Raw genomic sequence first — 241166 nt, 5'->3', positions numbered from 1 at the left:
TTGTTTTTTCATTTGTGACGCATTGAGCGAGTAGCTCCCCCATCATGTAAGATAAATTCCATAAATATAATATTTTGATGGATGATGAATACATGGAGGAGCTGCTTGTCTGTAACGTCACAAAATCAAAACTTTAACTCCGTTATTTCATCAAGCCTTCACCGATATGTAGTTGTTTTTACTTAACCTTATCTAGGCCGGGGTATTTTGGGATTTCATATGGCCGGGGGTGGGACCTCCCAGGCCCCCCTTGAGATCTCGGCCGTCGACAGCGCGATCGCGCCGAAAATTGGCACGCGGGTTGTCTGGGACATAATCTACAAAATTGTATAGTAATTTATTTCATGCGAATCGCTATTAAGTGATTATGCTGATTTATGCGTAATTAGTATGCGAAATCATACTTTTTCCTCTAACTCCCTAAATAAAGCTCCAAATGTTCTAATTTTTGATATAGAAACTCTTTGTGGTGTTCTTAGCGAGTGTACATGAACAAAATTGCGATATCAAATCATTTTCTTATGTATTATATTGTTTTTTGCAATTTCTTATGTATTTTTTTGGTTTTTTTACCTTTTGTTTTTCATTGTTTTTTCAATGAAATTTGTTGGGGACTCATCTGAGATAATAAAAAGCATAAAATAAATACATTTAGACCAGCAAAACTAAAAATAATCATACATTTATGATTTTTGGTTGAAAACACAATTTGCATTGACTTTGTACACAAAATCACCTTTTTGAGCAATTTTTTGTCTGACATGCACTTACATAATGTTGCGTAATTCCGGAACCACGTACCCGGGTGACGCAAAAATGGTCTCAAAAGTTTACTTGAAAGTAAAGTCAGCGAGCGGCGCGATCAAAAAATTTCACGCAGCGAAAATATTGCGCGAATCGTTGAGGGGGGCCTCCGAGGGCCCCCCCCCCCCGGCCTAGATAGGGTTAAAGGTCAAGTCCATCCCAGGAAAATGTTGACTTGAATAAATAGTGAAAAATCAAACTAGCATCGCGCTGAAAATTTCATCAAAATCGGATGTAAAATAAGAAAGTTATGACATTTTAAAGTTTCGCTTATTTTTCACAAAACAGTGAATGCACAACTAGGTGAGTTAGTCGATGATGTTCATCACTTACTATTTCTTTTGTTTTTTATTGTTTGAATTTTAGATTATTTCATTTTTTATATATTTGACAATAAGGACCAACTTGACTGAACCATATAGTATTGAACAATACTAATTCCACATGTTCAGGGAGGAATTAATTGTTGTATCACTTGAAAAGGAGGAGAAAATTATAATATTTCATATAAGGAAATACAATAGAAATAGTGAGTGGATGACGTCATATAGTCTCCTTATTTGCATACCAGCCAGGATGTGCATATAACTGTTTTGTGAAATTAAGCGAAACTTTAAAATGTCATAACTTTCTTATTTTACACCCGATTTTGATGAAATTTTCAGTGTTATGCTAGTTGGATTTTCCTCTTTCTATTAAAATCAAATTTTTGTTGGGGTGGACTTGTCCTTTAAAATAACTTATCGTCAGGGTGAACTTCTCTTTCATAAGAATAAAGAAAACTAGGAGTAGGACGTCTAAAGGGGTTGATTATGAAGATGAGGGACAAAAATTAAAAATGAAAAATAATGGGAGAAAGAAAAGGAAAAACAAAAATAATGCTGGAGAAAGGTAAAGAAATTTAGGCGACAAACGGGCAAGAAAAGGAGTGCAAGAACGAAAAAAGAATGACCCGAAAAACCCCAAGACACAAAAATAAATGAGAGCTAGGGACAAACAAGAGGGAGCACGGGGGTGGGGGCACGTTCATTATAAGTTGGAAATCATGGTCGCCAACGCAAAAATGGTTGTTAGCCAAAATCAGGAAAAGGTGGTATAAAGGCTTACGTGACAAGGGTGCTATGATCACCCTATCATATATTTGAGACAGTTATATTAATATTGGGGAAACGGTACAAAATACTTATTTAGCTTTCTGACATCGAAGCAAGATTACTTTTTGTCTCACCTGCATAGCAGAGTGAGACTATAGGCGCCGCTTTTCCGACGGCGGCGGCGGCGGCGGCGGCGGCGGCGTCAACACCAAATCTTAACCTGAGGTTAAGTTTTTGAAATGACAGCATAACTTAGAAAGTATATGGACCTAGTTCATGAAACTTGGCCATAAGGTTAATCAAGTATTACTAAACATCCTGCCTGAGTTTCATGTCACATGACCAAGGTCAAAGGTCATTTAGCGTCAATGAACTTAGACCATGTTGGGGGAATCAACATCAAAATCTTAACCTAAGGTTAAGTTTTTGAAATGTCATCATAACTTAGAAAATATATGGACCTAGTTCATGAAACTTATACATAAGGTTAATCAAGTATCACTGAACATCCTGCATGAGTTTCACGTCACATGTCCAAGGTCAAAGGTCATTTAGGGTCAATGAACTTTGGCCGAATTAGGGGTATCTGTTGAATTACCATCATAACTTTGAAAGTTTATGGATCTGATTCATGAAACTTGGACATAATAGTAATCAAGTATTACTGAACATCCTGTGCAAGTTTCAGGTCAAATGTCATTTAGGGTCAATGAACTTTGGCCAAATTGGGGTATTTGTTGAATTACAGCCATAAATTTGAAAGTGTGTTGGTCTAGTTCATAAAACTTGGACATAATAGTAATCAAGTATCACTGAACATCCTGTGCGAGTTTCAGGTCACATGATCAAGGTCAAAGGTCATGTAAGGTCAAAGAACTTTGGCCACGTTGGGGGTATTTGTTGAATTGCCATCATATCTCTATAAGTGTATTGGTCTAGTTCATAAAACGTGGAAATAAGAGTAACCAAGTATCACTGAACATCTTGTGCGAGTTATAGTAGTTTTCAAAATCAGCACTGCTGCTATATTGAATCGCGTGATGCAGGTGAGACGGCCAGAGGCATTCCACTTGTTTATTGTTCTCATTGAAAAGCACATGGATGCTGGGCATGGTGTTCCCCAGGCGCGGTTCTATAGACTAAAAGTTTTGGAGGGGCTTCTATCTATATGAGAGCTTAATTGAGAAATGTTTGACGTTGGCTGATTAAACTAAACTAAAAATGGCCTATATAGTGGGCAGCCGCAATAATACTGACCAAAAAGCTACCCCCCCCCCCCCCGGCTGAATAATATTTCTATTAATTATTATTTACGATAATGGGGACAAGACTGGGGATCAGCTAATGAGAGTTGTGTTGTTATATCCAGTTGTTTCATTTACGTGAGTGAGCCAAGTGAACGAGCAAAAAAAATTCAAATCTCAAGAGCGATATTTTCACATTTTCGAGAACTTTGAACGTAATAATAAGGTATAATCGAATACGGCTGGGAATGGGATTTAAATGTCAATGGTACTTAAAAAAAAACTAAACTAAATATACATTTTCCGGCATTAATATTATTATGTTGGTGAAGTAAGGAGCTACATAAAAAAAATAGTGTATAGTGTTTTCCCCCAAAGTGATATATTTTTTATTTGGCAGCCATTTCAAAAGTGTATAGTTTTTTTGTTTTGGGGGGAAGCACTGTATATATATATATATATATATATATATATATATATATATATATATATATATATATATATATATATATATTACATTCCGCGTGTTGGACACAGATACGATTAAACGAGACAAAGAGATAATGCATTGCAGTAAGATATTGAATATCTTGCGGGATATATTGTCACTGTGAGCTTTGTATCCCTGACGAAGACGTGAGGTTTGGGTCGAATATTTGGAAAATACTTGGAAAGAAACTTGCAAAGCATTATCGCTTTGTCTGTTTTTTTATATTGGATATAGCAGGGGCCGCGGAAGCGGGGGGGGGGGGCTGGGGTGGGGGGCTTCAGCCCCCCACTTTTTTCAAAAACCGTGTACAAAAACTTAAAAATTACCATATGATTGTGTTTTTTTGTATGGTCAGCCCCCCCCCCCACTTTTGGCTCAGCCCCCCCCCCCCCACTTTGAAAACCGTTTCGCGGCCCCTGTATAGGCCTACGTGTATATATAGGCCCCATTGCGGCATTATAAGGCCTATCATTATTGCACTAGCTGCCTCAGCGCAGGCGATCAGCTCGGCGCATGCATTTCTAGGGGAATGGAGCTGTGGGGGGGGGGGGGGGGGTGGGTGAAGACTGCCCCCCCCCCCAAAAAAAAAAAAAAAAATGTTCTACCATAATATGGTCTGCTGGACTAAGCTTAAAAAATAATAAAAGTAATATGATTTAAACCGAACACGAAATATCAGCAGAATTCATATAAAAATCCGGATAAAAATAAACACCCTACGGATGGAGAATAATAAACACTACCATGATATATTATTATAAATCAGATATAGAGATAAGAAGGATTTTTAATTAGTCATTTTTAGATTTAAAGATTATAGACTAGACCCATTCTGGAAAAAGAGGCCTATATAAAATTTAAGAAGCATTTTGGGGTAAAAGTTGGAAACCGGACTATTTCACACAATTCAAATATGCTGAATCTGCATAAGATCGGTTCCCAAGCTAATTTCTCATGTTTTGACCACCTAATTTGCATGAACAAAATGGCTGCCAAATTGACAATTCAGAATATTATTTCGACAATGTTCTTTAATTATACTCGCTTTCACAGACATGAATACTGTAAAATCCTGTATACATACGTGTACCTTTCGGGACAACTTGTTATTTTTGTTTGCGGCTTATTAATTATTTTGGTTCATTATGCTATAATTTGATAATTTCAGCTCAAATGTTTATTTTTTTTGGTACAAATAGCATTTACATCATTATCAATAATTGTACGGCCCTTAAAATATAATATCACAGTGAATGATAATGTATTTTATTGTTTTTGAATTTCTTATGTATTTCTTTGTATTTTGTACCTTTTGTTTTGTACATGTTTTGTTATGGGATCTGTCAAATTATTGATTATCAATGGCAGAAAATAATTAGCTTCAATAATTTAATTATGTAATCACTTTTTTATTCGCATATATCCATGGGCATAAATAGATGCACCCACGCCCACATCTGCATACAAAGGTAAACTCCTGCACAGAGGGCCTTCCCATTTAAAAGCACACTGGTGGGATCCAACGAATTTCATGAACCTATCTGTATTCAAGCAAATGTCACTATTAATTGCTTATATTTTTATTATAAAATGGCAGTGGCGTAGACAGGTTCGTACACCTGGGGGGGATGACTGGGCTGCCAACGCTAGTGAGGGCGCGAAGCGCCCGAGCGAGGGAGCGAAGCGACCGAGCGGGGGAGGGTGTGGGAGGGGGGTGTCCCCCCTCCCACGGTAGGGAGCTTTTGCAATTTTGAACTTGAAATCGTGCAATCTGATGCATACTTAATGAGGTAAAATAACACACACAAGCGCGCACGCACACACACACATACTCACACACACACACACACACACGGGTGCGCGCACCACACACATACTACGCCTTGAATGGACAGACATACATCGACAAGATCTACACACCGTGGCATACGAATACAGAATGGACTAACACATAGTATTGCATATTGAACCACACTACGTATTTATTTATCTCTGTGAATTTTGCTGTTACACCTCTTCAGAAAAAAAACCAATGTCAACTGTGTACACGCAGGTATAGTCTTTGTTGTCTTGATATGGGTATGTGGTTATGAATGAAAACAGCCTCTGTGGCCATTTGTGAATAGAACACATAAACAACAAACAAATAACAATATGTCTGTTCATTATAAAGCATAATGAATACGTACATACTATGCTTTGTTTTACCTCAAAGAAACAGGCATTGTATCCATAGATGGATATTGGCTGGCGGCTCATTAACATACAGATACAAAAAACATAAACAGTATCACTATGATCCATGGAGTAACAATACTGCTTTGTAAGTTTGTGAAGAAATCGGAACCATCACGGCATTGCATCGTTTCAAATAAGGGCATTATTGACTTCTATTTGATCTCAGTCTTATAATAGTAATAATAATAATAATAATAATAATAATAATAATAATAATAATAATAATAATAATATAAATAAAAAATAATACTAATACAAATAATAATGCTAATACTAATAGGTTCCTTTTATCTCGCATTTCAAGACAGGGTAAATTCACACTGCGCTTTACATGAAACAAACTTCTTTAAACATTTCAAATTTATGTCTTCATGCATCAATCAACATACTTTAAATGAATACAAAACAAAGTGCATCTTAAATAAAACAAAAATAAATAAATAGTTAACAATACAGAAAAGATGTAGCTGCTGCAAGCTTAACAACAAACTAATGTATACCAGTCAGTCCTGATATCAGTATTAGTGTAACAATAGTCATATAGTGGGAGCATGAAGTTGAACAATTCATGATTATACATAATTATATATGTTTGTTTGAATAATACTTGTTATAAAGATAGTAGTATGGTACTCTCTGTCACGAATTATTATGTATACTGTTGTATCACATTCATTTTCTATTCTGTTTTAGATTGCGCTGATGCATTTTGCACACAATGTATAATGCCTATAACACGTGGTTTGCCCCATTTGAACGCGCAAAACTCGTGGTTATCTTTTGGTTTCCACACCACGAGATTGCGCGCACTGCAAAATATGCGCGATTAATCTTGTGGTTATCTTGTGGTTTCCAAACCACAAGATAACCACAAAATACTTGTAAGATTTTCTTTTTTTTACCGTCTGAATTGGCTTTCACCGTGTGAATGCGGTTAATAACAATAAACACAATTACAATAATGATGAGGATTATTATTATCATCATCATAATTATTATTATTATTAATATTATAATTGTTATCATTATTATTATTACTATTATTATCATCATTATGACTTATTAAGTAACCAAATATCATTCCCCAAAACCTGGGGGGGATGATTGTACATGCCATCCCCCCCACCTTGTGAGGTGGGGGGGATGCATCCCCCTCATCCCCCCCGTTGTCTACGCCCCTGTAAAATGGTATCTTGAATTATGATATCAATCAATTCATTCATATTTACAATTTTAGATGATGAATTATTAAAATTGAATCATAACAGTACTGTAATTCTCAACTCCTAATAGTCAATCAGTTGCATTTAATATCCTTTGGAGTAGTTATTTTCCCGACCAGCAGAATCTGATCACACATACATGTATATATATTTAGTGTGTTTTTCTTCAGCAAAATAAAGTGAAAACAGTCTGCTGAAAATGAGATGTCCTGTGTTTTTCTCAATTACGCTTGTCAAATTGTCCCAATTTTGAAAAAAAATTATCAGAACTGAACCCACATATAATCCATCTATTTTTTCATTTTGCCTATCAATTAGACCGTTTTCCGTGTTTTAAAAACCAGACTGTGATGTTCTAAAGTTCCACAACGAATAAGTCACTGCATATCCTTTTAATAATTTTTTACCATTGGACTTCATTAACGGATTACATGTGCATCTCCATAATATATCTTTTCCAATGCAGTACTGCACCTGTCTTATCAAGGAATGCCGCTTCATCCAACTTAGAGGCATCCAGCTTTCCCCAGCTTGATATACACCTTTACCTTCGGGGTGTTGAAAGATCAATGTCAGTTATCATCGATTTGGTGTTCCATTGGATGGCTTGATTGATAGGGCAGCCTCATATTATAAAAGTCATCTCTAATTGTTGAAATAAAACCAATTTAGTACAAGTATTCTGCGGAGGCAGTTCGTATCGAAGTCATGGTGTTTGTGTTCTTGAGATATGTCCAATTCTCGTGTCACAGATCCATAGAGAAAACCTAAACTTTTGTCTTGAGAGAGAATCTGCTGTTTAACCAGACCTTTTCAATACCGCAGTGAATTGTGAATTGTGAAATGTCTTCTAGGCCATTTATCGAACTTCTATATTCACACATCTTCATATCTTCATGAGATAGACTATTTCAAATTTCCAGAGGATGGTGGGTTCCTGGCATGTTTGGCGTTCCTGTGGGTGATTATTAATCCAAACCCAACAGCATCCAATAGCTTACCCAGCTTTGGTAGGCTGCATGCGAGTCTGAGATATCACCATCAAAGTCTAGGTCGAGAATTTCTTCGATTGCAGAGCCAGGATGTCTCTTTCTATGAGGAAAGCAGTTGCCTAAGTTATGTTTCACTTGTCAACCGGTTTTGATACCAGTGAACATGTCATTCTTCTTGGGAGACTGACAGTCTGTTTTGGAATTGATGATTCTGCACTCCAATGGCAGGTTTCCTCTTACCTTGCCAACAGAGCTGTATGAAGCTGTATTCATCACTGGCATGCAGTCTCCTGTGACTACCCTTTGATATGGAGTTCCTTGGGAGTCTGTCCTTGTCCCTTGTTCTTCAAACTGTACTTCACTCCTCTTGGCTCTGTAATGTGGCAACATGGTCTTGGTATACACTTCTATGCTGATGACATCCAGCTGTATACCTCACTTTTGATCCAAAAGGTAAAGATACAGATTACATGATTACATGATACATGATTACAGAGGTTCGTGCAGCTGCTGTTGTTGGTGCTGCCATTGAGGATTCGATGTTGGATGAAGGTCAACTTCCTGGAGCTTAACAATAAAAAGTATCTTGTTCTGTCATCTCCATATATGCGTAATTATTATGGCTACAACTCCAGTCTTAATAGGTGAGGAAGCTATATATCTCCAGTATGCAAGGCTAGATCTCTTGGCGTAGTCTTTGATAGAACGTACAGTGAGCATGAAGAAACACACATTACATGTCTGCCAATCTGCATATTACCTGCTCCACAGAATTGCTGAGATTAGACATTGTCTTACATGAGGTGGTGCAGAAAATATCATCCATGACCGGATAACCTCTAGACTGGACTTCTGCAACTGTCTCCATGCTGGTTTACCTTCAACAGGCATCTCTAGCACTTTTTAACCATAGGACACACTGTGAAAATTTGTTCTGCATTGGGCAGTGACTGGGTTGGAAACCTTCTTGTTTTGCCCATGTTTTAACCATGGAGCTAAACTGTGTTTACGGCCCCATGTTTTTATAATTTCCTGTATTTTCTGTATTCAGTACCGTTCGTCAAAAAATCTTCCAAGGCAAGGATTGGATAAAAGCTGTGGTTTTCAGTTATCACTTTGATGGTCGACTTGGGGAAATGTATCGTTGCCAAATAAATAAATAAATCGGTAATGACCAAAAAAACTAGTAAGTGATCCAGTAATACAGACCCTTTGCATTTGTTACAAATTGTTCTTTTGTTAACTGCCATGATTGCAGTTCTGATGGAGCTGAATAAAAGATATAATTTTGCTACAAGGATAATAACAATGTACTGATACTTATATCCGATTGATAAACTACACTGCGTAAATCATATTTAAATCACTTAATTGATTATTTGATCTGTTATAAAACATTTTAATATATCTATTTCAAGAAATTTAAGTTCAGCATGATTACAGGATTTCCAACTTCTAAACTTTTCTTTTCTTACGGGTTCATTGAATTTGGTATTCGTCATGATTGTAGGATCAGCATCTGATGTTTTTGTATTGGGCATGTCTACTATACCTTGCAAGTATATTAATTTCTATATACAGGTGTGGGTGTGGAAGCATGTGTGTGTATTTGTTCCTGAGTACAATTAACAGTTGTGGCAAAAGAGGTTTATCAAATGATTCAATCATTGAAGCTTAATATTTGTCTGCCATTGATATTAGTTTTTTAAAGATCTCATATCAAACATATACAAAGCAAATAGCAGAAAATACAAGAACACAAAAGAAATATCAAAGAACAATAAAATACATATAAAAATTGACTTGAGTATGATTATATTAAAGGGCCAAACAATTATCATAATGATACAAATGCTATTTGTACCCAAAATAATAAACATTTTAGGTGTAATTATCAAATTATAGCATAATATTGCAAAATATGCATAAATTTGCATAATTAATTAGCCGAAAACAGAAATAACAAATTTTCCCGAATGTTACATGTTAAGTATGCAGGATTTTGCAGTATCCATATCGGTGAAAACGAATATTATAAAAGAATATTGTAGAAATAAGATTATAAATTGTCAATTAATTTGGCAGCCATTTTGTTTATGTAAATTAGGTGGTCAAAACATGAAAAATTGGCTTGGGAACCGGTCTTGTCAGATTCAGCACATTCAAATTAGGTGAAATAGACCGGTTCCCAACTTTTACCCCAAAATGCTCCTTGAACTCAAGTTCTCCCCAAGTTGGTCTTGTCTATTATATACTATTTGCTAGCTGCTTCGTACATGTATCTGACAATCCAATATTATGCCTCATTAAAAACAGTTTGTTTGCTAGAAAATACTGTTCTCCGTTTGATTAAAAATCGATCGACACAAACAAAGAATCCCATAGCACGTCTGAACAAATAAAGAAAAATATAAGCTATTTTGTTGTAAATTTCATTAAGGGTAAACAACCCAACAATTTAACCGTGGGAGTTAATAAGCTGGGAATAAGCTACCTCGATCCTGCTACCTCGGCCCACTGAACTGGAAATACGTATTTCCAGTTCAGTGCCTCGGCCTAGCCTAGCTAGCGCGGCGCTGCTGCGCGGGTAATACGAACTCGACTCGAGCTCGTCGTCGTCCGCGCGCTAGCTAGCTGTACCGCGGCATTGCGACTTTCTTGTCTTGACAGTTCGACAAAGAATATGCCAATTCACAAGGATTCCAAAGCTGTTATTACATTATGTGTGATAGCAACTATTGCAACACTATCATATTACTTCTGGAGATTGAAGAGATCAAAGAAAGCCTGTGACGGTCAAGGAATATTGGTAATTTGATCATATTCATAATCATGATAATTATGCCTTTCATGGGAGTATGGGAATTCTTCTTTCAGACTGTCCCACGTATTGAGAAATTTATCTAGATTAAAAGCTTCGGTCTCTGTTATGTTGGTTGTTCAGCTGAACTCCGTTGGCTTCACTCACCAAATACAGAGACCGAAGTTCTAGCGCGATCTGTACAGGGGACTCAATGGCCATATGTTTATGTACTACTTAAGATTTGATAAAACGGGGAAGTGAATTTGCGCGACAGCCGAGGTAAGTCACTGTTTTTGTTCCTTTTAACTTGATTTTTCTCTGTTTTTTGGCAATTAATGCCAAGAGGGAATATTAATTTGCATTTTGGTCGCGTTAATTTTCAAAAAATTTATTCATTAAAGACAAAAATTGAAGAGCCCAGACGGGGGGATTTTGCATTGCAAGTCCCCTAATTGTGGCTGCACGCTAGCGAGCCGTCTGTGTTTGAGGAGAAATTAAAAAAAGAAAAATGTGAAAAAACTCCTCGAAACAGACGGCTGCAAGCTGTCTAGATTAGTAGTACCGATACCGTAGGTCACTACTGTCTACTACCGTATGCTACTGCTAGATATACTGTAACCCAGAGAGCTCCCGCCCGCGCAGCGGGCGGGAGCCCAGAAGCTTACCGTGTATTTTACCATTGTCACCGGACTAGGGTGATTTATGGTCTAAATATTTCTCCAAATGAATTGTGAAAACGGAAAGTATACAATTACCACGATTATATGGATGAAGGTCTAACGAGTGGCAAATTCCTGACATCTGGGCACAGTCTGGAACCTCAAAAAAACGAAAAGTTCTCTCCTTCTACCCAGTCTCGATCGGCCATTTTGTTACGATTTTTAACAAAAATGGCCGATCGAGACGGGGTAGAAGGAGAGAACTTTTCGTTTTTTTGAGGTTCCAGACTGTGCCCAGATGTCAGGAATCTGCCACTCGTTAGACCTTCATCCATATAATCGTGGTAATTGTATACTTTCTGTTTTCACAATTCATTTGGAGAAATATTTAGACCATAAATCACCCTAGTCCGGTGACAATGGTAAAATACACGGTAAGCTTCTGGGCTCCCGCCCGCTGCGCGGGCGGGAGCTCTCTGGGTTAGATATACTGTAAACCTACTGTGTGGGTATGTCGAGGACGAGGGACCCTGAATGATTCCGGGGGGGGGGGGGGGGGGGGCAGTTATATGTATTGCTGTAAACACGCATGGCCAAATCATTTCCAAACACCCCCTAAACGATTGCAAAATAACCCCCTAAAGGCTAAACAAGTTTTTCGCGAGCTTTAATACATTTTGGCCCCTAAACAAGTTGTCGCCAGAATATGACCCGGCCCTAAGGCCTAAACAGGTTTTGTCTTCTTGCTAATATAGACAAAACTATAGTCATGGGTATTGCATACCCCCAGTGCAGTTAGGGTTAAAATAATACCACAATCAGGAAGAACCTGAACACTTCAGAAAAGAGGAGGAAAAAGCCACAGGAGAAAAAGCTTGGGGAAAAAACATACCCTTAACACGTTTGGCTAGTCTTAGAAAAAAAAAGCTTTGGAAAAAAAAAATACCCTAAATACATTAGACCCCACAATAGACCATTTACCAGCTAGTCTTTCAAAACCACCCTTATTTTTGAAAATCTGTGTTTTTGATACCCTTAACGAGTGCACGCACGGCCCGCGTCCAAAACTGAAAAAAACACCCCTTTAAGGACGTTCCACAGTGAAATCCATGTCATTTTCACCAAACTTTGCTCATAGATACTTTAGAACCTTAATATTCGAAATATGCAAAAATTAACATAGGTCCATGTGCTTGATTTTTTGCTATAGAGCTTCAAAGTTCACCCAAATTGATATTCTTAAGAATTGCGCATTCAAACGAATTTGGCATTTTTAGACCGCCCAAGATTACTACAATGAGTTTAAACCTCTATTACTCAGTCAAAATACATGAAAAAGTCATCAAATTTCGCATGAGAGTTAATAATTGTATCATTAGAATGGAGAATCTATTTATAGTGCTATTTGTTTGCAATTTTAAGTTTAACAGCACTGCCAGTTCTTAAAAATGGCGTAAAAGATAACAAAATCCCAATCTAAAAAATGTGAAATTTCAGTAACAAACTACAAACGTACAATATATGCTGCACTTTATTCAAAATCCATGTCATTTTCACCAAAATTTGCAGAGTTGTAGAGGAAGGTATACCTAAGAGGTACAAACATTAAAAAATAGGGGTTCATGTGCTTGTTTTTAAACTATCAGCATTTTTATTAGAGCAAATGTGCTTTTTAAAACACCAAAAATGCGCCGAATGCTTTGTATCTATGTGAAGAAAAATCAAAACCACTCTACCATTTATTCAAACTCGGGGTAATATTCGTGATTCTTGGCAGCACTGCAGAGTAAAGTATTTTGAAATTGTAGAGAAATTTTTTTTGAATGGTCCATGGAATAATTCAATTTTTTAGTTTCATGAAATAACACATAGGATCTGCAGTTAAAGTGCAGAAGATGAGAAAAATCAGCTCAAACCTGCAGCTAATTAATCACCTGTTCATTCATTGTGACGTCGCGCAGAGTGTAAACTATGCGCAGATCATAATGCGCACAAACATAACTGTGGAACGTCCTTAAACACTTTTTTTCTGGTCACGCGTGTGTACAGCAATATATTTGACTGCCCCCCCCCCCCTGGTTGCAACAAGTGACTGATTCTAAAGACTGATCATTTTTATTTGAATCTGAAGGTTAAGACACTGGATGAAGAATTTGAGGAGAAGGAGACCATGGGTGACAGAAGGAAGTTAGATCCCATAAAAAGTAGGAGGAAGGATGATGGTGATGTTCCTTCCAATAATTGCATCGGGGAAGATGAAGATGATCAGTCCAGTGATACCAAGATCTTTGTAAGCAACATCGGCTATCAGGTAAGAAGGACATCTTTAACCCAAAATATCGGGACATGGGGGCTGATAATTGCTGATTGATCACTGATATTTTTTATGATGAATCTGTAACGCGAGGAGTTGATAAAAATATCAAATGGCCAAATATTTTGCAAAGCCTGGTTATGTGGTTCCAAAGTTTGGCACAATTTTATACCTTCATGACAGACTGCACATTGCTAAAAAATGTGATTATCATCAATAAATCAGGTACAAATTGAATTTCAATCTAAAAAAGACAAATGTATGATTACTATTTATGTAACTTATTAAAATTAATTACTGTTAGGCTATTTGTTGCCAGGATAATATGTTACTTTCAAATTAGGCCAAGAAGCAATAAAAATAAAAGGATTAAAAAACAAATGAATAAAAAAATACATCAGAACAGGGGTGTATGTATGAAATTGAGTGTGAGAGACAGACAGACAGTGAAAGACAGAAGCTAAGATAAGCTTTTTTACCCCCTGTTTCGGTAGAGCCCTAATTTTCCCCCTTGCTGTGCCATAACTTTACTTAAAGGGCAAGTCCACCCCAACAAAAAGTTGATTTAAACAAAAAGAGAAAAATCCAACAAGCAAAACACTGAAAATTTCATCAAAATTGGAAATAAAATAAGAAAGTTATGACATTCTAATTTTTGCTTAATTTGAAAAAAAAAGTTATATGCACATCATGGGCCCTGTCTTACAAAAAGTTGTGATTGATGCGATCAATCCCAACTATGGAAAGCCAGCAACGTTAACATCTAAAATTACATGTTTGTTCAAAATATTTTTTAGAAATCATGTATATGTATTCATGCATTCACTGTTTTCTTCACAATTCAGTATGCTTCTCTTTGTTTTCAAAGGACAGAGCAAAGTTCCTAAAGAAAAATTATGACATTGATGGATTTCCATATACTTGATGTTGATTGGATCAATCGTAACTCTTTTTAAGACTTGGCCCTGGTCTGCATGCAAATGAGAGGACTGATGGCATCACCCACTCACTATTTCTTTTGTATTCTATTATGAAATATTCCTATTTTCTCCTTATGGTAATGTGAAATAAGTTTAATTTTTCCCTGAATATGTGGAATTACCATTGTTTTAACATTTTATGGTTCATTCAAATTGTCAAATTTGTAAAAATTGAAATATTTATTTCAAACAAATAAAAGACAAAAGACTATTTTTTGAAAAATAAGCGAAACTTTAAAATGTCATAACTTTCTTATTTTACATCTGATTTTGATGAAATTTTCAACTATATGCTTGTTGGATCTTTCTCTATTGATTTAAATCAAAATTTTTCTGGGGTCCACTTGACCTTTAAGAATAGCCTTTTGATTGTAAACCTTCTGAATTTGTAGGTTCGGACAGGAGAGCTTAAGGATTTTTTCAGCTACTTTGGTCATGTGACTCAGGTCAACCTCTTGAGAGATCGCAACAGAAAGAGATCAAGAGGGTAAAACATTTTCTTCTTTGGCCATTTTTTTTTATTTGTTAATTTTTTTGTATATATATACTTTTAAGTTAGTTATTTATTTATTTTCATTTATTATTATTATTTTTTTTTATTGATAAGGTGAGATAAATCTCAGCAACATTTTGCATAGTGTTCAGATATTGTGAGATATATATCTAATAGTAATTAAACCGCATTATTTATATGTTTGAAGTCTACAAAATTGTCTTAAACTTATGGGAGGACAATTTATTGACATCACAATGATTCCACTTTGAGATCATGAATTATGATAGATGACATCATATTGATTTCATTATGATGTCATAATATTTTTATCGGGCATCATGAGTTTGCCCATATATCCTGTGAAACTTTTAACAGAATTGATTTTTTGTTCTTACTCTTCTTTTTTTTAAAACCCTGAACATTATGTTGTTGTTAGGCAAGATTGAAATGTTGCGGAGGCAGACAATTTTCTAAAGCCTCATACCCTATTTACTTTCCACGCAACATGTCGCTGAGCTTGATCTTATGAATGAGGCTTGAGTACAATAATTACAGTTCCTCATTATAGTACATTTATCTCCCTCTTTTCAACAATGTTCCATTATTTTCAAGAGTCCTTGGGAAAATAGGAACACACGTTCACATTGGCCTTGGGAAGTAGATGTGCAAGATAAGATACACTTTCAAAATATATTTAAATATTCTCAATCATGTGGATCAAAGTACTTCCTGATTTTCAATCATTGCTTGTAAAATACAGCACATGCAATGGCTTTGGAAAAAGAAGTCCAAGAATTCATATTTGTATGTGCTGGATATCTGGACTATCTTGCGATTCATGCCACTTTTCATTTTGCAAACTGTGCTCATACAGCAAACACATCAAGAAGGGGAGCAGATTCTGTCACAGTCACATATTTAATTTATTCTTACAAAACAGTACTATTGATGTCATAATTCCCAAACTAACTTGTAATAAAGTAAACCAATTTTGCCCTAACTATCAATGTTTATTTTTAGATTAGCATTCATAACTTTTCGTAAAAGGACAGAAGCAGAGAGAGCTAAAGCTGCATCTGACTATGAACTTACTCTGGATGGGAGGTAAGGAAGCGCCTTTATGTCTGATTATGAAACTGATGATCATTATAAGAATTTTTAAATTGATTATAGTAATGATAATGAAAATTATAATCAGTATTATTAATGATAAGCGTTTTATGCAGATTTCTGTAGCTTTGTCAAGTTGCACTTAGCTTTCATTAAATTATGATCAAGTGCAATTTGACAAAAAGCTGCAAATTTAAGAGCCTACTTGATACATAAATATGCATGAACTTGGTTTCTAATCCCATATCCTCCATGCCTTTATGTCCTGTTTAATTCTGTTTTTTTAATGAAGAGCTGATATTAACACCTTATTGAAATCAAGAGCATTAAAAAATTTAAATTTTCATGTAGGATTTCATTAGTTTCTTAATTTCTTGCTTAAATTCATGTGTTTCAATTCTTGTCTCCTAAGTAGGTGTGCTCTTGTGTTACAATTAAAAAAAAAAATGTTCCAACTAATCCCAGTTACTCTGTTTGCAAATTCTTCTAAATTTTGTCTCTATGACCATAAAACAATTATGTCTTTCAGGTTAATGAAATGCAGCGATGTGCAAAGAAAGTCAAGGCGAAGCCAAAAGGACAAGAGCGAGGTAGCCTCCAGCCATGAATTCAAAGTTGATGTAATGCCACAGACTGTCAAAGAAGAGCCACCTTCCATTGGGGATGGGTATGAAGGCAAGGTCTTTGAAGATGATTCTTTGGTCAATGCTCTACCTGATGACGTGCTTATCAAGATCTTTAGCTACCTCACCATGCAAGAAAGGATCGCTATTGAATCAGGTGAGTCTAGATTACTTTCACCACAAATATTTATCAAGCTACCATCCGTTTAGAATGAGGATTAAAGAAAGGTCTTTGAAGACATGCCTTTGAAGAAAGGTCTTTGGTCAGTGCTCTTCCTGATGACATGCTTATCAAGATCTTTAGCTACTTGACAATGTAAGAAATGATCTGTATTTTGTCAGGTGAGTATAGATCATGTAACATTTAAGCGAGTTGTTGTGTCATATGAGAGCCTTTTTTCTCATATATCTTCAGAATGAAGGACACATCAACTTCAGACTTCAAGCTTATCTATTTATAATGACTATTTTCTGATTGTATATTGGGGCCATGAGATGAAAGGCCATGTGTCATATAACTGACCTGTTTTTAAACTTAATTTTAATAATCAAGTTTGATCTTTATTTTAAGGATGTCATATTATCAATGTTGAAATATTTGATAACTTTGATTTGTTTTGTCTTTTAGATCTGGCCATTGCCAGATTTGATTGTGCATGCTCAAGAGTTGGTGTACTTAATGTAATAATATAAGACAAGTCAAAATCATCAAATGGCGAGGGTGTTATAGATCTGTAAAGTGCTTAGAAATTGTAAGTATTATTTTTGTTGTCTTCTTTGCAGTATGCAAGAGATGGCGAAAGGTGTGTGAAGCAACATGGCTTTCTCAGTCTTCCCTTCACTTCACTAATATGTTCAAGGGATTTTCATTCTCAGAAGAACAAGGTTTGCTCGCTTCTCTTATCACCATACTCTGTCTGTCACACCCTCCCTAAATATCTTTCTCTCTTTTTAATAATCAGCCTTTCTCCTTCTCTTCCTGATTCTCTTTGTATAGCTCTCCCTCTCTTTCTTACTCCCTCTGTATTTCTTTCTCTCCCTGGTTTGTTTTATGAACCCATGCAGGAGAAAGAAGGGGACATTTGCATTACATGGCCAGATCTTTAAATTTTAACTCGAGTGCTTAGAATACTCATATGATCAGTGAGGTAAAATATATTCCTTTGCCAGCCTTTATAGGGCATCTCTTTGACAATTTTGCATATTCTCCCCAATTCTTTTTCCCTTCTCTTTCTCATTGTTTATCTACTAGTAAGGTGATGGCATGAAACTATAGAAGTCCTTTGTGGAATGTTGAATAATTACATCCATGACTGTAAAAACTTTCCTCCTAAATTCTCTCTCCTTACTCTACCTTGTATCATTTCAGTGGGCCCCACTGTAATGACCGATGCTATCTTGAAGTCTATTCTATTCAAGGGTTGCTACAATCTCAAACATTTGGATATCTCGGCCTCTCCAAGGTTTCTCTCTGTAAGATCACTTAATTGTATTGGTAAGTGGTGGCTTAAGACATATCACACATACCCAAAATACCACTGTGATATTTTTTTGTGTACAGACGTAGCACTACAGACTGCCGACTTAAATTCATGAATGTAAATCAATGTATCAAGTCTCAAATAAAATAATTTTTGCATCAAGTCACACACAATATACACATGATATCAGAATCTGTGTCAACTCATGCTGCAAAAATCATCTCTTTTGTTATAGTTGTACACAAATTTATGGGCATTAAGGCGTATTTAGACCAAGAGATGATAGAAACAATTATTTACATTGTTAATTTTCTCAATTCCTATATGATTGATACATAAATTTCTAGTAGACCAAATTGATTTAAGTCTCTTTGGCCTAGTTTAGACAATCTACTTATTGGTATTGGACCAATTTGTCACATGCCAATTAAATCAGTCATAATGCTAAATAAGACAGGGCTATAATGTGCAGAGAATTCAAGAGTCTGTTGCATTAAGAATTGTGTTTGATTGCAACTCCTAAAGTCACCTTCTGATTGGTTAAAAATCAAATTGTGTTTGATTTTGGAGTTGCATTTGATTGCAACTCTCTCTGCAACAGGGCCCACAGAAGATGTCATTGATCGTGCTGTTGAATGTTCTTTGTTATGCAAACAATCTGCAGGTCAGGTGTGCCGAGAGCTGAAGTCACTCAACTTGTCATTCTCCAAAGTGGATAACAACAGCATCAAGACTATCACCAACGGCTCCAGGAACATTGAGGTATGTACTACAGGGCCCCATAACAAAAAGGATTGCAATCAATTTCAAATTTGATAGAACAATTCTGATTGGCTACTGCTTAGTCTGCTGAATAAAAAATGCACCATGATTGTAATTTGTCAGTGCCATTTTAAAATTGATTGCAAACATTGTGTTATTGGGCCTAGTGTTGAATTTCTTGCTGTAAAGATTTTACTTGAGCCATCTTCATGTTTCTAGGTCTCAATCTTGTTAAAAGGAAAAATTTCTTATCTATATTATCTAGCCAATGTCTTGGTGTTTCTGCCCCAGAAATGGACATGATGTTAATATGACCAAATGACTGTCTTTATATTTATTGTTACCTGCACATTGAGTTAGTTTAGGAATTCTAGATTGTTGTGTCACTAATTGGTGTATCATGTTCCCATTTTTTTACACATAGATATTTCATTTTTTAGTGTACTTATATTTATATCTATTTTTTTTCTCCAGAGAATCATTTTGAAGGGATGTCAGGAGCTTGGAGAGAAAGGGTAAGACAAATATAAACTCACTTGCTCATAATTCAAAATTATTTTTACAGAGATGGAAAACTGTTTCCCCATGTATACAGTTTTTGCAATATAGAAGAAAAAAATCATGCAAATAAAAAATAAATCCAGTAACTGAATGATATAAAATAAATAAAATATGAAAAGTAAAGTCCATTGCAAAACACTTTTTCAGTAAGTAACATGATAAATGTTCAATAAATATGTTTTCATATTAACTCTCAATTAAGTTAATTTAATTTAAATGTGTTGCAATGACAGTCTTTTATGCAACTCATGCTGGATTTTAAATTCATGGATATCTGGATTCATTTATTGCAGCCATTCATTACTTATTACATTGACACAAATTGAATTTTACACCACAGCAAAGAACACCTTTAAATCTCTGTAATCTTCATTCATATGAAAACTGAGGGCCAGTATTTATGCTTCTTAAGACGGTTGTACCAGACCCAATATAACCTTGTTACCTCTATTCCTCTAAATCCCTGTTAATATCAAATATGGTTATCATTTGGACTAAGAAGTATATATTTTTTTAATTATTATTTAGGAATAGCTTTCATTTATTTTGTTTTTCAGTCAAAGTTTTGTTTATCTCTATATTAGAGTCTGGTGGCTGTTTCACAATTGTGAAAACCTATATCATGTTGATTTGACAGAGAATCGTCGTGTTAATGGAAAGGTTAGTATCCTATTAATGCTATTCAATATTTCAAACATCTTTAATGACTTACTAAATTATGTTCATAGCCCAAATTAATCTTTTAAATTATCAGTTGTCACTAAAAATTATTTGCTGGTATGTCTCCTTTCTTTTGAAGCAGCAAGCACTCAGTCAACATGCTTGTAAACCTTCTGTACCCTATTGCACAAAACTAAATAATCATTGTAACTTTACCATTGTTAGTTACATATCCAACATTGATTATAACTACAATTGAAATATTGATTTTGATTAATTGTTTAGCAATGTTGCCATGGTAGACATCATTGATTGCAGTCTCAGTTAAAGTACATGTAATGTGCAAACAGCTCTTGAACTCTAATCACTCTTGCAAATTTGCCTTAATCAATAATTTGGTAAAACAAAAAAAATGTCCCCAAGAAACATCCTTATGAAAATTCTCATTCATAATATTGCAATTACACCCTTATTCAATCATTCATCAAAATTTGCATTTTCTGAGTTGCTTTTTAATCTAATAGCCGCGATCATGTGTGCTTGATAAATTTGAATCTTGAATCTCTTACAGTGCTTTCACATCCTGAACAAGCACTGCAAGGTTGTGTTATTGAATGGCTGCTGTAGTGTTAATGATAAAGGATTAGATTGCCTCACAGCAAAGTGTGGAGAGAATCTCCAGGAACTTGATATCAGTGGCTGTATGATCATCTCTGATAAAGGTTTCATCAATCTCACAGCGGTAAATTTCAATTCCGTTTTTCATTTTAGAAGATTTAGTGTTTACAGTCTGTTATGTTCCTTTATCACCTGTTGACTTTATTTAAGTGGTTGATGAATGCTACAGCTCATTTCATGTGCTGGGATAATTGTTAACAGTTTTAATCAGTTGTAAATACTCATTTTTTCTCATTTCTTATTTATTTCAAAAGTGTTTAAAAATATGGATACCTTAGAGATGCCAACTGTAAATTGTTGTTGGCAGTATAATTTTTGCCAAACTACTGCAGGTATTTTTCTCCCAAATTGTATTCTACCCATGCCTATTAGAGACTAGATGAAAATTGTTTTCAATAAAAAGTACATCTTTCCAATCCTCAGGATACTGCAAATGTGTCTTCATTTCATTGCATTTGTTGTTTCAACCACTGGAAATTGGGATGATATTGAAAGGTAGAGTACAACAAAACAATACATGCAAAAAGGGTCCCTGAAAACAGTAAAGCTTGTGGATAAGGCTTGCTACAAATAATCAATTCAAAATTAGAAATTTATGTTTTTAGGATTATTATTTTTCAATCTTTTGGTAAATTATAGTGATAATTTATTCTTCTGAATATTACAGAGATGTAAGAGTCTACAGAATCTAAAGATGTGTGGTGTTCACTCCAAAGGTATTAACATCCATTCAGAACTATATTGGACTGTATTTTTAAATGATAGCAACATTTCTTTACTTTTTGTTTAATTTGATAATTGAAGTATAGCCTTCTTCCTTCCAAGTCATTAAATTTATACTTAGATGCCAGCTGTTACAAGCTTTAAAATAGACATACCAGTAACAACTATATTATATGCATGTATGCTTCTTGCTGATGTACAGAAATAAAATGTGCTGAAATATGGCACATTTTAGCTGACTGTGATTCAAGAATTGCATTAAGAATTGTTATGAGAATTATTTTAAGGAAGGCTATGGAGATTTGTTAAACTACTGTGTGATTCAGTTTGAATGTACTTCTTCTTTTTCAACTTTTTTTTAGTTTGTACTTATTGTGAATGCAGAAAAAAAATAATTGTGGTAAATAAACCCATATTTAGTTGAAATATCACGAAAATATTTACGCTTCTCATTTAGTCCCACCCATTACTCTGCTGTGAATGCTGTAATACTTGATATTGTTCCAAAGGACATGAAATGAAAGTGAAAACTGTTCAAAGCCAGCTAATTTTCACCTCTCCTAGAGCTGGCCTTTACCCTTATTTATCGTAAGTTTATAACATTTTTCATTGCCTGCCACAGTGACATCTGCTGGTCTGAAGACCCTGAGCAACCTGACATCGTTGGACACCTTGCATCTAACCTACCATCAAGAGATGAGTGATGCGATCCTTGCAGAGCTTGCTTACCATTGCACAAGACTGAGAGAACTGCGGATAGATGGATGCAACTTCCAGGAGATCACGGATGTAGGGATGCGATCCCTGGCACACTGCCCTTGTCTTGAGGTCCTCAATATCAGCTATCTGGGAAAGGTGGGGATCTTCTACTACAGAAATCATGTTAACTGAATACATTGCAATATCTGTAGTTACTCTTACTTAGCTAAACTTTTTTTTCTCTAATATGAAAGTTGCTTTGCAAAATGCCTTCATGAAAAACAAAAGGTGTTAATGATAACTGTAATGATTATATTGATGATGAAGATGATTATGTTGATAATAAAGATGACGATGATGATGATGAAGATGATGATGATGATAATGATGATGCAATTAATTAAGTGTTCTGTCCACTAGCACTCTCTCCCAAGTATTATTCTTACTTCAGCCCAGCCTTTATCCCAGGGCACAAACATATCATAGAGACGTACATATTTGCTAACACTGAACAAGTAAAACACAACATAGGATGTGATTGTGTCTGAAAATTAAAACATTTTACATGTAGATGATTGGTTATTGTTTTTCTGTATATTAATTTCAGGTGACCGATGAAGGTTTTAAACATCTAGCTTTGGCAGGTAGACTTCAGACGTTGGTTGCTAGGTCTCTGCATATCACCGATGAAGGTAATCAATCGCAAGATTTGCTAGTTAATAGAGTATTAAAGTGGTGGATGTCATTGGGTGAACCATGATTTAAAACCAGTGGAAATCCTAACCATCTGTACTCGTGAAGTTTACACACAGGGTGTGTAAAAGCATTATCATCACTGTTCCATATTAGTAAACACAGAAAATAGTGAATACATTTATTGTCTCTCAGTACCTTTTCTATCATTTTTCAACACCATGCTCCAATGCATACTAAATGGTCTCTATGACAAAGAATTTTCCCATACTGGACCTATAAATAAAGGAGAGGGGTGTCATTTAATTTTCTTCTTAAAGTTAACTACGACTTAATGCACAAGCATGAAATTATGAGTCAAAGTTGGTCTTTCACTTGTAATTGCATTAGCTAATGATCGTGATGGGATGAAGGTAGAAGAAGATGAAGGAGTCAAAATAAAGGAAGGAGAAGGGGGAAGGGGAGAAAGGGAATGAGAAGACGGAATAATTCGCCATTGAATTTAAGAATTATATCATCACTGGAGACCTTCAAATCTAAACTGAGGTGGTATCTTTTCTAACAGTATTAGTTATTGGCACTTTGACACTCATCTGAACTCTCTCATTCTTTCTTTTCTTTGAAAAAAATATTTCTAGATAGATGGTGCTATATATAGGCCTATTATTATTATTATTATTATTAAGGAAGAATAAGACAGAACAGGTGAAGGAACAGATTAAGTCGAAGGAGGGAGATAAAGAGGAGGGGAGATGAAGAATTATATTATATTACATTATTTAAATGTTGAGTCCTGTTGTTCACTGACCTCATTCCACAGCTATTGGACATCTTGCCGCTCACTGCCTGAGACTTAGAGAGCTTGATGTATGCGGATGTACTGCTTTAACCATCAACTCTGTTCAGGTATTCCTTGAAGCCAGAGATACAATGACAGAGGCCATCTCACCTTTGACTCTTGACTATGGAGGTCAGTTGACAATATCTTTGGAACATGAATTTTGTGTGAGCCTGTGTTCCAGGCCATGTCCTCCCCAATGACAAGTTTATTGGAAAGAATAAAGAAAAATAATATTGAAAATAACATTGTAAATTTCATAAATAATTGAATATAAATAAGGAATTCATGCAATTGTTAAAGTTTCTTTCAACTGCCTCAAGTTTCCTGTGATGCTCCATTAATTACATATGCAACAAGATTGGTAGATGCAAATAATAGAGCTGTTGATGTCATATACCCACTATTCTTTCTGCATTTTATTACACCAATGCCAAATATTCCATTTATCTCCAATGATGCAAAACATTTGACTTCTCATGAAACATGGTTAAAAAGTCTTCATTGATTATGATTCTAAGAGCTTCAATAGTATCAATCTATTAAAATGATAGTATTTGTGTTATTGATCTTAATCACCTCTGATCTGTTGCACCACAGGAACTTCAATAACCAGGGAATCTTTAGCAGAGCTTGGTGATATTGATAAGAGTGTTACTGTATGTCTACAGAACTTCAATGCTCCTCCTGGTCAGCGCTTTCCAACTCTTACCTATGGTATGTATATCATCCCATCCAATTTATGGCTGAATCTTGCTATATTGACTAATAGATACAAAGCTATGGCCATTGCAGTAAAAAAAAGGTGTTTTTTTCTAGAAAAGCAGACTAGTGGAAAACGGAAATAACATTTTCTTAGATAAAAGGAAGATGAAAAAATGGTTTATAGTTACATTAATTAAAGTGAAAATCCTCATTATACTGTCTGGAACATGTTAACTCAAAATGGATTTGATATCTTTGAAAATAATGATATTGCATTAATCCTATTGTAAGTGATATTAGTATAATAATTTTCACATTGAAATAAAGAATATTTTATGCAAAAGCTGATTTGCTGTGTTTATTGCCTGTATGTATTTATAATTATGTTTTTCATTCAACAAGTCATCTCTATTCTTCTGTAAGATTTTGTGTATTGATGGTGTGAGTGTAATATACATTTTCTGTATAAGTTCCATCATGATTTTATTAAATTAATGAATAATGTATTTGTGCCTACAAAGTCGCTTCTTAACCTTTTAGTAGCAAATTCTATATTCCCTTGGGCTTTGTATAAGGACCCTCTAGTTCCTTAATGCAATGGCTGAGGTGATTTATATATTAGGTAAGATTTGACAAATGTATCTTTTTTTTCATTTTCACTGATGCAACAGATGAACGGTTGGCAGATTCAAGTGATTCCAGTGAAGAAGACGAAGATTTTGAAGTGGATGTTGATCCTCTAGACGATGAACGCCCTATATTGAATCTAGCAGTGCATCTTAATCTCCCTCGGACCAGACAAACAAGAAACAATATTGAATATCTTGAGGTGCCTGCAGAATCAGATGAACCCTGGGACGGCATAGTGCAGTCAGAACCTGCTGAATGTCAGGGTAGTGACCCTGTTGTAGGTGACCCTGAACAGTTCAGAGAGGTTGGTCAGGAGACTAGTGGAGAAGTTCCTTTGGTTCCAGGTAAGGATGGCACAAATGGAGCAGGAAACTTTCATGTGTCCCAAGCTCACCCGGAAGTCCATATGGGTGAATGTTTGAATGACAGTCATGGGTTCTTAAACCATGGACCTGCAACTGAGTTGACAGGGCCTGCTGGACCAGGCCACTTTGCCTATGCTAATCCAGACCTAGCTCAGTTTGTAGACGTCGAGGAGCACCTGCTGGCAGGTGACCATGGAAGGGGTGGAGACTGGTCAATAGCGGAAGAAGATGTGGATGATTTCTTGGATGCTGATGACCCAGCTTATATGAATGATATGCTACTCAGTTGAGAGAGGTCAGTCCCGTTACTGATCAGAATACTGGTAAATGGAGATGGGAGCAGCAATGGCGGCAGAGACTGGTGTCCCTGAGGACTTCCTGCAGGTTAGTCTGAATTTTGGTGATTCAGTGAGCAAGATTAAAATCATGCTTCACCAGTGGGAAGGCAATCATTTACCACACCATGGCAAACGCATGTAAAAGTTGAGGCATCAATAACCACAAAAATTGAGGACTTATACATGTGATTTTTCAGCAAGCTCAGCGAGCAAAGGTGAAGTTCTCAGTAAAGAAGGACAATCCTTCAACAGATCAGAGCAATGGCAAGTATTAGGCAAAAAGTTAGGCTGCTGGTAACTTTATTCTGATGAACCTGGATGTTGATGATTTTAGTCAGGAATGATGAAGTATTCTTAATTTTAAGGACGGTTCTCTAGCAGAATACTGCGATTGCAAGTGTCAAGGAAAGCGTCACTGATGAATGAGTTGAAGAATTTGTCAACATTCATGCTGAAATGTGTTTTTGATGGCAGGTATGGAAGGTGTTATAAAGTTTTCACCCCACAATGTAGTGATTGTGACTGTGTAGGACCAGTGGTAATTGTATAAATTGCTCGAAGTGGAAGAATCAACAGATTTGGCAGGAAATGACAAAACAAAGAGGATGTGTGTTAGCTTTTGTAGTCTTTGGCTGCAGGTTACTCATATTCCATGTATTGTTTAAAGGCTATGTCTGCCTCAACAAATAATAGTAGATGATTTTAATAAATAGAGAAAAATCAAACATTGAAAATATCATCAAAATATGATGTAAATTAAGATAGTTATGACATTTTGAAATGGTTGTGTAACCCCACAAGACACGCACATCCTGGTCATTATGCAAATGAGGGAACTGATTTCATCAAAATCAGATGTTAAACAAATAAAGTAATGACATTTTGGCAATTTCCTTATTTTTGCAGAGCATTTATATGGACAACACTGATGATATATGCGATATGATGAAGGGTTCAAAGTCCAATGGTTTATTTCCACATTTCTGTAAGATAGATTTACAACATTCATGAAAATTTGAAAGAAACGAAAGATGCAAGAATAGATTAAAAGAAGAATATATATTCAGTAAATCATGCAAAAAGCATTCACAAGAATCATATTTCATAAACCTAAAATATTAATTGTAGGCATACAAGCAAAAAAAGACAGATGGATATCATGATGCAAAATTATATAAGGAACTAGCTTTAAGATGGAATCTATAGGAACTGTTCAGTGATACTTGCCAAATATTTGTAGAACTTTCATTGATATATATATTTTTTTTTTAAGTTTGCTACTTTAGGAAATTATATAAAGGAAGAGAAGAATCATTGCAGGGTCAATGCAATTTAAAGTAAAGCCTTGTTGAGTTTTTCATAGTGTTTCAAGAGTAGATGGTGAGACAAATAACCATGTGTGCTAATAAATGTGCATTGTATGCTTCTAGTCTTAAAAAAGTAGTCCAAAAGTGCACAGATAAACTTCTAACAATCAATGATTTCATTATTATGTCATGAAATGTGTTATATATCATCTCATGCGTAACTGTGGGCAGAATTTTCACAAGGTTTTTTTAATTTGCGTTAAGTTTTTAAAAGAATTAGATTGGTCTGTACTCCCTTACCTCTGCAAGTTATTTTTTGATGCCTCATTGATTCTGTACAAAGAATGTTGCTGAACTTTGTTCTAAGCTTTGTCCTTATGAGCTTCAATACTTTAAGATATCTTAGTTAAAATGCATTAAGAGAGTTTTGATTAATTACATATGGTGCTTGCTTTCATATTTCAGTATTGTTCAAAATGTTTAATCCGTCTTGTGTTTCTAACTGTACAGGGAGGTTACCTAAATTCTTTATTTTGATAACAATAAAAGCAGCTTTTGAAGTCAAATCATCATTTGTTCACTCTTGTAGTAAAAGTTTTTTTTTTTTTTATTGCATAAAGAAGTAGAAGATTATATAGTTTTACTTTCATGAAGACTACTTCATACTCTTGCTCAAGGAGAACTTGCATGGGCAAATCTAGTAGCATGGGCCCTACACTGCTACACATGCTCCAAGACTAGTACTTTTTGCTTATACATGACTTGTATAATTTTTTTTTAATCCCTCCAAACAAAACTCAATTTTGAGAAGTCTCGTATGTGTGGATTCTTAAAATTACAATATTTTGTTAAAGTTTAACAAAGCTGGAGAGATTTCATGGTGTCCAGGATTGTTGTTTTTGATACCTGCCTCAGTATCCCCCAGGCCTCTGTCAAAGAACACTTCAATTCCAGTTCCTTGCAGCTCAAAGGCTTGCACTTCTTCTCCAGTGATGCCGCTACCTGTAGTAGGATGATGGTGATGAGTATGATGATGATGATGATGGTAGTGGTGGTGATTATGATGGTGAGTTTGATGATGATAGTGGTGGAGGTGCTTGTGGTGATGATGATGGTGGTGGTGGTTGTTATGATGATGAAGATGATGTTGATTGGGATGATAAAAAATATTCAAATGAAAAGAAAAGAGAATACTATTTAATGATTTTGCATGTGTTTACAATAGTTCATGTTTTTAACTAGACCATTAACTCCAGCCCCTCCTCTGCTCTATATTGAATTTCCGAATTTACTTTATATCTTCAGTTACAATGCATGATAATACTCTTGTATTATTTTTCTTTTTGAACACTTATCATTGTGTCAATAATTCAGAATTAGTTATTTATTATCATGAGAGTTGTGACAGATATAACTAGAATACAAATGATACCAATGGTCTAGCTGGTGGTGAATCCAATATGAAATTGATGTCTGAGAATGAAGCTAATACTGGAAATTGTAGAATACCTTCAGCAAAAATTTGCAGAGTTGGACTTTTGTACTCGTCATCCCGCATTGCTCTCGCCTCTATCAATGCCTTTAGAGTAGCTGAGGTTATAGAGGACATATAACATATATCTAGAAACTTAAGATGACTGCAGTTCATTGCTATGTGGTAGAAACCTGGAAAACAAGCAAGAAAGTTAAAAAAAATTGTATGAATGGGAATAATAAAACGTTTTTTATTTTACTACTAATAATGATAATTATAATGATGATGATAATGATTATAGTGATGATAATAACAAGAAAACTGACGATGATGATATTGAGTAATACTAATAATGATTAGGTGTACTAGTAGAAGTACCAGTAGTTCAGCCTTCCCAAATATTGATGGGATTAAATAATCTTATGGATTTTAAAAGCAAACTTTCAAAATCAAATTTGTAACCGTGCAATAGCAGAATTCTTTTTTTTAATTCTGGTAGTACACTGAATACATTAATTCCCTCAATAACAAAATGTTCATAGAAATAAAAAATATGGACACTCCTATGTACTCACCCTCATCGTCACACCTTGTATTACCCCGTATGAAAAGAGTCCTCAGTAGTCCCCTCTTTCCTAGGGATTCCAGGCCATCATTGGTCAGCTTTATCAACAAAAGTAATTTTAAAATGTTGTGTTAACTGAATTGAGCCATGAAAAAAAATGATTAAGAACAGAATACTTATTTATACTTCGTGTAACTTAGCTTATCAAACATTTGATTTGATTTGATTTATTTCATTCTTCATAAAAACACATACACTGTATAAAAGTCAATACATATAAGTAAAAAACAATGATGAACATATAAATACATTAGACATAGTAATCTCATGGCCTTTCATTTTTTTATTTTGAAGATATACAACATACACCTGCCTGTTGGCCTTATATTGATTTATATTAGCATAATTATTGTATTGCTACTATCAAGAGATTATTATTTTCTCATTCTAATGCAAATCATCAAGTTGCACACACGTGAAACAGCTTATTTTTCGATGTGTCTGTGTGTGAATTTTGATTATTGCTGCATTTGGACGTCATAGAGGAGCATTTCATCAGGTTCGTGAAAAAACTTGTTGGATATTATTTAAACCTTAAAGTCTGTTACCATAGCCTTTAAGCAAATCAAAATCAAGAAAAGTTTTTATCGCAACATGTCATTAACATAAGAAAAGTAATTTTAGATCTCGATATATTTCAGGGATTTTTTTTATTCAAGGATAATTCTATCATACCATCATACTATTTCTCATCAAAATAATGTTTCTCAAAAGTTTCTTATCCTCTCAGATGGTACAGAATATCTGAGTTCATTCTCCTGAATCAAAATCACCACACCATGACAATATGGATCAAAATTATGTGTTAAGTTTTTAAAGTGTCAGAACTTCATTATTCAGTTGGAGCCTTCTAGAAATCCCCGCCAATCTACAAAATGGGGCAAAGAATAGGGCCCCATCAGTTAAGAACTACTGTCATAACTTTGTCTTAAGGTGGAAATAACCATGGTAACAGTGCTCAATAGCCAATCAAAATTAAAAGGATTTCATGGAAGTTTGGATGGTTACAAAGTTCCCATGATGTTATCTGTTATGCAAGAGGTCCCTGGATGGGACTCGGTCTTACTTGCAGGAGTCCACCGAGTATCAAAATCTCAAGGCAAGGCAGCCGAGCTAGATGTGTTAAGCCTTTCCCTGTTACAGCATATCCCATTGACATAGTCCCAGAGATGTTCAGCTCCTGCAGAGCTGGACAGGACTTGACGATACCTTCGAGGTGGACATCATCCAATTGTTTAAGCCCTTGTAGACATAGGACTTGAAGATGCTGAGTATTTTTCAGATCCAACAAGTCGTCAGGAGGGACTTTTTAAAAGATATCACAGGAAAAAATCTTCAGCCCATTGGAATATGATATAACATGCATAGAAAATAAACATGCATCAAAAGTGCAAACGCCTTTTTATCCCCGCCCAAACATAAGATCTAAATATAGTAGACCAAGACGAAGCAGAAAATTATAGGGAGAAAAAAAATCACGTCTTCAGAACATTGCACACCATCGGTTTGGGGCGAAAATACCATTGGTATGATTCATACATAAAAAAACCGGGAATTTACTATATGATCTTCTGAATTCAATTTCTTATCATGATAACGTCAGATTACGATTGGCCAAGATTTTACGCTGATTTGTCCTTAGCTCTGACCTAAAGCTGTGCTTATTTCCAAAATATATATTTTGTTTCGCCATACGATCATTTTACTTGTTTCCTTTAACCAAAAAATGGAAATACTTGCTTTGTTGTGAGGAACTAAATAAGACATACGTACTTATTATGCACACAATGTATTATCCCTTAACTTGGTGTAATAAAATTGAAATTGATGTGTTTTTTATGAAATTATAATGGAAAACATACCAGATAAACTTCCGCACGCATGAAGTATCTTAAGATTCTGACATTTCTGTGAAGAAGACAATATGTTTTTGATAGATTAGAAATTTAGGAAAATTTTACGATGTAGGCCTATAATTTCTTCAATGGTAGACCTACTGACCCTTGCCTGTGCATGAAAATATTGCCACAATAAAAAGATGTAAATTAAATTACTTTTTTAACAGAAATACATGCATGAGCTACTTATCAAGACACACCAAATAATTTAATCGACCCTACAAAAAAAGGGATTTTGTGTTCGTTTATTTGCTGTATTGTCATCATGTATATCAATATAGGCATGGGCGGAAACCCCAGGAGGACGTGTCCCCCTACCCAAAATAGTAGTGGGGGGGGGGGGACACAATATCAAATGTCCCCTACTATTTTTGGTCTTTTATGATGGAAAGAAAAAAAACATTCAAAATCGAAATAAAACATGTATTTTGGACGAGATGACCTTACACTTTGGGGTGATAACCTTTTTTTTTGCTTGTCAAATTTTCCAGCCCCTGGTCCCCCCTACCTTTGGGGAGAGATTTCCGCCCTTGAATATAGGCCTACGTCAGCTTTTATACAAATAGAGTTAAGTGTTTAATTGGAAATTAAATGACTGAATTTATACCTCGGTCAGCTTGTTAAGTCCTACCCATCGATCGGCAGACATATCAGGTAGGCGTCTCATCTGGATTCGGCGACAGTACCCGAAGTTGAGTACCTCAAGTTCTGTACAACGCGAGGCCAAGATGTCGATTGCCCTGTTTGCTATCTTCCAGCCTGCCATCACGTTAACCACACGACAGCCTGGGTTCAGCTCACTGAAACACTGTCAAATGATTTATGAATTCTTTAGAAAATCGTATTAATGAAGTATTGGTCGTAGAAAGGCTTTATGAATTCAGCACTAGTCAAGACACTTAAAAGCGTCGCCACCAAGAATCTAAAAAAGGAGTATACCCAGTGACCTTCGTGCTAGGTTCTTTATCTACATTTCCCTCTTAATGTCAACTGAGCATCCTGAACATTCCTCGAAGATCCAGCTAATGATTTTATGTAAATATCACTTCTTATAAATATATGTTAAAAAGGAAGAGGAAATCATCGACCAAACTTATGCCTCCAAACCCATGAATTCTCCACAAAACGGACTATTATTTTTTTTAATTGATGTCTTTCGTTTACCTTTCCAGTCATCCTCTCGTTGCCATGCAGATCAACATAAATCAGATTCTTGCTATTCTTTATCTACATTTCCCTCTTAATGTCAACTGAGCATCCTGAACATTCCTCGAAGATCCAGCTAATGATTTTATGTAAATATCACTTCTTATAAATATATGTTAAAAAGGAAGAGGAAATCATCGACCAAACTTATGCCTCCAAACCCATGAATTCTCCACAAAACGGACTATTATTTTTTTTAATTGATGTCTTTCGTTTACCTTTCCAGTCATCCTCTCGTTGCCATGCAGATCAACATAAATCAGATTCTTGCTATTCATACACAGACTTTTCACTCTGTTGATGAGAAAAAAAGTTTTTTATTTCAGAAAAGCTTTATGCATCCAGAAAACAAAATGAATAGTTGCTTCCAATTTACCATGCAGAGCACAGAATTGTGATCTTTGTCGCTATATAAAATGCGATATTTTTTTTTTTTTTTTTTTTTTTTTTTTTTTGAGAATTCATGTTTGGAACAACGCGTTGAACAATTTTTCAAACTTGAATATTGATTTTCCTATATTTTTTGTACAAGAATAAAAAGATAAAAATTATGTTCTGAGAAAACTAGATAATCTTGATCACTACTGATCATCCACCATTTACATTATTTGATTTATTTTTTTCTTTTCTAAAGTAAACCTTAATTTGCATTTCGTGTTTTTTTTTGTATTGTGCAGTTAAAAAAAAGTATCAAATTAAAAAAAATCATTGTTCAGTTGCAAAGCATTATTGCAGTCATTATGAAAACGATTTTAAACCAAAGGCGATTAAATGCTTCATAGTACCTTACTGGTATTTGTTTATAACCACGTTTTATTCTGGACACTGCATGGATAGATTACATTTCAATTGTTATAACTGTGTTTTTTATGGATTTTGTCTACTGTTTTGTTGGAAATGAGAAAAATAAAACTGAAACTGATAGGCGTAACTTCGTGTGACCAGAATATAGCAATTCATTGTAAAAAAAAAAGTGGGTTGAGCTAAAGCTAAATTATTCTTAAAGTATATTTGGAATGATAGAAGTTTATTTGGAAAGATGGGAAGGTTTAATTGTTTTTATACGGGTATATTTCTTAGAGTTCGTTAGATCAATTTAGGCGTATATATTCCTACATGTATATAGTATAATTATTGTACTTACCCATTTTCCATCAATTTCCGACAATCCCGGGCAATGAAAATCTTTTGGGAACAAACAAAGACCAATTAATTTGTATCCATACAATAGTGGAAAATTGATCAATCGATGTGGGTAGGCCAATATCCGGATGACTTTTCTACGAACATAATGGAACTGTTATAATGATATGCCCCCCCCCCCCAAAAAAAAAAAAAAAAAAAAAAAAAAAAAAGATAAATAAATAAATAAATTATAGAATAAATAAGAATAAATAAATAGACAAAATAAAAATATAATAATGATGATGATAATAATAGTAATAATAATAATAATCATAATCACTGCTCGACTGGGAAGGGGTGGTGGGACACACATGTCAGTCGTATAACATATGCGAACGTCCCTCCACCACAAGACGGAAAAAAATCGTTATGTTATCCCCATATTGTTTTTTCCTGATTTCATTCAAAATTAACATTTCAATTTGACATTTCATATAGCACAATCGACACTTCACATTTCACTTTTGCTTCAAAAACATAACTTGGAACATGGATCATATGTAACTAAAAAATGATGAAACCATTCTGTAGGCCTATGCACCCAGTGGAACAAGAAATCAACAACCCCCCCCCCCCCCCTAAAAAAAGGAGAGGGAACTTTTCCCTTGATTCATAGGAGATTCAACATCAATAACATATAAATAGATTGCACCATCATACCTTCCTCTTCCCTTCCCCTTATCGGTCAATTATTAATACCCCCCCCCCCCCCGATATATTAAACGTTTCAGTTTGCACCCTAAAAGCATGCAATTTTAACAGCACCTAAAACTCTGCAATTACAGGGTTAAACTCTACAACCAGTAAGGTGCATAGCATCACCCTGTGCTTGTGTATCAACCCCGAGAGTTAGTAATTGAACCCCTATAATATACAGGGTAAGTCCATCGGATTAGGTCAATTTTTGTGACACTATAAAACTGTGTCTCATTTAAACTAGGCAAATATCTTCCAATGATTACTTTAGCAAAAATAGTGTCCTACATAGGATTTCTGAAATACGTGTTGCAACAACAGACCCGACAATCTATTACCAATCATGAATGTGATGTCCATGTAACGTTGGTTTTAAAAAAGCTGATATCTTCTGCAATAAATCCAGAAAAGATTTCAAGATCACAATATAATTACGATGGTAGGAGGCCTCAACATTGACACATGACTGAGCCACATCTAAATTGATCTTCACTGTGTAATACAATAGTTCCAGGGACCTGGGAACGATTTTTTAATTTTTTTTTTACTGGGGGTGCTGATATAAATTTGAAAAGCAAAAAAAAAGAGAAAAAAGGAGGGTTTTCACTCCAAAACGGAAATCAAATTGGTCCCGAGAAAATTGTAAGAGATAAAAAAAAAGATTTTTACTGGAAATTTTAGATCAAATTGGTCACGAGAAATATGAAAAGCCCCCTCTAAAAAAATGAAATAAAAAATAAAAGAATAATAATAATCCGCATTTATATAGCGCTTAATACATCGGAAAGACGTCTCTAAGCGCTTTACAGACATATCATTACCCCGGTCATCGGATCATTGCATGCCCGCATACAATGTATGCACCTTCTCCACTCCCTGGGGAGCATTCCAACAAGAGTTCCAAGACTCAATTGCTAGGCATACTACATATAGGCTTTCACATCCTACCGGGTACCCATTTAACACCTGGGTGGAGAGTGGCAAAATGTGGATTAACGCCTTGCCAAAGGACGCTAGGCCATGATGGGATTCGAACACACGACCCTCTGATTACAAGGCGAGAGTCAGAACCGCTACACCACGACGCTTCCACGTTTATATTTAAAAATAAAGGGGGGGGGGTCACTTCAAAATGAATCTCATTTTGGTTACATAGCACCCCGCTTCCCAGGGCCATGAATAGTTCATACCTACACTGTAAAAATGCTGTTTAAGATTTTAAACACGTTGTTTCAGTCCGTCACTCTAACAACTACACTGTTTAAACTTTTTAAACAACTGTTGAAAACAACTTGTTGTTAGAGTTGTTTTACTGTGTAAGGTTGCATAGAGATAATGTAATTTTTTTTACTCAATGCGACGGACTTACCCATACAGGCCCTTTGGTCGAGCAGTTTTTATTACTAAAATGGCTACCCTGTTTTAAAATAAAACGACAAATATATAAAAGTTTATATGTTTTAGTGGGAGTGAAAAGGGCTTTGATGTAACTCTATTTACCTCGATCTTTGGACAGCCAATGGAAATGGTTTCCATGGTTGCATTGTCCACAAAGCTTTCTGATAAATCCAGGTACCTTAATTCCGTGCAGATTTCTCCTGCGTTTAGAGAATAACAAAGAACATTATAGATCTGAATTCAGAGAACTCCGACGTTATCTCTTACTTCATGGGACTGTAGTAGGCCTACTATTTTCTACATCGAAATGAGACTTAATTAGACCTTGTTTTTTAATCAGTCCTTTATAGATACAATAATATTTGTTCGATGAAGTGTCGGTCAAGTCAATATTCGGGCTCATTATGTTTCCGTTCCCTTCGGCTGTACAACCAAATTGGATATGTATGTCGAATTAATGTCAATGTCAGCTGCACCATCCCCATTATTGCGCCATGAACCATGTAAACAGTGTAATATGTAAGCTTGACTTTGGATCATATATATATCCTTACTTATTATTATCAATATTCTTCTTTTTTTTTCATTTTTTATGACCAGTGATTGGGCATTGGTTGATGTAATCAGTTTATAATAAAATCTACCTTAAGTCTATTTAAAAAAAAATAGACCGGATCAGAGTGAACCCTTTCCACTGTCTTGCATAGGCCTTTGACATCATATTTTAATGATTATGGGTGCCCTCTTGGATTTTTTGTTTTTACAGCAAAGATCAATTTCTTTTCTTACCATACCTATGCGTGACAGTGATTCGGAAGTAAGATTCTCGGAAGAACCACTGACATCTAGTTTCCTAAGATTGCGGCATCCCTTCCTCAAAGTATCGTTCAGAAGAAGGTCATAATCTATCGCTGGAAGCTCTACATCTGAAGATAGAAGATAGTGTATCCCTCAGTACTGCTTATACGCTCCAAGATATATGACTAAGTACATAGAATACTAAATTAAAAACTTTTTCACCTAAGTATAAGAATCATAATTATGGCTTCACAGAAAAGCTGTCCAAAAGCTTGATATTCAAGACTTACCATCGATCCGCGGACACCATTTTAGGGGATAGATTAACAAAAAGTCACCGATAAGAGCATTACATCCCCTGATATCTTATTAAGAGAGTACCTCACACATCCCCTCCTCTCCCCCCCACCCTCTTATGTTGGCTTACCTGATTCACAATACAGTAAATCACAAAAGACGAGAGAAGTGAGACTTGACCACACAACCCGGGAGGCACCATTCCATCTCTTACAAACTGTCGATTTAAGTTGATTAATAGAAGAATATTTGAACCGCTTTTGATGTGCTAACGTGTATGGTTATGTTTAATTACAATAAGAAATTCAATAAACTGAAATATAAGCTGGTATCATTTCGAATCATTGATAGTAGTTCTAAAACAGTGATGAACAATAAAGGAGAAGAAGAAGAAGTATGATGATGGTGGTGATGATGATGATGAGGAAGAGGAGGATGAAGGAGGGAGAGGTGATGATGATGACGATGAGGAGGATGATGATGATGATGATAATGGAGGGAGAGGTGATGATGATGACGATGAGGAGGGGGGAGGGTGAGAAGGTGGTGGAGGTGATGGTTTTGGTGAAGATGGTGATGACGATAACATGGAGGAAGAGAAGAAGAAGGGTGATGATGATGATAATGATGATGATGATGATGAAGGTGGTGGTGGTGGTGGTGAGGTTGACCACATGCAAAGGGCCTATCAGAACAATTTATACTTGACTTCGTTGGGACAGAGAAAGCATATAATATCAATCATATTGAAATGACTCCAATCTGTCCAATGATTTTTTTCTACTCGTATTTTCTCCTCTTAATGAGCTGTTGGATGCCCGCAATGAAACATTAAGCAATATAGAAAGACTTTTAATGATACCGATAATAAATGACTAAACTTCCTGTAAATAATTGTCTTGAGTCACTCTTAAAAAAATCTAAAAAAAGAAAATACCTTACCCCATTCGAAATGTGCTTTGTCAAAAGGGCTTGTTAGATATGTATAGATCTTCATGAGAATCTCTTCTGGTAGATTATCAAATGAGGCCATCTTTCTTTTTTTTTTATGGGCAGAATTTTCTCGGATTCATCAGCTGAAATATCTAAACAATACATTTACATTATAAATTCCGGATAAATTCATATAAAATGAAATATGTGTTAAGTCGTCATTACCAGTATTGAATTTAATAGTTATTTCCAAATATCCCTCGTTTTTTATTACTGTTTCTAAGAGAGAGATGGGGGGGGGGCGGGGGCTGTACGCTGTACACACTGAGATACCTTTACTGATCAGATCAAAAGAGGCAATGGTTGCCATCTAGTCTTACTCACAGACCTGTTATAGCAATATAATTATGATGATTGTTATTCTTAATTTCACCATTATTAATATTCATGAAAAATGTATGAATGTTCCGTGTGTAAAATAAATAGTACATACTGAAAGTTCGATAAAACAGCACTGTTAATTAATGCCTTGCTCACGGGAATAAGTACCGTACGTTGCCAGGATCGAACCCCGGCCATGATCGATTACAGAAATTTGACTGAAAATTTCCAAAACATCAAGCAAATTTTGACCCAGTATCAAACTAATGCATTGCAGTTGTGTCAAATATTATATGCCCTGATTATGAAATCATGATGATTTACTGTTAATCTATTTTAAACAGATACACAGCAGGTCCATGAATTGAGATAATTTTTTTTTCATCATTGCAAATCATCAAATACTTCTTATATTTACTTAATACAAGATTTTTTTTAATCAAGGGATTTTTTTTAATTCAATGAATTAATTTCCTTATAGGTTCAATATCTTTTAATACAATTAAAAGTGCATAACATTTACAATACAATCATATCTAACAACAGCAGATCATGATGCATGGGTTATTTTAAAAGAATTTTCTGAATACTTTAAATTAGGGAAGGATATTTTTGAATAGTGGGGAAGAAATTGACATAATGATTACTTAATTTACTCGATTAAAATGTACGAGCATTACATGAGTTAGCACCCTACTGCCTTTTCAATACGCCTCCTCCTTCGCCCCCTCCCCCTCCCTCTACCTACTCTCTCCTCTTAAAAAAACAACCCCAAAACAAACTAATAAATCATTGAAACTGTCACCCCCACATCGCCAATGGCGCTGTTTCTGATAAACCTTATAGGCCTTCCATGTCATATTAAATAAACTTCATATTACTTACATTTTTCAAGAATAAACGATTATTTTTTTTAATCAATTTATGAAGTAGTTTTTATTTGACAACAACTTCAATTCAAATACAAAAAAAATACGCATAACAAATAAGAATCCCATCTTTTTACAAATCAAAAAATACCTTGACAACTCATAAATTTAACACTATAGGCCCTACATTTTTTTAATTTCCTTAAATGTTACAAAAAACACAATTTCAGACATCATAAAATACATAATTATCAATAATATTAATGGTAATAACATGCATTAAGAGTAAACTCTACAATAAACTCAACATACTCATTTTTTTTCCGAGTTTCAAATATTAAAACATTTTTTAAAAACAGATTTTCCAAATGCAAAAAAATACATTATATTTTGTGATCGATTATGAATATATTTTCATGGATAAAAAAATGAGTAAAACAGTTATCATAACAAGAAAAATTGAGGATTTTCTTTTAATTTTCTTTTTAAATTCACTGAATTTCGAAGATGCAAAAAACGTTTATCAAATCAAGATAGTTACAACTATGACAAGATGATCAATCTCTTCAGTCCCTTTAGAGATACATGTACGCCTACTCGCGATGTTAGCATTGTAATAACAATTATTCTATAGCATAATAGACTTACATTGCATACATTTACAAGACTTTGCAATACAAACACATTGATGAATTCATTCTTAGATCAACTTTTTTCTATCTAAAAGAATGTATACGCTATGTAAAGTTTAATCTTAAGTTGATTTTTTATATAAATTATAATCTCAAACCATGATCGATTACAATCGTTGGACTTAGTTTTAAATTTTTAATCCAATTAAATAGTTAATTTGTAAATGTGATAAATTTACAACATTGAGAATCATTTAAAATATATAAAATATAAATTGCTTGTCTTACAAATAACATTAATGGCTCACACAATTATTTTAGATCACTAATTGGAAACCAGATATTACTTTAACCATAAAACAAAAATAAAATATATTGTACGAGATACGGGATCCCTTTGTCATCAATGACCTAAATTAAAGCTACCCTCCCGTTAAAGGGTAGCGACCTTTGATCACTTTTGGAAGGGACTGATTGCGGCTAGCTCCCGTCATTCGGTCACCATAACTACAACTAAAGAAAGAACATACTAGCCGCAAGGGATAATTCATTGGCCCGGACGGACGGCAAATCAGATGACTGGGCGTTGGGTTCAGATACGCGATCTCTTCATTTTGGTCGGGAATTTCCTATGTGAAAACAGAAAAAGAAAAAAAACAAACATCGCCGTGATTTAGAAGATCTAATGAAGGGGCTATTGACCATTATTTGTTTAAAGTTTTGTTTAAATTATGATTTCATGATCGGGCCAATATTCATCATTTATTTACAAAATAGGGCCTATACTCACTCTCCAAAACAGGCACAAGATCTGAGCACTGTGTCCAAATTTCAGGGGAAGAAATCATCTTTCTAAAATGTCTGGTCCTTTTTGACTGCGTATATACCTCATGTAAATGGACATTCAGATTTCAAAGAACAAAAAGAGCACTATTATGCCGCGAAATTTCTGGAGCTAGGGTTCTCATTCCTATAGCCATATAGGCCTCCTATAACTAGACATGATCTACAGTGTATTTTGATGTTGCTGTTATTTCCTATTTGACGATTATCGAGTGTGATTATAAGGGCACACTCTTGATTTGTCTTTAAAAAAGATACTATTAACCCCCCCACTGGGCATTTTACCCGATATTACCCGGGTTGTAACAGGTAATAACGTAGTTATTACCACGGTAACACCAGTGGGTAGTAACGGGGAAATAGTAGACCAATCTTTCCCCGTTATTACCCGGACCCGATATTACTCCATTTACCCAATATTACCCAGTATGATGTAACCGATATTTCCAGTTATTTTCATGATATTACTGTCCGATATTACTCCATTTACCCAATATTTCTCAGTATGATGTAACAACTATTTCCAGCATTTTAATGATATCACCACCTCATATTACTCTGTTTACCCAATATTACCCAATTAATGTCGGCTCATTAAAAAAACAATTAGTGTCATTAGGGTCATTGAAGCACATTTTTACAACTCCATACTCTAAGCCATATCATCTTATCCTATCCTAAAATCCTACATCCTAATCCTAATCCTATCCTACACCTATCCACCAAACCCTGTCATTTACTTCTATATATTGAGCGAGCTTACAACACTTGACAAATTATGGTTAACAATTATTCAACCCTAAAACATTTTTCTAAAATTAATGTCATGATTATGACTAATATGATATATAAACTACACATTTTTCTGAAAATTTTCTGGGTGGAATAATTGCATAAACATAAACACATTAATTATTACAGCTATATTAGCTAAAATTTTGGCCATTTATTGTAGTAATAAATATTCATGAGTAACTAATATTCCCAGCATTTTCCTGATATTACCATCTGATATTACTCCATTTACCCAATATTAATGGGTTCCGCATGGGTTGGAGGTCTCGTTTCCATCTGAGTCCTATCTGGGCACCATGTGGGTTCAAGTATATGTTTTCATCTGGATGTGGGCCCATATGGGACCCAGATATCCCAGATAAGAACCGTATGTGATCCAGATACTTTGCTGTCTGGGAATGGAAGCGTTTCAACATTACCCATTACCCCTTATCAACCTGTTTGTAACTGGGTAAAATGTTGGTTTCATCAGGGTGATAACAGTAATTTTTTGGACTTTGAAAATTTCGCTGGGATTGCTGTAAGATTGCTCTTATTACTAAAGTTTGCAATGTTATAACCAATCAAAGTCATTCAACATTACCCTTATTACCCCTCATCACCCTGTTGTAACTAGGTAAATGTATGTTTCATCAGGGTGATAACAGTAACAGATATCAACAGGAATTATAATTTCGGTAATAACATGGTAATAACGGCAATATTTGGTGTTACTCAAATTTCCGGGTGATATTACCGGTAATAACCGGTAAAATTGGTAATCGGTAACAAATTGCCCAGTGGGCCAGAGGCAATGGTGGAGTTTTTATTTCCCGGTCCGTTGTGCAAAATAGTCATGTGCCTGAGAATTTATGGGTGTTTGTTAAGTGCTGTTAGCTGTTACATTTTCCATATATATATGTACATCACCATTGCATGCTCAAAATCAAATGAAATAGTCGGGTGAACAACCATACCCCTGATATCAAAATATGGTGTTTGGGGAAAGGGTGATGAATCTATAAAGCACGATCCATCATATGCCTGCTAATTTAGGGAGGTTTTTTTCAATTTATTGGAAGAACTATGATTTGCATGTTAATCTATGCAGAACATTTTTTGCCGTTCTTATTCACATTGCTATGTGAGCACGAGGGGGTCGCAGTGAGCACGCTGAACTGAGAGGTTTTCTAATAAGTCTATCTAGACTAAAAAAGGGGCGACAACGCTTGCAGGAAAATTGTATTATCAGAGTAATGAATATAATAATTATGAAATATCACATCAATTCAATAATTTACCTGGTCAGCAGAGAATCTCATTACATATAACTGTTTGGCGGAACGTCTCCATGGCCTATATCATACGCATGACATCGCCTCTTTTGGCTCCAAACTTTGTTTAAACAAGTGGGGGTGTGTATAAGTAGCAAATATATGACATGTTTGCCATATTTGAAATGCTCTTTTAAGTATTTCATTCATTGTATGTTTATCTTGGGAGAGTACGTTTGCATTCATATTCTTCATTCAATACTCTTCACCCATATATTTCTATCTCCCTCGACCCACCCCTCTCTCACTTGGGGAGACTCTTTCTTTGCTCCTTTCCCTATTGGTCTCTCCCCTTTATTTTTTTGTTTTGCTATCACATACATACAGTATTTCAAGATTTTCATTTTTGTCAAATTCTGTCTCGTTTTGGTCTCAAAACTTAATTTTCCTGTTAAAAAATTGAAAATTATATGCTCTTATCTCTTAGTTTTCCCCAGATTTCAAATGACTTCCAACATATACAATATCCATTTAAAAAAAAAGAAAAGCCGGCTGTGTTCTCAACCCCCCCCCCCTCCCTCTCTCTTGCTTTCTATTTCTCTGTCTTTTGTGTTCAATGTTCCTGTCCTCCCTTAATTTTTACGATCTTAGTTTTGTAAATAGTGTTTAACACTCAGATTTCACTTTCATCTGATTTTTCAATCCTCAACAAACTATCTACATACTCTGATCTCCCTGTCTCTGTCCCCCCTCTCCCTCTCTCTCTCTCTCTCCCTCTATCTTTTTTTAAATCTTTATTTCTGTGTCTCTATTTCTTCCACTAAAACATACATGTTGTGTCATCCTCAATGAGTTTTCAATATTTTCTCCCCATAATCATATCTCCTATCGAATCTAAAATCTGACAATTGGATGTCAAATCTTATGCTTTAATATTTTCCATTTATTGCAATATATTAAACACATATATCTTTGTGCTATGCACAAAGCAATGGTCTTAAATATATCTGAAATCACACAGTTACATTCCTTCATTACGTCTAATCTCAAGTGAAATGAAAGCAATCTCGATGTCATGGAATTTCAATTCCATTTGTGTGGGTGGTTTTTTCATCCAAAAAATCAGCGAGAAAACAATCGGCTATATGTATAGGTTCCACTGTTGGTCTTTGACTAACCAGCACCTGAATAATTAATTCAGTAATTCACATGATGGGGAATCTAAGTCAAATCTTTTTGCTTTTAAGTCAAATGTTTTTGCTTTATTACCATGTGAAATAAGAAATAAATGTATGAAATGAACAACACCACCCATTCCATTTATATACCTGGCTCAAACACGTGAAGAAAATGCAAATGATTTCAAATTCAAAATGCACCAATAAAAAAATATTCTTGTACTAAATGATCAGAGAAATACAGAAATATCAGAAAGCATGAACTGAAAAAGAAAGAAAATAGACACAGCACATTGTATTGCATGGTTGTGTACATCGCACTGAATTAAACTAACTTGACCAGGCTTGATCAGATTAATTGACCACGGATAGTCTGCAACATTGCCCCTGATCAGAAATTCTTGAGTAGACAGCCCAAACCAGGCTTCTGACAAAAGAGAGGTCCTCTCTTAGCAAGATTAATGAGCAAAATCAATAATTAGCAGTTATTTTTGTTTTGATTGCCTATGCACAATAATCAAAATCAAAACAATATGTGCAAGAACTGTGAAAATTAAATTGACATAACAGGGCTTGCAACCAACCGCGTAGCCAGGATTTCATTTTGGAGGGGGCGGTAAAGCACGCGAAGCGTGCCAACCAAAGGTGCCAACGCTTACAGAGAGCGCGAAGCGCGCTCCCTAGGGGGTGGGTGCAGGGAGGGGGAGTTTCCCCCTCCCGCGCGAAGCGCGAAGCTTTTGGTGTTTCATAAATTAAAATGAAAAGGAGTCGTCTCTCTTGTCTCTAGTATCTATATCAGCTCCAATGCAGTTGACTAGATTGTGATTTTGAACCTGGTTTTCATGAACCTTGTTTTCAAAAAAGATTGCGAACGCACAAAAAAGGAATACAATGGAGGAAATTAAAATGATAATAACCCCGCGCGAAGTGCGGAAGCTAAAACGTTTTATCGATTTTTTGCCATGAAAAGGGTCCCGAGAAAAGGATATTCTCAAACATATATTGAATACTTCCCTTGGAAAGATCAGATTTGATTACAAACAATTTAGCGACAGTGCATATCTTTAACTCGCAAAACAGAGGAGAAGAAGTGTATATGCCAGGAGGAAGATATTCCTCCCCGCGCAGAGCAACGAAACTCTGAAATTTCAAAGGGCGGATGTTTCATCAAAATAATGCAGATATCTCCAATACCCCATCGGCTCTAATTCAATTAATTTTCTAAGATTATTGAACTTCATTAAAAGGAAAATAGTGCGCAAAAAGTTGAAACTTCTGTGATTTATTGAAATTATATAAAAAGGATGCCTATTTTCTTTGACTTATCCTGAAGCGCTATATTTTGAATTATAAAGAAACTTAAGAGTCATTCAAATTTTCAAACTGAAAACAGGACAGGAGATGAATGTACAGGGAAATGACATGAAGTTTAATAGAATTTGATAAAAAATATTGTATTTTTTTATTTAATACCCTTATACGATACGAATTTTATACCTTCCTCTTTTTGGATTAGGAACCTGTTTGCCCCAAAAATTATGGTTGTTTAGTAATGAGCTGAAAAGCGGGAGAAGTTGACTTTATGGAGGTGACGGCAGAAATTGATATAAAGATTTTACCCGCCCGGAGCCGACCCGACCAGAAGTTGCGCGATCAAATAAAAAAAAAGATAACTTCATATACTTCGCCCTAACCTTACTCTAATTCCATGCCCTAATGTATACATTTGAACTTTAACTGGCAATAAACACATATAGCTGAGGTAGAAAAACAGGGTTAGAGAAAAGGTGGGGGAAACAATGGAGATCTTCAATATTTTCATTTAACTGCGCGCAGCGCGGAAGCAAAATTCATAATCATAAATTTAGAGCAAGAGTGAAGGAGTTTCTCTTTTAAGAAAAAAAAAGAATAAAAAGAAAAAAAAAAACACAAAGCTACCTTTCTTCCCTTTCCTCCCTTCCCTTTTCCTTTTCTCCTCTCCTTTTCCCTTTTTTTTTTTCTTTTTGGGGACGTTTTGGGGGGGGCGACCGCCCCCACCGCCCCCCCCTGGCTACGCGCCTGCTTGCAACACACAAAATACAACAAAACAACTGGTAGGTTTTTAAAAGTTATTACCACTATCCGAAAAGGAGATTCAAATGGCCACATATTTTTCTTATATTTCAGCTTACACACAAAACCAATTCCTTACAAATCATTCCAAGGTTAGATTACCCTTAAATTTTTATGACAAGTTTCACATGAACTATTTTTCTCCTGATATATGAAATGCCTATGGTCTATCTGCACATTTCAGTTGATTAATTTGAAGCATTTATGTGAAGCACCTGAAAGGATTTAATTAAACCCAAGAAGAAATCTCTGAAGCCAACAGAATGAGAAGAGACAAAGGAGCCACATACAAGCTTTGATATAATGCCTGACCAAATCAAGAATTTGTACTTTGGATGAGCCTTGGGTATATAACATGAGCCATACCAGATATAAGTGTTTGGTTAGCTAGCTCAAGGATGAACTGAGCTAATGGGTAACAAGAAATGTCTTCTTCTGTTGGTTTTTTCTTCAGAAACCCTGTTGTCCCAACACAATCATCATCACTAGATATAGGAAAATCATTTTCATGAAGTACATCACTGGCTGCATTTCCCATCTCACTGCAAGAGTTTCTTTGCTCAGTTCTTTTTCCTAACCATGCCATGATGAAGTTTACCATTGGTTTAGGGAAAAGAGAGTTCACCAGCTGCTTTGCCTGCGGCAAGTTGTTGATCTGGTCAATGTTCTTTTGTTTGAACTCCACAACCCTTTCACTGATTTGCGATACCTCTTGATTGAACTTTAACCCCAGCCATTCTGCCAAAACCTGGCTAACCCTGTCTGATTTCTGCCCTAGGGCTGCTTCACTGTCCCTCTCTGTAGTTTCACATACAGCATCCGACAGGCTGTTCAGGAGCTGCAGGCAAGCATCGATCTCCACTCTCGTCATGGCATGCAGCATCTCTACAACATGCTCCATGGAGCAGGTGAGTTCCTCTGTGAGAATTTCATCATTGAACCGTTCCCCTAATTCTCGTAACCTCTGCTTTATGGAACCACAAAGGCATTTGGCTTGGTCAGAAGATGACCTTGGAGACTCATTCTCTGTTAACACTTCCTCAACATGGTGAACTTGAATATCTGTAAAGTCATTTCCACCTTGTAGAACTCGATCCTCCATTGAAGTACTTTTGTTGATTTTAAGGACAGGTGCATTCACAAATTCTTCTAGTGTCCTCTTTCTTTTAGACACTGTGTTGCTTATTGAGATTGTGTAATTCCTTTTAATTGCATTCCTAGATACTTCCTGGCTTCTATCTGGAATTCCTTTTCCATCCAAAGGGTCTAATTGTGTTGTCTCTCCATGGTCGATAGGCAAACCTGGTCCAGTTGATTGTAGAGATATGTCACCATCAACACCTTTGCTCTTGCTACTGTTATTGTTAACATACTGTACTTCTATACTAGATGGAAGTGGAGGATCCTTGTATCTCTTTCTCCAGACGTCCTAAAGGAATACAAAAAGACAATACTTAACATAGACGGTAGAACATCAAAACTACACTTATATCTGCTTGCTATGTATGATAACTTATTTCAAACAAACACATACATGTATATCTAATAACCTTTTTTCTTATAATTTCTATTATCCATGGATCTGTATTTCTGTATTAAACAAGTCAAATACAACCACACACACAAACAGCTCCAAAACACATAGGTATGGAAAGAAAGAAACAAAATTGCCAAGTAAATACCCTGCACCACAGTACTCCCATTTGGTAAACAAAACATTGAATTTCGCTTTGGTATAAAATTATAGGACGATTCACAATAATTTGATATTTGCAGAGTGGATTTGGTGCATTACAAATCCCATCTATTATTATCATCATCATTCCAACATAAACTTGTAATAAATTACATGGCTCAAATAACACCCCTTTCACAGTGAGTAAAATAGACCCTCAGCATTTAAAGTGCTTCATGGTCTTGGATACCCTATTGCTCAATCTCAATGCTCCTCTCATTTACCTTGAATATTCTCATGATATTTTAACATTTTCCCCATTTATACGGTAACAAAGAAATATGCCCTAAAGTTAAAGAAAAGTGGCCTTACCCAAACAATACTCAAACTTAAGGCCTGCTTTAAGATGATCATCTTTGAGTTTACAGTGTGATAAGAGTGAAAGAAAGATTTTAATCCTTATTATTCAATAGAAATGAAATATTTTACACCTTGTCACTCCACATGATTGCATACATCCCAGTATAACATCCAAAGAGCTGCATTTCAGGATTACTGTGACAAGTAACAAGAATGCCTTCAAAAAGAAAAAAGAAAAAGTATTGCCCAAAGGATTACCTGTAGAGCATCCATTATGGCTACTTGCTGATGTGGTGAGTGGAACTCAAATGTCACCTTGAGAGCACCTATGACGCTGTAAAACCACAACCCTCGGCTTGTCCCATGTAAGCCAGGGAATTTAATTCCTGTCAAAAGCAACAATTAAAATCTGAATATCACTTGATATCATTCTTCAAGCAACTACTACAAAGACCAACTTTTCAAGATTTTCTTAGCACTCAGTCACAAATGCATTTGTGTGTACATTTAATCCTGAAAACCAAGCAATACAATAATTATATAACAAAAAATAATTATTTCCTGAATTTCAATAGAATGAAGCAAATACATTGGTGTCTAAAAATACAAGGGATGCAGGTGATGTGTTTATTATTTCAGTTGAACAAAAAAAAAATCCTTACAAATTACACACCTGAAGGGAATGTAAGCTTGGTAGCCAGTCCTTGCTTGCCATATCTCGCATGTATTCTAGGCTGATTATCGGCTGTAACTGATGTCCCAGTCAGTACATCGGTGGCAAGAAAAAGTGGAGTACCAACTGATAAATCCTGAGAAAGAAAAACAAGATATTTATATCATTCAGTTCAGTTCAATTTATTCATTTTCTCAGCATGAAAATGATATCACAATACAGGAATGACAAATGATATTAGAGAAAAAACTACAAAGGAGTTTATCAATACTTGTGATTATAGATCCCAGTAAATTAAATTAAGTTGAAATGAAATATATAATAGCAGCATTAAATCAAAATGTGCACACAGCATCATTAAACACCAGCAATCATAGTAACATATATTATACACACACACGTATAATTAAAATTTAGTCGGCTTGGCAGCCAAAGAATACAGTCGTGGAATACCATAGACAACATCTAGCTATATATATATATATATATATCTCTCTTTCTCTCTCTTTATGATATAGGCCTATATATTTGGCAAATCTCTTCTCTTTTTATTTAATATGTTGTAAAAGAAATAAATGAAGAGAACAATGGTAGGCGTTGCTTAAATCAAGGTTCCCCACAGCGTTTCCACGACATTTGCTTCGGCAACAATTTCTCTGCTTTAAATTCCAAACACTGGGCTTTTTAAATTATTCAATTAGAATTTAGAGTCTACATGAGTTTCCCAAGTAATTTCTCACATTTTTCTCATAAAAATATTTGTTCCATACATGTACTTATCTAAGCATTTGCTTTGATCCAGCTGAGGCATGGCGGCTTGCCATTGTTCGAAACTCATCTACACCCGACAAAGGAAATGTTGGTGGGGTCGAAATTCTGTTAAATCTAAGACTAAGACTAAGTGACGGTCAATCGGATCTAAAGCCTACAAGGTCAAGAATCTACTTCACCAAAATTCGATAGATGGGACTGTACAAAACTGCCATAGCCTAGGATTCAATAAAACTGATTGAAAATAACAATTATTTACCCCATCTATGAGGACTGAGTGCAGATTTTCATTAAGATTGATGAATCTCAAAATCCCATTCTGAACTGAAATTGTTGGAAGAGTAATGTAACGGGCAAAATTTGATGTCATATCGAATTATATAAAATGTTCTTCCTTCCGAATTCGATGTCTGTCGCACGTCATCGCGTCGTCTGCAACAATCAAATACGAGTCGTAGAGGGCGCTGAAAAGCAAATTTCAGATCAATCCTGTGATTTTTAACAACAGATTTATATGTCTTCATAATAAACCGTTTTTTGATGTTGAACTCTTTCAGAAAGGTATATTTCAAGCATCAGATATTATTGTAGGAGGTCAACTAAGACCAGTCTCATATTTCCATAACCGGGGTTACACTGCTGATAATCTGCTGATGATTCAAAGAATTTTTTCTGTGATTAAAAAAAGAATGGATACAAAGTGATTTTATAGTTATAGATAGTGAAAATTTTCAAATAGAACTGAAGATCTTTGGTTACCTACATAAATTTATGGATTTAAAAGCCAGATATATATATAATTACTTTATTGAGCAATTTCAAAAAGAGTACACTCTAAAGGTTTATGATGGACATTGTGAATATGATCTTGGAATAGGGGAGTTGAAAGAAACCTTTACAAGATTGAAGAATGCTTTTATATGTAGTAAACAAAGGGAGTTTCAGTACAAACTATTACATGGGGTAGTGTATACAAAAGAGAAGCTCTTCCAATTTGGTTTTGAGTCAGACAATTTTTGTTCTTTTTGTAAACAACAGGTAGAAACATACCAACATTTATTTTTAGATTGTTTAAAGGTTAAACAGTTATGGAAGGAGGTCATCAAAAAGCTTCATTTAAAGGAAGTTAGGATTGATGATTGGAAAACAATTTTCATCGGTCTATCTGGTAAATGTGTGAGAATACATGCAATAAACTGTATAATCTTTCTGCTAAAACATATAATTTTTATTTCCAGAGAAAAGGGCGAACCACCGTCCGTACAAAAAACAACAGATATGATTAAAGGTTACAGAAAAGAAGAATATAATATAGCCAAGAAAACAGGGAATTTGGGAGTACACTTAAGAAAATGGGAACAAATTGGTGCATTTCTTTGACTTATCATTTATCGTATTATATTTTATTTTATTTATTTTTTTTTTCAATGATACAAAGTTACAGATCGACAGACCAGAACGGATTTGCTACCTGTTGTATGATGTGTGTGCGTGAGGGTTTTTGTGTGCGTGTATGTGTGTGAGGGTGCGTGGGTGTGTGAAAGATTATATATATGTAATCTTCCTCTAAAAGGAGCATAGAGTTTCATGAAAAAAAGTAGTTTATTTGATTTGACATAATTTTGATATACAAAAAATATTGAAATAATTTTATGCTATATTATGTACTTTTTGGGGAAGAGTTATAAGAGTTTTTTTTTTTTTTTCACATAAAAAAAAAAATGTTTCACATTGTCATAGAAGAGAAATTTGGCAGTTTAATTTCATTTGTAATCATCTTAAAAATATTTGTAATCTCATTGATATTGATATATTTATTTGTTTGATTGTTTATTGATTGTATACATGCAAAGAATCTTTATTTATATGAATTGTGATTGTCATCTTATTGATTTGAAAGAGGAAGAAAATAAAATATTATTCAAAACAAAAAAAGTCTATTGATAACTCTGGCAAATTTCACATTTACATACCAACCCAACCGGTATAATTTGTGTGAAATTATGTGAAACATAAAAATGTCATAACTTTGTTTTACATGCGATTTTGATAAAAATTTTCAGCATTATGCTTGCTGGATTTTTCTTTTTATTCAAATCAACTTTTTGTTGGAGTGGACTTGTCCTTTAAAGAAAATCATTAAAGGTCAAGTCCACCCCAGGAAAATGCTGACTTGAATAAATAGAGAAAAATCAAACTAACATAGTGCTGAAAATTTCATCCAAATCGGATGTAAAATAAGAAAGTTATGACATTTTAAAGTTTCGCTTATTTTTCACAAAACAGTGATATGCACAACTAGGTGACTTAGTCGATGATGTCCATCACTCACTATTTCTTTTATTTTTTATTGTTTGAATTATACAATATTTTATTTTTTATAGATTTGACAATAAGGACCAACTTGACTAAACCATATAGTATTGAACAATGCTAACTCCACATTTTCAGGGAGGAATTAATCGTTGTATCACTTGACAATGAGGAGAAAATTAGAATATTTCATATTTCACATAATAAAATACAATGTCATAGCCTCCTCATTTGCATACTAGCCAGGATGTGCATATAACTGTTTTGTGTAATTAAGCAAAACTTTAAAATGTCATAGCTTTCTTATTTTACATACGATTTTGATGAAATTTTCAGTGTTATGCTTGTTGGATTTTTCTCTTTTTATTCAAATCAACTTTTTGTTGCATGGGGTGGACTTGTCCTTTAACAATTAAGGGGAAGTGAATTAGTACTTTTTGTAATAGTGAAAAGGATAAGTATATTACTAAACAATCGATGCGAGCGCGAAGCGCGAGCAGAAAAATTCGAGACTTACATCTAAAAATGGGACACTCTCATGTTTTGTAAATCATGAAAAGGATAAATAATTGGAAATATTCCTACATAGATAATGCCAGCGCAAAGCGTGAGCAGAAAATTTTTGATATTGTGATATGAAACTGCAATGGTTTAAATAGAGAACAAGCTGCGTATCTGAGTAAACATGCACTTGCGAGTTTCAAATTTCGACATAGAATTTGGGTATTCTAAAAAAATTGGGAATTCTAAATACATTTTTTATCATGAAAATCAATAAGCAAGCGCGAAGCGTGAACTTCAGATATTTGATATTCCGATCTGAAAAAGGGTCTGTATTTAATAATAACAATAATAGCTGGATTTATAAAGTGCTTTTTGCCTGAGGATACAAAGCATTGCTATTCAGTGGCGTAACAGGCGGGGGGGGGGGGCAGGGGGGGGGCAAGCTGCCCCCCTGGCGGATTTCACCGGAAAAATAAAAGAAAAACGGGGAAAAGAAAAAAAAGGAGGGAGAAAGAAAAGGAAAGGGGAAGGAAAAGGGAAAAGGAAAGGAGGAAAAGGAAAGGGAAAGGGAAAAGGGGGAAAAAAACGAAGAAAAAACAAATTTTTTTAATGGGAAAGGAAGGAAAGCGGGAAAATGTACGAAAGAAGAACATTTGAGAAAGAACAAATCATTCCGAAATATGCCTATGTCATGCGATAGCACGGTGGGAAATAAATTAAAAGATGACAAAACGGCAAACAATAGCGGGAAACGAAGATAGAATGTAATTAATCAAAAGCTAAATTGGAAAACAAAGAAAAGGGACAAGAAAAAAAAATTGCACGACTGGGCTGCCGATGATTGAAATTAAAGAGCGGAAAGAAAAGATAAATTTCATGCAAATAAGCTAAATAAGCTTCATTTATAACCTTCAAATGGCTCTATAACGCCCCCCCCCCCCCCCGTTCAATTACTTGCATATAGGCGCGGGGGGCCGGGGGGAGGGGGGGGGGGGTCGGTCTTGGTTCCACACCCAAGAGGAAATAAAAGAAACTATAGGAGACAACGTATAATGAAATGAATAGAAACAATGAAATGTGTTATTTGCTGAATATAATGGAAAAATCTATCACATTATTAAAATTCAATTTCAATAGACAATTTCTTTTTTCCAGCTCGCTTTGCACGCTGGTGACTTTTTACAAATTTTTCCCACATTGCTATGTTTTGCCCCCTCAAAGCATTTGGTTCATTACGCAACTGGGTTGAATAAATGTGTTGTGTAAAAGCTATATTCTGTATATGCCCGCGATTTGATTAAAAATAATGGCGGCAATCTGCGAGGTTTAAATGGCTTTGATATCAAGACGTTCCGGGGGCTCCGTCCCGGACCCCAACCGCACAGCACTGCGTATGGAAGGGTTGAGCCATGGCTCCAAAAAGTTCTACAAACAAGAACAACAAAAAAAGAGGAAAGAAAAGCAAAGGAAAAGTGTGGGATATGATTTTATCTACTGAATATAATGTCAATAATAGCTCAAAGTTAGATTCTCATGTAAAGGTGATTTTTTCTCGCTCGCTTCGCTCGCTCGGGACTTATATAAAGCAGCTTTTCAGCACATGTGCTATACTGCGCCCCTCGTTTTTTTGGTACTCTCACGCTACTGTCGCAAAGAATCCTGTTCACAGTGGCGTACAGACCACAAAAAAGGGAATCTAAAGAGAGAAGAGTAAAATATGATATTCTCTGGATATCATGTCAAAATCTATCACAAAATTTGATTTTTGTATAAAAAAGGTCAAAATTTTTGCTCGCTCGCTTCGCTCGCTCGCATTTTTTTTAAAAGATAAATTATGCCCGGTACGCAATATCTGGCCTTTTCAAAATAGTCGCCTCATTACACCATTACGCCTGTTCATACCATGATATGACCGGGAAATTTTTGGCTCTTGCCCCCCCTGGCCACCGACCCCTGTTACGTTACCCCGGCTTTAGCTCGAGCTACCATCACCGGCGCTCAGTGCATGCACTACTCCTACCGGGTACCCACCTCACCTGGGAGCCCATGAAGACCACAAAGACCACTGAAAGATTGGTCAGGACTCATGTAAGACCTCAAAGACCATTGTAGGTTGAGGGACCTCTGAAAGATCAACCGGAATTCATGGTCTTTCAAAGGTCTTTCAGCGGTCTTGTTCTATGTGGAATGGGGGTTTAAGCGCGAGATGAAAATTGTCGATATTCCATTCTGAAAAAGGGACAATTTGATTATTAAATTATTTATTAATCTAATAAGCCTAATGAGAGCGCGAAATGGACATTTAAAGCACTTTGGTAATTATGAATAAGATGCAGTTAATATATTTTCAAAAATCAATGCGAGCGCAAATCGCGAGTCGAGATTTTTGATAAACTGTCATGAAATGGGGATTTTAATAATAATAATACCAACATGCTTATATAGCGCATATCACTGCCAAATGCGTCTCTATGCGCTTAATTGGATATTATATAACTCAAACAAAGATTCTTGCCATCTGATTGGTTGAAAGGTGTTCAATATTTGGTCCATTCTTTACTGCGTGCATTTTGTAATTTTCCATTGCACGGTGACCGTGCATTTTTTATTTTTCCATTGCACGGTACGCGCGCTAGCGCTCCCTCAGTATAATCATGTGTATGTCTACTTATTGTGTATGTGTGTGTGTGTGTTTGCGCGCATGAAGTAAGCGCAGATCAAACTGACTGTGCGCACTCGACTCAGATCCATGAAGCAATGCGCGTCACAAACATGAAAGCAAAGGGCTGATGAGCTGTCGATACGTACATGGTGTTATCCACCGACTAGCAATTATCAGAGAAAATTAGTTGCTGGAAATAGGCCAACCTAATCTTTATCTTTTTTATTCCTTTTTTACATTTTTAAAAACTTTGTAACTTATATGAGTTATATAAAACAAATAATGAATGTAAATATTTGTGCAATGGAAAGAATATTTACATTCGATGAAAGATTAAAAGTTCCATTCAACTCGGCTAACGCCTCGTTGAATGGAACTTTACATCTTTCATCTCATGAAAATATTCTTCCCATTGCACGCATACACATTCATTATTTGTATACTATTACCCTGGCTTTAGCCTCGCAGGACGTTCCACAGTTATATTTGTGCGCATTATGATCTGCGCATAGTTTACACTCTGCGCGCTGACGTCACAATGGATGAACAGGTGATTAATTAGCTGCGGGTATGAGCTGATATTTCTCATCTTCTGCACTTTAACTGCAGATCCGATGCGTTATTTCATGAAGCTAAAAAATTGAATTATTCCATGGACCATTCAAAAAAATATTCTCTACAATTTCAAAATACTTTACTCCGCAGTGCTGCCAAGAATCACGAATATTAGCCCGAGTTTGAATAAATGGTAGAGTGGTTTTGATTTTTTCTTCACATAGATACTAAGCATTCGGCCCATTTTTGGTGTTTTAAAAAGCGCATTTGCTCTAATAAAAATGCTGATAGTTTAAAAACAAACACATGAACCCCTATTTTTTAATGTTTGTACCTCTTAGGTATACCTTCCTCTACAACTCTGCAAATTTTGGTGAAAATGACATGGATTTTGAATAAAGTGCAGCATTTATTGTACGTTTGTAGTTTGTTACTGAAATTTTACATTTTTTAGATTGGGATTTTGTTATCTTTTACGCCATTTTTAAGAACTGACAGTGCTGTTAAACTTAAAATTGCAAACAAAAAGCACTATTAATAGATTCTCCATTCTAACGATACAATTATTAACTCTCTTGCGAAATTTGATGACTTTTTCATGTATTTTGAATGAGTAATGGAGGTTTAAACTCATTGTAGTAATCTTGGGCGGTCTAAAAATGCCAAATTCTTTTGAATGCGCAATTCTTAAGAACATCAATTTGGGTGAACTTTGAAGCTCTATAGCAAAAAATCAAGCACATGGACCTATGTTAATTTTTGCATATTTCGAATATTAAGGTTCTAAAGTATCTATGTGCAAAGTTTGGTGAAAATGACATGGATTTCACTTTAACTGTGGAACGTCCTTAAGTAGTTTGTTACAGAATTAGTATTGAGATAGACATAACTCACCAATCAAAATGCAAGCGTGCAGCGCCAGCTGATACGTTTTGACAATCTGACCTGAATAGGAATATTTTGAGAACTTTAATACAGGAAATAATAGGTACCTGACAAATCAAATTTTGCGAGCGCGCAGCGCGATCAGAAAATGTTATTATTCAGACCATAAAACATTTTTTTTTTCAGTTCAGAGCACTTTTTAAAATCAAATTGTAAATCTAACAAAATAATGAGAGTTAGATTATCGAGCTGAAATCTGTTTTGTATATTGATTTCAAAATGTGATCTTCTAAGCTCCATATTGAGTAAGATATGTAAATCACCTAAAAGGCAATGAAAGCGCGAAGCGCGAGAGAAAATGTTATGTAGTGACATGAAAGATTTAAAAATATATTTTCCAAGTCTTCCCCTAATCTTATTTTATTCAGTCATCTTCCTCCTCTTATGTTTGCCCTTCTTTTTTCTCCTCTCTTTTCCATTCTTTTTCTTTCTTCCCTTTCTTTTTAATATTCTTTTCTTGCTTGCTCCGCCAAAAGAGGGGGCCCTCGCCCCCCTCCCCCTTAGATTTACTATGGTATTTTTCGGATAAAACAGGGTTTGCCGGACAAAACGTCTGACAAAACCTTGATGAAACACTCCCCAGAAGTTCATCTGCAAACCCCCTTCCGAATCAAGGTCCAATTAGTCTTATTACCTCTGCAGCCTCCCCCTGCATTATACACTTTGCAAAGCCAAAGGTCTGTGCATGTAGACTATTTCGTACCCGAGGCCGGTCCCGTGCGAAGGGGTCGTGCCGGGCCGCGCCGGTCGTACCGTCGCATCGCGACCGGCCGGTTGATCACAAGCAAAATATTAATATACAGCAGCACAAGTTGTCAATCCCTCGAATATACGCGAATGTCGAAAACAAAATGGATCGCGGTTCAGATGACTCCATCAAATTCAAGCTTTTTCTTGAGGAATTTACGGCGAAACACAACGGACCTGTAACTTCCGATGATCCTCTACCGTTTCGATTAGTGACTTATCGTCTCACACCAGACGAAGTAGAAGGAGAATGCATAGAATGGGTGATGGAATATCTGTTTGGCCAGAAGTAAGTTGTCGATTCAACTCAAGCTCAGCGGAGCGAGAGTGAGTGCCAGACGGTTGTTGCTGGGTTGCAATGCAAGCTATGCCGGTATAATCGTGAGGCAGTGAGTGAGTGTGTGAACTGTGCAATTGTGATAATTGATTATCGACGAGAATGAAGGGGTGGGGGTGTCAGGGGTTTCATTGGCATTGCATTGGGATGATGGTATCATTGTTATAACTTATATGTTTTTACTCAGGAGTCAGGTCAGCGTTCCCCGTTTTACACTGTGACTTTCAGCTTGATTGTATGATCTGAGACTGTGGACGTGGTTTAGACGGAAAAATCAAAGTCTATTTTCGGTCAGGGATAAGCAGTACTGCAGTAGAGAAACTTAGATAGAGGTGCTGGTCCAAAAATTGGGATTGTCCCAGAAAACAAAGATATCCTCATAAACCAAGACAATTCATGTCTTGATAAATTGAGATTGTCCTTGTTAGTTGTGGGGCTAGTTTTTTTCACATAGACAGCAATTACGGAGATATCGAGGTGCTAAAAAAAGATCCAGTGACCTCAATTCCCCCCAGTTCACTGTCTATATTTCACAACTTGCCATCCTCCAGCACACTCAATTGATGTTGGCACTTGACAGATTTCTTGTGTGAAGAAATCTTTGAAAACTGAGACAGTCCCTGTAAACTGGGATGATCCCAATTTTCTGACCAGCGCCTCTAGTGATAAACTCCTTTCTGCTGCACGTTGACTAACATTAGACTTTCTTTGTCTGGCTTCGGCCTGCGCGGCATCCCCTCAATAACATTAACGTTAGACCAAAGACTCCCATACGCATCGCAGTGGTGGTAGCTCGGTAGCAAGCATAAAATATACATGTAATAACAATAGGGCCATGTGTCATGAAGTTGAACTCGCCCTATTTGTGTAACGTCACTGAAATCTAATGATCGCACACCCATCAGCTTAAAAATGGTCATAACTTTAAAAATGTTTACTGTATCCATACAAAAATACAAGTTTATTTTTTGTATATTTTTTCTGAAAGGAATTTTCATGAGGATTCCAAAAATGGCATTAAAAATGTAGGGTGAACTACTCACATGAGTGAAAATGTTAGACTTTTTAGGACCTCAAATATAATCCCATTAAAATGTCCATATTTTTTTTCTTTGCCCCCACCATTGATTACTTACCATATTTATTGCTCATGAAATTTCCTTTCAAATGATATATAACTTAAAGGGAATTCATTTCTTGAACTTCTTGAAGGTCATTTTGAAATGCATATAATGTAAATTTTGAATATGCAAAATTTCAATTTTTTTATAAGTTTTACTTAAAATTTCAAATAAATCATTATTGATTAATGATTCCATGATGTGTAGAGAGGCATTTTGTTTTGCATGTTGTATTTACATGTACCTGTAAAATGAGACCAAAATCATAGGTCTAGATCTATAATAATGTAGCCCATTGAAAACCATAGTTCTATTCTTTATATCGAGCACAGTGTCGCAAAAGGACGTGCATATCTATAGGCCTATCAACCCTAATACAGCTAATATGTTCTCACCTTTCAAGTGACACCAATTTCATCACAATCCATCTCCATTTGGCTGAAAAATTACATCAAAATGTGTTCCTCTGCAAGAATTTTTGGTGTATTTTATGTTTTACAATGTAGGGTTTTCTTAATTAATTATCATTAATTACAATTAATTAAATTGTTAATAATGTTGGAATACGGTACTACTTACCTCTAGCTTTAAAATGAGACCACCAAAATTAAGTCTCTAGCCCCCTGTATACCAAAGTTATTCACCTTTAAAATATGAAATGCGACTCTCCCATAGACTTTGTGTGTACCGCTTCCCCTCTCCCCTCCTCCACCCTTGCCATTTTGTATTCTATCAGTCGCGGTGTCACGAATATAAGTGCTATTGTGCTCATTTTTTTCAGATATGATGGAGTACATGTACGGTATACCAGTTTCATGACTGAATAATCGTACGTTAAGCCAAATAAAAATTTATAAAGCATAATAACACCACCTTTTGTGGGGTGAGTTCAAGACACATGGCCACATGGATTACCACATTTAGGTAAAAGATACCGTGGAAAAAGCTCTTTACGAGAAATGAAGTCTGAAAATAAAGTATTTTGCTTTTAAAAAACTCAATTTATCAGGTTTCGCAATAGATTTTATCAAGCTTTTAACCCAGGCCTGAATTACATGTATGTGACGTCACATTGTGATTCCATAGGCTTAGTTTGTACATATAGAAAAGAAGGATTAGTTTTTTATTTCCAGATTATGAATTCATTTTTTTTCAATTTGCCGAGGAAAGTGGCACTGACAATTTTGCAGTGCTCAAATGGACGGAAACCTACAACTCTTCACCATGTTTTTTGTGAGTTCTTATTTAGCTCTTATTGGGCATAAATTGCTATGTCAGGAAAAGTTGTTACACATAAATAATTTTTTTTAAAGGATTTTCAAACCTCGGGATAGAGTTTTGTACGAGTCATTGGTAATTTATTGAGACATTTGTCTCCATGATGCTGGTGCATATTCCTTTGATGAGTCACTATGTCTAAGGTCACGCTTCTGCAAATTGTAGGCAAAGAGATCTTTTAGTTTTGATATATGTACATGTACATGTATATATGGTTAATTGAAGTTTAAACATAAAAATCAGATTATTATTTAATGAGTTCAACAATTTCAGTCTAAGTACAGAGTAATACAGGTTTGTTTTCAAAACTTTTGATATTTTTGTATTATTTTTTTACCACCTTTATTAAACTCTCCTTTTAATGGATGACAGTATTACCCCATTCAATATGGGAGTTAGAGTAATGCAATTCCACAAAGTATATTTTAGCAGTAAATTTATACATGTAGTCCACTCCTATCCCATGAAAAAAACTTTATACTGCAAACACTTATAATTTCCTTGTCTAATGTTCATTAAAAATGTAAAATAATGATGAATTTAACTTGCTCACTTTGAATAATATTGATCCGCTGTATCATTCAGGAGGTCAGCAAGAATATCAAGGGAAATATTACTCTTTTTTTTTTTCATTAACTTCATGTACATTTACATGTCCTATTCCACAACAAGTTATTACAGTAGAACTGCCTGAGTGTATAACTTGTTTAATTTCACTGTTTGCAGATCCCACCAACATACATGTAACAAACTATGTTTCTATTGGACTGCAATAAACTAGTGTCATCTGTAAAATATGAATACAAAATAACTGCAATTTTAAGATTGGCCCTAGAACTGTTGAACCCTGGAGGGTTTACCGTCTACAATATGTATTGTGAATAATGCTTCTGATGTTGGGATTGATTACAAATTTTCAAACTATGATTAGGCTATACTCCAAAGTTTCCAAACACCTGAATAATGTTCAAGTTTTCCCTAAAAAGTTGAATGTGATCATAATGCGTTAAAAGCCTTTGACAAGTTTTAGGGAAAAAAAATATGTGACAAATATCAAATGGCTTGATCATAGAAATAGCAAGTTAAAAAGTTTTTTTTCTTTCCCAAAACATTTATGGACTACACTTGTAGTTTGCATATTACTGTTTAATAGTGCAATAGGCCTACATTACACTGTACATGTAGGTCATTCAAATTATGACTTGGATTTCGTCTGTAGAACTTAAACTTTGGCCTGATGGTTGGTTGTTGATTGCAGAAGGCATGGTACACTTATGGTATAAGTACTCTGCAGGTCTTTACACATCACTAGTTTGTGAATCTGTACCCCTTTCATAAATTTGTAGATGAGGATTGTTTTAAGATAGGTCGATGACCAAAATAAATCACAATTATTTGAGTGCTGCAAGCATTCAAGAAAACAATATCTGCACTCGATCCACACTTAAGCTTATCTTTGAATTAATGAATAGGATTCTACATGTACATACATATAGAAAAAAAGGTGTGGATTCAGTGATTGATAATCTCTTGTTCCTGTGTGCTGTGAGCCTGTGACACAGGTACAGTACACATGATCCAGTTGAAATAAATTCTGGTTATTTTATCACTAGTGGTTATAATGACAATAATCTGCACTGTTTTATTGCTGCAACTGTTAAAAATAATGTGAACAATATTTCATGAACCCAATTTTCATTGCCGGGACCACAGCATTCAATCAAGACTTTGAGGATGAATTCCTGAAGGGGTATGAGGCTATACAGTCAGATACAACCTAGAGTTATCTTTCCGACAGTTATCCAACATTTTTTTTCTATTTCCATGCTCTGAACTTTTCTAAATGTGCATCCAATGTATTCAAAGATGTGTATGAATGTGTGGCTAATGAACAATGTTCTAAGGGAGTACACCTCACATCCACCTCAATCTTTAAAGCGTGCTTAGCCTAAATCCAACCCCCGGCTAATTAACAATAATCCGGAGAGATGAGTCAGCCTACCCAGATACAGAGCCATGCAATATTGTGCCGACTTGACTAGCGGAAAAGAGACATTGGGTTTAGCGGCTTTTGTCAGATACATACTGTACAGCTTGTACAATTGTGATGGCGTGTCATTTGGCTGCCATGGCAACGTTGCTAAAAATGGGGCTCCAATTATGACCATTGATGTCTACATGTAGGTTGCTGTTGATAGAAAATTGATGCAATGTGACTGACCCCCATAAACCAATATCACCAATATCACTAAATAAGCCGACAATATTCATTGTCCATACAGTACTGTTCATATATATACATGTACATGTGCTCTGTATGTGAAGTTTTTTGCCAAATATCTTTCCTGCTCATCCATTGCAGGGAGTAATTTTGCTTTTATTTGAATAGCATTTTTGGTCATAAGAGAAAAGCTCTTAACTTAGTAGTGTACAGTAAAAATATGCTATACAAAAGACTTTCTGCATAGAAGTCTTTAAAAAATGTGAAGCAAATTGCGATGCGATACCAGGAAAATTATTCCCTGCATTGCATACATGTAGTGATGTACAAAGTTTGTATTATTAAAGGGGAATCCAACATTGATCATGCAATATGCCTTGAGGAGAAACATGAGAAAGATCTGGTGAAAGTTTGAAAGAAATCAGACAAGCAATAAGAAAGTTACCCTGTTTAAAAATTGAGGTCCCTAAAGATGATGTTAATTTCAAAATTAGCAACTGGGTATTGGTAGTGACAATATTCCCATAGGCCATAATTATCAGTGGTTTTCTCCTATTCTGGGGGGGGGGGGCGGGGGGTAATCAAAATATTCACAAGTAGCACATTGTTTTATGTCCTCATGAAAGAAAAAAAATGTAGTTTGAAAACTTTTAAAGTATACACACAAAGAAAATTCACGAAAGTGATGATTATAGACAAATTATATATGAATGGAAAGGTCTTGTCTTTTTATACACAAATATGTCACTAAAAAGTCTTATCGATGTCGTGGAAATGCAAGAAATGAAATTATTAGAGACCATTCTAAGCCCCCCAGCCGCCCCCCAGACCGACAGTTCACGCAGTGAAAACAGTCGAGAATAATGACGTCACACAATAATCGAGCTCATCATCCCTCTGTGCATAATACACTGAATCACCTTACTGACCTCTTCAATATCTTCCGAATTTACCGTTTTCTTCATGTAATGTGACATCCGAATTCTGTTTTCGACATCTTCAGACTATAAGGGAACCAGAACTGTGTTATTTTGCCCGTTTTTTATTGAATTGTGAACTGGAAAGATCGATTTTGTCCACTCGACAGTCTTCGTTGTGTTGCTCTAGGCCTACTAACTATTGAAAAACTCCAAGCTGCACGGTCCCATTCACTTGCTCCCGATGCATGTTGCAGGCTACGCTGTTTGATCCAGTCAAGGTAAGCATGTTTGGAAACTGTACTTGTTCTGACGATGCATTCAGGTCAGATGACAGATACAGATCTGATATAAGTTTAGAATCATGCATTTTGGCATAACTACTATTAAAATTAAAAAGTTTTTATTTTAGAAATAATGTTTTTGTACAATTCCACCCAAGGCAAGGCCAAGGGTTCATTACATGCCGCCACGCACAGAAAAATCAAGCCATAGATGTCGTGCGTTGTGGACCCAAGAAGTGAGATCCCAGACGCCTCCAGGCTAAGCACGCGCGACCCACTAGTTAGAAATCCACTGCCAAACGCGGTTCGTGGTGCGGGGTTAGTATACTTAATACGTGTGAGTGGCACAATTCCAGCAGATTTTTTCTTCAGATTTCTAAAACTGGTCAGGACTCAGGCAGGCAATTAAATTATTTAGGAGCACTGAGTGGTATGGACCATGGCTGAAAATCTGCTGTTTCAGAGGAATGTTTAAGTTTTTATTATACACAGAATTATATCACCATGATGCCGATGTCATGAAGCCAGACAAATTTTCAGCAGTGATTACCCTGATTCCTGGCCAAAATCACTCACACGTATTGCGAGGTTAGTATTAGTATACTACTAGTACGTATTGCGAGGTTAGTATTAGTATACTAACCACGAACCGCGTTTGGCAGTGGATTTCTAACTAGTGGGTCGCGCGTGCTGGGATCTCACTTCTTGGGTCCACGACTTCTATTGCTTGAATTTTCTGTGCGCGGCGGCATGTAATGAACCCTTGGGTGGGCCAAAATTAGAGTCTGGTGTTTCTTTCTGATTAGAGTGTTGCTGCATATATGTATGCGTAATGCCTTCAACAATGAAGATAAATGCAATCTTTGTAATGACACAGAGACTCAGAGAGCACCGTACCTCAAGTGATGTTCGTGTAGTCTCCACTTCACTACTGGAGTACTGCTACAGCCTACACTACGCTACACACTTACCCGGGTAGGTGTGGCGTACATGTACGGTAGTGTAGCGGTAGTGAAGTGGAGTGGGGCCTACACAAACATCACTTGAGGTAGAGCACCAGTGTTCTGAGTGGAACTTTTCAGGTGTCTAAACCTACTATCATTTGTTGTTGACCGGGAATTACATGCCACCGCACGTCATCAATCATCACGATAATTAAATTCATACTTTGATTTGATTATTTAAACTATTTCTTTTTTTCTCTCTTCTACACACAGATCTGCACAATTGCTAACTCTGGTGACTTCTGGTCTCTGCTTGCTACCTCAATCTGGGAGATTCCATCATGTCCTTTTACTATGATTTGGATATAGCCATTTTTTTCTTCACTCTTTCCAGGACCTACGGTTTGCAAGTTGTGGAATGATAATGATACAAAAGAAAAAATTTCTTTATCAATCTTGGAAACAATTTTGAGCACAGTTTTGGAGAGAACTAAGAAATTTTACTCGGACAGGAATACAGCTTGTCAAAAATAATAACACACAATTTAAAACGAAAGAACAATTTTAATGTTACTAGGGCATTTTGCGAGAAATGTTATACTCAATCACACGTCCCAAATCAAGGGAAAGTCCTTTGATTAAACATGTAGTTGAATTGCGATTGCAACTCGACCTTATTACGCTTGAATTTGAATTTAAGACTTACGCTTGATTTGCAATTGAACATAAGTTTCTTGCAGTGCCCCATAATTATGTTTTGTTATCAGATATTTAACGTGCTGATTTTTCTCGAAAGGTATAATATATTTGTCCTTTTAAACGGTATTTGAATATGGGTACGCCTTTTATTTGTTTTCCACAATATTTATTGCATGTATGAACAGAAGTGAAATATTTATTGTGAAGCACTGTGAATGTTGTGTGATGGTTCATCATCAGACTGAAAGCCTGGTGGATGTGAGGAAGTGGCCTGGATGAAAGAAAAGTGAACATGTGTCCAATTACTGATTTGCATATTCTAAGACAATTTTGTTTCTGGATAAATTTTGCTATGCATTCCCTACATTAAGAGTAAAGGAGAAGTCCACGCAATCAAAAATTCATTTGAATTTAAAGAAAAATAACAAGATATTGCAGGAAATTTCATAAAAACTTTGATTCAAATTTATATAATTACTATTTTAACAGTTCCGTAAATATAACCTATTGTGATCAGATGAAGAGTTTCCTATCGTCAAATCTGCAAAGAATAAAAAACAAAATGCCACAAAAAATAGAAACGAATGTGATGTGAGTGACAACTCTAATTTGCATATCATTGTTTTGTGTATATGACTGTTTTGAGTAAAAACAACAAGGGAAATCACTCTATTCAAATAATTTTTAGTTGATGTGGACTTGACTTTTAACTCTACCCCTCCCATCCCAAATAAGAGTAGAAATAATCTAATCAAGAACTTGAAAATCAAAAGCAGCAATTAAGAAGCAAGATTTGATAAATACAGGTCTGAATAGAATTTCACAAGAAAATAAAAAGAGAAAAAAAAGATGGGTAGGGACGGGGAAGGAATAAAAAAAAAATACCCAGAAAAAAAAAATCCGAGTTTCGAACCAGGGTCCTCGCACATGACAAAACAATGGCCAACGCATTTGGCCACAGACCATCGCCCTAACAGGAAGGCATTTTAAAGATATATGAAAGAAAGTCCGCTCGCCGCTGTTTCCTAATAATGCTTCGGCAATTCAACTGCAATTTCAGTCATTTCGCGATGGATATTGCCGTGTTTTTTTTGTGATTCCTGACTTTGCTACTTAATGAAATTTCATAATTTTTGTTCAGTCATAAAGAAGAATGTCTATGCTTTATATTGACTATAACATTAATGTGACGCAAGTGTGATTTCTACGTGAAAATATGCTTTGTTTATTCACCTATATTTCTTGAAAAAAAAAAAAAATTCTAAGCTAAATATCGGTCACCAAAATACGTTAAATGTGCACTTTTTTTCACTGTTCAGTAAATTCAAACTTTTATCTATATAACAAGACCAATCTTAAGAGGAATAAACAATTCTAAGAGCAAAAAACGCTGATTGGAAAGATCGTCTCCAATGGGCTGCTGTCAGCTCAGCTGCTCACTGCTCATTGTGTGACGTCACTCAGCTGGAGCTCGCAAGAGGACCGGTGGAAGGCAGAAATATGGCATGAAAATAAATCATTTTTGAGAGCTGATTTCTGCAATCTCTGATCACTATTTTGAAAAGTGAAGTTATATATCTGATTAGTAATACTTCCCCTTTACAATGATGACCACATAAAGTCATTATAAAATACTTTTGATTCTTTGGATGTATACTTTAAAGAAAATATATGTATTACCCGTATCTGTAATGTACAGACACGTATGCATGCTTTATACATTTGGGATTCTATCTTCAAAGTCCACCCCAGCAAAAACAGTTGATTTGAAAGAAAAACAACAACAAAAATCAAACAAGCTGAAAATCTTATCAAGTTTAGATGTAAAATTAGAAAGTTATGTCATTTTACTTCAAATAGCGCTTCAGAAGTTCTTTTTAATAGCACTTAACTGTATTCATTTTTCAATGAATACAATGTACTGTCAGTCTGCAAGAACCCTTCCTAAGACCCTATTACATAACTGAAGCCCAATTATTGTTTGTTTTGTTTTGTAGGATATTGCCACAAAGCATGTTACCATATAGTCTAGTTCTAGACGATTTTAATCGAATCTATTTTCACCGATATATACGTACTATCCCGTGCTTACGCCCAGCCGAGTGTGCGCGCAAAACCGAGAACCTGTACTCCGAGGAATTTTTCCTGTTGTATTGATACAACACTTTCATGTTAAAGGAGAATGAAACCCTTGAAACCAGCTGAATCCATATCAAAGAGAAAAATCAAAGAAACGTATTGTTGAAAGTTTGAGGAAGATTGAATGAATAATAAGAAAGTTATGAGCATTTGAATATTGAGATCACTAATGCCATGTAGATCCTCCAATTGGCAATGCGACCAAGATCTGTGATGTCACACACGTACAACTCCCTCATTACTTTAGTACTTATTTCACTTATATTCTCACTTTTTATAGAGTCTATCACAAGGTGAGGTGTTCTCTTTATGAGAGGACAAGTACAGAGGTTTCACAACATTATATCATTGATGAATCATTTGTCATATGATTAGAATGAGCAAAAAGATATTTTTTGGGGTATATTTTCAGTGTCCAAAAGGGGAGAGTTGTTCATCTGTGACATCATAGATCTTGGTCGCATTGCCAATAGGAGGATCTCCATAGCATTAGTGATCTCGACATTCAAGTGCTCATAACTCTTCTATTGCTAGTCCTATTTTACTCAAACTGTTGTTGATCTTATTCTTTGATTTTTCTGCTTTCACAAAAGCTAACTTGCTCCAAGAGTTTCATTTTCTTTTAAGTGATACAACTAGGGATAATCCAATTGTTTTTAAATACTCACCCCCCTGAATTGCTGTATATTATTAAGGAAAATTAAACCTTTAGAACAAGATAGCTTGTGTGAAAACAGAAAAATCAAAGAGGAATTTTTCCTCGGAGTACAGGTTCTCGGTTTTGTGCGCACACTCGGCTGGGCGTACGCACGGGATAGTATGTATATATCGGTGAAAATAGATTCGATTAAAATCGTCTAGAACTAGACTAGTTACCATATTGATACAACACTTTCATGTTAAGTGATACAACTAGTGATAATCCAATTGTTTTTAAATACTCACCCCCTGAATTGCTGTATATTATTACAAGATAGCTTGTGTGAAAACAGAAAAATCAAAGAAACAGGTCAACAAAAGTTTGAGAAAAATCGGACAAATAATGAGAAGGTTATGAGCATTTGAATATTGTGATCAGTAATGCTATGGGGATTCTCAAATTGGCAATGCGACAAAGATGTGTGATGTCACTTATGAACAACTCTCCCCATTACTCTAGTTTATATTTCACTTAAATTGCCTCTTTTATCACATCTATCAGTAGATCATGTGTTCTTTCTATAGGAGGGCATGTAATACAGATTTTTAAAGAATACATCATGGATAAAGAGTTTGTATCACCATCAGAAAAAGCAAAAAGATACATTTTGGGGGTATTTTATAGTCCATCAAAGGGAAAGTTGTTCACATGTGACATCACATCCTTGTCGCATTGCCAATAGGAGGATCTCCAGAGCATTAGTGATTGCAATATTCAAATGTTCATAACTTTCTCATTGTTTTTCCGATTTTCTCAAACTTTCGTTGATCTGTTTCTTTGATTTTTCTGTTTCGACACAGGCCTACTTATTCCAAAGGTTTCATTCCCCGGAAACCTCCTTGGGTATAAACATTACCTGTAGGCAGGCCTACATACATATACGAACTTTACATGTTGCACTACATGAATCTTTTAACTTTTTTAGGTTTTGAACTTGTTTCTTTTTTAACTCTCCTTCATTTCTGCTCCTCCGTGTTCTGTTTTTTTCCCCAGTTAATTCCGAATGCCTCCTCCCCCCCCCACCCGTCCTCTTTTTCTTCATCTTCTCTTTCTGTTTCCCCCTTCTGCTCTTCCTCCTCCCCTTAAACTATTCCAATCCAATAATTACAATTCTAATAACTTTTTTATTCTCTGATGGATTTCTCTCAAACCTTCGGCAATATTTTCAAAATCACTTTTCTGCTATTTTTACAATAAACTTTTCTTCGTACATGTATCCAAGCACTGACAGATTATACATTGTACATATACATTTAGGCTACTTGAAATCCCAACGTTGCACATCTATGAAGCTGAAAAAACAACCCTTTTCATGAAAAAGTCCACAGTGCTTTTGGGCTGAAACAGACCAGTTTTGACACTTTTCTTTTGGATGCACCTCCAATGTTGTACATGTACATGTAGCTCATACATGTGGTGAATGCCCCCCTCCCCCCACCCCGACCCAACCAACTGTGCTAGCAATAGCATGAAGACATTTCACATTCAGTCAGTCCGCAAGCCCTGAAAAAGTAGCTTCTTTTATCCAAGTGATATTCATGACAAGAGGGTTTTTGCATAGTTAATGAGCTTGGTGCGAACCAAAACACCTCTTTTTATTCGGCCATTGCTGCTCTAAATATTGACCAAATTTCATGTTTTTGGTATCTTTGTAAAGAAGAAGAATTATTCTTTTAGGTCATGTGTTTGGATTTTTAAAAAAATGTTGTAATATAGGAAAAACTTTTGATCTAAAACATGAAACAAAATATTTTTTTTCATGCAACAAAAGTTGTTGTTTTCACACTTCATTTCTGTTTAGGCACAAATGATTTTTAAATCATGATAAAGCTGAAGATCTAAGCTTTAATATGATATAATTTTTATAAGAAGATGTATTTTAGATGGGTCAGCAGCCAGCTTTTCATAGGCCAAGTACATTTTGCAGCTCAAAAACAAGAATACTGCGCTCTGATTGGTCATAGACCACACACCCACGCAAATTCCAATGTTCCCCACACTGGGCCTCTGCAAGGTCACACTCACCATGTGGTAATCTCTTCGAATTACCCGCGCCTGTTTGTTTTGAAAACAGTATTCAGCCAATCAGAACTCTGGATTTTATGTTACTCAGAAATTTCAGAAATCTCGTCTTGCATCTTGATGGATATAACTGGCTGCTGACCCATCTAAAAGATGCCACATATCAAGAGTGACATTGTAAGAAAGTATAGAGTTTGAGCTTTCTGATGATATAAATAATGTTGGTGCCTAAAACACAAAATGTTGCACAATTTGCAAGTGAAAACAGGGGAAGAAAATTCTGTTTGATGCATCTTTTCAGGTAAAAAATTCACTTATTTATCAAAATATTTCATTCAAAAGAAATGACCAATATAAAAGGGTAACATTTACTCTTGCCCATGGTACAAAAATAATCAATATTACTCAAGGAGAAAGTGGTTAAATTCTTTGAGAAAGAAAGTCTCACAATTCACGAGATTTTGCAGGGACATGAATTCAGCCACGAGAGGACTTGGATAAATCTTGCTCATTTGCTCATTAACACAGGGGCTTGCGGACTGACTGCATTGGATTATGGTCACCAGGAACCAGAGAGGCTCTAGCCTGTTCCCCTCTGGCATAATCCTTCTAGCAAATATTTGAAAAAGGTGATTACCATATAACAGTCGTGTACATGCACATTGGTATACATGTACAATTTGCTTTGTAAGGGAAAAAAAAATCAATATTTTTGGTGGGTACAAGTCTGAAAGTTTCTATGAAGTAAAGAAGAATTTAAAAAAATGCATTGTGTACACTGTATATTGGTGACAGAGCACCAATATTTTGTTCTTGTGGGAAGAAAATAACAACCATATTGTGCAAAATGATCAAACACCGAGTGTGTTTTGTACTTTTAAAGGCTTTGTACACATGTACAGTAGTTGACAGATTCTATGTAGGGTCCTAGATTTAAAACTTTTTACAAACCCTTTCTGTCCTGTCTGCTTGACCGTGTACTGACTACAGATTGCAGACAAATTTTAATGTGGGTCAAGTTGGGGCACAAATGTTAGCATTTAATCATAAATATAACTAGAGATATTGTAGGCTTTACAATTTAAGATGCTAGATTTTACTGAAAATATGCCATTTATGTAGACTTGGCCCGATTTCACAAAGGTGGTTTGTAAAATCGTCGGTTGAATCCATGGCTTTATATGCAGATTTCATTTTCCTGTATAAATTACACTTATTTACCGTGTACATGTATATTAAAAACTGTCCAATGCTGATGCACACTTACATGTATGTCAAAGTGCGCCAAATTGACGCCTGTTGCCGTGGTATGCTATTTGATTAATGAATCCACTGTTTGACGAGTGGACCCGTTAATTCAAAACAGTGGACCCTTGAATAAATTAGTGTGGATAACCACGGCAACAGGCATCAATTTGGCGCACTGTGACAAAGCGCGCATCAGCATTGGACATTAATAATATGTGGTAAATAAGCGTAATTCATACAGGAAATCTGCATAGACCATGGGTTCAACCAATTTTTTATGAAATTATTAAGCAAAACAGTGAATACCGCTGTACAGGTATGTAGTGCAGAAATTTATGTATTTTTGGTTATAAGTAAAATGTTGGCGATTACATATAGTACACTGTAACCAAAAACTTGATACAATAATATGCATAAATGTTTAAGTCAGGTACATGTATAGATCTACATGTGTGTGTAAATACAGTGTACCTCAGATTTGGTCAACACAATAATATACAATTTTTAATTTTTCTTTAAGAAATAGAACTACATGTAGCATAGGACATTTGAGATATTGTGTGAACCATCAAGTTAATCTTATCACTTTTGTTAATCTCATGGTCATTAAGGAAAATGTTATCTAATATATATATTCCATGTTCTGTTCTTAATTCATTGAAAATATAGGCCTTTCATCTTTCAGTTTTGAATATATTGCAAATGGTTAATGAGCTATCAATAAAGGAGACCTACATATAATGATCTCTGTGACCTTCAACCTTTGATCTTGTAATCTGCAAAACTTATGAGATCATCATCAAGTAATTTTATATACGTGATTCAAGTTTGAAGTTGAAATATTGTCAAATGTTACCTGAGTTATATGAAAACGATGTATAGGCCTATTTTTGTTTGATTTTTTTTCTTCCATACCCCCAAAACCAATCAGGTCATAGCCACATCACAACAGTGTGTGTTCAGACCAAAATTATACGAGCTTTATTTGAAGATTAACAGCTGAATTCTAATTATATGCACAATTTTTTTAAATATATGAATAATTTTGCTATAATTATTAAATTGAAGGTGAAGATGGAAGGAAAAGCTAGGCTTTATGGCATATACATGTATCTCCACAGAGTTGAAATTCAAAGGGATGAATTTGAATAATTGTTTATAAACTAGAGATTATAAATCTTTTGAGAATCAGAGGGCCGCCATGGATCTTTCTTTAAATCAACAACAAAGGTCCATGTACTTGAATAGATGAAATTGAAGTCAAGAAGTGACCAACTTATTTTCAGGGTTCACTAAATGCAGAGCCCGACAGTATTCACTACCCAGTGGTTAGAGAACTTTATGTACAGGTACTTGGTTATTTTTCCCAAAGTTTCATTGATTTTGCAGTTTTCACACAAAAATTCAAGGGATTTCTTTCTTTCAAAGAAGTCTGCTGATAAGACTTGCTCTGAATATGTACATGTACTTATTCGCTACATGTACTTTGACCATGCTTTGAATACTGTATAAAATATGAAAATCATAATACAAATTACAATTGAAAAGTAATGATAAGTACTGCTTGCACATGTACACTGTACAATGTGTGCCTACCTGTATGCTTCAATACCCCCAAAATGTAGTTTATTTCTATACATTGGACATGTTTTTTCCGCTTAATAAAGTTCTATTTTTCTGTTAAAATCAGTATAGTAGGTGTACATGTATGTAAAATCATCTGACGTCCACTCCCTGTAGGATAGTGAAAATGAACAAACACACACTCCATACATGTACGTGAATAATATCAGTGCAATGCAGAGCCATTATTAGACGCAGCACACACAAACATCTCACCATTATTATTGATGGATCATTCATTCCCAGGCCAAGCATCTGGTATTATTGTTGTAGTGTTTTGAATGGTCACCATGGCAACTGGTATGCCTAACGATGAACTGAAGGAGGATTCTGTGCCAAATGTCATGTAATGATTCAGGCAAAACACCCCTTTCAGCATTTCTATATATTGGCCTAGTCAATTCCAGAATATGGACAGGCTACTGTTCATATTTTCTGAGATTTCAAGGTATAAAGCCATCATACAATGCTTATTAGCAAAGGTCAAGGCCACCCCAACAAAAAGTTAATTTGAATATAAAACCAAGAAAAAAAAACATGCACGTGTCACGGTAACTTACATACTTGTAGCAACAGTTAAAATTTCATCAAAAGATATAGTGTACATTGTACATGTATACTGTACACTGATATATTTTTAAGTTTCACCTAATTTCAGAAAACAGTTATTATGAAATAAATAATATTGCAATTTTTTTCTCATTATAATGTAATAAAAAGTTTTATTCCTCCCTGAACATGCATGTGGCATCAATTACCCTCGTTGCAATCTAGGCCTACATTGTATATAATTTGATTCAATAAAAAGCTTCCTGATTGCCATACAATTACATGTACCTGTAAACAATGAAATATTGTATTATCATACAGGAAAGGTACATGTAGAGGGGATGTGTCATCATTGGCTCTCTCATTTACTTTATATCACTGGTGTTAAATGTTATGTGAAAAATACATTGTAGGTGTGCTATGTTTGGGTAGCATCCAGCCACAATGGCTCAGTCACTTCCAGGCCTTCTTTTTTTTGTGGTAGTTTGTGGCTTTGATTCAGCTGGTGGTTTGAAGGAAATTTGATATACTTCACCTAATTTTATCCAAGCCTATTCTCTGTCATATTAACACTTGTAATTCAATTTTATGCTTTTTATGCTCTACAAAAGTATGATTGAGATTTTACATTTGAAGAATTATATTTGTCAGGATCCCGACCTAACAACATTTGTATGTATTTCTTTCTGTGTCAAGACTCAAGCCTGGAATGATATTTCTTATAATTTAGTGGTATTATTCAAGATTTTTGTTCAGAGGGCCTTTTTTAAATAATACATGTATGTAGGCCTACTTACATGTAAAATACTGGGAGAAGGGGTATATTTTTAAATGTAAAATTCAAATTCTCACAAAGGCCTACGTGTAATTAATGGATGAAAAGAAGATGAATGGTTTACCCGGTAAGTACTTTTTATTTTCATGTGTTTTTTTTTTCAAGACACAAATGGGAAAACTGCCCCGTTGTACATCTAGCACAGCCCCTGAATATGAAATAAAGACCTACACATGTTCATTGCAGCAAAAAAAAAAAAAACTGCCCTGGGTAGTTATTGGTAAAACATTATGATGCAGGGTTAATAAGGCCTACATGTACATGTGCATTTCTTTGTAAGAATTTTGACAGCACAGTACACTGTACATGTAGATTATATCCTCCAGCTGAGAGTAATAACAGTATACTGTGTCAGAACCCTGGCTCATTACTACTTGTTAACCATGGTTACTAGGGAAACTATGTTTATTGGTCTCCGTGGCAACTATGTTGTAAACTACAACTTGTGCCTTGGTGCACCATACAGTTAATGTTTATTCCTCGCCTTACATTGCATGTTACAATATATTATTACGTTTTATGTACAAAGTTGCAGCAGGATACTGGCTTCATGTACATCTCCTGGTTTCCTCATAAAGAAGAAAATTTGTAAACCTTTTTAAGGCGATTTGGCATCAAATAAATCTGTTCATGGTTTGATGTGAACAGTTGTGCTGATTGTACAATTGATCATTTCTTTAATACCGTACATGATTTATATGGCGAATGCTATGTAAGATTTATCTGAGAGTCAAAAGGGGCCTAAGCTTTCGATCCTAGCAGAATCTTCATCGGAGGCAAAATGACAATGTTTGTCATTTTGCTTCCGACGAAGATTCTGCTAGGATCGAAAGCTTAAGCCCGTTTTGACTCTCTAATTTTTCTCCATTGGCTCTCTTTTATTAGATAAGCAGTTTTCAGAAGCTTTTTTCTGCCTAAGATTTATCTGATACAAAGGCCCCTTTCTGCATTGAAAGAAAAGAAAAAAAACAATTAGAAACAAATTATGTTTCAAAATTTCAGTCCTCATAGTAGGCCTATATACATGTATATTTTGGAAACAAAACTGTTGGCAGAAAGTTACAGGTGTATACAAGTACATAATTTGCAGTATTCCCTACTGTATACATGTAGTTCATGATTAAAATGTATATGAATACATAATACATGTAATTTCATCTTTTGTCAGTCATCAATCATGTAGGCCTATATTTCATTGCCAAATTACCATCCATGTTTTTACAGGCCAGACAGGGTCAGAGATCAAAACTATGACGTGTGCTCGTTATTCTCTCAGCACGTTTGATATGCTTCAAAGGGCACACAAATTGAGTTACCCTTTGATGTTATTGATTATGTGACATATCATCAGAATTGCTCTATTGAATGAACTGTTTGACATGAATAGGAAATAATTCATTACATGTACCTCCTGTGGGGTGTATTGTACTACTGTAGTGCTGTCATGGACCTTTTTGCCATGTTTTGTAATTGATGATGTATAAAGTCTAGATACCATCAAATTTCATTCAGTCACAAGCTTGTCAAAGCACCATTAACAACAACAATGTCAGAAATTCAGTCGCACCTTGATATGTAGATAGTGCAATTGATACACAATGCTGATAATCCTGATATGTTATTTTGTGTTTATTATAAACTACCGGTAGATCAAAAGGATAGAGTTGAGACAGTAAGCATACATGTACATTGTACATGTATCAGAGTAAATCATCATCATACAACACTATTAAAATCTGAATTGTATTTGATTTCATTAAATTTTGTAAAATTAACAACATTGTAAAAGCACAGTACACATTGCATTGGCAAAATATGAAAGATAAGAAGACCTGGGGCCCGTAACACAAAGATTAGCAATTAATTGTAGATTGTACGCTTGATTTTAATGATTAATTGTACATTGTGTTGCAGGCCCCAGGACCTGATGCCATTCTCATTTTGCTAAAAAGCCATATTTACATGTACTGTATTTTCTATATACATTCTCTACATATAATACTAATGATTTTCAATCACTCATGCCAATGCTTGGTTGGTCATTTCCCTGGATTCTGATCAAATTCATTATTTTGAATACTACATATTTTCATGAGCAAAAGCATTGTATGCTTCAAGTTAAAACAAAGTTATTTTACCAAGCTATAGCACCAAATATTGTACAATTTCTTTTCTTTTTGTGTGTTTTTGTTTGTTTTGCCTTTATTTTGCATACATGCTACATGTATGTTCCCATTTTCAACCTCAAATGATCAGTGTCATTGTATTTATTTTGAACTTAATACCAAATGCATGCAGAATACATGTACGTTCTCCAGCATGTGTTACCAATTGAGTCTATTAAATGTTAATAATGTGTAGCCAATAAATTTGATTTTCTTGTTTACATTTTGTTTTACAGTCACTGTCCGCCTGCATATGCTGCAGCCATCGCCAAGGCAACCGTGGATGCAGTCCAATCTTCAGACATCTCTAGTTATGAGGATGAGAGAGATGAAGATGAAGGAAAATGTAAGTTAAATCTTCCTTGCACCCACATTTATCATTCTGTTCTAACGCTACAGCTATTGATTTATCAAGAAGATATTGGTACTGGTATGTAAATGTACGTGCAATTTTTAGTGGTATGGGAATGTAAGTTGATGGAATGTTTAGTAAATGACTGATTAATGACTGATTATTATTGTACATAGCGATAATGGTTTTCAACTTTCAATAGAGCCTTTGTCGGAAAAATATGCATAATGGAAGTTTTAATTGCCTTAATAGTACATGTACTCTCTTTGTGATTAATAGGTAACACTTATCAGAAAACAATAGAATGTGTTATAAAACTAAAAGTGGTGCATATTGACATGTTTTATTTCATATGACTATGAGAACTCTCTTGAGTTTGAAATTAATCACAACTATGAATTTCCAAGAACATACTGTTTGCTTTAATGGGGACATTAACTATCCAGCAGTACTTATTGCAGGCATTTAAAATGTCTAACTATTTGACATGTATTTGACAGGATTGTTTTAATCTGAAGGGTACTACTAGTGTTTGGAACATTGCAATAATAGAGAATTTATGCATTATTCATGTGTTGTTTAAGGAAATTTAAAATACATGTCGGCCCGTACAAGGATGATTCCCAATCAGGTTTTAATGTTTTTGAAATGCATCATTGTGTACACTAGGCCTTCATAAAGCATTGGTTTTTTTTTAATTTAAATATTTTTATTTATAACTGCAATGTACATGTATGTACCATACTTCAGATTTTAGCCCATCTTAAAGGCATTGCCCCCCAAGTTATTGCTTGACATTGACCAATGATGCTTCCACCACATACACATGTACATGTAAAGCAGACAAGTATGAAATGCATCCCAATCTAATGCCAAATCCCTTCCCTTTTGCATTATTAGCTCAGTGCCTGGATGTCCCTGTATTTTCACCCATATGGAATGAGAGTTTCGGCTCCCTTTTTGTTATTTGTATACTGTTGCTATGGCAACTTGCTGTTGGCACAATAACAAAGGCCCTGGAATATTGATATTTGAGTAGAATCCAGGAACAAATAGTCATTAGGGATGGTTGCTAACCACAGTCAAATTGGTTTCAAAACTCTAACCCCATAAGAGATATTTCTTTAAAATATGATATAATGTGGTTTTCAAGCCAGACTCAGTGGGAGTTTTAAGGATTGATTGACACATTTTTCCCGATTTCGATTGTCTTTTATAGTCTATGAAATAATAGAAAGTATGTGAGGGAGAGGATGTGTAAACAGAACCCTGCATTCAGTTCAGACTTTTCATTGCATGATTGCATTACTGGAACCACCATGGTCCACCAATCCACCATTAATTATTTAGTTGGTACAAAGTGAAATCTCCACTGTGTACTTATTCATTCTTTAAATTTCAGGTTTAAATCTTGAAAGGTATTGATGATTGCATGCATAACATGTACAGTGTACATTGTACATGCTCATTTATGATTTCATACATTGAATATTAACAACATATGATTCTGAAATACACTGTATTTACATTAAGATACATGTACATGTATGTACAATGTATTCCCCACACTCATGTACATGTACATTTTCATGTATAGAGGTGGGTCCCATATCTGGGCATCTACCTGTAACTATTTAACTTTTAAGATTAATCATGAATTTCTTTTTTGGTCTCAACTTAATGTAATATGGGCTTTCATACGTGCATTAAAAATTGTTGGAATTTTCATGATAATGTATCGCCTACATGTTACAATTTTGTTTCATGCAGTGGATCTGTGTGTGTTTAGTGCCATGCTGTGGGTGCTCATATGCATGCAAACAGGTTATATTTGTTTATTTATATTTACATAGTATGCATTCTTTTGATGTATTTATTATTATTTGTGACTGATAAGTGATGCACTTTTCTGTTATTAAGAGTCTAATGACAATTTTTGTGTTTTTAATGACATGACAATAAAAAGAATTGAGTTGAATTGAATTCCAAACATGCTCCCCTAAAAACAATATGACTGTAATATTCTAATTCTCTCTCCCGTTCCAGTAATAGAGGCAAATGGATTTGCCCGGTTTGTCTTCAGCAAGGTACACAGGATATGCGAAGAATGGAATACAAGTATGCCTTCCATCACAGTGGGTCCTGGTATTCATCAGGTATCGCTACATGCTGTCAGGAATACCAGGAGAAAAATGGAAGACAAACATGTGGTCTTACAAGACATTAATGCAATGTTCAGATCAAGATTAAAGGTATAACTAGCAGAGCCCTTGGAAAATATAACAGGTGCTACCTGTAATTGTATTTTCCTTTAGTACTTGGTATGACTGCTGAAATCGCTCAGATGCTTTTTTACCATCAGAACTCTTTTTTTTTTCATCAGGGCATTCTCAAAGAGAATTTTAAGAAAATAAAGAGGAAAAGAAATAATTAATTGATTTGAATAATTGATCAATTTATTTGAGGTACTGTAGTTGATTATCTGATTTGACAATCTAGATTGTTAGTGAAATTTCAATGTACTCTAAAAAATTGTTCTTTTTTTTTCCTTTTCAATGTTTAGCTGCCATTGACTTCCCTTTTCTTCCAATGTAAATTTTCTTTTTATCCAAATTTTGTTTTGCTTTCCGTATTTGTAAAGAAAATTGAATTGCATGCAGACATTGTAATTATATGACCAATGCATGTTTTGTGATGTACAGGTGCCTGTATATTACTTTTGTGGGATTATAGATAAAATTCAATGTATAAAAATGAATATAAAAACAGGAAATTTTTCCATCAAGATAACATTTTTTACTATATAATTTCTTACCATTGGACAATTTTGTTGAATAGTGGATAAATTTATATTTTATTTCCAATTGTTGTTGAGCAATGTTCAGTATTCAAATTATGTTCTAAAAGTATTGCCATGTTTTTCAGTATTACTCTTTAAATATGATTTCTATGTTAGGAACCTGATGATAAGCCGCGCTCCTTCTATGCTGTATACGATGGACATGGTGGTGTGGATGCTTCATACTATGCCGCAGCTCATCTCCACCTACACACAGTCAGTCAACCAGACTTCATTGAGAGCCCTACCAATGCTTTGAAGAAAGCATTCAATGAGACGGATGAGGCTTTTATTCAGAAAGCAGGACGAGAGGTAAGATCCACCATCCATTTCTTGGAAAGACCCCTTTTATTTTTAATTGCTCTTTTTTATAATTGTTTATGTTGAACATCAAATCTCTTGATGAGCTTACTTAACCTGTTGAAGGCAGAATTTTCTTTTTTTCGCAGACTTTGTACCAGGACCAACTTAGTTTAAGAGAAACAATATTTTTGTAATGTGAGAGTTTTTGAAGAACATTCTTTATAGTGGATTTTCACCATAAAAAACTTATAAATTCAGAGTTTTTTCTTCTGTTTTCTTTTCCTTTTTTGAATTTTTAAATTTACAAATTCGATACATATTTTGGTCAATATATTATGAACCAATAGTGAAATTATCACCTGTTAGTATAATCACCCTCTTAATATTATCAGTATTTTATCAACATAGTTGATAAATAATTATGCTTTTTAGTTTCTAGTGTGATTTATGTAATTAGATGGATTGGTCCTACTCATTACTTATACCAATGACGGTTGCTTCTCAGTCCTCACTTATTAGAAGATTAACAGCCGTGCATGTATTTTATAATATGTTATCTGATCTCTCTTTTCATAATTAGGGCCTTCGAAGTGGAAGCACTGGTGTAGCAGTGGTGATAGAGCCAGACACCATTCATTTAGCATGGCTAGGAGATTCACAGGCTGTCCTTATGAGAGACTGTAAACCTGTTATCATAATGGATCCACATAAACCTGACCGAGAGGTGAGCATTGGACAGTGGGTGATTTCAAGTCTGGTGTTAAAAGCTGGTTTTAGTTGTTTGTCTCACAACACCAGACATGAGGCTGGTACTGGGATTCCTTATTGGGTGATTTGTAATCTGTTTTTGACAGCTGGGGGGGGGGGGGGGGGGGTTGTTTCATAAAGAGTTAAGCGGGACTTAGACTCATAAAATCTTTAAAAGTAAATTGAATTATTTAATTTTAATTTTTTATGCCCCCGCAGACGAAGTCTGGAGGGGGCATTAAGCGTTACCCCTGTCCATCCTTCCGTCCGTCCCCCTACTTGGTTTCCGCGCATTAACTAAAAAAAAAAAAATTCATGGATTTAAAATTTGTTTGGTGTGTAGGTAGATGACACCAAAATACAGGCTAAGTTCGAATTGGGGTCCGCAGGTCAAAGGTCACAGCTCATTAAATATGCAAGTTGGTTTCCGCATGATAAGTTATGAAATATTCAGCAGATTTAAAAAAAATTGGATGTGTTGGTAGATGACACCAAAATACAGGCTAAGATCGAATTAGGAGTCCGCAGGTCAAAGGTCACAGCTCATTAAATATGCGAGTTGGTTTCCGCATGATAACTTATGAAATATTCAACGGATTAAAAGAAATTGGGGTGTGTATGTAGATGACACCAAAATACAGGCTAAGTTTAGATTCGGTGTCCGCAGGCCAAAGGTCAAAGGTCACAGCTCATTATATATGCGAGTTGGTTTCCGCATGATAACTTTGGAAATATTCACCAGGTATTAAAAATACAGTAAGGTCACCTGTCATTTCTTTTGTCAGAGATTATTATGGAAAGGGTGAGTCTTTAGGTCAAATGTCTCAATTTGTTCATTATCTATATGCATATTGGTTTCTGCATGATATTAAGTTCAATCATGTTGAATGAATTTCTGAAAGTGTTAAGCAGGGGCATCTGTATCCTTTGGACACATCAAATTTCTAGTGTGATATTTTTTTCATAAGGTGCAATGTTTGAATCGCTTTCCACTAAGTTGTAACATAAATGGCATCAATCTTCTTTCAGGGAAGTGATAACAAAAAAGTAGGAATAATCTAATTTCCTTAACTCAAGATAATATGTTGACCAATAATAATGATGAGAAGTAAACAATTTTGAATTACCAATGATCCCAATAATCCATTTCTGTTCATACAAGACAAAAATAAAGTAAGATAGAATGGATAATAAGTCTTTGATGTGAATTGGATAAATAATAAATGAAAGCTGAATAAGTGAAGTTACAGTGTAAACTCATTAATGGTCATGTACCTTTAATCACTTTCTGATACTGAAACTATTTTTATTTTGTTCAGGATGAGAAGAAAAGAATAGAGGAGCTTGGAGGCTGTGTAGTGTGGTTTGGAGCATGGAGAGTTAATGGAAGTCTGGCTGTATCAAGATCAATAGGTAAATCTCTCACAAGGCACCATCTTTCAGTTTTTAATTTTTTTCAGATCGTTCAGTTGGTATTGTAACATCTCATGTTACCCAGTACTATAAATAGTGCCTAGCCTTCAGGAGTGTTTTATAGACCTCTTTGCACATATATGTAGATTGGGTAATTGACCTAGACCTATATCCAAGCAGCAGTCATTCGTATCAGATAGTATACCTGGTGATGGACTCTGAACTGTTGCTAACTTTAGAACTTGTCAGTTTTTGGAAAAGTTAGTTTTAACTCAAGGACCTGAAGGTTTTTTTCTTTTTAATTTTGCACTTTCACCATTCTCATTTTATTAACTGTTTTCCCTTTCACACTGTTATGTTATCACCAAGGTCTAATTGGCTTGTGACGACAGTCTGATTTTTTTTCGGAGTGGGAATGGAGTTAAGGTGGCCACACCCTTTTAAGACAAGTGGGGGGGGGGGGTCAAAATGATGCCCACTTTTGAGACATTTTGGGACTTTTAAAAAAAGTTTGTGCTGATTAGTCTCCTATACCAGTTGTTTATTATGTGTCTTTGTAAAGTTTGTGGGGGTTTCTAGACCAACACAGCCTTTTGTGAACACATCCCACCCTTTGATAAAAACCACCCCCTCTCCAGGTTGTCTGGACTCCAACTCCACTCCCGCTCCATGAATACAGGCTGTCATTCCCCTTAAAATGATCAAGGAAGAAAATAAACTTATATGCAGCAAATCCACCCCCCCCCCAAAAAAAAAAAAAAAACAATAGGGGTACACAACAACAACCAGTTGAACAAAATATTTGCTTGGACATATTAGTATATTACAGTTAAAAATCATATAAGTAAGATGAATGAAGAGATGTATGTTTTAATTTTTCTGTTTTCATGAAAGTTAATGAAATTGTATAGGTAGTTGGTTCCAACATTCTAGTCTCATGATTGAAGATGGATATTCTTGAATAATTTTTCAATTCAGTTTTTCAACAATGTATACAAATTACAGTTCACTTCCTTTGACTAGCTTCCCAATTCACTTTATTGGCAAATTAATTCAATAAAAGATAAAAATCTGCAATACAAGCAATATTTTGTCTAGGTTAAATCAAGTTTTGTATCAGCGTAATAAAGCTTAAATTGAAATGACAGTGAGGTGCATTAAGAACAGTCAGTTGAAGTATGTTATACTGAGACAGTGAGCCTTCAACAAGGAACAAATGTTTCTAATTATACCTTTAAACAAGGCTATATCTGCGATGTGAATCAGAGGTGACTGTACTGCTTTTTCTGGATGTGATTCCCTGGAATCTCCCTTTGATTTCTTATCTCATTGCATTGCTTTGTTGTATGCTCTAAACATGTGTTTAGATGTTGTTATGGAAACAGGGATTTAACACCACTAAAACAATTATGTATGGTAATCTATTAAGAGTTAATTATCCCTGTTTGACTGTTAGTGTCTTCATGTGTGCATGTTTTTCAATGAATTTGTTAAAATGAGTCACTTCACAGTTGGACTTATTTAACTGGTAATTGAGATAAGTGCCATTCTTTTTTATTCCTGTCGACCGTAGGTGATTGCCAGAGGTATTATATTTATAGGGTGTCCATCTTGGGTTTTTTTTTTCAAGATAACTAAAGAATCATTCAGCAATCAATTTCAAACTGCTCCAAGTATACAAGAGCAACAGTGATCTGATTAAAATTTGGGTTCACGAGTTAAAAGGGAAAAGATCAATATTTGACAAAGAAGAAAAAAAAGATGTAGAACAGGGAGGAGGAGGGAAAGGTGGAAGGGAGGGATGATGAGGAAGAAAAGTAGGAGTAGGGAAAGGGGAAGATGAGGAAGAATAGGATGAGAGGGAAGAACAAAATGAGGAGGAGGGGGAGGGAGTAGGGAGTAACTAGTAGGGGGGGGGGAGAGAAATAGATCATTCAAGGAAATTCCCAACCATAGCTAGCATGTATGATCCTGATATGAATACCCTAATTAAATTAAGTAAAGTAAGAAATTAGAAAGTTCTTGGTATTATCTAAGCGCTAAATGTCAAATCAATTGCTTTTAGGCTATAGTCGTAGTCATCTTTGCAAACTCAATGGGATAAACTTGAATTTTGTGGCCTCATGACTCAGATCATTATCCCTGATACAAAATTATGGCAATGTTTTCTCAATGGGCTACCATCATAATATAGCTTTAACAAATCAAGATTTCATTGGTAGTGGTACCATGATTACAAAGTTTTTAATAGGGCTCCTGACTCACACAAGTTCATCTGATACTATTGCATCTGTGGTTTAATTATTTTTGTTTGATTGCTTGATCTGTGATCTACAACTGTCCACTAAGTGACAAACATTCTGAAAACTTTTACGTTTATGTTCTATTTTTGTGTTTTTCCATCTCTAGGTGACCCTGATTACAAGCCTTACGTATGCAGCGATGCGGACACTGCCATTCTACCTCTAGATGGCTCAGAAGAGTGCATCATCATTGCTTGTGATGGACTCTGGGATGTAATAACACCGGAAGGAGCATGCACAGCCATACAGGAATTCATCAAGTCTGGGGCAGATCTCTCGGGAGTAGCCCCCGAATTGGTTTCCATGGCGAAGGATGCAGGTTCCAATGACAACATCACAGTCATGGTTGTGTTCTTGAATCCACTCAGGGCAACTAAGAATGCAGGAAGCAACAGCAAAAAAGAAGAACTTGTTGTATCTGGTGATGGAGATCAGGAAAAAGACTCTGGAAATATTGTAAAAGAAGCCATTACCAGAGATGATAACCAGAGTGCGAACACACCAGCGGTCAGTGGAGAGACTTCAGACTTGTCGGAGGGACTTCAGAACATGGTTGTTCAGAATGCTGTAGAGGCAAATTCAAACAATAACAATATCAATCGGAATAGTGGTCGGAAAGACAGTAAGAGTGTTCTCAATATGTCTAAAGATGATAAAGATCTTGTAATAAAAAACGGTGTGAATGTGATAAAGAAATCCTCTAATCAGAAAGCCAGGAAGAGCTCCATTGGGCACCACACTGCTGGCGTATACGTCGAGAAGAATGGACAGAGTCCAGAACTCATCTCTGACTATTCAAAAACAAACTCAAAGTCACAGGCAAGGAGGCGTAGCTCACTCAAGAAAGGAACAGTGGGTGTAAGTCCTATACGACGTACTTCAAGTACACCAGCTGTCCATCAGAGGAAATCCTCTTTTAACAATGGCACAGTAGAGGATGTCATCATAGTGGACCTTGGTGTTGATTCCAAGGCAGAGAAGCCAAATCGTTCAAATAAGTCCTCTCCTGTCCAGCATAAATCGATGCCTATCTCCATCAAACCAAAGAGTTTAACACGAACAAGATCCCTTCCCAGAGACCCTAAGCTGGCTGCCATTATGAAGAACAAGCTTGCGGCTGCCAGCAGTCAGTCATCACCTACCAAATCTGATATTCCCCGCTGATATCTGCTGAATGAAGTTTCAAACCTCTCATTGTTGTCGTTGCCAGTATGCAGAACCTGTGTATGTATGTACGTAGAGATCCATTTAGACATGGAGCTTTTCAGGGTGGCCTTTGGCAGAAGAGGTCTTTGACACACCCCTAGGCCTTGTCTAATAGCTGTACCATGCCTTGGTAATACAACATGGACAGACTGCGTTTCTGGATAATCAGATGCAGTGGACAGTTTCCAAGGCAATGTGTGTATCTGATATTATAAAATAGATACCGTTGTCATCAGGGAATAGTGCATTACATTTAGGTCTTAAAATCACTGCTCAGCTATTATATAGCATACACGTATTGACTCTTTAAACATTAAATCTGTCGAGGACATTTTCTAACAGGAAAGTAAGAAGAAGATGCACATCGATCTGTGTTAGTGACATATTGTTTGGCATGTCCTGTGATTGAAACATGTTCCTGCAGTAAAAGTATCTTTTTGTTGAACTTCATTAGCCAATAAAATAATGATTTAATGAGAATGATAGTAATAATGTTATCTACTTATAATCTAGTAATAATGCTATCTACATGTAGGAATAAGTGCAACTCATCTAAAATTAATCATGCTGTGTACGTCTTTACAGGACTGTTCCTGTAGGTACATATGAGCTTGCAATATGAAATGTCAGACATTGACTTTGTGTATTCTCTTTAAAATTATTGTACTGCAACTCAATGCAATACACATAAATGCTGAGCTGAGCTGAACTACTAAGAACAAACTCAGACAACCAAAGTATATATTGTATTATTGTGTCTACATGCATATGTTGAATTGTAATTGACAGTGTGACACCCTACACACTCTTTGCTAAGTAGTCCAATCAAAAGTAGTTATAGGAATATAAGAATGTTATGCACGTAGCACAAAGTATTTAAGAGCTATCATTTATTGGTTTGTTCACTGTAATTGTGTTGATCCTCAAATGTTTGGCAAGTTATAGGAAAGCTTTGTATCAGAGTGTTATACACCTTTATTGTTGTCATGCTGAATGTTTATGCATTGTATAGGTTCACATTTGGAAATTGCACATTTTATTTTGGTTCAAACTTATCAGGGAATGGAAAATATGAAACAGTGATTTAATTATCTAGTTATATCAAAACCTCAAAATTATCCTGTTAAACTGAAGAAAATCTTAATTACTGTCAAAAATTCACACATGGATTTGCTAAGAACACTGTATTCCTAGAGGATACAGAATAAGTGAAAGTTGTTTAAGTGGCAGATGTGGGAGATGAATCAGATCCTTGAATAGTTTGATTTCCATCAGCTAAATTTAATTTTTGTGGATTGAAGTACTTGTCATCAGCAAGTATCATTAAATTTATCAAAATCAAGTTCCAAGTTTGTCACTAGTAAACTTAAGTTCAGTTTTCAGAACTTATAAAACTAAACATGTGTCTTATTTCTAACAGACAGTGCCTCTGTGATTTTTAGTGGATAATAATTTATCATGAGAAGTACTGAAAAGTCTAGAATATCATGTGAAATCACTTGCTTTCTAATGAAACTTGGCCTGAAGAAGTTTTTATTCTTATAACAACTGAACTAGACATTCTTCTTACATCTAACTTAATTTACTAATAATCACACTTTTTTTTTAATTTCTCAAAGTATATACAGTGTTAAAAATGTGTCTGTTGTGATAAATGCTGAAGTTTTAACCTCAATTTTGAGAGAAACCATGGGAAAATAAATATTCTGTCACTCACTTTTCTACAGATGCTTTTACATTTTATAAACCTCTATGGTAAACAAATGTGTTTTTCTCTCAAGTGCGAAGATGACTATTGTACCTTTGGAATGACGTCTTCATATTTCAAAATTTCATCTGCCAGTACATTCCAATAGGATCCCAAGGATTAATTAATCTAGACACCATAGGAATTATTGTATTCTACCTCTCATTCACATTCTCTTTACACTTACAATATATTCTTATTTGTTATCATGGTGGATTATTTTAGTTTAGAAGATGAAAAGTTTATGCAATTTGTTAGTGACTCAAAAGTGCCATTGTATTGCACCTTGAATAAAAAAAAAGAAGATAGATCTTGTTTATATAAAAAGGTTAAATAAAAAAAAAAGAATGTTTAACCGTCTAAGAGTGAAAGTAATAACTTATAAATGTAGGTAAAGACTCTTTATACATTCATAAGATTATATTATATGACATATTGTATCTTTCTAAAAGTGTAGAATGCAATGTACAAAATGTGATAGGTGGACTTTATAGAGGCATCTGAACTTGATTATTTCAAAGTATCTGATGATAAAGGATACAATAACGCTGAATATGTATGTTTGACTAATAAACAGTCATGGAATTCCTCTGTAAAAAAGAAGAAATAACAAACAGGCTTTTAAAAAAAATGTAAGTCATAAAATGTGTGGTAATTATTTTTTTTACTTTTGGTTTTGGATAAGTTGGCATGTTCATTTTATATATTTTTTAAGCATGCTTCTTTGACATGCAATGCAATATTTAAACTTAGATGAACCATTTCAAAGGTTTTTTGCTTCACAATGAAAGAAATAAAAAGATAGGATTGGTTGTGATAAATTTTCTATTTCACTGACAGAAGATGAGCAATACTTTGTGTTATATAGTTGGAAGCACTATGGTCAGGATTTGACAAGAATGATGGTATACTAGTATTCTGTGGCCCATTATTATGCCTAAAATACCTGCATGATTTTGTTTGGATTTTAGTTTTAAAAGATGGTATATTTTGTTACCCCCAATACCTTGATAATTTTATTTTTTAATATTTTATATTGCAAATACAAATCCCACCTTGATGTTGGGACTGGCACACATCCTTATGTGATTGGCTTGGTATAAAAGTCTAGACATGTCTTCAAGGGAGTGATTATGCAGGGGGGGGGGGGGGGGAGAGGCCGAAAAGTTTACCTGATATTAGATAGTTGGGCTTTTTATTGGAAGAAAAAGGTTTGCTCTTGTGATGAGTCTTGGCAAGACATCTAGGATAATGAGTCAAATTAGTGGTTAATTTCAATGTTAACGATCTATGTTTTGGGAATTTTAGCAAACAAGAAATCGCACTCCTATATATCTTAGTATATCACACCCCACCATTTTCCAGCTTACTTTAATTCAAATTGGGGGGGGGGGAATCAGGGCATCCAACTTTACTCATCACGTTCAAATATTTGGAAATGGCAAACAATATGTAAACAGCTTTTGAAATACATGAATATTCTATCATCTCTATCATTTCTTTTTTGTAGTTTGATGCTGACTTGCTTATAGCTTTACTTGAAAACTTGGTTGTGTCACAAGTTGAATACAGCCCTGCTATGGACCTTTTGAAATTCATTTCTATGCAAGTAATTATGCCTCGTAGAGATCTTATGCAAATATGAGTGGAGAAAATGTGATACATGTAGGTAGTGGTGATTACTGTGGTAGCTAATATTCAGTGCATTGTTTATACATGTATAGAAAAATGATTGATCGTAATTGCTGTGATTGATGGAATATGCATCATGTGACATGCAACAATTTTTAGATAGTGCACAATAATGCACTAGCTCCTGTGTTGATTAATGTACCTTAATTTTTTTTTTAGATAATACATTTGGTTATGTTTGTGGGAATTTTGGAATATATATTTTCTTTCAAGGAAAAAACAGTATTTAACTCGACGTAATGATCAAACTCGTAATTCATTTGGTTCACTTATTAAAATCATAGTAAGTTCCCTTATGCAGATGTCTTGTTGTGGCCAATAGGTTTATCTTCAATTTCACATGCTATTAGAACTATCACATTTTCTAAATACGGTAATACACAAAGATTGGACTGCATGGAAACTTATAATTCACTTAAAATACTGTTTGCAAGTTGGTTTAAAGTATATCAAAGCATGTTCATTGTAAGGACTAACAAAGTTTTTTGGGTGTAATTTCTTTCACACTATATGACTGCATTTTAATATGCTTGGTTTTAAAGGGATAAGGGGGCAGGTCACATGTTCACATAAAATGACACTGGGGGAGAACATGTACATTTGTTCACTTGGTAAAAATGCATTTGAATATTCTGGGCATAAAGCACAGAGAGTGACTCCTAAAAATGTAACTTTGCATTTCCCTCCATGATAGCCTTATTTGGTATATAACCTTAAAGGAGAATGAAACTCTTGGAGCAAGTTAGCTTTTGTGAAAGCAGAAAAATCAAAGAATAAGATCAACAAAAGTTTGAGTAAAATAGGACTAGCAATAGAAGAGTTATGAGCGTTTGAATGTCGAGATCACTAATGCTATGGAGATCCTCCCATTGGCAATGCGACCAAGATCTATGATGTCACAGATGAACAACTCTCCCCTTTTGGACACTGAAAATATACCCCAAAACATCTCTTTTTGCTCATTCTAATCATATGACAAACGATTCATCAATGATATAATGTTGTGAAACCTCTGTAATTGTCCTCCCATATATAAAGAGAACACCTCACCTTGTGATAGACTCTATAAAAGTGAGAATATAAGTGAAATAAGTACTAAAGTAATGAGGGAGTTGTACGTGTGTGACATCACAGATCTTGGTCGCATTGCCAATGCGAGGATCTACATGGCATTAGTGATCTCAATATTCAAATGCTCATAACTTTCTTATTATTCATTCAATCTTCCTCAAACTTTCAACAATAAGTTTCTTTGATTTTTCTCTTTGATATGGATTCAGCTGGTTCCAAGGGTTTCATTCTCCTTTAAAAGATTTTCACTTGTGTAATTATACACCACATTATAAATGGCAAATTTCAAATGATAAATGAATAGGTATACATGTACGGTGTTGTTATTGGCATCAATTGTGATTATAAAAGCCTTTGGCGGAAGGGGAATAGTATATATTTTTTAAAAGTGACAATAACATCACTTGATATTCTTAGAAATCATTTGATGACATAAAATAGTTAAAGTGAGAGAACGGTTTTCTGGCTATAAATAGTTTCATGACCACTTTTGAAATTTATACCAGGGGCCCGTAACACAAAGCTTGGCAATGTTCATAGAACATTTTTCTACGTTTGATTGCATTGACTACTTGTAGTACAATCAATCGTAAAAATCAAGTGTACGATAATCGCAACTCTTTGTGTTACGGGACCCAGGACAGTGTATATGTATATAGAATGGAAGACTTTATTGGATTTTAACCAACAACTGAAATGTAAATTGTAATTTAGTGGTTGAGAGATATAAAACTCTTTATGACTGTGTTCAGTGTAATATACATTTTATATAAAAGTTGTGTTTTTAATAGTTTTGATTGTGTGTTCATATCATGTAGGTTCTACGCATTTTTATATCTTCTCTTTATAAAGTGACAGAGGTCTCCTTGAACAGAATTAGGCACAGAGTTCATTAAAGTAAATGATGTAGCTATATGTATAGTTTGTGTATCATATTGTACAGAGTTTTGAGTTCATCTCTATGATTGTGAAAAGGCAGTGGCTGATGATGATGATAATTTTGATATTTTTTACTTAAAAGGAAGGTACTAAAGGAAGGCCCAAAGACGTGGGGCTTTTCTTAATACAGTAGCTAGCATGACTGTGGATATTCATGCACTTAATTACACTGAGAAACAGAGCTGAGAAGGATATTCAGAAGAAAAAAGAGAAAAGAGGAAATGCAGTGGGAGAAAAAAAGGAATAGACCCATTAGTGAGTGTGGGACATCATAAAAAATAAACAAAACTTTTAAATGTCATAACTTTCTTATTTAACATCAAATTTTGATGGAATTGTCAGTGTTATGCTTGTTTGATGTTTCTGTCTTGATTCAAATCAACTTTTTTGGGGGTGCGGGACTTGACCTTTAAAAAATAAATAAATATATGCTTGATATGATGCTCTGCACAATACCTGGACCAGCATTGATCAAGATTACAGTACATTGCAGATGATTTTATATAAGAGGGTAAAGAGGTATTCTTGTGACAAATAAAATTAGGGGGGGGGGGTTGATATGAGCAAATTGAGTGACCTTGGGAAGGTGGGTTCGGGTAGATACATGGCCGTACACAGATTTTTATCCTGGGGGGGGGGGGGGGGCAGAGGCATATAAACATTTTTGAAAAAACTCAAAAGCGAGGAACCGTAAAGTGACCCGGCCAGCATGTGGGTTGTCTTGCGGCATTTTTTTAAGTGACGTTGAAGAAGTGTGTGCACACTGGATTAATTTTGTTTAAAAAAATCAGTAAAATTTACGTTTTCACAATGAAAGATGAATTGTATGTGTACATGATTCTCAATGAAAAAGCTTTATGATGAGATACAGAAATCTGAAGATGTATCTATAGTATAGGCAGCTGAGCTAGCAAGGGACACACACATGCGCGCGCATTGTACGCTCGATCGCTGGCTCTGTCTGTTATCTCTTCACTTATCTTTTTCCGATCCGAGGCGCCGTGTAGTGGTACCGAATGACTGCTTATCTGACGACTCGGAGCTGAAATAATTGTTTATTTCAAGCATAACTCTTCAATGTTTAAGTATGGCGACTTCGACTCTTGAAGCACTTCGAACTTCCAAGAAGGGGAACCTTATATACGACAAATATTGGCTCGAAGATGGACGTGTAGAGGTTTGTTTTATTTACGTGGTCCCATCAGTTGTTTTCTTTGTCATGTTTGTAATGTTAGATCGAGGGTTTTAGCTTCTAGTTCTACTGACAAGATCTACTCTAAACGTGGTCCCATCAGTTGTTTTCTTTGTCATGTTTGTAATGTTAGATCGAGGGTTTTAGCTTCTACTGACTAGATCTACTCTAAAACTACTAATATGTACTAGGGGCCTAAATCAAAGCTGCGGGCCGCGCGGAGCCGTGTGCACTCCTACTACCAATGAGGTCCAAACATTAACATGTATGGACCGGTTCCGGGACAGCCCGACCACCGGACAGCCCGACCCTGGACAGCCCGACCCGCTACCCTGGACAACTCGTCCCGGTCGAGTTGTCCAGGGTTGGCTCTGAATCGGACAACTCGACCACTTGAATTCTTCTTCAACATTTCATGAAATAATATTTCAAACTTTACTTCAAAAGTATTTCCCCGCATAATCCATGTTTCTACAATACATTCTCGACAGAAAATTTGACATTTCAGTGCATTTTGAGCTATTTTGAAAGAAAATAAAGCGAGTTCCCTTGCAACGAGATTACCGGTATCTTGATAAATTGATAATCCGATACCGCCGGCGAGCTGTGTTCAAATTCTGCAAATTTGAGTTGATTTTTCCGTCACTTGACATATTTTAATGATGAGGGTGTGCTATTTTGTATTTTCATATTCCATTTTCACATTTCCTCTACTTATTTAAAGTTATTCCATTTCACAAAACTGATACTTAATGCAAACTTTTGAGATAGTTCACCTGGAAAGGACACCCGATGCGGTGCTTCGCCTCGCAGGCCTGCTGGGCGACCGGCTGTGCTGTGATTGTGACTGAGTGTGGCACTCGGCTCAACTAGCTATGCGAGGTCAAACTTACTTATTTTAGTAAATTTTTCCGTCTCTTGACATATTCCAATGGCGAGAGTGCTATTTTTGTATTTTCACACTTCTTCCACTTATTAAAAAGTTTTTTTTTAATGTCACTAAGCTGATTATAGGAGTATAGGACAGTGAATGCGTGGTCGGAATGTGCTTCCCAAAACCATCCCTGACGCCCCTTTTTGGAGGCCTTCAGGCCAGGGGGGTGCTTCCAACCAACATATAAACAAATTAAGGAAATAGATTTGAAAATGTGTCAGTATGTAAGTTATGAAGTTTACAATTTTTTGTAGGAAAGTGTCTTTTTTACTCTTTATTGTTTATTTTTGTTCTTAAATAACTACCGCGGTATTACAAATTTTTATTGTTTTCTAAGTTTAGAGGAGCAGAATGGGGGTGCACAACTGACATAGATTGGGTAATTATAATTATCAAAATTTAAAAACTTAGTTTTGATATCAAAACGGAATAGTTTATTGAAAAAAGAAATGTATTCTGCCGAAATTCAAAAACTTAAAAAATTTTAATCAAAATCTAAAACTTGCCTTTCGTTATCGAAAAACATGTGTCTCATTTTTTACCTGTCGGTTTGTACTGTCACAACTTTTTTTTAATGCAACTTCCATTGGAAACAACGGGTCTTCTGGAGGATACCAGCACTTGGGCTGGTACCAACCACCTACACCCGGGATGAGGAGAAGAGGTTTCATACTCGACATGCGATGGTCTTTCCATTTCTTTCACGAGCAGAAATAATACCGAGTTCCAATGACTAATTGGGCATCAGAGCGGCAGTCCCTTGATCGATGAGGTAAATACAGCTTTTTAGATACAATAAAGCAATTTTTGTGCACTTCATGCAGGCATATCAAAGTTTGAAATATTATTTCATGAAATGTTGAAGAAGAATTCAAGTGGTCGAGTTGTCCGATTCAGAGCCAACCCTGGACAACTCGACCGGGACGAGTTGTCCAGGGTAGCGGGTCGGGCTGTCCAGGGTCGGGCTGTCCGGTGGTCGGGCTGTCCGGACCCCGTATGGACCTCATAGGCGACAATGCGTTAAAAACAGGTTAGAACTTCTAAACGTACTGTTTCCTGCACCCAAGTATGATATTACTCCCAAAATATGAGTTTTGTCCTCGTTTGTTTGTCATTTATTAAAAGATTGCCCATTAAATATATTCCTATTCCTAATTTGAATTTAATAAAATAAAGGGAAACTTACATTCGAGTCATTTTTCGATCTTTTTTTGGCAGTCAGTCCGGTCACCGTCGAGTGCGATCAAAGCGGTATGAAGCTAATTTTCAGATCACGTGATACGTGTGGTCATCACCTGATCAATCGACTATCCTTTTTTAAAGACCGCAACAATCAGTAGAGGCGCACGGCCAATATGGGAGACTCTCTCCAATAGGGGAGACAATCTCCCACATTGGAGACTTGCTTTGCAAAAGGACAAAAGAAACAACACCAACAAAAGCATGATTTTTTCCACCCAAAATTTTGTCTCACTGAGGTCAGAAGCCCATTTGTTTTGTGTATGATTGACAACAAAAATCCTTATCAAAACAAAAGTAGACGGTGAATTTTTAAAGTAGACGGTGAAAAGGGGTAATTTTTCATGAGGAATCTGCTTATCACATTTTTATTTGCCGCCAAGTTAATCCTTTTGCAGCAAATGTAAACAAAGGAAATTGGACTCCAAAACTGGAGACTGTCTCTGAAATTGGATACCCAAATTCTTTACAAAAGTCTCTGATATTGGAGATAATCTCCCACATTGGAGACAGTCTCCAATATTGGCCGTGCGCCTCTACTGACAATAATAAATTTTATTATAAAATATATATAGAATGAATAATTGCATGATATTATATATATTTCTACAATTAAAAATATTTTGTGATATGAATTTAATATTTGACGTAAAAATCGCTATTTAACAAAATATCTATTAAAAATAAAAAATCAAACAAAATAAAAACGCCTTGGACACAGTGCAAAAAACCTAACAATTTGGCCGCGCTCTTAACAACTATCGTAAGGGGCGCTCTATTTATAAATAAAGTTGCATATGTAGTTGTCTACCGCGACAGGAACAGCCGCAGAATTGAAGCCAGAAGCGTGGGAAATTGCCAGAAAATTCAAGAAAAGAACCGGTGAGTACCGATTTAACAGTACTAATTTATTAAGTAACATTTATTGAATCATTACAAGATTTATTTTTTAGTAAAACAAAGCTTAGTTCTAAGCTAGGGCGGCCCAAATGCGCGTGAGTGGAGTCCCAGTTTATTAGCACGGGTAAGTATTGGGGTGTCGCCTAGAGTGGCCGTGTGGGGGAGTTGGCATGTTGGGAGGCACCCAAGGGTTCATTACATGCCGCCGCGCCGTGTTAGTATACTAATACTAACCTCGCAATACGTGTGAGTGGTTGGGAGGAGCGTTATTAAGCCTTCAATGGATAAGTTGTTTTTATGAAAACACAAAATGTCATTTGCCTTTTATTCTGGCTTTGGCCTTTGCTATCAAGTATCATTGCTAATTTTTGAAAACAAAACAAACTTGCAAAGATGAGAAACTTTATTTCTTTTTGCAATTTTGTTGCAAAAGATATTACTAATGTTACGTTAATGTTAGATCAATTTCCGATTTCTGTTTTTGATCACCAAATGCAAAGCCAAATCCATAGATCTAACGTTAGATCTATTTCTGATTTCTGACTTCTGTTTATTATCACCAAACACGGCAAAGCCAAATTTACAGAAATATCTTTTGCCTTTTGGGGCTTTTCTAATTCTTGATGACAGTTTTTACATACCAAAAACAAAATCACAATAGGGTTTCAGCTCTCTGAGACTGGCTCTGTTTTTAAAAACGCGAAAACCAAATCGCAACACACTTTCCACTCTGTGATATTGTTTTCGCACCGCAAACACCAAAATTGATTCATGAACACTACGTTGAGTTCAAGCACCATATTTTTTTTCATTATCTTGATTCAAAGTAAACCATCGTAGAATATGTACACTGGGTGTCGATCGGTGTTCATGGGGTGGGGGGGGGGAGGGAAAAAAATCTGCAAGCAAGCAAAGCAAGTGAGTAAAAAAATTGCTGTTTTGATATTTTTGTGATAGATTTTGACACGATACTTAAAAAATATCATATTTCACTGTTTCTTTTCCTTTTATTTCGTTGTGAGACTTTATATCCATGGCCTCAACCTCTATGTACGCCAGGGGGTCCTTAAAGACTGAAGTTTTGTATAAGCATGGAATAAAATCAATGCAAATCTTTAAAATTAGTTGCTTCTCTAAATTCATCACATTATTATTATCGTTACCATCTATTTCCCTATTCATTTAATGATTAAAATCAAGACTGAAATGAAAATCAATGCAAAACTATTTTGTTCTAGGATGTGATCACTCATTGTTCATCTCCTCCTTCTGTGTCGGTTGATCTGCTCGCTGCTGCTCTCTCCAAAGTCCAGCTAGCTTCCCCCATTACAGAGGAACAGAGAGATTCTATAGAAACAGGAAGCAGGAAGAACAAAAGTGGCTTAGTCAGTGATGATGTAGAGGTTGACCACAACTATAGCAGAAGGTATAATCACCATGACCACATTGCATGGAAGTAGTATGGTAACTTGATATCATTGATAACTACCATGGAGAACAGGGTTCAGCAGCCAATTCAAAATCAAGGTTTCGACTTAAGTTCCATTAATGTCAAGTATATGCAAGAATGTTAGTTTGTCATTCCTAACATGTAGGCTGTCTACCATTTTTTATTTTCTCTTATGTTCTTTTTTCCAGTATCAAGAAAGACAATTTTCTTGAAAATGGGTTTAGTCATAAGTTCATCCAGACACCATTTTGTAAAAAATTGGGTCTTATAATGAAAAGAATTTTTTCCTTCATTTACAGGCATCATTATCATCATCATTATCGTCATATCATTATCATCATCATCACTGATTATTATCATCAACATCATCATGATCATCACTATTACCATCATCATGATCATCATCTTTATCTTCATCGACTTTATTATCATGGTCATTTTTATCTTCATCTTTATGATTCTCATCAACTGTGTCAACTGTCATTATCAACATGATCTTTCTTAAACATACCAATTTATTTGTTGTATTTGTATAGAACCAGGATGTGTGTGAATTACTGTATAATGCTTCCAATGTGTTTGTTTAAATAGGATATCAGTGGAAACTAGCCCAAATGTGTTGAATGAAAAGAGCCATGTTGAACGTGCCCTCCTCCAATGTGAACAGGAATGGGAGAAGGTTGCCAAGGTTTGTTATACATGTCCAGTTTGTTTCCTTAATGATTTTGCGATGCAACTAATGTGATATGTATATTTGACAAAATTCTTTTATGGGTATGCAAGAGCCAGGGAATGGCTATTTTCTGAAGACACCTATCTTTCCCAAACAGCATGTGTCAGAAGTTGCATCTCAAATTTGTAGCTGCATCATGTCTCAAATTAAAGTAACCACAACACAAAAAGTGCCATGCATGATATTCTCCAGTTAAGATAGAATTCAAATCCACTTCTGATACAGACGTGAAAAAAAAAATCAGAAACATTTTTTGTCACATCATGGGCACAAACAAAGAGAGACTTTGCCTTTCATTTTTGAGAGCTATGCTCTGTTTTCTTTTTAAATATATGATTTTAATTTGTTTAGATCTATGTCACTCTACTATAACAGTTGTATTTCTATATATAAATGTACTGTTCCTGCAGGAGAGAGTTAAAGAGAGACAATGGCAGTTACAGGAACACTCTAAGCAGGTCCAAGAACAAGCAGAGCAGAATGTGGCCTTGAAAGCCCAGCAGAGGGAACTGAAGCAACAGGCCCTGGTCCAGATGATGAGACAGGCCCAAAGAGAGGTGGATGAGATGAGGGAAAAGAGACTCTTACATCAGCAAGAACGTCATAGATTACATGTGAAGGTATGTGACTTCTAATCTTAGTTAGGTCTTAGCCTAGGCTACAAGAATGTCAAACATTTCAGGTCGAGATATGCTACTCTAACCACTAGTCCTAGTCTAAACCTCATCAACAACTACATCATAGATAATGAAGACATGGGACTTCCTTGCAGCTGTTAAGTAGTAAAGTTACACATGGCTTTAGGAATGACTGTCAGAATAAGAAGCACAGAGAACCAAATCTATTGTGAACCTATAGTTGTTGATGCTTTTTAACAAAGTATGATTGTATTTCTCATGATTTACTCTAAATTGTGGCAAGAACCATACCTTGCACTTAAATATGTGTTTATAGTTAGAATGCTAATCTGACATGTGGTTATTTTAACTTCATGCAACTAAAAACGATTGAAAACCCCATTTTGGCTTGCTACATTCTAGTACATGTAGTTTAAGTGGTGAGCTCCTTCAACCAATTCTATGAAATACCCACTTGATCCTAATTAATAAGGATTTCACAGTTGGCAGTACAAGATGCGCATCCTTTCAAGCTGGTTCTCAATTGCTGAGAAAAAAATGATATGATATCAATTTAATGATAACATTAAGTGATGAATTTTGATAAAAATAATTGTGTTTTGGCAGTAGAAACTGGGACATGAATGGGTATAACCTAACTGGAAATAAGACAGAATGTTAAGTGAGCTAAATAAAAATGAGACCAAATGGTTATTTGACAGACTGTTTGTAGACAAGCTGGGATTAGACCATGTGGGATGAGACAAAAGGGAAAGAAGACAAAGCAGGTGTATACAAAGATGCAATATACCTTCTATATTTCCTCACAGAGGCTGGATGCTAAAATGAAAGCTGCTGTTCTACAAAGAGAAGCTGATGAAATGGAGAAAAGGAAGAGGTATGTTCAAATTACTGTTTTTTTTTTTTTTTACACTTCTTGTATAGTGAACTCAGCCTTTGGAACATCAATCTACATTTGTATCTCGTCCATAGTTGATACGTTCGAATCAGACCTTAAGATCTGACAGACATGTATAAGCTATTCACTGAGGAAGCTAGTCGGTACCTTGGTACCATGTTCGACAGATGTATAATGCTCAAAATAATCTGTTCACAGTTGTGAGAAGAAAAAAAACTTTTAACAAAAAAAACTTTTGATATGACCCCTACACAAAGAAATTTATTATGACATCGAACTTAATTCACTATGATTTAATGTATTTTGACCACTTTTAGAATTGAAGCATTCAGTGCCCATTTAATAGCATATTAAGTGTTGTGATTTTTCCTTCTATGTAAGAATACTATAAAAATGTTGCAGAGCATTGTTTAATCATATCTGAAAGAGGCTGAAATATCATTATAATCATCATCATTAATTATTATGTTCATTATCATAATAATCACCATCAACATTGTTAGTTCTGAGAGTTCACTCTTTCTTTCTAACAGACGAAATTCACCATCATATTAATTTTATACATTATACAGGCATCCATTGATTCTTTTCTTTGAAACAAACAATTTATTCTATACATTTTCTTCTGTTTTGCTCAGAGCGAAAGAGCGACAGGACTTCCAGCAGAGTTTAAGTCGAGTAAAGAGTCAGGTAGATGAGGCAGCCAAGAAGATACTTCATCTGCTCCAATCTTGCTCTCACAAAGAACACCTGTCTGAGGAGTCTAGAAAGCTCCCAACAGTAATCCAAGCTCTATGTAAAAAGGCTGGTGAGTAATGTATTTGTAAATAGAAACAAGGACTTTTTACCAACATTCATTTGCAAATTTATTATGTTTTTCTTGAATTCTATTTCTACAATTATTTTAATATGGATTGTGGAAAAGTCTGAACATAAATTATTGTATATTATGATATTGTATATTACACTACAGTATGATATTTGATATACTTCAAACAATATTGAAAGTGGAAACTAAATAAATATTGAATTAAATTGATAAACAAAGTTGTAAGGTGATGATGAAGTTTCATTTTTTGTTGATGATGGTGCTGCTGTTGTTGATAAATTTTCCTCCACTTTTTGCCTCATATTTCACAAGCCATTGTGGGTTAATTTCCTCCTCATGTATCATGAATATATCGATGAATGCAATTGAACACATTAACAATCATAAATACCATCAATGTATCTCCTAGAATCCCTTGTACATGAAGCTTCAGAAGTGGAATCTTTCAGAGGCTTGGAGAGGACCATGCAGACGGTTGTGGAACAACTTGTGTTGAAACAAGAAGAGGCAATCAAAGCAATAGGTATCCATCATCGTGCATTGAAACCTGTTTTGTAAAGGGGATTAAGCAGCGAGGTCTTTGTTTATTTTGTAAATGCTTGACAAGGAAACATACCAGAGAAGTAATGGACTTTAATGTTGATAATAGTCATGGTATTGGATATTGAACCTTTTTTTCATCGTGCTGCAACCCTGGCTTAGCTTGGCTACCTATCACAGCACCTACAGCATACAAGGAATTTCCTTCCTGCTGATACCCATAATGCACCTTGATTGTGTGAATTATCATAATTTTGTATTTCTCTAATGAAATTATATCAATGGTATAAGATTTTGGGATAATCTATCTTATTCAAAATGTGATGATAAAGACTGTCATGTTAGGACTATTGTTTAAATGTTTTTCACCGTATTTTGCCAATGCAGCTGAAGCAGAGAGACATTATCAGGAAGAAGTGACAAGGAAGGAGAAAGAGAAGGAGAGGCTGGAGAAGGAGAAAGAACAAGCCAAGAAATTAGAAACCAAACCAGAACCCAAACAACCAGAGCCATCTACAGCAGCAGTAGCAGGTTTGTTAGTTGCATTTCTGGGGAAGTGGTGTCACATTCCTCTTCAGGGGCCATTTTGTAACTCATGTGTGCTCTCATGCAATTTGTGAGGGAAATTTTTACTTTTTATATGAATTTGACATTTTTCCCTTTTATATGAATTTGACATTTTCCCTTGTATATTTGTTTACAGGTTACATTGCTTTAAATTTTCATCACCCATTGAAATGGTGTAAAATGGTATGAAAATGGTATAGTGCTTCTGCCTTTAAATCAGAGGACTTTGAGTTCAAATCCCGGTGCTTTGTTTAGTTGCGCCAAGGCTGGGGTAATAATGTCATAAGTAATCTAGAAGTAATTAAATTTTGCTCATGATATGCAAAAAACAAAATGGTTGCATTGTGGTTATCATGATAGTTGCTATTATTTGACAGAATAAGGTCACAGAAATCAAAGAGATGTGTTATGTATTATTAACTTCTCATTTTAAAAATTGCCTTAAAGGGCACGTCTACCCAAAAAAAGTTGATTTGAATAAACAGGGGACAATCCAACAGGCATAACACTGAAAATTTTATCAAGATCCAATGTAAAAGAAGAAAGCGATGACATATTTAAAATTCGCTTAATTTCACAAAACAGGTAGGCCTATATGCACATCCTGGTCGGTATGCAAATGAGGAGACTAATGACATATCCACTACTTCTTTTGTATTTTATTATACGAACTATAAAATATTCTCCTTTTTCTCCCAATTGTCATGTGAAACAAAGTGTTATTCCTCCCTGAACCTGTGGAATTACTTTGTTTTAACATTTTGTGGTTCAGTCAAGTTGGTCAAATCTGTATAAATTGAAACATTGTATAATTCAAACAATAGAAAAACTAAAGAAATAGTGAGTGAAGGACACCATCGACTCTCTCAATTGCATGCCACTGAGTTGGCATATAACTGTTTTGTGAAAAATAAACAAAATTTTAAAATGTCATAACTTTCTTATTTTACATCCGATTTTGATAAAATTGCTTGTTTGATTTTTCTCCATTGATTCAACTTAACCTTTTTAGGGGGTGGACTTGACCTTTAAATAGTAAAATTTCTCTAATATAGAACTTTTTCCAATGACTGTATTTTTCTTCAAGGCATATCAATTATTTTGCTGGATGATGATGCCTTGCATTGTGCCAGAGTTATGCTTTAAGATATTGACCCTTTCTTTTTACAGATGCTTCCCTTGAATCCTGTATTAGTCCAGATGCACTGAAGGAGTACACCAGTCTCCAAGATAAGCATAAAATGTTGGAAGAAAGCTGCAAGGGACTTAGTAAAACCACCGATAAAGATGTAAGAGAATTTTATTTCATTTAAATATTGAAGTGCCATGAACTGGTCTCAATCCGATCAACTAGAATGATTATGATGTGATTGCAGTGCAGTTGTCTGTAATATATGCGTGTGTACAAAGTAAACCCATGGTTAAAAAAAATCAGTTCTCTATGAAAACCTAAACATGACATAAATTGCCTATGTACAGTAAATGTTCTGTATGTGAGTGCTCTGAGGTGAGAATGTTGTGCAAGGTCATTGAAGTGTGAAGACAGTAGAACAGAAAAGTGAGGAATATTTAAACAGTGTAGGGGGAGAGCAGCCATATATTGCTATCTGTCGTTAAAGGAGAATCCAATCCAAATAAAAACTTGTGTTTAGATGAAAAAGAAAAAAAAATCAGAAAAGTTGATACATGAAAGTTTGAACAAAATCAGTCAAACAATAAGAATGAATTAATTTTTTTTTTTTAGGTTGTAAAAATCGGTAATCACTTTACCCATGGAGACTTCAAATTGGCCGCATTTGTAATGTCATAGTGATGTAAGGCAAGGACTACTCTTCCGCGTAGTCAAATAAATGAAATGGCTAAAATGCTATTTCTTTCAAAAGTTTTACTTCATATTAGTTATTCTTTCATGAGGACATAAAACAATATGCTACCTGGGTTATATTTTGATTACTGCCCCAGGGGAATAGGTACTTAGGAGAAAACCACAAAATTATGATAATTAAGTACATGACCTATGGGAAAGTTGTCCTTGCCCCTTGTCATACCCAGTTGCCAATTTGAAATTTACATAGTTTTAGGGATCTCAAAATGAAAGCAGCCATATCATTCTTTGCTTGTCCAATTTCTTTCAAACTTTCACCATTCTGTTTATCCTTTTTTTCTCTTTTCAAACACAACAGTTTCTGACCAAGGTTAGATTCCCCTTAACACCAAAGACACATTATTGTTGTATTTGTATCCCCAGTGATATGCTATTGAGAATTATTCTGCTTTCCTTCAGACTTCTTTCATTAAAAATGTAGGGGAGAAAATATCCATCTAATGTCAAAATGCATGCATATTTTAAAATGACTGAGCAATTATTTATCCAAATATCATTTGACACTTAGTGTTTATTTTATATAAACACATGATGGTCATGTTTTGCAGTTCTATTCAAATTTATTTTCTATCATTACAACAACTGGAATGTACTTTTAATGTTTCTGTTTTGGAATTTAAATGCACCCCCTTTCAGGTGAAGAAGTATCGGTTTGACCTTCAGAAAGCAGTAAACACACCCATCAACTCGGTGTCTGTCCAGTCGGGCTCCCATCTCCTTGATAAGCTCAGTCGTCTAAAGGATCTGCTCATGGGCCGTGAGGTCCAGATGGTCAACCGTAGGGTCAAGGCAACACAGCCAACAGGGGTGACATATGTCAAGGATCTTGCTGCTAAGAAGCTAGTGGTAGGTGGTAGGGAAAATTTAATGAATTACTCTAATGACCATTGAGAGTGATGATGGTTATGATGAGGATAACAAAGTTGTTGATAAAGTGGTAATGAAGATGATGACAATGATGAACGTGGTGTTGGGGTTGATGGTGATGATGATGTTGGATCCTCCTTGACAAGCTCAATCATTCAAGGACCTGCTTTTTGGCCGTGAGGTCTAAATGGTTCTAAGCAACACATACAATGGGGCTGATGCATGTGAATGATCTTGCTGCTAAAAGCTTGTGAAAGGTTCTTTGCATGATAGTGATGATTTTGATGTTGATGATGGTGATGGTAATGATGTTGTGATAGTACTTATGATGAAGTAGATTGCAATAATGATGCTGATGATAATGGTGATGGTTATGAGTACAGTGATGATTATACTATTGGTGTGAATCATAGTGTTTTGTGGTGGTGTTGGACTAATTATGATAATGAAGAAAATAATAAATGATGATTATATAATTGATACGATTTGTGAGGAACCAAATCCTTGTGAAATTATATTTTCTGTTTTGGACACTTTTGATATAGATTTTAGTATTCATTGGTTGAATATATAATACCATCATTGTTCTGTTTTCTTTCTTTCCAGAAACAAGGTGATGAGCAGGTCTCATCCAATCACGAGTCGGCGTTTGCCTATGCAGCAATAGCAGTGGCACTCTGGCAGGATATACCAGACATGGGTGATCTGTTTCTATATCACTTCTACGCAAGTTGTCCCTTTCTGGTTCCTTATCACATGGCCAAAAGAGATGATCAAAGTCTTGAGGACTATTACAAGTAGGTTTATTTGCTTGATTTTGTCGATTGTCAATTGTCACTTGGTCTTGTCATATGTTTTTTAATGTCTTTTTCTCCTCACCCCATATGGTCTAATTCTTGCATTTCATAATACTTGCTCACAAGTCTTTCCATGATTCCTTAGAGATTGGCTGACCACATCAGGTCAACACCATGCATTTTATCAAGGTGTCTCTATTTCAAAGTGATTTCAATCTCTTTAATAAATACTACACTTTTCCTGGGATCACATTTGAAGTTCTGCTGGTTGATTCTAATTCTTCCTTGCACTTGAGATTCATTGTTCACTAAATTTATTTCTTTAATTTTTCAATTCTCAATCATGGCTCATGCTTATCTTGCTATTCTGAATATTTAATACAGTCAACAGTCCATCACACAAAGAGTTCACTTGCTGTTTTTCGTACATTCATAAAAAAATAGTGGATTTTTAATTACTGGAATACCAACTGTAAGTGTAGCATTGTGTTTCAACTGAAAAAGAAATGTATTTTTGTTTATTATTTCATTTTATCCTAGAGTACCAGCTTCACTTCCTTTTCACTGACAATAGTTTATGTGCCAAGTCACTCACTTTGAAGTATACAATGTTTATTTTCACTGTATTCCAGATGCCTTGGTTACTGCTATGAGAGTGAAGGTCAAATAGAGAAGCAAGATAAGTACCTGAAAAGGATGTCGGGATTCACTAGATTATATGCAGCTATCATTGCTACTCCACCTCTTCGAGGACAGGTTTGTTTCAAAGCAGAACCCCCCATAGTCAATTCCATAAATTATGTGCATCTGAGCCCCAATATATGGGAAATTTCTGAAAAAGTTTTAATCTGTTTTAAGTTCTTATAAAAAGATGTACCGGTAACGCTCTCAAGCGATCATGGCTCGAGCAGTTCATAAAGTGAAGTAAAACTGGAGAAAGGGAGGGGGGAATGGTCAGATAGAGAGCAAGGTTGAAAGTTTGAATTCTAAAAAAAATATCCTTTATATCTTGAATGAATTCACAAGGTGAAATGCAGCCATGAATAATGATTTTAAGAATCAACACACATCCATTGTTACATACTGATTCTCGAAACCTGATAGTATTCTGATAGTATATTAACATAATCATTCTTGTATATTTCTTCATGTATGGTACAATTTCCTCTGCAGTCTCATCCCCATGGCGTAGAAAGAGGATGGATCTTTATCTCTCGGGTTTTGAACCTCAAACCTCAGCCGGACATCACTGCAACTACTCTCTTTGACTTCCTAGAGGTAATCATAGCAAAGATCGTTCGGGTCAAGAAATTTGTGTAAAATCAGAGAATTTGAAATTCTAGAACCTAAGTGTCAGGGAATGTTAGGAAATGTAATGATTGCTTCATGGTTGATGTGAAAAATCATGTATTAAAGACATTTTTATTGGGAGTAGAATTGTGCTTGGATTCCCTGTTTTTGCATAGCAAATAGATGAGGTTTTAGCCATTAAGTGGATTTCTTGTGTCAGTTTTACATCAGTCATGTTTGATGAGTAATGGATATTTACATTTCTTGGAAAGGTGACATTTGTCTTTTAACCATGGGGTATAGAGATATCCGATCCTGCTAGATTCCAGTTGCTTTAAAGCTATTGGTTGACAAGTTTGGATTAAAAAAAAAGTAAATTTGGATTTAAAAAAAGTTAACTTATTTTTTTGGTAGTGGAAAAGACATATGAGTACTTGTTTTAAAAGACAGTCTAAAGCAGATGTCTCGAATAACTTTGTCTGTGGGAATTATTCTTAATTATAATAAAATGTCAGCCATTTTTTACTGAATATATCTTTATATTGTTTATTATGTCTGTCATTTTAATTTCTGTCCCATTTTCAGAGTTGTTTGTGGAGATGTCATATTATACCTATTGCATCTTAACCTTGGTTTTGTTAAAATGTTATCTTTAACCTTTTCCTAGCATTTTGTGTTTTTTTAACCAAACAGATCAAAGTAAACTATGAAATGTTAAACAATCAGGGATCAATCATTTGTATGATTTTGTTTTTATTTTGGCAGGTTTGTGGTCAGACATTATCAGAGGCATATGGAAAACAATTCTTCAAGCTCTTACAAACAATCTATAAAAATTACTTCCCAAAGTAAGTTCTAAAAAATTGAAAAAGTTATTCAATTCTCTGAGCTCTTATTAACAATCTTCAACAACTAAAATCTCAATGTTATGGAGTAATAATAATTCAATTCTCAAGACTCTTGCAGACAATTTAGGAAACTACTTCCCGAAGTAAGTCCAAAGTAATGGCAATAGTATTACAATTCTAAACATCTCTTACAAACAATCTACACACTACTTCCCTCAAAAGTTCAAATTAATGGAAATAGTAATTCAATTCTTCTAGCTCTTAGAAACAAACTAATGAAATCATGAATCAGTTATTTCTTAACATTTCCATGGTGAAGACTGAATCAATGTAGAAGCATCGGTTTACTTCTAATTCGTCTAATGCCAATTCGTCCAATTGCCAACTCGTCTACTATCATTTGGTCTACCATCAGTTTGTCCACTATCCACATGGTCTAATTGCTATTTCGTCCAATCACCATTTTGTCTAATAGCAAGTTGGTCCAATAGCCATTTAATCCATATACCATTTGGTCTAATTTGACTAAGTGTTAATCGTGCTAAATGAGTGAAAATGAAATGGATATTAGACCAACTGGTTACGAGACGAAATGGTCATGGACGAAATGGTGATTAGACGAAGTGATGATTGGACCAAATGGTTATTGGATTAAGGTGACAGGTGCCCTATTACCGTGCGGAAACGACTACGGGTATATAATCAAGCATAGGATTCTTACTAAGTACCTGTACCCCAACAAACTATATATATTTGGAAAGCTTATGAGCTGATCTACACAAAAATTTGCACTGTGGCATATTAGCTTTATGCATAAGCAAAATAAGGTCATTCAAAGTCATGACTTTAAAAATCATGATTTTTCTCTATATGAACTTTCTATGGTTATAACTTCACAACATAGAGTGTAATTTAAGTTTTGATGGATTAACTTAATTCTCTGACTTCTTTGTGATGAATTTATGATGGCTTTAAGAAATATTCAGAGTAGAATTGTAAAAATTATGGATTAAACAAGCAGTCAGATAATGAGAAATTCAGAAAGGACTTTTATACACAACTCCACCTGTGGGGGTACCATGCACAAAAACTATCATTATTTTGTTGTACTCTTCAAGATACACAATTCTACAAAATTTCATGCAAATCCAATGATTAGAACTCGAGTTATTACATTTTTCATTTAAAAAACCTCAATTTTGTATAATATCACGATAAAGAAAGGGCTATAATACTAATAATAACGGACATTTGTAACGCGCCATGTCTGTCACATAGTGTATGTAACTTGTATTCGCTGCCATATTGTGCAATACAGTAGCTCTCCCTATTTGGCCAACAGAGGGTGGTAGTCCACTTTGCTGCATGGAATATCTGGGGCTTCAGCCAAAAAAAATCTGGGGATTTTCTGATTTTTTTAAAGGCAGTATCAAAGGTTTTGGGGACAGATTTAATCACTTCCGGTGTGTAAAATACTACTTCCGGTTTGAGAATTTTATGAAAATATGTTTTAACCCCCCTCTTATTAAAAAAAGAGGTAGAATATTGAGATAAAACAAGTTGCATGATGAAGTACACACATGAAACTAGCAAAGGAGACCAAAAAAATAAAATCATTAAAAAAAAAAAAAATTAGGGCACCTGTCACCTTAAATGGTTGTAAGACAAAATGTTGATGGACGGAATGGCATTAGACTAAATGAAATAGACCATCTGGTGAGTGGACAAGTTGGCAGTAGACGAATTGGAAATTTACCGAAGCATCATGGTACACCATAATTCTTGTGTTCTATTGTGGGCATGTGTGGTCCAGAAATGGACCATCCAAACTCAGATTCTCTGTGGTCCTTTGCAGGACCAACACATGCTCATAAAAGAGTTATCATGGTCCTTTCAGGTAGGACCAACACATGCCCACAAAAGAATACATAGTTTATCATAAAAACTCTGCAATGATTAATTTGTGATTCCTTATGATCTATTATTGATTAACAGGAAATATTTCATTGTGTTCTCTATTTTGAAAAGGATTGAAGCTGTTACTCCACAAGGTTCTGGTGGTCCAGTAATGAGACTAAAAAGCTTTTTAGAGGTAATACTTTCTTCTATCATCAAATGCGTAATTTATAAGGTTTCCTCCCACTATACTGTAGGTGATTGCTAGAGGCAATATGTTTTTGGTTGTCTGTCCTGCCCATTTTCTTTCTCGTGATAAGTAAAGAATCATTTGATGAATGAAGTGTTTTCATAGTGAATTATGAATATAGGAGAGATGGTGATAAGATATGATCTTATGATAACCAAATAACCATTGCCAATGTATGTATATGGTAATCACATTGATATTTCAAGACTCTGGGGGTCACAAGGTTGAGGGTCACAGAGGTAATTTTTTGATAAATTCACTATTATAAGTGTGTAATGAATTTCTGATCTGGACTGGCAGATGTATAATTTCCACTGGGTACAGTTGAAAATCCATTATGTTTTTCTTGATATGATAATTGTTATTCTTTTGAATTGCGAAAATCACAGCTTGTTTATGTATTTGTCTCTCTAAGTAAATGAGATTTGGAAGTGTATTTACATAAAAACATCATTGCCAATTTGTTTAATTTGCTTAATGATAATTATTTAAAGAGCCTCATAATTTAGAGTTTTGTGTTCATCTCAAGTTAACTGTATTACTGTATGTCTTTGGCATCTGTAGGTGGGTTGCATGAGACATTTTTTCAGGTTGTCTTAAATACATCATACTTTGTCTTAGAAACTCACTTATACAGTGATCTGTGTTTTTATTTTCTTCTCAGGATTGTCTGAAGAGACAGAGAGTGCCACCTCCCAAGGGTTTCCTCACATCAGATTTCTGGAGGTCATGACCTCTGAAGGTCGTGACCCTTCGAACCTACTCTCACGGCTAGATATTTCCTGTTCCATGACCTCTTAAGGTCGTGAACCTTCAAATCTACTCTCGCGTTTAGATCAGACTACCGGAGGTCATGCCCACTGAAAGTCAAGACCCTTCAAATCTACTCCATGGCTACAAATTTCCTATTCCATGATCACTGAAGGTCAGACCCTACAAATCTACGGAGGTCATGAAGGTTGTGACCCTTCAAATCTACTCTTGACAGCTAGGAATGTCCTTTTCCATGACTCGACACTATGTTTTCTGGGATTGAGATTTGTACTTGATAAAGCATATCTTTTGAAATAGAATTTCATAATTAAGTAAATATCCAAATAATTTTCAATGAATGTTTCGGAAGAAATTTGTTTAGTTGTTTTTTTAGGCTTATTACACACCACCCCCTTTTAATGCATTCTATTCCAGCTTCAGGTTTCTCAAAATGGATTTGCTGATGGTTGGGTTACCCATTATTTTTATGCATCCATGTCTCTGATGGGATCATAAGCGAGCCATGTGCTTTATAGTGACCCCGTTCTTTCTTAAATAGGAATATCAAGTCTTGGCCTTGTTATACAAAGGACACAATTAATTGCAAAACTGACTTGGGCTAAAAAAGATGATTGTTGTTTACACATTTTGTTTATGAGACTGACCAGTACAGTATAATTAGGTAAAAATTATTCTTTCATATTATGATTGATCACCAACTCATGTAACAATGTAATATGATAACTTGCTAACTGTGAATTAGCTTTATATCACTTTATCCAAGGATAGAGCCTCCAAATCATTCTCATGGCAAATTTGAAAATCAGGACAAATGCTGCATTTTGATATTCAGAGCTCAGTTAATAGGAAGAAATATATTTGTCCATATAATTTCTGAAGCCTATCTTTAGGTTTGGTAAATACCCCAAAATGCGACTATGAATGATTCAATTTATTACTAGATTATATGATCGTTAATGCCCTAACAGTTATGTTGTGGAGAATATGAAATGAAAATGTGTTTTATAGAATAAATTTTGTGATTTTACATGAAAATGTGCCCGATCATAGTAAATATCTGTGGTTTTTATACACCCGTCCTAGGATGGGACGTATTATGGTATCACCCTCGGTGTCCGTCCGTTAACTTTTCCTTGTAAACGCGATAACTTCAGTTTGACTTAACCTAGGCTCATATAATTTGGTGTGTATGATACTAGCATGAATCCCAGGAAGCCTCTTGATTTTGAGGTCCAAAGGTCAAGGCCACAGTTACATATTTTCATCTTACCCTTCTGCAGTCCTTGTAAACGCAATAACTTCAGTTTAACTTAACCTACATGTAGGCTCATATAATTGGCCCTTCCTGCCTTGAAAGCTTTGGCCGAAGGGGGGAGGGAGGGGGGGCTTTCCTCTAGAATTAATATTTTTACTAAGAATAATGTTGAATATATATCATGATACTTCATTGTAACTTTGGCTAGATATTTTTCAGATTAAGAGATTTATGATTTTTAAGTACAGAAGTATGATTTGTATTTATTTCAAGAATGTTTGTTTTGATATATGATTACAAAATTATATTATTTTAGAAAAGTGAGAAATCATGAATTAGAAAATCAATATTATTTTGGGGCTCAAAGAGTTGTCAGATCAAGATATGTATTGTTTTCGATTTAATTTGTAACTATTAAACAGTCACATGATTTGATTTACCTGATCTTTTGATTTACCAGAAAAACATCTATTATTTCAGAAAAAGTAACAAATTATGAATTTTAAAATTACAAATATTTCAGGGTTTATGTAATCGCTTTAGAGCAAGGAAAATTGAAGTTTTGTGTTTCAGTCTTTGCATTCAAATATACTTCATACATCAAGTATATTTACATAAACACACTCTTTGTTCAATTATATCATTTGTGATTCAATTGCTTTACAAAATCCATTGAATATCATTTTGTAAAAGTTCACATACCATTAGATACAATAATTATGAATATGTAGGGTATTTTGTAGGCAAGTTTTAGCTTTCTTATCTACCTACTTTTTGTCCCCGGTCGAGTCCACAAAGTTTTATCCCAGGATGTGTTTTATGGACAATGAGCAACATTTCTTAATATTTTGCTAGATAGGTCTTAAGAGTTTTGCTTTTGCCGTCACTTGGTTTGGTACTATTAGTAGCTCTGATATATTGAATACAAGTTCAATTTTGAACTGTACCGCTTTTCTATTTCATTTTGTCCATGATTTAAACATAACCAGTTTTGAAATGTGACTTTAGAAAAAAAAAATTTTTGCAGATGTGTAAATAAAAAAAAATCATAAATTAAAGGAGTGAAGTGAGTCAAGGCCAAGAATGTTAGAATTAATGTATTTCCCTTTAGCTAGAAACTTGTTAGCACATGACAATCAATTATATTTAATCCTATGACTATGAGCAAAGTCAATACCTTGTTTTCATGAAAGGAATACTTTTAATTAAATGAAATGTATATTACAGGATATATTTGAAGATCTTGTTATTCTAAAGTAAGGACACTGAAAGATTATATAATGTATGAAATGTGGACATCAATATAGCTACCCTAAATTTTTGTAATTTATTTTCATATGTGGAATGGGTAATATTAATAAATTTAAAGTACATGTATGGCAACAGCTTGATTTAATTATCCTTAATTTGTTTCATTCCTGGTCAATTTCTCTTAGACAAATACGATTGTTTTTCTTGATCTGCTTTCACACAAATTTTATCATTACCAACATTGAATTGCTGTTTAAGTATGTCCAATGTAAGTTACAGCAGATACAACTTCATTATGTACTGGTATATAGCCTATTTATTGCTGGGGTTAAACTAGCAGGTATGCTGTCCTAAAACATCCATACGTATTACTTCTGAAGGGATTCATAAGTTTTATCACTGGATACACATTCTTTTTTTCTTTAAAGAGCTGAAAGGGCCTCTTGCCTCAAGTTGGTTGAATATAAAGAACAATAACTCCAGCAAAAATCCATCAAATGATATCAGTTACGGAATTTAAAATGTTAGTATTGACATCACATGCAAAAAGCTCCCAAAATTGGTTTTTAAACATAATTTCCATGAAAAACAATTGTCATAGAAAAGAAGTGCATTCAGTTTCATGCTTCTATAAATTATCCAATCTTCATTATCCCTGAAGATGGCAATTTATTTGTGTCTTGTGACATCACAAAATCAAAGCTTTTAAAAGTAATAACTTTGTAATTTTTGATGGATTTTCGGTCTACCTTCATTTTTAGTGCTTTTTGTGGCTTTATTGAAACCATCTTGTCATTAAAGTGAACTTCGCCTATCAATATGACCCGAGGCAACTTAATTTCTCAAAGAATATCAAATATTGTACATGTATTGAAGGAGGGAGTACATATTTGATATTCTTCATCTTTTAGTGCCCTTGAATAATTGCCTCAAAGGCTGAATAAAGATTTTATAAAATAGTGTAATTATGAGATACATACTATGTAATGAAATATCTAATGTGAAATATTGTGTATTGAAGTAAATGTAACTTTCAACTTGCATAATGTGTATTTTCAATATGAAAAAAAATAAATAATGAAATTAACTCAAACAAGAAATGTCACTACTTTTTTTCCATTTATTTTGTGATTTCATTTTCAAGCTGTTCTTTGTACATGTAGAGGTAAATTTGCTTCCTAGTACGTCAAACTTCTATAAGTCAAATATTCGCCCAAGTCGAAGCATTTTTTTAAGAAACCATACTATGCGAATTATGCCAAGTCAAATTTCTCCAAAGTTGAACATATTTCTGTGGCCCTAAAATATTTGACAGAAGCAAAGTTACATGTACCTGTATATATTATGTACATTCAATTCATAGGTTGAAAGTATCAACATAATATTATGCGAATGATTCTTTAAAAAGTGAAAATTGTTAAGCCAGTATTTCTACTTTTTTTTCAACAGTTCTTGTAACAACTGTTTTCCTTTTAGAAATATTGCCTACAAGTAGCATAAACATGAGTTTGAAGAGACTGATTTCAGTGTCTCGACCTTTAACATATATGAGAGTATTTTTAGTTTTTGGATTCAAAATGTAAGCCAATAGTTGAGAACCAAAGTGGTCACCTTTTCTACTGGTCAGGAGGCTACCCCCCCTTGGTTTCAAAAGATTTTTAAGTTGCATTTTAATCCTGGTATTTAGGTTATTTTGTTATCTATGGCTCTATGCTGACAATGTTACATGCACTTTAATTTTGGGTTTTTTAAAGTTTGGATCTCCATGTTTTTAACTAAATTCATTTAAGGGAGAGAGAAAGGTATGTGAGGGAATGTTAATCCAATCAAGCTCACTCAACCATGACACAAGTTCTTTCTTTCTGATTAAAACTTCCATGTGGAGAGTAAAAAAAGGGCTTAAGCTTAAACAAATTCAGTGGAACTGGCCCCTAGAGTGATTCTCAGAGTATGTAAGTGTTCTTTACATCAAAGTTCAACATAACTGCCTACTCCTTGAGTTATTATGAAAGCTTGTTGAATGTCCAGTATCTGCAATCACCATCCATGAAACACTGTTTGCTCAATTTCTCTGGTTTTGAATCCACATGTTACTTGTTTGAAGAAAATTTTGCTGAAATCTTTTACACCAATTATGCTGTTCTCTGCTCTCTAGTTTCCCCCAGAGTCCTTGATGCACGATCGTTATTCATCAATCCTTCAAAAGTTTCATGCCTTGATCATTTTTTTCCTTTCTTCTTTGAATCACCTCCCCCTGATGAAGGTGCAGCTACCAAAAGCTTCTTTGGTTCTTTAGAGGCAGCCTGGGAAATGATTTCTTGCTCATTCCGAGAGCTGATTGCCTTTGTGATATTCTGCAAGGGAAAAGAGGATGTTAAATGTCAATCGTATCATTAGTAAAAAAATAACAGTAAAAGGATTATCAGTTCAGTTTAATACATTCACTTGTGAAAGAAATCCACTTGATAAAATATTAATGAAAATTTATCACCATCCCATCTCACCCTGAATCAGATGCCATCCATTCCCCTATCTCCATCAAAGAAACAATAGTTATTTTTAAATATGCTTAAATATGTATAAAACAAAATAATGGAAATACTATTCTAAATTAAAGCAATTCTGCAACCAGAAAAGTATAGTGTTTTCTTTGTTTCTAGGAGACTTGACTTGGACATAATAACCTGTATTTATTCTGCTTATATAAGGCAAACCCTACATTTAAGTCAATCAATCATGAATGATCTCAATGGTCTGTTTAATTAGATTGGTAATCTGTACATCATTGCTAAACTTCATATCATTTGAAATTAATTCTCGAGAGAGACAGACAGTTACCCAAGCATCAGTTTTAATGTAAAATTTAAAATCTGTAGAGTTTTAGACATCAACATGTGTTTGTTCTACTTCAATCTGAGTAAAATTGAATTCTTTTGTCCAATATAAAGTAACATTCTCCTTGCCTCATAAGCTTAGTCATTATCTCAGAGGACCTGCTCCGATTTTGGCCAAATCAAGCAAAGTCTGTGATTAATCACAGACTTTCAATGGTACACTGTGACTGGCAGAGCCCTAAAGCAGATCAGATATCACAGGTATGTCTATCACTTCTCAGCAAATAGTAATCAACTTTCCATGAAATCTCAAGAAAGATGACTTTTATATACAGGTCAATATCTGAATTGAAAGATATTGATTTTCCTTTTTCCATTATATTTCCTTACTGATGATCTAAAATAGTTTCTCACCTTCTTCAGTTTAGCAGCTTCTATCTGCTTTGCTTTCTTAGGAGCGATGAATCTGGCTGAAATAAAATAACAAAAACAGTGAGTTGTAAAATCTCTCTTCCCCATGACATTAGCATTTTCCCAAACATTTAGACAAAGAAATTCAGAAACATTTATAAACATTACTGCAACTTATATATTCCATTTTAGTGACTTGAATTTGAAAGTGGTATTTAATTGCCAGATATGTATTTTCTATGTGAAAAACAAAAAAAAATCAAAATCAATGATCCAATCTAATGTTTAGAGAAAAATGACAGAACAAATGTCTTGACCAATTGCTCTGTGAGAAAATTGAAACCATGTTGAGTTTTGATAAAAATGCAGAGCGATTAGCCCAATGATTTCGCATGATTCTAACCAAAGAAGACACATAACAACCATAAACTTTAAATCTGCATGCTGCAATACATAGATTGATAAAATTTAAACAAAATCAGATCATGATTAATGAATTTCAATGACAATTCACCAGGATTCACGTACAGGCCTCAATATGCAGCCTTTCTCATCGTAATCCATGAAGCCTTGAGAGTGGGTTAATGATATTGGTTGTTCTGTTGGCTCCACTCATACAGAGACCAAAGTTCTTACTCGATCTGTACAGGGACTCAATGGCCATATGTTTATGTATTAAGTTCGGATAAACCAGGGAAGTGGGAGTTGCGCGACACTCAACAGCCAAAGTAAGTCACTGTTTTTTTTCCTTTTAAGTTTATTTTTTCCTGTTTTGGTGCATTTCAGGCCAAACAGAATGATTTATTTTGGTCCAGTTCTTTTTATATATTTTTATGAGATAAAGACAAAAATCGATTAGCCCCGTCGGGGGAATTTTGCATTGTAAACCCCCTAATGGTGGCTGCATGATCATGAGCCGTCTGTGTACAAGGAAAAATAAAAATTTTTAAAAAACTCCTCGAAACAGATGGCTGCCAGCTGTACTTTAAAAAAATCTTATTCTTTGAGTACAAAATGTAAGGAAATATAGAAAAAAATAGATAACAAAATTGAATTCATATCTTAGTGTAATCCAAAGACAAAAAAGGCTTCAAAAATATAAAGTGACCCCCCCCCCCCTATACAAACTGCATTGCAGTGGCTAGTGTTGCCCTGTATGTAGTGTAGTGTATAGCGTTACTGATTTTTGCGCGAATAACGCAACGTGAGGGATGATTATCAGATTGACCCAGCACAGTGTTTCCACTCTTCCCGAAATTCGGAAAATTTTGACTTTTTCCAGGAAAGGTTCGGGAAATGAAAAAATTCCAGGAAATTTCGGGAAATTCAAAATTTACAATTAAACGTAGCAACTATTATGGGCACTAGTATTCAACCCGGCATATTTCAAAGATTTGGACAAATTCCCCCAAATATTTAGAAAAAGGGAACTATCTTAATTTCATACCTTTGTTATTTTCAGGGTAATCTGTTGTCAGTATTTTCTTAATCAATCTATGCTCGGAGGAGCGAATTATGCGGCCATGACCTTTTGCACTGAATTGCACTAGTATTCAACTTAGTGATGATAGATAGTGAATCTCAAAATGGTTTAGATTGCTAAACTAGATCTAGATCTATGTAAGTCTCTGGCTTTGACTAATTCCCTGTTTGGTCTCATCTCAAATGGTCTAGTCCATAGTCGGATGGGACAAGGGCAGATTGAGAGACAGGGCCATCTTTCATCGCTAGGTTGAATACTAGTGCCAAAAACCATCGCCGTATAATTCAATCGCCCGCGCACACAGTCGATAGTTGAAGAAAAAAAATATAAAAAAGCAAAAAGAATAACCAGCATGCTCTTGAAAATAAGACAGGTCTGAAATTATAGTAAATTCCATATTTCTATACATTTGAGGAAACTCTCCAAACGGGTTGAATACTAGTGCCCTTACGGTACGTAGCTCAAAATTTTCCGCTCTCGCAAAGTCACATTTTGTAATTTTTGTTCCTATAGGTCTAGTCTAGACCCCTTTATGGTAGGGGGTCCTAAAGCTACACACCACTCATCGCGCATGCAGTTTTTATGGCAAATGTGCACTCTGTGTGTGGAACTGTGACTGCAGAGTGACAAACGATTCTTATTCAATTTTTTCTACTGTAAATGTAAATCTCTAAATGCAGAGAAAACCAACAACTGTTTGGAATTTTGAAATTATATTCGCTTTAATTTCATTTTATCCTCTAATACTGTGAACATATTTTAGAAATACTATTTTTTTGCATGATAAATCAAGTGCGTAGCTTTAGGACCCCTTCTCTACATTTAACATTAGGCGGCGAAATCAAGAGGTGTTGGAAAACACGGCGGGATTTTCGTAGTTTGTGATATTTTCTTCTTGGTTAATGATCTTTAGAATGTTAAGTTTGCCACAAATTGGTGAAAGGTAATTTGTTCAAATACTAAAATTGGCATATCTTTTATCTTTACTACTAACAAAGTTAGTGTGAGTGGCTGAGTGCCCCCATCATACCTATTTAAGGACGTTCCACAGTTAAAGTGAAATCCATGTCATTTTCACGAAACTTTGCACATAGATACTTTAGAACCTTAATGTTCGAAATATGCAAAAATTAACATAGGTCCATGTGCTTGATTTTTTGCTATAGAAGTTCAAAGTTCACCCAAATTGATGTTCTTAAGAATTGCGCATTCAAAAGAATTTGGCATTTTTAGACCGCCCAAGATTACTACAATGAGTTTAAACCTGTATTACTCAGTCAAAATACATGAAAAAGTCATCAAATTTCGCAAGAGAGTTAATAATTGTATCATTAGAACGGAGAATATATTCATAGTGCTATTTGTTTGCAATTTTAAGTTTAACAGCACTGTCAGTTCTTAAAAATGGCGTAAAAGATAACAAAATCCCAATCTAAAAAATGTGAAATTTCAGTAACAAACTACAAAAGTACAATAAATGCTGCACTTTATTCAAAATCCATGTCATTTTCACCAAAATTTGTAGAGTTGTAGAGGAAGGTATACTTAAGAGGAACAAACATTAACGTTCATGTGCTTGTTTTTAAACTATCAGTATTTTTATTAGAGCAAATGTGCTTTTTAAAACACCAAATATGCGCCGAATGCTTTGTATCTATGTGAAAAAAAAATCAAAACCACTCTACCATTTATTCAAACTCGGGGTAATATTTGTGATTCTTGGCAGCACTGCAGAGTAAAGTATTTTGAAATTGTAGAGAATCTTTTTTTGAATGGTCCATGGAATAATTCAATTTTTTAGCTTCATGAAAAAACGCATCGGATCTGCAGTTAAAGTGCAGAAGATGAGAAAAATCAGCACATACCCGCAGCTAATTAATCACCTGTTCACCCATTGTGACGTCAGCGCGCAGAGTGTAAACTATGCGCAGATCATAATGCGCACAAACATGTTACTGTGGAACGTCCTTTAAAGAGGGCGTGAACAAAAAAATGCTGAATTCCTTGATTTGGCCACCTGGACCAAATTTAGGCTTGCTATATTATTCATTTATTGCCCGATTTTTGTTGAAATCAAACATGAAAATTCCAGGAAATATCTATGAATTTCAGGAAATTTGGTAATTGGGATTCAATTTCGGGAAATTTATTTTGGAGCTGTGCCTGTGGAAACACTGACCCAGCACAAATTCTTACGCGTCGGGCAATGCATACCGTAGATCCTCTCGAAACTAAATCTACCTACCTCCTCTCTTTGGCCCTTTCTTCTTCTGATGAGCATATTTTTGCTTATTTCGACTACCCTTTCCTGGGACTTGCACTTTTGTTTTGATCTTTCCTTGAACCATCCTGATACTGTCACTTCAATATTCTATATTTTAATCTAAAATCGGTCTGGTTTTTTTTTCGAAAACGGAGCGACGTGAGCATGGTGAGTGACGTCGAAAGGTGAAAGGGAAGGGACTCACTCGATTTACACATGATTGATAAGATTAAGGCTAAGCTAAGCCAGAGCAAGGACGTAAAAGGCAATAAAGATAATTATCAGAGGTAATTATAACTACCATACATACTGAAAAGATATAAAGATTAACATAAATAAGTCTTTCTCTCGACTAAGTACCGTATGTGACGTGAATTCATGCGAGTATGAACTTGACATTTACAACCAGCATGTGTTGCGAGCGATTTAGCTCGTGTACGATTTTAACGGATCGGTCACATAATTGTGCTTTAGACCCTTTACCTGCGTGTATAAAAAATCTTACGTACAGGTGATAGGAATAGACTAATAACTTCGGGTGAATGAATATGAATGAAGCAGTAAAACTAAAAAGGAGAGAGCATCCAACCAACTCAAACAGTTGGCCCGGCTTCTGTTGCTTTGGCCTAACTATTTTTCCTGGTAAAGCCTACAATAACAGTTAACACAAACCAAGCAAACTATTTTTTTTTTTTTTGGGGGGGGGCAAGCGCAAGGCCGCCCCCCCCAAAAAAAATTCACAACCAAACTGAGGGCGAAACTGAGTCTGAGTAGGGCAAGTGCAAGCCAAGGTCCCAAAAAATATAGAAAGAGAGAAAAGGAAAGGGAAATGGAGGTCTTCTAAACTATTATTGTCTATTCTCTGAATATTAATCAAAATCTATAAAAAAAAACTTTTTGGTCCAAATATCTGCCCCAGCAGCCCCCTACAATTTTTTTTTTGGGGGGCTCATTATAAGTGTATTACGTCACTGGATGTCATTAATGGAGAGCATGAAATTTAAAGGTTTCGATCTGAACCAAGCTTGCCAAACTTGGCACTTTCGAACCGAACACAAAGCCAAAGGCCTGGTTCGATGGTTCGGTAAAAAATAGGCCCATTTTAATTGAAAGTCCAATTTTGCCCTATGCGCGGCACCGGTAATCCCCTCACAGCTGGGTGGTCCATCACGGCACCATCACACTTACGGGCGCAGGCCGCTTGTAAATCAGAGAGGGAAAGTTGATCGAATGCAATTTAAAATGCTGATATTCGGACCCAATGCCAATGGGTAATATTAATATGAATAAATTTTACAGATCATAATCAACGAAATATCATAAAAGTTAGGTATAGATCTATCTCTTCAAATGCGTCAATTCTAATATTTTTTTCCGGAACGGTCCGGAGCTGAGGCCTGTACTGTGTAAATGTGTGAGCATGGAGCTCCCGCATCACACTCACCTTCAACTTCTTCTTCTTCCAGTCTGGAACAGTCACTGGCGTATTATCGTACCTTGTGCTTGTCAAGTGCTGAGTGTACGGTGCAGCAAAAAAAAACAGGACTGAAGCTTAACAAAGCTTGACACACTGCACCTTCAGCTTGAAAAGCTCCAATGACCAATGAGGTGCAGTTGACAGCGACAGGCGGTAATGAGTTCCACAGCCTGATAGCTTCTGGGTAAAATGATGTTTGAAGAAATCGTGTCCTTGCATAGGGAACCTGGAGTTTATGTGGATTTCCACGAGTGCGTACGTGGCGCTGCTACTTACACAAATAGGAGTATGTGGGGCACTGGAGGATACTCGACGATGCAACAATCGCCGTAGAAATGCCCCGTAGATTCGTCATTATATTTTCAAGGCGAACATGACCGAACAAATAATCTTAGCATCGAAATCAAGTTTGAAATGCTTTTTCCCCTCATTGTAATTTCTAAGACAGGAGCATACAGGAAAAGGTTTATAAAATATAAAGCAAGAAAAACAGACGAACATAAATAAATAATATCCAACTTTCTCCGTTCGTACTATGGCTGGATTGAATTAGATTTCAACGTATTTGGTGTGTGTGCAAAGGGGATCATCTCAGAAGTTCAACCTTACATCAAAGATGTATCAGGAATCCGTACGAAGAGATATGAATGTTGGAAGGCCAGCAAGTCATGTTTCGATTTTGAAAAAAAATCAGAGCTCGAAGGGAAGTTATGTGGAAGAACGTCGTTTACGGTGGTGCCTCGCAGGGACCTTAAAAAAATCACTGACCTGAAATTTTACGAGCGGGCTTATCGCGTTACGTAAGCGGGCTCTTACTTTCACCTGGCGGCTCGCAGATTGATGTTAGATATCGTTCCTTCGCCAGAAGGGAGCGATAACAAAGGATTAACAGAGGAATTGGAAGAAGGATCTCCTTCTGTGTTTTATAGCTTCATGGTAATATGATAACTTCCGTTGGGCGTAAGTCATATCGATTATTTTGTAAACAGCTTTAATTTGATTGAACATCGATGCATTGAAATTTGAAGGCGGGAAAATCAAGTCAATTTTTGTGCTCCGTCATGACCGTGCTGAGGGACGGGTTAAGCGTTGCACAAGTTTGATGTTTGATGTTTGAAAATCAATCCTGACATGATATAATTTTTTTTAGAAAAGTGCACCCATCACTCGTTCAGGAATTTGTGATGTCCGTCATTAAAAATGGAAACGAAATACAAATGTTTCACATCAAGCCCTAAATTCATATTATTAATTATCATTTGCAAATTATTGTCAAAATATTATGATTAAATAATGTTCTATGGTCATAATAAGAAATATTGTTAATGAGAACAAGATTTATTTTACGTTGGTCGCATCATGATTTTCCTTTAAGATCAATTTCGATCTTGTTTGATTAAAGCACAATGTGCATGCGCGATCGATAACGATAAATTCCATTCATGAATTCATCGTGCATGAATTATCTCAGCATTCAGAGTGAGACTCGAACTAGGATAAAAATAAGCTTCAAATTAATGGTGAATAGGCATCATAATTACACAATATGTTTCATTTTGTGGAAATATAGATCAAGTGGGTAGTAGTTATTAAGTAGCCTACTATGAAAGCATGGCAAAATCTCGTACATTGCAGCTCATTGACATTGGTTTATAACGTTAACTGCATTGTATGTAAACTGCATGCACGCTGCCCGCGCCCCAGGCCCAAGACAGATTTCATTCATAGAAATTAGTGAGTGAGCCCTGTGGCTTGTGCAAATACAGAACTTCAAGGGTGGGTATGAATGTGGAATTTTAGTGATTAAAACTTGTGCAGCATCTGAGAACTTAAAATTACTGTGAGGCTGTGAGCATGGTAATAGCCCAATATGTATGATGGGGTGACCATAATTTGCGCACATTTTAAATATTATCATGAAGTTGATTTTCAATCATTAATTTCTCACAGCTCACACAAAATTAATCAAAACCATTAATACCAAAGGGAAGGCAAGATCCCAAAGTCCAATTCGCTTGACGGAATTATAAAGTAGGTCAAGGGTTTCGCTGGTATCACGATCTCAAAATTCCATGGCGATCGACTAGTGCGCGCTCGGCTGAAAAAGTGTCATAAAAAAGTGTGACCTTAATTTGCGCACAATTGTTTTGCAAGGATTTAGAAAAGAAATCTAGCAGACAAAGGTAAGATAATTATATCAGATGGAGGTTAAAATGCCATGAATTCGGTTGGTATCACATTTTACTTATTTGGAGAGCTCTGCTTGCAAACTGGCGATTTCTTGATGCTTGTCGAGAAGATCGAATTTTCTTGGAGCGGACGCAAAAGGTGACAAAATTTGCCGATGTTTTGCCAATATTTTCACAAATAGAGACCTTACCCTCAAGAAAATTACCATACTAAGTAATTTGGAGTCGCTCTTTCTGTTGGTGATATCAGTTTTTCAAGATATTAATTAGAAATTGAGATATTTAACAGTGCGCAAAATTAGGTAACGCGCGAATTAAGGTCACACCACCATACAGAGCATAATCATGGCAAATTCTGAAGGAGATCTGTCAAATCATGACATGCAAATGTGATAATGTTTAAGCTGTATATTCATAGTAGGGGAGATGGGGTCAGTTGGAACATTTTTGACAAAAATGGCTGTAAAATCCAAATAGATTTTATTCGAGAAAACAATCAATATATCAGCTTGAAGCATATATCTAAGGGCTTCAAATGTACCCCATGAAATTTTTAACTCTATTATGGTTACCCCGGTACTGAAAAAAAAATCCACCTTGAGCAAGACCATCGCAAACGTTCCAACTTACCCCAATACGGGGTAAGTTGGAACACTGCATAGTCAATTAAGAATTATACTAAAACTTCTTAAAACTAATATTACATGGTTTTAGCCTATTTGCTTTATTTTTTTCAAGTTCAAAATACACTACTCAAAAAAAGTTAAGGACCACTTTTTAATGTGTGTATACAATTTTCAAACCGGGTGTTGTATTTCTAGAAATACCCGAATATGGCTGTCTTGAATCTCCTCAAACACCCTGTAACAATTTCACACATGGGTGGTTTCAGTTGTTGCATGATGTCTCTCGCATTATTGCATATCCTGAAAAGTGGGCCCATTGTGAAGTGGTACAAATGTGGATTCAAATGCATTTTCTGTCTTTAGTCTCTACAATCAACAAATTGCTGACAACAGCAATGCCAAGATACAGCTGTCCAGGATGCCATCAAACACAATGAAATCAATTTCACACATTCAGTTCTTTCATGTCTCTTGCATCATTGCAATGTGCCCGTAAAAAAGTGGCTTCCAAAGCATTTTCTGTCTTTAGTCTCTACAATCAACAACTTGCTGACAATAGCAATGCCAAGATACAGCTGTCCAGAATGCCATCAAACACAATGACATCAATTTCACACATGCAGTTCTTTCATGATGTCTCTGGCATCATTGCAGTGGGCCATAAGACAAGTGTCTTCCAAAGCATTTTCCGTCTTTAGTCTGTACAATCAACAACTTGCCTACAACAGCAATGCCAAGACACCACCTAAGTGAAACAGATGTAGCCAGAGCCCTAGGGATGCTGGAAGCTGGCCTCAGTCAGCGAAGAGTAGCCAGAATGATGGGCGTGTCACACAGTGTCATTAGCAGAGCAAATCAAAGACACCGAGAGACAGGGCTATACTCCGAGAGACCCCGCAGTGGCCGACCAGTTTCGACAACCCCTAGAGATGATCGCTACTTGACGAATCTCAGCCTCCGCAACCGCTTTCACAGTGCACGCCGCCTCAACAATGACTTCGCTGCAGCAACTGGAGTGATTGTTTCCACTCAAACAATCCGTAACCGACTTCACAGAGCCAATATGCATGCCAGACGGCCAGCTCAGTGTGTCCCACTCACCCCTGCTCACAGAAGAATTCGTCTCAACTGGGCCCGGGAGCATGTCAGATGGACCAGACAGCAATGGCGTAGAGTTCTGTTCACAGATGAGAGCAGATTTTCCCTTGACCACAATGATGGACGTTCGAGAGTCTGGAGGCGACCAGGAGAGAGATTTGCAGACCCCTGTATTGCAGAACATGACCGTTATGGGGGAGGCAGCGTCATGGTGTGGGGAGGCATCACCTACGCCAACCGTACTCGTCTCTACGTGGTCCCAGGGGGAGCAATGACAGGAGTGAGGTACAGGGATGAGGTCCTTGAACCTATAGTGGTGCCATTTGCAGAAAATGTGGGACAAAACATCATTTTCATGGATGACAATGCCCGTGCCCACCGAGCTAGGGTGGTGACCGAGTTCCTTGAGGGCCAGGGGATTGAGCGTATGGAGTGGCCAGCGAGGTCCCCGGACTTAAACCCAATAGAGCACGTCTGGGACATGATGGGGAGGAGTCTCGAGCAGCTCGAAGCCCATCCACTTGGACTGCAGCAGCTGGGTGTGGCTCTGGAGGCTGCATGGGATGCACTGGACGTCAGAGACATCAATCGCCTCATCAGCTCCATGAGACAGCGCTGTGAAGCCGTTATTGCTGCAGGAGGTGGTCACACTCGTTACTGAACTGCCTGAAAGACACTCAGACATTCGTTTTTACCACTTCATGTCGGTAGCTGATACCCCTCGGGGCCCACTTTTCAGGATGTGCAGTGATGCGAGAGACATTGTGCAACAACTGAAACCACCCATGCTTGAAATTGATTACAGCGTGTTTAAGGACATTTAGGACAGTTGTACTGAGGTATTTCCAGAAATAAAACACCTTGTATAAAATCTTTATGTACGTTTTAAAAAGTGGTCCTTAACTTTTTTTGAGTAGTGTATTTAAAGTGTGGATTTGTCGAACTTTATGTTTTCTATTATACAGCCACTCACGCAAGCACACTGTGTAGTAGAATTCCGCATATTTGGGTGCATTTGATTTTACATGAATTAAGTGTACTATCAGCAATTTCATGTACTTCTGCATCAAATTTACAAGACAAAAATTAATTGTAACTTATACTTTTTTCATTAATTACTTAAATGCAAATAAGCATATGAAATTTGCCCTAAATTTGTTTGTTTTTGCCTTTAACTCTATTTATTAAGCTAGTAGAATGCTAATTTTTGGTGAGAGTATCAATTTTCACATTTATAACAAATATCCACAAAAAATTGAAAAAAATATAATTTCTTATGTATATTTTGTTTTTTTTATTTGTATTTCTTTGTTTTTTCGAACCTTTGTTTTTTCCGATGAACTTTGTCGGGACTCTTTTGCGATCATAAATAGCATAAAATAAATCTATTTGAACCAACAAAAGTATAAAATAATCATACATTTATGACTTTTGGTTGAAAAACACAATTTGCATTGACCTTGTACATGGAATCACGTTTTTGAGCAATTTTGGGTCCGACATGCACGTACAAAATGTTGCGTAATTTCGAAACCGCGCACACAGGCATCACAAATTTTTTGCTCAAATGATGCGCAAGACTAGAAAGTAAAAAGTCAGCGAGCACTGTAGTAAAAAAAATTGCGCGACGAGGGTGGGGGGGCTCAAATTGACCCCCCCCCCCAGTTTGATAAGGGTTAATATTGCATTAGGGGCCTACAATAGGCCTTAAATGCACACTCAGACCTGTTCAGAAGAGTGTGAAATACTTTATATATTTTTTTCTCATATCCAATGTTTTTATTCATAATTATGTTTGGGGTAAGTTGGAACATGTTCCAACTAGCCCCTTCAATTTTGTTCCAACTGACCCCGGAGGCCCATTTGACATTTATAAGCTTACAGCACAAAAAAGGGACTTCACCATGGCATATTAATAGCCTCATTTTGTAGCTTGGTACAAGTGTCTATTATACCCCCAAACTGGCCAACTTGATCTCTAAACTTCTCTGAGATAATAAACATTTCTGAAAGAGAAAAAAAATACTCAGAAGGTCTTAAAACAAAAATTCCTTTCTAACTTCACCAGGCTTGTTGCACATGTGTTGTCTGTAATGGCTGTTGATAATGACAATAAATTGAGGGCAGTATTGCAGAAATTTATTTAAAGACGTTAAAGAAAATTACAATGTTTCAACTAACCCCGCGTTCGAACTAACCCCGGTTTCCCCTATTTGTTATTTTGTTATTCTAGCTAAGATTGACCAGCTGTGAGAATGATGGCATCACTCTCGGGCTTGGCTTTTGGACTCCAGTCGATGGACCAGCCTCCCTGTCCTGGTTGCTCCTCATTTCTCATGGAACCTTACATTAGATGTGCAACATGTGGTCCACCTAAAATTGATTTATGTCTCCAGGTTTGTCCTATTTGTACTTGGTGAATAGATTTTTAGGGGGTGTATAAGGTTTATATTTTGATAGGCAAATGGATTTGGCATCATATTATGAACAATATTATATTTATTATCTTCATCATCATTTTCATCATCATTGTCATCATTATCATCATCATCGTTATCATAATCACCATCATCATTATTGTTATTACTATTATTGCTATCAAAATATTATAATTATTGCCATGGTTATAGGTTAAAGGAAAGTATTGTGGAGCAAACTAATTCTATGTTAAGTTGGCACACACATTGGTCTTGGAGTAAAGATACATTTTCAAGCTTGTCAGGTGCTCTGTTGCCATGGTTGTGTTGCAATTAATCAGAAGGGAAAAAATCAGAGTGGACTACTTCCACAGTTTTTGCCAAATGCTTATGAGACTTGGTAAAAATCATCTGTTCTATTCTATATTGTTGGATTTTTGTAAGCTTCAAAGAAGTTTCCAAAAATTACCAAATGGTTTTTAGGCCAATAATGTGGCTTTTAAAGCTTGCAAACGGAAAAATTAATTCTGGGCCTCGAGGCGATTTCGCACCCGAAATGCTCAAAAGAGCCCTGGAAAATTATCTTTTGCTGCAATGGTAAAATTTATGCAATGCTGTAGATTCAGGTATGCTTGCAATCCTTGGAAAACACAATGTACAGACATGTCATAATTTAAGATGAAGGGCGTGCTTTCTGAATAAAATATGGAAGTGTGCACTGAAATTATTGCGAACTATATATATGGTAGTTTAAAGGGATGCAGGGGCGGAAATCTCTCCCAAAAGGTAGGGGGGACACGGGTGGATCCAGCCTTCGCCAATAGGGGGGGGCGGAAATTTGTTTCAGCCATATTTTCACCGATCGGCAGCTCGAAGATGATTTGTGTTTGTTTCTTTGAAGGGGTAGTCCTCATTAGTCACTTCTTAGCTTTATTCTTATAAATTCATATATATATAATATCATAATCCTTATTTATATGATGCGAGCGCGAAGCGCGAGCTAATTTTTTTGGAAATTTTATGTATTTTTCCTAAATCTTGAACATTCTGGGCAATGTTTGTTATCCTGAAAAAAATGTGTATGCAACTTAATAATTACTACGAATGCAAAGCACGAGCAGAAATGAACTGATGGAAAAGATACCTGTTAAAGACTGCGTGCAGTTAGCATTTAACAATCAAATAATGCGAGCGCGAGCTGATTTTTTTTTGACATTTTCACCTAAAGAATGGAAATTCAAAGCACTTTTTGTAACTCAAGCAGAATAGGTATATAAGTAGACAATTGATGCGAGCGCAAAGCGCGAGCAGAAAATTTTTATATACGTTTTGAACTGGTACTTGTTATAGACTGCTTGCACTTAGCCATGAAGGCGTTGCATATTTCAACAATCAAAAAATGCGAGCGCGAAGCGCTAGCTGAAAATTTTTGAAAATTTCTAAAGAAAGAATTGAAAATTTTAATCAATTTTTGTAATCGTGAACAGGATAGCTATATAATTCAACAATTGATGCGAGCGCGAAGCGCGAGCAGAACAAAAATCGAGATTTAGACCTAAAAATGGGCCACTCTGTTCATGTTTGGAAACAGCCATAGGCTGATCGAGGGCTTTTTACCATGTTTAAATAAAATAAATCAATGTTTTGTAAATCATGAAAAGGATGAGTAATAGTCTTCCTACATTAATAATGCGAGCACAAAGCGCGAGCAGAAAAATTTTGCTATTGTGATCTGAAACTGGATAATGATTTGAATAGAGAACAAGTTGAGTATTTGAATAAACATGCGCGCTCAAGCATGTTTCATATTTAGACCTAGAATCTAGGCATTCTAAGTACATCTTTAATCATGAAAATCATGAAACTTTGATATTCCGATCGGAAAAAAGAGTCAATTACAGCTTTATATTTCGAGCACTTTGTAGGAAAATTGTAAGGTGGATATAGATCGCACTTAAAAAAAGAGCTAAAATTTTCATTATTATTACTTTGAGTTTTGACATAGGACCGGGACATCCTTACGACATGTCATGAAAATGATGACTATCTTCCTATTCCTCTTGCTAAGCGCGAGATGAAACAAAGGGGACAATTTAGTTATTAAATTAATATATTTATTAATGCCTAATGAGGGCGCGCAATCTGATGATATTATGGCATAAAAACTGGATATTTCACTTTTGTAATTATGAATAGGATACATCAGTTAATATATTTTTAACCATAAATGCGAGCGCAAATCGCGAACTAAAATTTTTGATAAACTGTCATGAAAAGGGGATTTTAAGTAGTTTGTTATATAATCAATATTGAAACATACATAACTCGCCAATCAAAATGCCAGCGTGCGGCGCTAGCTGATACGTCTCGACAATCAGACCTGAAAAGGGATATTTTGAAAACTTTATGGAATACACGAAAATAATAGGTACCTGATAAATCAAAATTTGCGAGCACGCAGCGCAAGCAGCAAATGTTGATAAAATTATTCAGACCATAAAACTGACATTTTTACAGAGCACTTTAAAAAAAATCAATTTGTAAATCACACAAAATAATGAAAGTTCGATTTCCGAGGTGAAATATGTTTTGTATATTGACTTCCAGACTTGATATTTGAGCTCCATATTGAACAAGATATGTAAATAGGCAATGCGACCGCGAAGCGCGAGCGAAAATTTTATATAGTGGCACGAAAGATTCTTTTTATTTTCCAAGTCTTCCCCTCATCTTATTTTATGCACTCGTCGTACTTCTCTTCTTTTTCTCCTCTCTTTTCCCTCCTTTTTTTCCTTTTTCCTTCTTTCTTTCCCTTTTTTTCTTTTTTTGCTCCGCCAATAGGGGGGGGATCCGCCTATGGGGACAAGGGGCGGGGGAAATTTGACAAGCAAAAAAAAAGGTTATCATCCCAAAAGTACGGTTATCTCGTCCCAAAATACATGTTTTATTTCGATTTAGAATGATTTATTTCTTACCATCATAAAAGACAAAAAATAGTAGGGGGGACATTTGATATTGTGTCCCCCCTGCTATTTTGAGTAGGGGGGACACGTCCCCCCTGTCCCCCCTGGGATTTCCGCCCATGAAGGGATGGTCCGGGCTGAAAATAAATAAATAGAGTAAAATTCACAGAGCAAAATGCTGAAAATTTCATCAATATCAGACAACAAATAACAAAGTTATTGAATTTCAAAATTTATCAATATTTTGTGAAAAAAGTTATATGCACATCGTCTTGAATATTCATTAGGTGGGCTGATGATGTCACATCCCCACTTTCCTTTTTCTTATGTTATTAAATGAAATCATAAATGTTTCATTTTTTCATACATGTGTAAAAGATGTGTCTACATTATGATGAAATAAGTTGCGGCAATAAATAACTAATGCACTTAATCAGTTGTCAATCCAATTGTTTTAGTTCTTGGTTGAAAATTTTTGAATAAACCTAATTTCATATAATAAAATACAAAAGAACAAGTGGGGATATGACATCATCAGCCCACCTAATGAATATTAGAACTGTTTCACCGGAATAATGCAAATCTTTAAAATTCAATAACTTTGTTATTCAATATCCAATTTTGATCAAATTTTCAGCATTTTGTTCTCTGAATTTTACTCTATTTATTGAGATGAAAATATTTCCCTTTAATGGTTTAGATTTAAAGTTATGATTATGATTTTGAAATTTTTATGAAGAAATGTCTAATAACCCAAACTTTATGTTTTTCCTTTAGTGTTTCTCAAAAGGCTGGGAGGATGGTAAACACCGAAGCAACCATGATTATGAAATTATTGTAAGTGGAATATTTTTTATTTTCTCCCTTTTTAAAGCTGTCAAGAAGTTTTCTTCTATCCTTGTATTTCCTTCTTTCAAATCATTAGCAGTAAAACGCAGGATAGTGTGCCGCTCTGTAAGCCCTGAGGTTGCAACACCGCCAATATTTATTGATATTCTGTGACCTCTTTTATGCACCTTCACCCAAGATAATAGCTGATGTTATAAGCCATGACATATCAGAACAGTTTTTACCTCAAGGGCTTCAGTTGATTTTTTTTTCTATTATCAATAACAAGTTACCAGATAAATGTTTCTGATGCTATATTATTACCAAGTTGTTTGATTATGATGATAATAATATGTGTGATAATAATTTTTTTTTCTTGACAGACTAATAGCTTCTCACTGTTTGATCCAAACTGGACAGCCAAAGAAGAAAAGGCTTTACTGGAAGGAGTTTCAGATTATGGCCTGGGAAACTGGTGAGTGCAATTATTAAGATTGTTTAAGCCCATGATTAAGAAGTTGGTCCCTCTTAAAAATGCAGAAGTTTGACTCGTTTTCAATGAAGATATTGAGATAATATTATATGATTATGTATTTATTTTTACGTCCAAGTGTAGTGATTTTTAATGTTGAAAGTTATGTCATGTTCTGATAAAAGGTGAAAAGTCATGAATTGTTTTACAGGTATGATGTCATGTTTATTCATAGATATTTTATGTCATGGTTTGTTATTATGATGTCATGTATAGGTATGATGTGTCCAATCAAGTAGCTGGTAAAACAAGATTAGAATGTGAACAGCACTACAACAAAGTCTACATAGATTATCCAAAGCCTCCTCTCTTTGGTGAGTTTACCATCAGAATAAAATCTAGTATAATTCAAAGGATACTGGGGTATGAGTGCCAACATTGTTCTAGGTTTCTACTCAATTAATGTCTACATTAATAATTTAGAAAGTAATTCACGAAACCAGGAGACTTCAGAGACACCAATAAGTCAGATAAAACAAATTTGAAAAAAATATGACATGCCAATCCTAATTTCAATTTTATTGATACAAGGTTTGAAATAGAATATCAGTATTGTGATGAAGCTATATTAAAAAGTATAATGATAGTGAAAGTTTTACACTCCTAGAAAATTTGTCAGTATGCATTGTGCTAGTGCTGCTGTCACTTAAAAAGACAACACCAGAATGGGAAAAACATTACTGGATTCTTGTACCCACTCTGAAGAGTGCTCAAGGCACTAATTGTCATTGTTACTTAAGCTGTAGCCTGATTGCCATCATGGCTCTCAAGCTTTAAATTATTGTAAAATTTAAGCTTGACCAAGTAGATGAATGTAACACATTTAATTTTGTAATTGGAAATGAAACAAAGGAAAAACCTTGAAACTAGCTTGATTCTTAAAAGACTCATTTGTAGCATTTTTGCTTCATTTGTAATTACCAACACCTGTGTACTAGTATATTCTTAAAAGATAAAACAAAATATTTCTAGATTTATATTTCATCTGCCATATTTTATTTTAATCAGCTCTTCCCATGCAAGCGGAGCTTCCTAAGTGTACAAGTCTACCATACAGAAGTAAGTATCCTCCATGAAAATGATCTGTTAACAAGTAATACAAGTCGTGTGTAATGTCATGTTACAAATCATGAAACCATTTCGTACAACTTTCCTATTCTCTTAAAGTGCCATAGAAAATAAATCTTGAATACTCGTAACATCTCCTGCAGATGGAAGCAGGATTTGCTTGTCATATGCCTGCAGAAATTCAAATGAGAAGCTTGTAACACAACAGTTAGTGATTATTTGTACGCTTGATTCCACATCATGATCTGTATAATCAAGCAGAAAAACCAGCCCCAAGATCAAGCACTAAGATTTGTGTTATAGGGGTCCAGGAGGCTATTTCACGAAGAGTGAAGACCAAATTTCCCCTTGAGCTTTGTGTGGTCATTGGCCAGATCATCCTGTAGAGACACATTAGCTGTTGGAAGTCTTTATACCATTGCATGTAATATGCAAATTGGCGCTGATGTATGAATCGAGTCTAACCTAACTATTTGACCCCACAGTGTAATACTGTATAAACTGTCCCCATATTCATTTATATATAAATATACCTACAAGGTAATCCATCATTTTTTTGCCAGACATTCGCATAACAATATGTTGGGGGAATCTGTACCCTTGTATATTTAAGATAAATGACATGAAATACAGTGCTGTGAATCTATCATAATTATTTTTATAAATGTATTTTGTGATTGTTTCAGTGTGTGAGGATCCCCCAAGACCAGCCAGAGACTCGCAGAAGGCATCATCTGAGATGGCAGGCTATATGCCAGCGAGGTCAGACTTCAATATGGTGAGTATGCAATGGCTGATTTGAAGTATGGTGCTGGTATAATCAGGGGTGTGAGTGGTCACAAATAAAAAGATCTGAAAAAAGCTGAAGAGTATTGAAAAAGTCTGAAAAAGAAAGAGTTCCCATACCTTTTGTACAGAGAAAAGCCAAATATAACCTGAAATTCAGCTGAAAATTAAAACCAAAAAAATCTGAAATCAGATAAAAATCTGAACTCTCACACCCCTGTATAATATTGCAACACTAACACTGGTCATAACACTCTACTTGAAATCAAGCCGGTGTTCGGCCTGACCTCCAGATGTTTTTTATCAGTTCCACGTATCACAGTCGGTGTTGATGATCCACAAGGAGTATCCCCAACACTCGCCCTGAGGGATTTCAAGATTGGTGTTGACATTGCAGATCTCAAGCAAATGTACAGAATCAAAACATGAAATTAACTTTCAAAGTTGAGATGAATGCAAATCATCAGAGCTTTACACATTTTAAGAAAAACTTAGGACCTCTTAGCCATTTCAATTTTTTTTAAAATCTTGGATATAATGCATTATTGCACTTCACTATACTTTCATATTGCAATAATTATATTACTATTAAAGTGGTAAAACAGGTACCTTTCCTCTCAAAAAACATTTTAGATTCTCTACGCAAATAAATCACAGGCTAATTTATGCTTTGAATTACTCTCAAATGGTATATTTTAAGAATAGTAGCTATTTATTACACACAGTCAATGAGAGACAACTTGTGGTGCTGGTCAGTTCTTCCCAATTTAAAAGAGCCGGGGGGGGGGGGGGGGAGGGACTAAAGGCTTTTCATTATGGATTGTATGATAGTGTGTTGCAAACAAAACATGATACCTATTATTTAGGATTAGTAATCTTACGATGTTAAGTACATGTAATATGACACATGTCAATGCTTTTATTTACATCACAGGAATATGATAATTATGCTGAGCTTGACATCAAGGATATCTATTTCCACAATGAGACAGATGAACTCTTAGAAGGTAAGAAAAAAATTATGTTGGTATCCCCTTCCCTCGCTATGTGGGGATGAATCTGTCTCTGTCTCTCTATCTCCCTTCTTGTGTTTTTTTTGGGGGGGTTGTCTCTGTCTATTTCTGTCTATCACATAATCCAAACCTTCCTTCCTAACCATTTTCTCTTCATCTTTTATTTTTCAGAGCTGAAATTTGCGACAGTGGACATCTACCATTCCAGACAGACAGAGAGATACAGAAGAAAGTTGTAAGTCCTTTGCTCCATCTTGTGTGAATTATCAGAGTTATTTTGTTGATTGAGTCATTTCAATCAAAAGTAAATATATTACTTTCTCTCTTTCAACATTCTGCCCTTTATTTCTTTGTGTAATGGTGGTTTTATTGCTGTAAGTAATATGGACTGTATTTGAGTTTTTTATGGATGTGTATCAATCAGATATGATTATTTACGACTTGACCAACCTTTACAACCATCCTTAAAGACCCAAAGCTCTCACTTTTGAACCTCTTCATCAATTTGTATCTCCCTCCATGTTGCTTGGATTACAGGCTCTTGCCACAATGCCAAGTTACACTGATTAAATGAAGAATTATGACCCTTTCCCACTTGGCATATTGGTTTGTTGATTTATTAGCTTATCCATGCATTATGTTTATTTATTTTTTCATCTATCTAGGATTGTCAGAAACCTTGGACTTGTCAACTTGTTAAGAATTCAGAGTGAGTGACATATGCTTCCAATATTAAAGAGAAAATTTTAGCAGTAGTTTTGTGCATGTAACTTAGCTACACGTATCTTAATAAAGCACTGTGTCTCATCAGAATTCAAATTTACAGTTAGATACTGTGGGGGGGCAAACTTGAGGTTGGGGTGTGGAAGGGAGGTTGTCCTCCTTTCCACCGAAGGGAGCTTTTATAATTTACCTTTGAAATGTTGCAATCTGGTGCCTTTTTAATAGTTGCCCGGCATAGCACTTAGTAATTTATGCAGATAGGATTCCAGGTATGGAGTTAATGCAATGATACGGGTTAAATAGATTAACATATCACTGGATTCTTCGGAAAGTAGCATTCAAATTAATGTGTTCATTCATTCTATTTTATATGTATATGACATCTGCATAAATACATGTATGTTTCCCTCCAATGTGTATGCATTGAAAGTTATATTTTTGTTTTTGTTGCAGTGGTGGAGCGAACACACAGCCAGGCTATTCGTGACATGGTTGAAAAGTTGCACAGATTATGTCGTCTTCACACACCCGTTGCTCATGACAAATTCATTGAAGGCCTCATATGTAAGTATTATCACTTTAGATGACTTCCCCTGACTCTTGATTTCCAGAAGTAATATTACTACAGCATGAATTTCATGTTTCTGCACTCAACCTAGGTGAAGTAAAGATTTATTCTTTGAATGTTATAAGGAGAATGGTTGCTGGAGATAAATTTACTGATGATTAATGTATACATGTATATTAGCTCATAATCTTGACAAGGATAGTTTAATTCAATCATGCCAGTGTAATTAAAAACTTCCCACCATTTGCAGTGTAAGTTGCAAGCTCATAAATCAAGCTTCATGGTGTACATGTTTATGAATTAATTTCTTTCATTTCCCCCAAGACTGTTTATCACTCACGAAGCTCAAGAAAATCTAAGCCCCCTTCTTTTTTTTTTTTTTTTTTTTTACAAAGATCAGCAATGGATATGACCATTACCTGTTGATTGCAATTAATCATGAAAATCAATCCTACTATTACGTTGCTAAGCCCTTTGATAGCGAGCATAGATCTCAAAAGATTCAGTACACCATCTGAATGAGTATGTTCTCACTTGTCCTCTTTCTAACTTCTGCAGCTACAAGTGGTCTTTTGAAGAAACAATCATCATATTCTCTCTAATGCACTGGTGATATTGTTTTATTTAAACATAAATGACAGTTGTAGTAGCAAACTGGGAATATGTTTGAACAAATCAAATAAAATGACAGTCCATGTATGTATGAATAAAAGATATGTGCTAATTGATTCTGGTAGAAAGTGTGCAATTGCTAAGAAATTAGCAAAATAACCATGGCATTCCAGATATGTCTTTTCTTCTTTTGTCATGATTCAACAAAAGTTAGATTTATGTAAATAAATCACATCTTGATCTAAAATGATAACTGTGACAATTACTGTATTTAAAGGACTTTCTTATGAAATCATTGTTTGTTCCAACTACATGAGTTTATCTGCAAGTTTGTCTCTCTCTCTGATCTGTTGAGATTTATTTTCTTAATTTTAGATGAACAAGATCTGAAGAATGAAATCAAGAAGCTACAGGAGTACAGAAGATGTGGTATCAAGACATTTGTAGGTAAGCAATTTCTTGTTAAATGTGTCAACTGAGGAATATAACTTTGCAACTGTTGCTCCCTTTTCATCTGAACTTGGATCATGGATGCATTTGGGCAACTTTCATGCTATAGCGGTCAACGGTCATTTCTTTTCAAGCAAACCATACCTGCCAACTACTACGATTTTGGCGTAATTATTACGATTTTTTGTTTTAGATTACGCCTTAGGATTTTATGTCACAAAATTATGATTTTCTGATATTCTGACTATTAAAAATAAAATGTCTACGACGACTGGACTTCAAGTCTAACAGCGCAGCCGAACCGTAATTCCAACTTTTTTTAGCACATCGTCGCATTCTTACGTGTAACTGAGTAGATTTTTAAGAATCACGGGCACGGCGCTTCAGAAAAATGCGTATCGAGTTTCAAACTATCGATATCCCTTGTACTATTTTTTTAAAAGCTGCGCGGCACTAGGTCTCGCCTTAACTTTCATGGCCAAAAATTTCCTTTTTTATTGGATTAATTTTATAAGATACCATCCTAAATTTGCAAGAAAACAAGATCGTGAGCTCTGGAGAAAATCACAGATTTTCATTTTAGAGTAGTTTTCGGAGACTACTCTTATGCAGTTTCATACCCGCCTGTGTTGCGGTGATGATTGACTGTGAGCTGTGCTACATGTATGTTCAGTGGCTGAGCTGCGCTAGCGTAGCCTACAATGTAGCTTGAGAAATGGTTGACATGGTGACGTTAGCTGTCAGGCTGTGATGCTTTCAATATTTCTTGTATTGACAAGCTCCAAACTGGGAGTTCACTATGCATTTGCATAGTCTTTGTTTTTGGTTTGTTTTTGTGGGGGAGGGGTTGCATAAGTGTTGAAAAAATGAGTTTAAAGTGAAGGAAAAGGGCATTCCTCCATGTTGAAAGTACCCAAGAGCTCCCTACCGTGGGAGGGGGGATACCCTCCTCCCACACCCACCCCGCTCTGTCGCTTCGCTATCTCAGTCATAGTCCACATAAAAAAAATTACTATTTTTAGTCTTCAAAGGTTGGCAGGTATGGCAACCCCTTTTTGACTCGTAACTGGACAAGTATTTGTCCAATGGCAACCAAACTTGGGTAAGAGATGCACTAGGAGTGAATGTTGTGTAGTGTTTCAAAGAATTATATATATGCTTAAAAATTGCTACAAACTATTGATACAAGAAAAATGTGCATCCTTATATTCTTCAGGTGCCGATGTTTACAATCGATTGAAATCCAGGAGAGAGCAGATGAAGGATCGTAAGAACCTCCTAGGTGAAGTTTTATCCATCACTAGGGATCCAAATGCATGTCAACAATGGCTCAAAAGACAAGCACTTCTGTAAGTTTTTGTAGCCTCAGTTGATGACAGGTACACCTAAACAAAGTCTAGAGAGATTGAAATTTGTCTAAACAGGTTAAATTAGTCTTAATGGGTTGAACTTTGATAAAAAAGTTGAAATTTGCCTAATAAAGTTGAAATATGCCTAAAGTAGATGAAATCTGTCTACTGGGGTTATAATTAGTGTAGAGAGCTGAAAATTTTTCTTGGAAGGTGAAATTTGTTAAGAGAGATTATATTTGTCTAATGAGGTTAAACTTTTGCCTCAGGAGGCTAAGATTTACTCTTCAAAATGCCTTTTTGAAAAATTGACCATCAAATTATCAAAGTCGTGAAACATTTAAAGCAAAAATGAGATATTTGAGCATTCTCCCCTTTTTTAAGGTTTTTTGTTTACTTCTGAGAGTTGATTTTAGGTTTTTAAAATGTTTTGTACATATTTTGTTTGATTGAACATCAAATGTCAAACATTTATATCCCGCGGAAGGCCATTTGATAAATAATCCATAAACCAGATATTTTTCTCTACATTTGTATTTTCTTTGATTGACAGTGAAACCGGTCACAAGGAACTACCTCCAATATCTGCAGGACCAGGTAGGATATGTTTAATTTCCATTTATGTTTTTATTTATAATATGATTATATGTTCAGAACCTGTTGCATAACTTACTATATATAGTATCTTTGCTATCCAATTGGTAGCTACCCTGATTACAAGAGCTGCTCAGATTAAGAGATTTCAGGGAAGTTGCCATAGGATGGCAAAGTTACTATGATAGTAACTTTTATGGATCGGGCCCTTATTCCTGAAGCAAATACAGTATCTATCAAAATTTAATCAACCTTTCTTCCTAATGATAGGTGGATATGCATTATTCACTAATTTACCTTCATACTTTGAAGAAAAAAAAATTCAATTCAGTTGTCACATTTCATGCATATAAATAATATATTCCTCTTTAATATAGCACTTAATACATCAGAATGACGTTTCTAAGCGCTTTACAGATATTCCACTACCCTGGTCATCAGATCCTGTCGGACCTACACACAATGTTTGCACCTTCTCCACTCCCTAGGGAGCGCTCCAACCAGTCGCCATATGAGGCGCACACAATACTTGAAAAAGTACAATGACTTTCATATCCTATTGGGTACCCATTCAGCACCTGGGTGGAGAGTAGCAAAGTACAGACAGGATTCAAACACATGACCTTTTTTTCAATAATCATATTTAATGTTATTCTGCAAAATATATATTTAATTTTAATGAATTATGAAACATGCAAATAAAAGAATCAAACAAAACATTGAATATACAGTATCTTAAATATCTGCTGATATTGATTTGTTGTCTTGTTGCCTATTATACTAACTTTCTTTTGTACTGTCTTTTTAATCCCAGTTCGAAAGCAGACACCCCCTCTGGATCTTACTGGATTTGTTCTGTATGACAAGCTGAACGAGAATGAAAAAGAGGTAATGAAGAAATATATTGCTTGCTTTGTTTTAGGGTTGAGTCAACAAATTAAATTATCATTTTTAAAAAGACTGAAAGCATAACTGTAAGGTGGTATTTTTAAAGCATTTGACAGCATGGGATTTGAAGAAGAAAAAGTTGATAAAAATATAAAATGCACCTATATTTGCCATATTCTCTTGTGATTATTTTGATTGGCTCTGAAAAATAATAGATGGCACTGCATCAGATTTGTTTCACATTAAATTAATTATTTTTTAACATGTTTTCTTTCACAGTTGTGTGCTACATTAAGGATCATCCCAGAGGCATACTTTGAATACAAAACATTGTTTATTACTGAATCTCAGAGATTGGGTTTCCTCAAACTGAAGCAAGCCAGGACCCTTATCAGGATTGATGTCAACAAAACAAGGAAAATATATGACTTTTTTGTCAAGGAGAAACTCATCAAAGCATCGTGAGAAGACATTCTTGAGATTCCTCATAGTGGATGAACTGTAAAAGGATTACGTCATTCATCAAGAAGATCACAAACTGTATGACTTCTATGTCAGAGACATGATCTTCCTCTACAGTATGTATCAAGAGAGTAGGTGTCCATGTCAAGACACAGGAACAATACACATCATCCCGGACTAGTCCAGTTTTACATGCCAGGAAAGATGTGAGTTACATTCCAAGATGAGGTCGCATGACATAACAGGATGGAATTGACAGTTGTTATGTTGCAGATTTCAGGAATTAGCATTCTTTCATAGCAGATTACACAAGAAATAAACAACAGAAAATTTGGCCTTTGCTAGCATAGAGAATTATACTGCATGGGATCTAAAGGAATCAATTGATTTCATATTCATGGGTGCCACTTTTCAACTAAAGAGTAGAAATTCTTACTTTTTCAATATTTTGACACTTGGGAAACAAATTTTTGTGTGCAGAATTGCCCATTCAAGGTGGTTTTCCATCTTTTTTTCAAAATCATTTTTTAGTGGTATCCCAGTATTATTGTTACATAGCTGGTTCTATTCCTTGCATGGGTTAATCAAATTAAGCTTAAGGATGGAATGATGTTGATTTAGTTATAGGGGTATTCCACATGGGGGGAAAATCCACTCACTTTGAAACAGACATATCGATAGTCCTACCCAGACAAAGCTTATACAAATAGGAATCCAGCCGCAATAGTACTGGTATGATTCATGTTTGATATATAAAGACATTTTTTTCTCTGATAAATATGGCTCAATGGTCTGATAATTTTGTGACATAGTAGGACACCCCTTAGCATGAATATAAGTTGAAATTTGTTGGAAATCAAGTAGTTAAGGTAGAAAAGAATATGTATTTATAAAGGAAATTATTAAAAGTAAAGGAAACCGGCACAAAAACTCCAATAATAGGCCTATTGATAACCAAAGTATATTGCCCATATGGAATTGCCTTATATTGATGTCAATTTTCATGGGAAAAGCCTGAACTCTTGCCATTATTCAGACCTTTTTGTATACAAATCATTCATGGTGATTTTTAGACCCTTTGATAAATTCTTTGTTTGGGAGAAACATGTATTAGAACATCAACCGACCAGTGAACCAGTGCTTATGAACTGTTTCATCAAATTGGAAATGTGCCACAATAAATTTGAATTGATTCAAGATGCACGATACATGTATCTTAATGTTATGAATTGCTTCAAGGCTGGTGGATCTAGGATGTGGGATGGGATCTTTGTTAAGGAAACTAGTCTTTTCTGCAGTTGTTGATTTTGTTATCACATATTCATATTTGCTGTAACAACAATCAGCAAGGACTTGCCAGATGAAAGTTGTCCAAGAAAGTCTATTGCTACATATTCCTAAGGGTTTGTAGCCAGTTTAGCGGTCCTAAAGCAGTGTTGTAAGGAGCCAAAAAATTTTGAGGGGGCCAGATATGGCGTATCGGGCAAAATTTATAAAAAGTTGCTCGAGAGCAAAAATTTCATTTGGAACGCTTCGGGCCAGTCTTTTTCTTGCTTCAGAAGGAAGTTTGGTCCTTGGATCCATCTTGATAATTGTCCTGCTTGCAATCCTCTTGAGCCATTGTCTTCTGGATCGCTCTGGGTATCGACGTGGCACCACTTAGAAGTGTTACTCTTTTCCTGCATGACAGATACTCTGTTTGCTACAAATGTGCAGAGTCTCTTGCTGGTATTCCTTATGTACAGCAGCAGTGAGGTAGAGTCAGTCCGGTATGTGATGCTCTCACTGGTAGCCTGAGTTCTTCCATGATAGTTCGACCCATCTTTACTGCTAGTACTGCTGCTGACAGCTCCAGTCTGGGAACTGTCATCTTCTTCAGAGGACAAAGTCTTGTCTTCCCCATCAGTGTGCACTGTGAGTGTGCACCAAAATCTTACATCCGTAGATAGACACATGCTGCATATGCTCTTTTCGACTCATCACCGAACACAAGGAGATCATAGACAGGGTCCTTAAAGTCGGATGGCTAGAAGCATCTGGGGATATATACTGAGGTTAACTTTGATAACTTTAATAGCCAGCCAGGCTTGCCAGCATTGCAAGTCCTGGTCCTTGACATTCTCGTCCCAGTCAAGACCTAAGGTGCAAAGATCCTGCAAGGGAAGCTTTGCATTTACTGTGAATGGTGCCATAAATCCAAAGGGTAATACAAGGAGCTTGTAGCAGACAGTTTACCCCTTCCATAAGACTCCACGTGTTCTCTCTTTTGGTCTAAATCTAGATAAATTACTGATGCAGCTCTTTCCATAGGAGGGACTGTTGCCAGCACTTCTTTGTTGCTGACCCACTTTGTCAGTCTGAATCTTATCTTTCTTATCTTTCTTAGTAGACTTCATAAATGAGGAATGAGCCTCGTTGCTTCCTCTGTTGAACAAACAGACTTCAGACAGTCATCGACATGGAAATTGTCCTTGACTATCTGAAAAACTTCTGGTTCAAAGTCCTGCCTGTTGTCTTCTGCAAAGCCTGCACAGCTTGGAGACAAAGTCACTCCAAATAGATTAACTTGCATCTTATATGTCTTTGGTGCCGTGTGTGTGCTGTCATTCTCCCACCATACGAACTGGAGTGCATCATTGTGGCTGAGTGTGACCCTAACTTGGTGGAACATACCCTCCACATCTGCTACCAATGCTATCTTCTCTTGTCTGAAGCAAAGAAGCACACCAACAAGCTTATGGGTGTAATCTGTTCCACTCAATAACTGGCTGTTAAGGGAGATTCCTTGGTATTTGGCAACACAGTCAAATACCACACACACCTTTTCATCCCTGAAGGAATGAGTAACTGGGTGATGAGCTAGATCCCAGGAGCCCTCTGGAGGGTCCTCATCTACCTCATTTACAAATCCCTTGGACAGATAATCTGTCATAGTTGCTGTGTATTTCTGGTGAAGGTTGTCATCCTATAGGCGTGACTCTGCCATCTTGTGGTTGTTTGGTAGAGACGGAGGGAGTTGACGCCAAGGTAACCCCATCTCATAATGCCCGTCATTCAGACTGATTGTGTCTTCCATCATGGAACGAGCCTTCCTGTCTTCTACTGAGTCACCTAACTTCTCACCCTCATCACCAAGAGTATGGTCCAGTTGCCAGAATCTCTAGACTTGCTCTTGCAAATGGTCATCCATTGAAATGTTGTTTTTACCTCAAATGCTCCTTTCCGTCGTGGGGCCCATGACCATCCAGCCTAGAGGAGAATGGAAAGCATGTGGTTTCTTCCTCCTCCCTCTTTGCTCTTCATCTACCCAGAATTCTTCGCGGACATCAGAGCCAATGAGTAACCTTAAGTCACTCTCAGCAAGTTTTGAGAGTTCTTTTCCCTGAAGATGTGGCCATTTATCCACTTCTTGAACTTGGATGCTTTGACAGGTAGTTGATAACCTATCAACATCCATAGATGAGGTATTTCCATTTCTACATCACCATTGAGGCTCTTGATGGACAAAGACACTTCAATCCCTTCTGAGATGAAGCTGTATTTACAGTTATCAGCTTGAACCAGGTGCTCCTCCCGACCACTCCAAGCTCCAAACACCCTTCTCTCTTTTCTTTTCTTTTCTTTCCTTTTCTCTTTTTTATTTGGTTGTGAAAAATCTCATATGTTTCCCAATCACAAGAAACATCAAAATAATTGAGCACTGTATGTCAAACATGACCTAAACACATTTCCAATGTTTTTGATAGTGTTAGCACCATAAAAAATTCAATTTAGTCCAAAATGAAAGTAGTTGTGCACTCATCAGAGTAAAAAAACCGAAATCGAACGATATAAACTTAATGCACTTATGTACAAGACAATGTACATCCACATGTTCCTGATAAAGGCAACAATTTCTACGCTTTGGAAGGTTTGAATTCAGTCAATTATCCAATACTACTCTAGCATCATGTAAAATTATGGTAATTTTTCATTTATGACATGTTTTGCTTTTGTGTTATGAAATGAAACCATGAATTATTTAGGCTGCCAAAACTGTCATGAAACTTAAAGATGTGTCATCCTTTAGCTTGTGCATTTGCTTTTTCAGGCTGATTGTGGTTAGCAAAGTGCTCAAACAAAGACAGTAAACCACAGCGATGCCCATCAAGCTCTGAGAACAATGTGTGTTAGATTACCCACAAAGCTCTTTCCTTCACTGTCAACTGCATCATTTGTCCAAGCTAATTCTATGTGTTTGCACCACTCCATGATATAATTTTTCAGCTTGGTCTTTTTGTTGCCCTCCGGAAATGGTTGAGGAAAGGAACCTAGATTGGCGTTGGGCTGCCACCATTAACTTCAGAGGATCGACTGTTTGTCTCTCAGCTGTCTTCATGTACTGGACGCTCTTCTCCGTTGATCACTTGCGACAACACAGCTCCCACTGCTATAACTGACACATCTCTAGTGACGAATATCTCAGCATTCGGATCTAAATGTGTGACTATCGATGGCGAGGCGATCATTGACTTGAGCGTGTCAAATGCATGTTGCTGCGTGTGAGACCATTCCCAAGGCGTGTCGCTACGCAACAATTTCGGCAAAGGCTCAGCAATCACTGCGTATTGCGGGACAAACTTCTTATAGAAATTTGTTGTACCAAGAAACAATACCAGCTGCTTCGCATTCTCAGGGGCATCTAGCTTACGGGTAGCTTTGATGCTATCAAGCGGAGGCTCCACACCAGCTGCTGAGGCTCTGTAGCCTAAGAAGTCGACTGTTGATGCCATGAATGTGCACTTCTCTCTGTTGAGTGTAAGGTGCTTTGCAAGCTCGGCGAGAACGCTATTCAGACGCTTGTTGTGCTCTTGCATGTCGCGACCATGAATAACAACGTCGTCTAGGAGTTTGAGAGTTCCTTCACACTCCGCGAGAATCGAAGATACTATCTTCTGGAATGCACTTGGTGCTGAACTGAGACCATACGGCATGCGTTTGTACTGGAACACACCATCATGCGTAAGGAATGCGGTGAGGTATAGGCTGTGCTCTGCTAGTGGAATCTGTAGGTAGCTCCTGCGCATGTCAAGCTTTGTGAAGATTGTAGAGCCATGAAACGATGCAGACAGCTCTTGGATTGTAGGTAACGGATACTTATCCGGTATGATGGCCTTATTGACCGCTTTGAGGTCAGTACACAGACGGAGTTCTCCATTATTTCGGCGTGCTATCACAAGATTTGATAACCATGGAGACGAATCTATGCGTTCGATGATGTCTTCGCTTTCGAGACGGCGAAGTTCTGCAGACACTTCTTCACAAACTGCGAAAGGTAGACGGCAAAGGCTCTGCGAAACTGGACACACTGACTGGTCTACCCTTGGTGCATGGCAGTACCCTGTAACGACTCCAAAGTTTTCAAACAGGGACGCATACTCTGACACGTGAGAGTTGATGATGTTAACTTTGCTCGCCTGAGGGATCACAGAGACGTAATCCCAGCACTTCAAATAAGTCAACCCCAAGGAGACTCTTACCCTTCGTGACATAGAGCAGGCAGTCTTGTCCTGGTAGCTTGACGCAACCTTCAGCAGGAATCGACTTGTCAGGGTATGAAATCAAGTTGATGGGTGCTGGTGTTAGCGGAACTGTAGCAAAGAAACACTTATATATCATATCATTGATGATAGTGACACTCGATCCGACATCAATCAAGAAATGGAGTGGTACGCCATTCACCTCAATCTCACAGTACTTGAAATCACCACCATTCCCAATACTTGTACACGAAAGCTGGATGACCATGCTCAGATGATGTACTGGAATCTTGCTTAACATGACGAACACTCTTGCCCTTGGAGTGACACATCTTTTTGAAGTGATTCAACTTCGAACAAGCTCTGCACTTTTTTCCATTAGTAGAGCAAGTGTTTCTTTGGGTGTACCCTTCCACAATTTCTACACTCTGATCGTTGCAGCTTTGCTTGTGACTTCTGATATTGCCCTTTCTTCGAAACACTCTGAACTCGTGCTTCAGCCGGTGTTGCTGGAAGTGAAACATTATCCTGACTAGTCCGACTCAATGTTTTATAATCAAGAAGAGCACCTTTAACATTCTCTGCAACAATTACAGCCTTCTCTAGATTCAAATCATCATTATCCATCAATAGTCTTTCTCTAATACGTGGGTTACTCGTTTTCCCAATAAGTCGGTCCCTTATGAGTTCATCTTTCAAATGCCCAAACTTACAGGTAGATGCCAATTGCTGCAATGCAGCTACGTATTGCTTGACGGGCTCTTCGTTACCTTGGGCCCTTTTCCTGAAATTATAGATTCTATCATCACACTATTCTTAGGACCAAAGTACTTAGCAAGCACCTCAACAGCATCACTGTATTTGCTCAGGGACTCACCACTGTCCTGTGCGAGTTGATCGAGAATCCGCTGACCCTCTGCGCCTAAGAAGTGGGCGAGGATGGCTCTCCTCGGCCGGGGCAGAATCCAAACCAGTTGCTAACAAGTATGTTTCGAACGTTGAAGTCCATCTCTCCCACGGAGTAACTGGATCTCCTGGGGTGGCCAAAAAGGGCGCTGGGGCCGGTAGATTCAAAGTAGTGGACATACTCGACACCAGATGTTATGTTCGAGTCCAAATAATCAAACTTTATGACATAAATTTCTGGTTCAAAGTACACCTTTGTTATGGTTAATCAGATCTACAAGCAGGGAACTACGCCCTCAGACGGTATGGATGTTATGGAAAGACCACAAATTGTCGCAATGAGCACGATGAGAATTTTTCACAATAAAATCCAGGGCATTCAATCGTTCATGGGTTGGGTGTCATACCCAAAATCATCGTCATAAGGGTTTGCCGAATGAATGAAATCTGTTGGAACAATTTCCTGTATCAGAATGGTTGATTCACGTTAGTGGAGGCCCACCCCCTGTCTTTTGAGTGTTCCTCTTCCACTCACCATACTCCTTTTTGGCAATGCACCACATTTTCTTCCATTTTTCCTTTATTTGAGGAAGTATCCATTTTTGCCCAAACTTTTTCTCCATTTAACTTTGAACTTCTTCCCATGCTTCTACTCTTTTGTGTTAGACTGGATATCGGTTCGCTTGTTGGTCGTGTATTAGCTCTAGCAAATAAGGTCTCTTGTTGGATTGCCAGTTAGCACTTCTCTTTGCACCATCCATTTTGCTGCTACATGTATGTGAGTAGCAAGCAGCACAAAACTATACTGAGCATGCTCAGTAAAGTTTTATGATGTAGATGACAGTTTGCTAGCTTCAGTTCATGATTAAGCCCACACTTTGTGAAATGCTCGGTGGGCTACATTAGCTCACAGGGGATAGTTAGCCCATGGGCCAAATTTAGACCTGGCTATTGAAAGTTAAAAGTCAACCTTTGAGAATTCGGGCTAATGTGGTCACAGTCTTCTAAGACCTCATATTTGTCCCTGCATTTCAATGATAGTTCTATGAATTCATAGGTGGCGCACAGGTTCGTGAATCCACCAAATTTCCTCCTGTCCTTGGCACAGGGTCGAGAGGAAACTTTCTATAAATGGATGTAGGCATTGCTGATGGCCATATTTATAACTCCCCAAAGAGATTACCGGTAGATCTATGTATTATGAAGTTGATTTTCTCCATCAAATCCTCCCCATTCATGCCTTCACACATTCTGCAATCACAGATGGAATTGAGATATTCTTCCATTAAAATCTAGTGTATGCTTGCCAATATCATTCCCTCTCCCAATAGTTGAAATGTTGTAAATGTACATCTTGCTGGTAATTCTTCTTTATGAGGATGATGAGGCCTTCCTTGCCTTTGGCCCACTTCACATTGTCATAACTCTCTAGCCTCATTTCTGATGTCACACCATCAATGTTGCTCCTCGCAAGATAAGCATTCTGCCTTGTAGTTAAATCTCTCAAAACTCGGTCCACATTTCCAACAATATATCACTAGCAATCTTGTGTATTCTATGAAAAACTAAATGCAACACTGATTCATTTCACTCAATCCCACCACCACTTATAACAATTCAATATCTAGAGTTGGGGAATTTTTATACATGCATTGTGCTGGTTGAACCTGTCACGGCAGCTCGTTAATCACTGTGCTAGTTTGAAAGATAAAACGTAGTTCATTATTTATTTCTGTGCCCTCTCCTGGTTTCCTATAATACAGAGCTACAAATACTACCATATCAATGAGAGAAACAGGATTCAAATGTTTTATCTTGTTATGTATGGGAACTCTTTAAAAGAAGCTCCATTGTTATGTACCTGAACTTGTTACGTACTGGTATACATATTTATTAGAAGAATAATAAAGACTGAAATTAATTTACTCTTTATTTTTATTCATTTGTGTTATGAGTTTTGCATCGATTGAATTTGATTTTATCTTTCTTGATGAATGTAAATGTTTGATAATGCAAAAATGGTTAATCTTTGAAAAGCTGTTTATACCTGACTTGTCCAATAGTATTAATGAAATTCTGTGTTTTGTATCATTGTGTCATGGTGCTGTGAGTTTTAATAACTCTGCCATAAATTGGTTCCTGGCTTACTCATGCACTATTTATGAACACACTCCCTTAGAAGTCTAGAAGAATGATAATTTACTCCACATATTTGCTGGCTTCAATTTATTGTCAAACTCATGTCATCGGGACATCAGGAGTAATAATTAAAATTACAGCACAACAAACTAATGGTCATTTTAAAGAACCCATATACATCATTTATAATTGTTTGACAATGATTTTGATGAAAATATATCATAAAATTGACATCTTTACATTTTACTAAATACATCAATTACAACCTTATTGTATCAGATATATTTTACATGATTGTTGAAAAAAAGATGCAATGACATAGCTATATCATAATCAATGTTTGTTTTTATACATTCACTAGAGCCAAATTTGACTCCCAATAAGCCAATCCTGAAATAGTACTTATTTTAATAGTATAACAGATGTAACATAGCGTAGGGAAAAAAATATTTCCAAAAAATAATGTTTTAAGAAAAGTACCATGTGGCAAATATTTGTGTGAATTCTAATTTCTCAAGTATCAAGGTAACTTTATGAAATAATGTTGTCCTCCTAACAATTTAACACTGTAACTTGCACGTTAGCTTTTACACTAGATGTACAAAAACAATTGTGGTGGTCCAGACAAAGAAAAAGAAAACACATGCATTATACCAATCAATGTGGGCACTGCATTGTGACATCAATGATGCCAAAATACATTGCCCAAATTTATATAGAGTGTGGACAAACTCATGCCACATATATGCAAACTTTTGAAGAATTTGCTTGTTACCAGATTTGTAGTAGCCAGGTGTAAAAAAAAAAATTCTCCTGCCACAGCAGTTTTTGTTCAAAGTTGTTGCATGATATCCAAATTGTACACAAAAAGTTGCAGTTTTGTTGTGTCACTGCATTGTGGTAAATGTACTGAGACAAGGGAATTTATAGGTGAAACATCACTTTGTCTAGTGATGTTTGTCTAATACATGTTTGGTCTCATGCTATTCAAGTTCTTATCCCATCTACAAGTAGGGGAGGTATGTCATAAAACTGTTAAGCATCACTTTGAAACAAGACTAATGACAATTCTTCTGCTATTTTACGAGATATCCCAGATCATGTCCAACTGCATTTCCTACAAGTAATCAAATTTTAAAAATCATAAACTTTGCATGTAGATGACTGTTAGCAACAAGAATTTAAACCTACACAATTTTATTTCAAATCAAAATGATTAAGAATCTTGTTAGCACCCAAGAATGGATTCACCTGTTATGCATGATATTGTGCGTGAAGCTTTTCATTACTTACAAACAGCTTTATGAAACACAAGCGAGGTCATTTACTTACAACCATTTCATGTAACTGCCACTTAGCCCATCAATTAGACAATATTCAAAGTAATTGAAGTGATTGTTAAATTAATAGTATACCAAGTAGCCAATGTTGCATTTCATTATGACAACACTCACAATACATACATGTAGAACCTCCCCCCCCAAAAAAAAGAGTACCGGGTGTGGTTTTGTTTGGCAAATTTTCACTCACTACTCTTACAGCAAAAAGTATAAAAATCTTCTTGATGAAAGCATGTAATTAGAAGAGAATGGATTTTAAACTTTTTTTTTGGGGGGGGTTCTTTGTTTTGAGAGAGCCTGTTCCTGTTTATCAACAACAATCTGCATTAAACCACACAATTTCTTTTTTTAACTAATCCTTTCAAGAGAATGCTTGATCATTTCCCTTTCAAAAGAAGTCATTTGAATTTGTTCCGTCTTCAATGCAGAGTTGAGTATTTTGAACAAAATAATACATCCTGAAAATTAGCTGAAAACAAATTTCCATGGCCTTTAGCTCAGCTATTGCTAAAAAAACTTACCCTAAAGTTGCTTATAACATCTTAAACATGTAAGAATACTTCTGGTACAAAAATAGAGTATATTGCCCCCGCAAAGACCTCCCATCACCTCCCCCCCCCCCCTAAAAAAGGGGGAAGGCAGAGAAAATATGACAGAATAATAATGATAGTGAATATATATGGCTAAGTTCCAATTTACTGGTATGAAATTGAAAGCTAGAATGGAGTTTAACTCTGAACAGGGATGGTCAAGAGATGGCGCCCTCCATCTATGGTGATTGTTTCTCCTGTTGTGAAGGACGAGTCACTGGATGCCAGGAATGCGATAAGCTTTGAGACTTCATCAACTGTTCCTGTTCTACGCATGGCGTGAGTTGTCTTGGAATGTTCCAAGAACTAGTGATATTCAGATAAAACACAAACAAATTTTGTTTTTGAAAATTCAGAAACTTAGGCATTTTAATAATGCATCTGGTGCTCAAATTAAGAACTATAACCCTAATTCAATATTAAGATCAATATCTTTAGAATAGTATTGCTTTTAGTTTTGAATGAATTATGTGTGGTCCTTGGGACAAGCCTTTGAAAAACCCCCGGAATTTTCATTCCCCTCCAGGATTTCTTTTTAGTCAAACATACACTTTAAGTACGGAACCTGCAAATACATTCCATGATAAAATTCTTAAATGGCAGTTTCAAAACATAATATGGTATTTTATTGACTCGCATGATATGCAATTTTTATTTGAATAAATCACTAGTTCAAAAACTTTATGATAAGTTTCTCAACTGTAAACATGACCAACATTTAGGTATTTTGTGACCTGTATTTCCACTTACATGCGAGTCTCGTACCTACTGAGTGTCATTCCTAATGGTTTTATCATATCCATATCTACTTCATGTCATAACCACTTGGTGTAACTGCCTTTTTGCCTATCATGGTGGGTTTGTATCTACAAAGAACTTTATACAGGACTGGTGACCATTTCTTGTGCTATTAAGATAAATCCCTGTAGCTGACCTAGCACCTAAGAACATCTCCCAGTCATGTGTAACCTTGTGATCAGCTTTATGAAATAGCATGATCTACTACTATATTTGTTAGGCCATTTCATCTTACACCAATTTGGTCCAACACCACTTAGCTTACATGTATCTTATTACACAAACTCAGTGGCGTTTCATAAAGCTATGCTTAAGTTAAGCGCAACTTTATGTCTGACTGGTCGTCAGTTCTTGTGCTACATGAGAGACCAAACATTTCCTATGTTTACATAGCTTCATGATACACCAACCAGGTAACATGCCACATGATCATCTGATGCAGTTAGCTCATACAGATGTGGGAACTAGACCAAACAGTATTGAACCACTATAATCAAATACCTGGGGGTGTTTCACAAACATTTACGTATGACTTAAGTCATACTTAAATGGCGACTTAAGTCGCACTTAAATGCAGACACGTACATGATATAACACGTGCAATCTTATTAATACGCAGTAATGCGCGTCCTCTTAGCGTGATCTGACTAATGCGGCCATGCCTTTTATAACGCGTGCAACTAGGCATTTAAGTGCGACTCTAAGTCATACTTAAATCTTTGTGAAACATCCCCTGATAAGCTTTGACTAACCTGTTGGTATCGCTCATCTGACATTCCTCCTCGTGTATGGATCTGCGTTTCAATTACACCAGGACTAGAATGGGGGAAAAAAGGCATACATAAAAATCTTAGACCCGTTAGCCACTACACAATCAATTTGTGATCCAGTTTGGGAAAAAAGTTGTAATATTATTAATAACAAATCAAATGGATTCCAGTTTCATTCAATATAGTTCAGAATTCTGACAAAATGTGATCAAGAGCAATGCAAGATTATCATATGCATAAGAAGAGTGGAACATAAAAGTAAGATAAAACTTTGCTGAATGTTAAATTTATATAGATTGATTTCATATGATAGATATTACTTGTTATTCTTTCACCTTGACACACTCTATTAAAGTATGCAAAAGCACAGTGTAAATAAAACTAAAATTGCTGAGAAACTACATTTATATGAAGAAGAATGGAAGGGTAAAAAAGAGAAAATGTTAGAAAAACACCCTTAAAAATATAAGGGAGATAGAGAGCAAGACAAAGACGAACAGAGAGAGCAAAACAAAAATATATGTGTAAAACTCACTTGACTGCATTGACTCTAACTCCATGTGGTGCTAATTCTGTTAAATGTAGAAAAATATACAAACTGTTGATCAAGAAATAGTAAAATCATTAGCAGGTTCTCATACAGTGTGTCATAGAAAAAAACTGCAAATTATTGAAGATTTATCCTAACTTAATCACAAATCATATGTAATCAACAAATGACATATCATGTTAAGTTTCAAGTCTCCTCTCTATCATCTGATATAACTTATGATTCACCCATGATTGAGTAAAATTACAAGTAATTTGAAGAAATGATAACAAAACGTTATTTTGTAAACAGTATCTGAATATTAAAAAGAAAATTACATGCCTCAAAAGTTCCATATCTGCTCTACGATTTGATATCTTTAATCAAAGAAAATGACAAAGAAGTAAAGATCTGTTTAAAGATCTCTGGAATTCTTTAGTGTTGAAAGATTTATAACTTTCTTTACAGTTGATATATGATTTTTTTTTCATTATTTCGCACTGAATTCTTTTACTCTCCTATATTTCGGCTCCTATTAAATTTTCAAAATGGAATTCCAACTTCCAGACATGTCAATTTCCACACATTCCACATGAGAATGCCACATTTGAGGCTCTTGTTGCTTTCATCCACATCTCTTTCCCAGGCATGCCTATCCCGCCCATGTTGGAAATCTGTTCCCTACCTAAAAACACATACATTGCTGGACTTGGCATAACTACGATTGAAAAACTAAATAATAACTTGTTGAACTGACCTGAGTACATGTTATTCATTTACACAATATGCTGCAACTTAGCATCGAAATATGCCTACAAATAACAATTACCTTCGGCAACACATCTTGTCATATGGTCAAGGGCCGTCTTAGACATGCAGTATGTTAACACTCCACGAAACTGTGTTGAAAAATATAAAGGAATAGATTGTGGGAAAGAGAAAGTGTGGAGGGAAAGGGGGAGTTGGTAGAAAAAAATAAGATGAAAAAATAGGAGTAGAAAAGGTAAAAAAAGATGGAAGGAGAAAAAGAAAAAAGAATGAATAGATAAAGGAATGAAAGAGGGTGAAAGGGGAAGAGAGGAAACAGAAGAAAAAGGATGATAATCGGATTAAGGGAGTGATTGAGAAAAGGAACGATCATGGGATAGTTAAAGTTGGAGTGAAGGAAAAGGAGGATTGAAAGAAAGATGAATCAGACAAGAAAACAATGGATGGATAGAGAGAGTGAGAAGGAAACAAAAGGAAAAATAATTGATATCTAGACATTATAAGAGAGATTGTCCATATTTGTTGTACTGCTCAAGGCATTAATCTGAATAGAATCAAACTAAATCACAACCAAAATTCTTATGAACAATTGTGTCACATGATTCTGGAAGAAATAAGTAAATGCCCAAAACAAGCAAAATAAGCATGGCATTATGTCGGGTGGGCAGATCTCTTTCCAAGCAATAAGAATATATGTGTCAATATTATTATGCTCCCTTTTTTGGGGGGACGGGGGCAATTTTCAATGTAATTGAGTTTCAGCCTTGATTCCATTATTTCAGTGTTTGGTTTACTAAATTATGTGACACCTTACTAGACGGTAGACCTTCACCTATGATTGTGTGGTATTTCCCACTACAATTTGTACTCGGGTTTGAATCCCAAGTCCAATCAGCAGCCACACTTGAAATTGGGTAATGTATCATGTTGCTAATTTTTTGTTTTACACAACCACCAACATTGGTTTCAACACTGTACTTGGAATTACCCAACAGAAGTCTCTCTATTTATTTTGCTTGAAATAGAAAATATGACTACATTAATGGAGAATTTGACATAAAATTTGTATATACTTACAGCCCTGACACCATTAACACTGGATATATTAACTATGGTGCCTGTCAACAACGAAAAAAGAAAGAAATATGACTACTTCCATTAACAGAAAGTAATTTTTACAACTACAAAATTCAAGGTGTTTCTCCCCTAACTTTAAATTGCATTGTGCATGAGTGTGTGTGTGTATGCGTGTGTGGGTGTTTGTGTTTGTGGGAAGATAAGGAAGGGATTATTTGAGTTGATAAAAATAGTTGAATTTGAAAAATATATCAATTTCTGTTTTTCTTCATTTGATACAAACATTAGGTCTACTTAATTAATTCCCTGCATGTCTAGCTATAGTAATTGATTTTCCAGTGCCCTATTTCCTCAAAGTGAACCATGAAATATAAGAAAAGAATGCTCAAGTACTTCTAGAAATCATACATAGTATCCAACTATGTAACCCCCTTTCAAATTTTTGGCCCATTATACCACAGTGAACTGAAATAAACTTGGCTGTATGCATTGACACAACTGAGTGCAAGATGTACAGCTGGGTTCTTAATCCTAAACGTTGCCTTTATAATTGTAGTTTGGTATTAATTAAGTATTGCAATCTTGGTTTATATGCAGTGTCACATAACATATCCATCAGAGGTTAAAATACTGACCTTTAGTTTTGATTAAGTATGGTGACATGAGTTTAGTCAGCTGAAGACATGCTCGGACATTCACTGCAAAGGTCTTATCAAAATTCTCTAATACGCTCTCAGTCTCAATTGAATTTGGGGCAACAATTCCTGCATTGTTAACCTGCAAAAGCAAAAAACAGAATTTTCATATCGAAAGGCAGAATAATGGAATAAATCAAAGAAGTTCTGATACATAAAGCAAAAGAACAAAACCTGAAGTATCAAAATCTTGTTGATAAAAAAATCAACAAGATTTTCCTTTAAGTTGTTTCTAATACTAAATGCTAAAGGTGTGTGAGCATGGGCATGGGACCATGGGTTGTTTGGAGAAAGATGTCCCAACTCACTAGCTCTTCCATTTTATATTCTATTGCTTATAGGCACATTCTCCGATAAAGCGCTACAATTTGGATTGGTATAAGTAAAAAATCAACCACATAGAACTCATTAAAATAACATCTCATTTGAAACTTTAATGCTTGAACAACATGGAACAACAAACTGATGACTTTTAACATGTCAGCTTTTTACAGAAATTCAACTGAAACATCACCCTTGAAAATTAGTATTAAACTGGCTAACAGATACGTTACCGCAAGTCCCTCGTACCAAAATTGTCATTTGTAGTGCAAATTTATACAGCATACGTCCTATAACTTTTGTTATTGATAACTGCTGACCCCCTGCAAATAACAGGATTGGACACATGAGAAATCTATATGATAAAGACAACTGGAATGGCTAATTATAAGCTAACATCTTGGTTAAAGTGTTGGAAACAGGATTTATTGCCTTGTGAATTTCAAAACTAACTTTCTTTCGAGTGACTGGTCCAATAACATCGAGAAGGCATATCAAAGTACCATGAAATTAAAACTTTATTGACATAAAACATAATAAACAAAAAAGATGATAGACACAGAACCTTCAGACAAGGTAATGACCCTTCAAATAATAACCATGTATGCGGTAACGTATCTGTTTCCAACATCTCTGTATTCAAATTTACCTCTTTATCAAGTTTAAGTCAGAATAAAGAATAGAATAATGGAAATTCCTCAATATTTTAACTACTCCTAAAAATGCGACCTTATACCGCGAAGAAAAGATGCCCATATGAAATTATTCTGAAAAGAAAATACATTAATGGGATGCAGACATACTGTCCAAATGTTCGTTTTTATTGTCAGAATTTTGCTGGTTAATTCATATTTCATTTAAGTCATATTTACCAATCAAATTAAATGTGTTTATAACTTGAAATTAATATCAATACTAAAATAAAACACAATTTCCATCCTCTGATTGGTAATTGATTTTACTTGAACATTGTGTGCACGGTAACGTATCTGTTCGTCATTTGAGATAAAAAAATACACAAGTTCCATCAAGTTTTACCTTAAGGCTTGAAGTATTAGGGATATTGTGAATGAAAGAAACCAAGTTTACATGTTTACTTTTTAAAGAAGGAATTGAAATATAAGAAAGCGTTGAAATATATCACAAATGTGCGGAAAATATGTCAAAGCTCGTTTAAACTGAACCACGGTCACATAACACACCTTTCATACGCTATAACTGCTTGGTCTCTAAACGTGTTCTAAAAAATGTAACACTGTTCCAACTATAAACTTATATTGTGAAAATACGAATTCTTATTTAACATATTCAATAGCTCTAGTATCATAACCTCAACACTCAAACCTCAAAATTGTAAATTTGAATTTTTCACCCTTTATAATGGATATCTCCAGTATCAAAGAATCGAAGAAATAAACAGATAAACTACTATAGGCTTAAATATACCTTCACGAAATTCACCAATGATTCACATTTCTAATTTAGGAAAGTTAAGAATTTAATAACATGCCACCAACAGACGCAACACTGAATAAACCAAGGGAAATGTTATTTAACATAAAAACTAGTATATGCGCATCTTAACAAACGGGCCTTAAACTATCAGCATGCAGAGCTTCATTACACTTAGGCCTTAAATTGGTCTCAGTTTTTACTTCATCTGAAGAAATTATATAAAGGTTAATGTTCAGTATTTTCACTTCTAATAAAGATTTGAAGAAATTTATAACAAAAGGCTAGCCTCTTCTACAGTATGTGAATATTCAATTAATTTTAGTCTAAATAATTTCACGTTTCCTGCAATAAAGCGTTTATGTATAAACAGTGCATACAGTAGGTGATCTGTGTAGGTCCGAATCGTTGCATGTTGATTCTAGTTCAAATGATAAATACTGTTCAAAAGTCAAGCGAGGCAAACAGAGGAAATAATTTTTTTTGTATTATGTGAAATTCACAAATATTTAGTGCTTCTTTTCCATATTCTGAATGAGATCCAGTGTTTCGCTTGGTATCTGAAAAAACCGCTCAGATTTTCCGATAGGAGTTGGAGGAGCTATTTTGAGGACTACATCCTTTAAGGGGATCCAAATCTCATCACATGGATGTGGCCACTTGAATCTGGTACCTTGTTTAGATTGTACAGCAACCATGAAAGTCATCTGTGCATCCTGATCCTTTTCATCGACTTTAAGAACTCTAGCAACGTACCATTCGTTTGCGTACATTGCAGCTACAAACTCTCCTGCTGCCACAGAGATACACTGATTGTCATTTGAAGTTGATGCCTCGTTTCTTTCATCCATGGTCATCGTTGGATCTGATTCATTGTCACTGTCATTGGCGGTCATGATTGGATCGTTGGAGGTCTGTGCTTTGGGTTTGAGTGTTCGCTTAACCCATCCTTCACATCTCCGGTTACCCTCAAGGCACTGAATACAGAAGCAGGACACATTTCGTACAAGAATGGAATTGATGTCAGCAGGGACTACAGAATGCACTTTCATTGTCCCAGGTACTGCTTGGCAGTCGAATGAAGACATGATTTTTGATGCATCATTGTATTCATCCCTCGAATACATGACGTAGGTTATTTCTTTTTGGTTGTCGGCAGCCCATTTGAAGAAATCTGTGGCATCCTGGATAATGACTTTACCTTGTTTAACAGCATCTGATGCCTGACGCTTAGCTGTTCCTCCGATGCCATCGCATACTCCTTTCCCATGGCCACATTCAAAATAGTTCCAGGTAGCCTCTACCTTAAACATCTCTCGATGCTTACAGATTGTCGTGAAGATAAACCTATTCCTGTACTGGGAGCTCGGACTGTCAGTCCAATAATGGACCTTTGTCAGTTGTGGGATATGTTCTCTAAGGAGAGGAACTAACTTGAGAAGTATGGCAACAACAGTTCTGGCATTGTGTTCACTGACGTCAGATACAAATACAAAGCTTTTGTGCTGCAGCTGATTTCCGTTGCCTTTGTAGTAAACAACAACTGGGTGGAGACTTACGCTTGTACTGTTCCAGTACGCACTTTGAATTTCATCTGCGTTTTGGCACACAAAATTTTCCGAGAAGTCCATTTGGACAACTGCCTGATTCTGTGGGAGATTGGACTTTAGCTCGGACAAAGCATGGAACTGTTGTCTTATCCTATCTACATGCGCCAGGAAGGATGTGTATTCTCTTGTCATCATTTCTATGAAGTCGTCTCTACTCTTATTTTCCTTCTCTATTCTCATTTTCTTTCTTCCACTGACATCTACTTTCTTCCAGATTTCATATTCGAGTTCAGTTGATTCATCTAGCTGTGATATCATTTCCTTCATTTTTTCAACTTTGACTGTCTTGCTGGTTGATTCTGGATTGACCGAAACATCAAGACCCAGTGAATTGAGACATTTGAGTTTGAATGCCATGTTCTGGTGAATTGTACAGAGACACGTACTTCGAGAAAGAAATGAAGTCAACTTAACATGAGCTGGTCTCAGCTTTGCAAACTTTGAGAAAGAAATTTTGGTTTCAGGGTGATCAGAATGAAACTTTGCATAGATATTGCTCAAGTAATCTGTGAGGATACGATTTTGAGACTTCTGATGATTCTCATTGGTTGTTGCATCTTTTTTTCCTGGCATACATCGGCTGATATCATCTCTTTGAAAGTAGGAGACGACTGTCTCTTTGATTTGTTGTCTTATTGCTGCATTCCTTGGACGTCGCTGGTCTGTGTTCAGTAATGTGCCATGTCTAATGCCGGTGTTTCTGTGAATCAAAGCCAAGCATCTGTACTTCTTGAGAACTTTTCCGGATGCTACGACATTTCTAAATTCTCGTTTCTTGTTTTGGTTTGACGCGTTGCTGTATGACTGCTTAATGTGGTAAGCAATTACATTTGCAAATTGAAGCTTTCTCCGAATACGTCCAGGTAAAGATTTGGTTCCCAGGTTTGCCTGTCTAAGTTCTTCCTTTGTTTTGCTTCTTGGTGTCATAGATTCAATGGTTTTATCAGAAGATTTGTTCTGCTTCTTAACAAGCCTCTCGTAACGTTTCTGTACTCTTTTCAGGTTCCTTTGTAGCAGGACATTCTGCGATGTCAACTCTTCTATGGATCTATTGGCCCGTTTTAGTGCCCTTGATCTTCTTTTCTTTTTATCTGTCTTAGGAAAGGGAAGTTGGACTACAAGTTTATTCGACTGAGAAGATCTAGACCTGCTTTTGCTAGATGTCAGGATGACAAGGTTAGGAGACACCGGGGAGGTAGCAACATTAGCCTTTCTCCTAGTCCTATAAGCTTTGCAGTGCTCACGACTCCTTTTCCTTCGTTCCTTTAAGGCTGACTGGTTCAACTGTGAAGCAGGAACACGATAGTATGCTTGTCGTTTCCTCTCTTTTTCAAGGAATTTGGGGTCTCTTTTCTTCTTCCTCTCTCTATAGGCCCTCTGGATTTCGGCTCTCGTTTTCCCCATCTAAAAATAAATTGGAAACTATAGTGTGTAAAAGTAGTTTGCTAAGGGCATAGGGTGTGTAGGTGTGTGCGTGGGTAAATGTGTGGGTGTGGGTGTGTACGTGTGTTTGGCATGGCCGGTTTTGGGGGTGTCAGTGTGTATTGCAATTCAATTATAAAGCATGTCAGTAAATAAATACTTGTATGAAACTAGTATCAGACTGAAATTAAATACCATTGATTTATTACGTTTCGTAAAATAGTCAAGTATATTGCATAAAAATAAACATTTTTATCTGTAATAATTGTTAATATGAACTTATAATTGCAGAATGTTGAAAACTAAAGTGTTAATATATCTCATCTTCATATCGCGGCATGCAAAATGACAGGAAATGCACAAACACTTATGCGACAGATACGTTACCACACTGAACAGATACGTTACCGGTATTAAGTTGTGGATAAGTTAGTGTGCCCACGGTCTACACGTAAAGGGCTGTGTGTATATCATCGTATACAAATGGAACTTCTCACATCAAATCATTTATATATGTAAAGATATCTAATTTCTATTTAATTATTTTACATAGAGACTAAATATAAAATGAAAACAATTCAGAAATTATCTTTGAATTTACTTACCGTATGTCATGTATGTGCTTGCAGAAAATAGACAGAAAACAGCTTAGATGCTAGAAAATAAAGCCCCAGAAATACCACGTGTCGAAATGAAAAATCACGTGTTCAAGCTCCTGCGTTTTCTCATTGTTGCGCGTAGGACTTGCTTGCGCGTGCAAAGGTGGAAAATTCTTGGTAACGTATATGTCGTCACGTATCTGGTAGTCGTTTTATTCTTTGTGGATTTCAAAGAGTAATATATATATTTAGGCAACTACTCTCGTATCACGATTTCATCAACTGGTAATTGAAACATTTTTATAGGAATCATTTGTTGTTATTCATTATCACTTTGATATTTATGGAAAGTATGGGTAACGTATCTGTCGTAAGAGAAACGCTCCACAGGCCTTTTTGGAAAAGATGCCCCTTTCTTTAAATAATAAAAGCAAGAGAACTGGAGTTGCTTCCTGTATTATGACCATTAAATTATCATAATTTATTTCGTATAAACAGTTATTTTGATCAAGTAATAGCCTGTTTTAAAAAGAGTTTAAGAAAAATGGTAACGTATCTGTTCAGTTTTTGGCGACAGACCATCAGACGGCTGATAACAAAAAATGTTAAAATGTAGTTATGTATAACTGTGTTATAATTTTATACATTAGCGTGGACTAATGAAAAATATTAGTAATCATTGAGTTAATGCCTCTCTGTAGTCATGAGGAGCATAAAAGTTGATCTTCATCGTGCTGGCGACATGGGGTTTTTGGAGGTTACCCTTCATTCAGAGTTGTGTGATGTGATACTGCTTTTACTTTAGTGGAAAGTGTCAACCAGTTTTAAGACATGACACCTCAGGGTTAAGTTGACATTGATAGATATTCGTAATGGATACAAAAAGGAATAGAAACACGCCCATATATGCTGGCGACAAGATTCTCAGAAATATAGCGCTTTATCGGAGAATGGGCCTATAGTTTGTCTTAACGTGTACAGGTCTATGAAACTCAAACTGTTCTCACATCCATGCCAAGCCAATAAAGATGTGATCTAGTTAGGAGGTTTGACAGTGTACACTAAACTTTAAAATTTCTTTTAAACATAATCACTTTGTGCTGTACTCAAGACCAGATAGAGAAGAAGAGTACCTGCAGGATAAATTTATTATCAGTATGTGCCGATGAAAGCTCTTCCCTTTGGAGTTAAGCGCTTATGTACCAAGTACTGTACGCCCATCAAGTAAATAATATGATTCCTTGAGCTGCAGCAAGGATAAAAATTGGTAATTTTGAAGCAAAACACAATTTCAAATGTGCAATAAAAGAATGTTATGTCATATCACCATGATTCTTACCAGAACATCAAGTTGGTTGAATTTCTGGATTGTTTGCTCGGCAGTTTTCTTCACATCTGCTTCCTGATCAAAGCTTGCCTGTATCATCAAAATCTAATGGAAAAAATAGAGACAATAATTATTGATATCTACCGTTTTATGTGACACCTGTCCCCTGCACATACCACGTAGTATGTCAAGCACTGGCAATTTCTTGTCTCTTGTCTTGTTGATTTGATTTTTTTCCCTTTTGAGTGTAAAAATAAGTGCTGCTTCAATAACATTCAAGTAAATTACCTGTATTAACAGTAAATAAAAACCCATTTTATTTTACCACTGTGGTTGATTTCTACTTGGACAAAACTTGGTCTTTTCCTCTTGATAATAATGATAATAATAAATTTGGAATAAAAGACATAATGAGGTGGAAGGCAATGACGTTATTTGCCCTCTCTCCTCTCTTTGAAGACCTTTATAAATCTTCCTCCTTCCACTTTATTCTTTATATATTTATCTTTGAATTGTAACACCAGTAAACTAATATCAGAATCTCTTTTTTTTCAAAGACAATATCTTGTATCTTGTGTGATATTAACTTCTTTTGAATCAAAACAAATTTTGTACCTGATCTCTTCCAAGTCCTCTGCTTACACATTCATCAGTGACTGCTTGTAAAGCATCCATGTTCCGTCCTGTTAGAGCAAGCTGACATCCAAGGGAAGCAAAATGTCGGGCCGTTTCTGCTCCGATTCCAGAACTGGCTCCTGAATTTTGTTAATATACATGTATACAATAATACAGTAGCTTAAATTTTATCTGTCTATATTACAGTGCACATGGATTGGAACTACAATTAACAAAAATTTAAAGTTTTGATAATCAAAGATTAAAAAAATCTTTTTCATTATCATCATCATCATCATCATGAACGTTGTAATTCAACTTTGTTTTGATTTATTGACCAACTGATTTACTAACAATTTTGTTAACAACTGCAGAAATTTACATATTTCTAAATAAGCCTATATGGTGACCAGAAAAAAAATATAGGCCTGATCCCGCTAAACGATTATGAATTATAATAAATAAAATCTTCATAATTACTAAAGTAATCATTATAGATAATGTCATAATCATTATTATCATTATTACCATTATAATTGTCATTATCATTAATCATTATCTTAGTTTATATTATTATCATCACCGGTATTATATCATTATTATTGTTATTATCATTATTTTTATCTTTAATTCTTCATCATCATCATCTTGGATATTAAGCAAAACACCTCATCAGACACACAAACGAGCCAGAAGTAGAACAAATATATTACAAGTCTATTCAAACAGCAGTATACAGGTTTGGACTTTTCTTTTGCAAATTTGTTATCATAACTCTAATTAAATGTATTGATTCCTCATAAAAACTGCTAATCAAATGTGCAAGCACATGATTATTAACCTTGTCTTCAGGTAATAACCCCTGTGTGCTGAAAGAAGTGTTGCAATTTTTGATCTAGTGGATCAATTATTGTTTTTTTTTACACAGAATTGAATTTTACTTTTTTTGTCTAATTATAAAAAGAGTTTGTGCCTTTGGGTGCTACATTTTTAAAAACTTTCTACCAATAGAAGGCCTTGCAAAAATATGCTCAATAATTCAGTTTTTATAGCTCTCTGGACTCTTGGTGCATAATTGAAAATACCTCCAGGTTAATAATGAATAATAGATCATAAATGAATGGAATTACAAATGAAAGTATTTTTTGTAACAAAAACAATATTTGAAAGACTTTTTGGGGGAGTGTTGCATACTGGAACACAGACAGGGTGGCTGTGGACTGCAAGAGTCAGAAACCAGCCCGCTGTCTGTTAAAAATAAGCTTCTTGAATCAAGGATCCATCATTCCTTAAAACTAGACCACTTTCTCTGACAAACTTCCAGTTATACCCTAGGAATAGTTCATCATTAACATATGATTATAACATTCATCGCAAAAATAAATCTGCTACTCCTGCTAGTCATCATTTCCATCAATCATGATTTATGATGATGATGATCATTCTTCTTTGTGACATGCTCATCACTAAAATCTAACCGCAGGGAGTTATTAAACTTTAAAAAAAATGCATTATTCCCTCCCTAAATGGGGATTTTTAGTTTTAATGATAGTTAAAAAATTGCACCAAGTTGGTGTTGATTACCCGGTATATTCTGATTATTTTCAAAACTTAAATCATTCATAAGTTATATTATGATGAACAATTTTGTATTAATGTTAAGACTTAAGAATTTTTTTTTTTTTTTTTTTTTGGGGGGGGGCATAGCATGGCATAGGTTCCCTGTACAGTTCATCATGATATTGCCTGATCTAATCAATTTCAATACATGTATATAAAATTAAAACAGACTTCTTAATGCACAAAAAGTTTGTCCGCATAATTACAAAGTCCTATTACCTTGCCCATTCAAAACCACTTTTTTTCTCCATTACATCTATATTGAATATCTATAAAGGAGAACTTCACCCTGACAAAAAGTTTATTGTAAAAATGGCAGAAAAAATAATAAAAAATATGTCTGAAGGTTTGAGAAAAATCCATCGAAGAATAAAAAAGTTATTATTAGATTTGTGACGTCATAATATGCGAGCAGCTTTCCTACATATCGCATGGTAGAAAAATTAATGAAATGTCATTTGTTCAGAAACCCGAGAGTGGTTTTTACTGTAGCTTCAGTATATTAATAGACAAATTCATTTCACACCCATTTCTAAACAGAAAATAAAAATAAGTCACTACTAACCATTAAAAAATTGAAATTTATGCATTATATATTACATAATATTTGGGGCAGCTGCTCGTTTATGACATCACAAATAAACTTTAAATTCTAATAACTTTCTTAATCTTTTATAATGGATTTTCCTCAAGTCTTCACCAATATTTTTTATTTTTTCTGCTTTTTTTGCAACAAAATTTTCTTCAGGGTGAACTTCCCTTTAAGATTTAAAGGACAAGTCCACCCCAACAAAAAGTTGATTTGAATAAAAAGAGAAAAATCCAACAAGCATAACACTGAAAATTTCATCAAAATCGGATGTAAAATAAGAAAGTTATGACATTTTAAAGTTTCGCTTAATTTAAAAAAACAGTTATATGCACATCCTGGTCTGTATGCAAATGAGGAGACTGATGACGTCATCCACTCACTATTTCTTTTGTATTTTATTATAGGAAATATGAAATATTCTAATTTTCTCCTCATTGTCAAGTGATACAACGATTAATTCCTCCCTGAACATGTGGAATTAACATTGTTTAATATTACATGGTTCAGTCAAGTTGGTCCTTATTGTCAAATCTAAAAAAATGAAATATTGTATAATTCAAACAATAAAAACAAAAGAAATAGTGAGTGATGGACATCATTGACTGACTCACCTAGTTGTGCATATCACTGTTTTGTGAAAAATAAGCGAAACTTTAAAATGTCATAACTTTCTTATTTTACATCCAATTTTGATGAAGTTTTCAGCACTATGCTAGTTTGATCTTTCTCTATTTATTCAAGTCAGCATTTTCCTGGGGTGGACTTGACCTTTAACTTAGACATTGAAATTTTAGGCATCTTTGCTACAGAAATAAAATCCATATTCAAATTCAAAACATTTTCAATTTAACTCTAATTTTCAAAATTAGGCATGCATACATATAACAATTATACAAAGATCACGCAGCATTATTTTCCAAAACAAGATCAAACAGCTCAAAAGTTTTTATTTTCTTTAAAGGCCCAGAAATATGAAACAATGTTGAAGAAATTATAAGAGAAACCAACTCTGAATTCATTCAAAATGAGATCAAAACTTTTTTTTTATTAGAACCTGGCATAACAGAATTTTCCTGTATGTGGTATGAGGTGGGAGTGTGTGCCTGTGTGTAATTGTTACTATGCAAAACTTGTTATTATTACTTTGTAATCCAAAGTTCTATGTATTTGCTTGTAAGAGAAACATGAGAAACCTTCTGATTTAGCCTTCATCATCTGAATTCAAAATCAAATGATTGTGGATTGCGGAACATCATCATCACCACAAATCATCAGATGATTAAAATGGTAATATCATGAACTATTAAAAAACATCACTCAAAGTACTCAATTTTAAAGTCAAACCTTGATCACATAGAATCAGAGTCACAATCACATCATCGTCGATCGTGGTCATAAATACAGTACCAAGAATAGATTCATCATATTAAATCACAATCATGTGTCCAACTGTTTTTGACTCAGTCTATTAATTATTGTCTAACTTACCTGTAATTAAGGCAACTTTCCCCTTCAACGAGCCCCCGAGTGTTGCTGGATCCGATGAGGACATATTTGGACAAAAAGTCTAGGGTCTATAGCAATTTAATAATGAAACAAACAAAATATTATTGAATGAAATGTCTGTGGATCCGGGCTGTGGATCAGCTCTGCTTGACCTGGGATCGGATAGAGGAGACTCTAAATCACGTGACTGAGAGACGTATCACCTGATGACAAGAAGAATGACGGAAAACACTGAAGCACCGGCAGGCGCAGGCTCCCATGCATATGGGATTCTAGCTAATATTCCTGCGGATTTTCATTCAGCAGACTTACGAAATTATTTTTCACAGTTCATAGAATCCAACGGATTTAGCTGTTTTCATTTCAGACTTCGCCCGGAGACAAAACAACGAGAAAAGGACGACCCGCCGTCGTATACAAGCCCCAGCGGGATCGGGAAGTCGTCCGATTTCTCCCCGAAACTTGGGCGGCTCGATCAATCAACTTCCGCTACTTCCTCCACTGGAGTTGAAGATGTTCAGGTCAAGGCGAACAACGTGCGAAAAACTTTTTGCTGCGTCTTGAAACTGCAAGAGCACAAAATGTCCAAATTTATTAGGATGTATCACAAGAAACCTTGGATTGACAAGAAAGGTGCAATTATGTCAAGCACATGTTTCATATCAAGAATAAAAGTTGCTGAAGCTGACGTTGACAAAACCACAGATTCAGGTAGTGAGGTACCATGCATGGCTAGTATAGCCTATGTCTGATAGGCTATCTAAGTTAGATAGAGAAATAGTTTATTTATAAATTATTAAGAATAGATCAAAATTTAACTGCAGACGTTTATTGCTCTTTAAAAGTCAGTAATATACATGATTATGATATATTATTAATGTTATGACTAAGACTATTAAGTTGCAGTTTATTTAATTGAAATAAATTTAAGAAACAAAATCAAAGATCAGTCAGATCCATAATAACCTTGTTCATTGAATGAGTGGTCAGATCTATTTTTGTTCTTTCGTGGTGATGGATATGAACGAATGGTGACTTACTGAAGGGGATGAAATTGCATTCGAAAATTAATTTTGTCTGTGTCTTGTAGGCTACCTTGCTCAGTTAATGAGTTGAACTTGAAAATTTCGCAATTGAATTCATTGCCATTTCTAGATCAGATGGTTCTTGCATGGTAAATCATCAAGGAAGGTAAAGACTAAAGTCTAGTGTACCAAATAGATAAAATATGTTGGATTACTGTGATAATTAAGACAGATTTTTTTTATTTTTTGTATAAATTTTGCAGATATTCACACCACATTTTATCTAATTACAGTTTTTATTTACAGTTTTACTGATCTCATTTCTAAAATGGCCACAATGTTGTTATTATGTGTGATTTCTTTCAAACTTTCTTTTTTACAATTTTATCTTATTAACAAAGTTGGATATCCCTTTAAAGATATTATATTTTATTTATGCACCCTTGCTATAATGCTATGCCTATTAAGAGAGCAATAATGAGCAAAATGTGCGACGACTGCAAGTCTGGCTACATGAATTAATTGTCGCTCTTGGTTTGCAGTTTGCTATAGAATGCATCCGATCATGATCATGCATTGCAATCAAGAACCTCACATATTTTGAAGTACTTAATGTTATTAAGGTGTCTATTGGACAAGTATAAAGTGAAGAGCAGGGGCCCATTTCATAAAGAGTTTCAACTGTTGTAACTTTGCCATTATGGCAACTACCATGGCAACAGGGCTCAGCAGCCAATCAAAATTAAGGTTACCATAATTTTCATAGATTTCAGTGACATGAATTCCTGGGGGCTGGGGCTCATTTCTCAACACCTGGACAAGTTAGACATATATCTTTATCCACCAACCACGGAGTTAGCTCCAAACTTACTTAACCCGTTTCACAAAAGGTTTCCTACTTTCCTAACTAGAATCCCTTGATATTGATCGTTATTATCGGCAGAAAGAGCAGACGAGAAACAAAGCCTTAGTCACAAAATAGCATAATTTTCAAAAAGCAAAATTATGATAAAAGTGCAATTATTGTGATGAATTGGGAAATACATCTACAGGTAATCAAAATAGCAGAGGCAAGATATGCATCATACACACTTAAACCGTGAAGCCCGGGGGGGGGCACTCAGTATATAATGCTTAGACGGTATGTGCCGCGGAGGGGACCCCCATTTTCACACTCAAATTTCCGTTCCAAGGCATAGCATTTTTGTCTTATTGAGAAAAAGAACAAAGAAAGCCGCTCCAAGGCATAGCACTATCTTCTTATCGAGAAAAAAAGAAGAAAGAAATCCGCTCCGAAGCTTCGCATATTTTTCGTTATGCTGTTCCGGTCGCATTGATCTGCTGCAATTTAGGTGAAAAGCGGCCGCAGAGCGCTGTCCGACCAACGCCTCTGCCCGAGCGCACCCGGCGGAGGCCGTGATAGCTGCATCATGCACGCATGCCGTTCCATAGGGATGCATACGCACTCACACGTACGCTGGCGATCCGTTCCAAGGACCCCCGTTTTCACAAACATTTTTAGTTCCGAGGACCCTCCTTTTTACAATCAGCCCGCTCCAAGGCCCCCGTTTTTTGTCTCGCCCGCGGCACACCCCTACCACTTTTTTGGTCGAGTGCCCCCCCCCCCCCCCCCCCCCCGGGCCGTGAAGACTGGAGCATTCAATTACTGAGAAATGAAATAATGAATAATTCATTTCATGACTCAAAAACTACCTGTGGATGTTGAGATGGGTACCCCCGGGATATCAAATTTTAATAGTTTATGGAAGTAAACCATGAAAGTTTCCTTTGTAAAATGATGGTATTTAGGCCTACACGTTTTGTTTTTTTTCCAAACATTCAAAATATAGTGTAACATAGATTGTTTAAATCTTTAGATACCAAAACATACATAAAAATGTTTGATTTGACAAATTCTATGCATAAGTTAGAGAAAGTATCAATCAAAATGCTTATAAATGGTTTATTGTATATTTTTATCCATCATTTATTTTTGAAAAAGTGATACTATTTCATTAAGAAAGTGCTTCTGTGCATTTGTCAAAAGATTACTCAATGTTATCTTGGTCATTTTATCTCCATAGATTTCATTCTTTGAATATAATGGAATAGAAATAGTTTGGATAATTCATGCATATTATTATCCTTCAATTTCATCAGGGGAGGCAAAAGAATACACAACACGGGGAGACAGCAAGCTCATTCCACCAGAAAGGGAGATATTCACTGAATTTCATCTGGAAAACCTGGTAGAGCTGAACCCACCAGACCTGATGCCTAATGGCAATGTTGGCACACCCACCGCTGTGTTTCTTGAGTACATCAGAACTTGTCGCCTCCCCCCAAAGATTATTCAAAGACTTGGCCTCACCTTCTCAAAGAGCAGGTCCAACAGGAGATATGGAAATGTTCCACTTGCATATGGGGGTGAAATTGTCGACGGGGTGAGTGAAAATGAGGAAATTGCCATGACAGCATCAGGTCAAGAGATCAGGGATAATGTTGAAGTAACCAGGGTTTCAGCAGATTCCAAAGACTATTCTAGGAAGGCGGAAAGAAAGAAAGATTGGAAGAAAAGAACTGGTAACGAAAATGAAGAGAGAAATGTTTCTGATTCAGATGAGGTATGTATTAGTATATATATTTTCAAAAATAAAATTTAGATGAACTCCTTACTTTCCATAAAATTAAGAAAACATTGGTTCATATTTTTGAGTGGCTTATACTATTCAATACTTTTTGTTCGATTTAATGTAAACTTTAACATTCATACATTGCCTTTTAACATTCATACATTGCCTAACATTTTATTTTTCATTGCTAGTCTTTAAGTCACACTTTTGATATCTGCTAATCAAATCTTGTTTTATTTTCCTGGTTTTGTGTTCAGTTGTGAGTTTCTACAACAGTCACCAAATCATTTAGTCCCTATAGACCTTTGACCTTAACCACTGACATTTGATTCTTGCAGGATGATGATGATGATACCTGTGAGGAATGGGAAAGACATGAATCTCTTCATGAGGACATCACATCCCAGGAACGAATCAAAGAGAGGCTATTTGAAGAAGAGATAGAGCTTAAGTGGGAGAAAGGTGGAAGTGGTCTTGTCTTCTACACTGATGCTGCATTCTGGGATGCTCAAGAAGGAGGTAGGGAAAGTATTAAAATTGAAATCAGTAGCTAAATTTTCTGGAATCCTGACATCTGGAATCAGTAGATGTCTACATTCCAGGGGTGATTAACAAAGATTTGAATGATTTGAATTAAGAGTTGCGCTTAAATTTCAGCTGCATGTGGTATATTATACAGATATTGCCTACCTAGAGTTTGAATATAACATTTTTTTCCCAGACGGAGCTATATTTTTCCCAAGGGATTTTTTTTTCCCGAAGCGTGCAGCGCTGAGGGAAAATATTCTCCTGAGGGAATAATATAGCTCCGGAGGGGAGTTGAAATGTTATTTATTTAAAAGATAGACAAGGCAATATCTGTTATATTATATAGTCCATGTAGATTTGCCATCAGAGACTGCATTCACACTCTGGCTTTATGATTAACTCAAAATTCTTGCTGCAGCTTTGATCCATCTACGTCATAAAAAAAAAAATTAATAAATGCATTAAGCGCATTTTTAATGCAATCGACGCGTAAACAAGAGCGCGTACATCAAGAAACTATCTGATTACGCAACTTGTAAGCAGTGACGTCACCTTAGTGAATATAACGCAGCACTTTACAATGCAACACAGTTATATTCACTGAGGTGATGTCAAAACCTAGAATATAGCAAATGCGATCCTCGCAGCTATGGTTACGTGATGGCGCATTGGCCTATCACTGATTCGAATCTACATAACCTATGTACGCATCACCGCATTGGTCAGATCATGTGCACACTAACGCGTATCGATCAATCAGATTAAGCTTTAAATCACATGTGAAAGTTGACATTTATGCATGACTTCAATTCATACTTAAAGGGGAATCCAACCCAAATAAAAACTTGTTTTTGTAAGGAAAAGAAAAATCAGACAAGTTGATAGGTGAAAGTTTGAACAATATTGGACAAACAACAAGAAAGTTATGAATTTTTAAAAGTTGTGAATATTGGTAATCACTATACCCATGGAGACTTCAAATTGGCCGCATATGTGATGTCATAGTGATGTAAGGCAAGGACTACTCTTCCATGTACTCCAATACATATTATGGCTAAAATGTCATTTTTCCCAAAAGTTTTATTTCAAATTATATTTTTCTTCCATGAGGACATAAAACAATATACTACCTGGGTTATATTTAGATTACTGCCCCAGGGGAATGGGTACCACAAATCTCTGATAATAAAGTACATGGCCTATGGGAAAGTTGTCCTTGCCCCTTGTCATAATTTACTTACCCAGTTGCCAATTTGAAATCTACATAGTATTAGTGATCTCAATTTTAAAGCAGCTATAACTTTCTTATTGCTTGTCCGATTTCTTTCAAACTTTCACCATTCTGTTTAATTTATTTTTCTCTGTCCCAACACATCATTTTATGGCCAAGGCTGGATTCCCCTTTAACTATTTGTGAAACACACTCACATCTGTATTTATAGTTGGTATTTTAATAATTTTAATGGCATTCAGCTTTCCTGAATCTGGGATATTGTATGGCCGGATTATGATGTACCTCCAATGTTTCAGTGCAAATAAATAAGCAAACAATAAATAATCTTAAACTAACCTAATATAAGATTTTTATGATAGTCCACCAAATAGTTGACCTGATACTTTCTGCCATGCCCTTAATCATCAACAATATCATGTTTGTTTTTTTAACAGATTTTGATGAGAAAACTTCAGATGACTGGGATGTTGATATGAGTATTTACTATGATGAACGTGAGTATGCTAACTAGTAAGCTTGGTTTGAATGTCATTTTTCAGCATTTGATTATTCCTGAGGTAGAGTAGCGTAGATCAAGTTCCAGGCATCTGCAGTGCAAAGTCCAAATACGTGGTCTTGACTTCCTGTTGTAAACCTTTTAATTCTTGTACATTTAGATTGTGGTATATATTATATATATATATAGCTGTGTGCGCTATGAACGCCTAGCTTAGCCGGGTAATATAGGAGCGCCTTGAGCACCTAACAAGGTGGATATGTGCGCAATATAAATACCCTATATTATTATATTATTATTATTATATATATATATATTTATAGATATTTGCCATGTTTGTGATAATCTTATGCCACACAGTGATAGTGCTAGAGTAATTTGATAATGGCCCAAGATTATCTATAAATTGTGACAGAGTTTTTTTGTCCTCAATTGAATAGTAGGCCTATGTGTATTATTAAGTTGAAGGACTCTACTCATTTTGATACTCTTCTAGACTTCTTTTTTCTTTCTTTCGTGTCCTTGCTTTTTCTCCTATAGTTTCACTATGCGGTACTACCCCTGATGATACACATGGTATTTCAAGAAATAGTAATTGAAAAAAATATTTTTAGTTTGAAATTTTGTTCAAATCTAAAATAAAAGAAGACATATGTTTTTTTAATAATGTAGTCATAAACTGAAACAGCGACAGACACTTATAGATGATCTACGAAACTTGAAAGGGCATTTTAAATCTTTGTCCACTTTACTTCAGCTTTCCCAATGCCTCAGGCACAGATTGAAGGAAATAAAGCGAAATAACACTGAATAAGATTTTAGCAAAAAGCTGTTGATAATGTGACTCAGATTTCTATTAAGGTACTTTGTACACATTTGTAATTACAAGACAATTTGCTTAATTTCAGATGGAGGAGACAAAGATGCGAAAGATTCTTTAGATATGAGGAGGATGGAGAGGATGAAAAGAGGCTTAGAAGATACAAGTGTCTTTGAGAAACCAATTGGTCAGTTTGAGAAACACACCAAGGTAAGAAGAAGGGATAATTATTCAAAATATTTGAAAACTGCACTGTGATATTGCCTCATCATCATCATAAATCATATTCATTATTTATCAGCAGCAGCATGATCATCATCTCTTCAGAACCACCTTCCCTCCTTCATCTTTATCATCAGTCTTATCATCATCTTCATCATCATTTTCATCATCAGCATGTCATTATCAACATTTCATTGACACAATCAGATTTGTTGGACAGTCATTGCATCCTATATCTGTTTTTCCTTATCAGGGCATAGGGAGGAGAGTACTTCAGAAGCAAGGCTGGTCAGAAGGAGAAGGTCTTGGCAAGACAGTTGTTGGCATGGCGGATGCGCTAGATAACACTGGACAACACTCCAGAGACAAGACAGGATTTGGGTAAGTTCAATGATAATATTGGTAATATATATTACTTTGACAGTTAGCAGAACTTGATGTACAGCCATCATTCATTGTAATTTTTTTGGCCAATCCCTTTCCATCTTTTCCATTTAACAATTAACCACATAGTGGCACAAAGTCAACCAATAGTGTATGAGAATTTTATCAAATGGCATCCTTCACTACTTTTACAGTTATCTCATGGGCACAAGGAGAATACAGGGAGACTTGCATATAGACCTGATTCCACCTACTAATAAAAAAAAATTAAAGGCAAAATAACAAGACAATGAAATTAATGGATCCCAGATCACCCAGCTCATGCATTTACTATATGGTTGCTTCATGAGTGCATATGCAGCATGTGCAGTGAAAACATCCCACCAAGGTTTTGACAGTTGACTTGTCCAATTTGGCCAATGTAATATTGATAGTATTGATCAGTTTTGGCATAGTGGAGTAGTGGGTAATGGAAATGAGTCCCCATGTACTTAAGATAAGACCACCTAGTTCTATAGGCTATAGCCAATACTAATAGTTAGCCAATTCTTGAGGGAATAAGGTGGAGGGCTTTTTAATGATATTTATTCTACTTGAACTAGAAATATGAGTAGCTTATTGAATAGCTTTATTTTTTAAAATACATGAATTGAAAGAAAGTTAAAAATTGTAGATTTTCATTGGAAAATAGTAATTTTTAACTTTCCATCTCCTTTGCCAATGTAAGGATATATTGCTATTTTATTCTTTTTTGTCATTCAATTTGTGATGTTATCAATGTTTCACCATTGTATTTAAAATGTGGAACACAAACTATGATGACTTGTGCATGGTGTTTTATTCAGGTATCATGGAGAAAAATTGCAACCAACCCGTAGTCATGTGTCCACTACAAAGAGACAACGTAGGGCAGATAAAGAGGTGATTATATCCACCATCTATGATAACCCCTCTGTAACTGATCCAGCAGAACCACTGATGAGATCCAGAGGTCCATATCATCTTAAGTATCGTCATGAGGTTGAATTTGTCAAAGGAGATCGCAGGTGACCAAAATTGAGATGCACTGCAGGTCCCAAGATAATTGCAGTACAGATAACATCAGAGACAGTCTTTAGCAACTAAGATCATACCTTCATGACTGATTCAAGGTAACCATGGATTTGATATAAGGATTGTACCCTCGAAATATCATCATGAGATTGACTTTGGCTTAGGAGATTGCAGATGAATAATAGGAGTTTCACTTTAAACTGACAAGATATACTGTTGTGCAGAAAACAATCAACATATCTTGCACCTATTATTATACTTCCATGATAGATCCAACAAAACCATGCATGTGCTAACTTGATATATAAGAATTTGATTGGCTCACAAATTTTAATAATCACCTTGAGACATAATGGAAGTCGCTTGCCTCTGCAACACATTTTTAATGCCTGATATTCCATTGACTTCTCACACAAAAAAGTTGCAGAGCTTTTGCTTCTCCATAAGCCTTCAAATTTGGAGTCCACCCCAATAGACAATTGATTTGAGTGACTAGGAAAAAACAAGCATGATGCTGATAATTTCATCAAAATCAGATTTAAAATAAGAAATTTTACCAACAGTTATATGTGCAGTACAGGTAGTATGTAAAAAGATGAAAACAATGCCATCATGCACTTTCTTTAGCAAAAATCACCTTCAGCGTGTGGAATAAGAATTATCAGTCCCATTCTTCTTCATTATAAGAATAAAAAAATTAAAATATATATATATTTCAGGCAGTGATGTACAAAAGAATCAATGTGTGGCATTGCCGGCTCACTCACTTGCAGATCAGCTGTGTTGTGCCGTTTTATGAAATTTAGCAAAACTATGAAACTTACTTTTCATCAGATTTTGATGCAATTTTCTATGATGCTTTTTAGAATTTTTGTATTCATTCTGACCATGTTTGTTGAGGTAGACTTGACCGTCAACTGGTTAGTCCTAATCACTCACAAAATTTACATATTGGAATTCTACATATATGTTAGCAATGTCTCCCTTTTTTTAAATGCTTGTAAACATTTCATGTTATAATCATATTTTATAAATTGTGAAGCCAGTAAATTCAAAGCAAATATGAAAGAGATTTGATATCTTTTTTTTTCTTTTATTTAATGTACTTACAGACATAAATTTATGTACAGAATAAGAACAAAACACAATAGTATGATAATTTAAGTACAAGGCAAGAATGTGTAATCGATAATTGTTAAACTGTGGATGTGTTCTTTGATTTTGAGGTACAGTACCAAGGTTATATATCCTTTATACTACACATTAAGGGTACAAATTCACACAGGTGGTTTTGAAATGGTGGTTTGAAACCATGGTTTATGCAGATTTCACGCATTGATTACCCTTAATCATGTTAAGAAGGTGTCTAATAATGAATGCATGCTTTTATCACATGGCACTAAATTGTCACTGTTTACCAAAGTTACAGCATTTATGAGACAACTGCTTCTTTAACATTTGTTAACATGAACAGTTGGCTTGTTAATGCTCTTTGCTGTATGCAGGGGGGCAATTCTGAAAACTTTCATTTTTTAACTAAACATTTTCACAAATTCACCAAAAGTATGCACCAAATCCTTCAATTTCACTTGACAAAATGCAAAAATGGCCCAATGACAAGCTCGGTTGCTTTGCTCCCTCGCTTTCTAGTTTTTTTCAAAAGAGTTTGCGTGTGCTCCCCCCCCCCCCCTCGTTAATTTTTTTTTACGTACAGCCATGTTAATGTTGTAAGTTTAACTTACACAAGTGACGATTTAGTGCCATCTGATAATAGCGCTCACTGGACGCTTCTCTGAATTGAGTGAAATCACTGCATGAAATCTGCGTAAGCAGTGGTTTCAAACCATGGACACAAAATCACCTGTTGAATCCGGGCCATAGACTTTACAAATACTAACACACAGTAACAGAGGTGAGAGGGCAACATGTGGAAGAGTAAGAGTGATAAGAGGCAGAGAGAGAGAGAAATATACAAAAGGTAAGATTTGTAATGGTTAAGAGAAGAGAGAAAGGAATAGCACCAAGAGAAAGAAACGGCACCTAATATATTTAAATACAAGTGAAAAACAACACAGGATATGAAATGTGTATTAAAAATAAAGCCCTCTAAAAGAAGTGAGAGGTGTAGGGGGTGAAAGGGGATAGAGTGAAAGAGAGAAGGATGGATGGTATATTTGAAATATGATAGATTATGTCAGAACGTGATAAGAATGAAACTGGTGAAAATATGGACCAAAATAAGAAGAGAAACAAATAATGAATTATTTACATGTAGAGATGTGAAGCACACCAACTTTTGATAATTTTATCATGAATGGAATCACCCTGATTGATTGCCTCTCTCCTGACATTTTATTTAAAAAACTTTGTTCAAATGTTGGTCCTTATTTTGCAGGTGCCTAAAGTGAATCATTCTACAGTGTAAAGAAACTTACAAAACATAATGAACATAAATACATGTACATACCTCTTGTCAAAACTTATCATCAATGTTGGTTGTTTATGTTTTAACTAGCCAACTTTAGTCATCAACCAAATTTCCCATAAGTTAGATGTTTAAAAAGCAAATAAAAATTATCCAGTTATTCCTTAATTCATCCACTTTGCTTTGAATAGTCCTTGAATTTTATATCATTATCAATACCATCATGATGAACTGGCATTTTACAAATGCCTTAAATCCTACATTTAATATAGGATCTAAGGTCTGCCTTGCAATTGGGCATCTTGGGCTAGGCCTATGCCAATCTTCTGGAAGTCCTTTGCAACGCTCTTTATCATTGCAGCAGCTTGCCGGCTGGATATTGCGGGAATGTTTTCGGTTCCTGGAGCTCCATGCCGCTTGGCATCTTGTTCCATCAACAGCGCCATCTTGCTAGCCATTGTTTGACAATGCTTCTGACGTTCATAGATACGATCTATGCGGGCGGTCTCTTGCTCCTGGAACAACAAAGAGAATAAAGGGGACATCAAAATTAGCATTTTCTTTATGGATTATCGCTGAAAAAATACAAAGGCCCATATTCTGAAGTAAATTTTACCTTAGACCACAGTCTAACTCTGTACTAAAATTATGGGAAGCCAAGAAATCAAAAATTAAGTTTATATTTTTTTAAATATTTTGTTTCCTTTTGCTTTCATAATGAAGAAAATACTTCAGTTATCATTTCCCAGACAATTACGAACAATTTGGGTGTCATATGAGTTAATAAATGAATGTTTACTGTTAGGGATTTGTGCCCCAATCGGCTCTCCATACTTAAGCCACAACTTTAAACCAGGGTTTAATTTAAACCCGACTTCAGAATACGGGCCATAGGGTCTAAAGTCTGTTTGTCACCACTAATGGAAAAAAATTGCCCTTGTAAATTGCAACAAGCAAACCATCTGTAAATTTGCTATAATATCTCCATAAGATTTATGATTTTAAATGAAGAGAAATAAAAAAAAACACCTTGCAAAAAAAATAATTCCTATATCTACCATTTTTCACCACTGAACGGTTTAACCTGATAAAGCACTTTAACTGTCTGTTATGAAAATTCTTAATTCTGTGTTTGAACTACAATTCATGATGTATGATGAGGGTCGGATGTTAAGCAGATGAAAACATTAGTATTTGATCTGGGTTTTCTTAACACACATGCATCAAATAGCAGAAATAAGAAATAATATATAATTCGATATTTCAGAAATCTGAAAATATCAATTGGTTAGCGCAACCGTTATGGAAAAATAGTAAAATACAAATAGATGGAAAGTCTGTTTATTTTAAATACTGGCAAGAAAAGGGTATAAGATTTGTTAATGATTTAATAGATCGAGAAGGAAATATTAGGCCTATATCTTTAACTGAATGTGAATCTAAGTTTAGTTTAAAAGTCAATGTTTTGGAATATTTTTCAATTTCTCAGGCTCTAAGATGTGTGTTTAATCGAAAATTTCAAAATCTAGACCATAGAATATGTGAACCATTTGTTATGCCTTATATTTCTCCTATAATGAGTGATAAAAAGGGGTGTAAAAGTATATATAAACTTTTGATAGGAAATAAAGATTCCGCCAAAACTATTGCAGCAAAATGGGGAAAAAATTCAACTATTCTTTTGGATCACACTAAAATACCGGAATTTAATAGGATGATTTTCAGATTTACAACTGACATTCGGATAAAGTATTTCCAATACAAAGTTTTCAATAGAATTGTGTTTTTAAATGATATTTTATTCAAACTAAAGATCACCAATACTGAGTGCTGTACATTTTGTTATACTGTAAAGGAAACAATTGAACACTTCTTTTACTTCTGTAATTTTAGTAGAAATATTTGGAGTAAAATAGAAACGTGGATATCATCTCCTATGTTTATTCTTAAATTTACTCCACAAAATATTTTGTTTGGATATAAAGAAAAGCGAAATGATGCCCTGAATTGTATTATCATTTTAGTAAAACAACAATTATATTTCTCGAGGTTGAACAAGACTGTACCTGATTTTAAGAAGATTAAGAAGGTAATACGAAGTTATTATTTAGATGAATGTTACATTTATGATTTGAATGGAAAAAGGAAAGATTTTAATTTGAAATGGAGTATGTTGAAACATTTGTTTGAATAATGTTTATAATTTGACTTCTGTAAACGTGTTATTTTTTTTTGTAAATAAACTTGCCCATTGGGGCAAAAGTATGAAAAAAAAAAAAGAAATAAGAAATAATGTTTATGTGTTGTATCGCAAAGTTCATGAAATTGCTGTCTTGCCTGGACACACAACAAATAAGTTGGGTTTGCATGACAATGTATTTGTTGAATTTTATGATTGCATATATGCAATAATAAAATTCATATGTGCATTAATAAAATTCATTGCATATATGCAACAATTAAATTCAATAAATACAATGTGTCCAGGCAAGACAGCAATTTTATGAATTTTGCGATACAACACATTATTTCTTATTATATACAAGGGTAATTAATACTTACATTCACTCTATTATCCCCAAATGTTGCCTCTTATTGCAAATGTAAAAATGATCTTTGTAGAACATTGAATATTTTTATTGTTACCAAAAAGGAAATGATGAAAAATAAATGTTGAGTGTGTTTCAGGCAAACGCAATGCCCATTTTGTATTTTTTCATATTTTGATGATAAAACTAGTAATTAGCACCTCTTGTTCTGTTTAATAATCAAACTTCACAATAAAATCTTGCAGTTATCTGAACTGAAGGAATCGTGTGGGCATTACCTTTCTCCTCCGTTCAGCTCCTTTGAGTTTCTCCTCTAGTTGCTCTGTTGTGTACATCTTTTTCCGCCTGTTGAGCCGCTCTGCAAATTTCTGTGGTATGCTTGGACTTAAAGGCATAATGAGGGAGGGGGCTGAAGGGTCAAGAGCTACATCAAAGGTCACAGATGGCTGGGGAACATCTCCCATGGCAACCGCCATATCCCTGTTTCGAGGACAATGCTGAATGCTGGATTTTTCTTGGACCTGAAATGTAATGATTTTAAGCAAGATATCGGAAACTGACTGTATCTATTGTAAATTAAATCTCACGTCTTCAATAAGAACTAGGAAAGAAAGTAGGATTAGGAAGCTACAACACTAAATAAATCATTCTAATTTCTATATCATTTAAAGTTAAACTAGAATACGTTTTTAAGTAGACCCTGTTCCACTCCTCAAAAATCTTCTTCCTTCAAGGCTTCAGACTATCCATCCTCTCCCTCATCTTCGTCTGCTTTCTCTCGCTCTTCTCCACAAATTCATCCTCTTCATATACTAGACTGCAAGTTTCAGTTTCTGACTCTGTTACATCGGTTGTCCCAAATCCCAATGGACTACGCCTTGCATCACTACACCTCCAGGTGTAGGAGGAAAGGTAGAAAAGTTTTTGAAAAAATGTTTAAAAACTCCTCCAAACCAAAGTATTTCAGATGTGTATGGTAAGGTCCCCCAAGTCTGCGCAACCCTCCCCCCTTGTCTGGGCACAGGCGTATCTGCGCGATTCTAGTAAAAGAAGATATGCAACGAACACAAATTTTACACATGCAATACATAGAGAGATATTCATTAAAAAATCCTACTCAAAATGGTAGAAAAATGATGAATTTCTGACATTTCATGTAACAGCCTCAAAATGCAGCCTATCTAATTAAAATCCTGAATCATGTGTAAAGTGAATGGTTGCGCAGACACAGGACACCATTTTTTGAAAATCCGGCCAAGGTTTTTTTCCAAGAAAATCATATTTTTCTTTCCAATTTTGTGAGATTTTTAGCACTTAGCATCTATAGCCAGTTGTTGTGTGTCCGGACAGGTTGTGTGTCCGGACGATCAATATTAGAAAGTCATTTGGAAAAAATTACAAGCGAAGTTTCATCAATTTTTAGTACAAAATGTTAGGAAATATTATAAAGAACAAAATAGAAGAAGAGGATTACAAGTATTGAATTCATATTTTTAGCGTAATCCAAAGACAAAAAAGAAGGCTTCAAAAAGATAAACTGTCCGGACACCCAATCCCCCATCCTACTCATCATAAAAATATAAGGAACATTACCGGTATCAACCAAAAGATTTTGTGAAATAAAAAGAAATTCATGTTAAATCTTAAATTATGGCAAGTTCCCCCAAGCCAAGTCTGCGCGGTCCCCCTTGTCTGCGCACACGCGTATCTGCGCGATTCTAATAAAAAAAGATACGCAACGAGCACAAACTCTACACATGCAATACATGGACAGGTATTCATTAAAAAATCTGACTCAAAATGATGGAAATTATAAACTAATGAATTTAGCCTTTTTTGGGGGCATTTCATGTGACGGCCTCAAAATGCAGCCTTTCCCATCAAAATAATCACTTACCTAAATAACTTTGTAGTTGCTTGACTGCTTTGATGATATATTAAAGTCTGATTGTAGAACTATTCTAGGTTTTATTGTGCCGAAATCTCTCTATTGAGCGGAATTGAGACTAATTTCAACCTGATAGGGCCTACGGATTTCAACTTGAAGGTCAACGCGTGTACAATTATTGCGTTGCTAACAGACGCTTCCCCCTTCCGCATTGTTTGTTTTCAAACCAGCTGGTAGGGAAATTCCCATGTACTGCGCTCTGATTGGTCAAAGATGAGACAATTCCTTTTGATCAACATGGCAGCGCCCACCAGCACATCGGCGACAATCACGAGTGCGAATGAAACCCGAAATTGTGCCTCGAATGCTGAAAAGGAAGTAGACATTTATCGTGACACTCCCATTAGGTATCTTGGTGAGTATGACATTCTACAGTTTGACCTTTGAACGGTTTGGCAATATAAGATGGGTCTGCATCTAGCTGGCCGGTGCCGCCGGTCCTGACGGCTGACGTTAACCCAGGGCCGGGAGCCGGAGCTGCTCGTTGAGGATTGAGTCCAAATCCAAGGCCAAGCCCAAGGTTGGGTTATTGTGAATGTGACGTTTGATCAATGTGTGGTAAACCCGGCCCAGACAGAGACCGGGCGTTCTCTAACGTATTGTAACTAGCTGGTGAGCTGAGCTGAGTGAGTGTTTGAGCTGCAAAAAGTCAAAATGGTGAAAAACAATGATTTTGGGGCATTTTAATTATGTGAGTTGTGACCACCTCAAAGTCAAAATGCAGTCTTTTCCATAAAAAGTCCTGAATCGTGTGTAAAATGAATGCACAGACATGGGGCACCATTGTCATGATTGTTTTGTTCAATCTGAAATTGACTGGCCAAGGTTTTTTCCAAGAAAATTATATATTTCTTTCAAACTTTTATGAGATTTTTGGCAAACATATTCATTAGAATACGGTACCGGTACAAGGAACATTATCAACTGAAAATTTTCTTGAAATTTAAGAAAAATCATGATTAATATTTGATCTTAACTGTTAGGTGCACAGACATGGGGCCCCCTTTTGATGGGATGTGTGCGCTGTGCCTCACGAAACGCAGAAAGAAATGGGGGTCTAAAGGGTAAAATATGGGGTCTTTGGAACTAAAAAAAAAACACTGGGCAGTGTGGAAAACGGTCTATGGAATGGGATCGCATTCTGTAGTGTCGCCTTATTTATACTAGTATGGTGCACATGCTACTGCTATGTGCTAGCACTGGGCCCTGGGCATGTACGTAAACTCCCTGTGAATAGAACTAATAATTTCCAAGATTATTATGATTATAATGAAAGGCAGGTCATAAACAAATGTCAGAAACACTGGTGCAATTCTGAGTGGCCTAATGGTAAACCTATTGTTCAGGCCGGGGGAGGGGGGATCTATTAATTGTGACTACCCCCCCCCCCCCACTAGAATAGCATGACGTCACAGATTTACGCCAGTGGTCAGCAAGCATTTTTTTGTAACCACAGTCATGACGAAGATGTTTAAAATACTTTAAGCTTTAAGTATACTTTTGAGTGAATATTGCATAAGACCACTCATTCAATGAACAAGGTTATGATTATAATAGGACTCCCTGTGTGGTGAAATAAGGTTGGTAATGTTTGGCTTATTTTCTCTTATTCTTAGGGACAAATGCTTGATTTTTTTGACACTCTATTTTCATTACAACTATGCATCATCCTGTATAACTTGGCTCTAAAGTAAATTGCATTCTTTAAATATTTTTTTCTAAATTAAAAATAGATATTGTTTTTTTACAAATCTGAAGCAATTCTACTTTCCACCAATTGTTGTTCTCACTGTCATTGTACTCATTTTGCCTTTTCTTCATTTTCTTAATTTTGTTTACATATTCATTATTTTGCTTCTCCTTTTATTTGCCCTTATGATCATAACCTTGTCCTTATCATAACCTTGTCCTCTAGTTCTTAATCCTACACTCACTTTATAGACACATTCTCTTGGCACCTTTAACCTTGCAAATTGAATGTCTAAAATGATATTGCCCTTTTTTTTGGCCAAAGTTCTCCCTATAAGTTGAGAATTTAATTGGTACTTTCAGAGCTACCAAGTCTCACGCAATGTGCGTGAGACTCACGCATTCAGGGTCCGTCTCACGATCTCACGCACGGCACCCTTTTCTCTCACGCATCGGGACCCGACAGAAAAAAGAGAAAAAGTAGCATTATTCGCTAGATTATACGCACTGGCCGACTGCCTTTGCGTCTACCCCGGCACGCGAGACGAATCGAGAGTGCAGTCAGCGCACAGCTAGTACGTGATACGATGAATCGCGTGCGTACATCGCATGGTTTTGTAGTATGGATCGATATCATGATGAAGCCCATATCTCGCGCGCCTTTTCGAAACATACAAGTGTAAGTACTGGCCGCGTGTGCGCAGAGTCATGAAAATCTCACGCATAAAATTTTTTTAAGTTGGCATCTCTGTACTTTAACCTAATATTTTCCACACTGTTTAAATTCCTCAGGATATGCAAACGAAGTTGGAGAGTCATTCCGGGCATTGATACCAAAATCTGCTGTGTGGGCCACATATGGGATCGCCAGTGCGTATGTGCTTGCTGATGCCAGACACAAAGGGCAAGTAGCTGCTAAGGTAATACACAGTTTCATAAGTTGAATATACATTGAGAGAGGGCTGTTTCAAACCAGACAAAGACTGACCTAAATTGCATTTTGAATTGCTGGTCATTCATGGCACTGATTTTAATCTCCCAAAGTTTCAATTGTTTCTATTTCTAAAGGAAATTACTAGTCATGGATGTAAATCTACAGATTTTACATTTTTAAGATATATAATTGATGTAAAAGACTACCGGTATCAAGAAAGTTATTTAAGAGATTTAAGACACAATTTAAACACTTCATAACGTTGGGAGATTGATGATAACAGCAAACAGTGATTACCCGTCTTATAGCGTTTTCAGTTAATCTAAAATTTGTTGGATTAGAACATTCTATGTTGAAGCCTCTTACTAAGCCATTGTTCCATTTATTATAAAAGCTTTAGGAGCTAATATTGTAAGTAGAGTTAGTAGATCCAGTAAAAGATAAACCTATCAAAACAAACACTTTTCATTTTCATATATTCTAGTTTCTAAGACAAAAGTTCATCAATGTGCTTTCAATTATCGTGCCTTTAAATGATTTATTTGATTTGCACTGTATTATATTCTGTATCCTTTATGTTTTTCATACAGCTAGCTGCTAGGTATTATAACATATTTGTTTTGTATTTCAAGCTATTTCACACCCCTCTCCTCTCCATTTCTAAAGTTGAACTGGCCTGATGACTCCACCAAGAAGCAGAAAGTCATGCATGCAGTGGGTGATACCATTGTGTGGCAGGGGTTGGCATCTGTCATGATACCAGGGTTCACCATCAACAGGATATGCAAGCTTTCTCTCTACACCCTCAGCAGAGTGTCCAGTCTTCCAGACCCAGTCAGGAAATGGACGACAACAGCGATAGGGCTAGCAGTCATCCCATTCATTGTCAAACCGATAGACAAGTAAGTATACCCAGGCATTATTGGCCTGGATAGGCTTAACATCAATTTGAAGATGCTTACATGTAATGTATTGCACAAAACATTTGCATATATGTAAAGCATCAATATTGATGACTGGTTTAATATATTTTGGTGAAAACTGTTCTCTCAAGCTAGACCAAGACCTACCTGTAAAAATTCATCTTGATTCTCATTCAGTTGAAGCAAGGAATTAAATAATGACCTTTGGCCTGATCTCATTGATAAATGCAACCAGGGGGTGTTTCACAAAGATTTAAGTATGACTCAGAGTTGCATTGGTCAGATCATGCAAATTTTGCTATCAAAATTATTCTCATGAACAGAAGAGGGCACTATGCAATCATGACCCTTTCCACTTTTCCTCACTGCATGTGAAGACCTTCTGTTGTGTAAGTTATAAAGTTATAAAGCTTACAGGACTTGAATCAAACTTTAGGAAAGCAGATCTACTTCTCTATGTTTCATCTTGTTTCATGCTTTTGAAAAATCCTTTAATCTACCAAGTCAATATATATTGACTTTCTTCCTCTCTAATTGTTGATTTTGCAGGAGTGTTGATTACATGATGAACAACTCAGTGAGAAGATGGTACCACATAGAACCACCAGAAGAGAAACTAGTCCATCACAGGAGATAGCAGAGAATGCATTTACCATGGCAACTGAAGTTTGTATGAAAATAGCCTTGAGCACCAGGGTCAGTATTCATTTCATTACCCAATAAAGCAAGTCAAGTTGACAGAAGGGCTTGTGGGAGGCAGGACCTTTTGTTGTTGGAAAGGTGGAAATAGTTGTTAGTTTGCTAATGGTTCTCATGCTACTGTATTGAAAACAATGGTGAAAATCATCACTGCTATTAAGCAAAGATTGCTCTTTAGTTTTCCTGAAATGATGAAAAATACACCAAATAACAGCTGAAATCTTCAGCTTAGGGGACATTAGAGTTCTCAAGGTAAGGTCACAATTCATGAAATCACAACCCATGTGAGGTTTGACTTTTTTGGATCACCTAATGCCAACTCAAATTTCAATCCTTTGGTTATTTATAAACTCAAATTTAAATGGGGAAAAAAATGTTGGTTTATTATCAGCCAACTCAAATTTCAATTAGTTCTTTGTTCATAAATTGTCATGATCCATGAATGCTGAATAAAGAGGTTAAAACCTAGCATGCATGTAAAATAAAATGTGGGCTATAATTCTTGTTTAGTGTTGACTTATATCAGGGTTAACTTCTGAGAAGACTACCTATAAATTGAGAATGCAACTCAAGGGGAATCCTGCCTTGGTCATAAAATGTTTTGTTGGAAAGGAGAAAAATAAATAAAACAGAATGGTGAAGGTTTGAAAGAAGTCGAACAAGCAATAAGAAAGATATGACTGCTTTAAAATTGAGATCCCTAGTTGTAGATTTCAAATTGGCAACTGGGTAAGTAAATTATGACAAGGGGCAAGGACAACTTTCCCATAGGCCATGTATTTAATTATCAGGGATTTGTGGTTTTTGCATGAGTACCTAAATATAACCCAGGTAGTATATTGTTTTATGTCATGAAAGAAAAATATGATTTGAAGTAAAACTTTTGAAAAAAATTGTGAGGTTATAAAAAATCAAGACTAAAATTTTTTAGCTATTGTATGTATTGGAGTACATGGAAGAGTAGTCCTTGCCTTGCATCAAGTATGGAGCCAATTTAAAATCTACATAGGTATAGTGATTACCAATATTTATAACTTTAAAAATCCATAACTTTCTTAGTGTTTACGATATTGTTCAAACTTTCACCTATCAACTTTTCTGAATTTTATTTTTCCTTTAAAACAAGTTTTTATTTGGGTTGGATTTCCTTTTAATGTCGATAGTACTGTTAGTACTCTATTTCTAGCGTTTGTTTTACTAAAAGAAGGCTGCAAAAGCTTTTTAGCCTCAATGGTGAATGGCATCTTGGTTGGGGCAGAATACTAGACCATTCATTACCTCTCTATGAAGTAAATGTGCTTCCAATTGCTACTGGTAATTATTTTGTTTACTTTGCTTCTCAATCAATTTTAGTTTTGACTGTCTTTTACTTTGCAAGGAGGCTGTATGGGATATAAATGGCCAAATAAGATTATTCTGAAAGTCGATAATCAATTGGAGAGAATGTGCTTCATTGAAGTGTCATCAAAATGAATGCTTACATGTATCTGGTTCGATTCTCTCACTTTTACCTCATCCTTAAAATTCTTTCTGATTTAAAGAATTGGAAGTACAAAGATCATTTGAATTAATTTAGAAATTTGAATTTTCATAAAACTGATGGGATGGATACGGGTATACAGATTTCCAGATTGTAAGAGAGTAAAATTCTGTAGAAATTATAGTGTGTGAAGATTTCAGAATATTGGTCCTGGTGTTTATCAGGGTCCCGTAACACTTAGGTTAGCAAATAATCGAAAACTTGATTTTCATGATTAATTGTACATTGTAGTTATACAATCAATTAAAAAGAGTAAAAAACAATACTATAGAGATGTGTATTTCAAGTGTTTGCTCTAACCAATTGTTTGCTGATAGAGAGTAGCATTTCGGGGCATATGCCTTGGGAGAATGTTCGTAGGAAATTTAAGCGGAGTGTTATAAGAAGATTTTACGTTTTTATTTTTTATTCATAATGCACTTTGGATGAAAAGTTTCTTTCATATTCAACTATGCTTCGCAATTACTTACCAGTACATGAACTACCACTGTGAATCGTGGTAGTTGTACTTGTGTGTGTATTCTTAGCCTTTAATTTATTTAAAAGTCAGCATGTGCAATGAAGACAAACCAACAAAAGTGAAATTGAACTTTTGTATAACTGAATGATTAAATTCATATTTTATTTCAAATTCTGATCTCTTTAAATAGTTATTTTATGAAGTGTATGTTTATTCAACTTATTGAAGTATGATATCAATCAATCATCATAATTTTCAGAAAATTTCAGTTACAAAGCCTGTTGCATAAAACTTGTGCAACTCAGAACAATTGAATACGACTCCAATCTCCGCCAATCAGAAGCATGGAATGAGGGCATGCATTGGGGGTTTCATTTAACCTCAAGTTTCATGCAACAGGCCCCCACTTCACTCATATTTCTTTTAAACAGATTTATTATTGGTTGGGCTTTCCTTTTCAAACAAACTCAAGTTCAAAGTTTTTATGTAGATGAGGGGGCGTTTCACAAAGTCAAGTCCAACTAAAAATAATGTTGAAGATACAACATGCACATATGTAATGTGTGCACTCGTCAATGATTGCACAATAGCACACATCCCAGAGCTGACCAAATGTGCTGGTACATTGTATTCCACACACTAAAAAAAAATTCAAATTCTTAAGTCTAATATCTTTGTGCCCCCCCCTATTGGAAAATCATGGATCTGCCCCTGAAGGGGATGACATGGAAGACGCAAGTGGCGAAAGAGATCATGGGTGTTTCATGAAAGTTGTCATTACATATTTTAATAGCAAAATTACCAGCTCTAGCAATTTCAGTGAAATACTTTGTACTGATGCACCGAGACACAGGACCGACTGTTATAGTAAATGTCAGTCAAGAATTAAAAGTACTGTCATGAATATGCCCAGGTCGAAATGTTAGGACTGACGGAGCAGGGGCCGCGGAAACGGGGGGGCTGCGAGGGCTACAACCCCCCCCCCCCCCCCCCACTTTCAAAACCGTTACGCGGCCTCTGTGGAGGGTGCAGCTAATATATTGGAATGGTGCGAGGGTGTAATAGTGATTTCTTTGAGTGAAAACAACTGCAAAGCAAAATAAATCCACTAAGCAAACATCAGGGACTGTCATTAAGACCAATACCTTATCCATTATCATGATCATCATCAATTCAAAGTTTTAAATTCCAGTTTTGTCCCAGTGAACGGGGGTGACCAGATTCAGTGGCGTACCTAGGATTTTCCACAGGGGGGGCAAATTCGTATGCCAAAAATTTTGACAAGCCAAAAAAAAAAAAAAGGTCTTCCAGACTCGTCAGGGGGGGGGCAGGGATATGTCCCTTGCGTGGGTTGTGACTCGTCAGGGGGGGCAGTCTGCTTCTTCCAAACCCAATATGCATCCACTCCTCAGTCTTGTTCCCCTATCCATCAACTCCACACCACATATCGCTCTCACCATTGTTCTCTCTGTCCTCAAAATCCCCATCTCATTTTCGCTCAGACACCATGCCTCACTTCCATACAGAATCACTGATCTCACACAACTCTTATACACCATTCCTTTCATCTTCAAAGGATATCTTTTACTGTGTACTGACATAAACAGAATAGTAAAAAGATTTTTTGAGATAATAAACTCTTGTATTTCAAGACTTGTTATAACAATTCAACAAAATAAAGTCACCAATAATGATAATAATATACTAAAATCCATATTTTGTCTTTTCTGACATAATTATGAATCCTAATGTGTTCAACAATTTGTCTTAAAATAAGCATTTTAAGACAAATTTCTTTTGACACCCATAGAAAGAAAAACAATAATTGTCATAATTCATCCCTTCATTTAAAAAGGGACTGAAGACATTTCTAATTTCCAGTCCAGAGTTTTTGGATTACAATTTCAATCTACACTTGATGTGTTCTTTTGTTGTAAGCGCTTTGGGCCAATTTGGGAAAAGTGCAGTACATAAATAATAATAATTGTATCGAATCAAGATTAGACATCGACCATTTGGCTGATCAAGACTCTTGAAAGTCTGAGAATGTAGTAAACATATCATGAATAATTATGATGACAATAAAACAATGACTGTCCTTGCCACTTGAAAAAATCCCTCATACATGCATGTGCATTGGTAAATAAAAATCTTGTATAACAAAACTGAGGGCAAGAAAATACATATACTTTCATACTAATTTCAGAAGGCACTTATATCCATATGTGTTATATGAAGTGTACATATTACACAACAAAATTACCACATTAAGCTGGAGTATAATCATACTAGTACCAGTAATCATATTTTGATAAGTGTTTTCAAATTCTATTACCAGCTGCTGTTGTAAAAAGAGATGCCAACCATTCCTTTTATGGAATATTTGTTCCCTTCGTTCAAATATGAATAGGGCAATAGATTTATTGTATGCTTTGTTACTATTTTAAAACATTTCTATGCACAATCTGCTTTCCATAGATGGTGCCGCAGCACCTATTTTGGTTCGGGCCTGCACCTTCTTGATGTGTCATACGACAGCTACAGGCTAGCAATTGTTATTGTGAGAGATTTTTAATCTTTTTTTTTGTAAAAAAAAATATTTTCTGACATTTTTTCAAAAAGATGGATGGCATCTCAGCATAAAGAAGTATACAACACAAGCAAAATACTGTTACTGCATGATAAACCTGTATGACATTTGTTATAAAACATTTTACTACCAATCGTATCACACACATTATTCCACACATCCATAATCATGAATAAGTGAATGCTCTAAACAAGTTAGCCTTAATTTGTATTCTCTCACTGTTTTCTTTTGCTAGTTTCATCATTTTGGTTGAAGTCAAAGATGTATTACAGCAACAATTGACTCAATTACTTAAACCTCCAATGAAATCAATCCTAAAGAAGAAATACATTCTAGGAATATTTTGAAATAGGCAATCTACATCTTTCTTTTTCTTTTTTTGTAATATGAAAGCGAATTTTAGCTAACCAATAGCATGTGTTTATTCAATCCTTCATTAAAAGCAAAAAGTGGAATTCTGGGAAAAGCATGAGTTGTTTAGGAACTGAGCTTATACTATGAAATTTAATGTGGCTATTGTATACCACCTTCGAATGAAGAATTCAAATCAGATGGAAACCAGAAAATTTACCGACACTCATTAAAAAGAAAGAAATATGGCATGTAGTAGATACACATTTGATTTTTGATTAAGGTCTATTCCATACCCTTTAATAATCATACATCTTCAGGGCAAATATCTAGGAGCTCAGTGCTAATGTTGCTACCCCTCTGACAAGTGATATCTAACGGAACAGGTTTAGCAAGTCATGACCAACTCATTGGCCAAATGATTGAGTGGAGCTGTGGAGGGAACCATTGACTAAACCATTCATCTTTGATTTTGGGATTGTGAAAGAGGAGATCACTAGAATTCAAGTCACATGCAAAGCAACATGATACGTCATGTTTCTTCCTCAGATTCTTCTTCGGTATCTTCTGATTCGCTTTCATCTGCTCCTCCTTCATTATCTTCAGACTCTCTTTCATCTTCTTCGCTATCTTCTGAATCAATTTCACCTCCTTCTTCAGTATTGTCTGATACAGTTTCATCACCTTTTTCAATATCTTCTGATTAAATTTCATCTCCTTCAATATCTTCCGATTTGGTTCCATCTCCTTCAGTATCTTCTGATTCTATTTCATCTGCTTCTGTTTAAGAATCCTCATTGTCCTCTCGCTGGGTGACAAGAATTTGGACATCTGCCTCGGAAATGCTGCCATTCACAAAGGAAAAAAGCCTCCCTGATTCATTTATGTACCCCTTACCATTTTCAAGATTTCCCCTTTTCACTTTCTTTGCAACAGGCATACTTTCTTCTTTCTCTCTTTGAGATCTCTCTGTTCTTGTGTGCGACATAACTTGTCTTTTTCGCTTGTCTGCTCTCATTTCCTCTCGTATTTTCTCATTTTTTTCCTTCCCTTCTCTCTGATGTCTTGTCGTCTGGTGTTTGTAATAATCTACTTTTACATTTGGCCCTCTTGCTTTACATGTATCTTTCTCTTCTTTGGCTTCTGTTGGTCCCTCCAGATCCAATGATGGATCCTTGCTGACTTTGGGGATTTCTTTTCTAGGACTGACAGCTGATAAATCTACTTGAACAGCTGCATCCTTAGATCGAAACTCAGGAGGAAGGGCAAGGTCAACCGATGGAATTCTCCTAGACCGGATCAGCTGCTTTTTGTCAACAGTATTGGGATCAAGTGGGTAGACTCCTGTCTCCTTGAACCCAGACGTAATGTTCTGCACTGTCATTGCACTTTTGATGGGCTCCTTTAACAACTGTGGGATCTTTTTTCTTTTGACATCCCGGGAGCAACCAAGTGCATGTTCCTTCTGTACCATTTGTTCAATTTGGGACTTGAAAGACTTGTAGACAGCTACGTCAAGTGGCTGGCACATTTGGGTGTTGGGTGCTCCACGTTCCAGTACAATCACATGCTCCTCTATGGCTCTCAGAAGGAGCTGAGGATCTCCATGAGAGTCATGTCCATCCAACATTAAGAGGACAGGGTTTGCCTTTGTGCGGTCCTGTGGGCAGTACCTGAGAAAGATTTTCTTGAACCATTCAAGAATAACATCACTGTCAATAAAATTACTGTCACACATCCCATAGAGGCACCCATCAGGTCCCCCTCTGGTGAAAACGCCGCTAGGGAAAGACTCATTAAAGATGATAGCAGGAGGCATTGCTGTTCCAGAGGCAGCAGCAGTAAATAGAAGAGAAACATAATGTTTTCCATTCAAACAGGTGGACTGCATCTGACGCTTAGGGACAACTACCAACTGTGTGGACTTCTGTAGATCAACAATTACTTCATCCACAATGAAGATCCGTTCTGGTTTTGTTTGAAGATCATTACGTTCATAGACACGACGCAGAAGTTGGAAGTACTCCCCGTTATTCTCTGCTGGGGAAGACTTGATGAGGCATCAGTCCAGCTTGTCTGTACATTTTAATCGAACAATTTCATTAGCGTACATCTGACGAAAACGCAACCACCAATTGTAGCTAGGTCCTTTCGTACCGAACTTCCCCTCTCCACACTTTCTGTCCAGAATACCTGCAAACCTTATAACCTGGGTGATTGTCAATGGAATAGCATCTACTGCCATATGTCTTATAATAGCAACTAAATCTCTCTCTAACTCTTTTGAGAGTTTAAGTGCTGCTCCCATTTTAGCATGAAGAGGGACCCTGCCATGAACCCGATCGCCCAATGATCTCCTGGGGACACCATGATCTCGGGCTGCCGTTGCAATAGGTATGTTCCCCTTTACTACATCATAATATGCTGCTTCCATTTGTTCTGGCTTCCATTTCAGATAATTAGAGTTTTCTCGACCTGGCATTATTTTTATTCTGGTGACTTTTTTTCATCAATACTTAAAAATCATACAATACTCATTTGAAACACATTTGTGTTTGATTCTATTCAAAGACACAACACAACCTTACATTATGTATTAACTTAAATGAATTGAAACAGTGAACTATCGTTTCAAGGTTTTCCATTAAAAGTTTTCACATTTAATATAACTTGGATGAATGAGAAGAATTTTCATAATTTAAAAGTCTGCAATTACCTTACATAAATCCAGATTTTTCTTCTATAAATCTTAAGCAGTTCACCAATAACCTCACAGGTCTTGCGACATAAACATTCCAACAACATGGGATTGGAATTCAGGGAGAACTTTTAATTGACAGAAGAAATCCAATGGTCCACTCATATCCGAACCTATAAAGAAAGATAAAAAAACATAAATAGGATATCATTAAATTACATTTTATGCTCTTGGAGGAATATTCCTTCATAATCTTAGAAAATTCATATTCCCAATATCTATACCTTCAAATGCTTATTTTTCTGAAGGTATCTACATGTATTAATTATATACCTCTCCTTTTAAAGATGATTCATATAAAATTCTTGGTCAATTTCATGTTCCTAGGCCTTCTATGGTATTAACTAACAAAACAAAGTCCTGAAAATGTGACATACTCAAACAGAGTATGGTATTGTAAGTACATATGTTTCACATCTGTTATAGCTCTTTGTAAGCTATCTATCACTACAAGTAAGGTATGTATTAAGGAATTAGATATTACATTGAAATATATATCACAGATATCTAAATATCACAAAGGAAACCATTCTAATAAAATAAGATAAAACATATTCACAACAGAAACTCTCTAAGAACCTTTTGTCAAGACATTTTCTGAACCTTGTACTATGATTTTCCTATTTGCACGGGCCAAATTAATCCCGCTCATTTTTCTCATACAAAATTCAGTCATTCTGAACTCGTGGTAGCTATTCATGAGCGCTAATCCTGGATTGGACAACAGCGCTGGCTAGTTTCCCCTTAGACCTCGGTCACATTTACTCTACGGCGGCTATACGGCGAGTAAAAAACAGCCGTTTTGTTCATTTTTATTCAAACCACCTATATGTAGCTGGTATAAAAAATATTAAAATGGCTGTTTGCAACTCGCCGTACAGCCGCCGTAGAGCAAATGTGAACGAGGTATAAGGCATACATGAAACAGTCTTCGGATTGGCCTCATTTCTTTTCTCATGATGACTCTTAAACCTGGACTTTCAAGCTTAATACCAAAATACCTAGTCTAACCATGCTATTTTGAAAGGACAAATAATTCTGTACTTTAGATGGGGTTTATACCGATATAGACGAAAAAGAAAACAAAAAGAAAGAGGAGTCTATAAAGCTTAACCCTGGACTCAAGGTGGTACCAAACTATCATTTAGCCCCACCTATAGTAAGGGGGTTAGTGAAAATTTTGCTTCTGATAAATGCGGTAACATTTTGCTGCTTATTTTTCATGCTTTGGTGTGAATATTCCATGCATTTTGAGATGTTAGAATATAATGCCAACAGACCTATCTGACAGGATATAATGAGATAGCATCAGATATTTTTATCTGCAGATAAATTCTCTACAACTCACATAACATTTCTTCTGGTGGGCAGAGTAGTAAGAATGCACCTGTGAAGGTGTCGTGGCCGAGTAATCTAAGGCACAGGTCTGTTCTATCCCAGGCCAAAGCACCTATGTCCTTTAAGGCATTTAATCAGCAGTTCCCTAATGCTCTTTTATCCTACATTCAAATAATTGGAAATGCTTTATGCATTCTTGGTAACGGAGTGTGCACTTTTTTCCTTTTTCTTTTTTTTAAATGCCCATAAAACCTACAATGACACAAACATTTGTAATTATATATTTTTTCATGAAATGCTCCACTGAGATCATACACATGTTATTTCTGCAGTCACAATGCTTTGGGAATGACAGTGTCATGTACATTTAATTGAGTGACCCTGCCCCCAACATGGAATTAAATGTCAGCTGTTGTTTAACAGATGTTATATTGCACACCTTCTCAGTCAAACTGTCATATACATGTAAACACTTTAAACTGAGCAATACACACTTGTAAAGGATTCTGATTTCTCCTTAGAGGATTTGGTCTTCAGGCACAACTTAGTCAAAACTACACTAGTCCAATCCTCAGAATCTTAAAAAGAGGAAAGAGAAATATAACAGCAAATAACAAATATAGAGGTGAATCTGGTAATTTATTTTTTATGCACCATACACACTTCTAAAAGTTTAATAATCTTTGTATTCCTTAATTTCAAAACTACACTAGTCCAATCCTCAGAATCTTAAAAAGAGGAAAGAGAAATATTACAGCAAATAACAAATATATAGAGGTGAATCTGGTAATTAATTTTTTATGCACCATACACACTTCTAACAGTTTAATAATCTTTGTATTCCTTAATTTCATTGGTAGCAGCATGTGAACAAAATCGAAATCAAAATTCCACTGTAATATACAAATTGAGCTTTTGGTGCATGTTGGTTTCAATCGAAAAATTAAATTTGAACCATGGAAACTGACAGTAATTTGTATGGTGCAATAGAAACACATAAATCCATTAATTATAATAAGTTGGTTTTAATAAAAGCAGAAAAATTAGAGAAAAATAATGGTGAAGGTTCAACGATAATATGGGGAAGCTGCTCACATGTGATGTCACGAATTAAAAATTCATAACTTTCTCATTCTTTGATGGATTTTCAACAAACCTTCACCAATATTTTTTTCTCCTTTTTTTCTGCTTTTATAAAAACCACCTTATTATCAAGGTGAACTTTTCCTTTTTTTATTTAGGGTTGAAAAGCGTTATCAGAACCTCATCATGCATTTTACAGGATATCCGCTTTCAAAGTCATATCAATTTATTTTGTTATTTACTTTTTGTAGAATGGGCGACATTTTCAAGACGGCTGTACAGGATTGATAGAGGGAGAGAGAGACACACAAAGAGAGAGAGAATGGAAATACTGTGGAGGAATACAAGAAGGACAGGTATAAAGAAAAGAAGGATGTGATAAGGTGCGAAAGAAGAGTAGATAGAGACAGATCAGCAGAAAACAAAACAAAAGGAATTCTAGACAGCAAACAACAGTTTAAACTTCTTATTAAAAATCCAAGCAATTTTTTTTCAAACCCATTTGTGCAAAGCATAAATCTGTTATACCTCTTGACCTCTTCCATTTGATTAAGTTGCATAAGATTTCTGTGGTCCAGTGAGATTCCACTAGGCAGACTCACTTGCATACAAACAGAATATATGTCTGCTTTATTAGAATACATAAGAGCTGATACATGTAACATACCTCTGAATAATAATATATGAAAAATTTCTCCTAGCTTGCAGTCTACAGATCTGGGGTAGAATTTATGACCTCAGGTCCACTCAGCTGAATCTTATTAAAAAAAAGATAACAAAATAGAGTATCTAATTTTAATCTTAAAATGAAACAGATCAAAAGTTTTATGACTAGAATGTAACATACATGTATTAATTTGCCCCCAATAATTCTGACAACTTGAAAATTTATAATATGCAATGTTTTAAAAAGCATTGGAAAGCTCACACTTTTAAAAACAATCAATTTGAAATAAAAATTATTAAACATACAAAATTGTAATTTGTTGATGCCCTCTGCATGCAGAATTCTCTATTATAATTTGGCACGCTGAGCAAGTAAAAAAAAAATTACTTTTTTTCACTTCTAACCCCCCCCCCCCCCCCCCATCAGAAACATGGATCAACGTCACTGTGATAGGAGAGATGAATTAAGTATAACATACAAGCATTGAGAGTGTAAAATTCTAATCATTGGAACTACTGTGTGAGTAAAAAAAAAATTGACACCTCACAAATCCCCAATTCTTCAATATTGTAATATTATTTTGGTGAATGCTGGAATAACAAAATTGGAACCCCTTCATAAATTGCAAAAGAAAGTTTTAAATATGTACCAACTCCCTTTTTAGAGCTCCTTCGTGACCTTTGTTTTTTTAATCTCAATACCCTTAATATACCGGTATTATATACGATATTCATAAATTTCAGATAGCATCTGTGATGTTTCATACTATTCATACCATAATTCCTTTTAATATATCCCGTATGTTTTTAATAAATATTTCCGTTCATTGTGACAATACTCGCTCAAGTAATAAATTTCATTATCCCAAGGTTAAAACACAAATTCTCCTAAATTCATTAAGGCATTATGGCCCACGCATTTCGAATCATCTCCCCGATGGAATTAAGTACTCAACAACAATTACGTCATTTACATATAAGTTATAAAGAATGTATATAAATGAATATGCAAAATAATTTGTTTCCTTTCTCCTTGCTGAAATCTCATACATTTACCGCCCCACCCTCCCTGTGTGTTTGCTGGTGTTTGTTGATGCTGTGTGTGCATTTTTTCATTCAATGTTATTGTCATTCAATGTATTGGGAACTACTACCCACAAGTTTTTATTAACTTTTCTGTAGTTTCCAATTTTCTCTGATATTATTTGTCATTCCTGTACATATTGTATATCTATCATTTTTTTTATGCTGAGAAAATAAATAAATTTAACTGAACTGAACAATTGAAGGAAATTATATAACAATGGGAGATTTCTCCCATTGAGAAATCCTTCTTCTGGTTTTTGATGCTGGATGACAATATGAGTGGCTAAGACGGCATAATTTGATGGCTTCGTTGATGCGTTGTGAGCTTTGTAAGAGACTGTGCAAACTTGTTGCCAACAGAGCCAAGATGGGAGGAAAGGAGTGGAGATGCCAGGGGAGCATTACCTGGAAGCATGACAAAAGCTATTTGATTTTCCATCATTCGATTTGTACATGCTTCATTGATCAACATGTTACTTTTTAAAGTGTTTTTTTTTCCTTGGTATATCTTTTATGATTGTGTAATATGATTATCGATTGGTTGTAATTTTTTTGCTTATATTTCATCTGTATAATATTGTACTTTGCCTTTGTTTATACTGTGCACTGGATTTTTCAGTCTTTGGACTGTTTTGCCAGTTTTCTTATTGAATAAATACCAAACTACAAATGTTCGCAAATTGATGTTCGGGATTTGTTGGTCTTTAACCGAGAATGGATACTTGGATCCTCCCTACATCGCTGCTTCATCGAAGCTGGGATGAATTACAAGCAAACGGCTGTGCATGGATTGGGCGAATTTGCTCCGGGAATTAACAAGGAAATATGTTGAAGATCTCTGCTACGAATGAGGTGAAATAAAGCTTAATGGCCACGTCGAGATTGACGAGAGTATGTTCGGGAGGAGGTGTAAGTATCATCGTGGTGACCTCAGAGGGCAAAAGGTGTGGATTTGGGGATGGTGGAGAGGGCCAGCAACAGGATAATATTGTACCCCGTTGACAAAAGATCGAGACGAGGAAACACTGATCCCACTGAACGAGCGTCACGTGGAAGGAGGTGCTACAATATACACAGACGAATGGAGGGGCTATTCCTCTTTGAATGAAAGAGGGTAAATCAACACTTCACTGTTGAACATAAGAGCTCATTCAAACAAGTATACCAAGATCTTGCAACAGGGGAAAAGACTGTGGTCCATACAAACACAATCGAGGGCTCGTGGAAAATCGCTAAGGAGCATTTAAGGCGTATCAATGGAACAGCATTGGCAACTTTGAAGGACATCTGAGCGAGATAATCTGGAGAAATAGAGTTATCATGGGAAGAGGTAACATCCTGGAGGCAATGTTTTCTCTCATCACTCAGTATTACACCCTCCATTGCAAGCCGTCCCTTGAAGTGCACCAATCCCTGTTCGACTCCTGGTCAGCTAAGCAGAAAGAAGACCAAGTGATAAGGAAAGATGAGGCAAACATGAACCTCCAATTGGACCCACCAGCATCTGCAAGCATTTCCAGTGTACCTGATATGCCTGATGACCATGGCCCTTCCACTTCTTACCATCAAACTCTTGCATCTCCCATCCCAGCTTCTCCAACCACCCCAACGATGCCGGAAGATACTTCTGTCAAACGCCACTGTATTTTTCCTCCTCATTGCATTCCAAAGTCGAGGAAATCTGTCACAAGCCATGGGTCAAAATCACGAGGCAAGAAGAAACCAACAAAGAGCGTTAGGACCGGTACTCTCCTCCATCCATATGGATTTAAGCGAATAATGATGAGGAAACAAGCAACTACAGTTGCTAAGCAACCATCTTACGGAAAGTCAGACTTCCAATGGTCATCTTCAGACAGTGACTTCCAATAATAATCAGAGAGGATCAGTTATTGATTAATAATTCCATGATTGAACTTTGCAAAGAAATCAGTTTTCTTCATAGTGTTCATTGTTCAGCATTTTTAACCAAACTGGATTATCTTGATAAACAATTGGACTTTTATGACATTACTGATCACAACTTTAACAAAAAAGGTAAGCCTCTGCCAATTTCCTCAATAAAATTATATTTTGAATAATTTCTTCTGATAACCAGATCTTCAATTTTTCTCTGTTGTCCAAGGTCAGTACAAAGAAAATAATAATCCATAATAATCATTTGCAATGACCTCAATTCATGTTTCTGTCATACTATGTCTCTCCTTTTCTCAGTTTGGGCGGAAAGAAAACTTAATTTTCTATATAAAACAAGTGGAATGCCTCTGGCCGTCTCACCTGCATCACGCGATTCAATATAGCAGCAGTGCTGATTTTGAAAACTACTATAACTCGCACAAGATGTTCAGTGATACTTGGTTACTCTTATTTCCACGTTTTATGAACTAGACCAATACACTTATAGAGATATGATGGCAATTCAACAAATACCCCCAACGTGGCCAAAGTTCTTTGACCTTACATGACCTTTGACCTTGATCATGTGACCTGAAACTCGCACAGGATGTTCAGTGATACTTGATTACTATTATGTCCAAGTTTTATGAACTAGACCAACACACTTTCAAATTTATGGCTGTAATTCAACAAATACCCCAATTTGGCCAAAGTTCATTGACCCTAAATGACCTTTGACCTTGATCATGTGACCTGAAACTTGCACAGGATGTTCAGTAATACTTGATTACTATTATGTCCAAGTTTCATGAATCAGATCCATAAACTTTCAAAGTTATGATGGTAATTCAACAGATACCCCCAATTCGGCCAAAGTTCATTGACCCTAAATGACCTTTGACCTTGGTCATGTGATGTGAAACTCATGCAGGATGTTCAGTGATACTTGATTAACCTTATGTATAAGTTTCATGAACTAGGTCCATATATTTTCTAAGTTATGATGACATTTCAAAAACTTAACCTTAGGTTAAGATTTTGATGTTGATTCCCCCAACATGGTCTAAGTTCATTGACCCTAAATGACCTTTGACCTTGGTCATGTGACATGAAACTCAGGCAGGATGTTCAGTAATACTTGATTAACCTTATGGCCAAGTTTCATGAACTAGGTCCATATACTTTCTAAGTTATGCTGTCATTTCAAAAACTTAACCTCAGGTTAAGATTTGGTGTTGACGCCGCCGCCGCCGTCGCCGCCGCCGTCGCCGCCGCCGCCGTCGGAAAAGCGGCGCCTATAGTCTCACTCTGCTATGCAGGTGAGACAAAAATGGATGACATTGTCAATACTAAAATTCAAATTTAAAAAGTCTTTGTATTTTTTTTTCAGCCCATGCAGGTTGATGCTATTTGGAGTTTTTACAGTGTTGGCGTTGGACTTTGACTTCATGTTCCATATTTATTGTTGCCCCCTCTCTCCTTTATTGACTTCCCGTTGGAAATCACACAAACAGATGACATCTGCATTTCGCCAATGTTCCAATTTTAAAATAGTGTGAACGTACTTGTTATGTTGATATCCGAGTTCATTTTTTATCTACATACGTTTTTTATTCTCCAATAACCAATGATTTTATTTCTAAAATGCACAATGTACTTTAAAAATGAAAATTAATTCTACAGAGCACCCCATAATAAAAACCAGCAAGTAGCGAGCTATGTGTACGTATTATCATTGAGGAGAAAAGCACATTTTGTGGCATGTGCTGTCTAGATTCCAAACATTGTAAATTTCACACCTCGGAGAGATGGAGTAGCTCCATGACTAGTGCATCCCGCAATGCAGCTATAGCGGGACCGGGTATGGCACCTGTTTGGTGTTCAGAGTGTTATTTATTATGTACCAGGAAATTGAGTTTGACATGGATTTATTCTGTAATGCAAAATTGTGTTATACAAAACAAACAATTAATGTTACAGGATAACCTGTACACAAGTCATAATTTTTCATCAAATAGGCAAATGCCTCTTATTATTTTTCTCTAAATTTGTCTAGGTCAACGTCATTGGGAGTTTTGTTGGTGTTTGGATTTATTGAGTGCTGGATTTTTCTGACCAGGATATTTGCAAATTGTAAGTTTTTCTTTATTAGTAATTGTCATAAATCATTGTCCAGATTTCCTTATCAAATTCTTACTTGGTCAAATCAACTTGCTGTCTTCTTATCTCCCCTGCCAGACTCTCTCCCTCTCTATTTTCCTGAACGATACAGTCGCCTGTTTTGAAGCCATAATCTCCCTGAATTCACTTCGTAAGCATTTGAATCCTTTTCACTGGTACATTCTCCTAAAGCAACGAAAATACAGGGTAAAGGTGCGTTTTCAGTTTATCCCAACAATTTTCTCAAAATATCAGTCTGATATAAAGTTTGCTTCGTTTGACAGATATGAAATTGTTTTAAAGTGTATTTTGATCAATACATCACTAATTCTAATAATTCATCATCTGTAACTATTAATATTCATTTATTCAACAGCATATTCCCCAAATTTTGAAGCCCTGCCGGATAGCATTCTTCATCTACCCCTGGCATCGTCCGTATCATTCTCATTTCAAGATGTCTGAGTCAGTTTAACGCAAAGCAGAGTCTCATCAATATTTCAAAATTGATGATTGATCTTTTCATTTTTCAATATATATATATATATTTGATTTATTTAGTAGGCCTATACAATTATGAGTGTTAATTCTTAAAAGGGAAGTTTATTGTGTTGTATGAATGTAAAATCAGATACTTTAATAGCCCCCCCCCCCCCCCCCTTGCGGCAAGAACTATCAAATTTGTACGCATGAGGACTTTTTGAGACAGTCTATCCATGGTTCCCTTCCCGGGGTAACCTTCATTAATTTGCCTTCAAGATGATTGTGGATTGTTTGAAGTGTCCACTAATAAAACAGTGAAATTAAAGGAGAATGAAACCCTTGAAACCAGCTGAATCCATATCAAAGAGAAAAATCAAAGAAACATATTGTTGAAAGTTTGAGGAAGATTGAATGAATAATAAGAAAGTTATGAGCATTCGAATATTGAGATCACTAGTGCCATGTAGATCCTCCCAACGGCAATGCGACCAAGATCTGTGATATCACACACGTACAACTCCCTCATTACTTTAGTACTTATTTCACTTATATTCTCACTTTTATAGAGTCTATCACAAGGTGAGGTGTTCTCTTTATGAGATGACAAGTACAGAGGTTTCACAACATTATATCATTGATGAATCGTTTGTCATATGATTAGAATGAGCAAAAAGAGATGTTTTGGGGTATATTTTCAGTGTCCAAATGGGAGAGTTGTACGTGTGTGACATCACAGATCTTGGTCGCATTGCCAATGGGAGGATCTCCATAGCATTAGTGATCTCGACATTCAAATGCTCATAACTCTTTTATTGCTAGTCCTATTTTACTCAAAGTTTTGTTGATCTTATTCTTTGATTTTTCTGCTTTCACAAAAGCTAACTTGCTCCAAGAGTTTCATTCTCCTTTAAGGTAATTAATGTTTATATTATTATTTTTTGATGGGGGAGTGCCTCACGAAACTCTGAAATGGGGGTCTAAGGAATTGACTAAAAGGGTAAAGTACAGGGTCTTGGGAAATATATACCGCGCGGTGTGAAAAACAGGTTCCACGGAACAGGATCGCAGCACTGTGCATGTGCTTGCCATGCATGGAGCGGCTACTAGTTAAGGAGTTGCGAAGCCATACATGCATCCTCTCACATGCGGTGCTCGCGCTTGACAATTAAATTTGCATTTGTGCCTTCAAAAATATAATTGTGCATAAACGTAGACCTGACAGGTAATTTGTCCAGTGCCTCAACTATACCACTTAGCATATTACCAACAACAGACCGCCCAGACTTAGTCATATAAAGGCCAAGAGTAAAAGAAATATCCATATAATTTACAGTTCCGTTCGAGATGAACATGACCAATAGTCACCGGTACAAGGTGAACAAGTACACACCCTTGGTAAATGACTTAAGACACTCTGGATACAAATGTACTTTATGGTGTTTCGAAGTAGGTTCACGAGGCCACATTTCCGAAGAGAATAAAGCAACGCTCAAAGCCATGTTCCAATTGGTCAATGTAAAGAACTTGAAAGGTCAAATCAAACACATATGCCAGACATTAAGTAAACTAGCTCTTGTAACGTCTTATGGTATCTACAACACACGAAATGAACCACAATGGAACGTCACAGGGTATATGTCAATCCCGGACCAACTAATTTTGAAACAGGAGGCACCCCTGAATTTATATAAAATGTACTATCAGTCACCTATGATGGTGACTGTCCGATATGCTAGTCTCGAACAGAACTGTCGTATCATGTCTAATTGTTGATGGGAAAACAAAATTAATGTATTATGAATTAAGTATTACTATTGCTTAATGAAGAACTCATACACAATTCTTAGCATGTTGAGATATCATTATAATAATATATACTGTAGAGTTATACATTTGCCGTAGAACATAATTTTTGTTTATTTATTAATAACTAGCTGTTTATCAAATTTTGAATGTGCAACAATGAAATATACCATTAATTTTCTTGTCTAATTTAAGATACGTTAATATTACCGGTATAATTATGTCCAAAACAAATTATCCTTGTACATATCAACCATTTTCTACAATTGTAAATTTAATAGGCCTACTCCACTCCATATAACTTATTACAACATATGAATGTATTATAAATTAAGTATTATTATTGTTTAATGAATAACTCATACACAATTCTTAATATGTTGAAATATCATTATATTAATATACTTTTTTTATTGTTATAGAATTAATACGTACTCTCTTATTCAAATTAGATCTTTAAAAGTTTCATTTTCTATTTCATGTATGTATCTTTGTATGGTATTATTATTGTATGTATGCCATGTATGTATTGTCTATGTATTACACCCTGCCAATGGCACAATGATTATATTGTTAAAGTTCTGTGCCATGGACCTGGGTTGAATGTATAACTTCTTTGACTAATATAAAGATGAAACATATTGGTAGGTGTTCGAAGAGGTCCTAAGTGGCTTATAACACGATCATGACGATATGGCCCCCATGTGTACAGCAATACATTTGACTGCCCCCCCCCCCCCCTGGGTAAATTTGTATTAGGTGCTCAGACATGAATGGAGCCCCCCTTCAATACAGGTCCCCCTCCTCCTTATCCCCACTCCAATTGACCTACCAATGTAAAGCTTAGAATCTCTATTTTCATCTGATATTACTAAGATTATTCCTCATTCACGCATGAGTGAGCAAAAACAATTTGAAGGATACCAAAAACTCATTTGGCGAGGGGTATCTGAATTTCAAAAAGAAAATCACATGCTTAAAAAGTTCAATATCTGCTCTTTAATTTGATATCTTGGCTTCATGACCTAGGCTTTTACGGTAAGCTTAATCACAGAAAATGGTCATCATGAAGTAAAAAAGTTATGATCCCTCGAAACCAGTCGAAACAATGGTTGTATTTCCATAATTTCATTAAATAAACGTGTTTTCACCGGTTTAATTCCCACAGAAGCTATCGCACGGTAACAAAAGACAATGCATGGCTGATAGTCAACAAAACGGAGTCGAGTGAGTTTGAACGCTAGCCTGTAAAACCTCTTCATTTTATGAAATTATTGAAATTCAAGCCTTATTTCAAATAACCAGAACTTTATTATTTCTTGAACATTTTCTGTTATTGAGGTATGAAATTAAAGAGCAGATATTGAACTTTTTAAAAATGTAGTTTTCTTTTTGAAACCCAAAATACAGCCCGCCAAGTGACTTTGGCATGCCGTGACTTTTTGGTATCCACTTTTCAATTTTGTTTTTGCTCACTCATGCGTAAATGAGAAATAATGTAAGTAATTTCAGATGAAAGAGGGGATTCTAAGCTTTACAATGGTAGTTCATTTGTCTATTGTATTTGTCATTAAGTTATGATAAATCTTGGTTTCGAGTTTTGTGGGACGCACTGTAATACAGTATACCCAGTTGTTGTGTGTCCAGACGATCAATTTTAGAAAGTCATCAATTTTTAGTATGGTCAGTTCCTCCATGTCTGCGTGGTCTCCCAAGTCTGCGCACCCGCGTATCTGCGCGATTCTAGTAAAAGAAGATACGCAACGAGCACGAGCAACTTTACACATGCAATACATAGACAGGTATTCATTAAAAAATCCGACTCAAAATGGTGGAAAAATAATGAATTCAGGGCATTTCATGTGACGGGCTCAAAATGCAGCCTTTGTCATCAAAATCCCTGAATCGTGTGCAAAGTGAATGAGTGCGCAGACATGGGGTATCTCTTTTTTTTCAATCTGAAAATGACTGCCCGAGGTTTTTTCAAGAAAATCTTATATTTTCTTTCATTTTTTAATGAGAAATTTGGTACACTTACTCTTAATAATATAAGGAACACTATTAACCAAAAGATTTTGTGAAATAAGAAGAAATTCATGTTAAATCTTAACTCAAATTGTTAGGTGCGCAGACTTGGGGCCCACCATCATACAAAATATTAGGAAATATTAGAACAGAATAGAACTAGAAGATGACTACAACTATTGAATTCATATTTTTAGTGTAATCCAAAGACAAAACAGAAGCAAGGCTTCAAAAATATAAAGTGTCCGGAGTCCGGACACCCGATCCCCCATCTATTAATAGGGCGGCCAGGGCAACAGTTCCCTCAACTCAGTCAAATGATGTTCGTGCAGGCTCCACTCCACTTCACTACCGCTACACTACTCGGGTAGGTGGAGCGTAGTGTAGCTGTAGTGAAGTGGAGTGGAGCGCTGCACGAACATCGCTCGAGGTAGGGTAGGTGGAGCGTAGAGTGGCACTAGTGAAGTGGAGTGGAGCCTGCACGAATTTCGCTCGGGGTTCGTTGAGGTAGGCAACAGTCAAAGTCTGACTGACTCTGACGTCTACAAGTAAAGGACCATCTTATGTTATTCTCCTTTCCACATGTCACTTCATTCTTTGTTGACGTAAATTAAGAAAACATGATTGATCAACTTACGTAAGCTAAAAATAGATGCTTGTGAGTCCGTTTCCTCTGCATCTGGAGCCCGGGATCTGGAGGCGGAGTGTTACACAGCGGCAGCCCGAACACTTCGAGCGAAATCTGCTCGGCGCGCGTACAGCTACGTACGTCGGGGCGGCCGGCTAGCTAGATCTAGACGACTGACTAGCTCGGTGCTTGCATGGCAATCCACCTCGATCGCCACCCCCCCCCCCCCCCCCAAAAAAAAAAAAACTATTAAAATTAAGGAGAGGAGACCAAAATAAACGAAAAAGAAGAAAACAAGAATTTAAAAGCGTACCGGTATAAAAAAATTTCATGAATATTTTTAACAGGGAGCTGCATGCATGCCCTAACGTTACATGTTTATAGACATATACCGTATGTGCACTAAGAGGGGCATGTAAAAAAATCACAATCAGATGTTTATACATATTTACTCATTTTGGGGCTGAAAAGCCACAACTTCCACCCCACCCCCATAGATGGCCAATGTATTATAAAGGTTGCATAGAAGTTGCTATGTAGCGGGGGGGGGGGGGTAAGACAGAATTGTTTTGTATTTCACCGGGTTATTTCAGTATATATATGCAAATTTGATGCATGTATTTTTATTGTTCCCTCAAATAGGGTGTCTACGGTAATCGATTGATGAAAAATATTTTTTTCAAAAGCTGGTGGAAAGAATTTCAGACATTACTGTTTACAATTAGTCTGATGCAAACAAAGGGAAAAGGTGCTTGAATTATTCTTTTGCTATTACCTGTTGTGTTTTTCATTATTCTTTTCTCTCTTGTTGATTTTACACCTGAATTTGTACCATACTTAAAATTTGATCACTCTTAAAGTACGATTCAAATGGCTTAGGATGTGAAATTTACAGTGCTTTATTTATGAAATCAGTGTGTTCCATTTGCTTGTGCACAGAGTCCTGAAAATTCCTGTGACCCCTTGTCCCATATTCTTTGTAAGACCTGAAACAAAAATTCTTGACAGAAGAACTTCACATTTTCTGCAGTTTTGTAGTATGAAGTATTACAGAGGTCAATGAATATTTTTTTCTTGAACTTAACTTTATTGAAAGAATGCATTTTGGCCCCGTAGTGGCAAATAAAGGCTTAAACATATTTCAGTCTTTAGAATTCGAATTTGGCATCTTGCGCTCTCTGTCTGTAATGTTTTTATTCTTTATTTTAAAATAGCCCTTTCAGCATTTACTTTACAAATTTAACAGTTGAATATTACAAATCTGAAAAGATTATCTCCTGATATTTCCAGCCCATTTCTTGCTTGAGAAGGGATCTTCCATAAAGAAAATTATGCAGCTATTTATGATTGGGTACCTGATCAAAATGATTTTTTTTTTGTAAAATTGGTAAATTATCCAATAGAGAACATTTTCACTTTATATCACTCATATCACTGCCTTCCTTAAATTGATAAATTCGAATAGTGAACACATTTTTGGTGGATTTACTCAAACTAAACTAGCTTTATTTCCCCCCAAATAAATCCAATTCCTTACATTATATGAATGTGTCTGTCGTTAAGTTTGTTATAGTGTGTTTGTTATGGAATAAAAACATAATTCACTTTGGCCGTGATCCTCCCAACTAAAATAAAAAAATACCTGTATATTTTTTCTATATTTTGTATAAAACCACTTCTCAAGTATCAAATGAGATACAAATTTCAGGATATAATCTTTGTATCTTTTCAAATATGTAGGCAATCACATTTGTAAGATAATTACTGATCAAAGGGAGCTTTTCAGAATAGAAAATTGAAAACATTATTTAACATTTACCAAAATTTATGAATTTATGAAATTATGAATTGTACTCATGGAAACCTGTATAAATAGAAACCAGGGCCCCGTCTTACAAAGAGTTACAATTGATCCAATCAGCCTCAAGTATATGGAAATCCATTAATGTCATAATTTTTCTTTAGGAAATTTGCACGAGGTCCTTTGAAAACAAAGAGAGGCATATTGAATTGTCAAGAAAACAGTGAATGTATGAATATACATCATATCTTAAAAAAAAATAACAGACATGTATTTTAGATGTTGACATTGCTGGCTTGCCATAGTTGTGGTTGATTGGATTAATCATAACTCTTTGTAAGATGGGGCCCTGTACTGGGCCAACTGAAAACACCTTCTGTGAGCTCTAAATATCCCAATTTGAATAATAGGTGACTTTGTGTTTCATCATTCCTTAAATAATAAACAATTCAGGACTGACATGGTAAAACATAACAAAGAGACATCTCAAAATTAGCTTGCATTTCAAGACTTGTTTACTATTTAACCACAAAAAGAAATTATCATATTTATTTTTCATTACAGGACAATGTCCTCAAAACATACATAGAACAACACTATACAAAACTCAAATAAATCTTCTTTTTTTTCTTCTTTTTAACATATCCACGTAGTAACTTTTCATATTTTACACAATGTACAAACTGAAAACTCATAAGATATATGACAAGCACTCCTTATATATATTCAACATCATTTAATGACACAAGGACTTAAACTGAATTCATTTCTTATTTGGCACCTACAAAAAATGTCCATAACTAGATCAAAACAGGGTCAAACATGGAAACATTCAAATCAAGTATCACAACTTTACCATCATTTTTCACAATTTGAAATACATTTAAAACTCAAGGAAGCATAAAATTATAATTTTGATGCAAACATAAACATGACAAAACAGTCTTTCATTATTCAATTAACTATTGGTTTGTTCCATTCTATCAAAATCCATGTTAATTGTAAGTTGGCAAACAATTAAAATCATAGCTCAATATGCAAGTTCCTTCTTCTTTCAAATCAATGCAAATTAGATTGGATGCAAACAACTGCCGAATCCTGCTTGGAACTTCATGGAAATAATTTGATTTAATCTAAAATGATGAAGCACAATATTCAGATTCATGAAATTATAAAAAGGATCACATTGGCCTTAATCCTTGCAATTATATTCTTTTCAGTACTGTTAGGGATTTAAATCACATGTTGTTTTAAACTGAAAATTAACAACTTTTCTTTGACATAAACAGAAATGTTCATGTTGCATGGGATAATAAATACAAGGGTAATGAAAATTACTCTTAACATGAAAATACAAATTAAATCACTTTAAGGTACATTTTCCTCAATCAAACCAAGTAAATCTTGCATCAATTTCAAACAAATTGTTATAGACACTAAAACGTGCAATAAATTTATTTTTGAGAAAAAATGTCTGCAGAGCTGAAAATGACATCTCATTTGGGGGCAACTATTTCTGATTGTAAAAGAGACATACATTGTCAACTCTTTTTACTCAACATCAATGTTTTAAAGGCAATTTGGATCTCTAATGAATACAGTTCAATTGTTGTGCCTGCATCTCAATGCACAGCTCATAACAAAGTAGAAATATTTGGAGCCTGTACAAAGCCGCATGCTTCTAGCATATACGTTGCAATCCTCACGAGAGGGTTGCCCTCACACACAAAGTAAAGCACATTTCTCATATTTACAAAACACCAGCTTCTCTGCATTCCAAGGGGAAAGCAAAAAAAAAATACATGACTTATGAATCAACAGAACAAAACAAAAGCATGGTAATCTACAAAATGAATGAGTATTTACATGATAGAGCATTGAAAATCAATGCTATAAGCATACAACTCTGTGTTATTTACAAATACTGAACAGCGGCATCATATTCAATGCTCCAAAGCCACACCAACTTTCACCATTTTGATTCAGTCTCAACCAAAAATACCTCGGCTATGAACACGAAGTTTCATGTTTGATGTACCAATGATCTTGTGACTGCTTTTCTGGTGTGCTTGGGAGATTTATAACCAAATACACATATCCATAAAACCTTCTACTATAATCTACAGGTCATTTCCTCTTTCAAAATAGAATGTTTGATATATGTGATTCAATAGCAAACAAAATTATAAGTCACATCTAGCCAACACTAACAAAATATCTGTGCTGAACTTCAACATATAAAAAAGTCACAGCTTTTAATTGTTCCACATGAACACAGGACAAAAGGAAATACAAAATACACTGCTAAAGTAGTCTGAGATTCATAGAGTAACAAAACATTTACAGAAATTATACATGGAATGCTTAAAATCCTGTGCAGGTTCAACTTCAAACATATGAATAATTGCAATCATAATCAGAGTATAATATATGAATTAACATCTTCAAGTTCTCAACAAAATCATAATGATTTACATTATTACACATCAATGGGGTTTAACTTTTTACGGCACTGGAAATAAAAAGAATTGTCTTATATAACAAACTTATTACAAAACATAAATATATCTACAAACTTTTATACTCATTTCACGAGGCACTAATCAATTCATACATACAAACATTTACATAATATACAACATAATCAAATTACAAATGCACATACAACATGGAACACAAAACAGTGTAACACACTTTAAATCATCTTCACTAAACACATAAAGTGTAATAAAATATTATCTTTTTACCTGTTTATGTCACAATGTGAAACAGGGATGTCTTTTTACAATGAACAAATATAAAGACTACTTAACTGTTACAACACGATGTGAAACACTCAAACTAATGGCTGAATCACTCGCATGTGCTCCTACCGCTTACATCACACATCCAAAACATTTTCTCCCTTGTCTGTAATAATGAACAATGAATTGCAAATACTCTACAAGTGATAAAGCATTTGTACCCTCTCATGATTGTATTCCATTTTCATTATTTGGTTAAACCAAAAAACCAAGATGCATTCATGGCACCAAGTCCTTTTCAACCCTTGAATGAAATAAACTGACGAGTAAAATCACCTGAACATTATTTCCCACACATATTGACATTGTAAAATGGAAAAACCACTAGTGTTGCTTGTTTTGTATCTTTTCTACAATGTACATTCGAGCCTCAAAAGCACATGATAATGGCAACTGCAAACAGCAATTGTGTTAACTACATACATGTATATATGATGTATTGAACAGACAGAAAAGGAGAACTTATTCTTCATATAACAAAAATGTCTATTATAAGCACAAATTTATTTCAAATGCACAGAATACTGTAGACTTCTAGACGTAGTGTCAATATAGACCAATGTACAGTATATTGTATAGGGTGTACATTAACTTTAAAAATCCTAATTTTCATATACTTTTTACAGGAAAATATTCAATAAGTGACCTCAAAACAAGATATCGCCTGAAAATGATTTATTAGCATTTGAATGAAACCTTGCTCAGATTTCTATGACCATGGATTGCTGAAAAATTGTGGTTAAAAAAATGAACAAAATGGTAGGCAGTTCACTTCCACTGCACATTAACAAGGTGAATCATAAGTGTGTACCCTGGAACAATACGATTGTTAAAAATGCTTTGCCAACACTGCTTTCACAAAGCACCATCTTTATGTTTTTCTAATGAAATTTTGTAATATTTTTTAATTTAAAGGTTTTTAATTAAGGACAAAAACAAATAGTAAGATGGGAACCATTGCAATTTTTTTTTCTTTCTTTCAATTTTAAGTGTACATTGTATTGATATGTTCAAAATATAAGTGAAAGACAAGGGAAGTTTGCATGTCATTTTCCAAACAATGGTGTTAATTGCTGTGAGTGTCTTGAAACCTAATCAAGGTATATTCAAATACACTTTCAATTGATATAATTCTTATTGTCACTGTATGAATATCTGTCCTCATTAAAATATAAGAAAACTGGATTTCCCCTTTTTTGGTACACCTTGTAATTTACCATGTTATACTTGCATGAAGTGTAATACTGAACATATATACATAGTATACATATCATGTTATCCAAGGTTCTTCATTAAATCATTCAGCCTATCAAGAAACTCACAAATTCAGATATGTAAAGATAGATATGTAAAGTTATGATTAGCATTATAAACAAATGGATATGAAGTACCAAAAGTGCATCTTGCAAGTATAGTAAACAGAATGCTGGCCATTGCTTTCCCTTTAATTCACCAAATCATTGGTTTTCATATCTTTCAATAATTATGAACGATGCACTGCTCCCTTTGTAGTTATCATTCATTTTATTTCTTGCTTTTTTAAAAGAAATGTATTAATTAAACTGAAATTAATTAATAGGTGTGAAAGCTTTACTTGATTTCTTAAAACAAAGGTTAAATGTTCTTGTATTTTAAAAATTGTGGCTTATTATATGGCAAAAAAAATGGCTCTAATATCTATTTTTTTTTCATGATGTTATGAATAACTTTACAAACTGATTCATAAAACTATTTACATCAGTATAAATGGCAATCTAACAGCAATATACTTGAACATTAACAACTTGTTATTAAACAGTTGTGCAGCACATTGGTCTTTTATAGTTTTGCAGGACACTTTATGAAACATTTCCAAGGGAATAGCAATAATTTCAATGACTTTTGGGGATAGTGACTGATATCATCATTGCTCATGTGGAAATTATTAATTAATTTCCATCACCTCTATCTCTTGGTTAAATCTAACTCTTCTCTTTACCTAAATCTTCAACCTCAACCTAAATCTAACCTTCAACCTAAACCTAAACCAAAATGAAACCAAACCCCGCATAGGCTCCGGTGACAGCTGCTCCATAATCACACAAAACAAACCCCTATCTACTACCAAGGAAATGTCACTAAACATCTCCATATAAAATCTAAGCCTAACTAAAAACCAGTCAATAAGATCACAACCCTTGTCTTTGGCAACAACAACAACAAAAAATTACTGGAAATGTCACAAATTTTAAATCCTGAGCCCTATCCAATTCACCAAAATGCATTAGCCAATCAAGATCATTCTTACATGAGAATCAGAACTGTTACTTCAAATTTGTGATTTGTCCTTGGGCAACGGTTCATAAATCCTGTTAGCACTGACAATATGTCATTAACTGACAATTACACTGGAACTAAACATGCTATCTGGAAAAAGGTTCATCATGCATTAACAGGGCCTGGTACTTTTCAGTGAATGTGATATCTCATTTTAATAGATGCTACCACTTAACATGCAGTTACTTGATAGAGATCACAGACCCTCTTGCATAAGGGCAGCATCAATCAACACTTAAAATGTCAAAGCTCACTAAACTAAACTGAATAATATGGACAAATTTGAAGGTCATGAATTGATGGAAAGTAGACCAGAAACTATGTATTGGATGAAAATATATTTACCTCAGGAAAATGAAGCAGGGCATTTCAAATAGTGAAGTGTCTGTCTAATTGATATAGGTGTGAAGCTGTCTGCAACAGATACATCTTTGACAGCCGAAGTCTGACTTATTTCAACGCATCATCAGACAACTCTAATAGCAATCATCCTACAACCTGTTGCTGCTGTTGCTGTCTCTCCAGCTCTTCAACACTCATGATCTTCTGTCCACTGGGGATAGCTGGTGGCATCTGATTGATGGGTTGCTTGAGTAGGTCAGGACCAAACCATTTGGCCAGGTGATTGACTGGGGACCGCCGGTTATCTATGCCCCCGCTAACAGGGGGTAGTGATGGGTGATTGTGATGGTGACCCATCATGGGATGTTGTAAATTGCGACCTGGTTGCTGCTGTGGTTGTTGTTGCTGTGATGTGGGTGGATGAGAAGCCTTGCTGTCTTGGTGTTGCGGGTGATGTTGAGCAGTGTGGGCTGCTTGGTGGCGTTGTTGCTGCTGGAATAACTCTGTAAACACCAAAAGTACATTCAATCAATCAAATGTTTGTAAAAGTTGAAGTGTTAAGTAAGTTAAAGTCCAACTTGAGTATATTTTATTTTTCACTGATGTATAAATATTACACAAATTTTGTATATCAACGAGCAGTACAAATGCCAGAAATTATCATAATCATCATTTGTAAAGAGTTTAAAGGTAAATGCTAGTTTTGGTAACGATATCAAAATGAGTTTGTACAGAATCCAACGTAATGACCACCAAAGTGTCTGTTTGTATGAATAAAACGTATGTGCCAAAGGATTCTGGAAGAAATTGTGTAATTGCTGAGAAATCAGCAAATAAGCACATGATTCGGGTAGAGCGTCGGGCCCGACGCCCAAAGCAATAACTATACACTGTCCCACGTGTGCTTATCTGTGTTGGGGATCTTCAGTCTGAACATTTTTCAGCGTAGATTTCAAGATTTCACGAAGTTCAGTTTATGTAACTGTACCAGATCTAGATCCTCGATGATATACTGCAATTAAGCCTTGTTTTACAGACTTTCTCATGACATCAGTGTCTACTGCAAATACTGGAATTTCTCTTTAAAGAAAATTCAATATAAAATAAGACAGTCATGAATGTCTCACCAGTAAGAAATTCATAAAATATTTGCCACAAAATGGCATTGTGCTCGAAAACTTGTGAATCCAGACAAATTCTGTTTTGATCAAAATTAAATAAAGAAGCAATGTTACTCACCAGCTTGCTGCTGAAGATGGTTGATGTTGCCTTGATGTTGGGGAGGCTGAGAGTTTGATCCACCCTGCTGCTGCTGCTGTTGTTGTTGCTGCATCCCTCTGGCAAAGTTGCTCTGATGTTGCTGCTGTTGCTGCAACATCTGCTGTAGGTTGTGATGTCCCATGGCCCGATTCATATTCTGTCATAAAATCAAATAAAGGAGTACACTTTACATTCCATGACAACAAGCATTAAAACATACAGGGATAGGGTGAACAGATCACTAGTAATCTGTTTAAAAAGGTTTAAAAGGTTCTCTGACCAGGAATTCAAAACAAAGTGTTGATATTATGTTGGGTGGTCTCATGTGACACAAACCATACTTTGCAATATTGGAACGGATACTGACCTGGAACCTGTTTCATATAATGAATTTTGATTGTGGTAACCTTGCCATCATGGTAATTACAATGGAAACCATGTTTTTGCTTGGATGCTGTGCCATATACTATGGTACTTCCAATACTGGAAAAGTTAACATAATTTTAATCCTATATGAAACGAGCCCCTGTAGATTAAAATGCTATGACAGTACTTTTATCATGTTGGTGGCTTCCATATCACAAAGCCAATTTTGATAGGAATTTATTAGTGACCTGGGGGGCGGTATTCTGAGGTCATTTCATCTTTAAAATATTTTATTTTATCTCTTAAAATGAAATTGGTATTTTGAGATGACATTTTATCTCTCAGATAAAATTTTTAATTTTATCTTGCGTATAAATTTTATCTTGCGTATCTGATGATACGCAAAAGAGCAGTGGCTGCGTAGACATACCCATAGCGTATCTGGCCATTGCAACGCGGGTGATGTGCTTGCGCCCAAGTTAATTTGAAGAAAAAAATAAAATAAACTTAAAAGAGGGTCGGGGCTATTTTATCTCTGCGACGTTAATTTTGTCAATATTTCTAGGTGAATTAACTCCAAATGTTGGCATGAAAATTAAGAAAAATTATATATTCATTGAGAACAACACCTTAAAGTTATTCTTGTACAATCAGGAAGCATTTCATAAGACTTTTCTTGACTAATATTGTCGTTGAAATGATGCTTGAAAAGATGCGATATAGACTTCGAAAAAAAGATGAGAGTATTGCAATTTTTGTTAAAAAGAAATCTATGTAAAGACGCGCAAGCGTATAGTGCAAGCGTATTGAAGTCAATGAATTGACGCAATCTCACTTCTTCGCCACACCTCCTAGCGGAATGGATTTCCATTGGTTGAGTGATATGAGAGAGCTATAAAAGCGCGTTTCTAATTGGATATTGATAAAAAAATAAGTGTGTCTTACAGAGATAAAATGAAGATAAAATTGTTCTCAGAATACCAATTCGGAGAGATTTTAAGGGTATTTTATCTCACTGATTTTAACGGAGATAAAATATTTTATTTTATCTGAGATAAAATGGATCTCAGAATACCACCCCTGGATATTGGAATATGGTAGTGGTACCCTTTTTAAATTGAGACATGCCATGCAAGGAATGTTTTTTATGACCTCGAAATGGAACTGCTATAGCAGTAAACTTACACTCCACATTATCAAGATTGCTTAAGTGACATAGAGCAATCTTGATAATACAGGATATCACACTAACCTACAAGCTGAAATATGGTGGTGGTATTATTTTGATGTTAAGTGGTTTCACACCACAAAGACTTTCTTGACAACACAGGAAATGGCTCCATACTAACCTGTATATTGAACTGTGGTGGCGGTACCCCTCTCATGTTTGGTGGTACCATGCCAGGCATCATCATACCTCTCATGAGGTTGGCTTGCATGGCTGGTGGTAACATCATAGCAGGGTTCATTGGTAGGCGAGCTTGCTGTTGCTGCTGCTGCTACAAACGAAAACAAAGTGGTGTTACAAATCAAGAGTTCTAGAATAATGGAGGGTGCAGTTGACTACTGTACATACACATGATGTAATGTGACTATGATGTTTGTGAATAGAATCATAGTGCTGGGGGGTGTTTCACAAAGATTTAAGTATGACTTAGAGTCGCACTTAAATACCGAGTTGCGTACGGTATGAAAGGCTTGACCGCATTGGTCAGATCGTGCCATGAGGACGCGCACTACTGCGTATCTATCAATAAGATCGCGCGTTGCATATCATGTACGCGTCGGCATTTAAGTGCGACTTAAGTCATACTTAAATCTTTGTGAAACACCCCCTGGTCTACTAAACGAATTGTATGTAATCTGTGGTGATCCTAGACACAGATAGACTGACATGTACATAATAAGTTACATTATCAATTAATTGCTGATTCTGATGACTTAAATGAACTGATTATCAGAACATTAGATTTGAATTCTTGATCTGAAATCAAAAAGAAGATTCCACTTCTGTGAATGGAACAGTTAAAATAAACTAATTTAATGTTATGACATTGGGGTTTACATCTAATGTTTTATTATATTTCATTCAAATATTTGTTTTTCTTCATTTCTTTCGGGCAACCAAATTTCAATGTTAGCCAACCAACAAAAAAATAATTAGTGTGAAGCCTTGCAATGAGAGCAGGACGAACATTGCCCAGGACTGAAGGAATCTCACCTGCTGCTGTAGCTGTGGATTCTGCTGCTGAGCTGATGCCATACGATTCATTTGCAAACCATGGTGAGACTGAACATTGGGAGGGGTTGGTGGTTTAGCTACTCTCTCTCCCATTCTCTGCACCATCTCTAGCCTCTGCTGCTGGCCACCTAAACCTGGAGGCACCTGCCTTGCTTGCAGAAATGCCTGCTGCTGCTGTTGCTGCTGAAGGTGAGCTTGGCTGGGAATCTGGTTGGGCTGGGAGTGAGGGGCATGACTTGACTGAGAGTGAGGGACGTGGCCCTCGGGATGAAAGGCCTTCATTGGACCACTACTGCTACCCAGAATATGAGGGTTCTTTGTTATTTCAGATTGATCTGGGGCACTGTGGTTGGGTGGATGGGTGGGGGCATGTAGGTCTCTCCTACCATCCTGCTGGCTAGGACCATGGGGTTGGTGTGGACCCCTCAGCTGCTGCTGTTGCTGCTGCTGGGGAGTAGGTTGGGGTGGAATGGCTTTATCTCCATCCAGCTGCTTATTTATATCTCTCCCTTTCTCTCCTCCTCCATGGTTTGGAATGACTCCTAAATTCAAAAGCAAATAAGAGCATGAATCATTGTCCTTATTCCAGGTTATAGAAATAAATCTCACAGTTCTATGTTAGATTAATTTCATACAGATACAGCCAAAAGCTGCCATTCTATGGCATCTTACCTTGGTTTTCAGTGGTTGGTTCTTGCACAGATGAACCATCACCCTTGCCGACACCTTCCCCTGGTCTGCCCTGGGTAGCAGCCTTGGCTTCAGCTTTACTCTCATGCATTTTACGAATTACAGAGGTGGGCATGAAGGCAGCTGCTATCTTACTGGGTGTCTGCAGTATGATAAAGAAACATTGCAAGTTGTAAGAATACAGTGATATCTGCTTTCAAAATATTCTATGTAAAGACAACCATAATCACCATACCTCCCTCGTTCACAGACTAATCATGCCATCATCAATAGGTGGGTGCCACAGAGATCAGTATGCCTAAGTACAGTTCAACCTCTCTTATCTAGCCTCCCTTTATCTGGACTTCTCTATTATTGGGATACACACTTGCCAAGATTTTTTTTAATCCAATAATTACAAGGGGAAATTGGATTTCAACTCAACCTAAAATCAACTTTCCCACACAAACTCACATTCATTACATATAACATACAACCAAATGAAATGTTTATCAAAATGCCCTACCCAAATCACAGAAAGAACACGGACTGGACAGTTTTTCACCTTATCTTTACTTACCGTTTTTGGGGGGTTTTTTTAGTTGCTCATCTCTTTATATTCATCCATCCAGGTAAAGCTACAGTTATTTTGAACAAGAAGGATATCAATAGATACCAGGGCTTATACTTGACCTGATAAATACATTCATCAATGTAAATAAACATTCCACAGAAACTAACAGTGAGGCTCTGATAGATTGGTAATTGTTATACAGTGGTGTCACTCCACACAAAGAAAACAATGCAGTAGAAAAAAATAAGTAGCGATCATTCAAATCATACCCTCCGTCCTGGTGTTCCAGGGGGAGTGCCAGATGAAGGTCTTGGTGGCTGCTGCTGGTTCTGCTGTTGGTTAGCCTGTTGTGATGGTTGAGGCTGTGGGGTTACCCCAGGAGCCTGTGCAACACTGTGTGGTGGGCCAGAGTTCTGGGGACCTATGGTTTGTTGTGGTGGTTTCTGAGGCTGTTGAAGCTGCTGCTGTGGATTCCCTTGATTAGGTTGACCAACAGCTGGAGATTTAGCTCTGATAGTAAAGATGATATTGCAATTAATGGAATTTAATAGAACTTAGTTACATTTTTTTATCATTATATGGAAACACTAATCTTGTTATGTGGCTGTTCAATCACCATGTGAATGACTGATTATCATCATGGTGTTGCTGTTCTACAGGAAAAGACACCTTGAACTTGATATTTTTTCAAAGAGGTGCAGACCAGCCATTTTTTTCTTAACCCCCATGGGATATCATGTACTACCAGATAGCCAAAGATGAAAGATTTCTTGAAATCAGTGAAAGGGTTGAATGTCCTACCGAGCAGCTTCCTTGGCCTTGAACTTCTCCTTTTGTACCTCCAGTTGTTTCCTTATTAGAGCCTGTTGGAGGATACCCTGTGTGTGCTTAGCCAGCTCCTGGGGGGAAGGAATCCTTTGGGGTAGAAGGGGATTCACCGGCGAAGGTCCAGGAGGAGCAAGGGTGTTGGAGGAGCCAAGGAGAGGGGAGGTGGCCAGTCCAGCTGGTCCCAGGGTGGGAGGGGCAATGCCTCCAGGAAGGGGGCTGTGGGACTGGGAGCGGAGGGCTGCTGCTGCTGCTGCTGCTGGGCCAGTTGGCAAGGGAGACTGGCTGCCAGGGATTGCTGAGAAAGAGAAAAACATGTGATCCCAATTAACAGCCAATTTAAAGTCATATGTAACATTCTATTTGGAATATCAATACAAGAAAAACAGAGTATTTTTTCCTTTTCTAATCATCCTATAGCAACCTCTCTAAAAAAGGGGAAAAAAGAATGGCAGTGGTAAAAGAATTCAAAGCATGAACAGCTTTTATCATTTGATCAAATGGAAACACTATTCAAGTCCATTCAGAATATATCTATCCCTTAACAATTGAGATCAACCCTCTAAAAAAGGGGGAATTTTGTAGGCACCAAATCTGAAAATATAGGCAAATGATACTTAATGCATCTAAATTAACTGATGGTTTTTTATGATTTGGGCTTTTCTACATTTCTGTTCCAGTTCAGTTTCATTTTAGTTTCAGTCCAGTTTCAGTATAAATTATGTTTATCTTCAGTCAACATGACAACAAACATGTACATATTAAACAGAAATAGAATGTCAAGAGAAATATGTAAAAAAAAATTGTTGAAAATTACAAATACATATTACATATGAAAATGAGAGACTTATTTAAGTTTACAAGCTTTTAACTTAAATGCATCTTAGACTAAAACAGACAAAACTATGCTTTTACCTTAGATCCTTTATTTTCTGTAGTTGTGGCATGTAATCCAGCAAAAAGTGGGAGGAGTTCAAAGACTTACCGACAGGAGACTGCATGCGAGGCATTGACTGAAGCAGGGCCTGTGTGAGCATGTCCCTGGGAGAAGCAGCCCTGTTGATAGCAGAGGCTGCATTGCCAGGGGCTAATTGAGCTTCTTTATTTGCCTGGGCCATGAGGGCAGCTGCAAAGGGTGGGTTGGCCATGGCATGACGGAGGATGGTGAACACTGCCTCCTGGTTGGGTGGTACAGGACTAGCACGCTGTCTCTGCATTAGGGTAAAGAAAAAAAGGAATGTGTAAAAGAATCTTAATTTGTTGATGCAGTCATCTAACAGAATCCATTTCGAAAAATGAATAACAATTAAATAACCCCATCAATACTACCTCAAAGTGATTAGACATTCCAGCTGTTAAACAGTAGCTTCATCTAGTTATTATAGGCAAGATTCAATATGCGATGTAAATTCTGTGACACGCATATGCGGCAAAAATATTGTTATGCACTTGCACAAAATAAATAGAATATTAGAAATGAAAGTAATTATAAATGCACCCTAATATTCTTTTGCCCACCCTATGGCCTGTACGAATCTCTGAGGTTGCTGCACATATCTCTTGATTCTTCCTATGTGCCAGCGTATGTTAGCAGATGCTACTGTACCTGTATTACTCCTTGCCTTGAGCATCCACAGTATATTTGGCCATACAAAAGTGTCACAGAAGATGTGTCACTAAATCTAAAGCTGCCTTCTAACAGATTTTAGGAACTCCTTATCTGCTATGGTTCTAATGCTAATGAATAACTAGCACTTACAGCCAGTTGATGTTGCTGATGCACCTGATACTGTCTGATGAGAGCAGCCATCTGCTCTGGGTTCTGCCTCATCAATGCTTGCATCTGCTCCACGTTAGCTGGTAGACCCCTGGGAGGCATACTGGGGGCCTGGTGGCTTGCTTGTTGCTGCAACCCAAGGGGATGAGGAGCAGGACCGCTGGTAGGAGCGGTAGTGGTGGTGGTGGCAGGAGGGGCATGGTTCTTGAAGAGTGTAGCCATCACCTCCTGGTTGACGGGAGAAGGTCCACTGTAGAGTTGAGGGAAGAAAATTTTGACATGGGAGTGTTTGGGAAGCATTAGTCCTTGCCATCATCCATAGATATTTGTAATATAAATCTGAGTGTGCTTCACCCATGACATGTTATATCATCATTCGCAAATGATCTACAATCTACACATATATCATCTTAAAGGTAAAATATTCACAAGCATTTCATAAGTTACAAAAAAGTCTCCCTGGAACAAATATATCACATTACACAACACCACCATCATCATGCATACACAAACTGCATAAAATGCTGACTTATTCAGACAAACTCATGTACAGATGCAAAGAAATGGCAAGGCTCACCGATTATCTGGCAGGTTGAGAATAGGTCCTTCCCTGGGTGGTTGCTGTGCCCCTGGATGGGGCTGGGTGTGTCTTGCCATGAGACCTGGTGGTAATGGAGACACACCCCTCCCTGCCTGCTGCTGCTGCTGGCCCTGCATGTGCTGGTGTGCCAGAGGGTGATGGGGTGGCAGTTGCTGCTGAGCCTGGGGATGAGGTTGCCTAGCTTCCTGTGGATGCTCTGATGCCTTCATCATCATTGCAACCTTCTCCATGGCTGACGGGGCACTGGGGGCATGGCCATGGGTGTGGCCAGGAGGTGGTGATGCAGTGCGCTGAACAAGCCCTGGGTGAACTGGTTTGGGGGATGACGTTTGTTCTTCTCTTTTCTGAGTTGGATATTTGAAACAAGTCTATCATCATTCTAAATTCGAGATTGAAAGTTACATTTTAAACCAATCAATACATTGAATACTAGTGTTCAAAATATTTTTTTCTACCAAGTCTAAGATTCTAAACCTGAATTAATCAGGTCATATCAAACTTTAAATTCATTTACCCTCTAATCTCATGCCCTACATGTTTAAAAAATAACAAACAGGGGAGATATACTGGCTCAAAATTCTAGAAATTTTTTTGAAACGGTCTGAAAAAATGTAACAAAACTTGCTCTGGCAAGAGAATTTCCCCTCTTTTCCCCATTAATAGTCTCTTAATTTACAGTTCTGAATGCACACAGGTGAAAATATACACTGAAATGGTCCAGTGATTACCCAGTCGTTCTTATTGACAAGCAAGCACTTTCTCCAGGACATACATTGACACCATCACACAAATAGACTCAAATCAGCTCTAGTGACTTCCTATAGAGAAGAGCCACCTGACCAGTACTTTGGTTTGTCTCGATAAGTATACCCCATCAAAATGTGTATTACAATAACCTATCCACAAAAAACAAATGCTCATCATGGGCGGTCTCCACATGCAGGTTTTATGGCAATAATATTTCCTTATATTTTAATCATGTTCTCACATGACAATTAGTGCTATATATATTTCAATATTATCAACCTTATGCGATAATGAAAAAATATTGAATGTTTGAGAATGGTTTATGATCATACTGACATATTGCGGAAACAGGATATGACCAAAGTATTGTCGATTATGAAAGGTTAAACACTATTCATTGACCTTCCTGCTCCATGTAATTTTTCTCTTATTTCCTTTTCACAGCGCCTTGAGCACATAATCAGTGTGGATTTGGCGCTTTAGAAATACTCTATTTTATAATTATTTTTATTTAATACTGCTCTGTATTGCTTGAAACCAACTCAGAGCTTTTGTTGTATCCGAATGCCCACTTTTCCTGGACAAGCACCCATGAAACCTCACTTCCATTTCCCCCTTCCTTGCTCTCAACAAATTGCAGCTCATAATGGATATTCAGAGACAGCAATGTATCATGCTATCAGCTATATTTTGCTGGCGATAATCGACCAACATTGAAATCAAATATCGACCTTACCTCTGTACCAGCAAAACCTCCTCCTGCCTTCATACTAGCAATGAAGCTATTGAATGCTGACTGGTCACCGCCCTTTGGAGGTGAGCTAGCACGCCCCTGCTGACCTCCTGCTCCAAACAGCTGGTGAGGTAAGACTCCACCACTGACACCGCCAGGATGGGCCATGTTTGATGGGGTACTGGGTCCACTCCCCGAGTGGGCAGGGCTGCCCCCACCAGCTGGGCTCTGATTCAGGCTAGTCTTCTTCAGGTCTGCCTCGATCTCAGCCAAACTCTTAGCCTGGCCCCCAATTACTGTAAAACAATAGTAAGGAAGATATATAGTCATAGTTGCACTTTGTGTCCTATGGAAAAAAATGCTAAAATTTTGCTACTATCATTATTATCTTCATGAACAGTATTTAAAATGGCATTTATACATAAAACATTAAAAGGTACCTAGCTCCCCATGTATATATAAAATTCATCACCAACAAAAGCAACAGGTCTCGAGATAAAAATGATAACATTATATTAACACATAATATAGCCTGGGCTATTTAAAAACTGCGTAGCCCCGGGGGGTGGCAGGTGGCTTATTTGACCCCCCTCCCCCCGATCTCGGTTGTTGATGGCGCAAGTCTACATGCAGATACCCATTTTTTTCCTGTATTGTCCAACAGTTTATAGTAAAAATTACACCCTGCTCCTATGACCATTGATAGCATAGAATCTTTATAGGTAATACATACTATAGTGAGAAGCTCCCCCAGCTCGCATACCACCAGGATGGGCATGGTTAGGAGTACCAGAACCACTTCCAGAATGGGCAGGGCTGTTCCCCGACGAAGGGCTTTGGTTGACTGAGCTCTTCTTCATGTCTGCCTCGATCTCGGCTAAACTCTTTGCCTGTCCTGCCATCACTGTCAGTAAAATGCATGCATAAAAAAATGACTTGCAAAGTGAACATGACTATCAGTGTTCATATCCATGCAACAAGAATTCATACTACATGTATTTCTCCTTTCTGTGCACATTAAAAAAAGAAAATAATTCCTAATATAAAAGGAGTGTTTAAAGAGAGCTGTTCAGAATTATATGTGACCTTACAAACAACTGGAATATATCAAGCCCAATAGATCTCCAAAATCATTTTATTCATATCTGCAATTGTTGAATACTCATCAGCATATTTTCATTCTTATATTTGCCATAGATCACATGAGGTCATTTGAGTTTTTTTTTCCTTTCACTTCAGTCTTGCTTTCCAAAAATTGCAAAAAAAACTGTTGACTCATATTTGAAATAGGACACAAGAATGAACGAGCAATCAGTTAGATTAATGGCCTGCCATAGTAATACTCTTAGGCCCCCTCAAATGACTATACTAACATTTCTGCTTGACTACTGTTTTCCTGTAGTCCTCGTCACCATTCTTCTGTGGCTGTGGTTGGGGTATTGAGGGAGGATTAGATGCCTCATTGTGTTGCTTGTTCTTCTGCATCATGCCCAATAATGCCATCTGGGTGCTCATTGATACACCCTCAGCTGGTTTGATAGGGGTGAAGAGACGCTCCCCCATCATCACTGTGGGACTCGGTCTACCGATTAACTCTGTAATACAGATTGGAACAGAACAAATAAAATATTAAAGAGCAACTTTGCTAACATTTATCAAAGGACACTTAGAATAAAATCCCTGAAATTTTCTTCTTTTTTCTTTCACTTTTTCTGTATTTTCACCAAAGTATGATTCAATTGTGATTACTCATACTGATGTGATGAATAATGAATGACTTCACAAAATGGTGCCTAAATGAGCATGTGCCATGAAAATTCAACAGAAGATTTTGCTTTCATTAAATACTTCAACATAATTTCAATAGAAATGAAGCAGCAAGAATGTTCATAAGGCAAAGAATATCTAGATAAAAAAAACAATATATCTGTGATTAATGCAATTGCAAATCCCCTTATGAACAAACAACTGGATAATAACACCAACTTACGTTCAAGCCCAGAATGGTATAGCTCCAGTTCAGGATCATGGGGTGATGATCGACGGCTGTTACTACGGCTTGTACCGCTGCTATCAGTACGGGTTCTCTGGGTGTTGAAGAGATGGCTGAAGCGGCTCTTTCCCGAGACTGTCTCTCCTTCGTCTGGATTGGGTATCTGGGGCTGAAAATAATAGAAGGATATAATGAATCTACACACAGCAATGAAAGGGAAAAAACAAGGTTCATTTTACATAAACTTCCTGCATGAACTTAAACACACACACACACTACCTTTTCCCCAACAGCTACTTAATGACTAATCCCTTTGAGAAGGCAGTTTATACTATATCAGCTTGTTCCAATATTTTTCTGCTAGACTCTTTCTGAATTAAACTTGGACTTCCCACCGCCAAAACAAAAAATATATGACCATTTAGCAACAATAAAACAGATAAATCACTACAGATCTAAGCCATAGTTGGCTATCCATTGTGAACAAAAGTATTTTAAGAAAACGTATTTCAAGAGAAATACCAGCATGTTCTCCAGCTTGAAGAAATCATTGACATCAAAGTCCTTTCCTGAGGTAGCCCCACTGGTGTTGTTCCCACTTTCATGAGAGACTTCAGGTGAACTGGAACTGGCTGTCTCCATACTTCCATTCCTATCAGCAACAGACGGACCTGCAAAAAATAATGTCAAATTGGCAATCAAATCTGAAGGGCTGTCCTGGGGCTTGTTACACAAAGCTCATAGCTATGTGTCCCGAGAGCCTTTTCAAGTTTTATTCTGCCAATATTGTGGACCACATGTTTCTGCTTCACATTCTTTGGCAAAACATAAATTTGAAAATACAAATGTTTACCTCAGTCTACACGACAAAGTTAACAACAGGAAGGCATTCATTCAATGAAGTAAAGTTAATGGGTTGTTAGCACAAATATAAATTTGCCTCTCTCTAACCAGAGTAATTACAGGAAGGATTTTTTTTCAATGCAATGAAATCACAGGTTACTTAAAAGCATTATCATTATCATAATATGTCTCTTATATTTCACAGTGGACAAGCACAATTTTTATCCTTTCATCCCCATTTTCTGTGGCATAACAATTTGAAAGGCCAAAAAAGTTGGTTAAAACAGCTTAAGGTGCTTATGGTAGCTCACTATGTTCAAATCACACAATTAGACATCACTCCTCCACTTCCCAAAATAAATGGATCACATTCTCTCAAAATGATAACTTACGTCTGCCTTTAACCTCTGGTTCACTGCCACTGTCTTCTTCATGTTCATCAAACCCATGGAGAGCAATAGTATCTGATTGGCTGGTAGGACCCACTGTGAACCACTCAGGAGTCTCCTCATTACGACGACGGTAATCTAGGTACAGGATATACAGTAAACATCAGTAGATTCCCAAACACAAAATAGACCCCCAAAAAAATCCTCTTGATGTATAATAGTATGCTGGATCTGAGTTGACAATTTGAAGTGTTTACACTGAACTTCTCTCATAAAATTTCCATACATGTTCATTAGAATTGCCCGTATTTATGATCCATTACATTTATTTTGGATTAAATCATAGTGAAAGTGGCATACTTTGCACAATGAATGTTACATTCTATAAAAGCAAAAGCCCTCTTATTTCTCACAACAATTGAAACATATTCAACCTGCAAGTGTTAGATTCTATAAAATAGTAGCAAATCAATAACAAAATCATCTGAAATTCTATTTTGTATGATACTTGGAATAGCCCCATATCTTCCACTTACTTTGCCTATTATAATATCTATTGAAACCTTGGCGACCTCCTCCACCTCTATCCATATCACGGAAATCTCTATCTCTGTCCCTGTCTCGGTCAAAATCTCTGTCTCTGTTCCTGTTCCTGATCCATTCCCTGTCCATATCATGGTCCCGATCGCGGTCCCGGTCTCGATCACGATCCCTGTCGCGCAGAATCTCTCGATCGCTGCTATCCACAGGAGGACGATTCCTTGTGATGATGCGCCCAGTTCCTGGCCGGGTGATGGTGCGTATAGGACGATCGTGGTCTTTGCCCTCTGTGGGGCTGTGGTTGTGATGTCGTTCGGAGGCATGCCCAGGGGGCTGGAATGCCATCTGACATCCGAGACCGAAGCTTCTGCGCTGGGGACTGAGAACAATACCATCTTTCTCATCAAGAATCCTCTCCTTGGCATCTAATACATCACAATGAAAATATCCACAGTATTGTATTGGTGTCACAACATACGCTCCTGCGACATTTACTCTGGTCTAAATATCTCAATGGCACAGAGTTTGAGTTAGGATTGTAATAATTTTAGTTCAGAATAATGTAAAGATTAGAATTATGGTATATTTAGTTTTGGAGGTTGGGTTTTTATTTGGCTTAACGTGCAGTTTTTCCATTGGAGCAATTGTCACCAGAGCAAATCTCATGGAACCATTTTATTATACAGTGCGCATCAATAAAAAGGTTAAACTATGAAAAAGTCCTAGGAATTTAAATATATACAACATGGGGATAATTGTTTCACACATATTCTTGGGATTGGGTCTCATCTATCAAATGAAAGTAAAAGTTTTGACAGAATGTTACACTTGAGTGAGCACTGTCCATTTATTGTAAGGCTCACAGAAATCACTTTGCACAGAAAACAAACTGAATATGTGGTACATTTCTCATACATTTCTTTTTCATTTTTTAGCAAAATGAAGTAAAACAGATGAATCTAAACATTTTGTACCCCAGGTTAACATTTGAACCCTAGTAAGTATCACCTTAACCATTTTGTGCCAGCTGAATCTGAGGATATAACTGAATGTAAAAAAAATTATTTCAGACATCTCCAACATTCTTTCACTAAGTTATATCATTTAAAGTGAATCCATAGAATTATATAATCAAGGCAACTAAAAAGTCTTATCTATGCAGAATCCTACTATGACATGTCTTACACAGTGCTTTTCCTGCATTGCCCACTGTTTAATCTATGATGAAATATGAGGATTAGCACTGAAAAGAATATCGGGTGAAGGCATGGCTCTGATTCTTGTTGAGAAGTGCCTAACTTCTCATATATGTACACGCACCTGAGTACTTCTTGCGAAGTGGTTCCTTAGGCTCATAGAGGTTTAATGGTGAAGGACCTCTTGATCTTCGACCAGAGAAAGATGCATGCCACAGTTCCGGTTCCCATATCCCTTTCTCACTGTGATTTGAATAAGAAAAATCAATAGCCCATGTTAGTAATAAATTAATTTTACGCATCTAGAAGTTAGAAAATTTATAAATCAATGTATTCCTACTGACTGTACAAGCATGTACTCTGAAATAAAAATGTCTTTCATCTACTCAACATATTCATTAATAATTCTAAGGAGATTTCATCAGAGATTGGGTGGTCCTTTTCAGGACCAACACTTGCCCAAGAAAGATACAAGGTGTATCGTGAAACCTACTACACTATTCTTCTTCGCCATGGAAACCTTCAGAAGTTACGAGATTAAAAAAATTGATTTACATGCACATCGGTGGCCATATGCAACTGTGGAAAAAAGATTGGCACTTTGGACTTGGTGAAATACATTAAAACTAAATCCACATCAACAATTCTACCTAAAGTTTATGATTGCGTTGAGTGATGTGGCCTATGGAGTCATACATGAATATGTCTTAGTGCTGGCATAATGCTGCTGAACCCTAAGTATCCTCCCACAATCTACACTAGGGATTGTAATATTAGTATGATGGCAACATCAACATGATACTCTCTGTATAAGTACAAATTAGTTGATACTGCGCAGGATTCACAAATTAAAGTATATAACTTTTCCATATAAACACTAACAGTGGAATCTGTTAATACCAAGTTCCCAATGCCGTGCGATCCGTGACAAACACCATGATTGGCCCTTCGTAACTGATCGCGAAAATATTTGAACCATTCAAATATTTTACGATCAATACGGCTGCCATGACTGTTTTGATACGATCACTACCATTACTCCATGAGTAAGACCACCGTTTCAATTGTAGCGCAAATCGTTACAGTGGAAACTAGATATTACAAAATTAATAGTGATCGCTCCTAAATATGTTGTCTGAAATAAATCATTTTTAATAGTCTAATTTTCATGTCTGAGGGTTAATTCTGTGCGAATGTTGTGTTTTGTTTTTTGTTTTCATTAAAGAGAGCCTAACTGGTTGCACCATGTTTCATTCTCAGTACATTTTCATTGTAATTTTTATTCTTGGAATCATCCATCAAGAGATAAAAATTATTTGTTACATTTATGTTCAAAACCATGGAAGTCTTCATGTGGAACTACATATTGTAGTCCCACATGAAGGCATTTATGGTGTTTGGCCAAGTGTAAAGTCATAAAATGATCTTTCAGAGTCAAAAGAGGTAAACATTCCTTCTTTCTTTTTTTAGTTTTCAACTAAATGAAAACGATCTCCAGATAATACAGAAAAATAGTTTTCAAAATAGGTAAACGTGTATGCTTTGAACACTCATTTGGACAGCATCTAAATATTTTGACCCAGCCCTAATTGGGCCAGTGTTTGTTAAAATATTGGAGAGGTGATGAGAAGTTATTTCTAAAGAAGAATTCTGCTTAGGGCTTATCAGAGCATAATCGCTCGTTATTCCCGTGTATTTTTTTGCTGCCACAAGATACTATCAAAGAAACTCCGAGCATTGGAACTTTAAGGGGATAAACAGGCAATCTTTTTAAAAAAATAATCAAATAAAGAAGAGATTTCTCCTAAAACTTACTCGCAAAATTCACTGAGCAGACAAGCAGGCTTCTTCCTTGATGCAGGAGTGTTACGAAGGTCCCATAATTCATCCTGAGAATCAAACACAAAGTTAATATCAATTCAATGTTGACATTAATACTATTAAGTTAAATGAACTTTTGTATTTGTTTCCAATGTTAGGATGAGAGTAATGGGAAACTCAACAAAATCAGTGACATGTGTGCTGTTTCATACAGAGGTCCTTGAAGTTAAACTTAACTTTAGAAGCAAATAACATTGGCTAAGGAAAGTAATATTTGTGATCATATTCAAATGCAAATGATCATGCATTCATCTGTGCTGGCGGTATATTATTTCATTTCATTTGCCTTGCTGACTATTTTGGGAAGATGCATAATTTATATTTCTTCTTAGAGAGCAGAAAGCTCATTCTTAAAAAATGTATAAAACTGATTTTAATTTTGCTAGCATCTACATGTAAAACCAATTTTAAACATTTCCTGACCAATGGTGCATTCATCTGTGATGTTGGTGACTTCTATTCCATTTCATTTGCCTTCCCGGCTATTTTGGTAAGAAACATCACTTCTTCTCTGAGAATAGCCTTTTCTTAAAATTATAAAATTGATTCTAAATCTCTGGCACCTTAAAACATTTTTAAAACATGTCCCCAGCAAAAAATTCCCCTGAAACCCTTGAGATAAACAACAAGGACAAGTTCTGATATCTATGACCAATACCAGTTTACTATTAGAGTGCGCTGTCCATCATCCAAAGCGATCCACTACAGGGTTATTTTGCAAATAGACATGAAATTTTATCATAATAAGATAACTTAGCGAGCTGTTTTTTTTTTTAAAGACATAACCATCCCTCATGCATGGAAAAGGAAAATGATACAAAAAACTATAAACAATAGAGCACCATGTATCACCAACGGTAAAATTCAAATTAATCATAGTGCACAATGGATGAAAAGATTTTAACAGTTGATGTACTTTTGTTAAGATTGAAGTTTTAGATGGTACTCTATTATAACTCACATTATTGAACATTCACCAAATGTCAATTCTAGAAAGCATGTCTGACCCCTACATGTATATGTGGGGCCTTCCTGAAAAGGAAGGGGAGGAGTGGGTCAGATTTAAAAAAAAAAAAAAAAGCTTAGAGTTTTATTGAATTGACACAAGCTATAATAAACATAAATATTTACCCCAGTGTAGCGCCACTTGATCTTTTTATGACCTTCTGAAGACTTGCTATCATCTTTCATGGTTCCACCAGGTTCCTCCTCTTTCCCTCCTCCTCCTTCTCCTCCTCCTCCTCCACCACCTCCTCCTTCTTCTTCTTTCTCATTTGTCATCCTCTCAACCTATACAACAAAACATAAAGAAATTGATAATAACCACATGTAATAATTGAAGGAAATCTTGAAGTTGTTTTTTAAATATCTGCTATTGCAATTATTACATCATTATAATGAACAGATTGGACGCCATGAATCACAGTAATCTACTGGTATATAAGAAATTAAAAATTGAATAGAACTCTGCACAGATCGTGGGACACAAATTAATCGGCTTTTACTTCACTGATTACATTATTGTGCATTAATTGAAAGTTAAAAGGTAACTGCTTTATTCAGTTACCAAGTTATTTGATACAAATCCATTATCTGGAATTCTAGAAAAAAGTTCAAACCTTCAATTTTGTTACTATTAAAGGTCAAGTCCACCCTAGAAAAATGTTGATTTGAATAAATAGAGAAAAATAAAATAAGCAAAACATTGACAATTTTATCAAAATCAGATGTAAAATAAGGAAGTTATGACAATATGAAGGTCCCATGAAATACAGCAAAGATGCTGATTTATTTGTTAGCTTAGTGGTTACTAATTACGATTCCATCAAAATTTTACCCGAAAAACATTCCACATCAGGTTCAAAGGCAATTTTATATTAAAAATTGAGCCAAATTCGCCCCACCCACAAAAATTCAGCCTGATTGGGTTTCGTATATCACGTGACCATTTATGACGTCAGGGAAGGAAGCTGCTGAGTGTTTTTGAAGTTTGGAGCATGAAGTGCCTATTGTGGTTGCATGTGTGGATTCAAAGTAAATAAATTGAACTGCTGGAATAATATTCAGAACCTGAATCTTCAAAGTCTGAAGAATCAGATGCAGCTGATGACGATGCTGCAGCCATGATAAAAACCTCGTAAAAATAAAAACCTAGACGGCACTGAATTTATCTCTTTTATGTGAAAATCAAAGTGAATACTTGGAGCTGCATGTTTTTTCAAGCCTTCACATCATAATTTGCTACCTGCATTTTATGCATGCTGTTTATTTTTAGGGGAGCAAGGATAACTCTACAGTGCATTTCAGAAAAAAGGTAATCCAAACCTAGAGGGCTGGTATTCAAATTATACTTAATTTTGTGAAATTATTCTGCATGGATGTGAAAGAGAAACTCATCAGCTTTCCGAATACCCTATTTGTACCGTTTGTGCCATGCATGACCAAATTAAGTAATGTTGAAGACAACAGGTGCAAATGCCACTTTTTCGAAGTTTTGGAAAAACTTGATGAAAGGGCAGATGCTGATGTGAATACTTTCAACGATGTTAGCAAAAATCTTTATTGGACTTTTTCTTCTAAAGGTGTGTGAGTGGACAAATGTACTTTCAAATGATTAACATGGAGATCGTACATGTACCACAGTCGTTGGACCAACATTTTGAGAGGCAGGTTTGAGGAGTGTACCTGCATCTTTGGTGGATTCAGGACTAGCAGGAGGACTCCTGTCCTTCAATCCAACATTGTTTGAGATAGACTCCAAGAACTCTTTAGACATCAAGTTGTTGCCCTTAACCATAATGTAGAATGGCCACAAAGATCCCCTGACCTCGCACCCTGTGATTATTTCTTTTGGAGACACTTAAAAACAAGGTACTTGTAATTCCTCCTCACGATCTTGATGATTTGCAGGGCCAAATTCGACATGAGGTGCATGCTATTTGTGCAATGATCTGGCAATGGTAAGACGAGCTGTGAGCTGTCCAAGATATCCTTAATTCCTCCACGATACCGGTTTTGTGTGCAAAGGAGAAGACATGTTGAAGGTGTGGATGAATAAGACATTAATCTTTCAATCATTATTTCAGAGGAATGCCTTCACTGTTCTTTCCAAAAATTACTCTACATTTTATTCTATCAAGCGCACATTTTAGCCACTTTACCAAAACTTGGAAAAAGTGGTACCTTCACCTGTTATCTTCAACATCAATTAATTTGGTCATGCATGGCGCAAATGGTACAAATAGGGTATCAATGGAAAGCTGACAAGTTTCTCTTTCATATCCATACAAAACTATTTCACAAAATTAAATATGATCTGAATATCAGCCCTCTAGATTTGGATTATTTTTTTCTGAAATGCACTTTATAGTAGAGTTTTTTAAAGATATTTTACCCCATAAACAAACAAGGTTTATTAAAGTAATTCAGAAAAGTAAAACTTCGCAATGCTAAATTATCAATTGGCTAAATTATCAACATTCCCATAGATTACAAAAAACATAACCATTAGCAGAGTGTCAGTAAACAAATGTAACCACATTTGCAGCATAGGCCACTGCTTGTGATTGTCATCATATCATATTCTTACAATCTGTAAATGGCAATTTTCTGTTAGATCGAATAAAAATTGGTCAAACTTCATCTGATACCAAAGGGATGGTCCAGGCTGGAAATATTTATACATGTATCTCAATAAATAGAGTAAAATTCGCAAAGCAAAATGCTGAAAATTTGATCAAAATCGGATAACAAAGTTATTGAATTTTAAAGATTTTCATTATTCCATGTCATTTTTACCAAACTTTGCAGTTACTTCAGCACCTAAATATTCCAAGTTGTGCAAAAGATAACATGGGTTAATGTGTTTGATTTCTTGCATCGAGCTTTGAAGATCACCCATTTGAGAGGTCTCAAGAAATACACAATGAAAATAAATGTGCATTTTTAGACCCCATGAGATCACAACGCTGAGTTTATACTTTATACATGTACCTCTATTACTCAGCCAAAATCCATCTAATTTTAACCAAATATTGCATTTACATGTAGTTGACAATTAATCCACTCATATTGCTATTGGTTTGCTCTTTAAAGAGTAGCAGGACCTTCAATTTTGAAAATAAGGTGTGAAAGACGAAAAACATATCTAAAAAAATGAAATTTATAAAATTTAAGAAGTACAATAAATGCTACATTTTAGTAAAAAAAATTGGGGTTCATGTGCTTGTTTACAAACTATCAGCACTTTTGTGGGAGCAAATGTGCTTTTAAAAACACATCCAAAGGCATGTACATGTATCTACACAAAGGATAATTCTTCACCACTATCCCATAAACTTGAGGTCATATTTGTCATACTTTGTAGCACTGCAGTGCAGAGTAAAGTATTCTGAAGAGGTAAAAGTAGAGGCATTTACTTAGAATTTGGTCCATAGATTATTTTCAGCTATTATAACTTTGTAAAATAAGACACCAAAAGTTGCTGTTAGAATGCCGATGACTGGGAAAATCAGCTGATACCTGTAGCCCCTTTACACTACTGTGCACTTATTGTGACGTCAACGCGCATGGCGTAAAATATGCAGATAGGGATGCACACAAAAATAACTGGGAAATGTCCTGAAATATATATTTTTTTAGATGAGTTCATGGGGGGAGATTAAGATAATTGATGAAGATGAGGACAATAATGAAAAATGAAAAGATGAAGCAGATGATGAGGATGGAGATGGGTATGCTGAAGGATATGATCAGAGATAAAATTACACGAGGGCTCGGGCGAATTTGCCCTCAAAATGCCTAGTACAGAGCCCTGGAAAACTAAAAAAGAGCCTCTAAAATTCGCATCCATGTAGGGTCCAATGTAAACTTTAATACAATGTGGTAAATTCGGTCTGGTGAGCTCATAAACAGCCACAGGAAAAAAAAAATTTTAATTTTTTCCCTGGATATGATGTGGATGATACTGATAACATTGATAATGGTAATATGAGATGGAGATGGAATTGAGGAAAGTGATCGATAAAAGATTACCTACTATTATGAATGATGATGGCATGACAATGTTTTACAAACTGCATCTACATTATGCTTTCACACAATTGGTTTGTAAAAAAAATATTCATATTCAGCGTCTTGATCCACAATGCAGTTTTGCAACATGTACATTAGTTGATACTGTACACAGATGTGGACGTGGTTCTGGTCACTCATCCTACAAACGAGGTTATAATATATAACCTCGTTCTCGGGTGTATACACTAGCATGGCCAAAAAAAGCATCAACTATTTTCCTCCCCTTCCCTCACCCAAACATCATGACCTTATCGAACTAGATCAAGTGTGATACTTGACATAAATTTATATAACAAATTATGATCTAATTGCTGAAAATAATATGAAAAATGACTAAAAACTCACCGATTTTTCCACCTCCGGTGACCGTCACTACTCTTGGTTCGTTCAACGGTGTTTGATCGTGACAAATCGAAAAAGAAAAAAATATCACGAAGCCATAGAGGTTCATCCACCCGGATGGATGAAACACTACTCGTGATGCATTCTGGTAAATATGTCTCGATAGCCTCGACAGATTGGCAATTTTGTTTCGTCTAGATAAACATGTTTAAAGAATAAAAAAGTCCAAAACCTCCAAATGGCTATTTTGGGGGCTTATCTATAATATTTCTAGTACTGTATCCAGAGCATCATTTGTCTGTTTTCCTCTTCCCTTACCCTTTTTTTCTTTTTTCTTCTGAGCGTAAATGAATCCTTTTGATTTTTTATTTCTTACTTTTTTCTCAGTCTTTGTTCTTTGTTTCTTTTTTTCTTTATTTCTTAAGGAGAACTCTCCCCTCCTCCTGAAATTTAAGGGGTATTGAATGTGTACCCCCCCCCCTCCGCCGCCTGTGACAACAATAATTCTTGTGTAAAAAAAAAAAAATAGTGAACAAAATATTGAGTGTCAGGCAGTGGCGTACCCAAGATTTTCCAAAGGGGGGGGGGGCAAATTCGTCCGCCAAAAAATTTGAAAAGAAAAAAAAAAAAAAAGGTCTTCAAGTTCAAAAGAGGGGGCCACTTGTGGCTCTTCAGGGATCAGTTGTGACTCGTCAGGGGGGCAGGGGTACGTCCCTTGCATGAGTTGTGACTCGTCAGGAGGTGCAGTCTGCCCCCCCTGCCCCTTAGGTACGTTAGTGGTGTCAGGTGAGAAAAAGACTACAGTCCCCGGATCACGGAGCTTCCTATTATTATGCTTCACCGGAAACAGGTAGGAGCTTATTGTAACCAGCTCTGTGGTCGCCACTGTTCAGTGGCTAGCTTTCTTTTATTCAGCACAAGAGGGCGTGCTGACATACTTACGTAGGAGACTATGGACCAGACGAGAATAAGGAAAAATTACCTTATGATTTTACCCGATTTAGAAACAAATCTTCAAATGAAGGACGATATTTGACTCATTGGGCATTGGAATCCTGTTTAAATAGAACCAAAATCTGCGTTTGGGTCAACACAAGAATTGGTAAGTCAGACTCTTTTACTTCGCGCGTTCCTACATAGAAATGACAGTGTTAGCAGCACTGGTCTCAGATCAGTCACACCCCGTACATTTTCCTGTATGGCGAATGGTCGGGGTGAACCAGTGGTTCTGGTGAACTACATCAATTGTCGATCTTATCTGTTTTGCAAACCTTATTAAGACAAGGCCCTGTGTCAGTCAGTGTCACATTGTTCCATGATGACCATGCAAGCCCTGTAATATGCCTGTGGGTGAGTTTCAGGAAATAACCGCAACATACCCGTAGGCCGTAACAAAATTTTCAAAACTTTTCTGCAGGCAATCAGACTTGCGTGCGCTTCTGCAGGCAACTGCATGCGAGATACGAGATAGTCACATTGAATGGAAAAATGTCAAGGTCAATGACAATTTGACAGGGCCTTTTCCCGATCCTGGCAAATGTGGAACAAACGCCAAATTAACTTTTAATTAATAAGTACTTTCAATCGTATATAGCGTATTGTAACATTGGCTTCAAATTTTTCATTTCAAATTAACATTTTAGCATCCCCCCCCCCCCTCAGACTTTTTTAATTTCAAAACTTCAGCCTAACAATCAACTCCCAATGTCAATGAACAATGACTCCACAACTTGAAGTTGAACTTGTCTTGTCTTCACCATCACAATCATCACATATCATCAGACAAAAAACTCAATTTCAAGACTAAATGTCTAAAATTAAAGATCTTAATCTTATTCTTAATCTCGTTCCTAACCATTCGAAATTTTCGAAGTGGCAATGGATTGGTTAGACTTAGATTTAGAATCTTGTTGACTTCAACATTTTTAAATGGACACGTCGCCTCAGACTCAGAGTCAGAGTCGACCGTCACCACGGCAAGAAGCACGGCAATAGCCAGTCTCTATTTAGCACAGTATACAGTCGCTGGCATGTAAGCAAGCACACGTACACAACGCATTTCATCGCACATTCAAACATGTGTATAGTAAGTAGCCTATGCATTTACCAGTCTTTACCTGCCCGTCTGTCAGCCTGGCTCGGCTCGGGTACCTTCTCTCAAAACTTGACTGGTTCTTCGCTCAGCACAGCCCCGCTACAGAAGAGAAGATGTAAGAAAAAAAGTGCAAACTGTACACTTTTCAAAATATCCAAAGAATACTATGACAGCAGAACATAAGGACATATGCGAAAGGTCAACTGTGTGAAAAACGGCGACGGTACGGAGCTCACACACAAAACAATGTTCGGACAAAATTCAGAAGCATTTAAACGAATACCCGGATGTAAACAACGTCGCAAGCGCAAGCTCGCACTTGTTTTGTTCAGTCTTTGTCGTATAGGATACTTAGTATTTTTTTTCCTTCGGGGGCGGGGGGGGGGGCATAGATGAGGCAGGAAAGGGGAAGGTTAAACCTCCCAGCTGGATGAAGTTTGCAGTTTAAGTAGCAGAACTTAGAAAGACCGCTATTTATTAGCTTTTTTTTACTGGTTAAAACCACTCATTCAATGAACAAGGTTATGATATAACCTTGTTCTCAGTTACATCTCCATGTGTTGCAAAATAAGGGTAGCAATGTTTGGCTTATTTTCTCTTTTTCTTTGGGACAAATGCTTGATTTTTTTACACTGTCAGTTTTCATTACAGCTGTTCATCATATAACTTGACTCTTAAGTAAATTTGATTCTTTAAATTATTTTTTCTTAATTAAAAATAGAGATTGAAAAATGAAAATTTTCTTACCATATTACTTTCCACCAATAGAGGGCATACACAAAAATATGCCTCAAATTTAAGTTTTTGAGCGCTCTGGTGAATACAAAAATTATTCCCTGGTTACTAATGAAAAATAAATTGCAAATGTATGGAAATTAGTAATTTTGGTCACAAAAGTGATATTTTAATGATTTTTTAAAGTGTGTGCTCTATACAGCATTGGCATACCATAGTCCTACCTGTAGATTCCCCACAGGCAGGATGGTTGCAGTGAACAAGTGGTTAAAACGGGTTAAAACTAATTTCCAGGCTTATAGCTCGCTATCTTTTAACCCCCGGGTGTTAAGTAATGTATATAAGCCAATTTACGCATAAAATGTGGTATGTTCTCGATTTTAAAAAAAAAGTCAGCCCCGTCCCCCCCCCCCCCCCCCCCCCCCCCCCCCGCGGGGAGGTCACTGCCTTTTGCCATTGAAGAGTGGACAAAATGCGCGGAAAAAAACAACGCGGAAAATTAAGGCCAAAAATAATTTTTTTAAAGCCCCCAGCTAATTCACGATCGATGACCTAAACCTTAATTGAAGAGTATTGCACCGGCCGACGGGAAGCCAATTTCACAACCGTGACACACTTCCAGAATACATATCAAAATAATACATTTGGCATCAAAATGATACGAGAAAGAATCTTGTACAAAAAAAAATTATAATTATTGTTCCAGCATGATCAGTAAAAATTTGGCAAAGTTGCTCTCAAAGTAGTTTTTATAATGATAATTTAGGCTTACACCTCACCAATCAAATGAATCACATAGATAAGACGGTTAAGCGAAGAGAAAGTGAAGAAGGTGAAAGAATTAAGAGATAAATTGGATAACGGAAGGGAGAAAACAGCAGATGGGGATAGAAAAGGGAAAAAAATGCAACACCTGTATAAAACATGAAGCAATGAATTGTCCTCCGGCCGCACTGGCGTAAATCCGTGTTGATGGGTGGGGGGGATGACTGAAATATTTTGGTATTTTTTTGCAATCATGTTTTTAGATATGCAAGGAATTGTCATTGATATGTCCACAGTGGCGACCGTGGGTCACGACATGGGGGGGGGGGGCACCAGCAACATTTTTGAATGACTGACCTAATAGAGACATTTTAAGGACAATGTCATTAAACGGATATGTATCTCACTGATCAAATAATGCGAGCGCGAAGCGCGAGCTGAAATTTTTTTATATTCACACCTAAAAAGGGACATTATAATCAAATTTGTGTAATCATGATAGGTACCTGTCTCGCTTAACAATGCGAGCGCGAGCTGAAAACTTAGATAATTCAGACCTGAAGTGGGGCATTCTAAGGTTTCTTTGTAGGAATTAACTAGGACCATACGTATTTCATTAACCAAATGATGCGACCGCGAAGCGCGAGCTGAAAATTTTTGATATTCAGATCAGAAGAAGGGACATTTTAAGGACTGATTTTGGGAATTCATGAAGAGCAGACATATCTCACCAATCCACTAATGCGAACGTAATCACGGACAGGAAATGTTTCATATATACGAAGACCTTAACATGGGGCAATCACTTTTGAGTCATGAAAAAGAAGCATATATGTCACTACATAAAACAATGATAACTCAAGTGCTAGGAAATATATTTGGTTTATATTGACTTGAAAACGGGATGTTTTAGTACAACAGGATTATATATCTCGTTAAACAGACAATGCGAGCACCAGGAACAATGAAGACGTAGGCCCTGGGCAAATTATGTTTCATAAAGTTATGATAAAAATGTTTCTTATGTAATGTAACTTAACAGAGTTATAATATAATATAACATTCTAATTAATAATGTTTTCTTCTTTCCCACTACGTTTCTCTTCCTTTCTCCCTCTTTTCTCCTTTTCCCCCTCTCCCCGTTTTTTTTTTGGGTCAGCCGATAGAGGGGATGTGCCCCCCATGTCCCCCGTAGTTACGCCACTGTATGTCCATATGGCAAATACCCCTCCAATATTATTATCTTTTTTACCCCCATGATGGTTTAATGGTTTTATTAGAGATTACATTCAACAAATTTTTGACATTCCATCTTAATCCCTTCCCAAAGACCCCAACATTGATGAATTGGAAGAAACGGGGGTTTCTATTCAATGTTATAAAAGGACATAAGTATTTCGTTTGGAAATGGTGAACTGGCTCTTTATTTGTATTTTATGATTCAATAATATTATTTTATTTGTTAGGCGGTATTTTTGGAAGAATTTTCACCAATAAAACAATTATCTCTTGTTATTTTTTTTCCATTTCTTTCGTAAAAAGTGGGGGGATGTTTGTACAGGCCATCCCCCCCTCCTCGAAAAGTGGGGGGAGGGGATATATCCCCCCACCCCCCCCCCCCCCCCCGGGATTTACGCCAGTGCCTCCGGGGAATTATCATGAGCTAAAAACTGATTATTTGACCCATTATCTTTCTCAATTTATGAAAATAGGAATTTCCTGGCTTAGAGTATTTATTCTGACAATATTATTGAAATCCTTGTTTAGAGTTTAATTGCCGCACTCTTGGACATCGATCTGAACAAATCCCTCTTTATTAGAGTGTGCAATTCGAGCCCGTTAGGACCTGCACAAAATCCGCGTTTAGAATGTCGTAGCGGCCTGCTCTATCGTTTATTTCTCAATAAATTCCATTGTATAGAGTAAAAAAAAAACTGTATCTGATCTGCTCGTTTTTGCCAGGCCAGGTGGCCGATTTTCG

At 35.9% G+C, this 241166-nt stretch overlaps 12 protein-coding genes and 1 pseudogene across 20 annotated transcripts; 6 read left to right on the top strand and 7 right to left on the bottom strand.

Annotated features, from left to right (window-relative positions):
• The first annotated feature begins 10646 nt into the window (after positions 1 to 10646).
• On the top strand, positions 10647 to 28367 carry LOC129254741 (uncharacterized). Its single transcript, XM_064110637.1, has 17 exons — positions 10647 to 10894; positions 13679 to 13858; positions 15234 to 15328; positions 16358 to 16441; positions 16977 to 17227; positions 17854 to 17955; positions 18440 to 18565; positions 19216 to 19313; positions 19788 to 19828; positions 20459 to 20534; positions 21106 to 21276; positions 21880 to 21928; positions 22558 to 22790; positions 23242 to 23326; positions 24148 to 24297; positions 24766 to 24882; positions 25542 to 28367. Exons 1-17 carry the CDS (start codon positions 10769 to 10771, stop codon positions 26153 to 26155), a joined length of 2598 nt encoding a protein of 865 aa, XP_063966707.1. The 5' UTR covers positions 10647 to 10768; the 3' UTR covers positions 26156 to 28367.
• LOC129284253 (F-box/LRR-repeat protein 2-like) lies at positions 26224 to 42896 on the bottom strand. Its single transcript, XM_064110645.1, has 14 exons — positions 42821 to 42896; positions 40433 to 40531; positions 38030 to 38172; positions 37218 to 37304; positions 36787 to 36918; positions 36095 to 36192; positions 33858 to 33898; positions 32932 to 33007; positions 32115 to 32315; positions 31472 to 31517; positions 30676 to 30914; positions 29560 to 29647; positions 29020 to 29175; positions 26224 to 28512 (listed from the first exon to the last, which is right to left on the bottom strand). Exons 3-14 carry the CDS (start codon positions 38118 to 38120, stop codon positions 28346 to 28348), a joined length of 1422 nt encoding a protein of 473 aa, XP_063966715.1. The 5' UTR covers positions 38121 to 38172; positions 40433 to 40531; positions 42821 to 42896; the 3' UTR covers positions 26224 to 28345.
• An 819-nt stretch (positions 42897 to 43715) lies between these two features.
• LOC129254742 (uncharacterized) lies at positions 43716 to 50005 on the bottom strand. The gene is made up of 4 exons (XM_054893255.2): positions 49822 to 50005; positions 48792 to 48927; positions 48377 to 48504; positions 43716 to 47512 (listed from the first exon to the last, which is right to left on the bottom strand). The coding sequence occupies exons 1-4, from the start codon at positions 49930 to 49932 to the stop codon at positions 46400 to 46402; spliced, it is 1488 nt and encodes a 495-aa protein (XP_054749230.2). The 5' UTR covers positions 49933 to 50005; the 3' UTR covers positions 43716 to 46399.
• Positions 50006 to 57322: 7317 nt separating this feature from the next.
• Positions 57323 to 90958, top strand: LOC129284255 (protein phosphatase 1E-like). Its single transcript, XM_064110624.1, has 7 exons — positions 57323 to 57577; positions 76607 to 76716; positions 78769 to 78974; positions 79679 to 79873; positions 80445 to 80588; positions 81931 to 82024; positions 84434 to 90958. Exons 1-7 carry the CDS (start codon positions 57393 to 57395, stop codon positions 85489 to 85491), a joined length of 1992 nt encoding a protein of 663 aa, XP_063966694.1. The 5' UTR covers positions 57323 to 57392; the 3' UTR covers positions 85492 to 90958.
• Positions 90959 to 91901: 943 nt separating this feature from the next.
• Positions 91902 to 112431, top strand: LOC129254743 (mRNA export factor GLE1-like). Of its 2 annotated transcripts, XM_064110556.1 has the most exons (17): positions 91976 to 92159; positions 96486 to 96673; positions 97289 to 97385; positions 97841 to 98050; positions 98878 to 98945; positions 99605 to 99774; positions 100205 to 100318; positions 100723 to 100866; positions 102073 to 102191; positions 103424 to 103633; positions 104261 to 104451; positions 105084 to 105207; positions 105625 to 105729; positions 106507 to 106589; positions 108618 to 108681; positions 109400 to 109477; positions 109538 to 112431. In XM_064110556.1, the coding sequence occupies exons 1-16, from the start codon at positions 92070 to 92072 to the stop codon at positions 109466 to 109468; spliced, it is 2046 nt and encodes a 681-aa protein (XP_063966626.1). In that variant the 5' UTR covers positions 91976 to 92069; the 3' UTR covers positions 109469 to 109477; positions 109538 to 112431. The 2 variants fall into 2 exon arrangements, with proteins under 2 accessions (XP_054749231.2, XP_063966626.1); XM_054893256.2 differs by having other exon boundaries at positions 91902 to 92159; positions 109400 to 112431.
• LOC129254744 (leydig cell tumor 10 kDa protein homolog) lies at positions 111783 to 119814 on the bottom strand. Its single transcript, XM_054893258.2, has 3 exons — positions 118989 to 119814; positions 115264 to 115319; positions 111783 to 114369 (listed from the first exon to the last, which is right to left on the bottom strand). The coding sequence occupies exons 1-3, from the start codon at positions 119089 to 119091 to the stop codon at positions 114235 to 114237; spliced, it is 294 nt and encodes a 97-aa protein (XP_054749233.2). The 5' UTR covers positions 119092 to 119814; the 3' UTR covers positions 111783 to 114234.
• On the top strand, positions 119152 to 147999 carry LOC129284256 (transcriptional adapter 2-alpha-like). The gene is made up of 17 exons (XM_064110583.1): positions 119152 to 119293; positions 126630 to 126792; positions 130554 to 130613; positions 130988 to 131079; positions 131353 to 131450; positions 132145 to 132195; positions 132891 to 132982; positions 133925 to 133997; positions 134175 to 134238; positions 134669 to 134712; positions 135180 to 135290; positions 136282 to 136353; positions 137573 to 137705; positions 138259 to 138302; positions 139114 to 139187; positions 139467 to 139877; positions 143951 to 147999. Exons 2-16 carry the CDS (start codon positions 126652 to 126654, stop codon positions 139650 to 139652), a joined length of 1335 nt encoding a protein of 444 aa, XP_063966653.1. The 5' UTR covers positions 119152 to 119293; positions 126630 to 126651; the 3' UTR covers positions 139653 to 139877; positions 143951 to 147999.
• Positions 148000 to 148285: 286 nt separating this feature from the next.
• LOC129275026 (3-oxoacyl-[acyl-carrier-protein] reductase FabG-like) lies at positions 148286 to 166583 on the bottom strand. The gene is made up of 9 exons (XM_064110594.1): positions 165827 to 166583; positions 162127 to 162266; positions 161524 to 161616; positions 154721 to 154862; positions 154086 to 154126; positions 153070 to 153139; positions 152247 to 152283; positions 151694 to 151757; positions 148286 to 150449 (listed from the first exon to the last, which is right to left on the bottom strand). The coding sequence occupies exons 1-9, from the start codon at positions 165888 to 165890 to the stop codon at positions 150282 to 150284; spliced, it is 819 nt and encodes a 272-aa protein (XP_063966664.1). The 5' UTR covers positions 165891 to 166583; the 3' UTR covers positions 148286 to 150281.
• Positions 165747 to 175309, top strand: LOC129254748 (G patch domain-containing protein 3-like). Of its 2 annotated transcripts, none has more exons than XM_064110575.1 (7): positions 165747 to 166555; positions 169030 to 169493; positions 169841 to 170021; positions 171699 to 171758; positions 172669 to 172790; positions 173056 to 173183; positions 174032 to 175309. In XM_064110575.1, exons 1-7 carry the CDS (start codon positions 166051 to 166053, stop codon positions 174234 to 174236), a joined length of 1665 nt encoding a protein of 554 aa, XP_063966645.1. In that variant the 5' UTR covers positions 165747 to 166050; the 3' UTR covers positions 174237 to 175309. The 2 variants fall into 2 exon arrangements, with proteins under 2 accessions (XP_063966645.1, XP_063966635.1); XM_064110565.1 differs by having other exon boundaries at positions 166037 to 166477.
• A 1612-nt stretch (positions 175310 to 176921) lies between these two features.
• On the bottom strand, positions 176922 to 181200 carry LOC129254749 (uncharacterized; annotated as a pseudogene).
• A 176-nt stretch (positions 181201 to 181376) lies between these two features.
• Positions 181377 to 187577, top strand: LOC129275053 (mitochondrial fission process protein 1-like). The gene is made up of 4 exons (XM_064110603.1): positions 181377 to 181516; positions 183643 to 183770; positions 184451 to 184686; positions 185257 to 187577. The coding sequence occupies exons 1-4, from the start codon at positions 181399 to 181401 to the stop codon at positions 185342 to 185344; spliced, it is 570 nt and encodes a 189-aa protein (XP_063966673.1). The 5' UTR covers positions 181377 to 181398; the 3' UTR covers positions 185345 to 187577.
• Positions 187578 to 190364: 2787 nt separating this feature from the next.
• On the bottom strand, positions 190365 to 206441 carry LOC129254752 (uncharacterized). 4 transcript variants are annotated; one of them, XM_064110537.1, is made up of 5 exons: positions 206283 to 206427; positions 201372 to 201520; positions 196194 to 196283; positions 194938 to 195021; positions 190365 to 193218 (listed from the first exon to the last, which is right to left on the bottom strand). In XM_064110537.1, exon 5 carries the CDS (start codon positions 192236 to 192238, stop codon positions 191132 to 191134), a length of 1107 nt encoding a protein of 368 aa, XP_063966607.1. In that variant the 5' UTR covers positions 192239 to 193218; positions 194938 to 195021; positions 196194 to 196283; positions 201372 to 201520; positions 206283 to 206427; the 3' UTR covers positions 190365 to 191131. The 4 variants fall into 4 exon arrangements, with proteins under 4 accessions (XP_063966607.1, XP_063966610.1, XP_063966603.1 ...); XM_064110540.1 differs by lacking the exon at positions 201372 to 201520 and having other exon boundaries at positions 206283 to 206441; XM_064110533.1 differs by lacking the exon at positions 194938 to 195021 and having other exon boundaries at positions 206283 to 206402.
• Positions 206442 to 208566: 2125 nt separating this feature from the next.
• On the bottom strand, positions 208567 to 237994 carry LOC129254753 (trithorax group protein osa-like). Of its 4 annotated transcripts, none has more exons than XM_064110515.1 (21): positions 237698 to 237994; positions 231304 to 231462; positions 230107 to 230180; positions 228416 to 228534; positions 227092 to 227520; positions 226559 to 226693; positions 225846 to 225994; positions 225321 to 225492; positions 224704 to 224925; positions 224064 to 224234; positions 223334 to 223626; positions 221827 to 222194; positions 221232 to 221499; positions 220458 to 220683; positions 219449 to 219770; positions 218917 to 219157; positions 218077 to 218236; positions 217384 to 217946; positions 216512 to 216661; positions 214776 to 214953; positions 208567 to 214039 (listed from the first exon to the last, which is right to left on the bottom strand). In XM_064110515.1, the coding sequence occupies exons 2-21, from the start codon at positions 231451 to 231453 to the stop codon at positions 213681 to 213683; spliced, it is 4749 nt and encodes a 1582-aa protein (XP_063966585.1). In that variant the 5' UTR covers positions 231454 to 231462; positions 237698 to 237994; the 3' UTR covers positions 208567 to 213680. The 4 variants fall into 4 exon arrangements, with proteins under 4 accessions (XP_063966585.1, XP_063966582.1, XP_063966591.1 ...); XM_064110512.1 differs by having other exon boundaries at positions 237708 to 237969; XM_064110521.1 differs by having other exon boundaries at positions 216512 to 216658; positions 237708 to 237969.
• Between the last annotated feature and the right edge of the window lie 3172 nt (positions 237995 to 241166).

The sequence above is a fragment of the Lytechinus pictus genome, chromosome 2 (assembly GCF_037042905.1).
Source record: "Lytechinus pictus isolate F3 Inbred chromosome 2, Lp3.0, whole genome shotgun sequence".
NCBI lineage: Eukaryota > Metazoa > Echinodermata > Echinoidea > Temnopleuroida > Toxopneustidae > Lytechinus > Lytechinus pictus.
This window is presented reverse-complemented; position numbering and strand designations above follow the sequence as displayed.

Bases quoted from the DNA above. Each gene is read 5' to 3' on its own strand.
- LOC129275053 (XM_064110603.1), top strand. From the start codon at position 181,399: ATGGCAGCGCCCACCAGCACATCGGCGACAATCACGAGTGCGAATGAA. The intron at 181,517-183,642 runs GTGAGTATGACA...TAAATTCCTCAG, and splicing joins CACTCCCATTAGGTATCTTG to GATATGCAAACGAAGTTGGA. The intron at 184,687-185,256 runs GTAAGTATACCC...TTGATTTTGCAG, and splicing joins ATTGTCAAACCGATAGACAA to GAGTGTTGATTACATGATGA.
- LOC129254748 (XM_064110575.1), top strand. From the start codon at position 166,051: ATGACAAGAAGAATGACGGAAAACACTGAAGCACCGGCAGGCGCAGGC. The intron at 170,022-171,698 runs GTAGGGAAAGTA...TTTTTTTAACAG, and splicing joins CTGGGATGCTCAAGAAGGAG to ATTTTGATGAGAAAACTTCA. The intron at 173,184-174,031 runs GTAAGTTCAATG...TGTTTTATTCAG, and splicing joins AGAGACAAGACAGGATTTGG to GTATCATGGAGAAAAATTGC.
- LOC129254742 (XM_054893255.2), bottom strand. From the start codon at position 49,932: ATGACATCAAATTTTGCCCGTTACATTACTCTTCCAACAATTTCAGTT. The intron at 48,928-49,821 runs GTAAATAATTGT...TTTCTTTCTCAG, and splicing joins ACTCAGTCCTCATAGATGGG to GATTTATCAGTTGGTACTCC. The intron at 48,505-48,791 runs GTGTGTAATTTG...TGCTTTTGACAG, and splicing joins CAAGCTTACATTCCCTTCAG to GAATTAAATTCCCTGGCTTA.
- LOC129254744 (XM_054893258.2), bottom strand. From the start codon at position 119,091: ATGGTTCAAGGAAAGATCAAAACAAAAGTGCAAGTCCCAGGAAAGGGT. The intron at 115,320-118,988 runs GTAGGTAGATTT...ATTTTATTTCAG, and splicing joins GAAAGGGCCAAAGAGAGGAG to CCAGATTCATCGCTCCTAAG. The intron at 114,370-115,263 runs GTGAGAAACTAT...TTTCCCTTGCAG, and splicing joins AAGCTGCTAAACTGAAGAAG to AATATCACAAAGGCAATCAG.
- LOC129254743 (XM_054893256.2), top strand. From the start codon at position 92,070: ATGGCGACTTCGACTCTTGAAGCACTTCGAACTTCCAAGAAGGGGAAC. The intron at 92,160-96,485 runs GTTTGTTTTATT...ATTTTGTTCTAG, and splicing joins TCGAAGATGGACGTGTAGAG to GATGTGATCACTCATTGTTC. The intron at 100,867-102,072 runs GTTTGTTAGTTG...TTCTTTTTACAG, and splicing joins ATCTACAGCAGCAGTAGCAG to ATGCTTCCCTTGAATCCTGT.
- LOC129275026 (XM_064110594.1), bottom strand. From the start codon at position 165,890: ATGTCCTCATCGGATCCAGCAACACTCGGGGGCTCGTTGAAGGGGAAA. The intron at 154,863-161,523 runs GTAAGAATCATG...TTGCTTTTGCAG, and splicing joins TCAACCAACTTGATGTTCTG to GTTAACAATGCAGGAATTGT. The intron at 154,127-154,720 runs GTCAGTATTTTA...CGTTGTTGACAG, and splicing joins ATACTTAATCAAAACTAAAG to GCACCATAGTTAATATATCC.
- LOC129284255 (XM_064110624.1), top strand. From the start codon at position 57,393: ATGGATCGCGGTTCAGATGACTCCATCAAATTCAAGCTTTTTCTTGAG. The intron at 57,578-76,606 runs GTAAGTTGTCGA...TTTGTTTTACAG, and splicing joins GAATATCTGTTTGGCCAGAA to TCACTGTCCGCCTGCATATG. The intron at 79,874-80,444 runs GTAAGATCCACC...TTTCATAATTAG, and splicing joins TTCAGAAAGCAGGACGAGAG to GGCCTTCGAAGTGGAAGCAC.
- LOC129284256 (XM_064110583.1), top strand. From the start codon at position 126,652: ATGATGGCATCACTCTCGGGCTTGGCTTTTGGACTCCAGTCGATGGAC. The intron at 131,080-131,352 runs GTGAGTGCAATT...TGTCATGTATAG, and splicing joins GATTATGGCCTGGGAAACTG to GTATGATGTGTCCAATCAAG. The intron at 135,291-136,281 runs GTAAGTATTATC...TCTTAATTTTAG, and splicing joins ATTCATTGAAGGCCTCATAT to ATGAACAAGATCTGAAGAAT.
- LOC129254741 (XM_064110637.1), top strand. From the start codon at position 10,769: ATGCCAATTCACAAGGATTCCAAAGCTGTTATTACATTATGTGTGATA. The intron at 19,314-19,787 runs GTATGTACTACA...TTTTTTCTCCAG, and splicing joins ACGGCTCCAGGAACATTGAG to AGAATCATTTTGAAGGGATG. The intron at 24,883-25,541 runs GTATGTATATCA...CTGATGCAACAG, and splicing joins CTTTCCAACTCTTACCTATG to ATGAACGGTTGGCAGATTCA.
- LOC129284253 (XM_064110645.1), bottom strand. From the start codon at position 38,120: ATGGCCTCATTTGATAATCTACCAGAAGAGATTCTCATGAAGATCTAT. The intron at 33,899-36,094 runs GTAAATAGAGTT...TGTTCCCAAAAG, and splicing joins TTGGCTGTCCAAAGATCGAG to ATTTTCATTGCCCGGGATTG. The intron at 33,008-33,857 runs GTAAGTACAATA...TCTCATCAACAG, and splicing joins CGGAAATTGATGGAAAATGG to AGTGAAAAGTCTGTGTATGA.
- LOC129254753 (XM_064110515.1), bottom strand. From the start codon at position 231,453: ATGACAAATGAGAAAGAAGAAGAAGGAGGAGGTGGTGGAGGAGGAGGA. The intron at 223,627-224,063 runs GTATGTATTACC...ATTGTTTTACAG, and splicing joins TGGGGGAGCTTCTCACTATA to TAATTGGGGGCCAGGCTAAG. The intron at 217,947-218,076 runs GTAAGATGCCAT...TTTTGAATTTAG, and splicing joins ACCAACCACTGAAAACCAAG to GAGTCATTCCAAACCATGGA.
- LOC129254752 (XM_064110540.1), bottom strand. From the start codon at position 192,238: ATGCAGTCCACCTGTTTGAATGGAAAACATTATGTTTCTCTTCTATTT.